Raw genomic sequence first — 244862 nt, 5'->3', positions numbered from 1 at the left:
ATAAAGAAAAAAGATTGGGAACCTCATCATGACTTCCAAATTATACTACTCCAATATTATTATATTAAAGGATAACTTCTAAGAAATCAATAAGGTTTTGTTTCATTGTGGCCTTTTTTATTAAGTGTTATTTTATTTTATTTTTAGACAAGAAAGTAAAGTGTTATTTTTTGGATTGTCCATCTTTTTGTTTTGTTGTTGATGGTTTAAGAAAAAGTATAATACTTTTAAAAAATGTATAAACTATTCATAAAATTTTATATAAATTTTTATTTTTTACTATATTTAATTAAGTCTATATATTTTTATTTTAAATCAAATAAAGCTTTATAATTAAAAGTTGATTAATTGTCGTTAATTTAAATGTCATTTGTCATATTATGTTATATGGTGTTGACGTAACACACTAACATATCATAATAGATGATAATATGATATATTGAAGTGACATGATAATATAATTATGTAACACTTTTCATTTTTTATATCAATACCATGTCAGCACCACATGATATAAAATAAAAAATAATATTTTGACTAACAACAGTTAATTAATCATTAATAACAATAATTTATTTAATTCAAAATAAAAATATAAATATTTAATTTAACATAATAAAATAATAAAAACTTATTTAAATTTTTTAAAAATAATTCAGCACTTTTTAAAGTATTATCCCTTAAGAAAATTGTTGAACATTCACCTTAAAATCAATTAATAATAAGTAAAGAATCACCTTAAATATATAATTATATCAAACTCAAAACTTAACCGTGAACACCACTTAACAAAATATTTGTAAAAATTTAATTCAAAGCATGCATGATGTTGAATGATCATTTAACCTAGCCAACAATATCTTCTCAAAAATTTAAGTCTTTAGCATGTGATCAGCAGAACATGAAAGTAGACACTTCTTAGAGAATAATTAAACTCAAACGAAACAAATAGACCCCATTTGATAACTACTGCTTACTTTCTTTTGTTTTTTTTGAGAGGAGGAATGTTATAAAAGTTTTTGTAGCTTTTATTTTGAAATTTAATCCTATGCAATTTGGCCGGGTCCAATAGTATGTATGTCCTGCATGAAATTATAATATTTATGAACAGTGATGGAGTAACGTAGTGGCGGAGGTAGCGGTTGTTACTTTTTAATTTTTCATTATTATATATAGATTTAATATATATATATTATGATTATTTTTATAATTATTTTTTAATTACTTTTTATATAAAATTCTAAACATCTTTCCTTGTTTATAAAAAAATTTATTACATTGTATAAAATATATGTACAAAAGTTTTCAGATTACGTGTAACCCTTAACTACTTTAAATTAAGAAAAAGAATTTGCATTCATTTTTGTGTTTGTTTGAAGAAGTTATGATTGACCAGCATTTTCTTGTATTATAAGCTGCATGTCATCATATATCTAAACTAGTGGAAATTGAACAGTTCAAATCGCAGACACGATAGTGTTCAAAGTCCAAAAAAAAGATATATAAATTAATTTCTTCATATTAATCCTCCTTCTAGAGGTATTCATTGGGGCCTTTTTGTTTTGTCCTACTCTCCATTGTCTTTGTCTCATTATCTCAATTGCATCATGGAGCTTCTAATTTCCTTTTTGCTTTGCTATCTTTACCTATTTTGTGAGGAACATTTAAGTTTTGTTTTTCTTGCCTACTCATTTATAAATATATATAATGGTTTGATGACTTATAACAAGGAAAAGGAAGAGACCATGTTGTCTTTTCTATCACATTTTTGCATTTGGGGATTTACATAATCTAATTATAAATTATGGGTTAGATTTGATTATTAAGTAGTTAGGTCTACAATGTGACATAAGTATTTAACCCAATGTCAATGGTTCAAAAATAATGAATCTTTATTTTGAAAAAGCCCTTAGAGTAAGATTTTCCCATCTAGAATGGTCTAAATCCATTGTTTCAAATCTTAATTCTTTAATTAACCTCACTTTATATATATAATATAAGATTTTTAAATTAACTACATTAATATGACAAAAATCTAAACCATTAGGCAAAAGATAGTTTAATTAATTAAATTGGTTCACTTTTTTCTTAACACCCAAAAACCTTACTTTTTTATGTTCCATATATATATATATATATATATATATATATATATATATATATATATATATATATATATTGCCTTTAACATTTTTTTTTTTTACTTTTTCTGTATTAAAAACTATAATTCATCAATGTTATATAAAAAAAAGTTAAAAACTAATATAAAAAAATACTTAAATCGAAATACTTTTCTTAATCTCTGTACAAAAGTCAAATAAGGGGATCCAATTTAATACAAAGAGAACATAAATCTATTAAAACAATTCATGATAATAAACTATTATGAATAAGTTAGAAGTACATAATTATATCATGAATAATTTTATATTTATATTAAATTAACATTTTTATATATAATGTATGGAATTTTATAAATTCTTATTATGTAAAATATTTCAAACAAAAAAAAAAGCAAAAGGATAAAACAAATTCTTATGAGTAATCCAATAGTTGGGACAAACCCTAAAAAACAACAAAAAAGTGGGTGCTTCCAAAGACTCCCAATCAAAGTTGGAATTTAATTACAAGCCAGTTGGCGTTCGGGCACCCAAATCCTATTGACCGTACGTTTTTTTGTATGGACCCCACTAGCTGCCATGGATTGACTATATTAGGATAAGTTTGGTCAAAAGTCTTAGTATTCGCAATGACCATAGACCCAGTAGCCATCCACATCCACATCCACATGCATTCTCTCCTTATTTTTCTTCATCAATAGAATTTTATTCTTCACTCATCCTTTCATCCCAACATTTTGTCTATATTTGAGATTAATAACAAAAGAATTATTTTCATGAGTTTTACAATATATATGTTTGTTTATCATTAGGTTAGCATTATTATATTGTTTATATAAATTTGTTATCCTTTGCTTATTATTTTTATGTATTTACTATTGAAAACTTTATAGAATCGAATTGAAAAGCATTATAAAAGTTATAAATTTAATAGTTCCAAAAAAACCATTAACGTTATTTAAAAAAAGTTCATTATGAATAATATAATAAAATTTTAGTTTTATAAAAACAGATGATAAATTTTAATAATAGATAAAAACAAAATAGCTTATTAAAGTTTAATTATTATTATGCTTTTCATTAGTTATATTCAAGTAGAATAGCTATAATATTACTTTAAATACATCATCCTTTATTCGGGATTGTTTTCATATTATAATTTTAATAATTAAAATTATAAATATTTATAAATATATAACTATATAAGTTATATAAAAAGTAATAATTTGTTATTCTATACATCGATGTTAGGTATTTTAAAATTTTAATAGTAAAGTTAGATGGTTGTCGTATTTGGTGTGTTTGGACATAAATACTTAATTTTTATTTATTTTCAAATAATAATTACATACAAATATAAATATTTTTAAATATTAAAGTTTAAAACATAAATCATCAAAATTTTATAATATTAATTTATAAATTATTCAATATTATTGCTTTTTTCTTTTGTTTTTTGCTTAAAATCGATGAAATCTTGTAGATATGTTTTGCTTCAAAAGTCCACCTCAAGATCGTCAAGCAACGAGTGGTTTTTCCAAGAAGCAATATATTAGTTTAAACGAGATTTGTTTTCTCCTTTGTGGCTTCTTTCGTAAGACAACGATTGTTTCTATGAACAATGGTTTGCTTGTTCCCTTATCATTTAAAACGATTAAGACAAAGGACGACCCTTCCCTTATGAAATACGGTAGAATTTGGGCGACAAAGTTGAAGACAGGATTTGTTCAACTTCCTTTAGCTACAATCCGGACAAAGTTTAGCTATTCATATATGCTTTGTTTTAATTTCTTTTTTAAATTAATAAATCAGATTGACTAGAAGACCGTTTGAATTTTCGGTTCGCTACCGGTTCAATCAAATTAAATAAATTTTTTCATTTTTTAAAAAAATTTCATTCTTTTATTGCACTTAGATAAATTTCATTTTAAGATTTGTACTAAAATTTTTATGGTGACAGAGAAATGTCAACGTAGATCATGTGACCTGTCATTAAACTTTAATTGGTTGATTTTTTTTACACATGTAAATACTAACATGAATTTTTGATGTGATAAAATTGGTTGAATGTAATGAAAAAATTTTTCAATCAATAAATTCCTTCATGTCAAGAAACTCATATCATTTGTCATATATGCGAGTGATATGCCAATTAGCCAATGAACCTAATAACCATTAAAGTAAAGTACATGTCCAGTGACATTTTCTCATTAATTTGTAAGATTTATTTGAATAAAAATAATTAAAAAAACTTATATTTAGATAATAATAATAATAATAATAATTATTATTATTATTATTATTATGTCATGGGACATTTTTTTTTCTCAAGCGCACTGATAGAATTACATGTTGAGAATTGCTATCAAGGGTAGAGGGTAATGCAACTATGGAGGGTGGGGGGGTTGAAAAATTTTAAAAAATTTTTATTTTATATATATATTAATGATCCTTTCAAAATTTTTGAAATTTTTTATTTATTATATATTTTTTAAGAGTTCCTTTCAAAATTTAAGGAATTATTTATTTACTATATATTTTTAATATTTCTCTTAAAATAATATTTTATTTTAATATTAATATAAAATAAAATGATCTCATAAACCTTACTTAACTTTACCTTAGTTTAAGTTTCTTTACAATTCTTTCTCCCTCTTTCTTTTTCTCTTTTATCCCTTTATTTTTATTTTAGTTTTTTCTCTATAACTCACCGTTAAAACACATTTCATTTCTCCAAAGAAATTATGAGCTTTTAAGCTTAGAAAAAAAATGATGAAAACCTCTCACCATCATTGTGTGAAATTATAAAGAGGTAAATTTTTTTTTATCTTTTTTTTTATTTATATTATTTAACTATTTAGATATTTAATCATTGTGTTAAATCTTGTATATCATATTTAACTATTTATATTTTATACATTATAATTTTATGTTTAGTATTTTAAATTTAATTAAAAATAAAATAAAAATATTGGATGTTAGCTACATATTGATTAGGATCTGGTCTTAGGTTTTTTTATGTTAGTGGTCTCCTGTGTTGCCTTTCTTTTTGTTGTTGGGCGTTTTTGTTATCTTTGAGTAGCCATCAAGTTTTTCATGTAATTATATAAGTTTTTGAGTGATTTAGGAGTTTTTGGTCAATCAGAGGTTCAATAAAAACACTTTTCAAAAAAAAATTCAGGTTTGATTAAAGTACAAGTAAGTTCTAAATAATTCTCATACACTTGAGTTATCAAATCTCAATATTTCAAATCATGAAAGAGAGTAATATGAATTAAAGTGTCTTAGGCTCAATCTTGAAGAAATGTATGCTTTTCAAGTAAAATCCGATACTTATAAAATTATTGTAAGTCTTTCTTTTCCTATTTCTTTTGATTTACATGTTATATAAAACTATTATCTATTATGAATTTTTTAATTATTTTTTAAATTCAACGTTTTAGTTTTAAAATTTTTTTATCTTTATACCTTTTCTATCTTTGGTCTCTTCAACAAAAATTGACTAACTTCGCCCTAATTGCTATGTTGCAATATGTAAGTTTAACTTATACATGTAATTTCATTTTTTTAAAAGAAAATTAATTTAGCCTATTTTTTATGTATCAACTAATCAAAGGTAAAGGGAGGGGGCCATTAGGAGGCTCGCCTCCTCAAATATTAAAATTTTCATTTTCACCTCTTCAAACTTAAAATCTTGACTTCGTCGCTGCATCTAATCATTTATATGCAAACATATATAATATCATTCTCAGAGAGAGAGAGGAAGGGGGCTAGTAGGGGCTCTCACTCTTCCAAAAAATTTAAATTTTTATAATTTATTTTTATTTTTTTAAAATTTTAAATTTTTATTTTTATTTTTTACAAATTTTATAATTTTATCTCCACAATTATTAAATTTTTTGTTTTCACCTCGAATATAAAAGTCTGATTCCGTGAGTGATCATACCTTGACGAACATTAGATAAACCTAATGTGCTGACAGTACCTATTGTGGAAAATCTCCCACTGCCCTTTCAAGGCCTCCATTTACCTGAAAATCTTTTCAAAAATTGTGGGACGACTAAGTTCACGGAGCCAGCCCTAGATGTTACCTTGTCTCAACTTTCAATGCTTTAAAAGAGTATAATGCACGGTAAATCCTTAACCTTTTAATACAGGTTCATTTCAGTCTACATCATTTTAACTGAGCGCTTTAACTTTGTTCAAATGTTTAAGGATACATTTATCCTTTGGTTAAAAGATTAAAAATAGTTGGAGTCATGATACTATTGTTATGAACATACAAAAGTAATCAAATTTTGCAATCATTCAACAAGTTAGAGCTCTGTTCATGCACAGAGGAATGAACTGGTTTGGTTTTATTTTTATTTTTCTTTTGTCCTTTTGGTTCCACCCAGTTGATGGTTCCCTTATTTGTGACGGCCATTACCTCTCTCTCTCTCTTTTAAATCTCAAATGGGGTAGCCCCCATTTTAATTTTCAACTCATGTTGGTGCATTCAAACTTCAAAGACATTATACAATAAATTTTTTTTCTTTCCTGGTGGGTCAGTTTGACTGCATTGATAGATATGGGGAAAAGAGGAGGGAAAGTTGGGGGGACCATCTCCCACAATTATTCTATATTATTAGTTTCAATCCCATGTAGTCTTTCCTTCACAAGGATAAGGCCTGTTTTGGCCCTCCCTTACTGTTTTTATCTTATTGTTCTCTTCTCATCGCTCCAACTAAGCTTTGCACTTTTGCTCTTTCTCCATCTCCCTCTCTCTCTCTCTCTCTCCCTCTCTTTATCACTGTGAACTGCAGACTTATTCCAGGACTCTCTCTTACTCTTCCATCTGCTGCTATTGCCTGTTAGGACTGGAAGTCCTTAAGCTTTCCATTCATCTTTTCATCATTTTATTATTACTTAATTTTTCTTGTTCCTCTTTCTTTATAATTGTATATTCACTATATGTGCTTTCCATACTAGTGAATATTGATAGCTCAGTTTCACTTTTCGAAGTCTCCTGTCATTTCTGCACTTTTGGCTCTAGAATCTGATTTCAGAAAAGCCACCTTTCACAGTATCTTTGTTAGTAGGAGGTTTTTTTTTTTTGAAAAAAAATTCCAAGTGCCTTCTGGTATTTGTCTTCTAATACCCTCCATCTTGCATTGTGCAAGGAAATAAATTCTCTCACCATTACTGTAAATTCTTTATTCCACAACTTCGTCAGCATCCACTTCTGAAAATTCTCAATTGAACAAATACCATTAGTTCATTTTTCATTTTTTCTTTGAACATTCTTGTTGAAGCTTTTTGGTTTTTGTTCTTCCATGAAAGAAGCTCAAATGACCATTCCAGACTTGTTTACATGCCCAATCAGCCTGGACTTGTTCACAGATCCTGTCACTCTATGTACAGGCCAAACTTATGATAGATCAAGCATAGAAAAGTGGTTAGCTGCAGGTAATCTCACATGTCCTGTTACAATGCAAAAGCTCCATGATCTATCTCTTGTTCCAAATCACAATCTTCGTCATTTGATTGAACAATGGCGTCAAATGGGACACCAATTTGACCCTGATTGCTTGACAACAATCGATCCTTTAGTCTCCCTGAAGCACAATCTCGAATCTCCCGAAGCTACCTTACAAGACAAACTTCAAACACTCGAGAACATCCGAGTTCTAACGGAAGAAACACCATCTAGCAATTCCTTTTTGCTCCGAATAGGTTTCTTGCCTTTACTTTTGCAAATACTTTTCGAAAAAGTAGACCCTGAATTCTCCCAAGAGTATGTGAGGTTTGTGGAACTAGGACTTTCTTGTGTTCTTAGATTGCTGCCTTCTGGAGAATTGGAGCGTTTGAATATGCTCAAAGAAGAGTCCATGTTGGAATCTTTTGTGGTTTTGTTTGAGCATGGCACTGCCATGATCAAGCAAAGCTTGTGTCATCTTGTAGGGGAAATATCATCATCTTCAGAAACCAGGGAGCTTTGTGCAATGATTGGTAAACACCAAAGGTTCTTGCATAGGATTGTTTCTCTTATTCAGCAGAATTCTGAGACATCTGATGCTGGAATCAAAGCGATTTCAGCATTGTGTTGCTTGGAATCGAACAGAGAAAATTTGGTTCGACAAGGCCTAATCAATGGTCTGATAACATATATTCTGAACTCAGAAAGAAAGGAAAGAAGCTTGGCAGCAACAGCCATGGCAAGACTGGAACAACTTCTGCGAATAGAGAGAGCCAAAGAGGCACTGATAAACAATCCGCACGGCGTTAAAGCACTGGTTAACATGGTCTTCAGGGTATCGGATCATGAAGGGAGTGAAAGTGCTGTTAACTCATTAATGATGGTGTGTCATGAATCATTGCAAGCGAGGGAAAAAGCAATAGCAGCTGGAGTATTGACGCAGTTGCTGTTGCTTCTGCAGAGCCAGTGTAGTGGTAGGACCAAAACGAAGGCAATGACATTGCTGAAGCTGCTACGATCCAAGTGGGCAGAGGAGAAATAGCATGTGTTGTTAGGACAAGTAATATCTGTGTGTGGGGTCTTAACTCTTATATGCTGTGTGGTGTATTGGGTTCCCTCTTCCCCCTATCAAGTTAGGCTTTTGTACAGAAATGTCAATTTATGTAAGCTCCTCCATCATTGAAAACCCATCCATTTAATTAACCTTCATCCACCTTGTGTAGTGCATTAGCAACTCATGCTGCCAATTAAACTGTGAAAGGATCTAGGGACTCAATTCCTGGAACAAGAGATACATGTTTCAGTTGGCAAATACCAAAATACTCCTAGGATTATTATCTTTTATCTCAGTAGTTGATCTTTTTCAAAAGATTACGGTAGAGTTAGGCCATATTGATGCCTTCTGAAGTGGCATTTTCAGCTTACCCAACCTGATGTAATGTCTAAAGATATATGAAAGTGGAAAGCAGTCAAAGTATGCCCGAAGCAGGTAATATCTCAGCAAATGGATGCAAACTCAATTCCCACAATTATTTTCCTTCTCCATTATCTATGCATAATTAATATGATCTCTGGGTATTTTTAAGGAAAGAACTCACTGTACTCCCTTTCATAATCAACCTCCAATTTTTTTTTCATAACTTTTATAAAATATTGAATGAGAAAATTAGGTGGTATCGTTTAATAATCAAATTTGATTATTTTATTAAGAATCCAATTATTTGATAATAGGTCGGCTGCATTTGATTTTCATTTCGACATAACATATTAAAAAACTCTTAAATTATTTAAAAATATTTAAATAATTTTTTATTTTTCTATTATGTTCAATTAAATTTTTATATTTTTATCTTAAATTAAATAAATTTTTATAATTAACAATTAATCAACTATTTTTAATTAAAATAACATTTATCATTTTATACACATATGAACTTGTCGTAGAATGAGACTATCATATAGCCTTTTCTTCATATCATATCATATTAATATTTGAGAGCACTATTCATTATGACAATATAATATTCTACATATGAGCTACGTGAAATGAAAAAGTTTATCTAGTTTATAATAAAAATAAAAACTTAATTAAAATTTTCTGAATAATTCAAAAACCCAATTTTTTCCATCGTTATATTTCTTCTTAATTATAATCTTACACCTACAATTGAGTGGTAGAAGAACTACACCCCTCTCTAAGGTATATACTTAAGATTTACTCATCACATGTGTTTTTTTTAAAGAGATTCATTCATTTAGAAAATATAAACCCATTTGTTTATTTTCAATAGAATAACTCAGGTTGATTAGTCTAGTTTTCATTATGAAATCTGATTAATCAGACCGGTATTATCCCAAATGCAACCCAAAAACACCATCATATATAAAAAACTTGGCAGCTTAAACATCTGCTACTATTCTAAAGATATTTCTTAATAGGGGAGATGGAAAAACATTTGTTTTTACTCAAATTATTATGGCAAAACTTGATGCTAAAAATTGTTGTCCAATTGTTAGCCTTTATCTTGGTTCAAGATTCAAAGTTTGAATCTCCTTTTCCCCATTTTTGAACTTTCTTATAGGTTGAAATAAAAAAATTTCTACCATCCTATCCTACCAAGCGAGGCCTTGGTCCAAACGACAAGTCACTGTTTACCTTAGACCCACCAAGAATCTTGATAGGAGGAAGTTTCCACTTGACTATCATGGCCACCATTTTTTTTGAACAAATCCACAGAGGCAACAGTAACTCCCATCCAATTGATGCAAGTTGATGGGACTCTTAAGCTTGGTAGATTTATTCTTTTTCTCTATAAGCTTTCATTGAAACAGATATACCAGGCTGATTTGTCTGCACATTGTTTTTTATTTGAGTACAGTTTGGAAGCACATCTCTGGCACTCCAAAGGTAACCAAGTTAGAAAAGAAGGGTGTGTACCTCTGGAAAGAAAAGGACCCACGAAAGGACCTTAAGAGTCAAAAATCAATGGGCGCGGGGGAGGGGGGGTGTTTAACTTTAACAAATAAAGGTTGCAAATGTAATCAAACACTGCACCATTGACAATGAACATGGTCCACCTTTTCGGCTATTAAATGAATCAAGCAAGAGATTGAAGCACTTCCCCTTTTGCCCAAAACAAGATGAAAGATTAACAAATTTGCACCCCACACCCTGCCTGTGCTAAATGACCGAATAAACCTACTTTTTGGACAAGGGTCAAAAGTTGGGTGCCTGCAATTTCAAGCATTGATAACAGCACCACTGCTTATTATGCTGAAGAACCAAAGATACCCTACTTATTGAGCACCACCTAGAAGATGTCTCCCACAAGAAAAGTTAAGGAGAGAAATTTGTTTAAGAAGAAAAGTACATGGGGGTGGGGCAATGCAACTTCGTGATAATCATATTTAAATAGCAGCAATTAACCTGATTCCCTGATTCTGTCTACCCAAAAAGCCATAAAGATTCTTGATGTTGGAAGGATTCAAGGATTTCTAATCAAACTTTTATAACACCATTGTGATGGAACAGAGTTCACACAAAGCCATGCAATGGACTGGCATCAACAGTCTGATCACCGAAACCTTCACTAGTAAATTTGGTTCTTACCTTATATTCTTCGAGTGGAAAACAAGAAAGGCTGTTCAGGAGCATATCAATTATGGATAATTCAAAGGAAAAAAGAATAAAAAAAAAAAGGGTGCAATGAAATTATATTTAGCTTGATCAGGATGAGAAAGAATGCAATTCTTATAATTTCATTGCTCATGAGTCATGACAAAGCCTTGCAGTTAAAAAAAGGAAAGCTGGTAGAACCAGAGACGATTAGAAGCTACAAGGAAGAAAAAAATCAAAGAATCTCAACATCTCCAGTCTTCACCTTTTAACATGGTGATAAAATTACATGTTTCTTCCCTCGCCCTCAACAGATGAAAACATTAGCCAAAAAAACCAGTGGGAAGAGCATGTATCAGCTGAATGTGTGTATTCTCATGTATGATTTTCACCAAAACCATAAAGTAATGAAATATTACAATAATGATTTATCTTAGTATAAAACTTCAAACTAGAAAAAGGTTATTCTTGATAACAATTTATCAAATATATTTTGAGATTGATAACTAGGCATGTACTGATATATAACAAGAACCCCTACGAAAGTGTGATGAAGTGTTGCAAAGAACTAACCAAACTTGGAGGCCAATGCTTTGTTTCTACAACGTATGAGATATCTGTAAAGTGAGGATCAAGCAGAGTTGCAATCGCAAACTGATTTTCTGCTAGCAGTGGTGCATGTTTGTCCACGTATAAGGCTGCTGCAAGAGCTGCATGTACTTCTGTAGAAAAAACAAACATATTAAATGAGAAAAGTTCCTAATTGTCAATAGCCTGTGAACTCAAACTCTTTGAAAGTACCTGGATATCCCTTTAAAGATATTGAAACATCCTCCATCTCTGCAATGGCTTCCTCTCTGTCCCCAACCTCATATAAGGCCAATGCCCTACCAACTCTTGCATAGTCTGAGAATGCAAAATCTTTATAATTTTCAACAACCTGAAAGCAGATTCAGAAGTGAAGGGAGTGGTGAAAATTTATTCACATAGTCTGCATCACAACTTCACAAGCACAAGCATGTTGTCTAACTGCATACACATCATCAGTGCAAAAAATAATAAGTATTCAGATATGTATGTAGCATGATTGGTTTCTTCATATCCTCTGCAGCAGATTTCTGTATAGTGGAATCAAAAGGATTAAATACTATGCGCAATGAAATGAAGTATGCAAGGAAAGAGAGGCCTTATGACAACAGAATTAAAATATCTACTTTCTTTGTTATGACATTTAGATGAAAGTAATCACATCAGGATTACCTTTAATGGGAAGCACCATGCTCAGGCATCTTTTTGATTGGTGAAATGAATTAGTTTCCATTATAGAATATAAATATCCCAGTCAATAAATTGCCTCCATAAACATTTATCAGGCTAAGAGGTGGGAATACTAGGAAAATCTCTTAGTTTGTTGTTTCAATATCAATTATTCTTTTTCTTTTCCCTTTTGTTTAGAAAGGTTGAAAGAAAAACAAGAGGGGGAAATGATGCTTGAAGCACCCATAACAGGAGGCAAATGATTAAAATGAGTAAATTCTATTGGAATCACAGTAAATCCTGCAAAGCAAACTGTTTAAAACACTCTCTCCTCTGTTGAACATTTACGTTCTCCATATCACTTTCTCTTAACCATATGCAAATTCTTAGTTCCATGCAAATATTGTGGGATGGTCATGGCATACAGCTTCTGGAACTAAATTGAAGCATAGAAGATGCTGAGGAGTATTTTGGCAAATGCAGAAGCTTAATACCAATATTCATGTTTTATCACTAAAGTTGAATGATCTGAATTGTAAATACATAAACATGATGAAATAGATGAGAGCATATCGTACATAAATTTAATCTCAAACACACAAAATAAATCAAGGGTCATGATTGTAATTGGCAAGGACATCATTTCCAATTCTTTGAATTGAGACAAAAACAACTTCCGAGAAAACCATTAGAAAGAAAGAAGAATAATGGTTGCAACTGTACAAAAACCATGTAGAGTCAAAATCTGTCACTATGATATTGCAATTTAACAAGCCTTAATCAAAAGAATAGTTGGGTGGCCAATTATACCAAATGCAGCTTAAGCTAGTAAACTGTCCAATTATGTTTAAGTTCTAACAACATGACTACATAATGACTTTCATTTCTACATTACGCAAATTAGGAAGAATTTTGTGATTATAGAAAATTGAAGCATGTAAACTATCACAATCCAGATATTATATAAAGTATGAGTGCAAGCCCAACAAAACGAAGCCAAATATTTTTTATACAGCAATTCATTTTAAAGGGTACCGTGGTAAAGATTTGAAGAGCTTTGGGGAAGTCACCCTGAGCCTGCAACTCCTTCCCTCTCTCCAACAACTCTACACCTTCAGATACTCTCCGGGTAATGACGGCGCTGGCGTCTCTCTCAGCCTGGCTCACCGGGTTAAAACTCGCAGCTAAAGCACTCATGTAGCTGGGCTCAAGCTTACTACTGCAACCTCTAGTGCCAGGAGTACTGCTTGGAAGGATGAAAAGAGTGGAAACAGTGGAAAGAGGGAGTGAGAAGAGAAGGAAGCGCCTGGTGGTGGTTTCAGGGTTTAACAAAGGGTTTTTGAGGGTTTCAGTGTTGGGATTTGCTGAAGAGAGGAGATGGAAAATTGGTGCTTTGAATGCACCCATTGCCTCCTCTGTTCTGTTTCATTACCATACCAAAGTTCTGGCAGTTGGGTTTTTGTTGTTTTTTTTTTTTTTTTTTAAACATCCGTTTAGAGCCACAAACAAAATTTAGGCCAATATTGCTTGATATGATGACATCCAGCTCAAATTGTACGCAAATTCCGAAGTGTTCTATAATCATATATATATTTATTATAAGGTTAAAGGTTATCGAAAAAAATCCTAACATTTTTCAATTTATCAAATTCAAATAAGAGATCAAATCTTTATATAAGATAATATTTTCAGTAATGCAAGTTCCCATATTCAAAATACAATAGAAAACCAAATCTTTCTAAAATTATTATATGTTTTTAAAGAGATTCAAAAAGTATCTGATAAATAAATCAAAGATATAAAATCTAAAAGGAATAATTTTTATCCACACGATAAATAAATCCCCGATGACAACAACTGCGACGAGTTTGAATTCTGGTAGAAATTGATCCAACACGATTTCTAGAAGATTTAAGTTGGGTGCAAATAACCACTCTGGAACTTCCTGTGTCACGTGAGACAAGCCAGCTTTGACTGGGAATATAAAACCCGACCCACCTGTCATTTCGCCACCACTCAATATTCGACCCACCCGTCAATTCGGTCAAAACTCCGTCAACTCGCCTCGACTGAATATTCTTCCAATTGGAAACATACGCCCTTTCGAGAAAATCCATGTAAATGGTTTCTATCACCATTCAAATAAACATTGTCAATATCAAATTGACTCAAAAACTAATCTTTAATTACTGCTAATGCTAAGAAAACCTGAAAACAAACATTTAACTGCTGCCAGTGTTAAAAAATCTAGAATAGTAGCTTGTTTAGTCACTGAGCTAAAAGTCTCATGATGATCAGAGCCCTGCTATTGACTATAACCTAATGTCTAGCTCACTTGCAATCAATGTTGTGCACCAATGGTGTGCGCATCATGAAGAAGAGGTAGAATGGACATGTCTTATTACTTTCTAAAGCTTCAATTCCAGATTTCATGGTTGCTTGACAATAGTGATTATTTCTTCTGGCATAATGCTAGAGACGACCTTTATGGGAGAACAAGAGGATTATTGTAACTTAATACATATCAGGCATTGGCATTCAGGTGTATTTGTCAGCTTTGAATGCCAATTCCGGGCTGTGGATGTCATCCTGGCTGTGATCGAGCCCGATCTCTAAGTAACTTGATCGAGAATATTCAAATCCAGCTCTCCTACAGTCATTCAACTTGTATTTATTATGTATATAACTATTGTACTTCTTTTGCATGAATGTGGTCTCTTTTATAGTGGTAAAACATCTTCTTTTATAATTAATGTATATAACTACAATGCTGGCAATGAATTAGCGAAATTGCTTAACTGTGGCAAATTTTTTCGTGACAAGAAGTAACAATATATGATACTTAATAGTCCATGTAATGCTGTACAGAAACAGTAGAAGTTAATCCCAGGCCAAACAAATTATTAGAACTAAACAAGTAGATGCTTTGTACAAATTTTGCATAGAATGAAATTGATTTTGTTCAGACCAAATAATTAATTTTGCATAGAACCCAAACGCTTAAAGAAATGCATGGACTTCCTCAATTATTGATTATGCGTTTACAAATATTTCATAATCAATACAACAATTGATCTCCTAAAAGGCAATATTTTACCTTAACAATTGATCTCCTAGAAAGTCTAATTTTTTACCCTAGAGCAATCTTGTAGAATACGGTATAAAAATATGAGATTCTAAATGAATCAAGCAATTCAACCTATATGGATCTTATTAATCTTTATCTTTTAAAAAAAAAAAAGATAAAACAAAAGTTAGAAAGGATATATATAAGTTTAATCTTATATGACTTAAAAATAAATAAATTATCTTAACACTACATAATAGGTATCATGACCAACCTAAATTTTAAAATTTATAAAATTCAGAAATTAACCATTTCAATTTTATTCATTTCTTGAGATAATTAGTTAAATTTTGCCCGTCACGATAGAGATGGACTATTTTCCAATTTTCTTGTAAAATGATAAAAAAACATTACCCTAGATATGCGTTACACTCAACCCTAGGTTTCTTTCCATCGTGAGAAATAATAGAGATAGGATTTGCCCACATAAGTAGTCATAGTTATCCACGTCTCTTTCACTTTAAATGTAATATACATCCCATTAAACTCATATTTACATATATATATTTGCGCCTATCACTTACCTTATCAAATACTACTTCAACTGTTAACTTTTGATTTAGAGTAGGAATGGCTAACTGATCTTCCTTCGTTTTCCAATCCGCATGCAATGTCTCTGCCATGCAAAAGCGAGCCTCCAGAAGACGTTGAAAAATTCTTTAAATCGTTCCCGCCCGGGTATCGCTTCAAGCCTCGTGATGAAGAACTCGTCGTTCATTACTTGAAGAACAAGCTGTTCAACAAGCCATTACCACCCAACAGGATCAAGGAGGTTCAATTGTACAAGTACAATCCTGAGACCCTCGTTGGTACATACCCACTCTTTCTTCGTTTCTCATCTTTTCATAATTTATAATCATTGAATAGAGTGAACTAGTTGGATGGAAATTTATTGTTCAAATGCTGTATTATCTCTCTCCTATATTCTTCTTATTCCTAATGCTTTTCAGTATTTCCAGGTTAATTCTTAGGGCAGCGATTGCTTAAAAGGGGTTGTTTACGTGTCTAGATCTTTAACATGCTAAGCCCTCTTCTTCTTCAGTTGTGATTGAACTTTGTTTTCAGGTTCCTGCGAGTGAGAATTATTTATCGTTATTCCAATGAAGAGAGTAACTAGCCTTTGGTCTGGTCATTCTTTGGTACTTGATAATTATATACTGATAATTATTTAACTATTTAAGTTCATGTTGAACGTGTACATCTGATTTAACTTCACCATCGATGCTGGTTTATTTAACTTAATTATACTTTTAATTATGATTATAATTTATATTAATATGTTTTTTTCGCAAATATCGATTATATAGATTTGATTATATTTATCTGTGAGGTTGAAATTAGTTTTATTTTTTAAAGTTTATATATATCGAGATAAGATTAGATTTATCAAAGGAATGTTTGGTAACTTATAGAGCAAAATAAGTCATATGGGGAAGGAGAATGGTACTTTTTCACACCGAGAGACAAAAAATATAGGAATGGGTCTCGACCAAGGCGAGCAGCTGGCGATGGATATTGGAAAGCCACGGGAGCAGACAGAGTGCTTAAGTTCCGAGGGGTTGAAGTTGGATATAGGAAGGCCTTGGTTTTCTACAGAGGGAAACCACCCAAGGGACAAAAGACTGATTGGATGATGCATGAATTCCGACTCAAAGATCCTCCAAAAATATCCAATCTCAACAAAGATGATATGCGAGTAATTAGTTATTCCTCTTATTTACTACTATCATTTAAATACTTTTAATTTTACCTTATTTGATAGGTAAATGTGACCTAATTAAAGACATAAATTAAATCTAAAAAAGAAAACTTTAATCAATTCAAAATATAATTAAGATCAGATGGATATGCAAAATATATAAGCACATATCAGTTTTTTTCCTTCCTTTGTGGTACAAATATTCTATTTTATTGAATTTCTTGCAGCTGGATGATTGGGTGTTATGCAAAATTTATAAAAAGATGGATAAATCTATGAAAAGTTGTAGTTCTCGGCAGGCTGCCAGTACCCAAAACCAAGAGTCGGACAGTGAGGTTCAACCTGAATCAGGGAACAAGGCTGTTGAGTTGGAGAGAGAGGCTTCAGGGTATGTTTTGGGTGAAACAGCAGATGGTTTTGCACAAGGATTCATGGCTTTCAGTGAATGGGGACATGATCACGAGTTGGAAGAGCATGGTGGTCCTTTCAAAGGACTTGCTACCTCTCTGGGAAGTTTCTATGATGATTCCATGTTGGAGCAAAATTCTATAATGTTTCCGAACAGCATTTCTGATTATTATGATGAGAATTTGATGCAGCAGATGACAGTACTGGAACCATTACCATCATCCATACCTCCGTTCCGTTCATTCCGTTCGATGGACAAACTTCCAAGTGTCTCGCACAATTTCGATTTTTCCTCTCAATTTTTTGATCTATAAGCGTTAGGAATCAGGATCTAGAATTTAGGAACTATAGGCCTTAATTTCCTTTAGTTTCTTTCTTGCATGACATTATTTCAGACTTAAGTTTTAAGGTACTAGGTCAGTTCATGGTGTGTTAAGATGATTGAAATATTATTCTATTTACCATAGAATTAGTTAGTTTTTTTTTTTTTTTATAAGTTTACTTAGGTACCATTAGAAATAATTTCTAAATTCAGTGAAGGATTCTAAATTTTATCCCTAAAATGTAAAATATACACTTCGCAGGTAAGAAAGTGTGTAGAATCCATTCTCACCAACTTAGAAAAGACTCTTTAATAACCCCTTTTACAAAAATTTGATCTCAACCTTCGACTTAAATATGATATAAAATATCTGACCACGTACTAGAAACGAATAACAGGAAAGTTTAAAAAAAATTAATAAAGGCCGATGGGATACTTTGTTAAGCAGGCAAAGACAAGTGCAACATTTGATCATTTAAGTTGGAATGGTTAAGGGGCAAGGTACATATACGGCTAAGAATTTTGACAAAAGCTATATCCAGCGTTCATCTTCTTAGAATAATTTTGTTTATATGGATTCTTTGATTAATGATTAAAATCGAGTGTGAAAAAGAATTTAACAATTTAAGATTAAATGCAAGAAATAAGATTTTTAAATATAAAGATTTTATTGTCCTTTCATTAAAATTTAACACCGTTAATCTTAGAAAACATTTGTAAAGCACAAGGTTTCATTTGAAAAAAAAAAATCCTTAAGGTATATTGTCGGCAAAATGTCAGAACACAAGAATTCCATATAGAATTTACCGTATAATAAAATAGGATTATTTAACATACTGAAGGAGGTCGATTGACGATCATCGAAGAGCTGTTCTACTGAAGTACAAACTGCAGGGCTGCCTGTGATCAACCAAAATAACATAATCCATCACTGTAAATTGCATCACATATTGAATTCAAAAGTTCAAAGTTAACAATGACCAGATAAGGCAGACTTCTACCCAAGATGACCGGGAAAGTAAACAGGATTCTCAAACAATGCTATATTACATGGACGGTATGTTTCATATCAAAGAGATTACATGGACCGTAAATAATTGTGAGTCAGAACTGGGAGAACCACCTCACTCAGGTTAGAGATTCGGGAGTGTAAATTAAAGAATCATAATATCAGCAACAACTGCTTGTGGATGCATCTGGCTGAGGCGGCTTCTGTTTAAATATGTTCTTTTTGACACCTTTGGAGCCCTCAGCTAAAAGGCTAGGAGTATCTAGAATCTGCAAAAGAATGTCATCTCATTGTCAATGTAGGGCTCATGCCATCATTCCATTCCTTGAAGAATGTAAAAGAGCAATCAACAGTCCAACAACCCTAAAATTTCAGCTTAAACTATCTTGATACAATTGCACTCTACAGCCCACATGCATGCTGCGATTTGTTTCTGGGCACCAAGACATAAATGTCAGAACAAAATAGTGGTTAATTTCAATACCTTCAAAACAAGCTCTTCAAAGCATTGTTGTACATTAATACGCGTTTTAGCACTGCATTCAATGAAAAGGCAACCATATTCTCTAGCAAAGTTTATTCCCTCCTTCTTTGTCACAACCCTCTCACTTTCCTGAAAAGCATTTAATGATACAGATATAAAAAATAATCTCAGACAACAGATGGAAAATAATTGTGATATTGGGTGCAGAACAAAGGGTGGGAAAGAGAGAGAATAAATTAGAAAGAAAGGCAAAACAGAGAGTAAATAGAGGGGACAGAAAGAGAGAAACCAATCCCAATGGCTCAAATCTTAGGAGTTCATAATATCAAAAGATACATAAAACTGGAATATCACAAGCACTTATAAAGTGCACCATAAATGTTAATACAAATATGAAATACCAAATATAACCATGAATGCAGTGATAGTTCCCTAAATACTAAACATTACAATTGAAAACATAAAAATATACAAACTTAATGAAAGAAATCTCTAAATAAGCATGTTATTGTCCTGCATCAATAGGACTACAGTAACAATATCATTGGTTGGTGTCCTCAGATGAGCTATAAGGTGTCACCAACTCAACATTGATCTGTTATGTAACCATGTGGTTTGTATACACTCCAAACATGGAAGTATGCCAGAGCAAGAGGGAGGAGAAAAAAAGGGGGCATCTTCATCACACTGACTCCAACTCTTCATTTTTTAACATGCCCACACTGGACACATCAAAAACTTCAAATTGGATATGGACATAAAGCTATGTTGCTCCAAAAATAAGAAAAAACTTACAATTATATCATATAACTATCTGATTGAACATAGTGCTTTTATGAAGTTCAGTTTTTACAATAACACTATGTTTAGTAGGAAAATGGAGGGAAGGGAAGAAGTTGAGGAAAGGAAAAAAAATTAGGAGAGGAAGAAAAGTTGTTTTTCCTTTCTTGAATATGGCATGAAAGATGGAAAATAGAGGGAAAGAAAGACACTAGGGGTAAAATTGTAAATAAAATGATTAACTTAATTAGAAAGAGTCTATTCCTTCCAATTTGGAAGAATTAGATTTGGAGGGAAAGAAAAGGTGCAAATCCATCCATTCTCCTTCCCTACTCCTATTGCCTTGTACCGAACAAAGGAAGGAAAGGAAAGAAACACTATTTTCCTTCCGCTCCCTTTCTTTCCTTCCTCTTTCCTTCTTACCAACCATAGGGTAAATGTGAGTCTATTGATGAAGGATAACAGCACAGACAAATTCACATTCCTCACCAAGACTCAAAATGTTAAAAAAATTACTTAATTTGCCGTTCCATTGGTGTTATAGACAAGAACAACAACTATGTATCAGAAGAGACAAAGATCAGTGTGGTGAGGGGAAAGAATGGCTAAGGAGAGAGCGAGAACCTAAAACAAATTACTAAAGTGAAAACTCGTTTGGAACCCAGACTAACATCATAATGCAGTGAGGAAACATTAGTATTCATAGATCTCTGCAAAGTTACCTTGTCAACTTTGTTTCTGACAAGCATCTTGATGCATTCTTGATTTGTTGAGTAGAGTTCGATTTCCTTGGTCCAGACTTCAGAAAGATTTGTAAATGTGTCCCTCCGTGTTACATCATAAACTGTTGCATAGGAGGAAACGATATTGTGATTCTCCGAACAAGTTAAGAGCAGAAAATGATTACTATGTCATTAAAATGATCACTGAGCTAACCACAAAACAACATATACTACTGCACACTTACTGAGCTTAGACTTGAAATCTGATCTTAATCATGTGAAGATGTTAATCATCTAAATTCTACGCTGATTAGGAGGAAAAAACTTAAGAATGCAGGAACTTGTATAGATACAAAGAAGATGAAAACAATCAATCACTTAAACCAGGCCACGGCAATATGTAAACATGATAGCTAGCACAAAAACCCAAACAAAAGAAAAAGGACATTTTAAGTTGACATAAACACGACTTTACCTACTTAACAGTTTCATGGTTTCAAGTCAGTTCCTTCTCACTGTCTCCACTATATGCAGAGGAACACCAACAAAATATGTGCTTTTGTTTTTTTTAGGGGGGGAGAGAGAGAGTAAGAGAGAAGGCTAAAAATGAAAGAAAAATACATTAGAGGCAAAACAGTGCTTGTTTCACTTCCACATTTTTTTAACAAAAAGATATTCTGTACTGAGGAATCAAAGCAGGAATTTTCCCAAGAGACTAAAGAATAAAGGACACAGTATTTGTGAGAGGGGCATTGTTACACATGTAAAAAAAAAGAAAAATGATTACCCAAAATGACCCCTTGTGCCCCTCTGTAGTAAGAACTTGTCAATGTTCTGAATCTTTCCTGCCCAGCTGCATAATCAACACATTTAGCAAAGATAAGTTTCCCCTACATGGAGCAAGTCATAAGCAATAAAATTGAAAAATATAATCATGCAAAACTGATTTACATCACAAAGCGGATAACGAGATTCATAAGGATTCTTATAGCAATAAGCTCAAGCACTAAAGGCCAAATTGGGCAATCTAATTCTAACAAGCAGGTCTAGCCAAACTAGATGATCCAAAGACTGATATAACAATTACCATATAACTTGCTTCTAACACAAATATTTCCACTTAGCAGATGCTTGCATCTCAATTCAAAGATTCTGTAGGGAAAAAAAATGAGGAACAAACCACAATTGTTCCAAGGTAGAAAAATATGTTTCCATTAAAAGTGCAATTGGTTCAAAAATCCTCCAGGCCTTACAATGACATTTTTAATGCAAACACAGAGCTCAGCTCCATACATGCAATTGTCTGTCCCAGCCCACAGGTGCTTAAGATTCCATCATGAACAAGCCCGATATACGGGGTATACAGTGCCTTTTTGCTTCTTGGCCTTCTTTCTTAAAAAATTACAAAAGCATATCAATTTAGGGTGTGAAAGAAAAATGAATGCCACCAATGGAAAAAGCCTACGTGATGGAATTTCAAAGAATAAAATTTAACATATTTCGTGTCTTCATAACATAAATCTTGATGTAACATACCAACTTCCCTAACTAAACTCAAACTCTCAGAGGCAACTAATCTCAGGTTAATATTTGATTTGATAAGTTGATTGTCAGAAAGCTAATAATGAAACCCTTGTGATTCTCTACTAGCACCTCCACTTGACATAATCCTTCCCTATTATTCTAAAACACCTTTGCACTCACCAAATACAGGTTAGCTGAGGGCTTGTGTTTTGAACAGTTAAAAAAAGGAAACCATTCCAGAGAAGCTCAACAAAAAATTGATAAGTTAATGAACTAACAGCGAAAGAAAGCAAGAAAAGTAGTACAACCAACAAGGTTGATGATGTCAATCTGACATGTTAATTTTCTACCAGGACTATATAAGAACAAGTGAAGTCTAAAAAAATAGATGAGAATATCAAGTTATATAGCACAAAAGTAGAGAATCCAGTAATCATCAAAAATCCACTAGGATCATATAGGGATATTTAAAATAAAATAACAAGAAAAGAAAAGAAATAACATATTAGCAAACTTTAGGTTTACCTGTATCCCAGATTGCAAGTTTCAGCTTCTTACCCCCAGCATTCACATATTTTACCTTAAAATCAACACCTACATAATGAAACAAGTAGAGTTGTAAATCAGGACACAAGATGGGTAAGCAGATTAATGATTTGTGTTCAGTTTGATGAACATTAGATTTAACATGTTGTCGGTTACAGTAATTGCATGGTTTATGATCATAGAACAAGTTTTAAGACTCACCAGCACATACTTGGTTTCAGATAAAAGAAGATTCCACTTACTGTTCACTCATCACATTTTCTTTTCTTTTTTATAATACAAACAATCTCAAGAACAAAAATGAAAATGAAAATCTCCACTACATTGCTGATAAAACTATAAAACAAATAATGAGCTTCAGAATTTTGCGCAGAACATCCAACATTTGAGACCCAACAGGAACTAAAATTCAGTATCGGAAGCTCTAGTCTTAACCATTTTGATAATATTGCATGATCAAAATAAGAAACATTTGGTTCTTTCTTTTACTTCTTGCTTTTTGCTTCTACCGAAAGCAAAAGCCAAAGAGTAAATTGCAAATCTGGAAACCAAAGGAAGCCATATATACATGAAGAATTTGAAAATCAAAATGCAATGTTGTTTAGGTGAACAAAATGCATGAACTTACTTTTGTATGGTAAACTTATGTTAAAAATGGATATTACATTGTATTAATTCACTTATTTTTAACCAATTATCATTATGCACTCTACACGAAAAAAAAAAAATTGCAAGTAACACAAGCAACCATCAATTCTCACATACTTGCAGTAAAATCAAACATTTTGCTCTGCAAAAAAATATATATTTTATATTTTCCTCAAAAATAGTGTTTGTTAACCAACTTCTTGCTCTAAAAAGAAAAAATAAATAACAAAAGCAACAACCAAACAAGCCTACATATTTCGAGTTCCAGAGATCAAGACAATGCCATTACAAATCACAAGACATTAAAAAAAAGAACAGTTTGAATGAAATACAGTTGAAAAAGAATACTAACCAATAGTGGGAGAGAGTTCCTCAAAGGAATCAGAGGTGAAACTTAAAAGAAGACTACTTTTTCCAACTCCTGAATCTCCTATCATCAGCAACTTGAACAAGTAATCGAACTCCGTTTGATTCGACGACGTTGATGACTCCATTTTCAAATTAGTTTACTTATTACACTCTCTTCAAATTAAATTCTTTCAAATAACACCGATCTTTTCGATTGACTCTCCCAAATTCAGCTTTTGCTTTGTTTCACCTCATCCAACGAATCCAAACCTGAAAAATAACATGGCACCAAAATCATAAACAATTGATTTGGAAATTTCAAAGAGATGAAAGATTGAATCTAACAAGATTCTTAATTTAGATCAGCCAAAAATTATTAATTAAAAAAAGGATTTGCATAGGTTAAGATCATAATTTGCCATATGAGTATCTAAAATTCATTTTATAGATGTGAGAATAATATTTAAAGATGATGAGAAAGAGAGAGAAAGATTACAATTACCTTTTAAAACATTTGAGACAAAATGGTTGAGAAATAGAGCGAGAGCCAGGAGAGAATTTGAAGGATCAAAAGAAAACAAAAGGAACAATAAAAAAAAAAAAAACTGTTTAAAAGCAAAAGGGCAAAACCATAATTACAAGAAAAAATTGGCGAGCGTGCGCGCGTGCGGGCGCTTTCCTTCACCTGAGAATAAAAATAAAAAGTTGCACCGCCGGGTCGGGTCAGGCGCGAAATTGAATTGTTCCGATTTTGACATTTTGAGTTGTTTATGTGCTCGTTCGTTAATTTCTTTAAGTATAGTATTTAAAAAAATTCAATTAAATTTTAATTCTTTTATTGTATTTCATCAAAATTTTATATTTTTATTTGAATTAAATAATTTTTTATAATTAATAATTAATTAATTTATATTAATTAAAATATCACTTAATATTTTATATTGTGTGATTTAATGTAATATGTTAATATGTCTTAATATATTGTTTTTCAAAAGAAAATATTTTCATAGATTATAACATAACATGTTTATATAACATGATAACATAATTATACAATACTTTCATCCATCCACGTCAAGATTATATAATATAAAAAATAACAAATAACATTTTAATTATTAGAACCTAATTGATTTAGAATAAAAATATAAAGATTAAATTAAACAGGATAAAAAAGTAAAAATTTATTTAAATTTTTTCAAAGATTATATCATTTCTTTAACTATAACATAATAATTGTGTTAACTTTGCAAGCAAACCAATTACACCATCGTACAACAAAAATATGACAAGATATGCCTTGCATAAGAGAAAAGAGAGCTAAACTTGTAAGTAAATTGGTACAATGCAAGCAAAATGGAGGCATATGATATTTTGCATTAAGGCATATAAATTATCAGTTTATAATTTTGATATCGTTGATTTCTTGTGTACAAAAAGAAGGGCATTGTTTATAAGAGCTAAAGTCTACCCACAAAGACATCCATTTAACTATTTCCACCACCATCAGGTCGGACTAGATTCGGACTTGGCAAAAAATTCGGATAGCCAAGCATTTCCCTGACCTCCTATACATTCAACACTCTTTGGAGTTCTCCAGTTATGTCATCCACACCTACTTCATCTTTAGCTTCTTTTGCCATCTTCATCTTGTGGAGCTCTTCGTTCAGCTCAGCAATCTGCTTCTCTATCTTTGCTCCCTTATCAGGCAACCTTGAAACAGTAACCTGTCGACGAATTTGGAACATTAAAACAAGAGCTAGGCCTTCAGAGATTGATATAAAAGCAGAGGTTATGCAAAATCAAAATACTTTCGACCCGAGGTATCTTCAGATATTGATGTAAAACTAAAGGGTAATGAAAAACAAATATGATTTCATTGCTTGCCTACTTCTAAGACTTGAACTGTGATTATTGACACAAGTTTTGCAGGCTTGAACTGTGATTCATGTTGACTAGCTTGAACTTTTCCCTAAATCACACAATTAGATTAACCTAAACACCAATGTCCGAATTAGCTGTAAATGGCACTGCTTTGAACTGAAGATCTATTATTGCTCACACAAAAACAACAAAACCTAAGAAAATATTACATGAATTGATAGATAAATCAAATTGGGGTAGGATCCAAATATAATTTTACAAACAAACCCAACCGGAAAATCAGAGAAAAACTTCCGAGAAAGAGAACCCAGCCATCGTAAAAACTTTAATTTGGTTTGCATTATTTAACCCTGAAATGTGGCATCAACTGAACTGCCTAACTGCTTGCTGCTGGCAAATACCAGTAATAATTCAAGAAAGCAATGCCCACAAGATTGTTATGCACAACATTATAACTCAATGAAGAAATTTGATTCAAAATCATACCTTATTAGAAAATATTTGAGACAACCGATTAATTCTCTCTTTAATTTCATTCTCAGTTAATTTAGCTGCACTCTCGGGGGAAGAGATTTTCAGTCTGATATCCTTTGGCTTGAAAGCATATTCAGCCCTGTCAAACATGTGAGCAATTACTACAACATTCCAGACAGGTGCAGATTATATCCCGAATATAAATGATGATCATTAGAAGTACCCATCAATATTACGCTCAACTGAAGAGCTTGAAGATGAATGTCCCACAGTTGTAGTTCCTTTTCTCCTGATTTCACAATTAAGATAAAGTTCAGTTCATGTTTGAAATGGTTATAATTTTAATGGACAACAGCATCATTCTATAACCCATGAAGCTAGGTACATCAATTGAATCAGAAGGCAGTAGAGAGCCAAAAAGAGGCAGAGTTTTTACCATATGTCTTCATCTTCTTGTACAACTTGTACAGGTGCTGTTTTAGAGAAAAGTAAACTGTGATGACTAACTCCTGCTATTCCCAGAGTTTCTAGAAATTTTATGTGGGTTTCCAATGACTCATCCCTATAAGAACAATAACAAAAATTAAAATATAGAGAAAGAAGAATGCATAATAGATGAATGTAATATCAACAGACTGTAAAGTCAAAAATTGCAATGTGCATCTACAAACAAGCAAGTGCTATGTTGCTCTACACCATTGCATAAAATTGCTAATATTTTATATATATAAAAAAGCAAAGAAATAACTCAAATAAAAATTACAAGATTGAGTTGGTCCCAACAGGAGAATGAACACTTCATCACAGGACTCTATATTCAAGAAAAGTAGAAAACTATAGAATGTTCATGTAGAAGGTAGTTCTTGATTAACACTACAACAGAAAGAGTCAAATTTCATCATACTTTTGGCTTCATTACCCTTATAATTTGTGTTACTTCACTGCCACCAAACTAAGATATGAATAGCACAGTTTTGCCATTGTAAAATAAAAAAAAATAAAAAAAGACTTTCAGCAAATAAAGAATGTAATATTTAACATCAAATCACACTGTTAGATAGAATTAGTTCAGTACATTTTATGTTGGCGATCATGCTCTTCATGTAATTGCTTTTGGGTGAGTGAAATGTCAAACCCCTGTTTAGGAAGACTGAAAAGTTCCCGAAGATCCTGAAAGCAATATTCAAACAGAAGTACAAGTATATAACACATCGATAAAGTACTACATGCTTTAAATTCCACCAGACAACAAGTTGTTATTAAAGCATACCTGCTGGCTAAAGTAACGAATCTGTTCTTTGTGCTCGGTTGCAGTCTTAAACAATCCCCCCTTATATATCTAAATCACAAATTTTTGCCAAAAAAGTAAATTTGTGCAAATAGTCAGACTTTTAGCTAACACACCACCAAGATAAAACTAAGAGAGAACTGCAGCTACATGGCCAGAAGCATGCCAAATCCTACATGTAAACTAGAATCCAAAGTGTCAATATATTGTCTGAAAATAGTTATTGTTTTGTCAGATAAATTGAACATTGAATTCTTGATGCATAGTTACAATAATAACAGCAATATGGCCCACTAACCGATAACCACCTGGGAGTCCCAGCAACTTAACATAAAGGTAATGTGAAATATAATCTACATGGCAGTAAATAACAAGGAAAATGCAAGGTTCTCTTCAACCTGTTTTCTGTATATCTTTTCTTCAACAGTTCCACAGGTCATCAACCTGTACACAAGAACATCCTTCTTTTGCCCAATTCGATATGCACGATCAACACTTTGGTTATCCGTGCTGCAAAAGTATGAAATATTTTATTAACCCTGAAACATGACAGTGACCTTCCCACAGAAGCAGAAATTGTTTAGGTGAAGAAGATACAGTTTTCAGATGCACAGCAGCATGGTTTGTTCATAACAATAAAACTAGAACAAATAACATACAACTGGAGAAATATGGGAAAAGAAAAAACAGTTTATTAAAATCAGATAAAGAACTTTGCATCATTTCGTCAATTGTTCTTAACATGCCCACTCTTCTCACCTCCACCAACCCTATGTATTCCCTAGGACACATTTTACAGGCATTTCTTCTTTTATTACAGAATACAAAAAAAATTAAATTATTTAGCAAAAATATATTGTCTCCCCTCCACACATTGAGGGTGTTGAATGTAGTATTTCTTACAGCACCTTTAAATACAGATCAAACTTTCAGCGGGCAAAGTTTAGACAAAGTATTGATTTTGTAGCTCTTTCATCCCCCTTCATGACAAATTCTGAGAAAATAATGTTACTTTACATGAACACATGCCACATGCATGGAAAGAATCAAAATGAACCAAATAATTGGTGCAACTCCATTCTGTTACTTGAATATCAAGCTTATTTCTTTAACAAACTTTAACCATAGGCCTAAAAGAAGCCCCAAGTAAGTAGATTGTTAAATTTTCTCCACATACCCAACTTGGGCAATCCAACTTCGAAATAAACAAAGGTTGGGTTGGGAAGGTTCTACAAAGAAAATGAGCCCCTTCCCTCCTTTTTGTTTCAACATGGCAGTTGTTTCCTCAGTGCCGTGCTGAAATAAAATCACACTACAACATTTTAGTACTCCTTTTGTTTTCATCTTAGCTTCTTCCTTTATCAACACAGTCTAGCAGATGGCATATACTTCACATATTATGGAATTACAAAAATAGATAATCAGAAGAATTAAACAGGACAGAATCAAACCTAACTGGCACAAGACTCGAGGTTGCAAAGATGCCATAAGAATGTAAAGATATATATTCAATTGGAAATAGAGAAAAATATCCCCCACATTATCTTGGTGATTAGACATACCTCACAACTCTACCAAATTCTTCATTTCTAAAATTAAATAGCGTATAATCAAATAATACCAGAAACAAATAAATTGAAGAGCTTAAGAAAAAACCTTGGGTTCCATGCAGGATCAACCACAATGACACGATCAGCTTTTGTAAGTGTGAGGCCTAGACCACCAACTTGAGATGTCAGAAGAAATATAGGAGCCCCAGTGCCTTCTTGAAAATCCTGAAATTGAAAGAGAAGTGAATATCATGTGACACAAACGTATGGGCATTAAGAGAGAATTTATCATCAGCCTAATTTCTGCAAAGCACTTACATTAACAATCTTCACTCTATCACTTGCTTTTGTGGTACCATCAATACGTAAAAATTTATAGCCGTTCAATGCTAGAGATTCCTGTGAATGGTCAAAGCTAATCACATATTGCCCCCAGACATAAAAGTCTAACGTATGATAAATTCCAAATCAAGAAGAAAAAACATTTTAAAGAGATCTTCAGCTTACATCTCAGGTCTACTATTTTAAGCATTTAAAACCAAGTCAAAGCCAACTGTAATGATGTATAATAAATTTCCCCAATTCAAGTTCCATTAACAATTATGTTGTGAAACTGATTGATTCCACTTGACATATTTAAAATATATTATTATAATATAGAATGCTATTATTATTGCCAACAAGTTAAGAACATTATTTCAACATAACAGAAAGTATGTCAAGGAGACAAAGAAGTAAATCTTTAACATATAAAGGGAAGAAGAGAAGACAAAAGAGGGGGAAAAAAGAGACATTTATGTTTTCTTAACTAAGCATGACAAGAAATTTGAAAACCTTTAACTTTATAGTTTCACATGCCGAAAAGGTCATTCTTATTGAAGATAAAAATATCCATGTCAGTGAATTTCTATACGCTGAATAACAATGTACAACAAAATCCTGCATAATATAATAAAGAAATTTCTTTCACACCTCAACTCTTCAATCATGCATATAGGAGCACCAATTAAGGAGATGATTTTAAAATGGGACAGAGATTCCACTCTAGAGAATTTCTCAGAAAATAGACAAAATTCTAAATTGCAACCACAGATGGAGTAGTTATCTAACAGAACCCATCACCTTATTTTGTCTGTGAAATTTGATGGACATAATGTTTTAATTCTCTTCAATACCTTCAAGAGTTACTTTATTACCAAATTCTCTTCTTGAGATTCCACTCAAGAGTTACTTTATTATGTTTTGAGTAAAATGACAGTTTCAAAGTGATCTATAGATCAAAAGATGTACAAAACATGCCAGACAGTTATTGGCTATATCATATCTGTAGCTCCCCTAAATATTTCATAGAAGGACCAATGATAACAATAATGTAATGGTTCCAGATAATTACTTAGCCTAAATGCAAAAGAGTCCCAACCATATCTTTCATAACCTTCAGACGCAATGCTTAACACTGGTTTTGACTAAGGTTTTCAGCTAAGTACAAATATCTCGGAAATCAAGAAAACACGCTCCACATTTTCTAACTTATTACCTCCCACTGTTAAGAAACTTCATTTTCTTCTCTTCAGATAAAATGAGTATGAAATAGAAATCACTCTGCTCTAAAAGGTTGTGTTTTATCATGGAAAAAAAATTTATATGGTACAATTGCCTCACAATGACAACTAAATTGGCAAATGTATTGGAGCAACTTCAGCAGTCCAAGCAATAATTCTGCCAATGCTATCTCATAGAATACTTCAACAAGACATAAAAACATCAAGTAATAAACCCAACAGAAAATGAAAGAAAAAGAAGGGGAAAGGAGCTACACTTTGTGAAAGATGGAGGGTAGAGGATAAAACAAAAGAATAGGGGAGGGGGCTGGAATGGCATGTGTTGACCTCTATTCTCAACAATAAATTTGCATGCAACCACAACAGTAAATTTGTTTTCCTTTAGCTGCAGTTAATGTAAATTTTTAGCGGTCAAATTCTAGAAATAGCCTAAAGGTTCTTCCCTCAAAATAAAAACCTAGTCCACAAAATTCCTACCAATTTTCTCATACTAGGAACAAAACTATGAGAAGCTTTGACAGGTTGACAACATGATGCCCCAAAAGGAACATGTGCTAGAAAGTCAAGGTCTTGAAAAAAACCTGAATAAGATTGAGCATTTTACGGGTTTGAGAAAATATAAGAACATGGTGGCCCCTTGGAATTAAAGTATCCTGCAAAATAGCATAAAATGCATTAGACTTGTAAACAAGATTATTACCCCATGGCATCAATCTATATACAAGTAGTTTAAACCAAAAAATATCTATATGTAACTGGAGCCTAACCAAAAGTGAGAGTAAAAAAGATATTTTGCATGAGAGATTGTCATGATTATCTTGAAAGTCATCTGTTTCAGCAACATCAGCAACATGCATTGCCAACTTTTCTGCCATGCCAGCATCTTCCGAATTCAGCATTGAATCCATCCCTTCCAGTACATCCTCAGCAGCTCTCTTTGTCAAGAGAAGTGGGTGATCACATATTTTTTTCAGAATCTGCTTCAAACAATTGGCAATTTTTCTTATTACCTCATACAAAGACTAAAAGGGAATAACATTACAACTGCACAAGCAACCACACAAACTGTTTCAGCTAGGCGACATAAAAATAATAACTAATGGAACAATAATGCATCATAAATAATTAGAATATGATTAGAATAGTCTGGAAAGTGCAGATAGACCAAAAAGACAAGTAACTTTAGAAGTGAAACTTTCTCTTGTCAGAATCTGAGAAATAATAAATTCTTACTGAACATGTACATAGCCTAAAAAAATATTCCATTTCAACATAAATATTCTAGGCAAGCAACTGCAATGGAAGGTGAATCCTCCAGTTCAAAGCATTGTAGAAGAACCATTTCTCTTCAAAAGGAGATACTAAATTTCCTTGCACCTCTCAAACAGATTGAGAAGAGAAAAACAATTCTTTTGAGTTCTCATAAACAAACATTAAATATGTTCTCATAACTGAAATTTCAGCACAGCAAGGAATAACTATTGTAAAGGTGGTATTATCCTTGGACATTTAATCAGACTTGAAGCATACAACTCTAAAGGTGAATGACAACCAAAATCCCCGAAAACTATTCCTTGTAAAAAAAACCTCCAAAATCTTAAAAGCATAGTTTCTACATTTGATAGACACATTTACCCAGAAAACAGATGCATGCACATGCACACCAGTATGTAATGAAACAACCTAGAACACAAAAAATTAAAAAGAAGCTGGAAGAACAACAGGAGAAGGGAAAAATTAAACAGAACACGGTACCGTCAATGCAGCTAGAGGTGAGCCATCAAAAGCCGAGAGAACTATCTCACTCCTCAAAAAGGCTTCATACAGTCGTCGCTAAAGAGAAGACAGGAATAACAATGAGATGATCAGAAAAACTAGCAAATCCACAACCAGGAGTAACATTCAGAAAAAATTTATAAAAAACAAGTTTAATGAATTTGCACCTGGCAACCAGTCAACTTTAACCACACAATGATCTCATTTTTCTTAGAAAGCTTGGCAGTTGTGGCATCATCTTCACAGAATACCTCTTTCTTTAACCGGCGTAAAAAGTAAGGTTGAATACGTTCTCTTAGCTCCTATGTAGAGAGGAAAAACAGGGCAAAAAAATCTTGCATTTCAAGAACTTCTCAATGGCCATCACTGGAGAAAAAACAAGAACAAGCAACGGGGCATGCATAATGGATCCAAAATAAAGGACACTTTAAGAATGAAAGTTAAGATGGAAGTGAAACACAGGTAATTAAACATTAAAAAACAAAGTAAATTATGCTCCATGAATTGCAATTATATCACTAATTAATTTGACCTGAACCATGATCCATTACCTTGCAACATCAGCAAAAACTTCAGCATTTATATTCTATCAGATTTTACCAGGATCTTACACAGTAAACTTGACCATATACATTGTTTCACAAAGTAAGTCCTGTGAGAATGAAGGCAGCAAAGATTGACATGAACCAAAGCAAATTAAGCAAGTAACAATTTAGGTAGCAATTGGTTTTGCAACACTGCATTTTCACAGAAAAGCAATTTGACTTTAAATCAACTTCTTACAAAGCAAATCCTGTGAGACTGGAGGCAGCAAAGATTGATGCGTACTCAAGCAAATTGAGCAAGTGAGTAATACATGGATGGTCAGGAATCTAAAGATTGATAAAACAATTTCTGCAACATTGCATCTTCACAGAAAAGTGAGTTAAATTTAACATCAGAATAACAACAGAAAGATGACCAAGATTTTGAGCCATTAAGCACATTCTAATCAGGCAATGAAAATTAAAACAATACCTTTGCAACCGTTGAGCCAACACGCTTCTCCCTCTCTGAGGCATTTTTGTCATTTCCACGTAAAATAGCATGTTCATATCTTTCCTTAAACCTGAGAGAATAACAAACTTAAGTTAGAAGAAGAAGAAACATAATAAACTCAAGTAAAGCATGAAGAAAATAATTACCATTTATTATCACCAAGTAGCTCAGGGCAACAGAAGTTGAACAAGGCCCATAGTTCCTAATACAAAGCAATAAAGAGCAAAAACAAAGTGGAATATCATAAGATTGTTCTGAATAGAAAAAAAAATGAAGATTAATGCCAAAAATAGTACCTTAAGATTGTTCTGAATTGGTGTGCCACTAATGACTATCCGATGACCACTTGGTATAGCAAGCAAACTTTTTGCCCTTTGTGTGCTAGGATTTTTTATGAGATGCCCCTGGAGTGGTAATGCAGTATGCAAGTCATCTAAAGGAACATCATGCACTTAAAAAAAGACAACTGAACATTCAGAAGGAAATAAGATATTAAGCAAATGCAAACTGTAAAAGAGACAAGTTGTGTGAGTTGGCATGTACACATTTTCTACCAATCAAGATAATGAGTATGCAAGAGACAAAAAAATAAAACATCTTAAATACGTTCATTGGATTTATCCTATTTTGCAAATTCAACAGCTTTTGAATATGAACCCCACAACAAAAGAATCTCTGCCCGTCACAAAAGTCAGAAATTCCATAAATTTTATTAGGTAACCAAAGCCTAAAAATTCTGAATTACAAATGGCATTGCAATATCTACCTCATCGAGAATCATGTAGTCCCATATGATACCATCCTCATCATCGTCATCATTGCAGTAACTTTCTCCTTTTAAAGATTTACAGTTGTTCCTTACAATATCATATGTTGTTAAAAGAACACCTTGGTCCTATAAGAAACAAGAAAAACCAATGAAACACTAATATGGTGCACAATAACAAGCTAAAAAAAGGAATTGCAGTCATTTTGGTATGAAAGCATACATGCAAAGTAAACAGTAACACCATAAATGAAGAAACAATCTCAAACATCCAAAAACTTCCAATCAAATAAACTTTCAAATTGACCAAAGTTGATCCAGATCAAAAAACTTGCAAAAATCTAGCTTCATTAGAATTCAAATTGATCTTGAAGCTACACTTATGCTCTCTAGTTTACATGCAGAATATGATGTACATCTATATACGGTATCATGTTTGGGTTCTAAATAAGCAGCTCTGACCTGAAGTATATATTGGAGCTCATATTGCCGAGTTTTAGCAGAAGTTGCAAAGTACCTACACAAAAGCACAAATAAATGATTATTCAAACTAATTGGATATGAATTTTAACATCCAAGAATAGAATGAAATTTTAAAGTCAAAAAGCCTCACTCTCTAGTCTTCTGAGAAAGGCCCACAACAGATAGTTCTTTGATCCAATGAGAGAGCAACGTCTTGGGGGCAACTATTAAAGCTCTTTTAATCAACTTTGAATGAAATAAACCTGCTAGAAAGCCACAAATCTACCAAAATAACAAATTAAGAATAATACTTAAATGACAATATCTAAAAACAAATTATACATTTTCTTACCTGCATTGTTTTACCCAGGCCCATATCATCCCCTAAGATTCCACCCTTACCCTGGCAATGCAAAGACCAAAGCCATTTCAAGCCCTCGCGCTGGTGCGGGTACAACATTTTCGCAATCTTAGTCGGCAGCTTATAGGTTGATTTTGGGCCGCTCAAAATAAACGGCTGGTCACCCTCTGATAAGGTGTCATCTTCCAGCTCATCAACTTCCTCAGATTGATCATCATGATCCTCTTCTTCTTCATATTTAGATGCAAAAGATCTACCCAAAGACTGCAACCGCTCATACACATTTTTGTGCTCACTCTTCTTTAGCCTTCGAAAATTTTTTTTAGGTTCACGTACCCTAGTAACAAGAGTGCCATCCCCAAAGTCACCCTGCAATTCACTCTTTTCTTCTTCCTCCTCAACATTTGACTCAAAAGACTGTCTTGCAGACACCAATTTCTCATCAACCCTGTTTGATTCCTTCTTCATCAACCCTACATTATGAGTATCCTTGGTCTTATGTACCTTCTCAAAAAAATCAACCTCATCTTCACACAAATCAACCACACCCTGAACACCACCTCCAACATTCTTAGTCACAATCACACCTGATGAGGAATCAGATGGATCAGGCGAACCAGAAAATGAAGACTCAGCACTAGCATATTCTGGAATTTTTTTTGGGGGCGCTGCCTTTTTCTCTATAGACAAAAGCTCAAGCTTGGAGCTCAAGTCATTTAAGATATCCCTAATTTGACTTCCACCCTCACTCACGTGCCTTGTTGGTAAAGGTGAATCAAAATCACAAATTTCAGAAAAATTAGGTTCATTAAGAATTGATGTTTTCCCAGCATCCCCATCATCTCGAGATGAGATTTTACACAATCGACGCCTACCCTCAACTTTTACCTTTGCAGGCTTTGGCTCTTCTTCTGAAATCAATTCATTCAAAAAACCAAACATCTATCTTTCAGAAAAAAAAAAAGTACAAGGAAATCTTAACCAGCAAGAGAAAAAGGGCAGGAAAAAAAAGACACGTAAAACATATCAGGATATTATTATCTTTAAGAAACGAAAATAAATGCCCATCAAACAAAAAGCAGATAAAAAGCATGTAAACAGAAAAATATTTCATGTCCTAGAAAAGAAAATGAAAACCGCACCTAATAATGTAGCTCAATTTAATTGCATATATCCATACTCAATGTGCCAAGCTCCAACCCCCTTTCCCAAATTTCTACTTGATCAAAATCAAAACCATTTTACAAATGAGGAGAAAAAAAGCATGTAAACAAAAAGTATATAATTTTTAGTAAAGAAACTCAAAACCCGACAAATAAAAAGAGAGGGGAAAAAAAAACATGTAGACATTTAAAAGGAAAACAGAACAAGTTTAGATACCAATAGGAGAATCAAAATCAGTGATTCCAGAGAAGTGAGGAATAGAATCATCTTTATGGGTTTGTTTGCAAAGACGACGTCGTACTTGGAATGTCTCCTCCTCAGACTCTTCTTCTTCTTCTGCAGAAGCAACAACAATCAAATCAATAATCAAGGCATAGCCCGAGAGAGAGAGAGAGAACCCATTTAGGAACCAAACCCAAATTGTTACTTTATAAACAAAAAAAAAAAAAAAGAGGGAGTAGAGTACTCGAGGATGAGGGTTTAGGGATGGGTTTGGGAGGAGCAGAGAAATCTTGCAGGAAACGATAGTGGCTGTCGTTTAAGCTTAGAGGCTTTCGAACACTGCTCTTCTCTTTGTCCGCCATTTCTTTCAGTTTCTTTGAAAGATGAAAATGTCTCACGAATTGTTTAGTTGGGTGTGGATTTTATACAAAAGAAAAATCAAAGACAGTGAAGTATGTGGGGCAAAATTGAATATAGTAAGTAATTAAAGAGGGCTCTTCCAATAGGTTAAGTGCACTGCCTTTTCCCGCTTTTGTGTTAAATATTTGAATTTTGATTCATCGCCATCGGAGAATGTCGAGTGATAATTCCAGTACAAGTACTCCCCTTAAGACTTAGGCCTTAAGTTGCCGTTTTATTTTCTTCCTCATTGACTACTGCCAGTAATATTTAAAGCACCGTGTAAGTATTTTAATTGAATGTAATCACTGTATCATGTTTGATGTGTTACTTTTACAATGTAATGATATTGTAATATAATGACATTCCAAGACCAAAAGGGAATATGATTCCCTCTTGGGTTGGGGGGAAAGTGACTTCCCATGGACGAGAGAAAGTTAAGAAAATTGGTTAGGTAAATATATCTTTTTAAGTTAAATATTTAGAAATTTTATATATTTTAATATTAACATATTATGTTATTTTTATTATTTATTATTTGAAGAATAACGTTAAAAAGTTAGAATTTTACATTAAAAAACTATAAATTTATTCAATTTTATATTTTTATACATATGGATAATTTTATAAATTTACAGTAAAATACTTTCAAATCAAATTTTACAATGTAAATCTCTCAACAATCACATTCTTTGTAATCATCATTTTCTCATGTTATATCAAATACTACAAAGCTATGTTCTTAGTAATTACATTCCCAACAATCATATATTCAGTAGTCATATTTTCAACAATCACACTCCTAACAACATACCAAACGCAACCTAAAAGGGAAATCTTGACTCAAACAACCAAATTACAAAAATGTTTTTAATTTAATATTTGATGTTATGATTTATTTTATATTTTAAATAATTTTGATAATTAAATTGGTATCTCTTAAGTCGTGATATTAAACTCATGAATTAACTTTATTTAATAATATAGATTTTAAATTTTAATTTATGTCAATGAGATCTTCTCTCAATGACAACAAGAAAGTTCTAAAACTTTTAAAGCTCAAATTCAAGCGTTAGTATGTGTAAATGTAATCTAATGTTAAGTTAATTTTATTTGGTTTGTTTTTAAATTTCTTCTATAGATATACTACTTGATATATAGTGAAATTATTTGATCATGAATGTAATATCTTCATGTTATATATAAATTCATAAGAAAATTCAATCTATTATTTTTTTTTTTTTAAGATGTAATTTTTTCATTTTATTTATTTTAAAAAATTAATGACAAAAAATAATAATTATCTTTAATGCAATCAACAATTGCCATGTGTTCTTAATAAATAGGGTAAAATATTTAGAATTTTTTAAATTTTAGTTATAAGTTTACACGGGTCCATTAGTTTTCAAAATTGACAATTTGTCCCAAAAAAAATTTTTCTCTGGACATATAGATCCAACCGTTAGTATTTCCGTTAGTTTCATGACATGACAATATTAAAAAGATAAATTTACCATTTATTAATTTTAAAAATTACTATTATATAAATTATATTTTTTAATTTTAATATTTTTTTTGCAAACAAAAATTCAAGCCCTAAGGATCACTGCACATGTCGTGGGGTGGTCGGCTGACGAATGAGATTGCACCAACTGGCCACATTGTTTAAAAGAAAACAAAAAGAAAAAAGAAAGGGTATTTTAGTTCTTTTATATTTTCTGTTAACGGTATTTGCACTTTTGAGTTTTATTATCTATTTTGAAAATTAATAGATCCGCATGGAATTTTGATTAAAACTTAAAGGTTTAGGTATTTTACCTTAATAAATATATATTGGAATCCCTTCATCCTATTAAGGTAATTATTAACTATTTATCATTATTTTTTTAAACTTGATAAAATTGAAAATCTTGCCCCATAGTTTGAGAGTAATATTAAGTGGAATTTTAAAAAAGAATTGATATAATATTCGAAAAATTTTTAAAGTTATTTAATAAAATTCAAATAAATCTTTTTTTATTTAATTAAATTCTTTTACTTTTATTTTGAATAAAAAAAACTCTCAAGATTAGTGGTTGACAATTACCAATAATCAAAATGTCATTTATCATTTTATATTCATATGATACTATATGAAAAACGAAAAATGCTATAATCATGTCATTATTTATTATAACTAGGGGAGGAGCCTCCTTAAAGAATGAGGAGCCATGGCCCCTCAAAATATTTTAAAATTTTTTGAATAATATATAAAATTTTAAATTTTTTTATAAATTCTCTTAATGGCCCTCCTCAAAATAATTTTTTATTCAGTAATTAATACAAATAAAGAATAGCAAAATGATTCCATATATCTTACTCTATTTTATTTTATTTTATTTATATTATTATTATTATTATTATTTATATTCTATTTACTTATATGTTCTAAATCTCTATAAAAAAATTTTCACAAATTTCTATGAACTATCAACCATATTCTTTTTCTTTCTTTTTTATTATGTTATATGCGGGTTCTATCTTTTACTTATAATATTTTTTTCTATTATGTGAATTTTATTTTTTATGATATTAATTTTAAAAAATTAATAAATTGTTATGTAATTCTCAAATATAAGTTGCAATATTGCACTATTACTTAGAATTTTATAAATGTATCATTTTTTATTCAAAATAACCAGTACGTTTTTGCATGTTTGTTTACAAACTTTAAGTAACAAGAATATACATACAAATTGAAAGAAAAAAATGTTTGTATTTCTTTTAATAAAATTTTATTTATTATATATATTTTTAATTACCCTCAAAATTATTTTTTTGTTTAATGGTTATTTTTATTTTTCAAACTATTTAATGAAATTAGAGTCATCACAGTCAGTATATTGCTAGTTAAGCCTTGTAAATAAATTTTAACTTAATATGTAGCCTATCAAATTAAAAAAATAATAATAAAAGAGAGCCTATTAACCCAAACCCACTAAGTTTTAGTACAAATTTAAGCCTAACATATTATGTTTTAACAGTCTAACCCAATAGTTTATCATGACATATTATATTTCAATAGTTCAACCCAATAACCCAATACGTTAATTAGTAATTTAAGAGGAAAAAAAAAAGAAAAACTTTCTTGAGCCATTTCATGTAAAATACACAACATAAATAGGCAATTTATTTGAGTTCGAAAAATTGTTCGCTTCCACTATTGTGCGCAAAGAGTGAGAGAGGCTCATTTCATAGTTTCGTTCAATCATATATATATATATATATATATATGAAGCGATTATTGTTGTTAATATGCAATATTCTATGTATCCATTATCTTGTGAATTTTATTTAATCTTTTAGATGAATGAGAATTGAATTATTTATAGAATTCTCTTTGATTGTTTAGTATCTTATTCTGTTTAGCCCCCTTTAAAAATGCTCTAGCTTCGGCTTCGATTATAACATATCAGTATCTAATGTCAAAGTTACATGGTATAGAATGATAAGTGACATTTTGACTAATAATAGTTACTCAGTCATTAATTATAAAAGTTTATTTAATTTAAAATAAAAATACAGTAACTTGATTGATCTTAATTAAAAATTAAAATTTATTTAAAATTTTTTTGAATAATTTACTTAAAAGATTTTTTAGGTACTATGTAAAAAAATTTAATAAATTTCAAATCTTTCAAATGAGAATTTAATTGTAGAAAAAACTCATTGGAAATTAAGAAAAATGTTGAAGTGGCAATATTTTTATTTTTTAACGCTGTATCCGAATAAAAAAAAGGATATAATCATCTGTGACATTTTAATTTATTTAGAAATCATATCATCGTGCCTATTCATAAATAACAAAAATTAATAGTGCTCTGCAACTAACTTGATTGTTTTGCATGTCAGCATGGTTGAACATCTGTACACATTGATTTGAAGTGAGAAATTCTCATTTAAATAGTACTACACAAGAATTTGGTTTAACTGATATACAATATTGGAAGAAAGCTAAGACTGCTTCAAGAATTGGTTAGGCAATACCCATAAAAAAAGGGTCGACCAGATAAAAGTAGACTCTTAATTATTAGTGAGCATTAAATCAACATTAAAAAGAAAAATAAAGATTACTATTACATTTAAGAAAGGTTGCAAATCACAATGTTAAATCAGGGCCTGTTAGGTGAAAAATGACTTGATGTTTATGTACAAGTGATTAGGAGTTTGAACAATTTTTGTCAAGGTACATGTAATTCATTCAATGCTGCCCTTACATGAGCTAAGCTAAAGTTATAGTCAAATTTTGAGGCCATAAGATACCTATAACATATTTAAAAGGAGGTTCAAATGGAGTTTCTAGAATTGACCACGTGTAGGGCAAAGAGAGTGAAAGAGAAAAGATGTTGAAGCAAAGAGAGGGAGTGCAAAGATGTAATGCCCAGTTAATATTAATGGTAGTAATTTATTAATGTGGCTGCAGTTGTACTTTCCTTCTTCCAAGAATTCAACTCAAACCATTAAATTCCAACAGAGAAGCTTTTTCTTAAGAAAAAGAAGGAAAACGCAAAATTTAGTTAATAGAGAACAAGTTTAAATACAATTACACATGGAACTGCTCCAGTTGGACATCCTTGGCCTTGAGAGGAACATACTCCCCAAGATAAACCTCGAGATGATCTGCTAAAGAAGACTTGTCTATATTCTCATGGTGATAGGATTTGCAGACAAAATAGATCACTGTTTGAGCAACAAGCCCGAAGAGAATAACCTTGAACAGCAGCAAGAAGCAAAGGATTCCAATCACAATTTTGATTTCAGTGCTTACCGGAGCAAACACCACACCAACCTCGAACAGCAACTGAATCCCAACAAAACAAAGGACAAGCAGGAGAAATATGGCCGCTGCAACTCCCATCTTACCCTTTATCAGGGCCTTGCTCTTGATCATGGCTTTGATCCCATAAACATCTTCCAAGACTGAAACAACGCTGGCCAGATGCCAAACCAGGGTGATGTAAACGAATCCTGACAAGTATAAGATGAAGAGAACAACAAAAATCGCGACTCCAACGTTGCTAAGTCCTAGGAAAGCAACCGACGAGAGTAACAAGACTGCAGCAAGGACGTTGTAGACCATAACAATGACGAAACTCCAGAGAAAAGTCACAACAAGTCGTTTCCAAACCTTGGGCACAACACTCATGACCTTCTTGAAGGAGATCTCCTTGGCTGTGTAGATGCATGCTATTGTGTAAACAACAGCTGAAGTTGAGAGAAGCGAGAGGATGAGAAGGAAAGTGAAATATGCAGCTTTGAAGAGCCAAAACGCAGTCCATTCGGATGACAGTATATCAGACAGCTTGGTATACCTGGAAGACCCAACTCTGGTATAATTCAAGGCGTCCTGGTCTCTCAAGATGTTTGTAAAGAGGAGCTGAGAGATTTGGATGTGTGCTAGGAAGATGAAAGAGAGAGGGAAAATAAGGGCTAGAGTTACTTGGCTGAAGATTTTTCTCCATGAAAATATGATTTTGATGGATTCTTTCAGTATGCCAAAGAAACCCAGAAACTGAAGCTCTTCCTGCTCTCTATCCATGACCAAGAAGATTAGCCAATTCGATCTGTTTTGCCTTCGATTCATCAAGGAATAGTTGCGTGATGGAGAGGAGAAGCTTGTGGAGTAATTATATGATAGCGTTAGATACCAAATAATAGTGGACCTACAAATTGTCAAATTGTCAAAATTGCCCTTCCTCTTTGTCTCAAATTACCAACATCTTCGGTGATTTCCCTCGGATAATAAATGAATTTCTTGATGCATTCCTAATTTAGAGTCCCTTTGTAGATAAACAGGAAGTCAGGAACCAACAAAGAATTTAATAGCTAAAACGAAATGCATGTGGAAATTATTGGCATACTTCACATCCTTACCGCTATTCCATGAAAATGAAATGGTACCAAAAATTTCCTTAACCTTGGAAATTGTATGGGTATATTGGTAATTGTATTGCAAAGTGGGGCTTCTATTGTAGTGGGAAGAAAAGAGCCTTTTCTTTTTTTTTTGTTCCATGGAGGGATGAAAAAAGCCGGCAAAGGAAAGTTCTTAGAGGGGCAAGCGAAACGTCCTTGCGATTCGAGCTTGGGGTCAACTTTGCCCCCACCCCCCAATTCCAAGAAACGAGCCGAGCGTGTTTTCTACTCCACCAGTCAAGGTCTTAACTCAACAAATCATACTCATCTTTTGGTCAAGGTCAACTAAAGCAATTCCTTGCGCCATGAATGGGAAATTATATATATATATTATAGAAAAAAATAATTAAATCTAATCAATTTGATGAATACATTATGCTAATAATTAAAGTAATTGACAGACTAATGAACGTGTGACGGGACACAAAAGTTTTGACATTTTTGTTTAAATTTTTAATACCTTATTAAAGTAATTACTTTTTGTGTTAAATTTTTATCAATTTTTAGATATTTTTTATTTTAATATAATAAAGATTATAATAATTACTATAATTTTTTAATAATAATAATAAAATAACATCAAACTTTAAAAATTTTAAAGATTTTGTTCTTTTATTTCATTCAATCAAATACTTATATTTTTAATTTTGACCACATAAGCTTTTATAATTAACAGTTGATTAATTACAATCAATCTAAATTTCACCTGTCATTTTTATACTCATGTGATTTTGATATGAAAAATAAAAATGTTACGTTATCATGTCATATAATATATCGTATCATCATTTATTATAACTCATCAACATACCATGTGATTGCACATTATATACATTAATAACAAGTTACATTCGTTAATAATTAATTATAAAGATTTATTTGATCTAAAATCAAACTATAATGATTTGATTGAATTTAAAAAAAGAATAAAAGCTTATTTGAAATTTTTTAAATAATTTAAGATTTTTTTAGATATTATACCTAATAAACTAATACATTTGATCCTTAAGAAAAGCTAATAAATTTGAAATTTGATTAAAATTAGAAAGTTAATATAATTTTCAAAAAATAAGTTTTCACACCTTTCAAACCGTATTTATATATGGTATAAATATATATAAGCTTATGATAAAGGAAGAAGCCTTCTAATTACATTTTGTTTAAAAAATATTTTATGTAACCATTAATGTCTTCTTCAAAAAATATAAATGAAGTTAAAAAATATTTAAAATTTTCATAATCTTAGTCTTACTTTTGTGTAAATTGAATTCTATACGTACATATAGATACATAGTTTTTTTTTCTTTTTTATGACTGTAGATATATAGATTTCTTTAGCTAAAATTAATATAGCACATCCAAGTACGTAATAAAAACAGTATATTCAAATCGGATTGGGCTGAAGCCTAAAAATCTAAGCTCGAATTTAAGGGCCTAGCGGGTAGTCTAGCCCCGTAGACGTAATACAACGGAGGAAGAAGCAAATCGGATGCACCGTCAAGAGTCAGAGACCCATTTTATCAGCAAAGCCTAATGATATCACACGTGATTGACTCAACTAGAACTCCTTGTACCTTGACTTTTACAGAAGGCTTTTTCCACGTCCCGTTTTAAAGAACAAAAGAACCGTCATTCTTTCCTCTTCTGCAATAGAAACCCATTTCTCTTATTATATTCAGAATATGTCCTCCAATCCAGTGGTAGGATCAGAAGAATTTTATGTTTGAGAAGGTAAAAATAAAAAATTTAATATTTATAAAGATGAAATTATAAATTTTTTAAAAAATAAAATTTTTAAAATTTTAAAAATATATTATTAAAATTTAAAATTTTAAGAGGGAAGGGGACAGCTACTAGCCGCCTCCCTCCGCCTCTGCTCCAGACATTTTCTATGAGCTCAAATCAAACTTCATAATTAACAAAAAGGGTGGGGGGCGGCGGCGGGGGAACGATCTACAACACATGCTTGTAAAGGTGAATGCTTTTTGGTCAACCTGGGTCTGCTTTTCTTGCTTTGTTCATTTTGCTTCTTTCGTGCGGACGAAGGTTGCCCTTTTGGTTTTGAATGTCCACATTCTTTATAATTTGATGCACATGTATGTATATATGTATGTCAAATTCTGCGAAAAGGGCTAGTGGAGCTCAAAGCAATGACTTTCATTTGCCACTCCCATTTTTTATTTTAATTAAAAGTAAATTTTCATTTTCTAATAAGCGCCATATCACATTAAAAAAAATGATGGGTAAGGATAAATTTCAATTTTAATAAGTCAAAATACTCACCAAGTTTTTATATTTATGTTTTTTTTTTTAATTTAATCTTTATATTCAAAATCGAAATAATTTAATCAATTGATTTTGAAAATTACTTCAATTTAACTCTTTTCTCTAACGATATCTAATTTTACTATTAAAAAATGACATTAGCATTGATATCAACGCTGACGTGGCACATTTTGATGACGTAAATACCATATGGCACCCAACATGATGATGTGGCAGTGCCATAGAGCACTAATATGATGATGTGGTAATGCTAACATGGCACTAACATGTTGGCATGTCAGTGTCACATGGCAGATAAAAAATTTTTCAAAAAAAAAAATTTGTACCACGTCATAAGAACTAAATTGAACAAAAATATATAATATATGGATTAAATTGAATAAAAATATATAATATATGGATTAAATTGAATAAAATTGAATTGTTAAGGAACTAAATTGAAAAAAATATTTAAAAAATAAAAATATTTAACTAGATAATAAATATACTGATTAATAAGTCAAATATTTAAGTGTAAAAGATTTATGATGTTAAAAAATATATATAAATATTTTCTTACTTGATTATTTGATTCTAAAATATGTACATTAATTTATCTTTCTTGAAAAAATTAAGTTTGAATTCTCATTTTATAAAAAGATTTGAAAAAAATTTATACTTAAAGTCAAATTTAGATAAATAACTTGCATTATATTAGAATAAAATAATATAAAAAATTAAATAATTTTTTTCTTTTATTTATAGTAGTACAAAAATTTAAAATTTAGTTGACTTAGTTTTTAACTTGAGCTAAACTCAAATTAGTAAACTAGATTGATTTAATTTTTTTTAAATAATGAAAAAAGGAGATATGGAGTTAGCGATAATTATAAAAATAATTCTTAGTTCTGACTTATTTAATTTAGGTATGACAAATCTCTTATTATAACCATAGAATCTAAGCTACTCCACCTTTTTAATTATTTAATTAATTATTTTTTTTATTTTGTTTAATATTTCAAGTTATTTTTTTTAGGTGGAAATTTCTTGGATTAAAGATTGCATTTATGGTTAATAGAGTTAAATATAATTATAAATATTTGTATAATTTTATTTTGTATTTGTAAATTTTTTGTAGATCTAAATTAATAATTTAAATTTAGTAGAATTTGATTGTGGTATTTGAACTTATATAAAATTATTTTATAAAAACTTTTGAGTAAATTTAAATAGAAGGTAAAATTTTTTTAAATAAAAGGTAAATTGGGCAAGAGTTGAATAATTTCAAAAGAATAAGTATTTATAAATTGTAAAAGTTGTAACTAAATCAACTTATTTTGCTAATTTAAGTTCAGCTCAAGTTAAAAATTAAGTCAAATAAATTTTAAATTTTTATACTATTATAAATAGAATAAAAAATAATTTATTTATTTCTTTTATATTATTTTATTCTAACACAATGTAAGTTATTCACCTAAATTTTACTTTAGATATGAATTTTTTTTGAAAATTTTTTATAGAAGGAGAATTTAAACTTAATTTCTACAAAAAAAGATAAATTAATTTACATATTCTAAAATTAAAAAATCAAGTAAGAAAAAAAAAAATATATATATATATATATTAACACCATAAATCTTTTACATTTAAATATTTAGCTTATTAATAAGTATATTTAAAGATTTATATTTTTTAAATATTTTTTCAATTTAGTCTCTCAATATTTCAATTTTATTCAATTTAATCACTATATTATATATTTTTGTTCAATTTAATCTGTATGACATGATACAAAAAATTTTTTTTGAAAAATTTTTGATTTGCTATGTGGCACTAATATGTCAACACGTCAATGCCACATCATAAAAAATGTGCCACGTTAGCATTGATGTCAGCACTGACATCATCTTTTTAATGGCAAATTAAATGTTATTAAAGGTAGGGACTAAATTGAAGTGATTTTCAAAATTAAAGAACTAAATTATTTCAATTTTGAATACAATAGCTAAATTGAACAAAATGCATAAATATATGAACTTAATAGGTATTTTGACTATTTTTAGTATGAAAGACTAAAAATAATAAGAACCTAAGAGCCTCAATCAAGAATGGAATTGGATAAGTGGAGGATTATTCATCACCAAGGATCTTCAATCTGTTTGGACAAAGATAGATGGTACTGGCAATTAAAGAATCATCGGTGCTCAATTGTTGTCTTTTGCAATCTTAGACACATTTTACTAATAGCTTCCAATTCAAGGAAAAGGACATTGACAGGTATATCAGCTTCACCAAAAGCCACACAAGGAGGAGGCCCTCCCTCGCTGCCCTCGTCCAATTTCATGATTGCAATCACCTTGCTTAGCAATACATTTTTTAACTTCACTGCAACCATCTCAGTAAATTAGCTTGGTTATAGGCTGCCTTTGATTTTGCAGTTATGCAAAATGTTTTTTTTTTTGGTACATAAGAATAGGAAAGTTTCGGTTTAAGACCTCGGAGTAAGAGAGCTTAACATATCGTTAATAAACAATGGACACAAATCTGTCAGGATGATTATTTAAGGATGTCTTTCCCAACGGATAATGCTGAACCAAATTAGCAAGGAAGTTTGCACACATGTTACGTTCTCTAAAACTATGATGAATATTTTGCAGTTATGCAAAACATTAATATGTTTGTGAAATTTCTAAACTTGATGTATGACATGATAATCTCTTGGTTGATTGTTCAATTTTGCGTCTTGTTGGTTTCCTCAATGCCTGTTTGGTTCAGTTTTTTTTTAGCTTATTTATTTCTTAAAAATAAAATTCACGTTAAATAAGATTTTGAGAAATTCTTAAAATAAAAAAATTATTTTTTTTAAAAAGCTTAAAGAAAAGCTCTAGATAGAGCTTTATCTTATCTTCTTTTAAAAACATGTCAGCTTTTAAAAAAAATCTCTTTCTCTCGATCTCTCTCTCCTCTCCGTTCCTTTGCAAATAATTTTTTTTTTCAATGCAAATCGCAATCTTTCTCTCATTTACCTCTTTCTACAAAGACTATTAAAAAAAAACAGAAGACCTTAATAGAATAGCAAAATTTGAGATTTTTGTTCTTATAAATGTTAAAAGAAAATTCAAATTCAAATTCAAAGTTGTATTTAGATACTATTTAAAGATTTTCTCTTTTCATTTCTATATGAATTTCTTTAATTTTAACATCTGAAATCGTATGTAATCTCGAAGTAGATTTGTTTTGTTTTGGTTTATTATGTGATTGAAGATGACATTGATACTTTTTATGATAATTTTAATCAAAATTAAAGTCTATATAATTTATTTTGTCAAACAGTTTATCAAATAGTTTTAATTTAATTTTAAAAGTTATTATTTTTCATAAAAGCTTCTTAATAGCTTTTAAATTAAAAAAAAATTAAACCAAACAAGTTCTTAATAGTAACAAGTAGAAAGTGCGATTGGACATGAAGGTCAATAATATTTTTAATATTAAAATTAACTAAACTTATCATTTTTTAAGAATGACCTTAGTTTATAAAGCTAGAGCAAGACTGATGTTGTGATTTAATGATTTGTTTATTTTTAATTAATTATTATGATTAGTAAAAAATTATTATGGTTTGGTTTCTAATATTTTGTGTCTTAACAATCCTTTTGAAAACAGAAAAATAAGAAAATAAAGCATAATTTTTTAAAAAGTTATTGAATTATTTGAGAAAATTTAAATAAATATTTATCCTTCTATTACAGATAATAAATCATCATATTTTTATTTTGTATTGAATAGATTTTTGTTTGATTAAATATGATTAAGAGTTAACTAATTATTTTTAATCAAAATATCACTTGTTATTTTATAATTATATAACGTTGTTTAAAATATATTTATGTGGATGGTGAAATAATATGTGATCATATATTGACTAATAATAGTAAATTTTTGTAAATAGTTTAAATTTATTTTAAATATTATGTCCAAAAATAACAACGAAATTGAGTTTTATATAATTACGGTAAAATATAATTCAGGTAGTATTTTAATTTGGTTGATTTGAAACTCGAAATTAAAAGCGGATAATAAGTAATTTGGAAAATCGAACAACAAACAAAAAAAACAGGAGAAATTAAAAATAATAATAAGAACCAAAAAGTCCAAAGAGAAAACTAGGAGAGGAAGAGGGGAGCAGAAGGAATAATTTGAAAGCATTCTTTTTTCTCATCCTTCCTCGTCCACCGAATGGCATTTTTAAGGCATGATCCATGGGGAAGAGCTGCTAATACACTCGCGGCGGCGATGAATCAAATCCATAATTGGGTCCCACGTGTACGATCATCATTAGCTTCTTAAAAATCCAACACAAACCCTTTCTGTGCACCGTAAACACACGGCAACAAATCCTCCTAAAAGGGCAAAACAAACAAGAAAAAGAAAAAAAACATACAATTTTCAAAGAATCCCCGTGAAGAGCGGCCTAGGCTCTTTCACACCGTCAGCGGCGGACACGCGGAAATTCTCATTGCGTTTGCCGTTGTCTCAAGTCCGAACCAACACACTCTCACCACGTAGCAAGAACAGACTTAAATTCTACGTGGCGGTTATCTATTGGTCCAATGTTTAAAAAATTTTCTTCATGTTATTGGCTGACTCTTGTACCGAACAAACCGGATCGAAGCAAATAATAATATTTTAAGTTTCCAAACCGGACCCACATTTTTTGTTTATTAATAATTAATAATTAAAATAAAAAATAAAATAATAACACGCAATGCGGCAATGGGCAAATGGCAAATGGAAGTAAGGTACGTTTCTAAAGTATACCGGCAGGCGCAGTATACCTCACCTTCTTCTTTCTCACGTATGCAGGAGACAGCCTACTGTTTTATTCCTCACTCATGGAGAAAACATCTTTTTGTTTTTCTTTTTAACTTTTACTTCATTTCTATTATTTTTTTAAACTTATTTTCATGCATGTAAAACCAATCAGACTTCAATTTCATTTATTTTTTTCTTTATTATAAAATGTTGTTTCTTTTTTTTTTTTCCTTAAATATTGGTGAAGCATGAAAGACAATCGAGATGATCAAGGACCATTTAAATTCTTTTATCGAAATCTGTAATTTGTTTCAGTTGCAGCAATCAAAGTTCAATCTTTATTTTGTTTTCTAAACGGTGCAAACGGATTCTTTTTCTTCTTCTTCTTCTCAATCAAAAAATGGAATCTGAGAAACCAAATTTTGGTGCAATAATGGTTTACTTCTCGAAGCCATCATGGGCTTTCCTCGTTCTTCTTTTTACAGCAATAGCAATTCTCTCTCTTCAAATCTCCACAAAAACTATCCTTCCTTTTCAACTATTTCCCGTGTCCGGAGCACCGAAACAGCCCGACATCGCATCCGGTTCCGACCACGGAAGTTGCGCCGGGTTTTTCGGGGAGTTGCCGCGGAGAAAACATGTTATGTCGATAAAGGACTTCGGGGGAGTTGGAGATGGGGAAACGTCAAATACGGATGCGTTTAGGAAGGCGTTGGTTTACATGCAGCGGTTTAGTGAGAAAGGTGGGGCTCAGCTCAATGTGCCCGAAGGGAGGTGGCAAACAGGAAGCTTTAATCTTACCAGTAATTTCACGTTGTTTCTCGAACAGGGTGCTGTTATTTTAGGCTCTCAGGTCAGAAATGCTCTGTTTGTATTAATTAATTTTGCGTTTCTCAATTTTTTTGGTTTAATTTGTTGGGTTTTATTGGATTGTCTGGAATTAAGTGGCTGACTGTTTGCTGTTGATTAGAGGCTGATTCAAACCTGACACATCCAAGTTGAAAGTTTAAGTTTTAACTGTTGGAAGCTTTGCAGTCTCTGTTTTTTTTTTTTTTGTTTTTTTGAAGTTGTTTAATTTCTTGGGTTAAATTGGAATCTCAAGAAATAAGTTGGCTGATTAATGGTTATTGAATGTGAGTTTCTTTGATGGTTCTCTGATTTCTGGGGTTCGTGCTGTAAATGGGAAAACAGAGTGGGCTACTCTGTTTCCCCTGTATAAATTGTTTCTTCTCCTCCTACAACTTTCAATATTTTGCTCTTAGTAATCGAAATATTCTTGTCCCTTTTTCAGCTTAAAATTAGGGAAGAAAAGAACCTTGTAATAAGTGAAAAAGAAGAAGAAGAGGAGCTTTACATAAAGTTGGGTGAAAAAAGAGGGCAGATTTTCTACTAGTGCTTGTTTGAAACGTAGGTAGGTTTGCTCATGTCCTGTTTGTCATGCGTATTGGTCTTTCTCATTGCCTTTTTTTCTTTAGGAGAAACAAAGTTGGTGCTGCTGATGTGCAACTTCAACTAAAGGGGCCCCACCAAACATATTTGGTTTCTCATTTCAATTTAGGTTTAGCTATTTTCTTGTGTTTGATTTCATTGGTTCTATTGAAGAAAAGAGAATGCCATGAATGTTTTGAGCAAATCAAGATATATGTAATTTTTGGGTTGTTTGAATCAAGATGATTGAATTAGAAACTTGTAAGTCCTACTAGCCTGTAAATGAGCAGTCTGTCATCTAGAAACAATTTTTTAATAAAATTAAGAAATACTAGTTGTTCTTTCTAATTTATTTTGGTCATCGCATTAATTTCTTAGCAACTTTTTGCTAGACATAAGTGCTATGTAGTGGTGATAGGTGGCTGATCATATTTCTATGCTCCTAGTCTTTAATTAGTAAATTTTGAAAAAGGAAATTTGTGAATGCTTGCATTTATTTATTTATTTATTTTCTAATTAGTTGCTTAAAACTGCTGTTTTTTAATTTTTGTGTTCATGAATAATAGGTCCCAGAGGAATGGCCTATTGTAGAGCCATTGCCTTCTTATGGTAGAGGGAGAGAGAGATTGGGAGGAAGACACATAAGCCTTATTCATGGAGATGGTCTTACCGATGTTGTCATCACAGGTGATTTTATTTTGATTCGTTCTGGGAACTTGTTTGGAGACATTGTTATGGTGCTTTGATGATTAAAAATGGAAAGAGAAAGAAGAGTTGCTTTAACATTAATGAGTTAAAAAATAAACCACACTTCTCTCTTTAGAAAAAAGAAAATGTTCTCATTGCTTGAGAAATCACATTGACCTTTTTGTAGTTCTCAAAAGTAAATGGACTCCCCTTGAGTGCTTGTAGTTATTAAATTTAGTACGGTGGATGACCGAGAATCATTCATCGTACTCCTTCATCATTAATATCAATAATGATGTTTCAATTTAATTTTTCTTCATTTCTAGGATACGGTAAAAAGCACAAATTCACCTTGATAGCATTTATATGGAGAGTGTAGTTGCTCTGCATTTATTTCCTAGCATATGTAATTTTGTGTTGTTGAATTAGTTAAAGCTACCAAAATATGGCATTATGGATGAATATATTGCAGTTTGATTCCTCTGAAAGAAATAATTTATATTTTTACTTGACCATTGGTAGAAACATTTTCTTCTTATTACAAACATTTAAATTGGGAGGATCTTAAGCAGTTCTACGAAAAAAAGAACTGTGATCTAAAAATTGTTTATGGCTGGTTCTATAGTTGCAGCCAGCCTAGGAATTTATTTCATTTTGCTTCCTCAAATTAGATTAAACTAATTAGGGCTTATAGGTGATAACAAAATGAATGCTTTTGTTATGTTTGTTAGGTGTTATATTGAAAAGCTCAAAAGTATCTGAATTAATATTTTGATCTACTATTTCTACTAGTAGGTGGATTTATTTAAAAGCAGTCAAACAGCTTGTGTCTTGAGTTTCACATAGCAGCTAGCTGCCATCAGCATTAAATTTATTTAGAAGTTTACCATTACTATGGCAACTATTACCATGAAACTTGTCTGTGAAGTATGTCTGCCATCTGAAGGATTTCTCAAAAATGTGTGATAAGTTGTTTTGGTTTTGTAGGACAGAATGGGACAATTGATGGTCAAGGTAGGATGTGGTGGGAATTATGGTGGAACAGAACGCTCAAGCATACAAGAGGCCACCTCTTAGAACTAATGAACTCTCATAACATTCTTATCTCCAACCTAACCTTCCTCAATTCTCCATTTTGGACCATTCATCCTGTTTACTGCAGGTTTGACCTCTCTTGCTTCTTGTAGCTCATTTTATGTATTTATTTTGTATACTTTTCCGAGCACTAGTGTTTAGTTTTATCAAGGTAAACAGAAGTGTCAGCCTCTTTTGCTCCAGTGTGAAGATGAGATGCATGTCATGGTACTTGATAGAAGCTAATTACCTCAAGATCGCTCAACTCTGAATTCTCTCTTATAATTTATACCCCAAAATTACTTATGGGACATACTGAAAAGAACTCGAGGTTGCGTTTTGTTTCCCATTGCTACTGTTGTTTATCGTAAATTTTATGGGTCATACGGGGCATCGGATAGCATAAAAATTATGATTGATTGGGTTGGTGACTCCTTTCTCACAGTTTTCTTTAAGATTAGCGTTATAATAGAAAGACTAACTGTTAGCTTTTCTACTTTTTCATTCAGCAATGTTGTTATTAAGGACATGACAATATTGGCTCCGCTTAATGCCCCAAATACAGATGGAATAGACCCAGGTATGTTAGTGCTATTCTCCATCTTCTTGTGTACTTTATTCCACATTGCATCTAACTTATAACAACCTAAACCTCATAGTGGAGACATCTTTTCTATCATTCTCATTATAATTTGTGCAGACTCAAGTACCAATGTATGTATTGAGGATTGCTATATCGAGAGTGGAGATGATCTTGTAGCAGTGAAGAGTGGATGGGACCAGTATGGCATCACCATGGCACGACCAAGCTCAAACATTATAGTGAGGAGAATTTCAGGCACCACGCCAACGTGTTCTGGTATTGGCATTGGTAGTGAGATGTCTGGAGGGATTTTTAATGTAACTATTGAAGATATGCATGTTTGGAATTCGGCAGCTGGGGTGCGTATAAAAACCGACAAGGGTAGGGGGGGATATATTGCAAATATCACGATAAATAATATAAAAATGGAACGAGTCAAAATACCCATTAGGTTCAGTAGAGGCTCCAATGATCACCCTGATGACGGATGGGATCGTAAAGCTATTCCTAAAATAGAGGGGATATTCATCAGTAATATTTTTAGTTTGAATTCAACAAAAGCTCCAGTACTGGCTGGTGTCCAGGGTGCATCATTTGAAGGGATATGCTTAAAGAATGTTACGCTACTTGGCCTTGCATCAACTGCAACATGGCACTGTGAGTTTGTTTCAGGTTGTACCAGTGCTGTGTTTCCATTGCCATGTCCCCAGTTGCAGAACAATGGCTCTTCACCATGTTGCTTGTAGGCTCAATTTTGTGGTGAGTTCCTGAGTGCATATGGAAATTTCAGGTTTAAATTTCTTTTCACATGGATGCTTTGAACAAATTGGACTTTAAGGTGAATCAATTCACAACATGATTAGTTGGCTTCGGTTGTTCACATGAATTTTCCTCTCTTTCAAAGTGAGGAGGTATGAAGTTGGGGTGTTAAAAGCTGCAGACTAGAGGGGCTGCTGATTGTGTTAGCAACCTGCAATTTTGTCGAAGATATAAGTTATTGAGGCAGTTGGACTTGCTTGGGTGGACGATTTGTCTGGTGATAACTGGATTTTGAAGATAGCTTTTCTTTTGATATTTCATCTTATACTTTGAAAATTTATTACTCAACAACACTTAGGTTGTACATGAAAAGGTTCACTGAACCCCTGGAAAGAAAACCTAACATCTTTAGAGTGCTCAATAGACAGAGAACATGTGCAAAGAACTCGTGTAATTCATTTCATTATTGTAAAGTTACATTACTATTGTGTTTTCACCCAATTCATTATTTGTCCTGCATCTTGAATGGGTTGATTCTGTAGGTACCGCGGCATATAGGTTTTTAATGTTGGAAATCAGTATATTTAAGCCATTATACATTTGTTCAAGGAAATTATAAAATGAAATAAACAGGACATGCCAGAGGTACCACGGCAAAATACATGAAAGCAAGCATCATCGTGCGCCAAAAGAGCAAAGCAAGATTTTTCTAGAAACAGTTTACCTAGTTTCTGCAGCATTATTCTGTTTTAACATCATATTCTGGGTATTTTCCGAGTCACTGGTCCCATTTTTTAGATCAGTTGAATGGTTTTTGAAAAACAAGTTAATTTCATTTTATCTTTTGTTTCTTTCCAGTTTATTCTCTAATTATTATCCCCTGAAATCGGGATACGAACAAAAACTTAGAAAGAAAAGAAAAAGTCAAGAAAACCAATGGATATTAAAGTCTCTTAAATGGGAAAATTAGATACATGTTGTGCTAGAGTAGATGGTTTTAGTGAAAGCAATACATATGGATTTCTTTACCATTTCCAGAAGACATTGGAACCACACTTGTATTTGTCCTTTCCTTCACATTCCAACTCCAAATCATCGGAGATGAATGGTACTTTCTGTATAAACAAAATCAACAAAAAAAAAAAAAAAAAACTCTTAACCAAATATCATCATGAAAGCATCAACTGAAACTTGAAAAAAAAAAGCATATGTGAGAATTGAACCTTTTGCTTTGCGAGATCTTGGCAGCCAGTGAAGTTCTCAGGGAACTTGCAGGTGCCAAATTGAACTGTGTATGCTCTGGCAAAGTTTGCTCCACTTGTGGCCAACCTCTTCTTGTCATTCAATTCCTGCAGCAATATTGACAATAACCATGGATCACCAACTTCATCAGGTTCAGCAATTTTACTCTAAAAAAATCAATAGTACTGTGTTGATTGACGTTTTTCAGTTTTCATAGCAAACAAACCTTGTTGGCTTTGCTCTTTTCAAGGTATTCATCGAAGACACTAGCATTTGCAGAAGAGGCAGCAGCTGTGGTGAAAAGGGTAGCGGCCAAATAGAGCATAGCAGCTCTTCTTCCTTCACTGGCACGTGATTCTTCGGGATCAGAAACTTTAGCCTGCTGGGCTCTGATCACAGGCAACTTGCGACCACCAGACACAACTGGGGAAGCAACTGAAGGCACTGAAGCAAGCTTGGCATTAAGCTCAAATGACCCGGTGCCTGAGATGGCATAGTTGCATGCCAAAACGCTCGAGTTCATGGCTGCCATTGCTGGAAAAGGAAATTAGTGTACTACACAAAACAAATGGAGCGTAATTGGCTTTTTCCACAAAGTCCTTTTGAGTAATAATAGATTTGTGAATGAGGATATTTGATAAGAAGTGATGTGGCAGGAGGAGATGATGAATTGGATAAAAGATTGTGGTTCAAGTGTGGATAAGGTGAGATTGCCTCACTCCTATTGGCAAACTTTGCTTCTCATGCTATTTTTGGTGCAACTAAAGTTGCGTGGCAAGCTTGAATTTTGGGCCCACTTTGGAATCTAAAATTTGTGCTTGGTATCTCTCTGCCTCACTGGGAGCCAGGTGGTCAGGCCAGATAACAAGATTTACAACTGCAATGCTTTTGCATCAAGCTTGGAAACTTGAATAGAAGAATCATCTCTGGGAATATTTTAATGTCTTTTCATTTATGTTTATTAAGACATTTTATTAATGGTTATTCCCCACAATGCCTTTCAATCTGATTCTGCAAGTTAACATTACAGCAATACACAACCTGAACCTAACTGCCATTTTCAGACTCATTCCTGTTTTATGAATAGAGGGCCATTTTCTGATAGCTGTAGCTTGACTCCATGGCGAAATCCGGAATGTAAAACACCCATATATGGTCCTGGATTCTTTGAATTATGGCGTTGATTGGTCTGTAACCAAAGCAAAGCAAAACATAGAAGAAGGCTTGCAACAGAGTGAAGCTGCGAATAAAAACCGCACAGAAACAGTCCTCATTCCAGCACACAAAGTGAAGTAAAAGCTTCTTTCAAGAGTCTTTGTCTGCTTCAGGACCTTCATTTAATTGTTTCGCATAAAGGCGATGGCGTCTCTTTCGCCCATAGATTACCCAGAAGATCAGAGAGAGCATAACTGCAGTTGAGACCATTACCAGCCCGATACAGATCCGGCTACTATATTGCCGAAAACCAGGGCAGTGTTCGATATATATGCCTGTAAAAGTTTCCCGCATAAATTTGCAGTCTTGAAGCTGAACGAGGAAAGGAGCATATGATTGTTAAATCATTTAATTGTTTAGTTAAAATATCAATTATTATTTTATATTCGTATGATATTAATGTAATATTGATGTGAAGGGTAAAATATATTATATGATTATATAATTATGTTAAATTAATATGTCACATCATCATTAATTATAATATGTCAATGTAACATATTATTTTTAATTATAATATGTTAACATGTCACGCTATATATAACGATAAATGACATTTTAATTAAATTAATCATTAATCATAAGTATTTATTTGATTCAAAATAAAAATATAAAAATTTATTTAATTTAAAATAAAAAATAAATAAACTTGATTGAACGCAATAAAAATTTAAAAACTTATTTAACGTTTTTTTTAATAATTTTAAATTTTTTTTTATATATTGTGTCATTAAATTTTAACTATTATATAATTAATATAAAAATGTAAAATTGAGAAAATTGAGCTTGATTCTATTATGGTTATATTTGAAAAAATTTTCATTAATTCGCTTATTAACTAAATAATTATCTAATTTGGTTAATCAATTAATGGTCCATTAAAATTATATTTATAACATCCATTTGATTAATTTTCGTAGCACATACAGTTATGATTATTTTTTAATCAAATTAATTGTTTGTACACCCCTAAAATGACACAATTTCTTAACAAAAATTTCCAAACTAATTTTTCTTTTTTACAAACAAAAACATGGAGTGAGGGGGTCATTCGTTTATATAAACAAAACACTATATAAGGAAAAACGGCACTGCGTGTCACAATTTTGTGGTACCAACTGAAACTTGAATCATAAAATTTTATACATTTACTTAAAATAATAAAAAAATTCAATAGGAAATATGAAGAAAGATATGTTTTTAAATTCAATTATATTAATGTTTATAATGTTGCAATTAAAAGGGATATTATTGCAACTCAAAGGTCAGTAATTGCAGTTGAAAGACTAAGTTGCAGGATCAAGAAAAGGAAAGGGAGATTGACAATTGACATGCTTCACATTGCTCCAGAAGTACAGGCACTTGTTAGGAAATAGAATAACATGTCACAACACTAAATGGTTTGCAAGAAAAAAACCTTTCGGGTAGATCCAGAAATACAAAAGAACATGAATATCTTCGAAAATTATGTGTAAAACAAGTTTTCTACATATAAAGTCCTTCTGGCACCCCTTCTTTCTTCTTGAACATCACCTTTTCCTTGGCCTTTTTAAAGTCTGCATGCGTCACCTGAAACACCGGATTTTACAAAATCAAACCCTTAATTCAAGCAATTACCGAAGAATGTCTCGATTTAGATAAAACCTACAGGAGCAATCTGCATCACATCAACCGTGTGCTAATGAGAGTGACTCAGAATACGGATTACAGGTGCTAATGACAAACCTAATTCTAAATAGGCAAGATTACAGTGCCAATTACAGTCTAGCATTATGCAAGCCCAAAATATAAGCAGGTTATCAAGAATATAAACCTAAAATAGAAGAAAATAGAGCATTCTCTACTTGCAGAGTGCAAAAACCAGGGAATTTATTGCTGTCTCATAAGAATCTTAATTAGCAGCAGGAAACTTCTTGATGCTACACTCTACAAATAATTCATTTACATTTATTGTTTAACTGTGAATGATATGCTGAAATGTCCTGTTCTCTACTGCAGGAGGTACATCATTCTGCAATGTAATTCTCAAGACGATAGAATGACATAAAATATCTGTACTTAATTCTCTCCTTCTTTCTTTCCCTTTTCTCACGATACAATGAAAAATTAGCATATTTCATTGCATCCTACGAAAAATTGAAAGAAAAAAGAAGAAGAGAATTTGATGTATATTTATCTATATTGTTAAAGCATTTCCAACTCTACATTATCGATCTGGAAGTTAGAAATAAAATACCTTCACCTTATAAGAAAAGAGAAGTACAGAATTTCTTTATTAAGAATTTATATGACTCACCTTCATGCGACGCTCCCTTAAAGCAAGTAAACCAGCTTCAGTACATATTGCCTTTATATCTGCCCCAGAGAACTCATCCTTAGTCATAACAAACTCTTCCAAGTTGACATCATCAGCCAATGTCATCCTTGATGTATGTATCTGCAGTCCACAGTTTTAAATGTGGCTAAGTATAATAATGAATCAAGCTTTATAGACTCAACCTACATAAAGAAAAATTAGAAGCAAGAGAAAAACATAGTCAATGTACAGCTTCAACACAATCATGCAATGCCACACATACCTGGAAAATGCGCCTCCTTGTTTTGATGTCAGGGAGAGGAAATTCAATCTTCCTGTCAATTCGACCAGGGCGAAGTAAAGCTGGATCAAGACTTTCAATTCTATTTGTTGCAAGAATCACCTTGACATCTCCTCTTGAATCAAAGCCATCTAATTGGTTCAGCAACTCCAGCATGGTCCTCTGAATTTCACGTTCACCACCAGAATGGGCATCATACCTGTGGGGTATTTTAATGAGAAATATTGCAAGTGTAATTCCATCAAGGCATAACTGTTTCACTAAATTACCTCTTAGTACCAACTGCATCTATTTCATCAATAAAGACAATTGAAGGGGAGAGATCATCAGCAACTCTGAAAAGTTCCCTCACTAACTTGGGACCATCTCCCAAGTACTTCTGAATTAATTCACTGCCAACAACACGTAAGAAAGTTGCTGATGTAGAATTTGCCACTGCCTGCACAAATGACATGACAAGCTCAGACTTTATTGATACAGCAAAACCAACCAGTGCAGCCAAGCATGCCATACTAGTGCAAACAAATAGCTATTACCACAATAAATAAAGGGATAAAAGAGTAGGAAGCATAGCAGTGAATTTATTTTCCATAGTAACTCAATCAAAAAATAAAAAAACACAAATTGTAGTCATGTAGAATTTGGGTCCTCTGGTATGTGTGATCATGTCTGTGCCTCAGAACCTAGCCACTGAAGGAAACTAACCTTGATGTTAAGATGATGAAGGTAAGTATAGCCCATCATGCAAATAGAATTAACAGGAAAAGGCCATAAATGTAGTCAAAGACTCAAAACCTAGCCACACATGGGTCTCCCGTTATAACCAATGGGAAGTTTAATAATAAACTGAACATGAAACAACAATGGACATAAAAAATGAGACACTCAAGGTATGAAGACCAGGAAAGATTTTCACATTCCAGGAAGTTAGGAAACTCCCGATATAGATTAATTATGAGGATGTTGTGTATGCTTGTCAAAGAAATTATATACAATCGATGTTTTTAGGAATTCAGTTGTCTTCATACAACTAAAAGTACGGCCCATCCACATTGATTTTTGGAAGTTTTTCATCTGATTAATTTTGAAAAACAGAGGGGTAAGGAAAGAAAAAAGACAAAGTCATCAATGATTACAGGTAGATACCCATATAAACAAAATAGTTGGGCAGGAAAAGATAAGAATGCACACCTTTGCAAGCAAGGTCTTGCCTGTCCCAGGCTCTCCATACAAAATAACTCCTTTCGGAGGTTTGATACCAATGTCCTCATATAATTCAGGATGAGTAAGAGGCAACTCAACTGCCTCCTTAATCTCCTGTATCTGAGCATCCAATCCTCCTATATCAGCATAAGATTCCAATGGAGCCTTTTCAACCTTCATCACCGATACCATTGGATCGACTTCATCTTGCAGAAGTCCAACTACAGAAAGAACCTGAGAGGTCACATACAATAAGAGAGCATAAACATTTCTTTCCAAGAACAGAGAACTGACCTGAGATAAACCATAATATCTTTGAGAAAATGCTTAACAATCTAATGAAAGAATAGATGCAGAAGTATCCAATGAAAGAACAGAAACCAATTTATCCATTCAATATAAAACGCATTCAAAACCAGGTTATTTCAGTTAGATATTGCATCCACAGTAGGGGTTGAACCATATCCCCAAGGACTGCAACATTACGCAACTAAGATTGCAAACAAACCAAGTTGATAAGCCGAACACCCCTACTTGAGCACGTTCCCTCAAATTCTATATCAAGCTCATGTGCGTTCATTTCTTGAGAATAAAGAGCTTGAGCGTATTGTTAACTGATTTATAAGTTGAAGCTCAATTAAACGTTCATTTTAAAGCTCATCTAGGACCTACAATTTAAGCTTGGATAAGAAAATTTTCCAGATTAAAAGCCAGTTATCTAGTACTACAATTTTCAGATGAATTCACTCATATATCATAATTGTCCAACCACTAATTTTAATCCTAGTAGAATTTGAATCTATATTGCATAGACAAAACTTCGGCAGACACATAGCTCAGTAAGGTTTCAGCTAAACATAAACTTGTTAAAATTATCTTATCATGAAAGGTAACATCTCGGAGAAGTTTCCCTAACATTGACTCTAAATTGCGTATTCAGAAGTTCACATCATAGTTCTATTTGAATTACCTTATTATGCATCAAAATAGCACAACCAGGCTCCAGCTGGTCTTTATCGACAAACGATAAAATGCCCACATAGTATTCAGGGCCAACGGACGACGAAACAATGGCGTGATTCTCATCGATGAGTTCCTCCAAATTACCCACACTCATCGGGGAGCCTCTCAAATCATCGACTTTAGATCGATCTTCCTCGGCTTTCTCTTCTTGGGGCTTTAGCCTTTCCTGGTTAGCAACGAACTCTTCTTCCATTAGTAAATAATCCTTGATCCGCTCCAGCTTTAACAGCCGTAGCTTGCACTTGCTGAGAGGGGTTACCGTCGGAAGCCGGGCAGCCGCTTCTGGACCCTTTTGTTTTCGTTGCTTCCGACCCACCCTGGCCGGGGGTGCAGCTGGCTCGAACTTCTTTTCCTTCTTGTCGGACCCATCGGATTTCCGGTCCCCGGGAAGACCCTGCCGGTTCAGACCACCCGGTGTTCCCTGACCCATGCCTTAGACTATTGCTTTAGAGAGAGATGGAAAATGTAGAAGGTTTTGTTCAGATTTTGGCTTTGGGATCAAGCCACCTGCTTTATACGGGGAGTTTTCTTTTCCTTCCGTTCGGCCTCCTAATTTTTTCTTTTTCTTTTTTTAAATAATAGAATAAACCCGAGATTTTGAAGCGTACAAAGGTAAATTCATGGTGAAACTATTTATTTTTAAAATTTGACAGGGAGAGATTTAATTAACAAAATTGTGTATCAATTAATAAATTAAATATTTAAATATAATTTATTATTAAAATTAAAATGTATCTTTTTCTATTTTCATTTTTAAAAAATTCGCCGATTAAAGTTCCCATTAGCTTTAATAAGACTAACATGGAACGACTAGGTGGCTTTGCAATGAAACTGGATAGATGCACTGCATGCCAAACAAAATTGTGGAGGTGTATACAGGGGATTGAGGTTGGTATGGGAGTCGGGATTATGCAAAATTGATCCACAAATTGATAGCCGGTTAGTGATTAATGCCATTTCTTCACAATTGACCAATCCATGTATCAACTCGGACCTTATAAACGCCGTCAAGATGTTTATACAAGACATGTATATAAGGAAAGGAATGTCTTAGCAGACTTTACGGCGAATAAGGGTTCTCTTTGGAAGAATCTTTTTTATTTTATAATGGTCCTCTTATAGGTGCTAGAGAGATTGTCATTATCTGACATGTTAGGGGTTTGTCTTTCTAGATTGATTTCAATATAAATAATTTCTTTCAAAAAAACAAGTTATCAAATGAAAATAATTTTTAATAAATATAAATGATAGATTCTAAAATGAGTATTTAGTCAAAGTATCATTAATTTTTGTTATAAATTTTTTTTATTAGACAAAAATTTGAAAATTAGGATATTAAATTGCAAAAGTCCTAAAGTGAAAAATTGTGTAAACAATTGAATCTTAATTGGTAAAATCAATGATAGAAACGGTTTATTATACTTTGAATTAGCAAAAGCAACGAAAAAAACCAACCATGATAATCATTACTGCAGAGAAAGAAAGAACCAATAATTGGCTGCATGGTCCGGAGAGGTCCCCTGAGAGCCGAGGCAGCCGGGGACTGATGATACGTGTGATGCGAAACAACATAAGCAGAGATATAAAAGCGATTTTTTTCCTGACTTGCGTATTAAAAAAAATAAAATCAAATAAATTTGATTTTAATGTTATCAAACAACAGTTCAAGGTATTCGAATATTTAATTTATTGATTGGTAAATAATTTTTAATTTAAAAAGTAAAATTTTAATTAAAAAAAAAAACTCAAAACACAATCATCCAAAATTTATCAAGTAAAAAGAAAAACGTTCAAAGAAACCATGACAGAATCATCCCACCACAATCAAAATTGAATCATTTCTGTACATTAGAATCACTCAAGTAAAAATTAATTCCATCATTCTCTCAAACATTTGATTTATCAGTTAATATATGATATTCCTGCTTAAAAAGTTAAATTCAAATTCCCTTCCCTCAATTATATAAAAAAAAAATTCCATCCTTTGCAACAGACCACAACCAGCACGGAGCCACCGTCCAGAATCTTGAGAACTTAGATGACTAAGTAAGTAATTTATTATTATTTTTTAACTGTTGCTTGCAAGTTTTTTATTTCATGTAAAAGTGAAAACTCGATGGAAGATCAAATACTTGTTCAGGCAGCATTTTGTATTCCAAATGTCATCCCTCACGTCAAGTTTTAGGTGTTATCTGTAAACTCAGATTCAACTGTGCTGCCACTTGACTATAATTTAAGTGGTAAGGATTGGAATGAATTTGGGCAGAAATTAATATTAATTTAGATTCTAATTCTCTCTTATATGAAGAATATACACTAAGAATATTCATTTGTCTGCATTATTGAAGATTGCAACGTATCAACAAATATTCTTAAATTTTAAAAAAATTAAACGCATCAAAGGCTGATGATCTATCTGCATGCTCTCAATTATTAATCTATGTGCAAAAGGAAAGGCCACATTGATGGCATGAGAGAAAGCCAAAAGGGAACAATACCTAACACAGGTATGTAGTTAAAAAATTATTCATGCCTCACTAGGTACACACATGAGCCACAGAAAACAAATAATTATAATCACTGCAAGAATATTTTTAAAGTTCCATCTAATTAATCTGCAAAAGAATAATATACTTATAAGACTTGTAGCCCTATTTTTCTTTTGCATACACTAGCTACTCAATTCCTAGCTAGATAAGATTATATATATATATATATGGAAATCAAGTATAAATATAGGAAGATCTGAAGATTGACCCAATATTCTACTTAGCGGAAAAGATTAGCCCAAGAGGTTCAGAAATTAAGAGATTCCCACACCAAGAAAGTCTATCAAGGGAATATCCTTGTGCTTGATTGATCCTTCCCCTTGAGAAACTATATGCAGATTCCATAGTGCAGATCGGTTATCACTGAACTTCACTAAACCTCTCCTGCACGTCTCACCTTCACTTCCAAAATTTGAGAATGTGAATGAATGATGAACATGAACAGCCTTGGGTCCAATGAAATTACTGCAGCCTTTCTTAGCTAATTCATCCTGATCACTTGCCCTGACATAATCTTTTCTTGCTCTACCGAAACCATCATAATAACCTGATGAATCGTTTGTGATTGTTGATCCACGTCCACTCAGCCAAGAAGGTGATGAATTTGAAGAAGACAGTAACGAGAAACCCTGTCTGTCACGAGTGACTTGAAACCTGCAAAACCCTAACTTAGAGTCAGACGTTGATTGGGGCCTCAAAAACCCGTCAAATTTGCCACCAACATTGTTTTTGTTGGAATGATCAGGATTTCCCTGGCCAGTTCGCTTGCTATAGATTAACAGTTTTTCTCTTTTTCTTCTTGCCATGATAACATGGTAATGATTCTTGACAGCATTATCAGTTCTTCCGGGGAAAAGCCTAGCTATGGAAGCCCACTTGTTTCCTTGAATCCCATGAGCAGTGAGGAGTATCTCTTCTTCCTCTTCTGTAAATGGCTTTTTGTTGATGTTAGGATCAAGTTGGTTGTACCATCTCAGTCTGCAGCTTTTGCCTACAAAACATACCAAGACAGTGAATACATAAAACTATTTCTTAAAACTAGAGCAAGTTTGAGAGATCAGAAAATTGAAGAGAGATCTAAACCGATATGTCACCTGATCTTCCCTGAAGATGTTGCGCAATGAAATTCCAATTCTTGGGACCATACTGTTCAACAAACTGCTCAAGTTTCTCATCTTCAGCTGGTCTCCAATGCCCTCTATGGCAACTTTTCTCGCTATCACTGCTATTGCCTCTAAAATTTCCCATCAATATTTATGACATCAATGACACAAGCAAGAAGATCACAAAAGGTTTAAGAAAACATAAAAAGAAGAAATAGTCTCCAAGTGAGAATTATAAAAGTAGGTTGGTTTTAAGAGTTACAGATGAGAAGTCGCTTTTTTTCTGTATGCAAGATAGGGTGTGCTATTTATATATACATAAACAACAACTGATGACTCTGAGCGAGGCCATTGACTCATTGCCTATTAATTTTTCAATTAATATTCTTCCATCCTCCCCATTTTTCCTCTCTCTCTCTCTCTCTCTCTCATGTATGTCCAATTTTAGGCATAAGGCAAGCTTATTACTTCTATCTGAGGTTCTCATCCTTCCCAAAACAGCTTTGCATTATTTATTTTTTAGCAAGTTTGGAAGTAGTTTGTTCGATGCAGTTTATTAGAGTGATGAAAATGGGAATTTAATTAATTTTATGAAAGAGGAAGTTGGTGAAATAATTGCTGTCAAAACTGGTTTTGGTGTAAGGTTGCTTTGTTTAAATGGTAAGTTTATAAGCATAATTCTTGTTGTGCAGCTATAGCCTAGCTATATGTATATACACAACTTGCACCTTAATTATAATGCTTATTTTTCACCCACAGTTGAATTGAAGTTCCACCTTAGTTACCAAGCACATGATGATCAATTTCATAGCAAGAAAAGCTAATAACTAATTAAACAGTTAATCCCTCTGTGATTTTTTTGCATATTTGATGAAGACAACTCAACAAAGTTAGTTCATTACAATGGGAATGGCAAAATTCCTAATCAAAGCAATGTGGGATTTCTTTATCTTTTCTTCAAAAAGAGAGAAGAGAAGAAAAAGGGAGAGGGGGGGGGGGGGGGGGGGGGTGTGAAATAGAGTAGATTTACATAACCTTTTCAACTAGGATTTATAATGCCTTTCCAATTCTATGCAATGCAGTCTATTCTTGCAAGTCTTCAAAGATAATCACACAGAATTGGATTGAGATTTGAGAGTTTTGGAGAATTATTGTATTTGTAGGTGTAAAAACATAACATGCATAGTGCTAGCATTTATTGTAGTGCACATTCTTTTCTGTTTTCCATCATATTCTGCCTTAAAATCCTCATTATGGGATGCAGTTTTCTAAGTGAGTGTCAATCTTTATGTAAAATAAACTTATAGCAGTTATGGCACAGAGTTTGCTGTGTACAATGGAAGTTTATATGGCATCATCAAGGGTAAAAGGAAATAGTAGAATTCTTATAAAGTACATATCCCTTGCCGTTTGATTGTTACTTCTATTACTTACTTTTTGTTTTTGTACATGAAAAATACATTTGAATATCAAGGGATTATAGATAAAATCTACAATTTTTATTTAAATAAAAAAAATACATTTTTCATTCTACTTTTACATAAGTTAATTATATATATCATAATTAATGTTATATTTTAATTATTTATCTCTAGTTAATCAATTATGTATATTGGTTTTAATATATATATGCTGTTAAAGATGGGAAATTTGATTTAAAATATATTAATTCCTTGTTAATCTTTTTAATCTTAAAGTGCTCTTGGCTACATGAGAAAGAAAGAGAAAGAGCAGCACAAATTAATTTTCTGAGAAAAACTTTCTGCAAGCATAATAATGAAGGAGGTAAGGTATATCCACAAATAACTTAAAACATTTGAGAAAGTGACCCAAATAAGAAAGTTGAAGAACTAGTGATTATTCAAACAAGTTATCTAATACTCTATCAAAGTTAGTTAAAACTTCAACATGGGGCATAAGCATATAGCTGAGTATGGCGATCCTGTACATATAGAATAAATAACAACTTTAGATAAGGGAAAGAGGTTTAACCAAGCCTAAAAGCAAGGAGGAAAATAGAGCCATTTGATCTTATGCCCATGTGTATGGATTTGGCTCTTCTCTATTACATTTTAATTACTTATGTATATAATCATCTTGACACTACACCATACGAAAAATTAGAGATAGCACTGATGAAGAGAAAATCCACAAATACATGTTTATCACTAAGCTTCTTCTTCTGCATGCTTTTCATATACTTTGGAAGATTTTTTTTCTTTATTTTATTGCAAAGTTTGCCCTAGTTTTGCATGGAAACCAAATTAGTACTCTAAATACGCCTATTACTAATTAAACATAATACAAGCTACTAATATATATATGCCTATTACTAATTAGTAGTTGGGACAATGGGTTTGAAAGCCGTGCTTGATGAAATCTAGAGTTTTAGTTATTTCTTCGTACAATACAAGTTTGTTTCCATCATTCACTATAGGGATGGAAACTGCAACAGACTTTTGCGAAAGTCAATTTCCTTATGCAATTGTACATATTTTCCTTTTTGCACAAGCCAGACGTTTTATGTTAGTAGAAATCTTTAACAAATAGAATAAAGATTTTGAACGACACGGTGGCTTAATATTAATAAAATTACTTTTTTTAAAAAAATATATATTTCTTTTAGATCTTCTAGAATGCATAGTTTAAAGAGGTAGAGGTATATAAATATTTGTATATAGTCCAAAAATTTGTTGTAGTCTTAATATATATTCCTCTTCTTTAAGGGGAATCATATGCAAATTAAAAAATAATTCCAAAAGAGCTGAAAATAAGGTAAAGAATTGACTGCCCTCTTTCTTAATGTACCAAAGATGCTTGCACGAAGTGAGTTCCCCTCTCTTCTAATTTGTCTTTTTCTAATGAAAACCATACGACACCTTAGCTATACATTTTACCAAAAAAGAAATCCATTCAAGCAACATATATATAGATATATATCTTATTCTTCATATATAATCATATATCTGTCAAAGCTTATAAACTCCACCCACGTTTCCCTAACAACACCACTATTTGTTACATCATCAAGCACTAGCTATAGAATATATAAACCAATATACAACCCTTTCCACTAATACATATCCAAACCCACTACCCCTCCCATGAAACCCTAGTTTTTGCATGTGGACCCCATATCAAGCTCGCATGCCAATTAAGCCCCTAATGACATGTTTGGTTCATGAAATAAATATGAATGGAATAGAATAGTTATTATGTGAAAATAGAATGAAGTGAGAATAAAATAGAATAAGTATTACGTAATTTGGTACGATGAATGGAATAGAGTAGGAATAATTATTATGACTTATTACAGTGTTTGGTTGGTAACAATAGCTTTAAAATAAGAAAGGAATAGAAAATAAAAAGATAAAAATACATTTTATTATATATAATTATTTATTTTTATTTTATGTTTTAAATATTAATAATTTATAATTAATTAAAATATTAATAATTAATAATTTAAATATCAATATTTTAATATAATTTAATTATTAATATTTTAATTATAATTTAATATTATTTTGATTAAAATATTAATAATTTTTATTTTTATTTATACTCATTAAAAATTAAATATATTAATAATTTAATAAATAAAACATTAATAGTTTAAAATATTAATATTTTAATATTTTAATCATATTAATATTAATAATGTTTCAATTATATATATATAATATTAATATTTTAAAATTTATAAATAATTTATTCTTTTTTATTCTATTTTTGCCCTTTTTCTTTTTTTCTTTTTCATGGACCGGTCTCCGGAAAGGCGACCGGTGTAAGAAAACGTCGATCTGGCGCACCATGTTGCCGGATCTGGCCACTACGGTGCTAGATCGGCGCTTCCCCACGGCTGGATCTGATCGTGGAGTGCCAGATCCAACCGTGGGATCTGGTCGGGAAGCACCAAATCCGGTGCTTTCCGCAGCCAAATCTGGCCTTTGAGTGCCAGATCTGGCTGGATCTCGGTTCAATGTTGTCGGAAAGGACTAGATCGACGCTTTTCGACCATATTCTGTCGCTGTCGCTGCCGTCGCCGCCATTGCTGCAGTCGTCGTCAGTGTTGAGTTCCAGTTAGAGAGAGAATGAGAGGGAAAAAAACGTAAGAAGAGAGAGAAAGAAAAGGAGAAATGGGAGAAAAAAGGTATTTATAGGTTTAGGGTTGTAATATTTTTAAGTTATAAGAGCTATTTTTGTCATTATATATTTGAAAGCTATTCTATGAGCCAGGAATAGATATTACCGGGGTAGGAAGGGAATAGATAAAGATGACTTTTAGCCTATTTGATAAAATTTTTATTCCTGCGAAATTGCTATTCTGTGTTCCAATTTTGTACCAAACAAAGAAATAGGAAATGATCGGGAATAGAGGGGGAATAGCATAGCTATTCCCCGTACCAAACGTGCAGTAACTTTCCCTTCTCTTCGTTATCTCTTTTAGATGCTCTGATTTAGTCTATTCCATCATAGTTTGCATACATTTTTTTTTGTTTGAAGGCCATAGTTTATATACATACCACATGAAAGAAGGCCATAGTTTATATACATACCACATGAAAGTTGCTAAGATGATCTGCCCCCTCAAGGTTTTAAAGATGGATATTAACCTATATTGCTGGAGACCCGAAAATAAATATCGAATACATACGGATATGTTCAATATATTTTAATTTATTTTAAAAAAATTAAAGAGTTCGAACGTTATATTTATATCTATCAAACATTTATTGTATACAAATACTTATTAAAGAGTTGGAATAATGACGTATAAATATATGTATATATATATCTCTTTGAAAATCTTCGACGTTGGTCTTACACTTGGGTTTTCAACTCTATTAAAGTCAGTATGTATATACAACAATATGCTCAACAAATTACTTTGCTGTTGACTTGAGCTATTTGAAAGTTGTTCCAAACAATAGCTTGGTGCTTACCGATACGAGGACCATTAAGTTTCTGCCTTTTTTTTCCATGCTTAAACTAACTCCTATTAATTCCCAGTTAAATAATAGTGTGCTTAATGAGATAAACTACAGCTGGTGCGTCCCTTTTTGGGCATGTCTCTTTCGTTTTGTTTTATCAAATTTGGTAACAAACATACTCTTTGTTTATTGTACCTGAAGATAGTAAGATATGTACACCTTAAATTTATTAATTAATATGCTGCTTCTACCTAGAGAATGACACCTGAGCTACCACTATCTATAATTGCATCATTTAACATGTCACCATCTAATTTAGATCATTTATAATTTCCCTTTCGTTTTCATTTTGCTGTTTTGAGTTTTGTTTTTTTAGAATGAAATTTACTCTTTATAAATATATATATATATTTATATGAATGGATTTTTATCCTATATAACATTGCTAGTTTATAAGATAATAATTACATAGTATACACACTGCACACACAATATTTAAACTTGAACATATTATCAATTTATCCAAGAGAAACTCAAATTCAAATTCAAATAAATTAAATATCAATAATTCTTAATTCGATTTATATACAAAGTAGATATTATCACACCAACCATATCAAATATCACATTTTTTATAAAAAATTAATTAAACAAACCAAACAGAAACAGATAAATCAACTAATAAGTCAGCAAATAGTTACACAAATTCAACATAAAGTTAGATCAAATTCATGTACAGTGAGACTTGAACTTGAGAACTCAAGGTTTCATCACTTTCTCTTTACCACTAAAAGAAAGGCTTCATTGCCAACTTGCCGTATATTATGAACAATGACGGTACAAGAAAGTCATGAATTGAGAAATAATAACATAAAACCTTTCTATACCTGTAAATATTAATGCCATGCAATTAGCTTAATATATATGAATGAATAAAAAGTATTGAGTAAAGTTTAATGTGCAATGTAGAAAAACATATTTTCTCAGAAATTCTTTTTTTTGTTAATTTAATATTGATGTTTGTTTGTAAACTATTTAATGAGCTGTTAACTAAACAAAACTTCAACAATTAATTATTGTTACGATGGCATAATTGCCTCAACTAAAAATTCTTATAAATGTTGTTGCTTCGCACAATTTCTAACATGCATAGTTCACTTATTTGCATCACATTTTGCTATACAATTAGTTAGTACAACTTTATAATATTTATGGTTACTATTATATTATAAAATTAATTTTCTATTTAAAAAGTTAAAATAATAATGATTTAACAATCGTATGCTCTATATTTTGACATGCCAGTTTCATAAAATTCCTCTTTGCGTGGCGGAGGCCACCCTATGTCAAGGATGCACCAAAGAGGTAATTAAGCATTTCAAGACACAAACAGAGCTTTATATTTTGACCCTACTCATTTCTATCATGAAGAACAATATTCACAAAGTATATATTATTACACCCAAAAGCAGGGAAAAAGCAAGCTTTCATGTTTGACTACATTCCTTATACATAAAAGCTTGATTAGGTTTCAGAAAAATTGACAATTTGATTACAAAGCATAATTGGTCTAGCAATCAGAATATATACAAGCGTGATTTCATACTAAGAAATCAAAAACTCAGACCATTGTTTTCTCACCCTTTTTTCTTACTTTCAAGATATTGTTTAGCAGGCACATAATTTTGTAGGACAGATGACTAGCTCCAACCTGTCAAACCTAACTGGTCTGCAACATTATACATTACCAGTTGATCCCAGATAGGACCAAAAAGGCGTTCTCCTCCAATGGCAAATGTCAATGCCCAAGAAGACAAAAGAGCTGAAAACACTGCAAACCCAACTGCTGATCCAAGAACATCTGCAAAAAGAACTATCTATTTAAAACATACAAACAACAAATCCCACAATTTACAAGAAAAAAATATGCCTGAAAGAAATATATGGGAAATTTAAAGGACAGATTTGCTTCAAACAGCACCATCATTGATATCTATATTTTTCCCAATAAAACACCCCCCCCCCCCCCCCCCAACCCCACCCCCCCAAACAAAGGAAAATGTGCACCCATGCCACCATATAAAAAAAAGGCCCTTCTACAATGTCAAAAGGGCAAACTGATGATGCAAAATCAACACCATCACTAAAAAGCATGCAGACTTGTGATAGCGAATTATAGGATAAACTCAGATGTAAGAGCTTGAAATTAAGCATTACCCTCTAAACTTTTGCCCAAAGAAGAAAAGACATAGCATAAGTTACAAAAGACGAATGGCCTAGTGTCGTCAAGAGTGCAAGGCACACTCTAGGCACTAGAATTCTAATATCGCCCAAGGCAAAAGGTGCAAAAAAAAAGCACTCGCCTAAGCCTCAGAGAGCAGACCTAGCTATCTGAAAAAGGTATGTTATTTTTTTATTTATCTCCCCTTCCCGCCATCCCCCCACTCCACCCCCTTTTTTTGATTACCTCTTCCGTATTTTGGCTTTATAAAGCAGAGAAATTGCCTCTGTATTCAGCTCTCCAAACAGGGGCTGCATACCTCTGTTTTCCTCTACAGAAACCGTGCAACTACGCTGGTTTTTGTCAACAGAGAATCTCCTGCTCTAGTTTTTTTGTTCAAAGGCATTTTTTCTAATTTTTTCTCCTAAAAGCAAAACATAATGTCTCTTTTTTATCGTAAAAAATGAAACAATATAAGCTTTCTACTATTTTTTCTTGCTTAAGTTATTACACTAACAAATCTTTTTTCTACTTAAATTGGTGCAGGAAGTTTCAAATGGCAATAATAAAAATTATCCTAGGTGGAAGTACAAGGTTCTTTGTTATATATATATGCCTTCCTTCACTCATGTGAAAGGTTTTTGTGTCTTGCACCTCAGGCAATAGAAGGGTCCTAGTGCCTAAAGAGCACCTTGCACTTTTGACAACATTGTATAGAACTACTTCCTCAGTTCTCCAAAACACACAAACAAAGAGAAAGGACAGAGACAACAATTGTTTGGCAACACCAAACAACATAACTATCCATCTTTGTAATGCTAAATAAGGTGCAGAATAAGTTAATTGGTAAGACTTTCAACTTTTCCTATTGATCATATTAATTAGGCAACAAAATTCTCACCAATATTGCAGATTGTGGTTATTGGACCCCCAAATTGAAGCTATTGGATTCCAATGAAACTGTTTAAAAGTTCTCGTTTACTTGCTTCTAACAGACTAAACAGCCACTGACTTGCAATTAAGTAGGCTAAGGCAAATTAAAATTAAAAATGAAAATAATTCTTTGCAATTTCTTCAAGTCTAAAGAAAATGGATAAGATAATGATAACTTCAGTTTCCTAATCAAACTGTGACCTTAAATAAAAATATAAAAGCTTTATTTGATCATTGCTTTCGCCATTTGCTGTTGGTTTTTCAAAAGTTACTTAAAGTAGTAAAAGCAAAAATGAATTTAATTAGCAATGAGCATATAGCTAAAGTATAACATACATTCAAACATAATTGTTCGATATAAAAGTAAACCATATATTTTTGTTCTTCACTACTAATTTTTTAATTTTTACTTATTCAAAATTAACTATACTTTTTTATCCGAATGAAATTTTATATTTTGCTTCTAAATGCAAAAAGGAATATAAAAAAGAAAAGCAACAGCCAATGCAACCTACAATTTCTAATAGATAATAGATTGTATAATGTTTAGCAACTTATAGTAATATGCAACTCAGGCATCATAAAAGAAATTTTTAAAAAAAAATTTTACAATTAAAAAGAAAAAGAAAAACTCAATCTTGATCAATTTGCTAAATGCACAAATAGAAACAAGAAAAAGGAAATGAATTCGAAAAATTCTCAATTAAACCATAGGCGTAAACAAATCAATAAAAAAAATTGAAAAAGTATGAAAAGAAGGAATAATTACAGGGGCGAATACGAGGGAAGGAGCGAGAGTGACGGAGAACGGGCCAGAAGTAGAAGCAATTGACGGCCCAAAGCCACGGCAGAAGCGCGTAGCCGAACTTGTAGAATCTCCGCGCGTAGGACAACGATTCTTCCTCCGATAGGCCCAACGGTCCGTCGATTGTGGGCCACACCGGCGTCGATGACAGTATCGAATTGCCGTTGTTTGTGAAATCGTTGTTAGGGTTAGGATTTGGCGTTGCGTTCGTTGATGCCTGTGAGGCTTCCATTTTCAATCTACTACTCCTAATACGACCTCGCTTTTGGAGCTGAACGCAGAGATTTACTTCGGCCTATGGGGGGACAACGCTTTCCTCTTTCTATCCTTCGGGGGGACTTGGAGAGGAAGAGAAAAAAAGAGGCCGTTGCTAAAACTGGTAATAATACATTAATTAATACATAAGGTTGAGAATATTTTATATTAAAATTTATTTTTTTTAGAAAATTGCTATTTCATGGTTTATATTTTAATATCAAAAATTAAAAAATAATTTATGCAAAAATAATTTAGAATATAAAAAAGTATTAAGTATTTAATAAAAAGAAACTTAAAAAATGAAAAAAAGAATGAATGGAATATATTTTATTTAAATTGAAGAGTTACGTAAAATTATAATAAGATTTTGTCCTTCAACAATAACCTATAATTGAATCCGGTTTGCAGATATCATTTCCAATTATTTTTTCATGTATTATTAATCTACTAAATTAAATATATCAATTTATGAGTTTAAATTTTAATATATATATATATATATATATCTCAAAATCAAACTAATTAAAAAATCTTATTAAATATTGATTGGATGTTAATCGAGCATACTTTAAAATTTAATTAAACTTCACTAGTAAAGTGTTAATTACAAAATTTTGAAAGCCAAGATACTAATTTTTAAGGAAAAATGCACCTTAATTTATCAAGCTTATAATTACATGATAAGATTAACATATATAGTTAAATATAGTTATTGTCATTGGAATTTAAGGTTTTAATTAATTTTTTTAATGCTGACCTGCTTCGTTTTCTTTGTTAAAAGTGGCAAATCTTTTAGTAAGTAGATGAAAAATGCTTTTTTACATTATACTTTTGTTTCTAGTACTATTTATAGCAAAATTTTATTAAATAATCTAAGGGTGAAATTTATGGGCTTTATTAACATAATTTGCCTAGATCCATACTTATGTGTTAAATAAAATGGGAAGAAGCTTAAAGCATATTTTTATTGTTACATGTTCATTATCGGATATAATATTTATAAAAATTTTTATTAATTTTTGATTAAAATAAAACTTGTTTTTTATTTTATTCCTTTTTGGAAAATTGGCTATTAATTAATTAATCTACATTTTACGATTAAATTTTTTTTCCAAATTAACATTATCTGATACATTTTGAAATAAAAAAAAAAGTTGGCAGAACATTTTTTTTTCCATTAAAGTTTAATTATTTTTTTTGTCCCCAAGTAGTACAATACAAAAACTGCAGCGGTTCAAAACTAGAATTTGGTCGTGATACATATAACTACAAATAGAGATACAACATAGGAAATATGAAAATGTTAATTGATGCAAGATGCGTCCATCTTCCAGGGTGGTAGGTACGCCAATTTGAGTGTTGATCAGGCTTGACTAACGCTCTTTGTACCACACTTTCCAGAATCGACGCAGAACAAGGAATAACAAGCACAGTAGAACGAATAAAAAGTAGCAGGTTTTGGGTAAGAAGAACAAGGATCGAGAAATGACACTAAAAAGGAACCAGCATCCTAGTATTAGAATGCTAATTTTCGATACCCGGGAAGCACTGCACATGGATATCTTTATAACAAAGAACAAAATGGAAAACAGATTGATAACTATGGGCACGAAAGAATAATCTGGAGATATGACAAATATTGACATTTGAAAGCATATAGCAAAAAATGCTAATAATACCTGTAGAGCAGCCCTGAAATCTCGGGGAAAAGGTTTAAGGAGGCCCAGGGTTAGGAAAAACGCCCCTATAAAGACTGCACAGATTGTAACATAGAAAACAAGAAATTCAATTGGACCCAAGACTGATTTTCCCACCAGATTTCTAGGAATGAGAGTGGAGGTTGGAGCTCCAACCTGCCAAACAGGAGAATCGGAACCTTCACCTCGCCAAACTCCACCAGGCGGGCTAAGAATGGCTTGGTAGGTGGCTGTTAATAGCAGTCCTAATATTACTAGTAAAGCGTTGCGGTCCTCGCTTGATATGCTATCCATATCCTGAAATAATTCCGCTGATCCCTTTGTTAAAATATTGACAATTGCTTGCCACAATTTACCTAAAGTTGAAACTCCAGGAAATGAGCAAACACGCAGTATATTAATGCTCTCTCCGTTGTTAACTTTAGCCAGTGTAATATCCAGAGCCGTTAAACCAGCCTGATTGGTCACATTTTTATCAGCCTTGCATTCTAATAGCAGTTTCAGCATCTGGTTAATAATTGTGACATAACATAAGCCTCTATAAATTGACAATCAAATACAATAAAAAAACCAAAGGATCCATTCTTTTAACAAACTAGTCAAAGTAATTCGAGCAAATAGATGAGGTTTGATCACCTGGGGATGATTATTGGCCGCAGCTCTGTGCAGGGCAGTGTTGCCATCCCTGTCTTTCCAGTTCACCACGTCCTCACAATAGTAAGTCTTCTCAAGCATCCGGCATAAGGTATGGAGAGCATCTACTCTATTGTTTTCCACTGCAGTGTGGAAAGCAGTCTGGTTTTGAATTGTCACATCAAAGATACACTTAGGACAATCCTCCAAAAATTTGGCCAAAAGATCAATGTTTCCTTCTTTGATTACATAATGCAAAGGAGTGTAGCCCTCCTTCCCTTTCACACGAACAAGATCTTTTTCCATTTCCAGGAGACGAAGCACCATCTCTTTATGCCCGTTATGCAAGGCCAGGTGAAGGGAGCTAAAACCACGTTGGTTCAACTTCTTAGCAAACGATGGCTTTAAGTTCATCATCTCCATCACAAAATCGGTGTGCCCTGCGGCTGCAGCTATGTGTAAGGGAGTGTCAACAAACTCCATCTCATCAATGCGCTTCAAAACATCTCCGTCTTCTTGAATTGATGCATGGCGTACCTCGATATTTCCTGCTTGAGCAGCTGCCCTCCACCCGGCAATCATAGCGAGACAAGAAAGGCTATAGGCAGAGAACTGAAAGCGTTTGGAGTAATAATATAGTAACTAGTATCTTAAAAGAGAGTAGGTAGCTGTGATTTCTAAAGGAAATGAGGAGGGATTATCTCTGTGGCATCAGGATTGCATTTCTTTGTAAGGTGCTTGTCTTCGTGATCAACGAGCCTACAAGTAAACTCGGGAGTTTTTTCAGTAAGTCAATTATAGTCAGCAAGGAAACATTAAGTGTCCGAAAAAGGTAGAATAAAGGTAAAGCTTTCATGGAACAAAGTAATATAAAACTTTGGTCTTCTTTCTTGTGGTTTCATGGAAATAACCCATACCATTTTTGGAGCACTAACCTCCCATCTCTATTCTCTTTCTCAAAATTTTTATTCGAAACTCCAAATTGCTGAAACTTTTTAAGGTCGTAAGGGCGGTAAAAATTCACCTAAATCCGATCCATTGTCCTCAAAAGTGGGAGTAACCTTATTAACTAGTTGTCTTGCCATGACCACTGGTTAATAAGGTTAAATTATAAAAATGCTGTTGTTTCAAGATGTATACTTTTTCCCTTTGACCATGCAGTGCCCTTTGTCAACCTTAACTAGTAACTTTAGATCATTTTAAATCATCCTTAAAAATATTTTGAAAAACAAAAAATAAAAAATAAAAAATCCGTTTCTTGGTTCCACCGGTTTATTAATAACTTGGTTATTTTTAAATAATAATAGATAAAAACAGCACTTTCAAAGAATTTTATTAAAATAAAGAAATATAAATATGCTTGTGATCATCCACATCAGAATAAATGAAGTTTTAGAAAAAAAACCCACCATATAGTGAAAGAAGGACCTCCTAGAGACAAGAGACATAGAGCTAAGGAAAAGCCAAAAAGAATCTTTTGTGTATAACCCTAGATAATCTCAAATGTTATCAATTTCGATGTATAAACCAAAAAATACAATGCAAACAAAAGTTTCTAAACTCTTGAAGATATAGAACAACATATAAATTATCATGTTCACATATCTATAATTTGAGTTTCCAACAATTATTCCAATAATTACATATCCCATTTAACCTATGGATGATTAATGCAACCTCATTGCTTCAATTACTGATTTGAGTATTGAGCGAGAGAACCTATGTGTCTGTATTGTGGTCAACCCTGCTACACCAGTGCCTACAGATGACACCCATGAACAAGCACACACTTAAGAATCAACCACACGAAAACTATCATAAATAATTCCCTTTCTTTATCGGGATCAGAACTAAGACAAATGGTGGGGACAACAAACATCTATTTGTCCGTATTTTGAGTACCCGTGTAATCATTGAAAATCGTTGAGTAACTAATTCTTGAAAATTAAGGAGCCTTCAGAACAATGAAACAATTCTAAGTATCAGCGATGGGAAATTGATAGAATATGATGAACCTTCAAAGCTGATGAATAAACAGCGATCACTCTCTGGGCATCTTGTCAAGGAATATTGGTCTCGTTCTTCCCATGATGATACCTATTCAGAAAACTGGTAATGGGGCTTTGTATCAGACTCTTCCTGGTGGACGGTTGTCAATTGAATTACAAGTTACTTAAGGTTTTATCCCAGCAATTAGACTAGGAAGTGCTACCGGAGCATATGCTTGTTTCAAGATTATGAGCAACTTATGGATAATAGCAGCCATTGGGAGGTGACACAGTAGGAATACTAATCTGCATGAGTTTTATGTATAAAATGACTCACAGATGTGGAGGAGAGGAAAATTTGGTGAGGGATTGAAGGAAATGTAGAAAAAAAAGAAAATAGAATTCCTTATCTTGTTTGGACTTTGGATGGATACGAAAAATATTCTATCTCATTTGGAAACACTTGTCATCATCATATCTATTTGTAAATAATTTTTTAAATTAACACGTCAAACACACAAAAAAATATAAAGCGTATACTTATATTGACAATAATAAAAAAAAAAACCTATCAGAAGAGCTCAAATAGAAAGCTCAACATAAAATTCATCCACCGTCCTAAAATGGTTTTATGCTCAAAATTTAACTCCTAATCTTACTCGTAAAATGTCAAGATTACCTTTCAAAATTTTGCAAATTTCTTTTATGTCCTTTACGGACACTTGTCACCACCACCTCCACTTATAGTTGACGTTTATTTTAAGGATAGACTACTTTGCTGCTCATGCGATACTCTTGGGATGATAATTTTTTTTTTCCAATTGAGTTGAGAATACATTGTGACATAGTTATGCAATAGTAATTATATTATTATATTTAATTATTGATGTATATTAATATGTATAAAATATTATTTTACAAAATATATAACTGTTATTATTGTAGCCATCATTGTGATATTTGTGATGGTACTTTTATACAAAAAAAAAAATCTTAAATAAAATCTCCAAACTTACAGTAGAATATGTAGTAATTTAATTTCTCTTAAAATTATATCTTTAGCTAGTTGATTTGCATCCCTTTTCATTAGTTACATTTAACATTGAAAAATAGAATATGAAGTAAATCAATCTCTCTAAAAACCCTATTGAAAAATAATTTTTAAAAATAATTTTTATTAAATAATTAATATAATTAAAAAATAATAAAATAATCTTACAAGTCTCATTCAATTTTATTCAATTTCTTAATTTTTTTTAATTTTTCAAATTTCTCCACCCATCTTTCTCTCTTTTATTTTCTATCTTTGTATTGTGAAATTATAAAAAGGTAAAGTTTTTATTTAAATTTTTTTATTTATATTATTATTATTTTTATTTATTTCAATTCTATTCTATTTGCTCATATATTTTAAGTTTCTATAGATTTTCTTTTCTAAATTTCTATGAATCATCAATCATATTCTTTTTTTTTTTGTTATGTAGGTTCTATATTCTACTTGTTATGTTTTTTTTTTTGTTATGTGGATTTTATTTTTAATGATTTTAATTTTTAAAAATTTAAAAAATTATTGTATATGTAATTCTCAAATATAAGTTCTAGCATTGCATTATTGGTTATTGTTTAAAATTTCACTAATATATTATTTTTTTATTAATCCTAATTATATAAGAAAAAATTATCTTATGTATATATCTTTAATGTGCTTTACGTTTTACATTTAGTTGAAGGGAAATTATCTTGAGTACAAGAAGAAATTATTAATTATGTATATCGTATTTAACTATTTATATTTTATGTATTCTAGTTTAATATTTAGTATTATAAGCTTAAATATAATAAAATAAGAATATTGGATATTGACTATCGTAATGTGCCGGTTCGGGAACTCGATCGCTAGATGTGGTTAACTTGGAGAGTTGCCACCAATCTTTTTTTGTTAGGTATGATTGGTCACCTATTAAATTGGTTTTATTCGACAAAATCCTAAATTGATTTTAAATTCGTCGAAAGAACTATAAATTGGTTTACGTATTTTATTTAGAGTTGGATTCAGGAGTACGATTACGCATAGGAAAGGATTAGCACCCCTGTGATGCCCATTCCGCGAACGGTATCACTTAATCATATATTATCCTAACCCATTAATTTTATTCTTATGTTTCCTTAATTGTTATTTATTTATTTCATCTTTTATTAAAATATTTTATTTTATTTTTTACGGGTTTAACATACACATGATGCAATTGTGGAATGCGTGGTATAAAATCAAGATAATGTCAAACGAAAATCCTTTATTAAATGTACTTTTCGAATCCGTCCATTGTATTGGTGGGATTCGAAAATATTCTCTCACCTGGGGAAATACCTTAGCGAAAGTCGCCTTCGCAAGTTTACTTGGTAGATCCCATCATTGGGATAGTTGTTTGTGAGTAAAAAACAATGTTTTCATGAATGCAAATCCTAATACGGGGTAAAAGCCTTTTATTAAAAATATTTCTTCGGACCTTCCCATCGTATTAGTGGAGTTCGGAGGTATCTTTTCACCTAGAAAGTTTATCGATTAAACTCGCCTTCGCAAGTTTTCTCGGAAAGTCCCATCATCGGGATTACGCCTGTATACAAAATATATTTATATGCCATGACATGTAACAATGCGACAATGATACGCGACGTACTCGTAAATTCAATGTTCGTTTCTTATTCACTACTTTTCTTTGAGCTTATTTATCATGAACAAATATTCTACATTTATTTATTATTTTTGTATAACTATTTCTATTTCGTCATATACTTTATTTATTTATATTTTAGATTGCGTATTTTTTTATTATACGTAGTTATTATTATTTATGCATATGTATTTTATCCATATTTTATTATTATGATTAACAAATTTATTGTTATCATTGATTTCTTATTCCTTACATATATATACTTTCATTAATTGGGGATTAAATATATAATTTTTATTTATTTAAAATTAGAAACATTAGAATTCCAAATTAAAACCCTCCCATTATACTAGTGGAGTCTTAATCGAAATCCTTAACCTAAAAAAATTCACTCGAAATTGCGACTTCTCGCGTTTGAAATGGATATCCCATCATCGGTATTGATTCCAAACCAAATATTATATTTTCATACTTAACAATTTCATGCTAGATATCATTTTTAATTTGATTTTCATTTATTTATTTATTGACTTTTTAAACCAAATCTAATTATAAATATTGATCATAAATATATATTTTTTTATTTTTGCTAATTTACCTAACCTATTTTCCTAAAATGGTCTAAAATTAAACCAAAATTACATTTTAATTAGGCAAAATGGGTTAAACTCAAAATCAATTAAAATAGATCCACAAGCAAAAAGGCAAAGGTTATACCTCTCTAGGCTAAGATTGGCCCAGCTCAAAGGCCCACGGAAGGCCCAAATCTGCTTACACCAGGTCCACTCCCTTAAGTCCACAATGCAGAGCTCAAAACGCACCGTTTTGGGTGCTTGTTTGGCGGATTGTGATATCCCAAAATGGCATTGTTTTGAAGACCCTAAACATAAGTATTTAACTTTCTTTTTTCCTTCTCCTCTCATTTTCTGCTCTTTTTTTCTCTCTATAGCCGCAACTCCCTCTACCTTCTCTCTAAAATTTTCCCTCTCTCTCTCTCTTTTGTGGCCGACAACAGCTTTTCTTCTTTTCTTCCTACCGCTGGTGTTTCTCCTTCCCCTCTCTCTTTCTTTTTCTTTTCCTTCTTTCTCTCTTTTCTTTTCTTTCCTTTTCTCTTTTCCTCTTTCTCCTTTGCTAGCATTTTCTCACCGTCAGTGTTACTTTCTCTGACTCTTTCCTTTGTCGGCATTGTTCCTTTCTTAAACCGACCGCTCCAAACTCCCTAGCTCTCACAGACCGACGGTACTTTAACCCCCTTCTCTATCTTGAAACCTTCTCTCCTTTCGATCTGTAGATCTAGCCCAGATCTCCCTCTTTTATGCCGCTGACCACCCAAAATCGGACCTTTCCTCTCTCTCCCTTTCCACGTCGGTCACCCACATTTCAAAACCCACCAAAAAAACTCACAAATCTCCCTTACCCAAGCACCTCCAAACCCGAAATCCTAAGCCATCGTTGCTCCTCCCATTTTCCTTCTTTTTTTTTTTATATTTTTTTGCATTCTCTTTTTGATTGTTGTTGATTGTGGTTAGGGTAGACTACTGGTAGTTTTTAGGATTTTAAATAGCTGATTTGTGAATTTTTTTGTGGTTTGAAAATCTGATTTTTTTAATCTGGTTTTTTATTTCTGAAAGGTTGGTTTCTTTTTTGTTGGAAACATTTTCTCTCTGGTTTTTTTTTTTTTTTGAAAAAATTGCTTTTCTCCCCATTTTCAAATCGGTTCAAAGCCCCTTTTTTAAGAACTAGATTGTCCAAAAAATTGGACAATCCAAGGGCGAAATCATGCTCTTCTGAGCATGATTTCACATGTCTCTGGCACAAAGGGGAGTTGGTAGCTGGAGGTGACCATTCCTCCCCAAATCCGGCTACCTTTCAGGGGCATTAATGCCCTGTAATGATGGATTGGAGAAGGGACTGAGCACACTCAAACCTTTCCTGTTCTTTTTTTTTTAAATTTATTTCTTGTTTTTTTATTTTTTAGTTTTTTTATTATATTTCATTATTATTTATTTTTTTATTTTTTGAAATAGGTGTCTACATTGACTACATTAATTTTTTAGTCGTTTATATTGAGACAGACAAGACTCTAAAATAAAATGGATGGTAAGTTTCTTACAGATAATTTAATTGTTTATATTAAGAAAGATATTGTCATTGTCGAACAAAACTTTTTTAGAGTATTATTATAATTTTTTTCTTTTCGTTTCTTTTGATTTACATATTATATAAAATTATTGTCTATTATAAATCTTTTGATTAGTAATGGTTAAGTTCAATATATTAGTTTTAAAAATTTTTAAGTTTTATTCTTCTTAGCCTTTGACCTCTCAAAAAAATTGGCTAGCTTCTCCCCTGCAGTTAACACTTGAAAAATAAAATATGTAGTAACTCAATCTCTTTTAAAGCCTTATCTCTTAGCTAGTGGATATGCATCCCTTTACATTAGTTACATTTAACATTGAAAAATAATATGGGAGTAATAAATAATGGAATAAAAAAATTATTTTTTTATTAATACTCACATATAACAGTGAGAGAAAAAAAATCTAATCCAAACCCAGCCCCAACTCACGCCTAAAAACCCAACCACAAATCCCATTATACTTCAAGCCCATGCCCTAATAGCCACGTGTCAAACCAAAAACCTAGTCAAGTGTCAAGTTAAAAACCTTTGGGACTTCTTTTAAATATAACAAACCCTTTTTGATTATTCATAATTTAAAATGCTCAATCTGCTGTAAAAATCTTACATGAGATTATTTATTAACTTAAATAGGACGACTACATGCATGTAAGTGTTTTTTTTTCATAGTCAAGTTGATTTAGTGATCTAAAATGCATATAAGTGCTTTATTTTTTTTTTCATAGTCAAGTTCATTTAGTGATCTGAAGTTATATAATCAGTTATGTACTTGTTTTACTGATGATGAAGCAAAAAAGTGTAACAGTACAACTTATAGTACTTCTTTTTAGTACTCAGTTTTCTTTTAACTTTTTTCTCTTATTTATACTCATAAATTTTAGATGGTAAGATAGACTTGAAATACGATATTCCAATAATGTCAAATTTTATGTGTGTTTAAGAGAAAAAATATTTTTTAGTTATTGAATGAACTAAAAATCTTTGAAATCACTCATTTTGAAAATTTTATAAGATTTGTGTACCTTTATATGGCTATCATCAAAACAATTATTGACATGTAAGTAAACAACTCATATTTTGAATTTAGTTTATTTTCATTTATTTGGTTGTCGAATTTTTTTTTATATTATTAATAAATTTAGAAAATGAGAATGATCGAATAATTAGACTTGTCAAATAGTTAAACTAGTGTAAATGTCATTTCATCTAGAAGTGAACCTTTCACAAAGTAATTGACTCTTGAATTTGGGCTTTATAGTTGATTTCTTCCTTCAGGCAATATCATTGCCAAGTGTCAAGCAAGGAAGCCCAAAGGGGTTTATAGTTATAGATTGGTATTTGGTCCATGAGGAAGAGATTTAACTAAACACGGCGTGAAGAGAGTTTTAAATTACAATAATGTTTAAGTTAAAAATAAGAAAATTTTTTTAATGTTTTTTCTATGTAAATAACTTTTGAGTCATGCTATTTACTTTATCACTTTTGTTCTAAATATTTTTATCTTGGATGAATTTAAATTGTAATCAAACTAATAAGTTATTATTATATCATAAAATAAAAAGTGTTAAGACAAATAATATTTTTCATTTTTTTAGTACGACAAATTCTAAATTAATTAATGTACCATATATGGCTTTTTATGAAAAAAAAAGTGAATCATAACTTTTGTTTGAAATAATAATTAGTTTAAGTAAGGTGATATGTATAAATAATTAATGCCATTTATTTGGCTAGAAATAGTAACTTATTTAAGATTTTTGCTTGATAATGGGGTAATTTTGTAATTTCATAACTTTAGGGGCTTCTTGTATCATTGCCAAGTGTCAAGCAAGGAAGCCCTTTATATGATTTTCTCCTAAAGTTTTCCTTATTTTTTTTTCATGTCAACCGAGCATGATATAATAAATTTCAAAAAAATTAAAATATAATATCTAAAATTTTTTTAAATTATTTAAAAATTTTAAATAAATATTTAATTTTTTTGTTGAGTTCAATCAAGTCTCTTACTTTTATTTTGTATTTCTTTATTTTTATTTTATATCAAATAGATTTTTATAATTAATAATTTGATTAATTGTAGTTTGTGAAAATTATATTTGTAATTTTTATATTACGTGATGTTGATGTGATATGTTGACATACTAAATAAATTTTTAATTAATACATCAAAGTGAGAAAAAGATTGATTTTAGTTTATTTTATATTAAAATTTTAATTTTTTTTAGAAAATTGCTATTTCGTGGTTATATTTTAATATCAAAAAGTAAAAAAAATAATTTATGCAAAAATAAGTTAGAATATAAAATGAGTATTAACTATTTAATAAAAAGAAACTTAAAAAAAAAAGAATGAATGGAACATATATATTTTTTTAAATTGAAGATTTATGTAAAATTATAATAAGATCTTATTGTTCAACAATAACCTATAATTGAATCCGGTTTGTATATATCATTTCCAATTAATTCTTTTTATGTGTTATTAATCTATTAAATTAAATATATCAATTTGTGAGTATGAATTTTTATATATATCCCCAAATCAAGCTAATTAAAAAATCTTATTAAGTATTGATTGGATGTTAATCAAGCATACTTTAAAATTTAATTAAATTCACTATTTAAGTGTTAATTAGTTGAGATGGTAATTTTTTAGGACAACGCACCTTAATTTATCAAGCTTATACATTACATGATAAGATTAACATATATAATATTGGTCTAAAATTATTGTCATAGCAATTTAAGGTTTTACTTAATTTTTTTTATGCCGACCTTGTTCGTTTTCTTTGTTAAAAGGGGTAAATCCTTTAAAAATGTGAGCAATGATTTTTTGTCATGACCCGGAACTCCTATCGGGCCCGTGACAATTGTCGCGACGTCTCGATAAGCACTCATTACCCCGAATGCCGATCAAAATCTCGTAAGGCTTAACATCAACTTCCGCATCTCCCCGGTGAGCGACAGTTATTAAATCTCGTATTTCAAGAAATTATAAGTTGTTTCCAACTCAAAACAATAAAATATTATTTTCTAGCTCACAAGGGCATTTTCGTCATTTTTTTTTGAAATTTCGAAATCTGTAAAAATGTAATTTGTAAGTGGAAACACATATTTCATTATTTAAATTAAATTTTGAAGTCTAAAACATTCGTTTAAAGTAAAATTATAGCTATTTGAATATAATAAAAATATTAAATAAAATATTCTATTTTCTTAAAACACAATATTTTCAAAGTCTTCTTAAAATAACTTTTGTAGCATAAGAGTAAAATAAATTTATTCATATAATAATAAAAATAATTAAAGTATGAATTTCGTTTACAGTGACACGTGGGCCCCCAACTAACCAAGAAGGTGTAGAGCTACGAACCCTTACTTCCTATGATGCAACTCCAAGATTAATTTTCGTCTTAATCAACTATCAACAAACTGTCCTGAGCCTGAAAAATAGATAGGAAGAGGGGTGAGATTAAATAATCTTAGTGAGTAAACAATTACCATCAAAAACATCTAAAACCGAGTAGATGGAGACAATATAAAAACGTTATATCACAATAATGTTCATAACAAAAATTTTGTTTCAATCTATACCAAACAATTTCTTTTCATCAAAATTTCTCGGCTTATGAATTTCTTAAACTTGGCCCCTGCCAATATCATTCTCGCGGGTACCTTCGTCAAGGTATCCCACTGAGACCGCCAAGGTTGTTCAATGACCCATACCCATAAACATGTTTTCACATCTAACACACAATCGTTCCTTGGCGTTGGTTGAGTCTCACTCTCACGTGGTGGCCCGAACGTGAGGTGCACTCAAATCATACCTCAGGAGATACTTCACCCAACATCTCCTCTCGGAGGCAAATATATAATTGAGTTACCGTGCCCCTATCATAGGCAGTCCATGGAAACCCCCACCACTGCAGTGACTGTTTAATATATTACCAGACCCATAAAAATTTCAGTAGCATAATATGACGAATAAAATGTAATCCAGTCTGCCGAGACTAATCCAAAACTATTCATATATTTCATGCCAACCCCAAAAATTTAGCCATCATGCTACCATAGTGTCATAAGCCACAATTTCAATAACATATAAAATCATAAATTTCAACACAGTCTCCATATACTCAATTTTCCCAAAACAATATTTGATTTCAAAATCAGTATAAATCTCATTTTTATTAAAAAAAATTTTAATTGAAAAACATAATATTTTATAATTTAAACTCACCATTCAATAAAAGCATTAAAAAAATATAATTACTCTAGATATTTAAGACGATAAGTTGTCCACTCACAGTTCCAGGAGTCGATGTACTCCTAATCCCAGTCTTCAAGCACAATTTCTGTACTTTTACCAGTGTAATTTGCTCACCACCTATCCACAATGTACAATACATAATTCACCACATCAATGCTTGACCATTATAAAATCAATTCAGGCTCGGTATATATGCATGAAATGACATGCAACTTATCCGACTACCGCTTAAATGCCGTGCTGACCTAATTCGGCCTATTACCCGATTAAATTACTAACGCATCCAATTTAATCTCAAATTAATTTTTTTCAATTTCTATACCTCAATTGCACCCAAATTGACTTAATGTTCCTCAGTGTGGTGCAAATTATCAGTCTCAGTAGCAAATTACGAAAATACTCCTAGTGGGTAAAAATTCGTATTTTTGCTCCGAAAATTCTCATTATTTTTCTAGGCTCATAATTTATCATTATTCATCATAATTCCTCAAATAAACATCAAGATCAGCAACCAATATTTCCCTAGAAAATTCAGCCAATAATGGTAATGGAGGAAAATAAATTCTTTTCTTGTTGTTTTGTTCCTAAATATGCTAAACTAACTTAAAACACTAACATAACTTAGAATCAAATTAATCTAATAAATTTCTCTCTCCTAACCCATTTTTTCAGAATTGAATTCATCCTCAAATCACATGATTCAACCATGAAAAATGATGGGAAATGCATGGAAATGATAAATCTTAAGCTAAGCTTGAAAAATCATACCTTTAAACACTTGATTCCTTGAAAAATCATACTTTTTCTTTGAATTTTCTCACTCTAGGGTTTGTTCTTATTTCTCTCTCTCTCCTGCTGGTTTTGGCTGACAATCCCAATGAAGAATTCTAAAATTTTCAAGCCTTTTAATAGGCTTAATAAAATATTATTATTTTATTTATCTTTTGAATGTTTTATTATTTTATTTTTTTCTAGCCATCTTTTTGACTTTCTTTTTCTACCACTCAATTCTCTTCAGTTATCCATGTCTTCCATGAAATTTCTAGACTTTTTCAAAGTTTTGGTGGAGTAAATTTTTAAAAATTACACTTTTGCCCTCGTAAAGTGAAAAATTATATTTTTACCCCAAAAACTGAAAAATTGCCAATAGACATATTTTTCATCCATTATACTCATACCATTCTCCAATTTGTCAAATGTGATCTAAATTCTCTCAAAATCTCAAATTTTATCCGCGGGTGGAAAAATTACAATTTTGCCCTTAGATAGTGAAAATTTCGGTTTGACTCCGAATTGATCCTCGAACTCCTAATTACCATTTTGAGTCATCCCTAAACTGTGAAACTCTTAATTTTACCTTAAAATTTTTATTTGAACTAGTTCGAGGCTTAATCGACTTAATGATACCATTAAGGGCAATATCGTCTTTTAACGATTTCTCGAACTTCCTAAATATACAAACATTCTATCGAGCATGTGAATGACATTATAATTATTTTACAAAACAGGGTTTGACATTTTTTATATTATACTTTTGTCTCTGGTACTATTTACAGCAAAATTTTATTAAATAACCCAAGGGTGAAATTCGTGGGCTTTATTAACATAATCTGGCTGTTTGCGAATTTGCCTGATTCATGCTTGCGTGTCAAATAACATGGGAAGAAGCTTAAAGCATATTTTTACCGTACATGTTCACTGTCGGATATAATATTGATCATATTTTTATTTTGAAATTTAATTTATTATTTTTCAATTAAAATGTAATTACTTTTTTATTTTATTCCTTTATGAAAAATTGACTATTGAAATATATTAATGATTATCATTAATTAATTAACATTTTACTATTATTTTTTTCCAAATTAACATTATCTGTTATATTTTGAGATGGCAAAACAATATTTTCTATTAATTTTTTTAATTTTTTTGTCCCAAAATAGGAGTACAATATAAAACTGCGCCGGTTCAAAATTTTGAAAAAAAAAAAGGGAAAGAAAGAAAGAAAAAAAGAAGAAGAGGTGAGTGTATGAGAAATTGACATTGGTTGTGATACATAAAACTGCAAATAGAGCTACAACATAGAAAATGTGAAATGTTAATTGACGCAAGATGCGTCCATCTTCAAGGGTGGTACGTACGCTAATTTGACTGTTGATCAGGCTTGACTAACGTTGTTAATTTGTACCAGAGTCTGCAGAACCGATGCAGTAGAAGGAAAAGGAATAACAAGCATACTAGACAAGGATTGAGAAATTAAAAGACATCTAAAAGATACACGCCTCCTAGTACTACAACGCTAATTACCGATACCAGGGGAGCATTACATATGGACACCATTATAACAAAAACCAAAAACGAAAACACGTCGATAACTATGGGTACAAAAAAATAACATGGAGATATGGCGTATATTGACATTTGAAAGCGTATCGCAAAAAATGCCAATATTACCTGAAGAACAGTCCTCAAACCTAGGGGAAATTGTCTAAGGAGTCCCAAGATTAGGAAAAACGCTACTATAAAGACGGCACGGTTTGTAAGATAGAAAACAAGAAAATGAAATGGATGCATGACTGATCTTCCCACCAGATTTCTATTTATTCTAGGATGGGTTGGAATGGGAGTGGCGGTTGGAGCTCCAACCTGTGAAACAGCGCTAGGCGGGCTAAACAGAGTATGGGAACCTAAACCTTCACCTTGCCAAACGCCACCAGGCGGGCTAAGAATTGCTTGGTAGGTGGCTGTTAGTAGCAGTCCTAATGTTACTAATGAAGCGTTGCGGTCTTCGCTTGATATGTTAATCCATATCTTTAAAATTTTCCGCTGATGTCTTTGTTAAAAACTTGAAACTTGGTTGCCACGGCGTAATTACCTATGGTTGAAACTCCAGGAAATGAGCATACGCGCAGTATATTAATGCTCTCTCCGTTGTTAACTTGGCCCCGTGCAACATCCAGAGCTGTTAACCCAGCCTGATTGGTCACATTTTTATCAGCCTTGCATGCTAATAGTAATTTGAGCATCTGTTTAATAATTGAGACATAAATACAATAAAAAAACAAGGATCCATTCTTTTAGCAAACTAGTAAAAGTAATTCGAGCAGATAGATCCCAAAATAGGAGTACAATATAAAACTGCACTGGTTGATTTCACAGGGGTGTTTTTTGTACAGGGTCCCTTCTCACCTCTTCCTTGGCAAATCTTTTTCTGTTTCTGTCATGAGAAGGATTCTTCCGCAGGTTCTTTTTTGTTTTACTGCGGCTTTTGCTTGATTGTACAGGGACTCTCCCTATCGATCTTGATTTTAATACTACACTCAACCTTTCAAAAACAATAAAACTGCACTGGTTCAAAACTTGGAAAACAACAAAAGAAAAAGAAGAAGAAGAGGTGATTGCATGACAAATTGACTTTGGTTGTGATACATTTAACTACAAATAGAGATACGACATAGAAAATATGAAATCTTAATTAATGAAAGATACGACGGAGCGAAAAATGACACCCAAAAGGAACCAGCATCCTAGTACTATAACGATAATTTTGGATACACGGGAAGCACTCGACATGGACATCATTATAAGAAAAACCAAAAATATAAATGTGTCGATTACTAAGGGCACGAAAAAATAAAATGGAGTTATGGTAATTATTGACATTTTAAAGCATATAGCAAAAAATGCCAATAATACCTGAAGAGCAGTCTTGAAACCTCGGGGAAAAGGTTTAAGGAGGCCCAATGTTAAGAAAAACGCTACTATGAAGACTGCACAGATTGTAAGATAGAAAACAAGAAATTCACCTGGATCCATGATTGATGTTCCTACCATATTTCTACATTTTTTAGAATGGGTTGGAGTGGGAGTGGAGGTTGGAGCTCCACTAGGCGGGCTTAAACGAGTTTCGGAAACTTCACCCTGCCAAACGCCACCAGGCGGGCTAAGAATTGCTTGGTAGGTGGCTGTTAGTAGCAGTCCTAATATTACTAATAAAGCGTTGCGGTCCTCGCTTGATATGCTATCTATATCCTGAAAAATCTCCGTCGATGCCTTTGTTAAAAACTTGACGATCAGTTGCCACAACTCATATAAAGTTGAAACTCCAGGAAATGAACAAACTCCAAGTATATTAATGCTCTCTCGGTTGTTAACCTGGCCCCGTGCAACATCCAGAGCCGTTAAACCAGCTTGATTGGTCACATTGTTATCAGCCTTGCATGCTAATAGCAGTTTGAGCATCTAGGTTTAATCAAGACAAAAACTTCTATCAGTTAATGACCGCAAAATACAACCAAAAAAGGATCCATTTCTTTTTACCAAAAGTAAAATTAATTAGAGCGGGTCAATGAGATTTGATGACCTGGGGGTAATTCTTGGCTGCAGCTCTGTGCAAGGCAGTGTTGCCATCCTTATCTTTCCGGTCCACCACGTCTTGACAACAATCGGTCTTCTTCAGCATCTTGGATAAGACACGAAGAGCAGCTAATCTATTGTTTTCAACAGCAATGTGAAAAGCAGTCTGGTTGTGAATCGTCACGTCGAAGATGCATTCAGGACAATCCTCCAAAAATTTGGCCAAAAGATCAAGGTTTCCTTCTCTAGTTACATAATGCAAAGGAGTGTAGCCCTCCTTCCCTTTGACACGAACAAGATCTTTATTAATTTCCAGGAGACGAAGCACGGTCTCTTTATGCCCGTTTTGCAAGGCCAGGTGAAGGGAGCTAAAGCCACGTTGGTTCAACTTCTTAGCAAATGATGGCTTTAAGTTCATCATCTCCATCACAAAATCGGTGTGCCCTGCGGCTGCAGCTATGTGTAAGGGAGTGTCAACAAACTCCACCTCATCAATGCGCTTCAAAACATCTCCATCTTCTTGAATTGATGCATAGAGTGCCTCGATATTTCCTGCTAGAGCGGTTTCCCTCCATCCGGTAATCATAGCGAGACGAGAAACGCTATAGGTAGAGAATTGGAGGCGTTTGAGCTAATAATTATAGTAACTAGTTTGTTGAAAGAGAAAGCAGTTGTGGTTTGTGAAGGAAATGGGAAGGGATTATCTCTACTACATCAGGATTGCGTTTCTTTGTAAGGTGCTTGTCTTCATGATCGGTGACTTTTTAGTCAATCGATTAAAGTCAACAACGAAACACGAAAATGCGAAATAAAAAGGTAAAGCTTTCATACTTACAAGAAAACTTGGGCGCTTTTTGAGTCACTCAATTTCAATTATAGTGAAAAGGAAACATTACAAGTCGGAAAAGGTGGAAAAAAAAAGATACAGCTTTCATGGAACGAAGTAGTTTAAAACTTTGGTCTTCTTTCTCGTGGTTTCATGGAAATAACCCAAACTATTATTGGACAACTAAGCTCAAAAAATTTCAGTGGGCACCCTTGTCTTGTCTCTCTCCTTCTCAAACGTTTTCTCAAATGTAAATGTCTAATTAAGGGTGGCGAAAATTCAACTCAATCCTATTTATTGTCTTCAGAAGTGGGATCAACCTTATTGACTAGTAGTCTTGCCATTACCACTAGTTAATAAGGTTAAATTATCTAAATGCGCGTTGTTTCCAAATGTATACTTTTTTTCGTTTCAACCATGCAGTGCCATTTGTCTGCGATGACTAGTAGCTTTAGAGGATATAAAATCATCCTTAAAATTTTTTAAAAAACAAAAAATATTAATTTAAAAAATCTGTATTTAATTACGTAAATAATAACAAAAGTTTTCACTTCTAAAAAAAATAATTTTCATGTTACCAGTTACCAGCAACACTGCAACAACTTGACGCCCTCTTATTATGGTGATCAAACAAAAAATTAAATAAAGCAAAAAAGTTACTACTGTCATTGTTGCAAAATCGTTCTTCCTTTCTAATAGCTTGCACACAGCTAATCTTTTTAGAAGTAAGTATTTCAATTGTGAGACTCTCTTCTGTTGCTTTTTAATCTATCTATATCATTATTCACATATATGAATTGTAAAAACTATACTTACAAATGATATTTAAAATTGTATTGAAAAGTTCTCAACATAAAATAATGAAGCAACAAAAGCCGCCTCTCAGAGCCCCAGCTCCTCTCAATGGTTAAACGTTCACAAACCTGAGATCTCTGCATGAAATTAAGATATTGTTTGATAACCTGCTTTTGTTTTTGTTCTTGTTTTTTTACTTTTTGTTATTTTTTCTGTTTTTCATTATTTTTACTTTTTAACCAAAAATAAAAAAACAAAAAACAAAACCATCAATAACCAAAATAAAATCAACAAAGAGCTGGGGCTAAATAAATTTATCATTGTTACGGTAGTATGCAAAATTTTGGGTGCAGAAACTTAATCCTGCCCCAAAAGGTTATGAAGAATGTTGTGCAATTTTGCTCCGCATCCTATTCAAAAGTCAGCTAGAGCCTAGAGGAGACTGCTGCCAGTTCATGTGAAAATAAGAAGCCCCAAAGGGTTTCTTCATTTACCCACGTGTCAATTCAAACAATGTTTATCTTTTCAATCTCTAAACCCATTAGTAAGTCTAAATTTAGAAAAGAAGCAGTCAACCCACGTTTTATTAATCTGTAAGCTCATCAGTAAGTCCAAATTAACTCGAAATTAATCAAAACATTCAAATATTTGATTTTTCTTTTAAAAAAATAGGGTTCCAAATATATAAAAAAAAACTCTAAACTAATAAATCTATCTAAACTAGAATTTGAAAAGCACCTATTAATGAAATGGTGTGTTTCACACGCATATGATATGCTGCCTTTGTGCTGTGTTTAAGTGAAACAGTGCGTTTAGAGCACCATTTGTTATGCTATGACTCCCAAAATTATCACTCCCAAGCCATGGCTAACATCACCTCTGTTAACCAAATCGTAACCTCTGTTGACATTGGCGTTATGTTTTTTATTTCATATAAAATATTATACACCAATTCAAATATTTAGAACAAATTATGCAATATATATATATATATATATATAGCAAGTTGTTATGAGAGATATGTAAATATTGTGTGTGGTAATATTTTTTTTACTAGTCCAAAAGAAGGTGGAGAATGTCATGAGACGAAGAGGAAGAAATTTTAAAAAGAAATTTATAATTGGGAAAATTATGAATATAACTACAATGTTTACTATTAAAAGAATATTCATGAAAATCATATTTTTGGTTACTGGATGACATGAGAGAAACCAAAAATTATGGTAGATCTTATTCTACGAAAGTAGAATATTCTAAATCTATGTTCAAAGGTTATTGGAACCGTTTATTGCTATTACTTGTTTGGTATAAATGCAAGGATCCATATTTAGGGATGAGAATAGATCAAGAAGGATTTAAAAAAAAAAAAAAAAAAACTTACTTGCCTTTTGCAGACTATGATGTCATTGGGAGTAATGTTATTGCTAGTGAAATACGCTTACAATACTAGGTTTTGAATATGGTAAGTTTACCATAAGTTATATCATACAGGAAATGTTTCCTTTACAATAAGTAAAGCAATTTTTTTTTTAAATGATTTTATCGGGAATGCAGCGCCTAATAAGGATACCTATGCTATGACTTATAAATTGAAAGGTAAGCCAGGATTTGTGGATTCTAGGAAGAATTATTTTGAAAACCATTTTCAGAATCCAGATCATTTGACCACCAAGCCTTTCTATGATCAAGAAGGTGTCATTACTCACTTGCTTTCAGAGCATGTAAGAATCTTAGAGTCAGCATTTGCTTTGGCTTCTGAAAATACTGAAATATACAAGGAAGTTCAAAATAAAACTAATCAAGGAAATGCTAAATTGCTTTAGCAACTTAAGAATTGTCCTAAGATTTCCAAAAGAAAATAGACTTGATAGTATATTTCCTGAATATTGTCTGGAATCAAACAATGAAAGATATGAGTGTAGTCACTACAAAAAATTTGGCTATTTTCAACGGAAATTTTTGTTGGAAATAGGCTTTTTTCCGTTAGAAATGTTTATTTCCAACGGATTTCCAACAGAAAAGTCCATTGAAAATTCCGTCGGTATAAGCTTTGTGAGTAATACTTTCCGTTGCAAATCCGTTAGAAATCCGTTGAAAATTTTCAACGAAAAATTCCGTTGAAAATTTTCAATAGAAATTCCGTTGGAAATTTGAATTTTTGCTCCTTTTTTTTAGAAATCCGTTGGAAAAGGCAATTCCAACGGAAATTTCCCAACGAAAAATTTCGTTGGAAAGCATATTTCCAACGAAAAATTCGGTTGGCATTTCCAACGGAAATTTCCATTGGAAAAATATTACCAACGGAATTTTCCGTTGGTAATAGTTTGACCTATTATTTTTATAATAAATTTTCAAAAAAAATTACCATTTTTGTTTTTGATACTAAATTTAATTCCGCATTCAATTATAAAATATATAAAAGAAAAACACATTACAAATTTGAGATTCAAGTCCTAACATCTAATTAGAAATTATCCTTAACACACAATATATAATATAGTTTGATACATATGAATATTAAACATAACATCCTTAAAAAGTATCCAAGTGTTTGCTCTAAAAATTATACATCATGTGAGGGAATTTTTTTTCTTACTTGTCAAGTCTTGAAGGTCCCGCATCGCCAAGGGTTAAATGTGCATTACTCATGAACATGGTTTCCATACGTGCCATAAATTCACTCATGCCTTCCGCCATCACATTTCTCATTTCTTCACGTATTTTTTCACATATTTCCTCAAGTATCTTATTCAAGTTTTGTGCAAGATTTTTCACTTTTTCTTCCAATGCATTTGTGGGACTGTTAAAGTTTGAGTTGATAGGGTCACACGCAGACTTAGATGTTGGTACATTGGATTGTGTTCCAGTTAGTAAAGTTGTCGCAGGGACACGAGTGCCAAACCCATACATGTGAGTGCGTGTAGTCTCCTTCCCTCCAATTGCTTCAGTCCAAGCATAAAAACCAATTCCGGCTAAGAAGATGACTCATCGCCATACTTCTACGATAGTACAGAATTATACATTTCCTATATAAAAACCATCATTAATGATTAATATTGAAGTAGAACATCAACTTAGAAGAAATAGTCAAAATTAATGAATTTTTACTTACACTCGTAGACTTGGACTTGTTATCAATAAAATCACCATGACCCCCTGAGCGCTTCTGAGTACGGTTGAAAACTTTCAAGAAGGTAACATTTCGTTTCAGCTCAATTGCCTGAATTTATTAACAATTATATTTAGTCAATCATAATCGATATATATATATATATATATATATATATATATATATATATATATATATATATATATATATCTTGATATATATAACATGTATAGCAAAACCGAAATCCAACTTTGGGTGAACAATTTAAATGAAATTCATGGGAAAACATACATATTAATTCTGAGTAACATTAATTCATACCATCATTTTTGCATGAACCACAAATGGAATTGAACCGCTAGTGTGCTTTGGAATGCTTCCTTCTTTTGGCGTTAAACGATTTTGCCTTGCTTTTCGCGATTTGTTTTGCCACTCTTCTGTACCCCATACTGTATCGATCAGGGTGTCCCATATTTCATTTGTGATCCATTCCCTCGACATGCCTCTGCATTCTATAATGTTGTTAGTTTTGGCTTCAGTCATTGCTTTATGCCTTTCTTCTGAAAGCATGTCTCTTAATCGATCGAAACAAATTTTTTTCCATATGCGTCGAACTAAAATATCTTTATTTACAGACCAAACACACTTTTCCTACAACATAATGTAATACAATAATTTAACAAAGTTATACAAATTAATGGAAAAGTGTACGCTTAATAAATATATAACAAACATAATACCTGAAATTTTCTAAACATTAACTCTTTAATATCGTTAAGGACTTTCTTCCATGTCGACCATGGACCATGAAAGTGATTTTTGATGATCCTTGTTATTGTAGATGTGACCCTTCTCTCGAAAAAAGTGCTTGTAAAATATTTCAAATAATTGTATATATTAAAATTAAAAAAATTATAAATTGAGTTGAAAAATATAAGAAGTTTAACAAGATAGCATACCTATCCCCAATAAGAGTTATACGCAGTCTGTCCGATGGATCTACAAGAGTCTGTAGTCCTATACTAGGTCCCCTACCTCTTGATCTTGACGATTTCTCATTTGCATTTCCACCTAAATCCATAGATGGGGATCTTGTAATATCATGTGTAGATGTCTCATTTTCTACTTGCTCTGCAAATGCATCGTACAAAGACTGTGTCTCAAATGGCGAATCAATATTCTCCTACTGCACCTGTTGTGGAATGGATATATCATCACATGCTTGGGAACTTGTAAGCACAGCCATACTCCCCGTTGCATATGAAGACCTAAGTCTCGGTTTTTATTGCTTCCCTTTAACCATCGTTCCTGCAATATTGTATTGTTAAAATTTCATTAGCAATTATTATTAATATGATTATTATTATAACAGAATAAAAAACATCAATTCACAACAATGACACATATAATTCTTAATTATTAGAAGCAATGTAGCAATTATATATTAACTAATTTCAACATTTAAATCTTGATTTTAACTCAAACGTTCTAATTTTACATCATGTCAAAATACTTTAATATTATAAAATTTAAGTTCAACAATACCGTAAAAAGAAAATATTAAACCAATATCGTACGTGCCTACAGTCATCATTCACTTCTTTAATAATCAAACTCATGTTCTGCATTATTATCATTATCATCATTATAAGTTTCACAATCATCGTGCTCCACATGACCTTCATCTTCATCATCATCTTCATTATCTTCTCCTTCCATGTCGTCTTCTTCATCTTCATCTTTATCGATATCATCTTCTTCATCCTCAATCGATAGATTAACCTCTTCATAATCACCACTCACTAACTTTGTTAACTCAACTTCCTCTGATTGAGTACTAGTAATTGAATTGGACATATCTTCTTGGTATACTCCTTCATTCAAATCACTTTCATTTTCTCTATCACCACTAATAGGAATTTGAAATCCACTCCTAACTTTTGTTTTAAATACTGCCCACCAATCACGTCGATCTCTTCTTTTTGATGGATAACTACTATAATAAACTTGGTGAGCTTGGGCAGCTAAAACAAATGGTTCATTACTGGCCAGTATTGAGTTGTAATTGACATCAACAAGACCATGCAATCGATCTACCTTTATTCCTTTTTCAGTATCAAACCAATGATACTTGAATAGAACAACTCTATTCCTTATACCAAAATACTCCAACTCGATTATATCCACTAAGATGCCATAAAAGTCACGCTCATGATCATTGTAAAAACTCCCTTTATGCCAACCCCACTATTCATTATCTTACGATTTTGGTCGTAATTTAAGGTGTGAAACTTGAAACCATTTACAAAATATCCACTGTAACACCTTATCATACGTCCGGGACCATAAGAGATTTCAATTATATGTTGGTCTATTTCCTCATTATGTTTTGCAACCTACAAACATGAGATACAAGAAAATAAAATAATAAATTACATAATAAAAAAGAAAATGATTAATTAAAAGTTCACTTCTATGTTAAGGAAACTTACATAATTTTTAAACCATTTAACGAATCTCGCATCACATACTTTCTCCAATTCCTCTTCCGAAATTTCCACAACATCTCTCTTCACAATTTCATCAAATATCCTATCATAATATCCACGACTACGTGATTAACTTCAATCTTATTATAAGGTATTAACAAGTTAAAAAAGTAATGGTACTTACTTTATATATGGCAACATCTCTTCACAATTCATTAAAACATATAACTCAGCAGTATAAAACTCATCCTTATCTAAAAATTGAGATTTATCACATGAACCAAAAGCTTGCCCCAGGTGAGTGAAAATTGAAAGACGACCCATAGAATCCACCTCTCCCCCATCATCATTATGTGGCACTCAATTTACTCTTGTTCACACAGCAGGTTCAAAATACCATGAGCAGAATGAGAAAATTTCCTCAATAACATAAGCCTCACATATAGATCCTTCAACAGAGGCATGATTTTTTACTTTCTTCTTCAACTATTGTAAAAACCTAACAACCACAATATTCATCAATCTTATGATGTACTTTTAACTCTTCAAAATAAATATATGAAAACAAATAACAATTATTTTACCTTTCAAATGGATATATCCATCGATACTAGACGGGTCCACCAACCTTGGCCTTGTAAGGTAAATGAATCGACAAATGCTCCATCGAGTTAAAGAAACCCGGAGGAAATATCTTCTCTAGCTTGCATATAGTTTCCCATATTTTTCCTTGCAACGTTTCCATATGATCAATACGTATTTCAATTGTGCACAAATCCCTAAATTATGAGATATCTCAGTAATTGCATCCCAAATTGTTTGAGGCAACATATCACGGAATACAATTGGGAGCAATCGTTGCATAAAAACATGACAATTATGACTTTTCATCCCATAAAATTTTTCATCAATCTCATTAACACACCGAGAAATGTTCGACGCAAAACCATCTGGTAATCTCAATTGTTTAACCCAAGCACAGACATTTCTTATTTCCTCCTTATTTAATGTGTACGCAGCCTTGGGCTTATACAGTTTTTCATTATTTTCCACCAATTCCAATTCTGGCCACTTGCAATACACCTTCAAATCTTGTCATGCCTTTATGTTGTCCTTTGTCCTTCCTTTAACATCCATCACCGTGTTGAGTATATTCTCAAAAAAATTACGTTCAATATGCATAACATCTAAATTGTGACGAATAAGAAGCATATGCCAATAAGGTAGAGACCAAAATATACCATTCTTCACCCAATTATGACAAACACCATATCCTGAACTCTTTCGCTCACCACATTTTGTTCCAAATGGGAGATGATGAAGTGAATTCAAACGCGTCAATATTTCTTTTCCTGATAATCGAGGAAATGGTAAGTCATGTTCAACTCTTTTTTTTAATAAATTTGTCCCTCTGCCTCCTAAAAGGATGATTAGCTGGCAAAAATTACCGATGACAATCAAAGAAACAAAGTTTTCTACCATGTTCCAATATGAAAGATTTATAATGTTCCATGTAATATGGACATGATAATCGTCCATGTGTACTCCACCCTGACAACATATCATAAGCAGGAAAATCATTAATTGTCCATAATAATGCTGCCCTCATATGAAAATTTTGTTTCCTATATGCATCATAGGTCACAACACTTTCTCTCCACAATAAAGTCAACTCCTCAATCAAAGGCCTCAAGAAAACATCTATATTTTGACTTGGACTTTTCTTACCTGGAATAACCATGTTAAGAAACATATATTGTTGTTTCATACACATCTATAGGGGTAAATTATACGCACAAAGCATTACTGGCCAAACAGAATAAGGATTGGCAGTCGATCCAAAAGGGTTGAAACCGTTAGCACATAACTCGAGTCTTACATTTTGAGGTTCCATTGCAAAGAATTCATGTGTGCGGTTGAAGTGTTGTCAAGCCTCCCCATCAACAGGGTGTCTAAGGAGTCCATCATCACTGTGGTGTTGCGCATGTCACGTCATATGTTTAGCAGTTTTACATGACATATAAAGTCTTTGAAGCCTCGATATAAGTGGCAAGTAACGCAAAATCTTGTAAGGAATTTTCTTATGCATTCTCACACTTGAATTCCTCTGTTTATACCGAGGATGTCCACATACCTGACAATGCTCAAATGTAGCAAATCACTCATAAAATAACATGCAATTGTTCTTGCAAGCATCAATTTTGATATATCCCAAACCAAGCTTTGCTACCTTCTTCTTCAGCCTATAAAAATCAATAGGTAAATTCTTATTAGATGGCAACATATTCTTTATTATCTCCAACAGTCGATCAAAACATCATTCACTCAAATTGTACTCTGCCTTAACATTTAAAAGTTACGACACAGTTGAAAGCGTTGTGTGCTTAGTGCAACCTACCCACAAAGGTTCCTCTGCATTGCTTAACAAAGAGTAAAAGGAAGACGCATTTGGATTGGAATCTTCTTCCACAAAGCTCGACTCATTTTCAAAACCATGGTTGAAAGCAACTTCGAGACGCATAGCATCCCTAACCATTCTAGTATATGGATTTTCTATTTCATCTTCATATGTAGGTTCTCGAAAAGCAGCATATCCCTCAAATCTAAAGGATGGTTCAACTCTAGATCTACTTCTTGATGATTGTCCAACATGATCTTCTCTATGTAAACTCCAAATTGTGTAAGCCCCAGTAAAACCACGGTTTAGGATGTGTTCTTTGACTCTATCTTTATCTAAGAACTTGTTGTTACTAAATCGTGTGCAAGGGCATCTAATTTTATTCTTTCACATAAATGTAGTCTTTGAACATGCGAAATTAATAAATTCAGTAACTCCATTTACAAATTCAGCTGTAATGAATCCATTTTGTAATCGACGGTATATCCAAGAGCGATCTCTTGATATTTTATAATCCTAAGTATCATAGAATATCATTATCAAGACTAATTTGTATTGATGGAAACAAAACAATTTGTTAAACCCTACATTCCAATATGTATTATATTTATATATATGTATATTTTCAAAATTACATTGTAAGATGCAAAGTAGCCCTCATAGTATAAATTATTGCATACATGAATTATCCGTTAAACCTAGGAAAATGGTTTATATTTATTAGGATAGCATCAGATTGAACAGCATGAGTATTGTGGACGGGTCAAAATATATGTACTATTATCCGTTGGAAAGGCTAGTATCATTATTTATAAAATTGAAGTTTAACAAGGGTGGCCAGTTCTCAAATACCAACATTTAATTGCTTATGTGTTTAGCTTACTCACCTCAAAAATTAGACCAAAACCCAATCTCGTTTTGAAGCAGACCGAACACAGGTTTGATGCTTCAAGAGCCGACCTTAGCCTTTGACTGAAGTTAAAGCAATGAAACGTTTAGGCTTGTAACCGTAAATCAAATAATTAAAACACAATAACATCATTAAAAATACCTAGGACACATCAATTGATAAACAAATCTTGATAAACATCAAATAAACAAGATATACAAAATTAACCCTCAGGGCTAGGAATGTCAACGGCTCATGTACCCTCTTAACTACCCGAATAATTTTAAAATTAATACCCTAACCCTAACCCTATTACATTTTTACTACCTTATAATTACCCTAACCCTTTTAAAAATCTGATTATATTAAAAAATTATTAAAATCTTCTTCATACAATTTCTCAGTGTATAGCCGAATCCGTATACATATACAATAATATTTCTCTACCTATTTCATAAAATTAACTACACATTAAATTTTCTTCCACCAAAAAATTAAAAATTAAGTTTAAATAATAAAAAACAAATATCTTAAACTTAAAATTAAATAACTAAAAACAAATATATGGGGAATCAGACAACAGCATTATCACCAAATTCATAAGTCTGAAAGCACTAATTGCAATATGGGGTAATGAAAAACTCTCTCGTAAACTAATGACAACATCGACATTGGCATGTTCCATTAATTCTTAGGGTATCATTTTACAGAAACATACAATACAATAGCAACAGATCAACTCGAAAAAACTGTTTGAAACAGTCAATAAGCTAGTATTATTTTGCAGTAACAGACAGCCCTAATTGAAGCATCAAATCTTGTTTGCACAACAATTATTAAGAATGAACCTAGTTTAACAAAATCCTATACCAAAATCTCAATTAGGGAATAACAATGGCGTGAGGCTTGGGGCGACACAGAGGCAGCCAACAGGGAGTGGCTATGGCTGGGCGACTGGGGAGAAAATTCAACTGAACCGATGAAGGAGCCGAGCGTGATGTGGTAGGTCGGCAACTAGGGAAGAACAAGGGCGTGGAGCTTGGGGAGACACCCACGCAGTCGGCAGACCTTGGCTGTGGCTAGGCTGTTGGAGAGAAAAGGCAAATTAATCGATGAAAGACCCGAGCTTGGCGTGGTAGGCCGGCAGCTAGCTGTAAACACCATTTTTTTATGTTAAAAAAATTAATAATAATAATACTTAACTAATAAAAAATCAATAAAAAAAATACTGGCAGGGCGCGGACACCCTGCCAGTACCAGTATCACCACTACAATGCCAAACACGAAAAATTCACGTCTGGCAGAGTAGTGGAACGAAGCCTCGTAGAGACCACAACCAAAAATATTGTACAAGTGTAGCACAGGGGATTCGGGGGCCAAAAACTCAATCAAAAAAATTCCTAAGAATCCCTAGCAACCCAAAAACATAGAAAGCCAAAATCAATTCCCTAGTCTAGCAGCCAAAAACGTCAATCCACAAACCAAAAAATACCAAACAATGCCAAACAAAAGAATAAAAAAAAATATACATAGAGAAATAGAGCTTTGGGTGAAGGGCTGCCAACTGCCAATGGGAGTTTAGGGAGTTTGGGGTTTGTGCCACCGATTTTAGAGAGAGTGTTGGGGCTTCGGGCTTGCCATCGGTGAAAGGAAGAAGTGAGAGAAAGAAGATCTGGGTTGCTATGTCGTCGGTTCTAGAAAGAGTTGGGCCTTCGGGCTTGTGTCGCAGGCTAGATAAGGAAAAAGCGAGAGAGACAAGATCTGGGTTGCTGTGTCGTCGGTTCTAGAGAGAGCTGGGGCTTCGGGCTTCTATCGTCGGCTGGAAAAGGAAGAAGCTAGAGCCGACCAGATTTGGGTTCCTGTGCAGTCGGTTCTAGAGAGAGCTGGGGCTTCGGCCTTGTGTCGTCGACTGGAAAAGGAAGGAGTTGAGAGAGAGAGTTGCGGGTCGAGGAAGAACAACAGATGAAGGAGTCAGCTGAAGGAGGGAAGGAGTGGCACCCGATTAGAAGAAAAGAAAAAAAAAAAGGAAAAAGAGGGGTCGGGGGGTGGGATGGGTTTTTATTTTTTATTCCTTTTTTAATTTTTTTTAACATCAATTACTATTACATAAACATTTAACATTTGGATTAATGTGCTAAAAACACATTTTGCTATATAAATTTTATAAGTATTAAAATTATCATTTTCATAATATTAATATAAAATAAAAAATAAATATATATACAAAATAGTAATTATGTTTTTTTAAATAAATCGAATTTATATAAAACATAGTTATCAAAAGACCTTATAATTTAATTAATAATCATAAATTTATTGATTATATGAATTAATTTTTCCTTATTAACATGAAATTTAAAAAATTGCTAAGTAAAAAAACTATTCTAATCTCACAACTTTTTTTAAAATTATTAAGTTTATATATTATAAATTTATATAAACAAAAGTATATATATTATTTAGTAATTACTTTATAATACAATAGTAATTATATTTTTTATAAATAAACATAATATATAATATAAAATGTTTGTGTTAAAAGACATTACAAGTTTTATATTATAAAGTATATGTATTATAAGTATTATAGTGTATATACGAAAGCGGTAATTATATTCTTTTTAAATTAACCCAATGTATATAAAGTATAGATATTAAAAGATATTACAATTTAATTAATAATTATAATTTTATTAATTATATGAATTTGCTCTTGTTACATGAAATTTAAAAAAAAATAGTTCAGTTTCAAAACTATTCTAATCTCACAACTTTTTTTTAGATAATTAACTTCATATATTGTAAACTTATATAAACAAAGGTATATATATTATTTAGTAACTCATTTATATAATAATAATTACAAGTTATAGTAACATAATATATAATAGAAAGTGTGTGTGTTAAAAGACTTTACAAGTTATAGTAACTATAAAGTGTGTGTATATATATATATGTATGATTTGAATCCTATTACATTAATAATTATAATCATCTAAATGAAATTTACTATAATCTTACATAAATTATATATTAATATATATATGTAGACTCTTATTTAATATATCTCATATATATATATATATTCAGTTATAAAGATATTTCAATTAAAAAATATAACTTGTACTTTAATTTTAATACAATTATTAATTGATTTTTTTCTTAAATCATACTTGTTTATCTATATATATATATATTTTCTATAGCTCTCGGTCAGAATTGCATGAATACATAGATATAATAAAATGATATTTTTTAAGCACAAATATTAATAAGTTTATTATAAAACTACTCCTCTTAATTTACATATATTAGCTAATTACAATTAAAACATAAATAAAGTAATATATACTTTTTAATATGATTTTTATATCTTATCATGGTTTTTTTATAAAATATAAAATCTTACATAGTAATTTTTTTCAATTTTGGAATAATATAACATTACCCTAATTTGGTAGTATTAATCAATATTGTATGATTCATTAAAGTTAAAAAAATTATACAAAATTACTCAAAGGAAAACATATTTAAATAGAGCCCAAAATTTTAGTTCAATAACTATGTATTTGCTTGAAGAGATATCTAATTCTTTTAAAAGAAATTAATAAAATTTTTAAAAAATTTAAATTTTATAATTTTTTAACATTATTATTATTTCCAACGAAAAATTCCGTTGAAAAGTTACAAATATCATTAACACTTTTATGCACTAAAAAGTTACCTTCCAACGGAAAATTCCGTTGGAAAGTTACATTTTTCAATATATCATTCACTCTTTATATGTTCTAACGGATTTTCAACGGAATTTTTCGTTAGAAATTTCCAACGGAAAATTCCGTTGGAAACTGTAAAAAGATTGAACAATTTTTTTTAAAGTTTAATGTTCCAACGGAATTTTTCGTTGGCAAAGATAAAGATAACATAGGAAAAGTTTAGGGTTCTAACGGAAATTTTCGTTGAAAATAATATACAGTAACACGTGTGTCCTCAAGATTAAATTTTCAACGGATTTTCAACGGAAATTTTCGTTGGAAATTCCGTTGCAAACTGTAAAAATTACATACTTTTTTTTTTAGTTTACAGTTCCAACGGAATTTTCCGTTGGAAATATTGTACAAGTCAAATTTCCAACGAAAAATTCCGTTGGAAAATTTCCAACATAAGTCCGTTGAAAATCCATCGGAACAAGCAATTAAAAATTTTAATTATACTCCGTTGAAAATCCGTTGCAAATCCGTTGGAAATACAAAGATTTTTTGTAGTGAGTGGATGTAATCTTAAGAATTAAAATATTTCAAAATGAAAATGACATAATGTTGTCACAATCGCACTACATTGAAAAGCTACTTAAAATATTTTTTGATTGTAGTAATTTTATACCAACATCTACACCCATGGATTCTCAAATTAAATTAGCACTTAATGCTAGTAGAGTTATTGATCAATTACAATACACAAGAGTAATTGGTTGTTTAATATATTGCAACGACATGTACAATGCCGATATAGCATTTGCTGTTGGATTACAAATTTAGAAGATCATGATTCAACAAGCATATGGATTTTCAAGCTTGGTGGGGGTGCCATTTCTTGGGGATCTAAGAAGAAAACGTGTACGACGGATTCTTCCATGGCAATTGAATTTATTGCATTAGCTACTGCCACCAAGGAAGCCGAATGCCTAGGAAATTTACTCTATGGTGTGCTCTATTGGCCTAAATCAATTTTTCTAATTTCTATCTGTTGTGATAGTAAAACAACTTTAGCAAAAGCATATAGCCAAGTGTATAATGGAAAGTCTAGACATATTGGATTAAGACATAGCTATGTCTGATAATTAATTTCTAATGGCGTGATTACTATAATTTTTGTAAGGTCTAATGAAAACTTGACGAATCCTTTTACAAAAATCTTGCTAGAGATCTTGTAAATAAAACTTCAAAAGGGATGGGGCTCTAGCTCATAAATTAAAAGTCACTCATGCTGGAAACTTGACTCAACACTTGGTATAACGTGAAGTCTTGACTTCAATGAGACAAAGTACATCATATAATATTCCATCCCAAGTAAAGTGCTAAGTACCTGTAATGGTAAGGAAATGATGAATTATATACTAGCTATTAATAAACCCATAACATAAAATTGTTAGAATGGCTTTAGTTACAGAGTATTTTTTATGGGATCTACTTATGTAAGCGTGAAGTGTGGTTGCTCTTAGGAGTTCAAGAGCTTGGCTCTAACAGCAGTCATGAAAAGAGGATACAAGCATGGCCATAAAAGCGTCGCCGAATACTATGCATTAATTGGTGTTGAAATCGTTGTGTGAGATATGTTCGATTAACCAATGAAATAGCTAGTTTAAAGCTTAGTTTACCATGTAATTTTGCTTAACTTTAACATGTTTTCACTAAGTAAAGGTTCAATTAGAAGACACATTCATTTATACAATTGATTTTCAAGATTATCGAAAATTTGGATTAATTTGAAAATGGTGGGGGATTGTTGGAACATTTTCAAATAAAATGTCGATTAGAAAAATCGTATTTGAAAATTATATTTATTGAAAAGAAGAAAATAAAAGAGGAATCACGTCTACTGAGAAAAACCAAGAGTTATATCTATTTGAAATAGACAAATGCGATTGTTTGAAAGAGACACAAATTGTGTCGGTTGGGAATAGGCATATAAGCCTATAAAAAAGACTATCTTTTAGACAACAAAACGTATATCAAAAAACAATAACAATTTCCTTCATTTCTCAAATATTCTTCAAGTTTTTTTCTATATTATTTTGCTGCAAAAAAATATCATAGAAGTGTGATAATCTTGTCATACTTCGGTGAGTGTTTAGTGGATTGATCTCATCAATACAAAACACCGTCAATCACTAAGCTTCATTGCATCTTCAACGTTTATACGCCGATAACTCTTTTGCACACTTCAAATAGGGACGAATAAAATCTCAAAAATAGTGATGTTGATACACGCTTTTAAGCCAATTTCTACATTTTCTAATTTAAAGTTCTAACAATATCAAATCTTGAAAAATATTTTATGAAATTCATGGACTTTATTAACATAATCTAGCTTTTGGCATATTTGCCTGGATTCATGTCTACGTGCTAAACAACATGCAAAGAACCTTAAAGCATTTTTTTTTTTTTGTCATTACATGTTCATAATTGTAGGATATAATATTTATCAAATTTATCATTTTAAAATTCAATCAATTAAAATCTGATATTTTATTTGTTTTTATACATTTAAAATATTGATTATTGAAACTAATTAATCATTATCATTAATTAATCAACATTTTACCACTATTTTTTCCAAATTAACAATATCTGCTACATTATGAAATAAAAAATAGTTGGCAAAACATTTTTTCCCTTAAATTTTTTTGTCCCAAAATAGGAGTACAACATAAAACTGCACTGGTTCAAAACCTGGAAAAAAAAAAAAAAGAAGAAAAGGTGATTGTATGACAAATTGACTTTGGTTGTGATACATTTAACTACAAATAGAGATACAACAGAGAAAATATGAAATCTTAATAAATGAAAGATGCGAAGGATTGAAAAATGACACCCCAAAGTAACCAGCATCCTAGTACTGTAACGCTAATTTTGGATACACGGGAAGTAGTACTCATGGACATCATTATAACAAAAACCAAAAATAAAAATATGTCGATAACTAAGGGCACGTAAAAATAAAATGGAGTAATGGTATATATTGACGTTTGAAAGCATATAGCAAAAAATGCCAATAATACCTGAAGAGCAGTCTTGAAACCTCGGGGAAAAGGTTTAAGGAGGCCCAATGTTAAGAAAAACGCTACTATGAAGACTGCACAGATTGTAAGATAGAAAACAAGAAATTCACCTGGATCCATGATTGATGTTCCTACCATATTTCTACTTTTTTTAGAATGGGTTGGAGTGGGAGTGGAGGTTGGTGCTCCACTAGGCGGGCTTAAACGAGTTTCGGAAACTTGACCCTGCCAAACGCCACCAGGCGGGCTAAGAATTGCTTGGTAGGTGGCTGTTAGTAGCAGTCCTAATATTACTAATGAAGCGTTGCGGTCCTCGCTTGATATGCTATCCATATCCCGAAAAATCTCTATTGATGCCTTCGCTAAAAACTTGACGATCAGTTGCCACAACTTATACAAAGTTGAAACTCCAGCAAATGAACAAACCCCAAGTATATTAATGCTCTCTCGGTTGTTAACCTGGCCCCGTGCAACATCCAGAGCCGTTAAACCAGCCTGATTGGTCACATTTTTATCAGCCTTGCATGCTAATAGCAGTTTCAGCATCTAGGTTTAATCAAGACATAATCCTCTATCAATTAATGACCGCAAAATACAATCACAAAAGGGATCCATTTCTTTTACCAAAAGCAAAATTAATTAGAGCGGGTCAATGAGATTTGATGACCTGGGGGTAATTCTTGGCTGCAGCTCTGTGCAAGGCAGTGTGGCCATCCTTATCTTTCCGGTTCACCACGTCTTGACAACAATCGGTCTTCTTCAGCATCTTGGATAAGACACGAAGAGCAGCTAATCTATTGTTTTCAACAGCAATGTGAAAAGCAGTCTGGTTGTGAATTGTCACGTCAAAGATACATTCCGGACAATCCTCCAAAAATTTGGCCAAAAGATCAAGGTTTCCTTCTCCAGTTACATAATGCAAAGGAGTGTAGCCCTCCTTCCCTTTGACACGAACAAGATCTTTATTAATTTCCAGGAGACGAAGCACCGTCTCTTTATGCCCGTTTTGCAAGGCCAGGTGAAGGGAGCTAAAACCACGTTGGTTCAACTTCTTAGCAAATGATGGCTTTAAGTTCATCATCTCCATCACAAAATCGGTGTGCCCTGCGGCTGCAGCTATGTGTAAGGGAGTGTCAACAAACTCCACCTCATCAATGCGCTTCAAAACATCTCCATCTTCTTGAATTGATGCGTAGAGTGCCTCGATATTTCCTGCTAGAGCGGCTCCCCTCCATCCGGTAATCATAGCGAGACGAGAAACGCTATAGGCAGAGAACTGGAAGCGTTTGAACTAATAATTATAATAACTAGTTTGTTGAAAGAGAAAGTAGTTGTGGTTTGTGAAGGAAATGAGGAGGGATTATCTCTACCACATCAAGATTGCGTTTCTTTGTAAGGTGCTTGTCTTCATGATCGGTGACTTTTTCGTCAGTCGATTAAAGTCAACAAGGAAACAATAAAAGTGGGGAAAAAGCAAAATAAAAAGGTAGAGCTTTCATACTTACAAGAAAAGGTGTTTTTTGAGTCAGTCAATTATAGTGAAAAGGAAACATTACAAGTCGGAAAAGGTGGAACAAAAAGATACAGCTTTCATGGAACGAAGTAGTTTAAAACTTTGGTCTTCATTCTCGTGGTTTCATGGAAATAACCAAAACTATTATTGGACAACTAAGCTCACCTTGTCTATCTCCTTCTCAAACGTTTTCTCAAATGTCAATGTCTAATTAAGGATGGCGAAAATTCAACTCAATCCTATTTATTGTTTTCAGAAGTGGGATCAACCTTATTGACTAGTAGTCTTGCCATTACCACTAGTTAATAAGGTTAAATGATCAAAATGCCAGTTGTTTCCAAATGTATACTTTTTTTCCTTTCAACCATGCAGTGCCATTTGTCTGCGATGACTAGTAGCTTTAGAGGATATAAAATCATCCTTAAAATTTTTAAAAAAACAAAAATATTAATTTTAAAAATCTACATTTAATTACGTAAACAATAACAAAAGTTTTCACTTCTAAAAAAAATAATTTCCATGTCACCACTTACCAGCAACACTGCAACAACTTGATGCCCTCTTATTATGGTGATCAAAGAAACAATTAAATAAAGAAAAAAGGTACTACTATCATAGTTACAAAATCGTTCTTCCTTCCTAATAGCTTATACACAGCTAATCTTTTTATAAGTATGTATTTCAATTGTGAAACTCTCTTCTGTTACTTTTTTATCCATCTATATCATTATTCACATATATGAATTGTAAAAGCTATTCTTATGAATGACGTTTAAAATTGCATTGAAAAGCTCTCAACATAAAAATAATGAAGCAACCGAAGCCGCCTCTGAGAGCTCCAGCTCCTCTCAATAGTTAAACATTCACAAACCTCATGAGATCTCTCCATGAAAGATATTGTTTGATAACCTGTTCTTGTTTTTGTTTTTGTTGTTTACTTCTTGTTATTTTTTTTTTCATTATATTATTTTTAATCAAAAATAAAAAAACAAGAAACAAAACCATCAATAACCAAAATAAAATCAACAAAAAGCTGGGGGCTAATTAAATCTATCACGTTTACTGTAGTATGCAAAATTTTGGGTGCAGAAACTTTATCCTGTCCCAAAAGGTCATAAAGAATATTGTTCAATTGTGCTCTGTATTCCTTTCAAAATTCAGCTAGAGCCTAGAGGAGCCTGCTGCCAATTCATGTGAAAATCTATGACTTAGTGCATGTTTGATCTAACTTTTTTTTCAACTTATTTACTTTTTAAAAGTAAAAATCAGCTCAAACATAATCAATTGAGAAGTTATTAAAAAAAAGTACTTTTATTTAAGAACAAAATTTTAAAAAAAATAGCTTAAAAAAAACTCCAAGGAGGAACTTCCTTTTTTTTCTCTTCTTTTAAAAATACAAGAAAATTTTTATTTTTTTTTCAAAAATATCTTTATTTATTAAAAATAATTACAATATTATCTTCTTTAAAAAAATATATTTTATGATAATTTTAATAAAAATTATAACTTATAAAAAAAATTTATGAAATAACTTTAATTTAATTTTAAAAATTATTATTTTTTATAAAAATTTCATAATAATTTTTAAATTAAAAAAAATCAAATTAAACATACTCTTAATATAAAAAAAAAAACCCAAAGTAACTTTCACAATTTGCCACGTTAGGGCTTCCATAGTTGACAAGTAAACTTTTAAGTGGCCTTCTCAAGAAAAGTTTTAGGCTTTGGTCAACTTGGGCAGGCCGCATGCCCATATCCTTCTACTGTGGCGTTAGGTTTGTTTTTTGGCCTCATTCCTTTCTTTCTAACTTGCTCTTCTCTCTTTTCAGACTCCCGTGAGAGGTTTTGGTTAATGGAGATTTGTACAACTGGACGACGTGGGTGGCCTGAATTTGTTTTCCTGTTTTGGTTCTTCGGATCGGTCTTCGGGATGTCCATCATCCCTTTTCAATCACCCATTCAATACCGTAGTGTTTTTTAATCCTTATGAAACGTGAACGGAGCACAGTGAAGCAATGATTATGATGTTCAGTTGTACTGCCAACAACCAAACCTCCCAATCAGCTTTGCCTTGGCCTTTTGAAGTGGGCAATGACCAATGGCCACGTTAACAGGCTTTCAGTCACTTGCTCGGTTGAAAATTACAATTGTTTATGATTTATTTAAGAAAATGAAAAATATAGGCGCACACACTTTCCCACTCCATCCCTCCTCGATCTTCATTCTTCAAACAAAATAGCTTCTTTTTTTTTTTGCCTTGAATGGAACTTACATTTCCCAACCAAAAATAAATCTTCTCAACTAAAAGCCTCCTCGATCCTCATCATCCCTTTGCCTTGAATTTTTATTTGATTTTACTTTTACTTTTTTAAACTTATTAATCACTGGCTGGTTTAACAATTTTGGAATTTAATGTGTGTATAATTTTGGAAGTTAATTTTGAAACTGATTCCCCAGAAATAAAAACCTTTGAAATGTCATATAATTTTGTTTCATTTCTTTTTTGTTTTGTTATTTTAGTATGTTCAATTAATTGGACATTTTTTGACATATGAAATGGAGTTGAGTTGGACTCCACCTTGATGATGCAATCTGAAGAAAAAATTGGTGAAGGAGAAGATGTAAAAAGCGAAAGTGTCCTTTAAATTATATAATCATCTTTTCTTTTTGACTCTTTAGTAAGGAAGAAATAAAATGGACAAAAAAATGTAACACACTAGGAGGCAGTATTTTTTGTTAGAATTTCTACTTGATTTTACCCTTTTTTCGCTTATTTATCACCACTTGTCTTAACTATTTTGGAACTATGACTTCAAAAATAAAAACTTTTGAACTATCATGTAATTTCATTTCATTTCTTTTATGTCTTGCTTTTTACTTTTTGTTCTCTCAGTTTGTTCAATTAATTGAAATTGTTTTGACATATGAAATGCAATTGAGCCGGAGTCCACCTTGATGATGCAACTTGAAGAGAAAATCGGTGAAGGAGAAGATGTAGGAAACAAAGGTATTCCTTAAATTATAAAATCATCTCTTCTTTTTGGCTATTAGTAAAGCATTACTTTTTTGGTTAGGATTTTATTTGATTTTACCTTTTTTTACTTATTTATCACTGCCCGTCTTAACTATTTTGAAAATTAATGTGTGTATTAATTTTCATTGATCTTTTTACATTGATATTGCTTTATGCTTTAACAAAAGATATTATCAGTCAAGACTCCGGTGGTTTCACGCACAGTTATCAAGCTAATCTTTCTCTTTATAGGACTCAAAAAAGGATATGTTTTACATGATTATTTTTGTTGCTTTCAGTTTTTCAAATGTAAGTAGTTTGTTCTACTCTTTTGAAACTGGTTCTTGACACCTTTTTGCTGCACCTTCTGCAAAAAGCATTTATCAATCAAGGAAGGATTTTCACCATAGGCTTAACCACCAAAGTAATGAAATCAGGAATAACCAGCCACAAGATGTTTGATTGTGATGAGCTGCGAAACCAAGAATGCTACACTCCAAGTTCTGCTGCTGCTTCAAGATCAATGACACTTCCAACAAGAATAGAATCAGAAGAGCAAACTTTACCATCACCAGTCAGCAACCGAGTAGCTAGAAAACTATTCCTCAAGTTAACACCACAGAACACTATAACGTTAACTTTTGTATGCACAAAAGTAACTGCAAAAACATAACATCAGAGCATAATGTAAATTTTATTCATGGCCACACTCCTTTTGTTAAGTAGATACAAATGAATGTATAAATTTATAAAAATTGCTTTATATTTTTTGTTTAAGCAAGCATAACGAACTGAAGAGTGAATAATGATCTTAATTTTCATTATGATCATTCACTTTCACTTGAATAGGGCAAATGAATGCATGCTCTCTCCTTTTGTACGAAAAATTGTATATTTTTTTTGCCATGAACATTTTTTATGACAGTTTTTTTTTTTAACCCGAGCACGGAGCACGGGGCAAAATCTAGTATGGTATAAAAGGAAAAGCGTCGGATGCAGCAATGGTGAGAGAATGTTAACTCAATTCACATTGAATAATTCACATTGAATAATCCAAATTAGGGTACGATACTAGCTTTAGAATATATATAGCTTTTACAGGTGGGAATAAATGAAGGAAACCAAATTAATTCTAAACTAATCAAAATATTTGAATATTTAACTTATTAACTGATATATAATTTTTTGTTAAAAAAAAATTTGGAATTCCCTTCTCCAAATACATAAAAATACTCTAATCTAATAAACCTCTCTAAACTAAAATTTGAAAAGCACCAATTACAGAAACGGTGTGTTTCTCACACATATGATATGCTACCATTGTGCTGTGTTTAAGTGAAACGGTGCGTTTAGAGCATCATTTGTTATGCTATGGCTTCTGTTCCTTTGAGTCACGATTTCTTCCCTTGTTGCTTCCAACTTCAGTTCCCTTCTCTTGGTATTTTGCCATATATGACTTCCTCTGGACTTATTTGTTCTTCATGTCTGATATCTGTCATCCTAAAATGGAAGGTGGGCTTGAGGGTTGAGATATCAAATCCTGGAAAATATTTTGAGAAATTCATGGGTTTTATTAACATAACCTGGCTTTGACAAATTTGGCCGAATTCATGTTTACGTGTTAAATAACATGCAAAGAACATCAAAGCATTTTTTTTATCATTACACGTTCATAATTGTAGGATATAATATTTATCAAATTTTTCATTTTAAAATTCAATCAATTAAAATGTAACTAATTTTTTTGTTTTTATTCATTTAAAAAATTGATTATTGAAACTAATTAATTATTATCATTAATTAATCAACATTTTACTATTGTTTTTTCGAAATTAACAGTATCTGTTACATTATGAAATAAAAAAAAATAGTTGGGAAAACATTTTTTTCCATTAAATTTTTTTTCCCAAAACAGGAGTACAATATAAAACTGAACTGGTTCACAACTTCAAAAAAAAAAAAAAAAGAGAGGTGATTGTCTGACAAATTGACTTTGGTTGTGATACATTTAACCACAAATAGAGATACAACAGAGAACATATGAAATCTTAAGAACCGAAAGATGCGAAGGATTGATAAATGACACCAATAAGTAACCAGCATCCTAGTACCATAACGCTAATTTTGGATACACGGGAAGCAGTACACATGGACATCATTATAACAAAAACCAAAAATATAAATATGTTGATAACTAAGGGCACGTAAAAATAAAACGGAGTTATGGGATATATTGACGCTTGAAAGCATATAGCAAAAAATGCCAATAATACCTGAAGAGCAGTCTTGAAACCTCGGGGAAAAGGTTTAAGGAGGCCCAATGTTAAGAAAAACGCTACGATAAACACTGCACAGATTGTAAGATAGAAAACAAGAAATTCAACTGGATCCATGATTGATGTTCCTACGATATTTCTACTTTTTCTAGGATGGAATGGAGTGGGAGTGGAGGTTGGAGCTCCAACCTGCCAAACAACGCTAGGCGAGCTTAAACGAGTTTCCGTACCTGCACCCTGCCAAACGCCACCGGGCGGGCTAAGAATTGCTTGGTAGGTTGCTGTTAGTAGCAATCCCAATATTACTAATAAAGCGTTGCGGTCGTCGCTTGAAATGCCATCCATATCCTGAAAAATCTCTGTTGATGCCTCTGTTAAAATTTTGACGATCAGTTGCCACAACTTATATAAAGTTGAAACTCCAGCAAATGAACAAACTCCAAGTATATTAATGCTCTCTCGGTTGTTAACCTGGCCCCGTGCAACATCCAGAGCCGTTAAACCAGCTTGATTGGTCACATTTTTATCAGCCTTGCATGCTAATAGCAGTTTGAGCATCTAGGTTTAATCAAGACAAAAACTTCTGTCGGTTAATGACCGCAAAATACAACCAAAAAAGGATCCATTTCTTTTTACCAAAAGTAAAATTAATTAGAGCAGGCCAATGAGATTTGATGACCTGGGGGCAATTCTTGGCTGCAGCTCTGTGTAAGGCAGTGTTGCCATCCTTATCTTTCCGGTTCACCACGCCTTGACAACAATCAGTCTTCTTCAGCATCTTGGATAAGACATGAAGAGCAGCTAATCTATCGTTTTCAACAGCAATGTGAAAAGCAGTCTGGCTGTGAATTGTCACGTCAAAGATACATTCAGGACAATCCTCCAAAAATTTAGCCAAAAGATCAAGGTTTCCTTCTCTAGTTACATAATGCAAAGGAGTGTAGCCATTCTTCCCTTTGACACGAACAAGATCTTTATTGATTTCCAGGAGTTGAAGCACCGTCTCTTTATGCCCGTTTTGCAAGGCCAGGTGAAGGGCGCTAAAACCATGTTGGTTCAACTTCTTAGCAAATGATGGCTTTAAGTTCATCATCTCCATCACAAAATCGGTGTGCCCTGCAGCTGCAGCTATGTGTAAGGGAGTGTCAACAAACTCCACCTCATCAACGCGCTTCAAAACATCTCCATCTTCTTGAATTGATGCGTAGAGTGCCTCGATATTTCCTGCTAGAGCGGCTCCCCTCCATCCGGTAATCATAGCGAGACGAGAAACGCGATAGGCAGAGAACTGGAAGCGTTTGAACTAATAATTATAATAACTAGCTTGTTGAAAGAGAAAGTAGTTGTGGTTGTGAAGGAAATGAGGAGGGATTATCTCTACCAGATCAGGATTGCGATTCTTTGTAAGGCGCTTGTCTTCATGATCGCTGACCTTTTTGTCAGTCGATTAAAGTCAACAAGGAAACCCTAAAAAGCGAAATAAAAAGGTAAAGCTTTCATACTTACAAGAAAACTTGGGTGTTTTTTGAGTCAATCAATTGTAGTGAAAAGAAAACATTACAAGTTAGAAAAGGTGGAACAAAAAGATACAGCTTTCATGGAACGAAGTAGTTTAAAACTTTGGTCTTCTTTCTCGTAATTTCATGGAAATAACCCATACTATTATTGGAACCACTAAGCTCAAAAAATTTCGGTGGTTACCCTTCTCTATCTCCTTCTCAAACTTTTTCTTCAAATGTCAATGTCTAATTAAGGGTGGCATACATTCACCTCAATGCTATTGCCCTCGGAAGTGCATGGGATCAACCTTGTTGACTAGTTGTCTTGCTATCATCACTAGTTAATGAAGTTAAATTATCAAAATGTTAGCGATGACTACTAACTTTATAGAATATAAAATCACCCTTAAAATTTTTTGAGAAACAAAAAGATTAATTTAAAAAATCTGCATTTAATTATGTAAATAATAACAACAGTTTTTTGTTTTTAAAAAAAGTTTCCCTGTTATCACTTACGGGCAAGATATGGTGAGATCCTATGTAATTTCAATATTATGCGGTGGGTGTTTTCTTTGGCCCACTTGACATTCAAGATTCCAATTTTGCAGAGCTTATGGTCATTCTTCATGCGATGTATCTCTTTTCTGATTTTTTTTTTTTTTTAGAATTTTTTAACATGAATGGTCAACATTGATACTAGACTAACTATACCTTAGAATAGGGCTTGTACTTTCACTAGGTATGGAAATCTTTTGCCCACATTCTACGAGAAAGCAACTTTTTCATAAATTCACATAGCAACTCGGCAAGGTGTGTCCTTTGTCCACATTTTAGCTCGTTTACAGATTCACGTAGCGACATTTGCTATGTGTAAAGGAGTGTCAACAAATTCCGCCTCAGTAATGCGCTTCAAAACATCTCCGTCTTTTTGAATTGATGGATAGAGATGGGGGATTATCTCCATCGCATCAGGATTGCGTTGTAGATAAGGTGCTTGTCTTCGTAATCGACGACTTACAAGTAAACTTGGGTGCTTTTTCTGTCAATCAATTATAGTGAACAAGTCGACATTATAAGTCGGAAAAAGGTGGAACAAAGGGTAAAACTTACATGCAATTTACAGTTAAATGCTCGAATTGAGACTAAAGATCAAACGTTTTAATTGTAATAATTAAGAGTTAAATATTTTTAATTTTTTACAATTAAAAGTTAAGTTGACATATAGATGAAATATGTATCACACATTATAAAAATCACGTGAGCTAATAACATGACATCTCAAAAATATTTTTAAAATATTTGATGTACAATATGTTGGGAAATATTATTATTACTTTTTTTGAAAAAAATATTATTAACGTCATATTGAAAAATATTGTATTATACGTCATATTTTAAAATTTAGCTATTACACGTCATGTTGAAAAGTGTAACTGTTACACGTCAGGTTAAAAATTTAATTATTACATATTATGTTAAAAAATGTAATTGTTACACATCATGCTGAAAATTTAATTGTTACACATTATATTAAAAAATTTAATTATTGCACGCTATAATGAAAAAGTTATTACACGTTACATCATAATTTGAACCATTTTAACTTAACAAAAATGACTTTCTAATAAAATTACCTTTTCATATCTTACATGACAAGATGCTTCATCTCCTTTTAATTTCGAATTGAACAAACATCAGGGGTATTACATGTCATTTTCTAGTAAGAGCAAAGCATGCATATTTTAAACATATTAGACATCTCTCACCTTAACTTTTAATTGAAAAAATTGAAAATATTTAACCTTTAATTATTACAATTAAAATATTTAACCTTAAATTGACAAAAACCTAAATATTTTGACTTTAAATTGAACACTTAGTCGTAACTAAGTAGTTTAAAACTTTGGACCACTAAGGTCAAAAATTTTCGGATGTTAAGTCCTGATCTTGCTTCAAAATGTCTAGATTACTTATAGAAATTTAGCAAATTTCCTGTCCGTCCTTTATGGACCCTTGTCGCCACCAGGCCCACACTATGTTGATTTATTATTATAAATTCTACTTGTACATGTACCCTCCTTAAAAAAAATAATATCCAGCGACTATTTTTTTGCATTTAAATTGAAGTTTGAAAAAGTGCATACATAAATTACATTAAGAATTTGCAAAATACAAGGGTGAAAACAATAAGGTCCCCAATACAACAAAAAGAAAAGGAAAAGAATTAAGTGACATCACCCTTACTTTGTTACCAAAAAAAAAACCCAGATGCCAAACTCATTGTAACTCCAATCGTCCCCCAGACCAAGATTTGGCATCAAACTACACTTGATTGGAACCAATTGACCACCCCATGTTTTGTCTTCAGTGAGAACTGGTTCATAGATTCCCAGTGCTAATAACGCTCAAACGTTGTCAATTATGGTGAACTTTGGTGTTTTTTTGGTCAGTCAATTGTAGTGAACAAGGAAACTTTGGAACAACGTGGTATAAAGCTTTGGTCTTCTTTCTCCTGGTTTCATGAAAACAACCCAAACTTTGGACCACCAAGGTCAAAAATTTGCGGTTGTTAACTCCTAATCCTTCTCAAAATGTCAAGATTGCCTGTAGAAATTGAGCAAATTTCCCTTCTGTCCTTTGTGGACACTTGTCGCCACCACATCCACTTATAGTGAACGTTTCTTTCAAGGATAGACGAAGTGATGCCCGTGTGCTACGTTTGGGACGGTCAATGTTTTTTTTATTTAATTTTTTATTCAATTGTTGGAAATTTGACAAAATAAATATATAATGATGCTGAGCAAAATGCCCATAGGTCATTTACAAAAGAAAAAGAAAAAAGTTTAAAAAAGACACTTGAAAACTGATAAAGCGAAATTAAATTAAACAAATCAAAGAAATGAAAGCAACAAATATATAGGATAACAATCATATTCTAAAATTAAAACTCACCTTAATTTACTCCATTTCTAAATCCTACAAACAAAAGGAATTTGAATAATTACAATTAGTTTAATATAAAATCATATAATAAAATGAAAATTTTACTGATTAAATTGGTCAATCCAAAAAGAAAAACTCTTAAAAAATTTTTGAAAATAATAAGAAATTGACAAATATAGCACCCAAAACAAAAGTATAAATGACACCACCAAAGTAAACCTGACTCATGCAAACAACTGAGGGATCCACGTTGCGAAACATTGAGGCTCCACGTGACGCAAACTATGGTCCCTTTGGAATTTCCTCAGATGAGAAAAATAATTTATTACAGATATTCTGTAATTTTATCTTTCTAAAGTTTTCTTTACTTTTTCCCCAACAACCAAACATGAGATAATAAATTTCGAAAATATTAATTTTTCAAATTTTGCCGTATGTAAATTTCATCCGATTTTATTTCGAATGTCTCTTAACTATGTTGATTGTTGATTGTTGATTGGTTTGTTATTGATTTATTCCGTGGCTATAATAATATTTTAATTATTATAAATTCTACTTGTACATGTTACCTCATTTAAAAATTAAAATCTCGCGTCACTTTCTTTGCATCTAAATAGTAGTGTGACAAAGGGCATACATAAATTACATTAAGAATTTGCAAAATACAAGGGGGAAAACCAATAAGGTCCCCAATACAACAAAAAGAAAAGGAAAAGAATTAAGTGGTGGCACCCTTTCCTTTGTTACAAACCAAAAAAAAAAAAAAAAAACAGATGCCAAACTCGCGTAACTCCAATCATCGCCTAGACCAAGATTTGGCACCAAACTACACTTGATTGGAACCAACTGGCCACCCCGTTTTCTGTCTTCGGTGAGAACTGATTGATCGATTCCTAGTGATAACAATGCTCAAAAGTTGTCAGATGCAAAGTTACACAAAATGCAAAACTGTACTCAGGATTAAGATCTCTCTCGCATTTTGGCTCTTGCAAAAAACACTCCTGCCAAAAGACCTGCAATATCCATTTCATGTTATAAACAATAAAAGGAACTTGGAAACGAGGTCAGATACTGTGTACTTTGCTTTGTGTTTGATGGCATACCAAAGAAGATGCTGGCAGAGTTCTCCAAACTCGTAGGGACTTTGAAAAGAACAATACCGGCAACAGAGAGAGGAATTTTATTCAATGATCCTACGAGGCTGCAGATAACAAATCAGTTACAAGACCCATCCAGTACAAATCCATTTAAGCAGTAATTATCACTCATCTAAAGTAAAATCAGTGGTCCAACATACTAATTCCACAAACCAATCCAATTTGACATTGACTCGCAACTGAATATATTTAAGGACTCAATGCGACAAAGACTTTAACTCTGTGAGAGCTCGTCAGATTGCAGACTACAGCAAACATGAATAGCATTTACAAAGACAGGTCAGTTTGCAAACATTGCCTCTACCCTCGGCATAACTTAACTTGTATATGAATTGCACTTTTGCCAACCAAGAAATTATGCAATGTAACACTGTCACTCTCAAAAACTAGAAATGTTGGTTTTTCAGTCCGATCACGCAAAGCTAAATTTAACTATGTACAGTGGCATTTAAGCCCCTTTTCATCTTACCTGTAGGTGGTAGCCCCTGTTTGATGAAGAAACCACATTGAAGTGAAACTGATTGCCAGACCCAAAAATCCACTTAATGTCATTACCAACCAGAAGTCAGGCATCCTTAGAAGTGGTCTGTCAAGTAAATACAAGATTGTGAGATTCCATAAGAACTCTTAAATAACAAATATATCAGAAATCATGGTTAAGTCGAAGTAAAAATGGTTGTCGCAGGTTAATTGCAAGATGGCGTGAGAGCTACCATGATTTTCGTTTCAGTTCAACCTATGAAATCAATAACAATAAGCCTGAAATTTAGTGGCATATATTGGTGGAGCTTGAAAATTAAAAATTGACTTATTTACATCTTAGCATGGAAAGATTGGTCTTTCAAAACAATCTTGCATGGCAAAAGTGACTAAGAAGGTTTCACATATGAACATTGAATTGGTATAGAAGCAACCTCAAGTGCATGCAAATAAATGCTAGGAATAGTTAGGTGTATTTGCTTCTTTTGAGGACACCATAATGGGGGGACAACTGTTCAAGAACTCTGATTTATGAGTGGGAAAGAGGATCCACAAAATGATATTTTGATTTAGTAGGATGTGATGCTGGTAAGCATAACAAAAAGCTATCAATGCAAAAAGTTCATAATAATAAATATGGATCGAAAAATTCAGACTGATGCAATTTTTGGTTTTATAAAGAATAAAGGTAGAATAAATAGGGCAGAGAATAAGAAAAGAAAATAACATAAGGATAACACCACGAAGGTCGGAAAAGCTTATACAAAAGCTTTCAAATAGCCAAGCAAAATTTGAAGTGCTGTAATGGGCTGTGATATAATGTAACTGTAAACTTTTAGAATAGCAGAAGTTGAAAATTATGCTGAAAAATTAAAATAAAAAAAAAGGACTTCAACCAATGAATGTAAATTGTAGAAGGAAAAGAGAAGGTACAATACTATTCAAAACACAGATCACAAGTTGAACAGGTGATGTAATGATAGTGCTTATATCGTGTACATCTAGCAGAGAGAGTCAATGAAAATTTAGGGTTTACAATTAAGACAACCCGTTAGCAGCATACAGTTGTCCCTTGTTCAATTGAATTGATACTCTGGAGTGCCTTCAACTAGTCAACTCTAGAAATTTCAAGCAATATCTCAAGCAAGAAACAAAGAGACATTCCCTAGTTAAATGTCTAATCCATAGAACATGTTAAGACCCTTATAATTTGCTACATTTGTAAAATGAACACTGACATAAAAATGTATCATGTTACACAGAGTATGATGGGGAGACTCATTCAATTGTCATAATAACTAATGGAATCCAACTAATATCAAGTGAGTTACAACATCAGACCATGAAAAGAGCATCTATGTTTATAATAGATAAATAAATTGTTATAATATATTTATTTATAATGAAAAGATACATTGTTATAATAACTAATGTATCCTGTTACACAGAGCAACCATATTATTTACTGTGAAAAATTACCATAAAGCAAATAAATGGAGAAAATATGCTTTGAAGTTCTAACATGAATAATGATAGGGGAATAAAAACACTCACGTTGTACAGAGATAATCAACCTCCCTGAAAACAAAAATAAGAAGAATCCCCAAAGGCAATGAAAGTGTGTTATTAAGCAACACCATTGAAAATTCATTCAAGTTCCCAGATTTGGTGACCTGCTTTGCAGTATCCATGACTCTACGTAGGGTCAGCTGCACCAATAAAAATAAATAGATGAACAATCAGTCATTTATGATTTTAGATTTAAAAGAAAAATGAATGAACTAGAGAAGACTAAACAATTTGCCAGCCATAATTGCAAAATTAGGAGAAAAACAAAGCATGAACCAGGACTAGCTATATTAAGTATCTACAAATGGAATTTGCAACTATATCGTAAATCTACTTTTGAGTGTTCAAGACTGAGACTTGAATTCATGGCACCACTTATTACAACCTTTAGGATGCACGACCAATTGAAACTTTGGCAAAAAAACCCAGTGAATCAAAATAATCTGAGACCTTAAATCCCAACAAATATGCTACATGGATGTCTTAAACATCTCTACTATAACATCAGCATTGCTCTATATGCAATTTGAGCCTACAGAAGCTTCCCCAAGAAATATTCATTAACTTACACAAACACAAGCTTCTGATCATATTTACACTCTTGTGGTTTTAGATGCTTACCTTATTGAAGATTTCTAATGCACATGGTTTTGCACCCAATAGGCATGACAATAAAGTACCGATATGTTAACATGATATTTGATTTAGTACCAAGTGATTTCTTCTATTTAACATCATGGTACATTATTTCGAAATAGATAGCAAAGAAATTTCAAGAAAATTTTCACTTATTCTATTTCCATGTTTTTATCTGAGAATTTCGTGTATTTTTATCTATTCTAAACATAGAATGTTCAGAATCAATTATATTTTATTAAAACTTTTGCCAATTTCGTGTTTTGATTGCATTGTGCAATCCATTTTTTTTATTGTATCTACACATTCTATTTTTTTTTTGGGCTGCTAACTCAATGGAAGAGTACTCAGCTTTTGGTGTGGCTAGCACCTTTTACACATTTGTATGAAGAAAGGGATTTGTTCATACCATTGGTAGAGTTTGTAAGACCACGACTGATCCTGAAAGGAGTGGATAGAAAAAGAGCATGTTCTATATAATAAATTTAAAAGCACTATAATTTGAGGGAAAAGGGCTAATTCATTATTAACATACTCCATTTCTGCATACAGATAATTTATCTTATTGCTGCAATTAGATACTCAAATTTACCTTTCATTTGTACAAGGAGTAGGCTTCTACAATACTATTATCAGACTCCAAATGAAGCTTATTACATCAGCAATAGATTAATGAAACGATGTTTTCAAGAAGAGATTGTATTGATTAAATCATAAAACATCTTCTGCCATCCAAAAATTTCACACAACTAGGTGCTTTTTTGCCAGATTAAGTCACGTAGGCTTAATTAAAAGCATCCCTTGTATTGTTCTTCAGAAAAAGAAATTTTGTGCAGTCCAAAATTCAAGTTGCTTAATTAATATTTTTAAAACTATAAAAATTTAAATTTGTAATACCACTGTATTGGTAAGTCAATTTGCCATTGGAATGAGATATCGACTAGCAAATGGAAGCACAAGCAAAGACTTCTCTTTTCCAATATCAGATGAGAAAATAGCTCAAACTGATAAGACAAGCCCACAAAACTGTGACTATGACCTTTGTTAAACAAAAAAAATCTTAAAAGTTAAAAATTGAAAGTCATAACATCATTATATACTCACAGAATACGATGCAGTTAAGAAGCAGTTTATAATCTGCCATGCATATCCAATGGCATGAAATGATAGATCAGTTATCCCTCCAGAAACTGCTGAAATAATCTGCACAATACAGAGGTAAAATCTTGTTAAGCTGATTTCTCTTCAAAATGAGCATGTTATGAGATATCTCGCTGTTAGATAAGACCATCTTCAAAAGAAACCCAATTTCTTATAGAGACAACCTGAAATGTGATTTAGAAGTAATAATAGGCCAAGTACATAGGCGAAATCATGTTAAACTGATTATTTTCCCGATTGACTATCTTATAAAATATCTCTATCTGTTGGATAAGACCATCTTCAGAAAGAACCTGATTTCTTATAGACACTCTAGTCTGGTGGAAAAATCCTTTTGAACTTTCCACAAATAAATGGACAAACCCCCAAAGCAACTTGATATTGTATTTCCTAGAAGGTAACAGTGTAAATGATACAATTTATTTAAAATTATTTCTTTCTTAAAAATATGTGTTTGATTGAAAAGGAATATAGGGGGAAAATAAAAATTATTAAAGAAAAAGGAGATACTATGAGAGGCAGCATCAAGCTAATATAAGAAGAGCAATATGTTGATTAAAAATTATTCTCAATTTCATATTCACATTTCTCGAATAAACTGAGTCAATTAACATACCATTAAGAACAAAGCAGTCCACACCCTGCTATCATGATGCTTCTTAAATAGATACATTTCACCAACTGCAGTAATTACATTAGTGACATTCTTCAGGACCGTGACCATGGCTACATTAATATATTTCAAACTGCAGAAAGCAAAAATTGCAGTTAAGCTACAATAAAAGATGAATTTCCTTTGAGCATTGACCAATTATTCATGACAGCATTCTTTACGCAAAAATAGCCTTTCAACACGATGCAATTAACAGTGGCTAAGCACTAACAACTGAATGTTCCAACTACTCCCACCTCAGATAATCTCTGGCAAAATAACAAGCAGAATCAAAATGCTATAGACCATATGATTTCTTGAGTTTTCCAAGAAATTCTAAAACTAAACATCTAAATCAAACATGTAAAATTTGTGATTGAAATCAAGATGGATTTCATTAATGGACACATCCTAGGCAAAGCACAGATAACAAGCAATCAAAACAGTAATAATTAAATATAAGTTAAAAACTTCACACTTTAAGGCATTATTGCTTTAGGAATATGACATTTTAATGATTCACTATTATTGTAAATAATTCCAACCTAATATTTCTATTTACACCAGAGAACTCTAACATTTTTTTCCCTTTTTGAATGAACAGAACAACTTTACATCACTCTAAGCATGAGTGTCAAGCACAAATGTGTCTAGAAAACAAATTCTCTAATTCAGCTCTTACCCAAATATGCAGAATCAGCCATAACAATCAAATGGCATCCCCCTTATAGCCCAGACTAAATGAACCATAAGTGAATAGCACCAAATTTTTGTGTCATATGTCCTACAGGAATGCACCACATTTTCTTTTAACTGAATCTGATGTGCAATTTAAATATCTGTGTCCACATCATTTTTGACAATAGGCTAAAGCAAAATTTATTAATCACTAGAAAGAATAATTTCTAATAGAAGTGGCAAACACATAAAAGAAGGAAGAGCCATAAGTACGTTATAACCTTCACGTAAAGATCCAGAAACGAGTGTGGAAATTCTAGGCCAGTCCCATTAAATATATTAGACATTTTCAAGTTTCATGGTCTAACAAGATTTGGAAAGAAATAGCAAACGATGAACTTAAGAAACATGGTTCAGTTTCCAGATGTAACCATATGAAAAGGTTTTCTAATGCAGAGCCATCAGCAAAAATCAGAGAGTGAGGGAAGGAATCTATGACATGCAATATTGGAATTCATCCTGTAGTAAATCTCTCTTTCTTTCTTATTTTTCCTGTCTTTCCCAACCCACAGCCTTCACCTTCAAAGTATATGCAAACTCCAACTGAGACACAATTTACGCTTTTGAAATGACCAATTTAGACTCTATTGAGTATTGTTGAGTTCTATGTTGTTTTTAGTTAGAGTCAATTAACGACAAGAAATCGACGTGGGAGACAAAAGTCTTTTCATTTTTCTTTTAGGTTAATTAACTAGAGGTAAAACTTCTTGCCAACAGGAACCTTGATTCACAAGTGGCAATATCTAAGCTTGCATTTGTAAGTACCAAAAAAAAGCTACAATTCAACTATAAAGATAGACAATTATCCTGGTAATCCTGTCTTTAAAAATAAAAACATAATAAAAATAAAACCTGAAAACCGAAAAACCCTTGAAAACAAAAGTATGAAACAGCCTTGATGATGTTAAGCAAAAGAGGACTAATTTCTTCAAATGGTAGCAGGTTACTGATTCACTAGTACTAAAATTACAAAATCGAAATTTTAAATATTCTTTCAGCTGATGCATATATAGAAATAGAATCAAAGAAGGATTCACCAAGATGACCATATACAAGAAATACACGTCATACCTAAACATGCTTGTAACAAGCATCCCGACAAATATGACATTCACAGGTAACCAGACTTTAATCAATCTCCACGTTAGTGGTTCTGTCGATATTAGGCCCAAAGAACTCAGTATAGAGACAATAACAACGGATATAAAGTTCTGCAGGCAGAAAGAGTCAAGAGCTTGTAAAGAGATCGAAACTGTTTTTGAACCAATATATTGACTCGCACATAAAAAATTTGCTGCTATGATATAAAATTAAAAATCCTAGCATAACTACGAATATTAGTTAAAGTAAAATACCTGGTACAGCATCAAAGATATCCCCGCGTTGAAATCATAGCTAGAGAGCACAAATTTGTTTACCAGTATCATACTGCAGGAGGAAATACAATATGCAAGGCCAGATAATAAGGCCTGATTTTGTATTTTAACTATCTTGTTACTACGTATTGTTTTATCTCTGTCCTTTTCCAACTTACCACTCTCCAGGTCCATTTCATCTTTTTCATGGACCTTTACTGCAGATAATGACCTATATTAACAAAAAATATTAATCAATAGCCACTATTAAAAATCTCACATCTCATTGCATTTGCTAAGTTAAATAGAAAATTATTATAAAAAAAAGCAAGATATGCAAAGCTACAAACAAGTTGAACCCACTGGAGAGAAAAGGAATGGGGGAGGGGGACCATGGGAACCCTTGGGGAAGGAAAAGACCTTCAACATTTTTAGAATTACAATAACTATACTGCCACTTTAATTCCAAGTCACATCAGAGTACCCAAAGATACAACAAGAATTGATAGGAAAAAAAAAAAGAGACGACGAAATGAAGCATATATAACTGGTAACACGAAACTAACCAACTAATGGGACTTTTTCCTAATTGGCACTCTATACTCCTGAATTATCCATCAAATCCTTTGTTCAGAAAAAGAGAAAACCATATATTCTTTTACGTTTGAATAGAATTCAACTACCTTCATAAGGAATTTCTTGGTTCAGCACCCATAAATGATGAACTAGCCCATGTTCGACTAGTCAAACAGACAAGCAACTGTATTTAAAAATGATTCTGTCCTGCACTTTTATTTACAGTTGTGTAATGGAATGCATTCAACCTGGTTCCTCAACATGCACCCTCCCTCCACCCCCCCGCCCCCCAACCATCTTTCACTTTAAAGCAAAATGAAAAGGAAAAAGAAAAGAAGGAAAAAAAAATCAACACTGTACACGGCTGTTTGAACAAAAAGAAAGATACAATCAAGCCTCTCTTACAAGTATTAGCATAACTGACCAAAGTAATTATAGCTACTGCTGATAGCAAATGCTTTTCCTATACAACTAAAGTACTAAACCACATCTGGAAGCATATTCAATTTCCAGCCAAACAGGCCAATCTTTTCAAAGACACCTCCCTCCAATCCTCTCCTCTCCACCACCAAAAACACCCCCATACAAAATAAATGGAGAAAAGAGAAATCATGTATCTATAATGTTAAGAACCTTGTGTTTTCATCACACACTCACCAAAAAAAATTTAAGAAAAAAAAAGCATACTCATTCTTTAGTTCCTAAACTAAACCACATCTAGAAGCAGTGCAGTTTGAATGATATTGATCTGTGGCATCACCCTCCCTCCTGTCTCAGCTCCCCTGCCCCCTCCCCCCAAAAAGTACTCACCATCAAACACAAGAACCACATAACAGTCACTTTTTTCCCTTCAAAATTAAACACCATTTTAAAGCAGATACTAGCATGCAACTTATTTGGTAACTAGAATGAAAGTTATCTTTCCACGCCACCTTCCTTCCACCCTCTATCCTCTCTTCTTCATGCCCGAATACTCCCCATACAAAATGAATGGGGGGAAAGTTCAAGTAACAAAGCCATAAAGTCAAAAAAAAATCCCTGTGTTTTTTTCATGCATTAGAAGCATTTTTGAGAAGCATTATACAGTGTGGAATCACATTTACAGCTGAGAAGGGAAAAGAATTTCTAACAAAAACACATATTACCCCACATTCAACAACTTAAATTTGAAGAACTGTAAAGGAGGACTGAATAATATGAGAAGTGTTATCAGAAATGCAGAAGCAAAATAAATCACTTAAGTACACCAAATGTAACCTAATCCTTAAATAACTAAACCATACCTGCTAACTACATCTCTTCTCACTGGACTAGAGACTTGATGTCCCTGATCTAGCACCCCATTTGACTCATGAAATTTAAGGGAAACCATACTGACATTTTCGGCGTGATTTCTTTCAAAAGGAGCATCAGGAGAATCTAGAGATGCACCTATTGACAAAGTTCTTCCAAACAAAAGACATATCCAAGCATCAGTTTTAAGCTACAAATTCAAAACTGTAAATTTACAGAATCAAGTATAGACGATAACAGTAACAGAAACAATGGTTAAGTAGTCAAATTTTAATGTTTCAAATTACACAAAATGTAGCACCAAGAGTTTGTTCTTGCCAGAAATAAAGTCAACAACTAAAAGGCATGATGATGAATCAGGGAAACTAAAGACCTAGGAACCAAAAGAAGAGGATATAGACAACTATATTTGTTGAACTAGACAAGCTTTACTAAACCTTCAGTTATTATTTCCTTGTTGCTTTCGGAAATGAAAATTATCTTATAAATCATATTAATTTCATTTTTGACAACAATAATTCCAAAATCATTTAGTAATACCTGCACTACTTTCTTTTCAACATTTTGACTCTTTTTAGATGATGCTACAAATTGCTTTCTTCAAAAGCTTTCAAGGAAAACTATTTCTGCTTCAAATTGATACTCTGAATTGAGTTTTCGCACGGGGCACATTAAAGAAATTTGCATAACATAGATGCATGCAACAATGGTGATCCAATTGCTAAGCATGCAATGGAGCTAGAGGTTCATCAAAAAGCCTATGCCTTTACCAATAAAAAGGTCCTTGATTCCAAAAATATAATCATAGAAAAATGGTCATTACTTTCTAAATCATATGTCTATCAGCCAACAAGACCTAAATGACATCTGCATACCCAGTTTAGCTCAATCATGTTCTTCTATATACGATTTTGAAATATATGATTAGCCCACATTAACAAAAAGATACACATAATCAAATTAGCAAGAAAATTTAAAAAAAAAATTGGTACAGCTAACTTAATTATACCTACAAACAGACCTAAGTAAGCAGATTAAAAGATGTACTTTTTATTTATGTTTAGAATGAAATAATTACCATACAAAGTTTCCGAATATTTGATCTTCTCTGATTCAGTTCAGAGTTGATATAACTCATCAAAAACAAAAGCCTTTTATATGATATAAAAAACTAGATCAGCTGGTGCGATTTGTTATCAAGCCTAAATTGTAACTTACCACGGTAAGCATTACATATTAATACTAGCATTAAATGTAACATACACTTTCAAATTTAAATGTTGATCAGCACCTTATTTCTAAAAAAGGAAAAAATACAGATAATTAACAGATAAATTTATTATCAATATCCAAATTTTATAATTTAACACTTGGATAAAACCCAGAGCTAGATAATTACCCACTTGATGTTCATAAGCAAAGAATCAAACTTTATAGTAACAGCAAAAACAAAAAAAAAATCAGAAAAAAAAGGGAAAACCCGGAAAGAGAAAATACCTTGAACCCATCAAAGCTCAGAACTTGATAGCTTTGTATGCAAAAAGAGCATTCAAATTATATATATATATTTAAACGTAAACTTCGAATAATCAAAAAAGAACCCACCAAAGTTCAATGAGTGAGAATCCAAAAAAAAAACAGAGAAGAAGATTTGGAAACTGAGAGGACAAAAAAGTAGAGACCCTCTTGAGATTTGAGCGAGAAAATCAAAGAAAAAGAAGAATATGAGAGCAAGTGGAAAGGCCTAAGAGCTCAAAGAGTTTGATAACGTATACAAACAGATGGCTCTTCCTTCCAACTCCCAAACTTCTTTTTTTGTTTCAGATTTGAAAAAAGATGGGAAAAGATTCTCTTTTTTAATACCTTTTTTCCTTTTTGGTTTTGAATTTTCGTTGTTTTCGCGTTGGGTCGTTGAATGCTTGAACTTGTTTTCTTGTCTTTGGCCTCATTACGTGTTCAGTTGCCTTTATTTGCTTAATTGGACCCTGCCCACTGCTCCCACACTGCTCATTACCTAAAACAACCAATTCAAGATTGCTCCTTCCAACCACCTTTTGTCTTTGCTAGCGCCAATATATCCTTATACACCCTTAATAAAATAATTTTAAATATAATATTTTAAAAAATCATTATTTAAAAAATTTAAATAATTTTTTTAATTTTTTATTTTTATTTAAATCAAATAAATATTTATATTGCACCTGAACATTTACTTCATTGATTGATGCATTATTTTCTACTTAAAAAATAAGATTCGAATTTTTCTTTTTTAAATTATATATAAATTCTACTCATCAAAATTTTGTACAAAATATCTTATATCATATGTCACTAAATTATTTAGTATAGTTAATAAGTTAGAAATCTGATATCATATAATTTCATATTTTATATCTATATCATATTATTATTTTACAAATAAATATATTGGTCAAATGCATTTTTAATCTGCGGCGATCGAACTTTTGACCAAGCCAAAGGGCTTGGGATTGTGGGTACTAGAGTGGCCTAAAGTCCAACTGATTGGAAATATTCATTCAATTCTACTATGTGAATTGTCCTTACCCTTTTCCTCCATCCCATCCCATTTACCGGTGTTGAATTATTGGCATCCTCATTCATCAATTATGGTTTTTTAAAAAAATTCCTCTTCCTACACAAAATAGCTGAATGAATGCCGGATCAGTAAAATTAAGGGGCAGTAAATCCAATTTTACATGCACAAGTTGAATTCTATTTTACTGATAGACTCAATGGTAAAAAGTAGGCCATTTTCTACCTTTTTTTTCAAAATTTACCACTATTCAATTCTGACTGCTTCATGATTGAAACAAGAATTTTGTTTTTTTTTTTTAATGTGTAAATAAAAGGTAGTGCCAAATTAGTGAGGAGTCGTCCAATGTTGACCTGCTAGGCTATTAGGCTATTAGGACAGCGGAGCCAGTCAACCCGGATGGGATCATCCTTCCTTCTTCAACCACCTTGCCTGCCAGATTAATGGCTAACACTAATCTGTATCAACTTGCTTCTGCTTATTCTTCTTCCTTTTTTTTTTTTTTTGGGTTATATATATATATATATTGATTTATTTGAGTCTTGCTCTAACACTGTCTTACTCTTACAAACACATACATTGACATCTTGTAAAATTATTTTAAATTCAAAGATATTTGTATTTTATGTCTTAATTGGACATAATTCGACCCAATTATAAAATTATAAAATTATATACCTTTTAATTTTACCATGATATAGTTATAGTTTTACCCTAATTAAGTTTTTGGGCTATATGCTCTTCTTCTTCTTTATATTTTTAATTTCACCTTCTTCCATCATTCTATTCAGATTTCAACTAGCTAGCATATCAAGGCTGATGCTGCTAGGATCTTTCCTAAACTGGAAAAATGCTAGCAACAACCAGTGACAGGGTTATCTGGAGCTAAATAAATGTTTACTTTATGTTAATCAGTGATTGCATATTTTTGGCTTGGTCAGGCTAGGCTGACACATCTTATACCAATTTGCCAGTATGGTTCAACATTGACATTCTATTCATTGGCTGACTTACTAAAATAATGGCTAATGACAATGAAAAATATTTTGTTTATTGGCAATTTAAAAGCAACACATCTTTTATTATATATAATAATAAATTCATTTTATTTATCTTAACAAAATAGAAGGACTTATTACAAAAACAATATATCCGAGAATAAGCAGAAAGAAGGCAACAGAACTTTCTCTGCTTATTATGAAAACAAACAAGATAATTTTTGCAAGAATCCTTTTGCTTAGCTGTAACCCTGAGTTCACAGCACCCAAAGCTTTGCAAATTTCAAACCAAAATTTACCACCTGTATTTAAACCCAGTTTTTCTAGAAGTACCAAAAAACATTTTCATGTCCTCACTTTCTCCTCCTCCCATTTTGATGGAGAGGAAAAGGAGATTGGCCTGCCTTCAATACCTTGCAAACCAATGATAAATTAAGGGCGTAAAAAATGGCAATAAGGGATTCCTTGGTACTTCAGTAGATGCATGTAATCTAGACCTCTGGGTATAAATTTAAACCCTATTCTTAAACATCCATTCAGATGTGAAAGAGCATGGAAAAATCCCCATTTTCTGCCATATGACATGCATGTTCTTTGAATTTCTTTTAATCAATAAGCACATGTTCTTAACCTTTTCTCCATGAAAGTGGAGTATACGCTGCCTTTCTGGAATCTGAACCACTTAAGGTTATGCAAGAAACCATTGGCACTGCCAAAAAGTGAAAGACAAAAATGGAGGATTATTGGAGCAGAATCCACTTTCCTATAGTGGCATGGAAAGTGAAATCAGATTGGCAGTCCTAATTCCTAAGCCCTGTTGGGACTCACCAAACCCAATATGGTAGCCTTCAGCTAAAATATCAGAAAAACTCAGGTTTTTAGATGACTAAAGTTAGATATATAAGCATTTAGGAAGTTTGGTGGGTGGAAAATGACCACATTTAGAGTCATTCTCTTTTACGTAGAATACTAGAATAGTTGGTGATGGGCTGCATGTGTCAAATAAAACAAAAAAGTTTTGTCAAAAAAAGTGCACAATGTGCAGCATTTTTGTTCATACACCTTTTCAGATACTATCTTAAGTTAAACAATACCAAATAATCCTTTTTTCATACAAAAGTTCACCTCTCGTCTGCTCGAGTTAATTTAATTAGCAAGGAGAAGAGTCTATTTTCTTATTAATAAGAATTTAAATTATTAATTAGAACATTTTGAGAATATAATCCTAGTAGATCCACATGAGTTAATTTAGTTAGTAAGGAAAAGAGTCCATTTTCTTGTTAATCGAAATTCAATCCTTAATTGAAACATTTTTAGAATAAAATCTTAAATGCATTAAATCGATACAAAAGAATGCATTTTCAAAAAATTTAAAAAAAAATAGATTTAAACAAAACATTTGAAAATATTCTCTAACCGTGTTATCAAAAACAAACTTATTCTTTTATTTTTGAGATTTTTACCTGAAATATTTAAACTTAAAATTAAGTTGTAACTTGGAGATGTCTCCTTCCACCCTTTGATTAAAGTCAAGCACAGACTGCCAGGATGTCTCTTAGATGCAGGCTTCTTGTTCCCTGGTGTTTGAAGTCATGGGTCAGGTTCTAATGATAATCCTTTATTTCTGGAAAGGAAGAATGATTGGGGAAATGCAGAACAATATGGAATTCCTCAGTTGAGAAAACAAAACACACACACAATATTTCAAAGAAAAGAAATTTTCTATGTTTGATACCAATACAAATACATGAAATTTTTGTAATGCCCTTTTGGTGGTAGACGAGTCTACATCAGTAAATTTCCTTGTCATCATCTAATTCCGACCATCCAACACCCAACTAACTTCAAGTTATCATATGGCAAGCAATCATAAGGTAACATGGCTCTAAGGCCTTGCACACACACACACACACACAAAGTTAAAATCTAGTGTAAATCAATCTTTCCCAATATGAAATTGAATGCATTCAAGCACCTACAAATCAAATCCAGAGACTAGCTACAGTATGATACATTGCCCATAACATATTTCTTCTAGGCATTTTTCACACTAATCGGCTCGAGCAATACCACTTATATCTTAGACTTTTGTTATCTAAGAAGAAGCCTTTCATTTTGTAACAACACTTTTTGTGCTGCTTGGAAAGTCAAAAGGTTAAGATAGCTAAGCATATTCAAGGTCCAACTCCATATTGCTTCATAAACATAGCAGATAGAGGAAGCAAGTAAAAAGAATTTGATTTACCAAAAGAATGTAAGTTGTAACATAGTAAACTTTTCGCCAACATTGTAAACTTATTATAGAAAAGTTATCAAATTAAAGAGAAAAAAAAAAGCCAAAAATAAATCTAACATATTCAAGAATTTATATGGTTAATATAAGAAGATTGCTTGGCTTTGATGAATTTACTTATGCTTGCTGCATCACCATGCATAACCACTCTCCCATCTTCCATGTATACGGCACCATCTGCATACTCAAGCTCTTCCAAACGATGGGTGACCCACAGTGCTGTGACTTCTCCAGATATATGCAAAAGATTCTGGACGGCTTTTATCACCCCAATCTAACCAAGTAATAATGAATAATTTTGTTCAGGAAAATATCAAATAGACAGGAATAGAGAACTGTTCCAAAAGTCATGCTTATTGACATGACTAGTTCTATAGAAACATCTAAATGAAGAATATCCATAATCATCAAATATTAGACATAGGTCTTGAAGCTAAACTGCAATCGTGTGGACTGGAAGAAGTCTACGGATGTCTGGTCATTTCCATTTTTTACACCCTTGTAGAATCATCAAGGTAGGCCACTAAGTAAAAAATAATAATAAAGAAAAGAAATATGCTGTGTACATTATACAGTCCTTAATGGTGGGTCCATATGTAATGCAATAATGCTATTTCCCCATTTAGAAAAAATGAAAAAATAAATTATTTGACTTTAAAAGAAATCTGAACTAAAAAAGAAAGAGTTAAAGAGAAAATAAATTCACAATGCTAACAATCATAACTGTTAAGAGGCTCCTCTTATGATATGTTTTTCTTGTGCATTTCAACATGTTTCACACGTCCAAAAACTTGTACTAGCAAAAACGGATACATACTCTATCTTGTGTCTACTATTACTCACCTGATCACTTTCGTCCAAAAAAGTTGTAAGCTCATCCAGCAGCAAAACTTTACATGCTTCAGCTAAAGCACCAGCAATAGCGACCCTTTGTTTCTGACCACCACTAAGAGTTTGAACTGGCCTCTGAAAAAAGTGCAAGATGATCAACCTTGAGTAACATACAATATTCAACATATATCTAAAGCTGTTGAATACAAAATCTTACCTGTACGTATTCAGACATGCCAACAGCATCCAAAGCTTTTGACACCCTCATTCTGACTTCAGCATTTGTTAAGTTTAACCTACCAAGGCCAAATGCCACATCAGCTTCAACTGTAGGCATCACGACCTGCATGACGAAAGATGCAACTGGTGTAAACTCAGGTTAGTTCCTCTTAGAACTCTACTACTCATAAATAAGTTGCTCATACTGGGTCTTATAGCTCACCATTGAATACATAAAATTTTTGTCCAACACATTGACATGTCGGAAAAGCCAAATGGCCCAAAATGAGACATGGAACAAAATGCAGTTATTAAGATTGCCCATGTATACTCATTAGAAAGGCAGCAGCAGGGTAGCATAACTTCAAACAAAGGCATTAGCAGTTAAAAGCTATTTCTGCTGTAAAGGAACAATAAATCATAGTCACAGTTATACATTTTATTCTGAAGATAAAACCCAGGATATAACTATTGGCGTGCTTTATAGCAGAGCAGTCATAGCTCTGGTAGTAACAGTGGTGATGGTGATGTGATGGCAGCAAAGAAAATCAATGCACGGCTCAGGCATGGCTCCTTCAGTGATGGACAAAAGGATGAAAAGGTCATAATTCTTGTGAAAACAGTGGAAGCCTTTTACACCTTTCATATCTTATCATATTATATACAAGAAACCGGACACCCTTCCTTTCAGTTAAGAAAACACATTGTGACTCACTGAAACAGTTACAGTGAGAAACATTGGAAAAGAAAGAAGGTAAATAAAGAGGAAACCGGTGATAAAGTATTTCCAAAACCAAATTTATTACCAAGCTAAGGATTGAAAATTTTTAAACTTTAAGAAAGTAAAACTGTATGTGTATCTAATATTTTGTTCCCTACTTCTCAAGTTCTCAATTTATTCGGACATTCAACAACCTTTAGAGCTCATGTCAGATCAACATGTATACAAACTAGAATTGTGAAAATTTATGTTTTCCAATGATCATCATTTCTTAGGCTTTTGCACACTTCTACTGAAGAAATATTGAATTGCTCAAAAGAAGTGTAGCAGATAATGCAAAGGTACCATGTATTGAGAGTTACCCTCTATTCTACGTCTAGAGAGGAGTCAAGAGGGGCAGAGTCAAATCAAGTTGCTAGACTGGCAGATATGGGATAAGAGAACCCACTTGACTGGCCCTATAGAATGAACTAAGGCTAGATTCACAACCTATAAGGTGGCATGACTTTTGTTTATGTATCAAGATATTCTTCCTCATTTTCTAGGAACATTTCTTGAAACATTTATATTAGCAGCTTCCTGGCTTCCACAACTGGTCATTAATCTCTTTCCTACCTTCCTATATCTCAGACTAGTCGTGTTAATACCTGCCTTCTTTTCTCGCCCTCCTGCAGCTTTCAATAAAATACTAATTTCATGCTCTTCCTACATGGGTAAGAAATGTTAAATTGAACAGACAATGGAGAAGGCATAGCATTAAAAGACCATGCAGAAATTTCAGCCAACATAACAAGACCACAACAATATGAGCAAAGACTAATAGGGAAGCCTGGAGTGGAAAAGATGGCCTGTATACTTGCCTAGTAAGTCTGGAACACCAAAAAAGAAACTAAAAAAAAATGCCATGACTATTGAAGCTATCAGTGTAATAAATCAGACAGGAGCCAGTACAAAAACTTCAGTAGCTGGTATAGAAAAGGATGCCATGCCTCTTTTATCCGCTTAAAACCAATGAAGTACAATAGACGGAAGAACTATAAAATACTGGTCTCAAATTCTTCATACAAAATAGATTCTGGAAGAAAATTATAGACCACGTATCTTCCTAGTCCTTAAACTTTCTCAAAACATGAAGATCCCTTCTATAACAGTTGCAAATAAATGCAGCCTCATAGTCACAGAAGCTTCTTAGAAGTGAATTAGGTTAATAATTTAATCCTTAAAAGTCTAAAACCACTTCAAGCTTAAACAAGAATCCCTATGTAGTTTACATTCCATTTTCCTAAAAAAACAACTAAGCATATTCATCTTGTTTTAATCACCAAATATGAATGACAATAGCCACGTTTAACCATCTAACAGCACTAATATGGTTCTTTGCAATGCCATGGTCAAATCTAGGTTATAAAAACTATAACATCCCAGCCATAAGAGCCCCAAAAACTCAACTCATTACAAGTTTAGAATTAAGAAAAATAATCCAAGAACAAAACACAAAACATAAAGCAATCTAAAAGAGTTTTTCCCAATGAAAAGAACCAACCTGATGATCTGGATTTTGGAATACATAACTCTTTGGCCTCCTAACAAACAAAGTTCCACTTGAGGGGGTCAAAAGACCTGCCAAGATCTGCATGATTCACCATATTAGCAGCTCATAATAATTCAGTCTATATTTTCAAAACTAAAAGAAAAGCAATAGTTTTGCGAACACATAATAGCAGCACACGTAGTCTTAGATGAACAATGCTGCTTGCCCCGCCACAGTGCTACTTTTGTCCCAATTATATGCACTCCCTAATCATATGGTTTTCAGAAAAATTCAACTGCGTCTCTAAATTCATAATTAAGTTATTACAGTTGAATTAATAAATTATTATCGCATCAGGTGGGGTACAAAAGCATTTTTCTTTTTCAGATTAATTATATCCACATTGATTTTCTAACACCCAAAAAAAACAACCCAATGGGAGACTGAATGTACCTTTAAAAGGGTAGATTTACCACAACCATTGGGACCAAGAAGCATCCACAACTGTCCAGAAGGAATCCGAATCGAACAATCCTTGAGAATTGGCACCATTTTGCCCTGCCTCGTATTAACCGAGAAGTTAATATTACGACCCTCGATAGCAACATTTTCAGTAGCATTATCCCTGCAACCGAACAACAGAAACTAAAACACCCACAAGAAGAAAAGACCAAAAAAAGAGAGAAAACCATAATCTGTTTGAAGAAATGCTTAGCTTAAAGAATTCCAACGTAATGGAAGTTGGGGTGGGGGGGGTTGAACCTGGTGGAAGAAGTTGAGTGAAGAGGGGGTAGATGAGGATGAGGGAGAGAGGTACGAAGAAGAGTAGACAAATTCATACTGTTTCTTGCTCTACTTATGGTTCATGAACCTCTTTTATTGTAATTTCAAAAGTTAGTTTATCAAGAAACCGTTGGGGTTTGGGCTTTAAACAGAAGGTAGCTACGATTGTCTCTCGGGGAGGCTTGCTTGTAGTAGATGTGTTCATGGCGAGGCTGGGCGCACTCTGGCCAGGACTAACACAGCTTGACTTTTAAGCCCATGTTTCGTGCGACCTGTCCTTAGACATTTTTTTATTTATTGTTAATGTAATTAAAAATATTTTTATAATAATATTTCAAATTAAATTAACACTTTTTTCTTTTAACAAACTGATTGTATTAACACAACAGGTAAACTTAAACCCACGTAGCCGTTTGCCTTCGTCAACGTCGCTTGCACGTTTACTGGGAACCAACAGATTTTTGTCTTGAAAATCTGGCCGTTAGAAATGAAACGAAGAAACAAGGGGGCACCATCATCTCTTATCTATCTATCTATAAGACACTGAGAAGAGGCCGCACCTTCACTTTGAAGTAGTCTCTTTTCCATGGCATTCTCTGCTGCTGCTGTCTCGCACGCCTCTTTCTCATGCCTCTCTTCATTTCCACAAACCTTAAGAAGAAGAAACCATCTTCGGTTTTCATCAATTAGACTCATAAAAGCTGCTGCTGAACCTGAAAAAGAAAAGGCTACTACTACTACACAGACCAAAAACGCTGAAGGGTCTAGCAATGCTCAACCTCAAACCCCCGCAGCTCAGCCACGTCCCAAAAAGCCTGTCTATTCCAGTGAGTTTCTCTGAAACTTCCTTGAACTATGGTCAATGAAGTTGCTTGATTTGAAATGATAGGAGTGGTTTTTCCTTATGTGATAGTGTGGTTCTTTGGGCAGTGAAGAAAGGTCAGATTGTGAGGGTGGACAAAGAGAAGTATCTCAACAGTGTTAATGTAAGTGGAAATGAGCTGATTTTTGCTATGGGGTTCACTTCTTTTTGTTGTATCTTCTTCCATGGTGATTAAATTTTCCAAAGCTAAGTTTTTATTACTCCTATTTAACACTGGGGATGGGGGACAGATTGGTGAAAGTGCAAGAAATCGAAAGTAGACAGTCAATAAGAAATAATTCCAGCTGGTTTGTTATCAATCATCGTACTAGTTGAATTTCCTCTAGCATTTCAACTGTCCCAGTTGCGTGAGTTTCTCTTCCTCTAGGCCCATGGCTTCTTCGATCCATACAAATTTTTGTTGATGCTATCATGTTGATGCAAAAAATCTGTCTAAACAGCTTCATCACTGTCATCTAATTCGCAGGTTACATACAGCTGATTGTGAGGACTGTCCCAATAGATTTAATTTTTCATCAACAGTTGTGTCGGTGTTTAGAAACTATGACAAGAATTTACATGAACTTCCGTGCCTTCATGTCTTAATGTCGAAACCAGCAAGGACAGGGTGCATTAAGCATGAAAAATGATGACAAAACTATGAGCATAACTAACATTTTAGGCAACATATATGCTTCTCCTATATAACAAAGAAAGTAAGGAGGGAGTAGGAGTAATATGTTCCTTTTTTCTTTTTTATTTCTGATAAAGAGTTTATATAGAAGCTAAGCTTTATAAGCATCCTTGTTTAGTTGCTCTTTGGATTTGTATCTAATTTTGCTTAGCATCAGGATAACATTACAGCAACAATGACATGTTTGGTTTTTGGTTTAGTATCTGTCCGTAGGGCATCCCCCTTACTACAAAGGCCTGGACTACATATATGAAGACCGCGGTGAGGTGCTACTTTAGAAAACTTTCTCCTCTATTTCCAGTAGGACATCTCAGAGGCCATTAAATCTTTTACAACCTGCTTGATGCATTTTAGGTCCTGGATCTACGTAATTTTGAGACTGGAGAATATGCACTTGTAAGAAATTTTCCTTCATACCTTTGCCTTTTTATTTTGGTCCACTTTCAATATTTATTAAAGACTGGGATGATTACTAAAAGAACCAAGGGCTAGCTAGCTCTCTACCAGAAAGTATGTAAATTAAGGTTTCTCCTGCCCAAAAAGGCTTCCTTCTGAGCTCTGAAGCATATGGCAATGTGGTCTAATGAGCTTGTAACTTCTGCATCATTTTTGCAGGTTGCATGGGTTGGCATCCCAACAGCACCTGCTTGGCTTCCTACAGACATGCTTATCAAGGTACTGTTAACCGCTTGAGCTCCTTCACACTCAATGAACCAAAGTCAACCAGGTTCTTAGTTTGGCAAAATAGCTTAACCTTATTCAAAGTCTAAAAAAGAAGCTTTCTATAACTTCTGTATCATTCACTACAAAAATACCTGTTCAGTAATAGAGGTTCAAGAATTATAGCCAATTCTTGTTCCAATAAGCTTGATGCCTGCCTGCACTCAAAAAAAATTTGTCAGTATATTAGCTTGGCTAATTCAGTGGATGAACAATCAACTCAGCAGTCAGAGGTTGTTATTTTTGGCTGTCACACATAACTAAACTGCTGAATAAAATGGTTGTTGTACATTTTTTTTTTTTAATTGGAAGCATTTATAGTAACCACGGTTGCTTGATTCATGTTCTTCCTTGCAGTCTGAGAAGCTCGACTACGAGAGACTGTGAACCAGTTTTCAAAAGTGGAATCCCAAACTTTCAATGATGCATATTCCATTGATTCTCCCTTTCCATGGTATAACATGGTTCTAACTCACCACGAGTTTTAGATCATATCTTATGAAAGCAAGAAAGGCAGTGTATAAATGCAATAGACTTGTGTCATTCATTCATTACTTCGGTTAATGTCCACCTGAAAGGAACTACTGTAAAATAAAAGTTACAATATCATAGATCATCCAAACTCATTGGTTAGCGCCTCTCTCACAATCCTAACATAACAATGACAGTAGTGCCATATCAAGAAACAAGCCATGTTCAACAAAACTGTCAAATCCTCCAAAATACTTGACTTGCAACCTGCAATTAATCCCCAACATCTTTCTTCAAATACAAATTATTGACAATGTAATTCCCATTATCCGTTACAAAAGGCTTCCCTTTACAATCAAGAATTCTTATCTATACTTGGCCAACACAAGTATTCATTATGATCTTGTTCTTGTTACTAATTTCTTGTTTAGAATGGAAAAGTGAAAACTCTTTGAAATATTGTTAAAAGGATTGTTTATTCTTATTCAATTTGAAAACTTTGTTAATTTTTTTTTAAAAGATGATATATTTTTTTCGTATAGATGGATAATAATTTCATGCGTGCATCAATTATGGGTGCAACTGCATGCTTCAGTACTAGCTTTTGCAGTTATTGTTGTTGAAAGCTTTTAGTTATAACAGGAAGTTTTGCTGAATCGCTTGCTGATATTGATTTGGAGGAAAATAATGGGGGCTAATTCAATGCCTGTAGACTGAAGTTGAGGAAGAGGTGAAAGCAAAAGCATTTTCATCTATGGGAACTTCACAACCAAGATCTCACCGTAAAATGGAAAAATGTTGATAAAACTGTAGATGATGAGAAACTTGGTGAGATCGCTCATGCAATAAAAACAACAAATAAAATTAGAGTGAGGATCAAGTTGTCACTTTAGATGATTATGAGCCAGTGGTGAAGATGGAGGGATTGGATGAGGAAACCCTTGCAGCTGCCCTTGATTATCTAACTAGAGGATCATTGGAAGCCAGCGAAAGTACCCTTGGTTAAATTGTGAGAATCTTTTGGCTTCAGAAGTTCTTTTCGCAGTTGAAATGGAAACTTGTTTTGTTGAATTATCTTTTGTGCATTAAGCAAGCGAAAGTATCCATGGTTGAATGACTTTCGCCAGGGAAACTCATTTGCAGCACATTCGGATCCATTGGTCATCCCTAATCAATTGAAAGAAAAATAAATAAATTTCTTATGAAGGTGAAGAGTGGAAATCAACAACTAATTTAGGATCATTTAAGGAAATCTGTGATCAGATTATAAATTGATACTGATTACATGACATATGTATAAAGAAGAGCATTACATTTTTTTGGGATATAGATTAACAACATTACGTTATTCCGAAGCTCTACTCCTTTAATAGGAATACATAAAAGAATGACAACGACAGTAATTTCTCCTACCCCTTGTTTGTAGTATAAGATTTAAGTGTATCATCACTAATAAAACTCACACCCTTTATTCCGAGGGGCAAGAATTTCTGTATGACAACAATGGTGCTAGGCACCATTGCAGACTGCTTGCAGTTGCTGCCTAATGGTTCGATCATAGAAGCATAGACCCCATGGGAGCTTGCCCTGCTTCGCCTAAAACACATTCAGATCCCACTTGTGATACAAGACTAACTGGTGGTCTGTTTTTGGGAACATTCTGCATGTAACAAATATTTTCACCAGGCAAGCATGAATTAAAAGCCAGTAGAATGTCATCTTCACAGGACTACCAAGAATTAAACTCTCCTGGACCGTTTGCTGGAATTCATAAGCTCCACCAAAGAGGGAAGAGGCTTAGGCACAGGCACATTCATTGACCTGTACAACTTTCGAAAGCTGTCACTATAGCTCTTTGAAGATCCAATGGAGTAAGAACACTTGTTATGAATTTCCTTTCTCGTTAACTTCTCGCATAGCATTGCAGTTTCATCCACCTGCTCGTTTTCAAATATATACTCATAATAAGTTTCCCTTCTCATCTCCTCACTCAGCATAACAGTATCATTGGTGTCTAGCTTGTTCTCTGATCTTTTCTCACAAGGTTCACTTCTCACCAACTTCTTACATTGCAATGCAGCATCTTCAGCCACCAGTTTGTTTTGTAATCTATTCCCAGAATCATCATTGGTGTCCTCCTGGATCACAGATACCTGCTCCATTTTACTGACAACACATGGAGGGTTGTCTCTTTTATATATGATTTTTGCCTCATGTGCAATACTAGAATCATGGAGACCAACTCTTGCTTGACCAAACAGTGTCACAGGTGGCCTTTTGCTTGGAGGAGACAAAGTCAAGAGCATTTTCTTGCAAGAAGATACATTAATAGGCCGCAATTCCAGTTCTGCATAAGATTGGGTGGGCCCTTCAACCATGGGAGAACAAGCTACAATTTTAATGGGTGAATTTACTTGTGGACAAGCGTCCACATCAATGTCCAGAAGCTTCCAAAGAGGATCATCAGAACTTATTTTGGTATCACGGCAATGCTTCCTAACATAATCCAACTCCATAGCCCAGCAGCTGGGGGTTGTTGATACAACTCTTTTAGGAGCAAGAAGAATCAGAGCCCACTCTAGTTCTTCCCTAGATGAGTGCGTTGAGTAACAGACATGCCAAACACCAAACTGATCCTTTATTGCTTCATTAAATCTTATCTTCCATCTACTATCAATTTCTGAACGCTCTTCCTCACATGCGTACCACATTGCTGAAGGTCGTATAATGAGGGGTTCAGGCTGAAAATTAGCTTGGGCCTCTGCAATCTTGGCTGTTGCTCTTTCAGATAATTTAGGGAAACCACCAAACACCTGGAAACGGGAAGATGGATCTTCTGAAAGGATTTCAGGAACTATGATTCTCAGAGATTGAAAACAATCTGGATTAGTTGCCTTATCAACATGTATCTTGGACCCAAAGGTTCTGTAAATGCTGGTCAGAATCTCTTCCTGCCCCAGAAGATCACAGGTCAGATACACCATGGGTGCATTTGGGTGCTTCCATATACAATTGATAACCTGATTCATCGATATAAAATATTACATCAACTTAAAACATCGCGGCACACATATGTTGGTCTGTACAAACAGAAGATAAGCGCAATATGAATGAGTATAGCCTTGTGAAATTACAACTTACTAAGAGTAATCAAAAAATGACAAAAGAATAAAAAAATCAATAGAGTAATATTTTCAAAGAAATGTTTGGATGAAGCCTAATTGTGTTATTATAAACATATTGCCACTGTCTGTGTTGATGATATCATGCTTATTAAGGAATTAGGTTAAAAGCTATCAGTTTTTTACTACTTTGTTACTCGTAACATATAAATACAAAGAGGACCACCTGCTTATGTGTACTTTTCCTGCTTCAGTGCCTTACTAGATAAAAGCAATGTTTAACACCCAAAGTAAATTATTCCCTTTAAGTTAAAAAATATCAGAGTTCACAACAAAAACAGGAAGAGGAATTGCAACCCCACACACTGTGGAAATGTCAGTGACTAAAGAAAATAGTGTCAGCTTATGATAGACCAACCTCATTGATGTTCCTTAAGTTTGTATATGCAATCATGAGAAACGAAAGCAAAACATTCTAAATTCCCATTATGCCTACATTGACAAGATAATGTAAATGAATTACCAAAAAACTAAGACTACCTGACGGATTGCTGACTGCTTGCTGGGTAGACTTTGAGAGAATCTACCAAAAGTACAGTCTAGAAAAACATAATCAAGACGACATAGTGGCTCTTTTCCCTTCCTGCCGATATACTTCTCAGGTAAATTTTGTAGGCACTCAGGGGTGAGTCTACAGTCTCCAGTATGCAAGATGTTACCAAAATTGCCTTCAAACAAGAACATAACTGCACCTGAAGTTCATACAATCCGTCAATAGATTTTTCCCAATTGATCATAGACCATGCATGCAGCTGAAAACATAAAGAAATATATCAAACCAAGTCAACCCCTCCCCTCCAACTATTTCCTCCAAGAAGGAGGAAGGACCAGTTTCAAATGTCTAAATTTATTAAAATCAAACACAATCAACAAGCAAATCTCAAAAGAGCAAAGTGAACACTATCAAGTAGACAGATCAGATGTTTCAATTAATTCTTACACAAAAGTTATCAGTAAATAATGAAGAGATTCTCCTTTTAGTTCAATGAGAGTTGCATGATACCAGAATTCCAATACTCTTTATCCTCAAAACACCAATCAGAATACATTATGATAAGTCCTGATTTGTAGACATTACAAACATCATATTAAACAAGAAGAAAGTTTATATTGAGAAGCATATACGTATTTACTCTTCATAGGATGCAAACCATTATAAATTCCACTTGGTTGCTTTTTTCTATTTCCATTTTAACTTTTCTTTTTTTACAAACTTTACTATAAAGCGAAAGAAAATGGTTAAAAGTAAAACCAGAATTGATTATAAGAGACAAATGGCTAAAAGATATAGCACCAATTTAACATAACCTTTACATACAAAAGTCAAATCATGCATAGTTTGTTATCAAAGAAAATAAATTTTAATGTTGCCTCAAAAAAGACGTTTTGCTTTTGAAAGTGGATAACAAGTGGCATCAATTTGAATAAGCAAAGTTACAATTGCATAATTGTTCCCACTATTAAGACCTACAACAGAAAACCAAAATTTTAACTTATACAGCCTTCATGAAACAAACGATCAGCAATATCAAATTTAAAGTACCCCAATAGTGAGAAGTGATCAACAAAGAATCCCTAAAAAACAACTCGAATTCAAAATTCAACCAACCACAGAAATCATTGAAGAAACCAACCAGTAACCAAATAAACAATGAACAAAAATCCCCCCCTCCGCAACACAGAAAATCTGACAACCAAAATTATAATATATAACAAGAAATCAATGAAACAAATATAAAAAGAAAAGCATCGATTACCAGGGCAATGATTAGCATCAAAGGCTGTAACCTGGAACTCCCCATCTGGGTCATCAATAACAACAGATTCCCCCGCTTCAATTCCCACAAACAAAGTATCATCAAGCTGCCAAACCAAAGATTAAAAAAAAAAAATCAGACACCCAAAGGGAAAAAAACAAATTTGTGAAGTCCTACAAAACCATGAAAAAAAAAACCTAAAACCTGAGGGCAGTGTTGAAGAACAAGGGATTTGGTGAGATGGGTAGAGTAAATTGGGTAAGAAAAATGAGTGGAAATGCCAGAAGTATGATCTTTGTGAGCATGGGTCAAGAAATGGTGCCTCTTTCTCTTTGAAGATGGACTGAATGTGTCCACTGAGAAAGGCAGCCCTTTGGGCATCTCTATTGGCATCTTTCTTCTTTCTTCTTCCTCTGAACAATTCGCATTCTTTGGTCTGAGAATTTGGGGCTCTTTTATTTCGATTTTCCCTCAAAGCTTTGCAAAGGAAGGGAGGGAAATTTTTAATCTGGAATCGGTGGAACACTGGAATTTGAGAGACCGAGAGTAGGAATCAGCTGCATCTGGTTGCTGTTAGATGCTTACAACCGACTTTCTTTGAATACTAAAATACAAAATGAATTTAAAATTTTCAGAAATTATTTTTATTTTCGAAAACAAAAAGTAAATAACAAAAGTACTAACTAAATAGAAGTTAAAATTTTTAAATTCAAAAAAATATTTCATATTTTAAATTCAAAAAAGTAAAATATTAAATTTATGAGATGAAAAATATCATGTCTAAATAGTTAATTCATAGTCTACTAAATTAATTTTGACAAAAGTTTTTCAACTAATAATTTAAAATAAGATTTATAAACTTTGAGCTCTACATAATTTAAAATAAAATTTATATTTCACAGATCATCAATATATAAATTCTATATATTATTAGTGAAATAAACATTGTCATTTTATTAATAAATAAATTTAAAAATTAAAATTTTTTAAAATATGTATTTATTAAGATATTTTTATTTAGTTAAAAAATAATTTAAAAATATTTATTTTGAAATATTATTAAATTTTTAAACTTTGAGATTTTGTTAAGGAAACTTTATAATAACGTGGTGCATATTCCATTTAGGGTTGCTAAAGGCGGTCAAACTAGACCTGTTCACGGCCTGCAAAACCAGGTGTCGAGGCAGCTTGCTAGGTCCTCGGGTCCAACTCGAATCGGGTCGACTTTTAAATATGATTTTATGTCCAAATTCAATTCTAAACAATAATTTTTATTTAATTTTAATTTTAATTTGAATATATATTTAAAACATTAATATAAATTTTTTTTTTCAGATTTTAATAACAAATTTAAGTTAAATAAGTTTAAACGGATTTAAATGGAAGAATTGAATTAATATTTAAATTTTAAAAATGTCAATGGATCTTGTTTAATCCATAAATACTTTTAAATAAAATCATAATTTTTCTTTTTTTACAAATTATACATTTTGATCAAAACTTAATAATGACCGAATTGATCAAAAAAAATTTGACTCATATTTAGAAAATTTTTTATTTGATATTTTGAAATTTGACTAAATTGAAACTACATAAATGACAACAATAAGATTAAAGCTAAGGTCACAAGGGAAAAAAAATTATAACCAACACAATAAGTATTAAATATTACTACTCTACTATTTTTTAAAATTTAAAGATATAAAATCTAATTTAACAGGTGATTCAATTAAAATAAAAAATTACTTGACTTGTTTTTTCCTATTTGAGTAAATGGTACGTATACATATTTACGAGTCAAGTTCAAATTCTCATTTTCAAAAATAAAAAACATGAAATCGATTCTAACCAAATTCAACCCTACCAAAGAGGCCTTACTCTTTGTAATGTTTTGAAATCATTTAAAAATCATTTGTAATGTGTTTTCTCCTCTAACAAAGTGATTGGCATTCTTTCTATTACTTTTTTTTTCTTTCTTTTCGCCATTAATTTCAAAGAGTTATAATGTTTTATTTTGGTTTTAAATCTAAGTTTTTTGTATTTTTTATAGTTTGTAAATCTTTTAATGTTATATTTAAAATATAATTTTGTTAAATACTTAATTAAGTCAAAGACAAATTTGTCCAAATTATATTGTTCAAAGCAATCCCATCCTAAAGATGTTGAATTGGAATCTCAACCATGGAGCAAAAATAAACACAGTAATTGAATGGGAGAGTTCTAATATGACTATGTTTAATACTTTCGATTTTGGATGGTACATAATATCTTGTTTAAAAGCAGGATTCAAATTCTTTTCTTAAATCTCAAAATAAAAAAGCTTTTGACTTTTACAAGGATGGTTCCCTTCACAACTCAAAGTGTGGTGGCCTACCCTAGGGGCAGGGGCTGCACCCTTCACACACCCGTTGTCAAAGTTTACTTTAATAGATAAAAGGTTCCAGCGCAATCTGCCACAGGTATTTAATTCCGCATCTTGTCCCAAATGCCACCGAAAGCGAAGGCCATAGCACGAGTTAAGCAACTTGCCAATACCACAAGCATGCTAGTTATGGAGCCGCCTTTCTCATCGGCTGCTTTGCAAATTTTGTCACGTTGGGGTTATCCTGGAACCTGACCACGTTCATAACCCTGATTCAATGGCTTTGGCCAAACGCAATCCCCACTAACAAACGAGGAGTGCCATGTACGGCCCGCAGTGTGATATTTGCAGACATGACCGATTTGATAGGCAATCTGATAGTTTTCAATGAAAACATATTTAAGAGCATGAAACACGACCTTCTGAATCTGTAGGTAAAAATGCGATGGTATTACAGGACCTGTTCAATCTGTTCAGTTGATGACAAGTGATGGTATTACGCACGTGATGAACACTATACAACAGCGTCAATGTTACAAACGCAGTGACCACCTTTCCAATATACAACAATCAACAAGAGATTGTTACAAAGATCAAGTGCCCTAGCATCTGCATCTTTCCCGACCAACAAAAGTCCCCTTGTCCCGAATATTCCCACTTCAAGCAGCCTTCAATTAAAAAATACAAATCACTTTGTTCTAGTCGGCTAGGAAAATTGAGATTGCCCTTCATTTCATTGGCATTTTGGATATAGGGGAAAAAGATATTTATCCTGTTGCTATTTACAAGATCTCAAATAGGTCTCGTTCTTGGCGAGGTGCCTGGCGTTTGGACTTTTAGTTGTGAAGATTCAAGCCAAGGATCATGAGTGTATCTTGGACTTGTTCTCAATGCACTCCCAGAGAAGTCACCAAAGTTGTAACCACTCTGTCCTACAAACTGATAAGCTGGATGAGGAGGAGAATAAAAACAACTCTTGTGTGCTGGAGCATATCTTAATGGGCTTGAAGAAGGAGACACAGGCAAAGATGTGATTGTTCTTGCATTATCTCTGCACATGAATACATGATAGGCAAGTTAATTTACAACTTCATGCATATATATTGAGTGCAGAAATGTAAGACAATATTGTTAGTACCTTGGACTCCTCAAAGCTCTTGATGTTGCAGACACTCCCCTTGTCCCATAATCTCCATCAAATGAGAGGATATTATTCCTATTTGACTGCAGCTCTAGTATGGGCTGCTCAGAAAGTTCACATGACAAAAGAGATTAGCTTAAATACAGCTTTGGTTACTGATAAGCAAACTTCATAAAAACCATGGTAGATGTCATGATATCCAAACATACTGTTACAGTTTAGCATTTATAGTTACCAACCTATGTGTATCATTCTAGCATGAAGTAACATTATATACACACCAATCTGGAATTCTGGATCAAATGATTGTTCATGTACCCAAAACAGACACATGAAACCAGCAGATTTCTATTCAACAAGAGTAATAATTGGATCCATAACTTTCATTCAGTTATAGATTCCAATATGTACGGTTATCTTGTAGGCACTCTCAGTTCACCTGAATCTAGACTAGTATGATATACAGTAGAGTTATGTTTGTGCAGTATCCCTTTTTCCAGACAACATTACATATAATCAAAGGCTATGACATTTATGTATTAAAACCAAATAGCTGAAGTTATTCCAATAAGCGTTTCCTAATTCAATCAGTTCAGGATGGGCTAGTTAGGTATTCATTATATATATATAATAGTCTGTGCAAACAGAGTAATTAAAACCATCAGAAAAGAGAAAGGGAAACAAGCATCATAAGAATATATACCGGAGTGCGGCTTCCATCAAAAGTGTAAGGAAATGCATCCTTGGTTATGCTGATGTTAGCAACTCTTGTGGTTGCTTGGTCCCGAATGAAAGGGTGATCTAGAAGTTGCAAGGCTGTAGGACGTGCTGATGGTTCTCGTTGCAAGCAAAGCCTTATGAAATTTTTTGCTTCATTAGAAAGGTGATCAGGAATATCAGGAACATCTTTGCTGTTTCCGATTTTAAATATTGCAGCCACCTGTTGAATCCAGAAAAATAGTAAGGTTTAATCCTAAACAGTTTAGAGCTAGCCAGAAGCAAGACATTAATCTATAAGATGTTTGGAATTCATATGCCGCACCCCTTCATACTGACTCCATGGTGGTTTTGAAGTTGCCATTTCAAGTATAGTACAACCCAAGCTCCAGATATCCACAGCAAGGTTGTAGCCATTTGTATTCATGACAACCTGAGATCAGAAAAATACACACATAAGCGAGCCATACCTTGAAGAACTGAAGATGCTGAACGGAAAAAACAATTAGCACCCAAAATAGCAGTTAAAATGTTTCTAGTGTGGAGAAAAAGGGAGTGATTCTGTGTTCATGTAGTTGAGAGAGAGAGAGGAAAAGTAATACCTCAGGTGCCATCCAATAAGGACTTCCCTTGAACGAAAGCATTGTACTACAAGCTGTTATCTGGATCAGAAAGAAAGAAAATCAGTGGCCTGTCTTGATCATTAACAGGGGAAAAAAAGGACCAAAAGTAGGGAGAAAAGATTATACATCCCCACAAACTGTTAGAACAAAAGCATTCTTTCTAACCTCTGTTTTCATGACAATCAAATTCGGCATCATATCAATATCATTTTCTAGACACTTATTTTTCTTAGCCACAACTATTTTTGAAATATATTGAAGCTTCAGTATACGAATGAGGCCCATCATCCCCAAGATGAGATAAGATAACATACGTGTTTTGCCATGCCAAAGTCTGCCAACTTGATTTCACCAATAGGATCTACTAATATGTTTGCCCCTTTTATGTCCCTGCAACGCAAAACCCACAGCTTTAAAACATAAGACTCAAATGAAGCTGAATTTCCACACAAAAGATGACCAAGTGTCCATAACAAGAACTACAAACAATTACCTGTGCACTGTATTTCTTCCATGTAAGTAAGCAAGCCCAGAAAGAAGTTGTCTTGTATAGTTTTGAATAACAGGTTCCTTAAAGGCACCATATTCTTGAAGTAATTTGTGGATTGAACCACCAGAGACATATTCCAAGTAAACCGAGAGTGTCTCTTCACCCTGGAAAAATGGCAATTGGATTTATATAAAGCCTGGGCCAACTAACTGGTGTCAGGAGGAGGATTCCAATGATCAGAATCATGTGCATGTCATATCCTCAAGAGTAGAATATAAAACCATACCAGTTCACTTCCATAGTATCGAACAATGTTTGGATGTGAAAGCTGACTCAGCAAATTTATCTCCTGTTGATATCAAGAATGGTTACAAAACCAGGCAATCAAATGTAACAACTGGTAAGGGTTTCAATATCAACTTGTTAAAGGATACCAGAAAGTAGATCCAACAGAGATAATGTATAATGATGTACTCAGAGAGATTTAGTCAAAATTATTACCTGGTTCAGTTGCTTGAGGCATTCTTTTGATGTCTGATCATCAGAAACGACCTTAACTTCTTTTATTGCACACATCTGCCCACTTTCACTGTCAAACATGGATACACAATACTTAGAGAAGCATAATGGAGAAAACCGGTAACCAAGTCTCTGCTAATTATTTAGAAAATCTGAGGGCATCATGATGCTTGTTAAACATTTTTCTCATGTCACATATTAGCAGATTAGTTACCATGAATGCATGACAACAGCTATTATCTGTTACTGATAGATTAAACTCTTTCAGCATTAATGACTCTTACAGTTTGTGATAATTAACCTACACAGAGAGCAAGTCCTACCTATTAAATCCAAGGTAAACATGTCCAAAGGTTCCCCTCCCTAAGAGTCTCCCTTTTCGCCATTTCGACAGAGTACAAGGCGTATTTTCACTCACTCCATAAGTTCTTGTGCTAGGCAAGACAGAAGAAGGACTAGTAGGAGAACCTGGTGGAAGAGGCAACTTATGACACTGGGACTTCCCATCTTCCTTTCTCCCTGTAGGAGACTCGAGACTCACTCCAGACAATCGATGATGAAGAGGTGATGTTGGGCTGGTTGCCCCTCTCGACCCTGGACCGGGGCTTCTCGACCCCATGTTCATTCTAATTTCACCTTGGCTTCTGGGATCAATATATGGCCTGAAATTTCAATTGATGTCAGCTCTCTGAAAACCATTATAGAAATGCTTAATTGTGTGTGTGAAGAACTGAATAACATATGACAAATTAGAACTTCAGGCTTATTACGAACATATGCTCTGTTATTTATAGATGCAAGCATCCAACACTGTCAATCAAGAATTATTTTCAATTCGCAAAAGCATTAGTGATTAATTTAAAGAAATTAATCTTAATCGTAAGAAAGTTGGCCTTTGGGGAAAAAATGTTTTAATAGTCCTAAAATTCAGCGAGAAAATTTATGAAAATTAAAAAAGTTTGAGCCGCATAAGTTGAGAAAATCCAAATCTCGTATTCTCCTGAAAAGAGGAAAACCCCCCAAACCCAAACTAAACAAAACTCTGACAACACAAAAATTAAGAGAGAGCATTTTAGTTCCAAAAGCTGAAAAAAATTAACAGATGGCAGACCCATATGGATATTCTGAAAAACCACCAAAAAAAAAAAAGCAATCAGACTCTGACACCCAAAAAAAGAGAGAAAAGAAAAAGTATTTTTTTTAATAATTAATCAATAACTGCTCCCATTAAATTAGAAAAAAAAACTTTCAATCTTCAGAATCCAAAAATTTTAAAAGTAACTTCAATGAAGATTTAAAAAAACCTGCAGGCCTGGAATTGAACCGGATCATTTGCAGTCTGATTATCTTCATAAGAGCCACTAGAACTAACACTAGAAACTGAAGCCGACCCAGATCCCAACCCGACTCCATGATCACTTTGCATCGACGAAACAGATGGTCTAGGCAAAGGAATCCCCCTTTTCTCCCCTGAATCCGAATCGAAACCCGAAAACCCAGATGACCCACGACCAACAGCGACAAAATCCTTGCTGCCTCGTGGCGAATTACGGGCGCTTAAAAGAAGCCCTCCTCCGTCATCGAAGCTCTTTGGGCGGTTGCTGTTGTTGTCCTTGTCGGCGGCGGCTGCTGCTGCTGCTGCTTCTTTCTTTTTACCACCACCGCGGCTGCCGGCCACGGCCACCGCCACCATAGCAGCAGCATCGGTTTTATTAGGTGAAGACTTGATTAATCCGACGGTAGTGCCACATGGGCTTTGATTTTGAGGACTCTCTTCTTTATTCTTACTTGACTTTTTACCCCACCAAGCAGGCATTTTCTTTAAATATAATTTTTTTCCTCTACCAGATTGAAGATGAAGAAGAAGAAGAAGAGAGACTCTTGTACGAAATGCAGAGAAGAAAAGTTTTGATTTGGGAAAGACGTTGAGATTTTATATGGCGAAGAGGAAACCGATAGGAAATGCAGAGAAGAGAAAGAAAAAGAAAATTGTTTTATTATATTTGTTTATGAGTGGGCCATGGCTACAGTAAGGAACAGCTAAGGAAGGGGCGGAGTGGGGGTGGGGGATTTGGGGGACGGCCGGAGGTGGTTGGATAAAAGGGAGAGGGTAGGGTGGGGATGACGTGGCTTCTTTTTATGTTTTAACCTTTTTTAGAAAACAAAAAACAAAAATAAAGTTAATAAATGCTCATACGCGTGGTAACTTGCTATTCTCTGTCTCTTTCTTCTCTGATCCAAGCCAAGTAACCATCACTCGTTTTTAAGTTCTAACGTATATGCTTAGCTCAGCTACTAATGATGAGGGACTGAAAATAGTGAGGCATCCATTCATATTTTTACCCCCAAAAAAAAACAAACAAACAAACTTATTACATGATAAAAAGAGATTTAAATAAATTACTAAACATGAACTGACTTATTATACTAATAAATAATACTTTTTGTTTAATCTTTAATTAATCGAAACCGAAGCTAGACCTTAAAAAGAACGAAGAGATAAAAGTGGATCCGACACCTATGGACAAGTCTAGAATAATAGTGGTACCTTAATCAATAATCTGATTCACTGTTGAAAAAGGCAGATAGAGATGAAAGATAAATCAGATTGACAACGTGCATGTAGCAGCAGCTTGGTTGTCAAAAAAAAGGAGGGAATCTACATGGGTTATTGTGCTTTTCCCCTTTTTGCCACTAATAATTAGACAAAATGGAGTACAATCTTCAAACGGACTACACACGTAACTATATAAACCATAAAAGTTTGGATATAATAAAGAGGGAAAAAAAAAATAAAAGGAGAGGCTTACAACGGAGATGGTGAAATGAATTTAAATTCAACAAATTGGAATCGAAATAATGTGAATTTAAATTGTAATAATTCTCATTAACATTAATTACTTAGAATTTAAATATAATTAAAAATTTAAAATGATCAAAATTCGACTCGAACATAATCTAATAGGAACACACCTAATTGCTACCTCTCCAGCCTCACGAAGCGTGTGGTTTGGTGCCTTGATTTGGATTTGGTATTCAGGATAATATTTTTTTTTCATTTTTTATTTGTTTATTATGTTGGTTGCCCTTTCTTTTGGTTTTATGTTCTTAGAGTAATGATCGTGTGGAGTTAACGGCAGTTCCTTAGTCTACACCTTCGCCGCCTCCCTTTGCCACGTCATCTATACGCCTGCGCTAAAGTCACATCTCACAATTTTGTTTCCTGATTGTTGTCATTTTAGGCATCATTTTCTTTTCACTTGACATGATAGGTAAAAGTTCGCTGTATTTCCTTTTCAAATAGTACATAAATAATTCAATATTATTATTTTCAGTAAAGTTTTTAAATTCTATTACGATATTAAAGGATTGTCACATAAGTGTCAAATGAAGTATAGAAAGAAGGAAAAACATTTTCTTTTTTATTTTAATCAATGAAGGATGAGGTTTAATCTAAATTAAATTTAATAAATATTGGTTTAAGATGGATTGCAACAAATGGGGTTGTTTGTTTCTTTTGAAATATTTAAGGAGGATTCTCTTCTGTGCTTAATAACTTCAATTTCGTGGGCAACATAATTATTCTTCAAGTTAAAAAAAAATTAATACTAATAATTGCATAATGCATGCCTGGTCTCTGCGTTTTATATACAAGAAGACAAAATTTTGATCATTATCCAAAAGTATCATATAATCTTCAAAGAATATTTTTATTTTTTTATTTTTGATATTATCGAGGCGTCTTTTCTTTTTCATTTGGTAGAATCAGAGTTCCAGGAGGCACACGGGATTGAACATTGAGTCTTATCTTTAAAGGGAAATAATAATCGTCGAATCATTATTTAATTTTTTTAATAGGAAAATTTAAATAGTAGTTACAATCATTAAAATAAAGCCAACATATTGAAAATTACTCTTTTATTTAAACATAATATTAAAAAAAATTTAAATTATTCAAACAAATTTAAATAAATTTTTATTTATTTATTATATTTAATTATATTCTTATACTTATATTTTAAATTAATTAAGCTTTTAAGATTATTTATTGATTAATTATTATTAATTAAAATATCAATTATTATTTTTTATCACATTGTGCTAATAAGAGATGTTGACATATTATAGTATCTGATGATGTAATATAATGACATGATCATGTGACATTTCATTTTTATATTATTGTCATGTTAGTGTTACATTATATAAAAATAACAAGTGATACTTTAATTAATTATAATTAATCAATAATTAATTATAATATCTTATTTTATTTCAAAATAAAAATATAAAAAATTTAATTAAAAATAAAGATTTCTGTAAGTTTTTAAAATATATTACTTTTAGTATATAATATAAAATATGTCACTATAAAGCTGGTACTTGAAATCATATCCCTTCACTTACAAGCTCAATAAATAAACAAACCGACCTTATCTTCATACGAGCGTTACGGGATATGCTCGGGGGACCAAAAATCAAGCCGGCTTTACCAAGGTCCAAAAGCGGTTATTTATTGGCTTGGCTTCTCCTTGATTTTATATAAAGACAAATACAAATTCACATGTTGCACATTAAGCATGAATTAGTGATTTTATTTTTAAGTACATGTGAAATTAAAAAGAAAATAATTTAACCAATTTAAACATGGGATTTAGATTCTAATCTTTAGACAAACAAAGAAGAGGATCGATACATCTTTATTTAGGGCATATTTATTTAATGATTTAGGAATTGAAATTTTATCTAATTCTTCTATCAATTAAGCCTTTGTAAGAAATGATCTTGAGAAGTCTCATGTATCAAATTATCCCATGAATTCTCAATTTTCCTCCTTTTTTTTTTTTTTATCTGTTTGCAACATTGGGTAGCGTAGCAATCATATAGGACAAATGGGCAAATTAATACAAGTATACAGCTTAGCAACTTGCATCTGCTGGGCTCTTACAAAAAGTCCATGGCAGTGATGGTCGGGCATTCTTTATTACCACTAACTTGCTAACAAGAAACAAAAGAAGATAATAAGAAACTAAAAATGGCAGATCAGAGACCAACAAAAACCCCAACTCAAAAAGCCATTGTGCTCGATGGGAATTATGAGCAGCCTGCTTCTTCTAATTATGATGCATCTCTAATTAAAACAATAGAAAGCAAGTTGTTACATATTTATTGATTCTCCCTTCCCTACTGATCTCCCAAGTGGACCTTTTGAGTTTGTCTCAGGTTTCATTGTGCTCGTTTTCTCTCTTGTTTTGTTCCTCTTAATTTATTTCTAATTAATAAGATGAATGTGTAAACTACAAGGTTTTATTTCTGTACTGCCGGCAGCCAGATATTTTGTTTGCCCTCTAATGTTTGTAAATTGCCTGTAATTAACATTGTAATTCATCTATCTTTCTATTTAAGCAAATTTAACCTTTTAACTGTAATTACAAGCACTTGAGGATGATGGATATGTTACACTGCAGTTTATAGAGAGAGGATTTTGTGTTCCCTAAGAGGGGATAAATAATGAGAATGTATTTTTTCTTTTAAGAATACCTATAAAATTAAATATTACTATTATTATGATAATCAAACAATTTTGACATAAATGAAATAAAAAAGGAGAGAGAGAAAAATAAAATTAAATAGACTGACCAAAACATAATGTGAGAATATTCAATACAAAATTAAAAAAGTTTTACATAAAGGTGGGATTTGATTATATTGAGACAGTACCTATTTTTCTTTAATTGGCATCCTTGTTTAAATTAAATAGTAGATTTAAACATGAAATGAATAATTTGATAAATGTTATATCTTCAAATAAGTATTTAATCATTATAAAAGGTATATAAAATTTAGACGAAATTCTTGAAATTTACGAGGAAATATGATTATAAAAATGTAGTTTGGAAACTTATAAATTAATAGATGAGGTTGAATTTATATCAACAGCACTACCTAAAATGTTGACAAAGATTAATATATAGTTTTATCATGTAAAGTGGTACTTAATTTAAAGACTTGTTTGAATAAGACTTCATGCCCAAAAAAATGATTGTTATAAAAGTCTTGAATCTTTGGCTTTGTACAAAAAAGTTTTGCTACTAATATTCATCGATTATATTTTTCACCGTACAAATTGCACAAGTTGGCCATTGTCCATTTCACAATGTGAAGTTGATACCCGTACGGATGGGGTTTGACAACTTCTTCCACTACAATCAATTTCAATCCAAGTCAACAAAGCAAATAGCTCATCTTTTTATTATTATTATTATTTTTTTTTGGGTGTGTAAAGAAAATTTAAAAAAGGTTATGATAATAGGTGAGTGACTTAGTCTAATATTTTGTTTGGATAGATGGAAATAAAAGAATTTATAATCCTTATTTCCTAAAAGTGTAATTTTTCAATAGTTTCAAATTAAAAGAATTTAGATGGAAAGTAACAAAAAGGTGAACCATAGTACCATTCTGACCAAGTAACTGAAGAAGTGAAAATCTTGATATTTCATTTTATTATCAATTCGAAAGATTTTAATAATATGAGAATACTGAGTTTTGAACATGATTTTTATGAATTTTAGCTTGAATAAGTTGTTCTTAAAAAGGTTGAACTTAGATTCAAAAATTATTTCTTGATTGGTCAAGTTCTTGTTTTAGATTGTGAATAGTGGTTCACAATTGATAATAATGAGTAAGCCTATAAGTTTTATACCTGGTCATATTAGAAGATATTAAATGACTAAATCTCCTTTGTTGTCTCAAAATTAGCATATTGAAAATGAATGTTGTGAATAGATGTGTTATAAAACTAATAAATGATATGATGATTTTTGTTATCTCTATCTTCAAGGTGTTTTGCAAACTTGGCAACAGCCTCATTTACCCCACGTGAAGGTTGAACAATGTCCCTTATGACAATGTGTCAACGTCTACGCCTAACTAGAAAACTTCTCATACTTTGGATCCACATTGTAATTAGCCTAAAAAATTCAAATCTCTATGTCTTACAATCAAAATTAGAAGAAATAGGTATCAAAGTCTAAACCAAAAAATCAAACTTAACAAAAACAGGACTTCACGAAGGTGTAGGTATATCTAGGTGACGTGATAAATTAACATGATAAGATGATTTGATAAAATAAATATGTGATAGATAAATGATGTGACAGAACATGTAATTGATTAACAAATGACATAATAAAACATGTTGTAAGAATTTAATACATTAATGATGTGACAAATAAATTACCATGATAAATAACATTAATCCACAATTTAAGTAATATGTCTTTCTACAAAGATATTAACGATATATATATATATATATAAGATTCTTAACTTAACGATCTAAAAAATAAAATTGTAATATGACTAATTTAAACTGATTTAATTTATAATTTATATAATTATTATAATTATGTTAATATTATTTTATTTTAATTCAGATACCACGATTAGATATTTCGCTAGGTTATTAGGACTGAGGTGTAATGTGATTCTCTCGTATTGTTTCCAAAGCGGAAGGATGGGTTGGACCGATCAGGCCCTTGCTCCAAGGCTTCGATAAATGTTCCATGTCATCAGGCAGCAGCTTGTAGCTCACGATGGCTACTTGGCTAGGCTAGGAAGGGTACATAAAGGAGGTCGGCTGGGATCGGACGACACGTCTCCACTTGTTACACCAATTTCCTCATCATACACCGCCTTTACTGATTACTAAATATTTTAATATATTGGGTACGTTTTAATTATTTATACTATATTTATTAAAATCAAAAAAAGAAAAAAATCTCCCAATTCATTTTTCACTAAGAATTAACTATGAAATTTATACATAATTTTAAGAAATAATGCTTCATTACAGTGATTATAAAATAAAAAAATAAAAATCAATATTTTAATTAATTTAAATTAGATAAATAATTAAAATGCGACCCCAATTGCAAAATAAAATTTTACATTTTATCATCTAAAAAAATTTGTGTATAATATGATATAAGATTTTATTTGTATTTTTTTAAAATAAAAAGATGAATTAAATAGTGTTTAAAATAGTCATTTTCAACCAAATAAATCGGAACGTTAAATTGAATGCCAAAGAAGCATATTGAGTAGAATGGACCACATGAGGAAGAATAGGTTTTATTGATAATTATCCTAAAAGTAATTAAGGGCGGCGAACAGCTAATTATGTTAGTACTAATTCTCATATGCAACGACGTCATTAAAGTTTGCGACATTTCACCCTAAACCCTTTATCACATAAATTATAGTTATATATTAAAACAAGCTTTATTTGGTTATCTTACTCAACTAATGGCTGTGCCTCCTCCCACACCCTAATTCTAATTGAGCACTTAATAGTTAATATATTTATATATATATTCTTATAGTATATCATGGCAGCCATTGCTTTTAACGCTGAGCATGTGTTTTGACTTTGCGATGCCTTAAATCCCATCGTTTCACACCCATTAGTGCTTTGGCCTTTGACTTTGTGTTGCCCTTCCTTCTTCTTTTTTTTTTTTTTTTATCTCTTTTATATATATAAATAGCAAAAATGAATTCATACAAATAAGTCCATGAATTATAAAAAAAAATTTAATGTAACCCCTTTACTCTTATTACGTTCAATAAAATTTCAGTATTTTTATTTCACATTAAATAAACTCTTTTATTACTAATTATTAACTAAATGCTATTAGTCAAAATTACATTTATCAATTTAATGTCACATGTTGATATTCATATGAAATAAAATTTTTTTAAATATAATAAAAATATAAAGATTCAATCGCATAAATTGATGTAATTCCAAGACTTTATATTATTTAAACCTATAGTTTTGTCAAGTAGTAAAATGGTTAGAGCAAAATTTGACTTGGTTAAGGGATTATTATTTTATGTAAGCATCATACAAAATCTTATACAATGATTGCTCGATCGCCTTAATTATTTTTGTTGACTTAGTAGTATTGATAATTTATATAAGGTTTCGAAAGAAACATGTAAATACTTTAAAGATTTATTTTTCAACAGGGTAGTCTACAATTTACCAGGTAAATTATAGATCTGTTTCGACAGACTGAGGTCCAAGAATGTAAGCAAAAATGGGGGCGTCCACTGACGATGACTTTATTCTCTGACCACCCTCTTGACCCGGTCTTGTTTACTTGAGACAATGCTATGCATTGGAAATTGTCAAACTGCATAACAAATTACACCTGAAATTTATTTCTTTTATTAAGGTGGAGTCGAACCCAGAATTTATATATCAAATAACAAAATTTAACAGAGTCAATCGGAAATTTTTTATGTTGTAAATGGTTCCTTTTATGTCTATGGCAACTATTATGTTCACTACTGACAGTGAAGATTTTCTTTCACTAATTTTATATTTTAATAAGAATATGACTCGTAAAAATCTTTTTCTTTCTTCTCTATATCAAAATATAAAATTTTATATATCAGTTTACTAGCATATTTGAAACAAAATTTATTCAATTATCCGTCATTTGTCAAAAATAATAACAAAAATTGAAAAAAAATGACTTTTCAATAAAAATAAATAAATGACAAAGATATTCATTATTTCTACAGAAGATAGATACCATACCTAACTATTGTTACTTTTGGCTCTTAATTTTTTTAGTTTGAAGCAAAGGGTAGAAAATAGGTTTAGATATAAAAGCAAATAATGTTGTGAAATAATTAGGAATCCTAACAATTTACTCATTATATTTTTTATTATTCACTTTTACTTTTCAGTATGTTTGAAAGCAAAAAGCAAATAAGAAGAACTCAAATAATTAAATGAAACAACTGAATGGAGTCTTAAACCACAAAGCAGAAAATCATATCATTGTGGCCATCATTTACTCTTCATTTAACCTTAAGCAAAGCATGCATTTGTCAAGTTTTAGGCCCATAGATCATCTGATTTTTAAACATATAATTAAGGCACATCCTTAATTATTACGAAGAAAGCTTCCCCCACCCCCCCCCCCCCCCCTCCCCCTCCCCTAGAGACACACAATTCTAGAACAATAATGATAAATTAGTCCTAGATTATTATTATTATTATTATTATTATTATATTTGGAATGATTAGGACAAGAGATTGTAATTGGTTTTTGCCTAATCTTAATATGTTAGCTAGCAGGCAGCCTTTTTTATCCCCATTTTGATTGCTATAAATTAAAAAAAAAAGGTTAGATGAACTCCTTTTTAAATAACTTGGTGATTCATGAGGATCTGTTAGGACCCACATTCATACAATTGAGGATGGGCAAATGATTGACTGTAACGAGCTGTTTATGGGATCACATTATCTTCTTAGGTTGGCTTCTAAAGGTGTTTGTGGGCCTAATCCTTTTGCAACCTACGAAAAAATGATACACGACATGCCCATCACCATTCCCATACATGATGATGATGTTGATCATCCCTTCATCACTCTCTTTCCATCATCATCATCATCATTCTCAGTCTAATAATTGCAATCTCTATATCCTTTATAATTCAATGCATAGATTGATCCTTAAGTTTTGTTATTTGTTAGAGCATACCAAAACAGCAGCAAAAACACCATGTGAACAACTTACTTCAATAGCTAAAACCACAGAATCTAAGTATTTGTTTATATAGTACTAGAGTTTTATTTGTTTATATAGTTGAAGCTACTTGTATAAAGAGACCATGTATGAAATATACTATACTTATTATTATTATTATTATTATTATTATTATTTGAATGTCCTATTTACTTTTATATGGATTATTTGTTTTTATATATTGAGTTTTATATAAGAAATTCAATTATGATGAGCAGGCAGGCTTACCTTTAAAGAATCACAAGCTTGGTTGGAGTTTGAACACAAGTACATTTTTTGTTTGGGCTGGGCCTAGACTGAGGCCATCCTTGTTTTAATATGTCTCAACTCTCAAGTAATTCTATTATTATTACAAATCTTCAGGTACAACTGAACCAAAAGCAAGGTATCGTCAGGAATTCAATAATCACACAGACTGAAGCGGAAATTTACTTTTACATTATTGGATACCAATAGAAGGAGGGCCATTGATATTAGACGAAAGGTAAGAGTTTATCTTCAGCCATTTTTTCCATCTTGTTTCTGAGTTTGAGCTCCAGATTCCCCATTTTCATTCCTTTTCGCCTCAAGGAAGTGAATAAAACTCTCAAGTACAGCTTCAGGCTCGTCGCGTTTCATGAGCTGCTCTGCTACTTCTGCTGGAGTGACTGTCATGCTTTGCAAAAGATTTTCGATGGTAACAAAGGAAGAACGGTGTTTGATTCCAAGATATGTGGCTGCAAGCTTTCTAAACGCAGCAGGAGTGCAATAGCCCATGTGAATATGGACATCCATTCGTCCAGGGCGCAACAGAGCTGGATCCAACTTCTCTTTATGATTTGTGGTGACGATGATGATCCTCTCATCCCCACAGCTCGACCATAAGCCATCAAGGAAGTTGAGTAATCCTGACAGCGTTACCTACAAAATCATGACAAGTAAACTTGCAATGATCAGAACAAAACAGAAACACCAATATAGAGTTATAGTAGTAAACTGGAACATAATTAGCCACAGGCTTTGCACAGATTGATCCTGCAGGGCCAGGGTGGCACTGGCCCAAATCCTACAGGTTCGTTACTTTATTTAAATCACCAATATATCTATATGTGAATATATCCAAAATGTAGAAATTTATTAGACAAAATAAAGCTTCTGTTAAAATCTCATAAGTCTGAAGCATAACATTTTTCCTACAGTTTAAATTTGAGAAGTCACAAGTTGCAATGGCCAGAAAATGAAATATTGGAAAGGGGAATAACAATTGAAAAAGCAATGGGTGGGAATCATGCATATAATTACCCCAGGATCACTAGAAGAAATGCGATTCGGTTGCTCATCCTCCTTATCTTGTTGATCATCTTGAACCTTGGCACGATCACGAGACACTTTTGTGCCACAGTCGATGTCCTCAATAAGGAGAATAGACCGGTTTGTGGTAGATGTGAGGATATGCCTCAAGTCAGCGTCACTTCGAGCACTTTGGACTTGAAGGTCGTATATATTGTATCTCAAGTAGTTTGCAATTGCAGCGACCAATGAAGATTTCCCTGTCCCTGGTGGACCGTAAAGAAGGTACCCTCGTTTCCAAGCCCTGCCAACTCCCTCAAAGAAATCCTTTCTTGCAACGAATGAGTCAAGATCTTCCTTTACCAACTGCTTCAGTTCTGGCTCCATAGCTAGAGTCTCAAAGGTTGCAGGGTGCTTGAAAACTGTGGATTCCCACATGGAAGATTCTTGATCGTAGGTATAGATGTTGAGGGTCTCACGCTCCCTCAAGATGGATTCTGCTTTTCTCGCAATTTGAGGGAAGTAGCTTTGCATTACTCTATCTCTATCACCTTTCTTGCAAGCCAAACGGAAATATCTTTTCTCGCGGGGGAAGTATTTTTTGGTGTCAGTAGAACGAAGGGTCCATTCCAAGTGCATGCCCTGGAATTCATCGATGATCTTGCAATCGACGGGAATGCTTTGTTTGGGTGGTGCTCTGGGGTTCAGGGGTTCGTTGGACCCAATCAAGAGACTATCCGTTGAGGGGCCGATCCTGGTAGGCAGATAGGCTTCGACAGCACGAAATGTTTCGTTATTAACAGCTTGCCAACGTTCCTCAATAATGAAGGTGAAATCAGAGGAAAGGCAACGTGAGGCTAAGTCGAAGACTTTAGAGGAAATGTAGTTTCGCATTGGTTTGGGGATCACTTCGTTACATATTGTACGAATTAGCATGGCCATGGCGGAGACGGATGCATAGATGGACAAGAAGGTGGAGATGGAAGGCAGCTCTTTCAACAGTGAAAACATTATCTCTTGCTATTTAGGCTTCCCAGTATAGACCGAAAGCAAGAAGAACGAATTTATAAGCAGACGCTGGGTGAAACGAATTTGAACGGAAAAGAGTAAGAAATTGGCGCAATGATGCAGTACTTATCGTCTTTGACACGTACAAAGAAAACAAGTTAGTAAAACTTTAAGGAAACAACTATAGAAATCTGAAATCCTGAAAATTATAATTATTATAGTAAATCAAAGCTAACTTGTAAAAGCAACTTGACCTTTATTTACAAGTATAGCTCCTAAAGATGGACTCCGTTTATATTTTTAAGTAGACTTTAACCTTTTGCCTTGGTTATGATTCACTCTGTTCACCTTTCAAGTCAACCGAAGTCTTCACAACTGGTACTAGCTTAAGCCCAAAGGTTAAGCTCGTTGATATGCAGAGCTTTCACGCAGGCCTCTTTATTCACGCTATAAGGAAAATGTTTTGTCATTTGTTCAACAACACTATGAAATGAAGCTCGAATCATCTTAGAGACTTCCCTTCAACTTCAAAGCAAAGCATTCATTTCCTCTATATCTGGACCTTTTTAACCATGCATAATACAGCTACAGAATTTCTATGGATTGAATTATATATTATACTCCCTAAAATAGGGGCAAAAACAACATAAAAATAATTTCAGAACCATGAAAACTTATCTTGCAACCCATGGAAACTGTTCCTCACATAAATACAAACTCTCAGAGAAACAACAAAAACTTTCACCTTCCCAGTTATGTTTTGGGTCTGTTCGGCTGGCTGTAGTGCCCAAATTTTCCTGAGACGCCTGCATCAGATAATGTATCCCAAACCTGCATGATAATCAACACTATTAATAACCATCCATTTAATAGTACCAAATTTCAATAATAGTAAAACATAATATTGCAACATTTCCACTCACTCCCAGTTTTCCCTTTGAGCCTCCAATAGCCAGCAAAAAAGGACTATCTTCTGAGAAGGAAATTGAAAAGACAGCTCCCTAATAACATCACAACAGCATGTGAGAATGAATACATTTTGTAGTAGTCAAAAAATAACACAAGGCTTCTCAAATGCTTCCCCATAATCACACTTACTGCTTTAGGATTTCTGGATGCAACACATGAAGGTTGATTGTTTGATAAATCCCAAAGTTTTACCTGCAGTAAATGAACGATCAATCAATGAAACCACCTAAACTATTCATATCTTTCCACATTACATGACAGTACTAAAAGACAACTTTAATTTACCATTTTATCCATGGATCCAGTTGCAAGCAGCTGTAAAAAAAAGAGAAAAGAAAAGAAAGTGTCATGCATAGGAAACAAATAACCTGACCAAGGAATTAGGAAGAGACAAATTTGTACATTTGGTGCTTTAGGATTATATGAAAGGGTGCAAGCAGCCTTGTCATGTGCATGGAGAGTAAAACTTGGTTTCAACTCAGAAGATGGATTGGATTTGGCAGCTCGAATATCATAACCTCTGACTGTACCATCTTCAAGACTCACCTGATTAAAACTAAAAATATCTTAATATGCATCCAATTAGCAAAGATAGGCTTTCTCTCTGTTTTTAAATGAAAGAAATCAAATAAATGCAGCAGCATCTCTAAGGCATTAGCCCTAGGTAAAAGGTTGAAGCACACACCACAAATGAGTACTCAGTGTGTGGATCCCATGCCAAGCATTCAACCTCAGAAGTGACTGACCACTTTAAACCAGAATGAGATGGTACTCTCCCATCCTTCTGCAATGTATAACATGGTAACAATATAAGTCTCAATATCTTGAAAGCAATTAAAGGAGAAAAAAAAAAAAACACAAATTACTTCAGCAGAACAGCAGAAAGCATGCACAAATTTTAAGCAAAGTAAATAATTTAATTACCATGACAACCGAACGATCAAAAGACCCACTAAGAAGAACTTGTGGCGAGTGGTGATTCCAAGCAACTGCTTGAACCTGTAACGTTTACAAAGAAGAAATTTTGAATTTATAGCAACAATTAATAACAAAATTCAACATTGATTAAAGTAATGAGATTGCTATAGAAGGCAAAACTACAGTGGTGGTTTTCATATATAATTGTCATCCAATATAACAAACTAAAGGATCAAAGCATAAATTGTGTACTCAAAACATAAAAATAAACAGGTTTTACAAATTAACCACTTGCACAGTTCCAACCATCTTTTGCCTTAATATCCATTCATGCTTTACAATGAAAATGAAAAATTGGCAAGTGCCACACATGAGGACTACATCATCTCAATGCTTCTTATGCTCACTAGATTTTTATCAGTCTATATACACACAGACAGACATAGCAAAATACTCAGCGATAGGAAAAGACAGAGGAATGAATAAAAAATAGAAGACAACTTGTATGGCGCTAGCAAAACTAAATTCTTACCTTGTCCTCATGATGCTCCATGGTTATGCTGCATTTTCCAGCAGCCATATCCCAAATCTTAACTTGTTTGTCCGCACTTGCACTGGCAAGGATATTGCTGTTTTTTTTTTTTCAAAACAAAGTATAAGAAGAGCTAAATTCCTCATAAATTTCCAATAAAGCAAGAACAGGCAAAACCTGGAAGATTAAATAACCTGTACTCCTTGTTCCAAGCAAGACCAAGAACGGGACCAGTATGACTGCCCTCCTTGTATTGTGATTTCTAACACAAAGCAAGGCATGAAAATGAATAAATAATTAATTAACTGGAATGATTATTAAAAGTTACTGGTATGAATATTTTTAACAGATTTATGAGAGAGAAGTGATGAAAACTAGTGCCTAATGTCCTAAAAGACCAATAATCACGAAACATATATATATATATGAAATATGGCATAAATATCATTTAAGTTCAAGTCAAATTTTCTTCCAAATCAAACGAAATAGACCTGCGAAAAATACTAAGCAGCATACAAAGAACAAAAGGACCCACACCAATTTTTATGAAAAAGGTAATCAGGTCTTAAGCTTTCTAAGGTCTCAGTGCTGAGCTATTTTTCTAATTTTACAGGACCTCCCCATGGTAATGGCATGGCAGTAGAGTTTAACGAGTAAGTTCATAATAGACTAATAACTTGATGTTATTCCTCTATGCATAGGACATTGAATTCAGAGACCACAAGAGTTAAAAAAACCGTACTAGCTAGCTCATGATTACAGGGCCCTGTATTCTTAATTGTACTGGCAACAAAAGATTTAAGCTTACTATCTAAAAACATTCTTTCATATGCACACCGTCATGGCACAACCACCTTTTTTTTCCTTTTTCTTTTCCCTATTAAAAGAAGACAAAATAATACTACCCTTGACATGTGCATTGCCAAGAGAAACTCTACTACCACATATGTATTGTTCCTACAGGAACATGTACTTGAATGACAAATTGGAGCCATATTTACTATCTACAGATAATACATCCAACAAAGGGATACTCTTCTATGCAACACTCCATTCTATTCCATGATAGCATTCACCTAGATACCTAAAATGATATTTATTTGGTGAAAGTGTCAAAAAGGGACAGACTGCCAAAATAAGGTCATATTTATGAGAAGAACACGTGATAAAATGTATAACTCAAAATGACAGTTTAATTCACACAACAAATTTCAACTAAAATACAGTAGACACTTAGAGATGAACCACAGAGTTGTGCTTTATCACGTTGCAAGTGTTACCATTGCCAACATGCATATAGGTATCCAGGAGTAGAAAAAGCAACATTCATGAAAAGAAAACAAGAAAATAGTGCTTCCACTATAAACTTACGAACTATTTTTACAAAAGAAACAGCTGAACAAATTTGAAAGTTTTAAGGGCATTAAGTCTGGAAGAAATTCAGTAGTGAACCTTTTTTCCTTTTTTTGTCTTTTTCTCCACTGCACCACCTAATACCACACATGGTTGCACTTCATCGATCTGAGAAAAGTAAAATACAATATGGGATTTTGACTAAACTTGTCATTCATTAACTTCATACCCATGGCCTAAGAAAGACTAACATCTCCAATTACATACAATGTCAAGGTCCCATATTTCGATCGACGGCTCCATTGAACCAACAGCCACAAAATTCCCTGCAATAAAAAGGAAGAGCAAGTGGACAAATGTGAACTAGCATCTGCTGAAAGTGAAAACATATAGCTGCATGATTTTTCCACTATCTAAGATACCAAAAACAAACAACAACATCCAACCATGCCCACTTAATCTAAAGCCTTAGGAAATTAGGATGTATAAATTCACCAGAACAAGACTGAAAATGAATTACTTCTTCGAAACACACTTGCACACAAAGACACACATAGACAAAGACACCCACAAAAACTTTCAACGAAAATACGAACACAAGTGTCGAACCTTTTTCTCCCCCTTTAAGTGGGAAGTCAAGCCATGCAGTGCAAAGGGGAAATGCTGAAATGATGATATCATGGTGAACATACATGTTTGAATCACCATCGTCTGAATCCTCATATATCCAAACCTGCTTGCATAGAAATGGTGCACAATGAATGTCCATGGTGTTCATGTCTGAGTTTTTGAGAGAGAGAGAGAGAGAAGGTAACATGCCTCAAGATGGCTGACATCATCTTCATTGCGTGCACAAACCACGACAGCATCCATGGGTCTAATGGTCATGTCCTCAATCTCTTCTGAATCATCATCCTAAAAATTTTCCTAGTGTCAGAAGCTAAACAAGTTATGAAAACCAGGCCATATAATATGGAAGTTCTCATTCTTACATCCTGATCCTTTAAATATGGATCTATGTCATTGCTTGGATAATAAAGGTCACCAAGGCCCTTGCTAAATAGCTCAATACCTGACATCAACAATGAGTAGATGCTTCATTAGATATATATCAAACATCAAACAAATAGCGACGCACAGCCAGTCATAATTAATATCAAAATCTACAAATTTGAAATGTTTCAAGATCAACCACAAGTCATCTATTCCTGAAAACAACAAAATAAATGGAAGAAGCAAATAAAACCAGTAAATCATTCAAGCAGAGATACCATCATCCTCTTCGTCATAATTTTCCATGTCAAGCTCTTTCAACCCATCTGTAAGATCTTCTAATTGTGCCCCTGACTTGTTATTGGAAGTTTTTCCAAGGGCGTCTGCCACAGCAAGTGCTTGGGCAACTTCACCGGTTTGCTTCTCAGCATCAGCATCCATATCTTGATCTTCATCCTCACTACCATTATCTTCACTGTATGAAACAAGACCATTAAAAAGGCTGCATGAATCCAATTCCTTTATGCCAGTGAACTCACTTTTGGTATCTGAAAATGGTTAGTTTCTTTCTCATATATCCCAAAAGCACCTTAATGTCATACTACTTGACTAAATATATACCCATAAAAGGACTCCATTCAACTGAAGCTCCATTTCGTTGTTAATTTCGCTACTTGCTTTTTGCTTCCAAAAGTAGAAAGTAAAAAGTGTATTTGTATAGAAATTCAAATAACATTTTGAAACAATTAAAACTTATAAGAGAACAGCAATTTTGTGAAATAAGAAAAAACATGAATTTACATTTATATACTAGAACAATTATGCTTGAATATGTTTTACATTTTTAATCATATGTTTTTATCTTTAGCACCTGTTGAACAACCAAAAACTAAGAGCAAAAAGGCAAGCAACAAAGTTAACAACCAAATAGAGCCTAAAAATACTTGGATGCAAATAAAACCAAATGTTAATTTCTTAATTCTTATTGCATCAATTATTAAACAAAGAAATTATGCTTATCTCGAAAAAGTCCTTTTTTTCTTTTATTGGAAAAACTCACAAAATACCCAACAAACAGTGATTACTTTTCCCATTTCCAGTATCTTCTGTTTTTTTTTTTTTAATTTGAAACAACAAGGAGATAGCCAAATTAAATAATTATCTTATCATGTAAATAATAAACATAAACATAAACCAAAAAAAAAAAGATAAATATGAAAAGAGTACCTTCTCTCCAAAGCACCGGTCTTAATCAGTTCTTCAATTTCTTCTTTTGAAGGTAACTCAGCCACTTCTGGTTCAGGCTTTGACGCCCCTTTTGGCACCCATGCAATTGCTGATATCATTCTTGAAGGTTGCCTTCTTATCTAAATTTTGTTTAACAGAAAGATAAAAAGAAAAGCATTAGAACGTAAAAAGCTGAGTTGAAAAAAATAGGTAACAGAAGATATGATACATACAAGGTGAAACTGATTACTGAAAGAAGAAAAAAAATTCACGAAAACAGAATGCGGAGAGCCGAAAGGTTTTGTTATATAGCCTAAAACCCTAAATGGTGGTCCGAACCGCTACGTTTTTCATTTTTATCAAAATAGCCGGTACTTAAGTGAGGTTAGATACTTTTTAATAATTACAGGTAATGTAATTATAGAAAATATAATATTATAATATTTAGTATATAAATAAAATAACAATTAAAATATAAAAAAATAATATTATAGTGTTTAGCTTATAAATATTTTGTTATAACTGTAATGTTAATTTTTAAAATTAGTTTTATTTATTAAAATATAAATTAAATATATTTATATTTTTTATTATTAATTTTTATATAATATCATCTTTTACATATATTTTTATTGTCATATATTTTATTTTTGTGTCTTGTTATAATCTTATATATATATATATATTTTTTAATATAATTTTTTATATTATATATTTTATTTTAATTTCTTTTACTTATATTATATAGATTTTAATTTCTCACATTTTATTTTATTTTCTAACTCTTAGATTATATTTTTTATTTTAATTATAACATTATAAAATATTTTTAACAAAGTAATAAAGTTAAAAAGTAAAAATGTCTTTTATAATATTGCAAAGTGTAAAGTAATATGATTGCATTAATTTTGGACTGTAATTACATTAGATCCATTGACTGTAGTATGATTGCATAGCAATCTTACATTACAATGGTCTGTTGCAAAAAAAACATTGTAATATAATTTAATTGGATACATTACAAAAAATGTACTCCCACTTCTCTCATACCAACACTACCTTATATATTTTGTTTAATTTAATTGTTGTACTCAAAATCAAAGTAACATAATCTATTGATTTTAAAAATTGTGTCAATTTAGTTCCTTCTTCTAACAACATCAAATTTTACCATTAAAAAAGATAACATCAACATTGATACGTCATTAACGTGACATATTTTGGTGACGTAACACCGACATGATGGCATAACAATACTACGTGACAATAATGTGACAAAAAATTATACCACGTTATAAGGAATAAATTAAATAAAAATTGATAATACAATGATTAAATTGAATAAAATTGAAATATTTAAAAATTAAATTGAAAAAATATTTAAAATATAAATATTTAAATAGTTGATACATATACTTATTAATATACTAAATATTTAAGTGTATAAGATTTATAATATTAAGAAATATATAAAAATATTTTCTTACTTGATAATTTGATTTCATTATAAGAATATTAATTTATTTATTTTGTAAAAATTAAGTTTGAATTTTATTTTCATAAAAAAAATTCTAATATTTTATCTTAGATATATACTTATAGAAAGATAACATTATTATTTACACAAATCCTAAAAATGCTTAGAATTAAGGTTTTCATAATTATAAAATATAGTAACTACTCTTCTCTTTGGCCATCCTTTAGTCTTCTTCTCCGCTAATCTTCTCTTTAGCCACCACTTAGTCTTCTTAATAGTTTTATGTTTTTCTAGTTTGAAGTTTAATTCTTCCATTAATTGTTACGAAATTAGAGCAATGATGACATATTTACATATCTATATTATGATTTGGATTTTTTTTTAATTCTTTTACTTTAAGGATCAAACAGCTCGCATTTGTGTATATTTGAACCTCATTCTTTTTCTTTTTTTTTAGTTTTTTCTTTTTAAAAAATAAAAACAAAAGAGATATGGAGTTAATGATGATTATAAAAATAATTTCTTGGTCTAACTTACTTAATTTGGACATGATAGATCTTTTATTACACCCATAAAATTTGACTCCATCCTTTAATTTTTTATTTATTTTTTATACTTTATTTTGCTTAATATTTCAGGTTAAATATTCAAATAAGCCCCTGAACTATGTCAAAAAAAATCAATTCAACCTTTATTCTTTTATTTTGTTCAAATAAGCCCCTCAACTTTTATTTCGAGTCAAATAAATCATTTTTCCTAACCATTAACTAACTTCCATTAGTCAATGATACATGTGGCACTTTTATACCATATCATCTGTCACGTAATAGATGACATGGCATTAAATATTATTTATTAGGATTTGTGTGCTTACTTTTTTGCCTATTTATTCAATCATAATCAACAATATTTAATGCCACATCATATGTCACATTGCAGATGACATGGTATAAAAGTGTCACATGTACTATTAACTAATGGAAGTTAGTTAACGATTAGGGAGATGAGCTTATTTGACATGAAACAAAAGTTTAGGGGCTTATTTGAATGTAATAAAAAGATAATGACTGAATTGATTTTTTTTATATAGTTTAGGGGCTTATTTGGGTATTTAGCTTTTTTTTTATGTTGAAATTTTTTAGATTAAAGACTGCATATATAACTGATAAAGTTAAATATAATTGTAAATATTGTATCATTTTATTTTGTATTTATAAATTTTTTATAGATTCAAATTAATAACATAAATTTAAATTTAGTAAAATTTGATTGTGGTTTTTAACTTAAATAAAATCGTTTTATAAGACATTTTGAGTAAATTTAAATAAAAGGTAAATTATGTAAGAGTTTAATAATTCTAAAAGAATGACTATTTGTAAATTATAAAAGTTGTAAATAAATCAATCTATTTTGTCAATGTGCGTACAGTTGAAGTTAAAAACTAAGTCAAATTTAAGATAGAAATTTTAAATTTTTATATTAATATAAATAGAAAGAAAAAAATTTACTTAGTTTTTTATATTATTTTATTTTAACAAAATACAAGTTATTCATTCAAATCTGACTTTAAGTATGATTTTTTTTTTCAAAATTTTTTTATATAAGGAGAATTCAAACTTAATTTTTGTAAAAAAGATAAATTAATACACATATTTTAGAATCAAATAATCAAATGATAAAATATTATATATATTCTTTAACAAAAAAAAATCTTTTACACTTAGACATTTGACTTATTAACAAGTACATGTATTATCTACTTAAAGATTTACATTTTTCAAATATATTTTTTAATTTAATCCCTTAACACTTTAATTTTATTTAATATGGTATTTGTATTATAAATTTTTGTTCAATTTAGTATTTATTACATGACACAGATTTTTTTAATTTTTTATTTATTTATCCCGTGACATCGACACTTCAGCATGCCAGCCAGTGCCATATCATTATATCAGTGGCACGTAGCATTACCACGTCATCACGTCGATATCATGTGGTATTGCACGCCATCATATTGGTGTCATGTTAGCACGTTATCTCTTTAAACGGTAAAATTGAATATTATTACGAGAGAAACTAAATTGAAATAATTTTCAATATCAAAAGATTAAATTGTTTTAATTTTGGATATAGAGACTAAATTGAACAAAACGTATAAGTATAAAGACTTTGTGAGTATTTCACCCTTTTTTTTTCTATTAATATTTAAAAAATCTATCATTTTTTTTGGTGCTACGTGCAAGAAGGTATGAGGAAGTTTACAATGAAACGGTGAGTTCGCTTGTGTGAAATTTTTTCACACGCTACAGCCACTTGATTTGCTTTCAGGTCAGTATTCCCGTAGTGGAGTTAAAACATTCTATCATTTTCTTTTAATAGAGAAATAGCAATTATATGCTTTAAATAGTTTATGACATTTAACTTAAAACAATTTTAACAAATAAAGAACTAAAAAACTATAACTCTCTATTGAATAGTTCATCAATTATTACCATAGAATTCATATAATGTTATCAAATAATATAGTATCATATCATATGTATATATCATAAATAAATAAAATATTTATTAAAATATAATATATATGAAATTAATAACTGATGTAGTAATTTATTTATATAATAAATAAATAATAAAATTAGTTTTTAAAGACATATATATATATATATATATATATGTTTAAGAATAAAATTAATAAAATTATAATAAAACTACAAATTTTAAACTTTTTGAAAAAGAAGGGTGAGGCTTAGCAGGGATTATCATGTGAGGCTCAAGTAGTGGTGTAGCTACATACACGATGAATGCAACTAGAAGGAGAAAAATATGATTGTAAAGAGAGACATGAGTAATATTTGTAAGCAAAGGCATGAAGCTTAAAAAGCTTCTTTTAGAACATGAGCATACTTCCCTCTGGCGTAGCTGATTTCTGAAGAATTTTATAGCATAATAATTATATGGGAAAACTTTTGTTTTGTCTTTAGTGTTGAAAACATTTATAATTGGTTAGGAAAATTTTTCAAAAATAGAATACAGAGGGATAATATGTTTAGAAGTATTGGTTTCCATTTATGCTCTCACAACTCAATTGAAAAATGAATTTTATTTTTGCAGGAAATAGAAAAAGATTTCCCCGGAAATGCCAAAACACAGTTTGCCAACTCCTTTTTCTTTTCTTTTCCAATTGGAAATTTTGGAATCAGTTGTGCAACTTTCTCTGACCCCACAGGATCTACCTTGATGAGATGGGTCCAGCTAATTCTGACAGGCCCTACTAGATCGTGCCACGTCAGAGGAAGACCCCCATCCAGAGCACGACAATCAGACGGTTATACGTCAGAGTTGTTGAAAATAAAATGACCTTTTCACCAACGAATAACCCAAACAAACAAAAGAAACGATTAACGAACCACGAGACACAGAGAAACGAAGAAGAAAACGGAGCTCCAATCATCGGTCAATTTTAGCCCATGAAGAATCGCTCCAACAAAACACACAAATGCAAAAAAAAAAAACCTTCGCCACCAAAATCGCTGCACTGACCTCTACTTGTTCGTCACGTGTCCCTAATAGTACGGGACTCGGATTCACCTTCTCGTTCCAGCGCCAGCTCCTCTCATAGTCTCATCCTTTTCTCTCCCCTTACATCCAACTAACAAAACTCTCTCTCTCCACAATCCTCTTCTTTCTTTCCTTTTTTCCCATAAATTTGTTTATCAGGTAAAGCAGCTTTTAAGGCAGCTCTCTCTCTCTCTCTCTTTTTTCCCGTTGTTTTGTATTCTTTTTGGATTAAACGTAAGATTCAACTTTCTTTTATTGATTAAGTTGTGAATTTTATCTTTTTGATTGCTCTGTTTGGTTGGCGAGGAAAAGGAATGGAGATGAACGTACGTAGAGAGTTTTCCGTTTATTTTCCTTCTTTTTATTAGCTTCCAAATGGAGTTTTTAAGCTACATTTTTATTCTTAATGAGTAATTTGAGTCAAAACTCATCGTACTTCTATTTTTTTATATATAAAATGATATTGTTTGCCTTTGCGCATGAACACTGTACGTGTTTTTCTCTTATTTTCCTCCACTTTCTGACCTACCAAACGGCCTTCAAACTGATCGTTTTACTGGATTTAACTTTCTTTCAAAAGTTTTATAATGCAATGTGCTTCATATATCTTTCTTTTTTGTTTCTTATAGGGCTTCGAGTAGTAGAGAGCTGAGAAAAGCTTCTTTCTAAATAACGTGTTTAACTCAGTAATGACCAATAGCGAAACGGGCCCGCAAGGGCTGACGAAGCGGCCGTCGAGAAGCGCAGCCACCACAACGTTCTCAACGGAGGTGTTCGACAACGAGGTCGTACCTTCCTCACTTAGTTCCATCGCTCCCATTCTCCGCATTGCCAAAGAGATCGAACCTGAACGTCCCCGTGTCTCCTATCTCTGTACGTCCATTAAGTTTCTCTTCCTTTTTTTTTTGTGTTTTTAGTTTTTTAATTAAAGTTATTTTTATCTGATTTTGATTTTATTGGAAAAAAAACAGGTCGTTTCTATGCTTTTGAGAAAGCACATAGGTTGGATCCGAGCTCCAGCGGACGTGGAGTGAGGCAGTTCAAGACTGGTTTGCTGCAAAGATTAGAGAGGGTAAATTTGATAAACTACACAATTTTTAATCACATTTTTCTTGATTCTATTTTGTTTAGGACAAAAAAAGGAAAGAATCTTTAAAACAAATGAATTACCAAAAAAGAAAGAAAAAAATCAGAGAACGATTATATGATGTGCTCAATCACTTATGAGCTCTGGTATATCTGCTGATGAATTTGTCAAATCTTTGGTTTGGTTTGGTTTGTTTACTATTTTTGGCTACATACGCCTTTTGGGCAGCTACTATGTCCCTGGCGTTGGTGAAATCTTTTGCTAATGTAAATATAGCGGGAATGTTTGTGGTTTTTTCTCCCAACACGGTGTTTGATAAAAAAAAAACGAGAGAGGCATACAAGGATAAATGATTGAAACAGGGAAATGTTTCCGTTTTTGTCTGGTATATAAAAAAGGAAAAATAAAATAGAAAACAACTGTTGAGAGTAACCTTGTAAATAACTTTTTTTTTTTGGAAAGGCAACATTGTAAATAACTTATTAATCAATTTTGACTAAAGGAAGGTTTTTTTTAAACATTTTCTTTAATTACTCAAAGATTAATTTTTTTAAAAAAGAGATAAGAAGATTGAATTATAGAGTGTAATTAAATAAAATATTATTCCTTTTTCCTTCATTCTTTCTATTTTACTCTTATCAAATATTTGAAAATATATTTTGCCCGTTACCGTTTCCTTCTCCGTCTATGTCCTTTCTTTTTTTTTTTTTCTATGGTCTATTCCTATCTAACACATAGTTTAAAATGGAAATACTGAACTAGGAACTTCCTAAAGACAATGAAAAATTTTATAATTTTGTTTGGATAACTAAAAATAAAAGAAAAGGTGCATGTGGAGTATATAAAATATTTTTGAGGAGTTAAGAGAAATAAAATGGAGGGCTGATGTTTTCTTCTCGATTTTCAATTTTACTAGTAAAAACATAATCCAAGTAATATTCACGAGTGGCACTTGGATCTTTTTTCAAGGGAATTGCAATTCCCCAAGGTATTTTTTTTTTTTGGAATTGTGAGAAGGGATTCGAAATGCTCAAGGCTTTTGTTTACGATCTTTGTATGACATGTTACGTGGCGTGTCAATTAGATGTTTAGAAAATAGAAATAACTACTACGAGAGAATTACGAGCAAACAAGAGCATTTAAATTCCTCTCTAATTATTCCAGTTAGCGGTAGCGAAATCCTACTTGTTCCAGTCCCTTAGTGATGGGGCTTTATTCTCTACTGTAAAATGCTGGATCCAATTAAAAAAAAAAATTAGTTGAATAATAGAACGGAAGGTGAGCTCTTCTGGTTTAATTTTCTAGAACTATCTTATCCTTCCAGTTATCTGTACCAAATCATCGTCACTGATTGATTCTGTTTGCATGCATCTGTTTTTGTTCTTGTTTATGTAGATGGCTCTTTTGCTTTTTATAAACGCCATATACAATTTGGGTTTTGGATAATCCAAAGTTCATAGCATATTCAATTGCTTTTGTTTCTTAAGCTGAGAGTTCTGTTGCCGTTTTGCCCATGTTTTTCTTTTCCTCCTTTCTTTGGGGATGACATGATAACAACCGTTAAGCTGGGCTGTTCTGCTTTCCTTGTTTTTTACCCCGACTATTTCAAAATCTTTGCTACGATCACTTTCAATCTCGCAGCTATTGGCATAAGTTGGCGGCATAAATGTTTTTAGCTTTTGGTGAATTAATGCGAAATATGTTGGACTCAGGACAATGCATCCAGTCTTGCCTCTCGGGTTAAAAAGACTGATGCACGGGAAATTGAGAGCTATTATCAGCAATACTATGAACACTATGTTAGAGCACTGGACCAGGGTGACCAGGCAGACAGGTATTATCATAATAGTTCTGTTATAAGTATGAACAAAAATGGGTTCCCACGACACTTGCTTCTTGTATGTCAACTAATTTTTTTTCCAATTTGTTGACAGAGCTCAACTTGGCAAAGCTTACCAAACAGCTGGAGTGCTTTTTGAAGTGCTCTGTGCCGTTAATAAAACTGAGAAAGTTGAAGAAGTTGCTCCAGAGGTTAGTCTTATATGTAGTAATTCCTTAAAGATTCTAGTGAAACCGCTGATTATTTTTTATTGTAATATTGTCAATTGGATGGCATAAAAATGTATTTATAATGATATTTCCGTGGCAGATTATTGCAGCAGCTAAAGATGTCCAAGAAAAGAAGGAAATCTATACTCCCTACAACATTCTTCCTTTGGATGCTGCTGGGGCTTCACAGTCTATCATGCAGCTTGAGGAGGTAATACATAATATCATTGATCATTCCACTGGTCAGTGGCGGAGCTAAAAAGTTTTGTCAGTGGGGTCATGTTTAGCACAATGTAAAAAGAGATGCACACATTAAATCATTAAGAAATTGACACAAAATTTCAAACATTTAAAACATATAAAAATCAAATATATTATCTCATTTCGTTGGGAAGAATTTGAGAATAATTGAATAACACTGTTCTACAGTTCTTTTATAAATTTCCTTTTTTTTTTGGTCATATAAAATGAAATATGATTTTATGTTAACTGGCCAGAGACAACAATTAGGTTGCTCTCATTTTTTTTTAAAACCCCTTTGATGAAGATAGGATTTATTCTAATAACTTGTACAACCATTTTATTCTAATAACTTGTACAACCATTTTATTTTAATAACTTGTACAACCATTAAAAAAACTTACTGCTTAAGTTAACTACTGCATTAAAAGGATCTTTTCTATGAGGAGAAATTTTTTCATTGTAAAATAAAGGTTATGTAGACTTTGCAAATGGATTGTCACCAACAATATAAATTGAAAACTTTAAAATACATATATAAGTATTGGAATTGGACCCATATATTTGACTTATTCTTTAGTAAAATACAGTTGAAATTTACTTGTTGACCATTTTCTCTTAGGTTTTTATTCAAATTTAGTGGGACATATGCGTAAAAAACTACATGTTTTTTTATTAGAGTTTTTGTTTGCTAATCGATTCAAAGTTCAGTGAAATAACCCCCTCTGAACTAGCTGTAGCTTCGCCTTGCCACTGATCATGTATTGATATGCTGTACTGTCATTCCACAATCTTATTTGTTGGTGTCTTGTTTTGGATACTACTTGAGCTTTACTTCAATACAGGTTAAGGCTGCCGTGGCTGCATTATGGAACACTCGTGGCTTGAACTGGCCTGCAGCATTTGAGCCACATAGGCAAAAACATGGAGACTTGGACCTTCTGGATTGGTTAAGAGCCATGTTTGGATTCCAGGCATGTTTTGAAACACTTTCCCTCCACATAGACATGCACCAGAAAGATGCTTATGGTTGAATAACTAAATGGTCTTCTGAAAATAATGCGTATATTTGGTTTACATTGTTCACTGCAGAGAGACAATGTCAGGAACATGAGGGAGCACTTGATTTTGCTGCTTGCCAATAATCATATAAGACTCCGCCCTAAGCCTGAACCTCTTAATAAGGTATGCATCAGCATTTAATCTCTTTCTCAGTTGCATGACAGTGGTTACAGAAATTTCAATAGCAAGTGTTTATATAGTTGCACTTAGATGCTCTTCTAAGCTTAAGAGCATGGAAGTGAGTATCCGTCTGGCCTATGTGATAGTAAGGATTTCGCTTTTTTTGAATGCAACTTTTCTGATTAAACTCTTTTCTTTTATGTAGCTTGATGAACGAGCAGTTGATGCTGTTATGAGCAAGCTATTTAAGAATTACAAAACATGGTGTAAATTCTTAGGACGCAAACATAGTTTACGGTAAATAACAACTTATACATCTAATTATCAGTGGATATTTCTGCACATACCTGTTCTGCTGTTTAACTTGAGTTTCCTTTACTGGCTAGAATTTTTGGTCTAACATGTGCAAAATAATTTGTGTATAGACTGCCGCAAGGCTCTCAAGAAATACAACAGAGAAAAATACTATATATGGGATTATATCTCCTCATCTGGGGTGAAGCAGCTAATGTGCGATTCATGCCAGAATGTCTATGCTACATTTTTCATAATGTGAGTATCCTTCAAATATCTAAGTGGTATCATTCTTCTGCTGTTGTTCAACAGACATTCTTCTCCTTTGTTCATAAAATATATGTTCTCAACAAGAAATATATGGTTTCAAATATTTTGAATTACATCCCACAATATTCTCAGATGGCATATGAACTCCATGGCCTGTTGGCGGGAAATGTTAGCATAGTGACGGGGGAAAACATCAAGCCCTCGTATGGCGGAGACGATGAGGCATTCTTGCGGAAGGTTATATCACCCCTTTACTGTGTTATTGAAAAGGTATGCTTGAGCACAAATATACCAATTGTTCTTAGATTTTAAACTTTCTGTTCTAGATACAATGATTGAGTTCGACATATTCCAGGAAGCAGCAAAGAACCAAAATGGAACTGCTTCTCATTCACTCTGGTGTAATTATGATGATCTGAATGAGTATTTCTGGTTTGTATGGTTTCAATATCAAAATTTTATTGACCGCCGGTCTCATTGGCTTCTGGATCTCTTTGTTTGAGTTAAAATTTGGTACTACTGTATCTCATTCAGGTCTTCTGATTGCTTCTCTCTTGGATGGCCTATGCGTGATGATGGCGACTTTTTCAAATCAACCGCTGACATGGTATTCCTTAGCAGTTGTCAGCACTTTTCTTGAATAAGCTATTGATTCTGTGATTAATACAACTGCTATGCTAGGGAAAGAAGAATTCTCAAAGAAAATCTCGAAGCACAGGCAAATCAAATTTTGTTGAGATTAGATCATTTTGGCACCTCTTTCGAAGTTTTGATCGACTATGGACCTTTTATATACTAGCTTTACAGGTATTAAAATGTGACCTTTGCTCATAGTTTTGCATGCCTGTACATTCAATATTTCAATCTTTTGCGTGCAGGTATTGGTCATTCTTGCATGGAATGGAGCTTCATTAAAGGACATCTTCCGAAAGGATATACTGTATTATGTATCCAGTGTCTTCATTACAGCAGCCATTTTGCGTTTCCTTCAGAGTATGATGTTTTACTCAAATTGAAGTCTTATAAAAGTTCGTTTTTCCCCTAGAATTATACTTTCATGTGCCTTTGGTGTCTTAAAATCCTATAGAAGCTATCTGGTGATACAGGCAACATCCATTAGATATTCTGAGAAAGTTGTTAAGACTAAAAGTTAACGTTTAACTTCTATTAAGATACTGTGGTTTGTGGAAGCTTTTCTGATAGTTTCTTTCCTTGACTAATTTCAACATAATTCAAAATCATATTTCCTTCATCACTAGTATTCTATAAACAGGAAAAAGAAATAAAGAAATTGACTACTAAATCTCTTAAATTTCTTGTAATCATCAAAATCTGATTGATTGATAGTTGTTAATTTTGGAATTACTGATGCAACATCACAAGGTAGCAACTTGTTGCTTTATGCAAAGTTATATTTTTAGACTTGTTTATTCTATTCTTTTTTTCTGTTTTGCAGCTAATAGTTTGATGAAGATTTTATAATTTGACGTCTTTTTTCTTTTTTAATTTCTAGAAGCTTTCATGTTTGCCTGGTGGATTTTTGCATATCCTCTTTGTTGAACAGCAGTATGATTGTTTAAGACATGTGTCTCTTTGTGTGTGTGTGTGTGTGTGTGTGTGTGGTGGGGGAGGGGGGTTCACAATGTTCAGATATCATGTTTAACTTCCCAACCATTATTTTCTGACCTGCTCTTCTTCGGCATGTCCTTTTTAACTTTTCTCATGTGTGGCTATTAAAAAAAAAAAAATTCCCACGTGTGTAATTAGATGAAAGTTTATATTGTCTTCTCATTTTCTCTCTTGGTTTTTTCTTTGTTTCAGGTGTTTTGGACCTTTTTCTCAATTTCCCTGGATATCATAGGTGGAAGTTCACTGATGTACTGCGAAACTTTCTCAAGATAATTGTTAGTCTTGCATGGGCCATCATTCTTCCACTATTCTATATGCGTGCACTCTCTTTTGCCCCTGATAAACTTAAAGATGTGCTATCATTTCTTCGTCAAGTCAAGGGCATTTCTCCTCTATATCTCTTGGCTGTAGCACTATACTTGCTTCCAAATTTACTGGCAGCTGCTCTGTTCATTTTCCCAATGCTCCGGCGTTGGATTGAAAACTCAGACTGGCACATTATTAGGTTACTGTTATGGTGGTCACAGGTACTGAATAGGTTCCTTTTTCTTGTAGTTTACTTTTACATTCTTTTATTATCTCTACCATAGTCTTTCTCGTTCCATATCATTTTCTATACAGTTGTCTTTTGTTGATGTGGTTGGATTTTTTTTTTTTTTTTTGTTTCGGCTATGTAAGTATCTGGTGTTCTGAAATCCCTACCCATCTAATCAGTAAAAGGTGTTAAGGATTTATAATAGTTCAGCCCCTGGCAGTTAGAAATGTTAGGCACCGTGGTCATATGGCTTTTGACCATGCTTATCTCAGGGATATAGTTGTGCTGGACTTCTGACCAGTGAATGCTCTGGGCAGCCATCAGCCTGGTTCATTTTTGTTTTCAGAACAGTGAAAATTATTGTTTTGAGACTACAAGGAAGCATACTCATTTGACCAAAAGTTGTAGTCAGCTATGACATTTTCATCCCTTAACCCTTCACCTTGATTTTGTATTCAGTCTCTGAAAGTAAATGATAATGTCAATAATGTTTCTCATAACCGTTAATGAATTGTTTCCAGTTTAGCAGAGTTTTATAGCAAACTCATTGCCTGTCAGATATCAGATTGGATGTCACATATCCAAGGAGAAGCATGATTTGAGAATTTAAACAGATTTCCTCATTGCGAGTTAGCATAGGTTGCGCTATGCTAAATAATCATGAATGAATTAGCAGAAAGACCTATACGTTGAGAAATGCATTTGAATTGAACTTCTACCTTAAGTTCAGTGTATGTCATAGAATCTAGAATGACGAATCTTTGAGAAAGCTGGTATTAATCAATATTTCTAGTCTCACAGAACCTCATGTTATTCATGTAGAATTTCTTAATTGTCTTAACAACTTTTGGTCATTCATCTCCCTGTTATAAGTTTAAACTTATTCTCTCTCTCGCTATTTCCTGAGATACGAAGATATCAAAATATTGATATCATGAAGCTATTATCAACTGTTTGTTTCATCTCTCGAATGAATGTCCTTGTGTGCAGCCAAGAATTTATGTTGGGAGGGGAATGCATGAAAGTCAGTTTGCGCTTATAAAGTGAGTTTTAAAAATAAATACACCTTCTGTCAAAGAGCAACACTTTCCTTTTATATATTTCATTTTTCAGTTGGTTGAAAGCTTCTTCATGTTTGACTATTCCTCTTTCAGGTATACTCTTTTTTGGATATTACTTTTGTGTGCCAAGTTTGCTTTCAGCTATTTTGTCCAGGTGAACTTAGTTGTAGCTTTTATTTTGCCAATCAAATTAGACAGTGCAGTGATTTGCATCTGTTTTAACCCCTTCTGCACTTTTCCTCCAGATAAAACCATTGGTGAAGCCAACAAAAGATATAATGAGCATTCGTCATGTTAAATATGCATGGCATGAATTTTTCCCTAATGGTACCTGTTTCTTTTTCTTCCCCTTTGTGATTTAATGTTTTCTGATTTGTTTTTTATATTTTGTTAAAGGTTATCTTGTAATTACAGCTGAACACAACTATGGAGCTGTTCTTACACTCTGGGCACCAGTAATATTGGTGTGTACATCAATACTACTTAGTTCCTCATTGATTCTTTTGATCAATTCATTATAAACATATTTGGTGAATGGGTCATGTAACTTTGTGAAATTTATTGCAGATTTATTTTATGGACACTCAAATATGGTATGCTATTTTCTCAACCATATGTGGTGGTGTTAGTGGGGCTTTCGATCGCCTTGGAGAGGTAATCGTTTGGAATTCATTTTATTCGTTATTGAAGAACTCTTTTTTCCTCGTCTTCTTTCTTGATCTACACTCATGCACTATCCATAACTTGTTGGGCATCAGTTGTCTTATTTGTTTATTTTGCCTTTACATTTGTTCAATATTTTCAATTAGTCTGATACTGACCACAGCTAGATTACTTAGGTATTCTGCAGTAGTGCTTGGGATAAATTATCTGTTTTTTTCTTATGGGAAATTACATTTTAGCTTTCTTTCAATAGATTGTGTTGAACCAGTGTTATGAGAAACTCAAATCTCGATTTGAATTCTCTCATATAGGTTATTTGGATTCGCTTTCCATATAAATATTTTTTCAAGTTGTAATAGAATTTGGGAAGCATGGAGATAACTCAAAATAATTACCAGTTTATATTTGCTTATGAACTGGCTTGTTAATGTTCTTTAACTTGGTAACACATGCACAAAAAGTCATGGGTTTGCGCTTCTCACACTCATCTTTTCTTCAGATAAGAACTTTGGGAATGCTAAGGTCACGCTTTCAGTCCTTGCCTGGTGCATTTAACACATGTTTGGTGCCTTCTGATAAATCGCAGAAGAGGGGATTCTCTTTATCAAAGCGATTTGCTGAGGTAAAACTCATGTCTCTTAAATCATTACTTTGTTATCTGATGATATGAGTGATTAGAATCAAATATATGCCTTAATGATTGTAATCGTATATCTCCACAGGTAACAGCAAGCAGAAGAAGTGAAGCTGCGAAATTTGCTCAGTTATGGAATGAAGTGATTTGTAGCTTTCGTGAAGAAGATCTAATTAGTGACAGGAAAGTTTTCCTTCCGAAGAGATGTTTCCCTCATGTTCAGTATATTATCTTTTACTCTACAAGCAGTTAAAACTAAACTGGGTATTTCTTTAAATCAGGGAGATGGATCTGTTACTAGTTCCTTATACATCAGATCCTAGCCTGAAAATAATTCAGTGGCCACCCTTTTTGCTGGCAAGCAAGGTCTGTAAGGTCCCTTCAGGATTCCTGTTTGGTTTAGTTGCTTCATATTTTGTTGACTCTACTTTCTCTGCAGATCCCAATTGCATTGGATATGGCAGTTCAGTTCCGCTCGAGGGACTCTGACCTTTGGAAGCGTATATGTGCTGATGAATACATGAAATGTGCTGTGATTGAATGCTATGAGTCTTTCAAAATTGTCGTAAATACTCTGGTTGTTGGTGAAAATGAGAAAAGGTTGTTATTCTTTATTGATTTTAGTTTAAGGTTTTCTTTATGATAGATATCAGGGCATTTTCAATCCATTAAATTCATAGTAGTGCTCTCCTTGAAGCCTGGGATTTTAAGTAATAGCTGATTGTTCTTCACAGTAGTAACACTCCTGCTCCCATGTTTTTTTTTCTCTCCTTTGTGGATATCAGGAGGAATCCTCTTAAACCAGTGTAAAACTAATTTAGTTTTACACCCTTTCATATTGTTTTATATGATTTATATTTTGTTAATCCACCTGTTAAATTTCATGCTCTGTTTGCGTAAGTCATGCCGAATTTTGAGTTAATTGAGATTGTCTAACTATTTGTTTGATAACAATAATATTTTAACTGTTAAATATGTTGTGAAAAAAGACAGTTTTCTTGATCCATGTGATAGTTATTGAAATAACTTGAAACTTTATGTGCATGATGGGTACGAGTAGGTTGTTAAATCTAACTATTGTTTTGTTAAAATATTAATTGTACATAACGTTATAGAAGGGTGTAAAACTTAATTTGTTTTACATTGTTGTAACTCAATCCTTCCTCTCTCTCTCTCTCTATATATATATATATCTAAGAAGTTTAATTTGAAAATTGAGGTTAGCATGAGTCTATTAAGGAACCCCTCTGCGATTACTAGATTAGCTGTTATCCTTTACAGCAGAGTTAACTTTGTTGTACCTATGTACTATGTCATCATTTTTACTTGTTTTATCTCCAATGCAATTATGTGCTTTAGTTGCTGAATTGCCTGTGTCAAGGTTTCTTTATGATTCTTGAATCATACTAGGTTGAAGGGTCAAGTTATGTTAGACAAAAATATCATATGATTTTTTGCTGTTTATTTCCGAAACAGCAATATTTTCGGGGCAGCATGGTGAATTTTTTTAATTGGGCTTTAGTGCTAGTATTTCTGACTGCAGTTATAATCTTACAGGACCATTGGGATTATCATCAAAGAAATTGAGAGTAACATTTCGAAGAATACTCTTCTTGCAAATTTCAGAATGGCTTCTTTACCTGTCCTTTGCAAGAAATTCGTGGAGCTTGTTGGGATCTTGGTCAGTTGATATGAAAAGCAATAAAAATTTATATCTTCATTTTGCTCTTATACATTTGTAGTAAGTACTTTTTATCATACTGCAGAAAGATGGTGATCCATCCAAACAGGATGCTGTGGTTTTGTTGCTTCAGGATATGTTAGAAGTAGTTACACGTGATATGATGGTGAATGAGATACGGTTAGTGAACTCTTTTTACTCTTCTATATGGAAGAAACTGTTTTGTATCTTGGGGCACGAGGTTGCATTTTCTACTAAAGCGTAAGTGCCTTCTTGTGTAATATTTTACAGTGAATTAGTAGAACTTGGACATAGTAACAAGGAATCTGGAAGGCAACTTTTTGCTGGTACTGATGAAAAACCTGCTATAGTGTTCCCTCCTGTGCTTACAGCACATTGGGAAGAACAGGTACATATGATTATAAAATAAAATAATTGAATTAGTTGAAACACAAATTATAGTTCAAAAAACTTAAATTAGCTTGGAACCCTTTACATTTTGTAACAACTTAATCCCATGTTTTGAAATTTTGGTTGTTTTAGATAAGACGTCTTCATATGCTTCTGACAGTCAAAGAATCTGCCACTGATATACCAACAAACCTTGAGGCACGTAGAAGGATTGCATTCTTCGCAAATTCATTGTTTATGGATATGCCACGTGCTCCTCAAGTTCGTAACATGCTCTCATTCAGGTATTTTGTGTTTCCCTAACATAGTCATTGAATATATGTTCTGGTTGCATGCTCCTTTGCAGAAATTGATTTTGGGATACACCATCCTTCTCTGTCATTCTAGGTGTAGGTACTTTTGTATGATTTTATTCCTTTTGAAAGTCTATTTACTTTCTTGACATACTAGTTCTGTAGCACATAAATATGCCAATACAATCCTGATGTTTTGCCTGTTGAAATAGATGTCTGATTTTGTGTCTCAGCATTTGTATGCTGAAGACTTTAGCTTTTTTCATAATTGAAGTCACCTTCCTGCCATTGTCAGTGTCCTGACTCCATACTATAGTGAAGAGACTGTCTATTCTACAACTGAACTTGAACTGGAAAATGAGGATGGTGTATCAATCATATTCTACTTGCAGAGGATCTATCCAGGTTTGTGATATTGTAAACTTCCATACTAAAATCTATTGAGGTTTCCATTTTGTTTTAAAAAGCTTCAACCAATTGTTGTTACTGACTCTGTTTAGATGAGTGGAACAACTTTTTGGAGCGACTCAACTGTAAGGAGACTGAGATTTGGGAAAATGACGAAAATATTTTGCAGCTTCGCCACTGGGTCTCCTTAAGAGGACAAACTCTGTGCAGGACAGGTACTTTATGCATTATTTTCTTCCTTTAATTCATCTATTTGTTTAACTCTGTGCAGGACAGGTGCTTTATTCGTTATTTTCTCCCTTTAGTTCATCTATTTGTATATCTCTCTCCGTAATAATTGTTGGCACTGCAGTTAGAGGGATGATGTATTACAGACGAGCTTTGAAGGTTCAGGCTTTTCTTGACATGGCTACTGAAGAAGGTACGTGTATAAAATTTCTCTGCAATGTTTAAACAATTTTCTTTAGACTTTAAATTTCAGAGGTTCTTCTTTACTGGCAGTCCACCTTCTATGCAAGTTGATTACAAAATGAGATTAGGGAAGTGCAGGATATGGAAATTTGTAGTCCAGCAATCAATATCAAAGTCTCACTAATAGGATCCAGATCTGGGATTCCATACTTCCTGATTTGAGCTTCATCATTACAGAAAAACTAGTTATTTAGTCATAAGCAACTTGAAACTATGGTGTAGCTTGCTTTGTTCCATTGTAATGGATCTTTAAAAAAAAAATAGAATGGTGATGAATGGGCAAAGGCAACTTGTGATAGATGAATTCTGAGTGAAAAAAAAAAAGGAAAGGGGAAGGAAAAAATGGATAATTTAGGACACGGGATAAGTTTGTTGACTAATGGGATAGATAGATGCTAGACTTGTATCTTTGTTTGGAATACCTTTTGTGTGTTCTTCTCCAGCTTCACGAACCATACATTTTATTTCATTTTAAATTTTAAATTAAAATTAATAGAAATTGTTTATAAATATACTTAAATCATGTTTTCATGGATTAAGTATTTTCTTTTTTATCTTATGCTTCTTATGCTATAGTATGTAGATATAAAGACAGGATTGAAAATCTGCAAAATATTAAATTGAAAGACATTTTCTCCTTTATTTTAGCCATGTATAACTAAGCATATAAAGTTATATTAAAAAAGGTAAAGAGAAAAAAAAAGGGAAACAAGAAGTTAAATGCGTTCAAATTCTATAAATACTACTAAATCAGTTGAGAGTGATATGAGTGGCTTGTACTTAAGGAACCACTTGGTGTTTTCCTTTTTAACTTTCAAGAAAGTATAAAGGACAATAATTTATTTAGCATGTTATTAATTTATTGCTAAGGCAAACTGCATTTGACTGGTTGATTCGAGGAAGAATAACATTTGTGAATGTTTTAGTGTCTATATACCTGAAGCCCATGCATAATTGCTTCTCTTTTTTTTCTATTTATATTCTTTCCTGAAATGTGGTTGTCGGTCTCTGCACAAAATATTTCTATATGCTTAATCTAGTGTAGTTGTGGCTTTGAGGAAATTATAGCAGCTTTTTCTTCTTGCCTGTGCAGAGATTTTAGAAGGCTACAAAGCCATCTTAACTCCATCTGATGAAGATAAGAAAAGTCAGAGATCCCTATATGCTCAGTTGGAGGCAGTGGCTGACCTGAAATTTACTTATGTTGCTACCTGTCAAAACTATGGAAATCAGAAACGGAGTGGAGATCGTCGTGCAACTGACATCCTGAATTTGATGGTTAAGTAGGTTCCTTGGCTGGTAACATCTTTAGGTCTTTTTGTTTTGACATCTTGAACTGTTCCCTTGCTAACTCCTGGTTCTTATTATACAGTAATCCCTCTCTTCGTGTGGCATATATTGACGAAGTTGAAGAAAGGCAAGGTGGAAGAGCTCTGAAAGTTTACTATTCTGTTCTGGTTAAAGGTGTTGATAATCTTGACCAGGTAACAATCCTTATAAACTGCAAACCAGTAACTTGTTTTGTGATTAAGTGCAATAATTGCTGACTATTTTTGATCTTCTCTGAAGGAAATCTATCGAATAAAATTGCCTGGAAATGCAAAGCTGGGAGAAGGAAAGCCTGAAAATCAGAATCACGCGATAGTTTTTACTCGTGGAGAAGCTCTTCAGACCATTGATATGAATCAGGTAGGCAATGAAAGCTTTTAATTATTGAAATATTAAAGATTTTTGCAGTAGATCTGATGATATATTACTGCAACTTTTTCTAGGACAATTACTTGGAAGAAGCGTTCAAAATGCGTAATCTTTTGGAAGAATTTAATGAGGATCATGGAGTACGATCGCCTACAATTTTAGGAGTTCGTGAGCATATCTTTACTGGAAGGTTGAATGAACTTTATTATATTTGCTTGTTTGTTTGTTTGCTTCCTCTTGTCAATAGCTGTTAAGTTTTTACTTATGTCAAAATCTGGTGGTTTTATTTTATGCTTTGTAATCTATTATGCAGTGTATCTTCTTTGGCTTGGTTCATGTCAAATCAAGAAACGAGCTTTGTCACCATCGGTCAAAGAGTTCTTGCAAGACCATTGAAGTATGTTTTGATCTCTTAAAGTTTACTTCTCCCATCAGATAACTGTATCAGGCAATTATTTCATAAGAAAAAGCACTATCAATTTGTTAAATTATATTGCTGAGAGAATACTTTATGACAACTGAATTGCAGTGCGTTTTCCATTTGTGAGAGGTAATACCCTAATGCTATGTTGAAAATTGCTTTAGGGTGCTTAATGCTAGCTTATCCTTATATCAGAAATTCGGTGTATTATGTTTCATTACACTGCTGATATTTCTAATTCCCCCCAGCCAGCCCTTTATTTCGACCTTCTTTTCTTTCTGTGTTGCTACTTTCTTTGTTAGTCGGCAAACATCAGGACAACCAATAATCGGCTATATTAAGTTTTTCTCTCATGTTTGAATGCAAGTGTTTTCCATGTTGGTTCCAGGGTATGATGATCATATATCTCAAAATGTTTTTGGTGGGTTTTAGGGTTCGTTTCCATTATGGTCATCCAGATGTGTTTGATAGAATCTTCCACATAACCCGTGGAGGCATCAGCAAGGGTTCTCGTGGCATCAATTTGAGTGAGGACATCTTTGCTGGTAATGATTTTAAACCACCTACTCTTAAGTGAATTCATATTATTTTTTTTCTTGATACTTATTGTACCTTCACAGGTTTCAACTCAACCCTAAGACGAGGGAACATTACTCATCATGAGTATATTCAAGTTGGGAAAGGTCGGGATGTTGGGCTCAACCAAATATCACTTTTTGAAGCAAAAGTGGCTTGTGGTAATGGGGAACAGACACTTAGCAGGGACATCTACAGATTAGGCCATCGCTTTGACTTTTTCCGCATGTTGTCATGCTATTTTACAACAGTGGGATTTTATGTCAGCTCAATGGTAATTCGTTTTCCTTGCAAGATTGAAGCTATAATTGAAAAACTACCATGCACAAAGTAAAGAAAAATCGAACCTGGGGCTTTCCCTGATATGTTACTCTGACTCTTCATTTTCCTTGAAGTACCATGTCCGGCAAATACCCAACGGACTTATGTACGGAGATCCAATATAAGGAAAAACTTAGAAAAAATTGAACATACCCATGTCAGACACATATTCATATTCAACACTCACTTTTGAGTTCAAAGAACATAGTTCCCTGATGATTCACCTGCCCACCTTAGGGGTGGGACTCTTGCTGGGTGGATTTCTACCCCAGCTCCTGCAAAAAGCCAGAAGTTTGTCCCCTTAAACCCACTGCTCCAAAAGGAAAAAAAAAAAAAAAAAACCCAAAAGGAAAATCACTATTATTAGTGCCCTGTTTTCTGAGTGACTAAATCTGAATGTAGTCCTTGGAATTAAGTCATTCTTAAGAAATCTAGCTAAAACAGGAGGAAAAAAAAAAAACTCTATTATGTTTGTATGTGAATGGATTCAACGGGAAAAGGTTAAAAAAACTCTTATCTCTTGGGTTACTACTCATTAAATAAATATGCACACACTGGTTCACATTTGTCTTTGTATTAGATGCAAGGTTTTCTATTCATCAAGAGCTCCCATTTGTCTTTCCTTTCAAGTATTTGTCTTTCCTTTTTTAATGCCAAAATGCCTGTAGAAAGTTAATTTCTTTCACATTTTCAAGGTTATACTGGGAAGGAGGTCTTGAACATAGAAGCAGAGTAGATTTTCAAGTAATTCGAATAAAAACTTTATAAGTGCCATTCCATCATGAAAACATTAAACCTATGGAGTGGTCCAGCAATGAGAGATGCAGATTAATTCGAAATTTTATTAATTAGTAGTTTTGTTTCTTTTGGCTCTCTTACCTTACTTCTTTTAAGCTAATGTGAACCCCTTCCTGTTATTATGCAGTTGGTTGTCTTTACAGTCTATCTTTTCTTGTATGGAAGACTTTATTTGTCATTAAGTGGTTTGGAGCAGTCAATAGTTAAGTTTGCTTCAGCTAAGGGAGATGATCCCCTAAAGGCAGCCATGGCTTCACAGTCTATTGTTCAATTAGGCCTTTTGACAGCCTTGCCCATGGTCATGGAGATTGGATTAGAGAGAGGATTTAGAACTGCATTAGGTGACATAATAATTATGCAGCTTCAGTTGGCATCTGTGTTCTTCACTTTCTCCCTTGGAACAAGGGTCCATTATTTTGGGCGCACTATCCTGCATGGTGGGGCAAAATACAGAGCAACAGGGCGTGGTTTTGTGGTTCGGCATGAGAAATTTGCAGAGAACTATCGACTGTACTCAAGGAGCCACTTTGTGAAGGGGCTGGAGATTATGGTATTGCTTATATGTTACAGGATATATGGTTCTGTGGCAAGAGATTCTACAGCTTATGCACTCCTCTCATTTTCAATGTGGTTTTTAGTCGTCTCCTGGCTGTTTGCTCCTTTCCTTTTGAACCCATCGGGATTTGAATGGCAAAAGATAGTAGAAGATTGGGAAGATTGGGCAAAGTGGATTAGCAGCAGAGGTGGTATTGGAGTTCCCTCAAGTAAGAGCTGGGAATCTTGGTGGGATGAAGAACAGCAGCACCTGCAGCACACTGGGTTTATGGGACGTTTGGTGGAGATTGTTCTTGCTCTGCGCTTCTTCCTTTGCCAGTATGGAATTGTGTATCATCTAAACATGACCAAGAATAGCAGACAAGGAATACGGCAGAGCATCATGGTGAGTATTAGTATATGAGCCTCTAACATCTTCTGCTTTTAACACTGTTTAACTTGTCATCTCTAGCATTAAAGGAAGACGGGAATCTAAATTTTAAGGTTAAAAACCATTTTTTTACTGTGGCCTTTACTATGTTTTAGTTGATTAATTTATCATTAAATCTTTCAGAAAAAAGGATTAAAGAAAAAGATCTAAGATTTTACATCTTAGTGCTTCCTTAAGGATGCATACCGGCATATGCTAAAGGACGAATGCCATGGCAGCACATAACAGTCTGTTCTTATGTCATTCAGCAAATAAAACATTTATACGAGTCGAATTCTGTACCCTTGCTACATATTGAAAGATCTTGAGCTTGGGGTTGTTAATTTGCAATACCAAGAGTATTTATTTTTCTATTATGCTTTCAGGTTTACGGTCTGTCCTGGCTGGTCATTGTTGCGGTGATGGTTGTTTTAAAGGTGAGGCTCAAACTCCATGTAATCATTCAAAATGAGAATATTCTGATTTCTGTTACTAGCTCCAAACACTGATGCACTTTTAATCTGCAGATTGTGTCCATGGGTAGAAAGAAGTTCAGTGCAGATTTCCAGCTGATGTTCCGACTTCTTAAGCTACTCCTGTTTGTCGGGTCTCTAGTAATTATTGCTATGCTGTTTTATTTCCTTGATCTCACAGTTGGAGATATCTTTCAGAGCCTACTAGCCTTTATGCCAACAGGGTGGGCTCTACTGCAGGTACTTGGCTCATTTTGAGAAGCACTTCTGTCTTTGTAGAAATTCCACCTTTTTATTTTTAACACCGTCTACATTGCATAAGCGATTCTGACTACTCTAATTTTGTGTGTGAGCCAACTGCCAAAAGCTTGACTTTTGAAAGTGTCTGCTTATGTATTCTACGTAATTATCTTTATCATGAAGTTTGAGCCATTTTTCCATCCTTTGGGCCATTCTATTTTCGACCAATTTTCTAAATTTTGGAACCTAAATATGAAATTATGGACATGCCTGATTTGGAAAGGATATTGACATGTGCATTTCTCTCGTCAACCAAATTCAGTACTAGAAGAAACTAAAATTTCTCTTTACATTTATTCTGATAAGTATCCATCCCATGTACAATAACCCCGTATCTCATAGTCTCAGTGGTAATTAAGTATATTTCACTCATAACTGAGTGCTTTCTTTTTACAAAAATGATCAGATATCACAAGCATGCCGGCCAGTGGTGAAGGGCATCGGAATGTGGGGTTCTGTCAAGGCTCTAGCAAGAGGGTATGAATACATGATGGGGGTATTCATCTTTGCCCCAGTTGCCATCTTGGCCTGGTTCCCCTTCGTCTCAGAATTCCAGACTAGGCTGCTGTTCAACCAAGCTTTCAGCCGAGGGCTTCAAATCCAACGTATTCTGGCCGGTGGCAAGAAGCAAGCGTGACACAACAAATACAGAATGACGATTTATCGAAAAAAAGAAGAGGATGCAGGAGCTGGGTACAGAGGGAAAGCAGTGGTTTGTAATTGTAGTGGAAACACAAAGTGATGAGCCAAAATAACGCATACGAGGGCCCCGTTGTTATTCAGATACATGCTCCGAGTTTTCCTTTACTCTTCATTATGTATAATATAAGCAAAGCAATGAACTAAATCTCTGCTAGAAGGCTGAGAGTCCTCTTCCTGGAACAGCAGAACGGCAAATTTGAGCCTTTACACTACATTCCAAACAAGGGCAAGTAATTGTTTCCAACATCATTCAAACAAACTGTTCAGAATTTATCCATTACATATACCTGCATTACTACTGTTTTTTTTTCCTTCTTCTTGGCTGCATATATTCAATATATGTATACAAAATTTCATCAAAAAGAGAACAATGTTGGGAAGCTATACTTTACGAAAGCCTCAAGCCAGAGTTCCCTTCTGGCACCTGTTATACAGAAAGAAGATACGGTATAACATGAGAACCATATACATTACTCAGACATCGAAAGGGAACCCTACAAGCACACTCCAAGGGCGGGGGGAATCCAAGAAGATTTAAACAATTAACTATTCAACTGCCAAGGCCGAGTTAAACGTAATCATATCCTTCTCTATAATCAGTACCAGGTTGAAGAAATCCTCCTAACTATGCATGACCACTCCAAACTCAAAAGTCAAACTAGGATGCATCGCACAAGCACTCTGTATCACCACCCACAAACCTCGGCAAATTCATAAAGAGTAATCAACAAAGCTAGTTTTAAGGGGATTTCCAATCAAATTGAAGATTATTAAAGCCATTTACTGCTCCAAGCCCATTAAGTAATCTGTTAGCTAATTCTTGTTGCTGATGATGGCTCACAGCATCTTGAGGCATCAATGGCATGCTCGCCCTTCCACTGAAATTCATGGAGTTATTTCCCATGGTGGATCTCATGGCGGTTGGGTTTGGAGAAAGACGCATACCACCACTCAAGTTGCCGAATCCTCCACCCCCAATGCCTGAACCGTTATTGATGAACCCATTCCCCATCAAGCAGCTACCACTAACCTGGGGAGGCCCATTATTGTTCTTCAAGTTATTCCTTACAGAACCACCACTGACCGTGTTACTTGCTTCACTGAACTGTGATGGAATCATTATTTCTGGAATGATTTTTTCAACAGAGCTCTGGGATTCATTTGGGTCAACCTCACTTGACTGAGATGACTGCTGCGGTGGAATTTGTGCAGATGAATTTGCTGAATTGACATGGTTTGCAGTAATTGTAGGAGCCAATGCATTAGAACTTTGCGGAGGGAGATTAGATGAGGACGGCGTCGGAGATGAGAAGGGTGAAGAGGGATTTGGTTGAGCAGGTGGCAAAGTAGTAGAGGACCCAGCAGATGGGATCTGAACTTGGGTTCCAGCATAGGGACTGTTTGGATTGTTCATCTGGTTCTCAATCCTAGAATTCATGGAATTCTGATGGAGAACCCCAACAATGGTGGTAGCAGATGTAGAAGTGGATGTTGCACCCTGGGAGTTGTTTACACGGGCAACACCATTGCTTGTAGAAGGCTGCAGAACACTTGATTGTATTGAATGAGGATCATTATTTGCATTGTCTCCAGTAATTTGCTGCTGCTCCTCAGGTTGCTGAGCTGAATTATGCTGTGCAGATGATGGAGCACTCCTTCGTGGGAACTTGGCCAGACTTTCTGAACATGAATCAAAAATATTACTAACCAACACCTTAAGGGAAAGTGAAAACTACAACCATTTCCTTTCAAAAAAAAAACTACAAACATTTAAAAGAGAAAAGAGACAGATCAATGACATTGCTACTTGTGGCATTTTAAGGTTTCCATAATAATTTTGATTTATTAACATTTTATGAGAGATGTTTATTGACATACTTGGGCCAAGATCATTAATTTGTCCAAATCATACATCTCAAGAATCTTCTTCAACATTCAAACTAAAACAAAACCAATGAAGCTAGTGCAACACTAGTATTACTCAGGGCCTCAAGCTCAGTCCGTATTAAACAGGACAAAGTAATCCTCCTAAATGGCATATGATGCCCATCCAAACGACCCTCAAAAGCCAGTTGAATCTCATGGTTAAAACTGCATCCAGTTTTATTTCCACACAAATAGCTAATATTGATCCAGTTACAAACTCTAGTCAAGTTAGCTGGCCTCTGGTGACATATTATCCCAGATTATCTTGGGCACATAAAGGTTCCCAAACTGATGGTTTTATTACTCAATTTAAGCTTTGCTGGATAAATTCAGCACAATTACATAGAACAACCAAAAATGGCTACACTTGGAAGTGTAGGGTGGTAAACAGGACTTTTCTTAAACTGATCCTGAAGCATGACCTGACGAGTAAGCTGATTGTGAAATACTTCAGAGGATAAGAGTTTTCAATGAGCCACCCACAGTTCATCATTTTGAACTTGCAATCTGGTGGGGACAATTTGGTGCCTCCATCAACTAAGGTTTCTCTGGATTCTTGCAAGGGTATGACAATCTGAGTCAATTTGTTCCAGGTTTCTAGCTGCAACAAGGGCCTAGTACTCTACCTAATTATTAGGGGCTCAGACAGGCCAGGCAGCATATGCATAACACAATTGATCAACAAGAATGCTTCTTAATAAATCAGTGAACACGAATAACGACTGTAAATTGGAAGAGCAGAATTTAATGAGAATACCCATGGGTCCCATTCCTGTCTCTCGGCTATAATCGATCAAATCTTTCATGCTATTAACGACCTCTGATATCTGCAATTGGTTAACCAGAACAAATAGGAAACCACCGGTTAGATCACATATAAACTTATAATTCCTCTTAAGCTAAGCTGGTAATATCATTTGTCTAGCCAATAGCTTTGAATTTGTGCTTCATGTAAGATGATATGAGAGTAGACAAAACACCATTGGGAGAAGGCACATTTGTAGATGAAGAAGAAAAGTTGGATAATAAGAAAAGGGTTTAAAAAATAATATATTAATATTAATCATATAAAGGAGTTTTGCCCACTAATCATTTTCATTGATCAAAAGACCTAAAATCTAATTAAGCTTAAACCCCACTATTATGATAAGGCTCATCTGTTTACCAAATAATTTTTCAATCAATACAGAATTTATCTCCCTATACCTGACAGGCACCACCAAAATACAAAAAATAAAAATAAAATGATTTTGAGGACCTAATTAGTCCTATTATGAATTTAGTCCCTATAATTTCATGAAATCTTGAGATCATTTCCTTAACATTAATTTGTAAAAAGCACATCTCCGTTTACTCATACTGCTGCTTACGTGCCACAAAGGGCACCAACTAGCAGTGCTAACATGTGCAATTCTAATAATAAAAATTACGACATGGTTTTTTTATGTTACAATTTTAGATCAGTCCCTCTGGTTTTATTGTAGAAACTTTCATCTCATCCTATAGAATTTCGTACAAACAAGAAAAATTGCTAACCCCATAAATCTCAAACCACTAAATTTCTAAATATGGTAAAATCTAGTTAGATGACTCTAATACTGGACAATAACAGAAATTAAGGCTTGATTTAGTAGCAAGTCACATTCAATCATTCAATTATTAGATATTGTTTAATTGTTGAATTTGCATGATAAAAAGAATATATAAATAAAAAGGGCAATGACAGAAGAAAAAAGGAAGAGGGAAGATCCCATTATTTGTAGACATAAAAGAAGTTATTAAAAAATATGAAGAAAAAAGAAAGAAAAATAACAAGGAACAACATGTTTTGGTGCATTTGTAATTTTTCTCATGTTAAAGCCATATCTGCCATGTGACTGGTTTTACCAATTAAAAAAAGTTATGATTTGAGATTAACAAAATTGGCAATTTTACTTGATTATAAAACTCTTGCAGATTAAACTAAAATCATTAGAGCAGAAAGACAAGCCATAAAGAAATGCTGTACTTCAGAACAACAGAAAATAAAGTTGACACCTATGATACCTGAAGGCACCGGACATATCTCTTTGTATATCCTAAATCATTAACTAAAGGAACATCCAAGGATTTTGCTAATTGACGAGCAGATGCAACAAACCTGCAAAAATGACTTGTATCATTGACAAAAGTGACAAGTGAAAAATGTGATAAGTGACTACTATACATATGTACAAATGGTGAGTGGAATATGTGAATCAGGAAAAGTTGGAATAGCGTTTTTTGCAAGAACAACACTTCTACATCACATTCAGTTAGATATTCAAGTCAACCTTGTACCTGCCATTAAGTAACATATGGGGGCATGATTTAAAACATGTTCTAACTATCATCTACACAACACAACTGAGTCTTAATTCCAAAAAGTTCAGGATTAGATACATGAATTCATTTCTTCGCCCAGTTGATCTGACGTTATATCCTTTAAAAGATCCAAAGACATCAATCAAGTCCCTTCTCATCAGTTCCCTACCTGCCTCCACTTCAGACCTAATTGAATCAAATCTATCTTGCCTATGAGAGTAAGGGAGCAACCCTACATCTACGTTGCATGAGTAAACCATTTAACTTATCCTTCTCTTAACTCATCCTCATTTCATGCAAGCTATATGTTCTTAAGAATATTTTCATTTCTTAGTCTAGCTTTTCTTAAATGACATTTCAACATCTCCATTTCATTTACACACATCTCATGGACGTTTTGTCTTCTAACCACTCGACCAATATCAGCACTGTAGACAATAGTATGGCCTTATGCTTTTATGACTTTCCTTTCAAATTTAGCAGGCATCTGCGTAGCACTTCTCCTTTTCATCCAATGTGTTTTAAATCCATGGATGACACCCTCTTCAAGTTATGAATAAATAACTCACATGTTACACAGACCACACGGAGAGCATAATTCATTAACTATGAGAATGATTTACTAAGAATAGAAAACTCACATATTACAGTTATTCTGTAAGTCCACTGCAGATAAGTTGGATGATGCATTCTGTGCCGATGCTTGATACTTCTGTGCAGCAGCTCCAAGTTGACTTACCTGGAACAACTTTAATCAATAACCATAGTCCATGAAAATGAAGCTCTTCCCCAACTTGTACCGGGATAAAGGCTTCATTGAATCTATGAAAGGGTGTTTTTCAGTTCATCAAACACCATTTTACCACCCTTAACACCTCCACCAGAGAAGATAAGTCAGAGCAAGCACAAAAGAGCAGGAGGAAAAAATCACGCCCCCCACCCCAAATAAAAAACAGAGATTTTTCCTTTCCAAAGCTCAGGGTGGGGAAATGGGAGGACCAGGGGGGAGGGGGATCTTTAACTTTTTCCTTCACCTTCTACTACTCCCTGTTTACACCATTTCTAAAAAAAAAAAAAAACCTTTAGGCTTATCTATGTTCTTTTAGAGAGAAGATGAAAGGAACTAGCTCAACAATGAAAGATTTTTTTAGTGAACCAGCCTTACACTAACGCTTAACAAAGTCAAGTTAATTTACACTCATCGTGGCTCCATGAGAGGATGTTGCAAGACTGCTACTTAAGCACATAAATCTACATCAGACATATAAATCATCAGTGTATATACCTGAGGTATGATCAACCTTCGAGGAATAAGCTCCTCGTGACGTCGTGCACAAAACTCCCAAGAGCAAATCTAGATAGCATGAACACAGTAAGATAAGATAAACAGAATGTCAATCCATTAGAAGTTCCAAAAGTTATAACCTCTGTTAACACATAGAATTTAGCATCTTCAAACCTTTAGATCTGGAGAGAACACAATACGAAGTTGACCATCCCGTACTACACGAAGATGCTCAAAGACACTCTCTTGTATTGCTTTTGCATAGTCAAGGACAATTTGACCATTCGCATTATGATATTCACGCGGCATATCAACATAAAGAAGCTCCTCCAAAGTGCCACTGTCATATTTGATTTTAAATAGCCTGGGTAGAACCTCAACAGTTGTCTCTGAGAGGACGAAGAAAGTGTTTCAAAAGCAAAGTTTTGACATTTACATCAAATTCCATTGCAACAATGAGGGTATGCTTTTCACATGTGTAATTTGTGCAATGTGGGACAAGAAATAATAGAACTTTTTCCCACACAGATACAAGGTCATATTCTTAACTCTCTCACAGAAGATGAACAAAATTCTACTTAGATTTTCAGCTGTTCAGCTTTTAAGGCATATCTTTGTTTCCTTTTCCATGAACCAGTCATTTGTTTTGAAAGCCGAACCACTCATTAAATAGTGATACACTTGTGCACCATGGAGGAATATAACTTATACATTCAACTATATTTTTCATCATCATATTGGAACTAACTACATGGAGTCCAAAGAAAATAGATTTATTCCCTTAAAACCACCAATCATCTTACTTTCAACAGTTTCACCATTCTACTCCTTCCGTTTCCATTCCTAAAACTTCAATACAATGGGATAGAAAAGTTAAGAAGCAAAATAGCATCACCTATGCCTGATTCATACATATACTATTGCTTTATGGCATTTCAAGTGAAGACCAAGTAAAAGGAATTTATCAATCCACCTGAGAGTAAACAGATAGGGCAACAGCCTAATGTCTATGATACTTAAGACTCAGACGATAACAGTAGAGATTGAAGACCCAACTTGTCAGTGTAGCTGTAAATGAACCCTATGTACCTAAACTACGATGCATGTCCAAAGAGACAATTACCAAGAAAGGTAGCATGCACCACTTCTTTTGGTTAAGTGTCTAAATATTTCTTTCTATCTATCATGCAAAGAAAGCCCGGATATTGGTTAAAGCAGGCATCAAATGTATCCTGTATATGTTCAAAGGATCGCATTCAGATACAATGTCTTAATGCTAAAGCAAGAGATTAGAGCTTTGTCACTAATTGTATGCCAAATGACAGTAAATTAAAAAGATTGAATCCATAGTAGTCCCTATGAATCCATAGTAGTCCCTATACTTTCCCAATACTCATAGATGCAGAACTCGATAAAACATTAGCCAAGAAGCAGGATCATTTACATAGAATACAGAACACTTTTATTGAAAGATATATCAGCTCCGAACTTAATATGACAAGATATAGTCAGCTCCAAAAGTAAGTCTTTAAATAACCATAAAATGTGGTGAAAGAAATAACATACCAAAACCACGACCAGGCTTGCGGTTGCATATTTCACAGTGCCATAAGTCCTGCAAATGCTGCAATTAAATTTCTAATATTTCCTCACAATGACCAAACAGCAAAATCTTCAGCTTTGTGAAGCATTCCAAAAATTGGAAAGTATCATATTAATTGGTCAAGACTCCAATGACATAAATAGATAGGCAAACAAGATCCTAGCATGCTCCTAGACCTGGCAATTCGTATTCACGTGTCTTAATCATATTAGTAGTTATATGGGTAAATCAGACATGACACGATTAATTAGACACATCATAGGCCTAAACACGTACACAGATATATTTATTGAACATGTTACATGACACAATATGACATGACTAACACGTTTATTAAACACGCTGAGTTAAATTTTATATGACACAACACGATTGACAACTTTTTAAACACAATTAACATCAAGTAACATGTTAAAATTTGATTTTAATGAAATAACCTGTTTAAATTAAAATACTTTTTATTATTAAAACATATAACTCCGTTATTAAAATTTAAAACTAATAATCATAAAGCATCTATAACAACATAATAATTATCAAGGTTCCTAAATTAATTATTTAAAATCATTTTAACAAGATTTAAACAGTCCTTTAAATAATTATATTAAATGGGTTCATAAGTAGGTTATATGGGTCAACATGGTAACCCGATTAATTAAATGGATTAAATAGGTTTACTCGTTTAAGACACTTAATGGTCATATCTTAAAATGTTACCATGATTAACACACAAAACACGATAACCCAAAACTCAAACCCTCTAAATTCATGTCGTTCTTATGTCGTGTTAACGGATTATTTCCAAAATTGCCAAGTCTACTTGCTCCCCTGTCAACCCACAACATACTACTAAATTCTCATTCTATTGCTAAAACCAGAGTTTTCCTTTATAACGATAGAAATCTGTTTTCTCCAAGCATATAAATCTTACTTAACATCAATGGAGAAAATTATTATCATATCCCCAAACCAACTACCACTTCTATAGTTACTTTTGATGACTGCCCACTTGAGATTATATTTTTCCTTTTAAATCATATATCTTTTGTCTCACACCTATGTATCTCACAAGGGGAACTAGATTCTTCATACTTATCCTTGAATGAGGCCAGGGCTACAACAGAAACTACAGCACCTTATCTGACAGTATTTTTCCTTTTCTTTTTTTGAGTCTGACTGTTTTCCAAACTAGCATAACTGGATGGCAAAGGTAATTATCTCTCATACCTCATTATTGACATTTCACACTTTCATCAACTATTAACAAAGGTGATCCTCCGAGACATAATTTAGCAAATTTAAAATCTGGGAAAGGAGTGCACCAAGGATACTCCATGCCAACCACTCTTCCTCTCTCTTTCTAAAACACCAGCTTTTCCTCTCTCTATTGACAGTAAAGTGTAAGTCAATTAATGTCTTTAAACAACATACCTGAGGAAAAACACCATTAGTTTGGCGACTATTTCCATACAACGAAACACACCACCTTTTCTTTGCATTAGGAGCAAAAAATTCAGCAACAAATTTCCGCCAGAATTCAATATTGTTATCCTGGATCAAGAATAAGTGTTATTACCAAGTAAAAGGGCAATCACCAGAAGAACAAATCATTCCACAAAAGAATTTATCTTACATTAGGTCTGTGCTGTTGCTGATATATGTACTGGGTCAAACGCCGAGCGCAAGTTCCTGGTTCATAAACTGGTCTAACAGCAGATCTAATAGGCAAGTTCTGCGGCTGAAATTGAGTCTGTAGTTGAGGCCTTTGCTGAGGAAGTGATTTCAACAGTTGTTGCTGTTGTTGCATCTGCAAAAAACGCTGTTGTTGCAAAAGATTCATCTGCGCAATAGCAGCTTGAGAAGACTGCCTGGACAACTGGAGAAACTGCTGCTGCTGCTGTTGCTGCTGCTGCTGCTGCTGCAAAAACATTGCTTGCTCAGACTGTTGACGCTCCAATTTCACAGGTCCTATGCCTCTTCCAATTTGGTTCTGTTGAGACTCTAGCTTCACTGGTCCATGGTTTCGGAATGACTGCAACTGTTGCTGGGGACCAACCTGATCATTCATAGTCTGAGGCTCCAACTTGACTGCACCAGGGCCCCCCAACCCTCCTCGGATTGATTGAAATTGCTGCTGTTGATGCTGTGGTTGGCTGTGAGAAAGAGGGAACTGTTGCATTGGCTGCTGATTATGCTGAAACTTTTGTGGCTCAAATTGCTGAACTTGAGATTGCTGTTGATCTAACAGTGCAGGGTTTCCAGAAGAGTTTGAAATTTGTTGATTCTGAAGTTGGCCTGATGACCCAGAGTTTGCAACATTTGATGGTGTGAAAGGAGGTATATTAAAACCAATCTCATTTGCTGCAGCAGTAAGAGGATCAGAGTCAGCTGCAGCATCAAAACCTCCCCGTTGGAAACCACTCACACCAGATAGGCCAGAGTTCAAACCCCCATTGCCAAAAGTCTGATTGAGAAGTGATGAAATGTTTGCAGTGCTTCCTAGCAAATTCATGTTATACTGTGCTCTTGGTGAGACAAGTGAAGAAAATGTTGCTTGCTGAGGCATTGAGCCACCTTGAGACCCCAAAATAGCAGAATTCGATCGCATAAGTGCTGGAGAAACAGACTGGGCACCACCAATAGGAGTTGGTGGCCCAGACGGCACCATTTTCCTTGAAATAAGACCACAACAGCTCAACAAACTCACCAAAGTGAACTAATACGGCTTGAAGTCACCATACCCAGATATCCTGCTGAGCCTCCCCAGGCACCTTGACAGAGAAAGGTCTAAATTCCATTAAACCAAGAAGCAAAATCCAGGCAATATTCAGAACTAACACCTCCAGCTTGTCAGCGTTTTGGAACAGAAGTGACAACTGTTTCCTTCTGCCCACTAGAACCTGAATTATAGACAATAAAAGGGTTAATCCCAAGCAAGAAAAAGGGTCATGACCATTATAAGAATTTCAGCACTTGTTCACAAATAAGAATCTTTGGCCACAAGCTGAGACCATTTAGTGAAAATTCTATTTGATATTTAGAACAATTAAGCCCTAAAATACACTATCATAAAACACAAAGCCAAAACCCACCATCAAATAATTGTCTCTACTTGGCACATGTACTTGCAAATGTGGTTCAAGCAGAATATAATAGTATCAAAAGAAAATGATAGTGACATTATGCAAAGTGAAAAACAAGATGAAAAAAAAAGATCAAAGTGAAATAATTCCATCTCCCAAATTCAAAATACAAAAAAAAAAAATGAAGCTTTCATCTATATTTGGTTGCAAGTAAAATGTAGGAAAAAGAAAGAAAATCCAAGAATTTAACACTAAAATTACAACCGGAGTCAATAAAAATTGAACCCTTCCTCCCATTCTAAACCCAGAAACCAACACCCACAATAAAAAAAAGAGACTAGATATCAATGAAAACCCACATATTAAACACAGAAAAGAATATCATAATTCACCAATGACATGAAATCCCAAAGACAAAGAAAAAAGAAAAGAAAAGATACATGAAAAGTATGGGAAAAAAGTGAAATACTTTTTGTTCTTCATTCTCCCAAACAAAGAGAACCCATTAAAAAAAAAAAAGAAAAGAAAGGAGAGAAAGAGGGAGAGAACTTACAGTGTCAAGTGGCAGTGTTGAAAATTCTTCAGAGAAGAAATTGTTGATCTTTTCCGCAATAAACCCAAAAAGATAGCCGACACAACTCCAAACAAAGCCGAATATAATAATATTAATTATTTAAAGTAATTATTTTTATTTTGTCTTGAAGCTCTTCTCCAATAGGATTTCTTTGGAATTTGAATGTGATAACAAAACAATATCAACAGATTATCATTATTGTTATTAGTATTAATATCTATATACGTCCGTACAATTTTATTTACATATATATCCTTCTTTTTTTTTTTTGGCCTTTTTGGGTATTTACTGCAGTCTCTGCACTTTCTTTCTTCAGTCTGTTTTCTTTAGAAATAGAAAGAGAAGAGAGGCGCAAAGAGCGAAGAAAGACAGTGTACCCAGAGTTTATGTGTGTGTGTTCTTGCGGACGTCAAAATTCCTTTGGATTTAATTCATTTTTTTTTTTTGGTTTTTTTCTTTTTTTCTTTTTTTTTCCTACGTTATTTCTATCTACAAAGTCAAATCTTCTTCTTTTCTTTTCTTTTTTTTTTTTTATGTGGAGTCCATGTGTGTTTCTAACGCGAATGACATGTTAGATGATGATGATGATGGTTCTCATCTCATATATTTCTCATTTATTTTATAAATTATTTGCATCCAAGATAAAAAATTTTAATTTTAGAGATTGACATGTATTTATTTAAAATATATTTTAAAAATAATTATTGATTAATTGAACACATGTTAAAAAAAAAAACACGATCCATATATTATTTTATTTTTTCATACATAAAATCTGGTTAAGATATAAGTCTTTTATCAAAATAGTATGTTAAAGATTAACATGACAATATCTTATCATATTGGAACTTAAAATCATTTATAGTCCAAACTCAATTTCTTATTAGTACTAATATAAATATTTTAGTCTATAATAAAAGTAATGTTTTTATATTTTGGCTTGAAAAATATTCATAATTATCACATTTAATGCAATAATCATCTTTTTTTAAGTAAAGTTAGATTTACCTCTTTTCCTTTATCACATTATATTTTAATAATTACATATATTTCAATTTTCTTTTTCTTACTAAAAATATTACATGTCTTCGACGTATTATTGATATTAAGTTAGGTTCTTACTTAATTTTTTTTATTTTCATCTCCGTAAAAAATTTTGTTTAGAGCATAATAAGTTCATTTATAAAACAAATAATTAAAAAATAAATAAAAGATGTGCGACTAAAAGAACTAAAATATATAGCTTGAATAAGAATCTGTTAATTACTAGGAAAAAAACAGAGAGAATATGCTAATTACAAAACTTAATGCAAAAAAATCGTTACAAAAAATTAATAGTAATTAACTTAAATCCCCAAGAGTGAGTCCTCAAGATAAACCAAAAATAATCATAAAAAATAGGAAATATTCTTTGATACTAATTTCCATGGAAAAATGGCAGATTCAATGGTGATAAGAAGTTAGGGTCAACCCTAGATGGGGGCCCATTATTAATTATTGTGAAGCACTTTCATAATGGAGCAGAATAATTTAGAAAAACTGTCTAAATTATGTGATGCTTGGATCAAAAGATTTATTCTTGGAAATTATATATTTTCTTGCCCAAATTGAAGGATTTTGAAGGGAAATGCACAAAATAAGGCTGCCAATTCCAAATCAATTAAGAAAAAGCCACTTTTGTCAAAATAAAATAGAAAAGAGCCACTTAAAATTGAAATTAAACTCCTAACATAAAGGGGATTATACTTTTAAATTATTGGAAATAAGTTAAATATTTGGTTTGGAAACAAAAATTGACATCCCCATCAAATGGGCCTTGAGGAGATTATTGCCTTTTGATAATGATTTGAAGGGCTTTTAAATTGAACTTCTTGTCTCTTTCTAAATAAGCATCTCCAATTCTCTCTATCTCTCTCTCTCTCTCTCTCTATATATATATATATAATTATACTAAAGTATCAGAATTTTTTTTTTTTTAAAAAGGAAGCTTTTGCACACTAAAGAAAATTCTTTTCTTTATCTTTCTGAAATTTATAATTTATTAATAGAATAATAGTTTTAGTTTGTATTTTATTTTTTTAGGTTATAAAAGAGTAATCACATCATGTACTAAAAATATTTTCCAGGCATGGGGCATGGATAATGACACCAAAAATGGCATGGGCGGTTAGACATGCATGAGAAGGATGGATGCATAGCATCCGATGATGAGGTGGTCCCCGTAGCATCACAATCACATCACAAACTTACACGCCAGTGTATGGACCTGCCACGTGGCGATCGAACAGTAGGCTATGCACCGCTTAAGAAAACATAACGGCCGTTGATTACTGAGCCCAGCCTGACGCTTGGGACATTTAGCCCTTTTTCAGTAACCCAAATTTAGATTCTCAATCAATATACAATTTGGCTTTGGGGTCCATTCCTGTACAGCTAAGACCTATGATGGAAGTGGTGTCTAATGCTTCTGGAACGTTAGATTAGGCCAAGTGCAAAAGTTAGCGGTCTTGAGGGAATCAAAAGGTAAAAGAAGATCAAAATGCTGGGCTGGCGTACCATCTAACTCCCCTTCTTCTGAACATAACGACCGGAGAAAATATCTAGTTGGCGTGACACATCTCAACTATAATGGTATGGGCACACCAGTTTATACTTATAAAACCTTATGAAAGTACTTTTCTTTTTTTAAGCACATACATAATAGTATTCTTTCTAAGATTTTTCCTCAAATTTCACTTACACTTAAGAGAATGGGCTTCACCAACATTTTGGGTTAAGTTATTAATAAATAATTCTTTTAAAATGAATGAAATTAGTTTAAATTAATAATCTAATTTCTGACACCTCAAAGTAATTAATTGAAAAAACGTTTGTATACCAGGTGATAATAGTTTGTCCTTTTGAAAAGAAAAAGCATTGTCCATTTTCACTTTCTTTCTTCAATCACGGAGATTTAGGATGAATGAAAAGTGGCATTTATATACAAGTTCCCTATCAGACCCTTAAAGCCAAGCCATATCAACTATCCTGCCCGTGCTGGCAAACACTGAGCTATTTTAGTTGGTAAGATCAGGCCAATACCAACTAAAATGAAAACAAAAGAACATATATCATTCTAACCTTACACCTTGGATCTTTGATCAACTATAAATTCTACTCGACATAACCTCAAGATTGCTATTCTTTGAAACCAGAAGGATATTCTGTATTCTTTAGCCTAGTTTTGGCCTGCATGTTGCTCTATTTCCTACTTTCTGACTTGACAATGGCATTCTTCTGAGCGTATAAACACACAAGGATCGATTCAAAAGAAAATAGGATGCCATTTTCCTCTTACAGGTTAAAGTGTTACAACAATTCTACATAGAATCTACATTATTCACTTACAGATGTTTGTGAATCTCTCACACTACACTACTGCAATATCACACACATGGGGGAAACAAAAAATTAAAAGAATATTACTCAATTACCTTGATTCGATGGCATATGTTTCAGAGCCCCTAAGAAAAGATCTGCGCCACCAAATCTGGAAGGCCTTGCTGAGATTAGGACATTCAGTGCCATGCTTGGAGAAACATCGAAACCACTCCATAAACAGCACATACTGCTGCTTCAGAGGAAGTGTAAGGAGGGTCTGACCCATAGCTTCCTCCAATGCCTTCATGTCAAGCCCCTTTCTGCATCTTTGCAGCCAACCAAAGTCCAACAGCATTGGGCCAAACCATGATTGTAGAAGCCCTGACCTGGCCTCTGAGCGGCAGTGCAGCTTCCTTGTACCCATTGCAATGAATATAATTGCTGAAACCCGGCTTAGCTCATACCTAACCATGGGAGACGCTCTCTCATGCATTATAAGCAACTCCCCTTGATGGGCCCAGAGATCCACAAATTCCTCTGCTATCTGTCGATCAAGCAAGATCTCCAGCAGCCAATTGATATTATCCACCTGCCTGGAGATGCGTTCAATTAGAGGCTTTCCCATCTCCTTTTTGGCCCTTCTTTCATAGGGTACAGCATCGGAGGCCTCTTCAAACAGGTTGACTAGCACACTCACACAAGATTGGCAAACAGCATAGAAGTCCTCCTTGTTGACATCAGGTTGCTCCTTCTCATAAACTGAGCTTTTGCAGAGGAGACCCTTGACCAGTGACTTGAGCTCATTTCTTGCATTGGCATCCGAGCAGGTGGTGATGGATGAAACAAGATGTCTGGCTAAATTTTGATGGGTATCTGTTGATTCCTGAGAATATAGTCTTGCGAAGATATCTCTACTTGTTGCATCATCAAACATGAACCTTGTAAACAGGCTCCTTAATTTTTCTTCTTCTTCCTCGGTCCAAGGAACAGCTTCTAGGTACTTCAAACAAGACAAAACACCTCTGCTAAACATAATGCCAGCTGATACCTGATTGCAATTACAAATGATGCTTTAGTATTTTAATCAAAGAAAAATACCTAAAAAAGAAGGCTTGAAGTTCTCATCGCAGTGATCAAGCAAAGTACTTAAAATTAGTTTATAGCACAGTAAGAATAATGATTTTTTAAAGATGGTTTCATATCTTTTACTATCTATTTTGCCTCTTCCAACTTTTAGAGGCAACTTTTTATACCCCACAATTTTGTCTTTGGGAAAAAAAAACCACTAAAGCCAACATTTTTCAAGTTAGCATATGCAAATAATTACCATATATATTATAATCAGAATGAAATCAAAGGCAATGACTTCTAAAATGAAAATGCAGCAAGGGCATGATGGCAGAGAGTTGTCTGCTCAGGGCATTTAAATTACCTACATGAATATGCATGGATGTGCAGTCTAATAAGGGAAAAGAACCCAAAAGTCAATGATCAACATCTTCTCTTTTTTTAGACAATTCGAGTAGCCAACCTAACCATTCAGTATATCTCACGAACTGTAAGCCATCTAGATCAATATCCAATCTCATAGCTATTCTTCCTAGGACCATTCACATACCACATGGACAATGAACCCAATCTATTAGCATGGCCAACCTTGATACCAAGCTGATTGACCTAGAATAGCTCTCTCAGCAAAACCAGTCTAAAGCACTGTAATTTGCATAAGACCTGAGAACAGCACAGTGAGGAGAGTTCCATAAATATACAAGAGGGAGGGATGAATAAGGGGAAGGCCCTGCCAACCATGCTGGAGCAGCAAACTTATCCAATCACATGCTTTGGCATAACCTAATAATCTCTTCACCATAGAACTTTTCTAAAAGAATATAAGCCATTCTTTGCAAATTATCTGTCATAGGTCTATATAATATGCCAGGTTGCGTTGTTAACACCAAGTGGGTTACAGCCCCTTTTTCCCCTAGCCTGTTTTCAACTGATTTATTTAAACTTAGGAATTACAGCTGTCTACAGCCCAATAATTTACCACCCAAACTAAGATCCAAAGGGTTCAGTCCATATTTCTTGAGGATTACTGTTGATAAGCCTGATAGATTTATCAACCATTTGAAAACCAAGTTAAATGCAGGCCCAGTTTATAGCTAACTGATGATGGTACTCAAAGATTAAATTGAAAACCACTAGATCCTAAAAGGATAAACCTATTTACATAAAATTTATTGAGCTGGTAGCTCTCTCACCATGCATCACGGCACCAGAATGCATTGAATCCACAAATAGTCAACAAAACTTTTTGACTTTATCATGAAAGAGTAGTCATCATGCAAATCTCATTTTATATATGAATCCTAAATACTAAAGAGATCTAAATTTGTTCTTTAAAAAAATACAATATGTAAGCATAAATAATATTATTAGGCAAAATAGCTAAACAGAAAAATAGCTTCTGGAGCTAAGAACAAAGATTGGTGAAATTCAAGAGCAGCAAGTCAGTAACCAATTCAACAGGTTTCGGTGCTTGCTTTGTAGGGGGGAAAAAATGAAATTTTTAGAATGATCTGAGCAATTGTGCTTGGTAATTATGGTTTCATGGTTCAGGAAAGAAGGAAATGTAAACAAAATTAGAGAAAATTATATCAAGAAAGAATTGACCAGATATTAAAAGGAACAGGAATAGGAGATAACAAGCACAACTTAAAATAAAAATCTTAATTCGCTTAAAAGGAAATTACAACACAGAGGTAGGAGGAAAAACTTTGTTTTCCTGTGGCCACCAAAGGTCATTTAAAAATTTTGCCCATGTCATTGAAAAAACCCTCCATGAGGAGAAGTACTCTATATTTTCTACAGTACTAAATTTTAGTGAAGAGAATTACTTCCTTGTTAGAAAATTTACACTTTTCATAATGGAAATTACGTGCAACACTTTTACAGTTCACTAGTATTCTTGAGTTTTATGTCAAAATCAGGTTTCAAGAATTACTTTCTTGATGGCTCTTGTGAAATATATGTTTCATACAGTTAACTTGCCAATTGATATTCTTCAACTTAGAAGTTTTCTTGAAATCAGTTAAGCAGAATTCAGTAAGATTTTGTTCACTACAATCCTACTCAAGAGCTTGTGCTATATCTTCTGCACTGACTGATATTTAACTCAGTTAATAGATAAGAGTATAGCATATTTGGTAGCAGAGAACAATTTGTGTCAAACAAGGAAAAGAAAACACTTGACAACAATAAGAAAGTTCTTCTAAATTAGCTTCACAATCTCCGAAATTTTAAGAAAGCTCCTATAACAAGTAATCTTGATTCAAGAATTACATGCAGAGACAACAAAAGAAATCCTTGATTTGTCAAACTAGGGCAAGAAACATGGTAAAAATATGGTTCTAAATCTAACAGGACGTTTGACCAATAATAAAACGAAGAACTTCCTAATCATTGGCTTCCTATATGATTTTCTACATGATAAGAAAATCAGAGTTTCATATATTTCCATCCCGCAACTTGATCAATCTTTAAAGTTTAAATAATAAAAAAAATGATGTTAATAAGCACTCATGATTTTCCAAGGGAAGATAACTTGTGTGATAATTTTGGTCTTTTTTAGGAATACGATTTCCCCTAAGCTTCCTATTTTCTTAAAACAAAGTTATTTCTCTGAACATAGTTATCTTAAAACAATACCAACAGATACGAAACAATTCAATGGAAAAAGATAAACTGAAAAGGACCAAAATTTTAAGTTTTAGATAAAACTCTTGAAAAAAAAAAGAAAAGAAAAGAAAAAAGGCTAACCTCAAGTATATCAATAGCTCTATAAACCCCAATTTTGACAAGCTTCTTCGCTATGTTTTCTTCAAACATAAGCTCAATGGTTTCTCTAAAAACCCCTAAATTTTCAACCTCAGGAACCTCTATTCTACACATTTTCCTCCCCAAAGAACCCGCAATCAAACCCGCGAAAACCTCCGAATTCGAAGCCAAAACCCCAGAATTCAGCTCCAACACCAAAACCCCACCATTTTTCCCTTTCAAATTCAGCCTCACATCGTACAAACCTCCTCTATCTCCTTCGACCCGACCCGGATCCTTGCCCGAATGGGTATCCGGACTCTCTATTTTGGCCCGAAAACTCCGCGATCGCGATCTGGGTATGGAATCGACAGCGGCGGATGGGGTGGCTTGTGAAGAGTGGCGACCTTCTTCTAAGGAATCAGTATGGTCAATAGGGGAAACTCGGCCGGGTGAAAGGATCCGACGCGGGTCAATCCGACCCACGAGAGTTAACCCGGATTTGGAACTCAGGGGTGAGTTCGGGACAGAACTGGAGGTTGTGAGTTTGGAGAGTGAGTCAGTCTTTTGTGGACCCAGTTTAGTCTTGCAGTTGCTGTTATTGCTACGGTAATGCTGTGACAAATAAGGGTTGTCAGGACTCGACGGAGGTACATTGAACGTGCAACACCAGGATCGGCGGCGAGAGCCGTGTCTCCGACGAGGGGGATCGTCCATGGTAAAAAGACCGAGCGACGAACTGAGTCAAAGAAGAACGAGTTAGGAAGAACGAGTCAGGAACCGAGTTGAGAACGAAGAAAGCAGTAGAGAGCAAACATTTTCTTTCTTTCTTTCTTTCTTTCTCTATCCCCCCCTCTCTCTCTCTCTCTCTCTGCTTTATGATTGGGAAAAACTCAAAAACAGGTTTTGGTTCATATAAACTTTTGTTCCATTATTTATGCTGGGAATGAAAGATGGTTTATTGGGGAGGGTAGTTCGGTTATGTCAGTTTGTATAGTTAAAGGGGACGGTGAAGAAACTGAGGCAAACTTTTTTAGGGTAAGTGGAAATAGTTAAAACAAGAAAGAGATTGTGACTTGTGAAGGAAAGGAGCTATCATTGTTGGGAAGATGTTTTGGACATGCACAAGTGGGATCGTCTGAAACTCTGATGCCTTGTTGAGCTGGAAAACTGTCTTACGCCCAATGCAACAACTTTTTGTTTTTGGGCTTTTTCTTCCCTCTCAGGACTCAGCTTGTGTAATTGTGAGGGAAAGGTATAAGCATGGAATAATTAATTTATATTCATCAAATTTTGCCTTTGGGTTTCAATTTTATTAATTAATTAATTAATTAATTTTATATTTACATGTTCATAAAACTGTCACTCACTAGTTGTTTAGAGAATTGTTGGCACAAGCATGGAATATAGGGATTTCTTGCACCAAGTCTGAAAAGCACTGATTAAGATTTATATATTAGTAGAAAGTGGGGCTCTTTTGGTGATTAGTTTTATTTTAGTTTTGCATATAGCAAAGCTCTTTGTGTCTGTTAGGTTTGGAGAGCAATATAGTTTGGAGACTAAAGGCATTCAAACAAAAATTGTGCTGTGTAGGAGACAAAGAATAATTGACACAACCAACAAAAAACTCTTATTCATGACTTTAGGTCATGTCTTGGTTTTGTCTTTATATTTGACCAAAGACTTACTACAGTGAGCACTATATTTGAAGACCAAGTACATGGTACTTATTTATTTTTTTCATTTTGTACATTATAAAAGCAAACAACGCACTCTTCAAAATTATATCCTTCCCCCTACCATTAATAATGAATCACTTGTACTGAAAGATTTGATTTATGATGATTTTTGCACATTAATTTGATTAAGGAGTAGGTCCTATATCATTCATAAATTCTGTCTACACAAGGAAAGAATAAAGGAAATGAATTCCACTTTTCAGTTGTAAATTGAGGGGGGGAAAAAAAAGAAAAGAAAACAACATTGTTTTGTTCCAAAAATTCAAAAGAAAAAAAAAAGTTAATGTCCTAAACAATTTGATATGCTTGTTGGCCATATATAATGCCGTCTATGCAAAAACTCTTTCTTTTATCTTAAAAAAATACAAAGATTTTCAAGATTCGTATTATGAAAATACCTACGAATATGTGCTAAATATTGGTTAAGATTTGGGATTTAAATAAAATAAATGGGAGGCTAGAGATCAACATTTATAAGCCTTCATTTAAAGGTTAAGAATGTAATTTATTTGTTGCCTATTTGATTAAAAGGGACTTCTAATTAGGATTAATGTTATGGACTTCGTCAGTAGGGCTTGATAGAAATTTGTTAATCTTTCGTATCTTGTTTCTTTTCACTTTTGTCTCTTACCGAATACTAATAAAAATCATTTTCTTTTTCATTTATTTACCCACCCCTTTCCATTGCTTTCACCTCACCCTACAAACCAAAGCCGGTTAGCTATGACTAGGGAAGAGACAGAAAAATATGAAGCGAGACCGACAAAGTTCACATTCATGTAGTACAAACAAACAAACAAAGAATCTAACAAGTCCATAGCATGTTCTTTTTGTTTTTATTACTCTTATTTTAATTCATATTCTTTAAATTCTTCTGATTGAATCCTCAATGTATTAAAATGGTATAAATTGGATTTTTTTTAAATTTTTTTCCAATATGATATATCAGCACCTATTTTGTCTTTTGTTTTTTTTTTTTTTAATTTTTTCTCCTACTCCTTCCTAGCTGGTTGAGCCCAATTACTTCCTTGCTTGAAGCCTAGCCCGAGGTCGCTACATCTTGGCTCAACCGATTTAAGAATAGTGGCATGCAAGGTCGCTACATCTTCCGTGGCTAGCATGGCCTAGTTTATGGCCCTAACGGCCCAACCCCGGCCAATTTCTGGCCCTTGCCTATGAAAGCCGAGTTGGGTTTTGGCTCGTTCTCTTCTTGTGGCGCCAGATTGGGTCGTGGCGATTGGTTATGGTCAGAGTGAAAAAGATGAGTCCATCGAGCAACGTCGATAAAGTAAGGAACCAAAAGATTTGGTGAAACATCAATAATGTCACGGACTTGACATGTCCTCCAATTCCCCTCACCATTCTTTGTATGTCCCTCAAAGTCAAAAATAAATATCTCACAAATGTGACCAACGTGCATCAAATTCCATCCGCCTCCTCAAACACATCAACTGGACCCCATGATGACAAAATCCCCATCACGAACCGCCCACGTGTTCCTCTTTTGGGTCAATCCAACCATGTTAAAATTCACCTCCAACAACTCGTGGAAATCCCCCATTGGTTCAACTGCTGCCAAACAACGATACGCAATCAACCAAAGAAACAGAAGCGCCTCAAGATTTTCTTTTCCCCATTTGGGGAAAGATCTATGGTGATGTATGACCAGCAGGTTTCTTCATTCTGCAATACCCCATGTTATCAGCCGCCACATGTCATATCAAGCCAGTTGCCACGTTGTTGGAATACTGCAAGGTAAAACGTTGCCACGTGACATTACGTAGTGCACTTAACCAACATCCCAGCCCCCTATTTAAGGTTTAGCTCCATTTTACGTGGTCTCTCCCGACAAAACCTTTCGTGATCTGTCTCATCCTCAGACAACCTTCCCATAAACTACACAAAAGAAAGCTTCTTTCTTTTTTGGTTTTTGAGATTTGTGTCTCTTTCTCTTTCTCTCTCTCAATAATGGAAGCGAAATCAGCGTTAAGGATTGATAGAAAATCTTCCATAGGAAGTGAGCCAAGGACTCTTAACATTAATGAAATCCAATGTGCAAGAGTAGGTTTTATCTGATTGTTTTTGGTTTACTTGGTTTTCTTTTCTCTGAAAATTAATACTGGTCTGTTCGGATGTATATATTTCCTTTTTGTTTTTCTGGGTTTCCTTCATTGGATTGAGTTTGGTGTTGCAGGAGGCTGCCATGTATGTGGTGAGGACGAGGACCATAGAAGAAGCCATGAGTATTTTCACTGAGGTAAAGATATATTATTACCAGTTGATTTAGCATGAAGCTAAATTGGATTTTATAGCATGTTAAACATTAAGTCTGCATATACAGAGATGGATACTTACTAGTAAACTGATATTAAATGGTAAGGACTGCAGGGATTAGAGCCGGTAGTAAGCGTGGCAAGAGATAACATAGGAACGATGATGAACCCCAAAGACATGCAGGGATTAGAGCCGGTAGTAAGCGTGGCAAGAGATAACATAGGAACGATGATGAACCCCAAAGACATGCAGTATTTAGAGGAGCTGCTGCACCTACAAGAAATACGGGATGTCGTTTCTGCACCTTTCTAGTTCGTTGTTTCTACTTTGTTTTATTGTTTATGTATATATATATATATATATATATAATTAAAAAAATAATGTGTTTTATAAGATTTCAACATTTCACATTGTTAAAGTACAAAAAAGACGAGTGCTTTATATATAAAAATACATTATAAGCTTGTTAAAAAAAAAAAAACTCACGTGCATACAAGATTGGGCCAGATTTCGAAAAAAATACAAATTCTCTCTTGTAGGCGAGTATAAGTGAACTTTTTATACCTTAATTTACTTAATTTTTTTTTCTTCTCAGTAGCTGAAATAGTTTTAATGATTGAGTTTTTTAAAATTTATCTGACTTAGTCTTATTTAAAATATTTTTTAAATCTATTGCTTGATATTTCTTAAACGTTATCTGATTCAGATATTTGTTAAACCCTTCGTGTAAGCTTACTTAATTTTTTTTCTTCTCAACTTGTAGCAGTTGAAATAGTCTTCAAAGGTGTAGGCTTACTTAATTTTTTTTCTTCTCGTAATTGAAATAATCCTAATGATTGAGTTTTTTTAAAGTTTATCTGACTTAGTCTTATTTAAAATATTTCCTGAGTTTATTGCTTGATATTTCTTAAACACTATCTAACTAAGATATTTGTTAAATTGGCGTAAGATATTTTCACTGATTAACCCTTTTGACTCGTAAAATGTTTTATATCTGGAATTAATAGTATAAGTTATGAAAACGTTTTTCAAAAAATATTTTAGTGCAAAACAAACAGATCCAAAATTAATGTGACATTCCTTTTCATAAATAGTCCAATAACAACTCAAATCTCAAAGAAATTTATTTGCACTCAACTTGTCTTACATTTAGCTTAAGTTTTCATTTATAAATTTATAAACTCCAAACTCCCCAAAAGACAACTACCTTGCCCTGCTTTTATGATCGAAACCTCAAAAAATGAAATATTAATTCTAAAATCAATCCTTAATAAGGGAACATTTAAAATAAAATATTTAAATTATTAAAAGTAAATTTAAAATATTATAACATTAACATAATAATTAATTTCATCATTTTTTAAATTTAAAACTTTGTAAGTTCAGATTTATACACAGGAAGATAAGTAAAAGAAAAAACATAATTTTAAAATATCAAGAATGCAAGGTAAATAATAATAATAATAATAATAATAATAATAATAAAAGACAGAAAAAGTAGTTTAAATTCATAAATAAATATACCAAACTTCATTTTTTCTAAAACAAACATTTAGTTTTTAGTTACAGAGTTTTCATTGCATTGTTACAAGTTAATATTAGAACAATATTCAGTAATCACTACAATAAACATGGAAGTACATGGGACCAACAATATATTTAGAACGTAGCCATAAACGAGGAAATAATCCTTCCTGCCAATTTCTCCTTCCGTTCCTATCAAGCAAAGCCTTAATCTTCATACACTATAAAATAAAATAAAATGGTCCATAAAGATGTTGGAGAGGGAAGAGCCCAACTCCTTATCTTGGCAAGTCTCCACCTTGTGTTTTTTTCCTTTCTCATGTCTAACTGAAGACAGAAAACCTGAACTCATTAAACCTTTGGAAAGATGAGCCAAGTCAAAATCCCTGGTTCACAAGGACTGTTTACAGTATAAAATGGTCCATAACTTTGTCCATAACGCTTCAATAGCAGAGTCAAGGATCTTCTTCAATCATTTTAATCACTTAGTCGGCAACTTAATTTAAGAAGAGGGCACGGAAAAACAAGGCAAAGGGCACGAATAGCCTTTGCAGCAAAATTCTACTAGGCGAAACACTCGAACGTAAAACAGTTACCATGCAACATTGCAACTTCAAAACTCCAGGGGAGAAGAAACAATCCCACTCTTGTAAATTCTCGAAGTCCATACAACAAATGTTCCTTGGGCTTGCCATACAAAAAGAGGAGTTAAAAAGATAAATAAACAATTAAACACTACCAGGTCTTCAAATCCTCAATTAATATAAATTCTTCCTCAAGTTGCCACAGATACTTAAGCATGTATCGCCAAAAAGGAATGAATGGTTTGGCACAAAACTCATAAGAAGCAGCAGACAGATCAACCACGTGGTGGGTTCCTGGCCCTTGATGGTCGCCAGGGTTCCGTCTTGCTGCTATTACCACCCCATTTATCAGGCTCCTGAGGAGCCCTGCTACCACCCATACGATCGGAATCATGAGGGAGGGGCCTGCTAGCACCACTGCCTACACGTTCAGGATCCTGAGGTGGTGCCCTGCTGCCACTACCCCAGCGATCAGATTGTGAAGGTGGGGCCTGACTGCCACTACCCCAGTGATCAGATTCTGAAGGTGGGGCTTGTCCAGAGCCTACGGCTCTCTCTCGCTTGAACCTAGGCACATATTTCCCAGTGCTGGGTGCAGCAGCAGCTCCAGGTTCAGATGGGTGGGACCCAGCAGGAAGCTCAGAAGGCCTGGAGAGCCCCTCAGTTGATCTTCCTAAAAGAGCTTCCCTTCTCAGCCTTTCCTTTTCTTCCAATTCTCGTTCTCTCTGCCTCTGCTTTTCAGCAATCTCATCCAATTTTGCCTTGCGTTCAGCTTCTTCTTTCCTTCGTCTTTCTGCCTCTGCAAAGGTTCAAAATGGCAATAAATAAAGCAAAGTATTAAAAAAATTTCTCTATAAGGTAAAGGCAATACAAAAACATGATCAATACACACACAGGCACACACCTTCAAGTTTACGAGCTTCTTCCTCTTCGTGTAGCTTTCTCAGTCTCTCCTCTTCAGACCTCACATAGAATATTTTCTTTCTCTTAAACTCCCTTTCCTTCTTCCGTGCCTGAATTATTTGACTGATTCTCTCCTCCCTCTCTTCTCTCCGTCGGTCAAACTCGACCTGCCGACAACTCATCACTCTTTCCTGGAATATTATCTATGGTAAAACAACAAAACCAAATTAGTTTGTCAGATGGCATGCCATCTCTGCAAGAGAATGTTACAGGTAGCAGTAAATCTCTGGCAAGTACGGTTCCCAGCGCAAAGATGAACACTAAATTGCCACTAACCTTATTGTCCATCATACGTGCTAGCCTGTTCTTCTCTCTCAGATCCCCATCATGATGCTGTCTGCTCAGCTCAACTTCCAACTGCAAGACAGGATTGAGAATTACAGTCTCTATTATAAAATACAAAATCAAGAAAACAACAAACTAAGATCCATAAAGACATCAAAATCATTTCATACACAGCAGAATCCTGACAATGTAAAACAAGGGAAGAGCAGCAGTCTACATAGAGACAAACATGTAATGGTCACTGTCATGTTGAAATAAGGTGACATGAAAGGAAAGTTTTGAAACAAGTATATATATATATACACACACGTATTCACAAAAAGGATGCAATAACAAGAGGACAATTCAACAATTCACCTGTTGCTCACGTTCATGAAGCACTCTCTCTTCCACTAGTTGTTGTTGAAAAGCAGCTTCAATCAAGGGAGCTGCCTCCTCTCTCTTTGCCCTTTCCAAATAGTCCATTGTTTTAGCAAGTTTGTGCAGTTTCTTCTCCATCTCCTGTCTCTCCTTGAGCTGCTCAGTCAAGGCCCGCTCCATCAAGACTTGCTTTGTCAATTTCTCCTACACCCACATGCAATGTCAAAAATGACCCTTCTAAATGAAAGCAAAATCTAAATGAAACAAATGCGCACTCACCCCTTCTAAAATCGATTTCTTCTTCCCACCCTTTCTTATACGCTTCTCAGTTTCCTCCAGTAGTGCCTGTGCTTCTTCAAGCTCCCGCTCCTCTATTTCCTGACGAATCCTTTCCGCTCTCCGTTGCTCAAACTCAGCAGCAAGCCTCTTCTGTTCTGCTTCCTCAGTTATCTTCTGCATTTTCAACCTCCTTGACTCCTCCTCTCGTTCCTAGAGATCAAAATGAGGAGAAAACATTAAAACTATTAGAATTTTGATAAATGATAAATCCATACTTCCTACCATTTCCAACAGTTGGCGTTCTTGTTCTTCCTTTCTTTTCTCAATGATTGATTTTCGAGCAAGAAGCCTTTTGTGTTCCTTATCTACAACCTCGCCCAAGCCTGGCAAGATTTCAGCTAGCTTTGATGCTTTCTCCACAGGGGGGTGTATCATGGCTCTTGCTTTATTCAAAGATTCAGCAAAATTAGTCAAGTGAACCCTCAGCCCATCAGATTCAAGACCCTGAAAAAGTCAAAATGATGAACAGAATGATTGCATTCTCTGTTGTGCTCATATCCATGAAAAAATCTGCTTCAAGTACATAAAAATATCACAGAGACAAAATTATAATATGCCCAAGATATTATCTTACCATATTACCAAACACCACAATGCCCTTCATATGATCAAATTTCATAGCAATAAAATTATGTTTAACAGCATCAACAGAAATCTTTTCCACCATTGAAAAATCAAAAAAGGGAATGATCTGAGACAAGCTCTCCATTTTCATTGTCTGAAAAACCTGAGACACCTGGAGTAGCCAAGGGGAAATTTTTAAAAACAAAGAAAAACATAAATGACAAAAGAGTGTATAGCATATGACAAGAGCAATGAAAATAATAAAATAAGACAAAACAAACAAACAAACACGACTGCACCTGCTGAAGCAACCTCAAAGTAGCAAGTTTTTCAAGGGCAGGAATGTATTGGGAGAGTTGAACTTCTGGTACAGATGAAGCAGAAGACAGCTTTCCACCAAGTTTTGAGATTTTTGTCAACAAAGGTTGGATCTTCGATGCAGCATCCAGAGGCAGAAATTCATGCTCTAAAAGATGATAAAGATCTTTCACTTCCTGAGTTGCACAACTAAGTACACCTTTTGAGACCTAATAAAAATTAGATTGTGTTAACCTTCACACATCTAGAAAAGTACAATTTGAGATAGCATAAAGCCAACACTACTTTTACATTCTCATAGAATGGGAAATAAAAAATAGCATTGAAGCATGCTTATGGCACATATTTGAATGCTTCTAAAGTGTTAAACAATATAATAATCAAGACAGCCTGACTTCATGAACAGAACCAAAGGTTAAGTGTCTCGTGGCAATAAAGTGGAAAAAAAGAATCTTCATTTAAGGCTTTAATAACTTGAAAATAGAGCTAGATCTATATACCAGTCAACAATTTAAAAAACATCATAAAAACAAATAACCAACAAGCTTCAAATATTGCCATACTTTGCAGAAAGAACATTTTGAAAAAGAATTCACCCAAAAAAGCACAAAACAAACAACTCATGACTATTAACTTACCAGTTCCGAGAGAAGCAATGACCTTGAAACCTGGAAGAAGTACACAGGTCAGATGAAATGTAATATCAAGATAAAGAAACATTAAAGCTAACATAGAAATAAAAGTCATATTTAACGCAACACCTACCACTTCTCTGTTATCAACTTTAGGATCAAGATTAAATCCTATAAGATTCGCCATCCTTATTCTATGCTCTTTCTCATTTTCATGCTTCAGGTGTGATGCTCCACGTGTTTGATTGTAAGGAGCCACTGATAGAGCAGCCAAAACAACTGACGATGCTATCAATTGCAAATCCTTCTGGCTTAAGTTTTTATTGAAGTTTTTTTGAAGTGTAAAAAGCTTAAACCATGCAAAAGCATGATAGAGATGGCTAGCTGAAATCCAAAAGATTTCAGTCAGCTTGGCATAATAGACAACCATCAATGAAGATTTGGGGGTTTTCTTAACCATGCACATCAATCCATGAATGTCTTCAACAGATCGAAAAGCTTCCTGTAAGCAGTAACTAGAAGCACATAAGAAATCCATTAAAAGACAAAAACAGAATGCGATTCCACTATACATAAACAAAAATTGAAGATAAAGCAATCCAGAGACCTGCCAGAGTTTGAGTTCAGTAGCTATCTTAAGTTGCTCAAATCTTGTATCAAGATACAAATGCAAGCTCTCTGGCGCAGATAGGTCAGGCCTGTCCCTCTGATCTCTATACTTGTTAAGATTTGCTAAATGATTTCTTATAATCTCACACAACCTCCGGAACTCCGTTGTTCGTTTATACTGTTTGCAAAACTGGAATGCTCGGTGTGCTGTCATCTACAAGACATGTAAAGCTTATTAAATTTCTACCACTTCAATCCATAACAGTAAACAATAGTTAAGCTTAAACCACATCATGTCATTATTATCAGATAAACTAGACAAATTCTTCAAGGCCCTGAACCATAAGTTAGATTGCAGTTTTCCATAGGTAAATGATGAAACAAGATATACTTCTCGATGTATGCCCGCAGAGATTATGTCTACAGGCCAAGATCAGAATGCCCCATCAATTCTTTGTTTGTTTCACCCTCTATCAAGGAAGTATTGGCAATTCATCCAGAAACAGATAAAATCCTACATCATCCACTATAAAAAAAAAAATGATGCTTGATGCATTAGTTCAAATTATTGAATCAATCACACAGTTCAGCTCATCCAACAATGATATTCTAGGTAAATCCAAGCAAACCCCAGTGAACCCTTTACACAGTTACACATATAGAGATAAAAAAAATCAGCATGATGTCAGAACTCAGCGATATATACATAAGTAATTGTATCAAAAGTCCAATAATTGTTTGCAATACCGCATATAGAGCCTCCAACTTTGAGTTATTCCGCAAAATTTCAAGCACAGTTCTATACGTCTCCCACAAAAACTTGAACCAAGGTGTAACAAGTTCTCGATCCGACCTATCCTTTCCTTTCTCTCCACTAACATAACTTAACATCAAATCCTCAGGTCTGTTATCTGCCTCGAGGTCATCTACATCAAGAGCTTCTTCCAAGGCTTGTGCCTGAGTACGAGCCTGCTCAGCCTTCTCAGAGGAAAGATGCATGAAGTGTTTGATAACTTCCTCTAATGAACTAACGTTTACTTGCTGACATACAATTCGGTATTGAATCAAACCATCCTTTGCAAAGCGACCTTTTCGCATATCAACACAAAGTTCTACATATTTAAACATAATTCTTTCGAGTGTTTTTTGCCAAGCTCGATACCGTTTCGAGGTAATTAAATCATGAAGAGCTTGCAACGCATCTTGCTTCTGCCCAACATTTATCAACTCTGCATCAATAAAAAATAAACAAAATTAATTAATTTCACAATTTCCCAAGAAAGAAACTAAAATTGCAAACAATGTAAGAAAAAAAGTTAATAAATTAAGAATTCGGCCGATTACCGTCAGCTCGTTTTAATGCATTCTCAGCTCTGGCAAAATTTGCCATGTTTTTGGATCAAATTCCTGAAAAGAAACAAAAAGACATTCTCGTAATTTTAGTAAAAATATAAGTATGAAGCCTCCAGGATGATCTTAACAAAAATTACAATAAATTTGAAATAAAACTCTCACTTGCTTGAGTTTATAACCAAAATTAAAAGAAAAAAAAAAGGAATAGAATGTTAACTTTAAGGTGAAGATGCGGATATAAATGTGTTCATTAAGAACAAAAATACCAGAAAGATGATCAGGGTGGGGAGTGTTTGAGTTGCCGAGGAGAAAGGGGGAAGGGATTGAGAGCGGCGTGTACAAAGGGAAGAGCGAAACGAAAGCGAAGAGGGAGGAGGGTTTTTTTCGGGTTTTTGGGGAATCACGGAATCGACTTTTGGCCCTTTAATCCAACGGTCTGCATTTGCTTTCCGCAGATTGTTTAGACAACTTGAAATTTTAAGAGATTAAAAAAATTGGCTAATAAAATATCAGTCCTATTATTTAACTTATTTTAGACACAAACAATATTGTTTTATGTTGATTGTTTAAATAAAAATAATGTTATTACAAGTTATTTTAGAAAAAAAAACCGTGAACAACTATCTTTTTTTATTCAATTTTCGTAACTAATTTTATTTTTATTTTTTGCTAATTTTGAAAACCGATGACCTTGTTAAGTTTAATGGTTGTCTTTTTCTTTTTAAAAATTTTTCATTTAAAATTTAATTTCTAAGCTTATCAATTTTCTAAAATTAATTTAGTCCAATAGAAAAAAGGTTTTAGTAATTGATAAAACATATTATTAATAGTAAAAATAAAATCACATAATCATTTTTTTTTATAAAAAAAGTTTAGATTCGACTTTTGAGCAAATAAACGTGAAGTTAGCATTGCTAAATGCTGAAATGCAATATAATTAAAACTTAATTAGAAAATATAAAAAATATCAACTAAGACTTAGCTCCAATAGTAAGAAGAAAATGTAATTAAGATAAAAATGTTAAATTCGAGTGATAATGTCTTCTTCGTTAAAAAATTAATTAAAAACAATATATATATAGGTATAGGTATAGTTTTCACAAGATTTTTACACCATTTGCCTTGGCATTATTATAGAAAATATATTTAAACGTATTATATATTAAAATGATACATAAATATCTATGGAGAGTATATTAACGTAAAATATAATATTAAATTTATAATTTGAAAGTGAAAATTGTAAAATGTATAGGAAGGTTGGAGGATAAAAAAAATGTGATGAGGTGGGCAAAAAGAAAAAATTTCACACTCTACCATCTCTTTTAGAATATTTTCAAATTAACCCATGGCTGCTTACCGTGTTAACTTCTTCCGTTCACTGAAGCAATACAGAATGATGTTTCATTCAATAAAATTTACTCTTCCAATCTTCTCAAAGAAGATTAAATAAATTTGCCTCTATAATACAACACCAAATGAGAAAAAGGGTCTCTTAACATCAAAACAAGATTAATTGCACAAGTCAAGATATGCACACTTCTTTGTCCAAAATTGCAAGTTACCTATACTTGAGAGACCTATGGCAACAATCCACCTAAAGATCTGCGAAAAAGTTATTTGAACTTGCTAAAGCAGCTCCTTTATTTGCATTTTTCACCTTGGTCCCTGGCAAAATTAAAACAATGAAATAATAAAAACCAAATTACATACTTGGCAATTTTCCTTCATAACATGACTGAGCGAAACTCGTCAAAGAGCTGGAGATCTAACGAGAGGAAAGTTGGAACGACCATTGAATTCTACATGGCATTTTGAAATCATAAGTTAACAGTTCAGACCGAAGCCATAGCCCATAAAATCATTCATTGCAGAGAGAAGCCAACTTTAGGAATTCTGGGTACAAGAAAAGCAGTGCACTATGGCTGGCTGACGAAGGCCATGAACCCACCTTTAATTGACTGGAATAAAGAATTTCAACATTCTAAGATGATACTTTAAGGTCTATTTTCACATATCATTCATCTTTAGCAAAACCATTCCTATGGAAGTTTTCGAATAAAATGGCTTCATTACGAGGTTCACAGTGATACAACATTACGTCTCACTAGTTTAGTAATAGTGTTCAGAGATATGTGATTTAGGCAGAACTCTTAAATTAAGGCCAGAAAGAGAACTAGCATACCTTTCTTAGATTGAGATGGATCATCATCCACGTCCATCCCATCACTATCACTGTCTGACGTGCCAACTTGACCCTTAACTGTATTTTCAGAACTTTGCAATATATCATCCAGATCCCACAACTGCAATAAAAAAAATTAATTAGACCTTCATCAAAAGCAGCATTCATCAATGAAGCTGATTATCCCATATTCCAAGCATCTACCAAATGACTTTGTTACAACTGCTAATCATCAGGTTGTCCATTGTTACCAAATAACCTACACAAATAATTTTTTATTTTACCAGATAACAAGTCCTCATACACATGCAATCATTTGTACAGTTGTGATTACAACAAATAAATTTCTTATACATCATACAACACACAATTGAAATATCATAAAGAGAGAGAGAAGAGAGAGAGAATGCAATCAAAGAGGGAGAAAAATGCACCTTCAACATCTGATCATGTGATATACTACCAAGAAACCTTCTATCATGAGAAAAAGCTACAACAAGAAACAAAAATTCGTTAAACAAGGACTTTTTTAGCAATCACAAAACAAGAAGTCCAGCTTGGCAAAGCACATAAAGAAATAACTTTTTTTGAGAGTAATAACACGAAGTTCAAAGAACAAATCTGAGTTAGGAACTAAAGTGGTAGTCAGTTGTTCGTAAGAGCACCACAAATAACCAATGGACCATTCACATTAAATAGCATACACAATATGCCAATATTAAAAGTCCTACAAGCATAACCAACATAGGCTCTGTTTTCTTGTCACTTCTGTAACTGGCTTCCAAACGTTTGCCTTTTTCTTAGTTTTTTGTGATAAAGCAGATGCAAACAAAACAAATTCACATAAAATTAAAAGCAAGTAAAATAGTTTAAAAAAGCATTCATCTGAACATAAAGGTTGCACATAAAAGTAAAATGATGCTTTTCTTTGTCAAATTTTAAAATATGAAATTTGTTTTTGCATCAAAACATTACTTTTGCTTTTGAAAGCAAAAGTAGGTGACGAATGCGGCAAACTAAAAGGAGCCTTTGTGGAAATTAGCTACGCCAAAAAATTCCTATTAATTCTCCCTCAAAGTGGACATTGTTGACAATAAACTTTGATCTCAAAATAGGAAAGAAATACAATACCAAGGCCCTCAACTGGATAATCTGAATGCTCTGCAATTGGTTGTATGATTCTGTTGGGCAATATGCCTACTAGGCTGGAGAAAAATTCAAGGAATTGTAAATAAAAGTTAGAGTAGGCAGGCAATGGTAAGATGAAAATCAACATCCAAATAAATGTCTCCTTTTGTGCTCATCGTCTCACCTGATGAGTCCATTCTCAGATCCTGCAATGAGTCTATCTTCATCAAGCTAACACAAGAATTTAAAAATATTTAACAAAAAATGTTTGTTGATTGTTTGATAACCTAGTTTCTGAAACTATAACAATTAGGAAACCAGCTTACTTTCAGCAAAGCCTCAACAGAATTTGGAGACAGATCAACAAAGCGATCGCTAGACAACCAAATGAAACAGTCAGGGCACAACACCAGGTGAAACATCAATAATTGAGAGAGAAAAAGAGAGATAGTCCCAGTCGTGGAGGATTTACAACTTCCTAACTTCAGAAAAATGAACGATGATGATTTTCAAAGCACAATACCTGCAGTCCTTAAAAAACCCCCACGAATATAACAGCAAAGTTCCACTTTGCGATCCACAAATAACTTTCCGACCATTCTGACAAACATAACATAAGGCATATTAGGATACAGTAAGGCCAAGAAAGCAAAGCTAGGTTATGAAAACTATCTTCTAAGTCCCATTAAAACCATAGATGTCACAAAGATTTCATTTATTTTGCTCTTTAACAGCAAATACCATGAAGCATACTTCTGATGACTTAAAGAACAAATAATTTTTCTAAGAAAAGAAACAGCCTCTCTCCTGTCTTCAGATAAGGACTTGAACGACCAAAAGAATCACAGAAATGGATACATCACAACTGTAATCTACATTTTATTTTGTATCCACCTTACTGAATCGTAATCCTCTCAAAAAAAAAAAAAAAAGAGCAGGTGCGAAAAAGGATTATGTCATCTTTGCAACTTAATTTTCATAAAATCTATGCCAATGGTCAACATAAATTAGGATGCCATGCAAAGTACAATTTATCCTTCAATGTAAATCAGAGTAGGAAAATGTATGCAAAGCCAATACCTTAACATTCGCAACTATGGCACCATAATATGCTCTAGATTTATTCCCAATGAAAAGTATATGCCAAACCCCTCCAAAAGCCACTCTACTTTCACTAATAAACAATTCAGCCACCCTAGTTATATTTCTTTTATTTAAGCCATTGCCCTTTTATATACGAGTCAATTAAGCCACACAAACAAAAACATTAACTCTCAATTAAGTTTCATGGTGCAGATAAAATAAATCGATCGATAGATGACATGATTAAAAAAAGATGCATATAAATTAAAATTATATATGGTTTCATATAGTACATAACAATCTTAATGTAAACTTCATTAAAATGGCTTAACAGGTATATCTAACCTAAGCAACATAAAGAAAAAAAACTAATTAAATTTCTTTTAAAAAAAAAAAGCAAAAAGAAAAATGATAGAAAAAAAAGAAACAGAAAGGAGACATGAGAGAAAAGAGGGAAGGGGGAGAACAACCTATGAGATAAAAGGAGGAAGGGGGAGATAAGAGGGCCGGCGCTGGATCTGATGACCAATACCTAAAATGGGCAAAAATTGGCAAGATCTAACCCAAACCCCACTGCATCTCATTGGGAACATTCTTGAAGATTAACAAATAGCTTCTTACCTTCCAGGAATCCTCTGGATTCTATATAGTTTCGATGATCCAAAAATCTATATTTTTGCCATGCTTAATATGTTGTTTCTGGTGATGCGTAGTTTTGGTTTGCTTAGGTGGGTGGCTTGACATTCCACTTTCTCAAAGGCATCACACTTCCTCATCAGCAAGAGAGAAAAGTAGATCATTTCAAGACCTCAATATTGCAAGATCCTGCCAGATCTCATTGGTCCAGAACCAGCCACTCTCCACCTGCTCCTCCCTCTTCTCCCTTGCAGCCCTCCACCTCTTCCTCCCTTTCTCCATTTTCCAGCCTTTTTTTTATGAAACTATTTTTTTTTAATTCAATCCAATCCTTTAGTCTATATTAGATTAGAGTAGAGTTGACTTAGTTATTAGGCCATTTAATTCCATTTAACTATGATTAATTGAAAAAAATTAGGTTTATATATGATTAAACAATATTACTTAAAAAACAGACTATCAAAGAAAAACAAGAATAAAATTTTTTAAAAAATCTATTTCAAACATTGTAACTCTAATGTCTCTGAAAAATCATGTCCCATTTGACACATCACCCGCCAAATGGTTTTTTTCCCTGCCCATGTTTCTAGTTAAATGGCATTTTTTATCCACATCATCATATTTGACAGAGCTTAATAGATTCTGTTATCCAAGCAGCTTTATTGACCCAATTATGAAAGAGTGATGGCTTAATTTAAATAAATAGAAGTGAAATGATTAAAATCCAAATTTAGTAAAAGCATAGTGGCTTTTAGAGAGGTTTGCCCAAAAGTACATCAAAGGAAACCATAGAATCCAATTATTCAGCAATTAGATGTATATACCTTCATTATGGTAACAGAAGTAAGCTCATCTTCAGAAAACTCAGAGCGTGTTTGGACCTATAGTTAACAAAGAAATCAATCAATTTTAGATGGTGAAAATCTATAGCAAGCACAGTCTACTAAAAAGGTTCTACAATCAGATGCATCAATCATTTTAGAAAGAATACAAGGAAGAGCTTACTTTATATGTGCGAAGATTGCAAACGGATAGAGTCCCATCTCCACTTACGAATGAAAAATAAAAATTCATTAGAGCCTCACATAAAAATTCATTAGGAAGAACATTCAGGGAAAAAGAGAGATATAGAGAGAGAGACAGAGAGAAAGCAAGGGCTAGGAACAACCAAAACAAGGCAAATGAAAAAAATTTTATTGAGTGCATGCGAACATGCATGGGCACACAACCAGGTTTATTGCAAAAGGAGCTATGAATGTAATGAAAGAAGGAATCAGAATAGACAAAATATAATATAACCATCTTGTTTTCCCTTTCTTTGTGGACAAAAATCTTCCCAATATCAAAAGAAACTCATTTCTTTTAAGCATCTTTTTAAGCTACACGTAAATTTGAAAATTTGGCATTTTTTAGCATATTTACTCTTGCATGTAAACAAAGAAAAAAGAAGTTTCCTAGAATCAGCAACTGAGCTAAATCAGATATAAGTTTTGGAAGATATCACTGAAGTACCGAAATGGTCAATATTCAAAATAATTACAAAGCAAGATACCTTGTTGTTAGCAATTTCATGGAATCAGATACAAAATTCATATCTGAAATATAGTCTTCATGAGCATTAAAAGAACCAGAACAGGAACGTTGCCTGGTATCCCATACCTGAAAAAAAGAAGCAGATAAGCACAGATTAAACATACCATTTGAACCACATAAAATTCACAAAATCAAGTAAAAAGAAACCTTAATACAGCCTTCATCATCTCCAGAGGCGACAGTTGACTCTGTAAGGTTGATCAAACTATTGATGGCATTCCTACACAACCAAATAAACTCGTATTTCAACAACTAATTACAGGAATTAAGAAAAAAAAAACCCAGAAAAGCAGTGAGAACCCACTCATGAGCATTTTCAAGACGAGCAATTACTGATCCAGTTTCAACATCTGTGGCCAAAATAGAGCAATCTTTTGAACCTGTCGCCACGGCTGAACTCGAAGACACAATCAACTATCATTAGATAGAATCCGTGGAGAGAAATGTTGATGAAAAAGAAAATGCTTTACCTTGTCCACCATTAATAAACCGAACTGTTCTACACGACTCAGTATGTGCATGAACATCCAACGATCTTAACAACAAAAAAACCAAAGAAACTTTTTTAGAAAATTCACCGCCAGTCAATTTCATTCATATATTAAATTATTTACGGTAAGAGATGGAAATTATTTAAAAAGAAAAGATAAAACTTAAAATTTGGACCTTTGTAGCGAGGAATCATCGGTATTATATTTGTATCTGTAAAATACGAAGTCTTAATCAATAGATAATTTAATTTGAATTATTACATAAAGCGGTGGAAAAATTGAAAAGAAACAAAAGAAAAAGGGGGGGACTTACAGGTGAAGGTCGCCGGTGATGAGAGAAACAGCGACGAGTTCTTTTGAAGGATGAAAATCGAGACCAAAGGGGATTTCCCCTAAACTAGCCTCCATTAGTGACAGATATTTTTCTGCTTTCAAGCAGGAGCGTGGCTAAAAGTATCAAAACCCTTCTATGGCTGCGCCAGGGTTTAAGGGACACTGTTTTTGGTTTTGAGACCTGTAGTTTCAGCTGAATTCAAGTTATCGGACTCAACAGGCAACATAAAAGAGTCACGTGTTCTTCAAAAAAAAAAATGTCACGTGCTGTCCGTGTGACAAGTTACAAAATTGGTAAAACTGCATCGTATTGGTCATGAAAGAAACTAAAATTTACAAGTTTATTATAAAAAAATAGTTTGGTTCTGAAAAAACCAAAGAGTTTTGATTGATTACCGTTAACTCTTTTTAACACACCCTCTTCTCCCAAGATTTGTCATATTTTTTAATCAAATTTTTGGAAAAATATAAAAGGATATTCTTTGTAATTAGAAGTGAGCAAATAGTTGATTCAGACTATTATAATTGAGAATCAAATAGAGTGAAATTTTTTGAAAAACCAATCAAACTAATCAGAAATTAAAATTGTTCAATCGATTTGATTATGAATCAAAATAATTGAAATTCTGTCACTTTTATTTTTTACAAATTTAATATTGAAATTTATAAATTTCATTTATAATTAAACATACTTAAATCATAACATTCAACATTATAAAATATATATTTTATATAAATATAATATATATAATATTAAGTTTGGTATGATAATTTTCCTACTCAAAAATCAACTAAATAAACTGATAACACCAAACTTTTTGAACTAAACAATCAAATAAATCAAACCGTTTTACTCGAATTTCATCTAATTGAAATGGAGAGACTACGATTGTTGTTTGGTTTTGATAATTGTTTGGCTGTTGATTCTATTGATAGGAAGATGATTTAGCACTATTATGGAAAATTGAAATTTCGTTAGATGTGAAATCATTCTTGATAAATCTTGTTGATGCGGAGGTAAGTTCGAAAGGAGAAACGTGGAGACTGACAGGGTTTTATGGGAATCCGAATAATACAGATAGATTTATCAACTAAGAGTTGATTCGCACACTAAAAGTTCAGTCACAGTTACCATGGCTCTTTTTTGGGGACTTAAATGAAATACTGTTTACAAGTGAGAAAAAAGGAAGACCAAAGAGAAGTAATGCTAGAATGGAAGCATTTAGAAATATCTGTGATGATTGCGGGTGGAGAGATTTGGGTTATAAGGGACCCAATTTACATGATGGAATAATTAATCGGAAGAAGATCATGTTAGATGTCGTCTGGATCGAGCCTTTGCAACTGATGGGTGGTGCAATAAATTTCCTTGAGTTGTGGTCTTTAATAAAGTTGTAGGGGCATCAGATCATTTGGCTCTACGAATTGATTTATTTCACTAAAAACAGTTAATTGGAGAAGGTGGTTTCATTTTGAGGTGGTATGGTAAGACGATGATACTTGTGCTAGGAAGCTTTATGAGGAATGGAGGAGGCTAGCTCAAAAATCAAGGGAATTCTTAGATAAATTAAAGTTCGTCAAAATAATTTTTAATTTTGTAAAACCTAATCCTTTGAAAAATATGCAGGGTCAAATTAATAGAAAGAAGCAAGAATTATAGATGGCTCATGGTGTGGTATCATCAAATAATGGCGTTAACCAAGTTAAATACATTCAGAGATAACTTAATGATTTGATTAGGGAAGAAGAGACGATGTGGAAACAAATGGCAAGGATGGATGAGCTTAAGAGGGAGATAAGAATACAAAGTTTTTCCATGAGAGAGCTTTTGAAAGATTGAAGTAAAACACCATCTAGGCGGTAAAGAAGAATAATGGTGAGTGAGTGGAATCACATGTAGAAATTTCCATGGAGATTGATGAGTATTTTTCCCAACTATTTACAAGTTCCAATTCGTCAATGATTGGAGAAGTCCTGGTAGTGGTGAATCCGAGTGTTAATGATAAGATGAATGTAAATCTATTAACAGAAATACCTGTTGAAGAGGTGAGAGAGGCATGATTCCAAATGAGCCCACTGAAAGCTCTTGGTCCAAATGGGCTATTTGCATTATTTTATCAGAAACACTGGAAGATGTTTAGGGCAAGCATCCACAGAGTTGTGATAGACTTTCTGGAAGGGAGACTAGAAACCCAAGATATTAATCATACACACGTTGCTCTTATCTTGAAAGTTACTTGACCTGAACAGATAAGTCAGTATCGTCCAATAAGTTTGTGTAATGTTATTTATAAAATAGCATCAAAAGTTCTGACTAATACGTTAAAACCTATCCTACCTAGAATTATTTCAAAAAATCAAAGTGCCTTTGTCTCAGGCAGGTTAATCTCTTATAATGTGATAATAGCACATGAAATAATTCATTATCTTCATAAAAAAAAGGCACGGATTGGTGGGAAATTTTGCTTTAAAACTTGACATGAGTAAGGCATATGATAGAGTAGAATGGGATGTGTTGTATTTCGACTGTAACATATTCTGCTTTGATAAATGGTAATGCGGGGGATACAATCATACCAGCGAGAAGACTACTTTAGGGGGATTCACTGTCTCCATTCTTGTTTGTTATAGCATTTCGAGGATGGAAATAAAAAAGGGGTGGCCAAAATATCACCCATTTATTTTTATTTTTTTTAGATGATAATGTGCTATTTGGGAAAGCTAAGAGTCAGAAGGAGATATGCTCGAAAGAAATCTTTGAGAAATATGAGCTTGCATCGGGACAGAAGATCAATTTTGAGAAGTTAGCAATCTTATTTAGTCGAAACACTGATGCTGATGTAGAGATAGTTTGTCAAATTTTGGATATTAGTAAGGAGAATTGAGAAGGCAATTATCTGGGGATGCTATTAATCTACGGTGGGATGCCTTTAATCTTCAGTTATGTCAAGGAAAAGGTTTTGAAGAAAATTCCAACTGGAAGAATAAGTTATTGTTTATAACTGGGAGAGAAATCCTTTTGAAAGCAGTTGTTCAGACGATACCAACGTATGTAATGGGTTGTTTTTAAATTGTCAGATTCTTTTGGTAAAGAGATTGATTTTGCAGTTGCTAGATTCTAGTGGGGAGGTAATGGTAAAGATTCCAAAATTCATTAGAAAAACTGGAATTTCTTGTGTGCATCAAATCACTATGAAGGCACAGGATTTAGAAATACCAAATGTTATAATGTGGCAATGTTAGCAAAACAGGGTTGGAGGTTGCAAACAAAGGAGCCCACATTAGCTTATAAAGTGCTTAAAAATGTTATTTTCCTAAATTGAATTTCGTAGAAGCTTCAATTGGATCAAACTTGAGCTATTTGTGGCGGAGTCTTCGAGAGAGCCAAGCTTTTATAAAAAAAAAAAAAAAAAAAAGGCTCTTTTTGGCATGTCGGAAATGGGAAAGATATTTTGGTAAAGACAAATTGTTGGGTTCCTTATGAAGCCTCCAGACCAATTTTTTCTTGTCATGATATAGTGAATGTCAAGACAAAAGTAAGTGAATTTATTAAGCAGGATTTAATGGTATGGAACGAAGATAAAATTATAGCTTGCTTTCGACAATATGAGAGTAAATTAATTCTATCAATTCCCTTGAGTATCCGGAAGCCTAAGGACCAACTCATCTGGTTTGGTAGTAAATCTAGTGATTACACAATTAGGTCTAAATATAGACTGGCTTGTTGATCTAGAATGGTATTGGTGGTGGAAGGCCTTAGCTCATTTGGTAATGTCACTCAAATATGGAGAAAATTGTGGAGTCTAGCAGTTCCAAGGAAAATTATCATGTTTGCTTAAAGGGCTCCCAATGGTTGTCTTCCAACATGCTTTAGCACTAGTCCAGAGGAACGTAAGTATTGATTCCCTTTGCCCTTTTTGTGATAATATTGTTGAAGTTGATTTTCACTCTTTATGCAGTTGTCCATTTGGAAGGGCAATTTGGCTATCATCAAAATGACGCTTCAAATATTTATCAAAAAATTTCCCTTCAATTATTTATTGGTTTCAAGAGTTGGTTCTCTGTATTTTATGGGCTATATGGAAGACAAGGAACGGGTTAATTTTCAAGCAAATTAAGAGGGAATCGCATGAAGTTTTAGCAATGGGATTTGACATGATTTTGCACTCTAGGAAAGCAAATGTCCCAATTCGACAAAAGGAAAATGCCGAGGTTATAAACTGAGATCAATGGAGTAAGCCGAATGGGTATAAACTAAATTTAGATGCAACAGTCTTTGAATACAATAATGCAAAGGTCGTGGGAGCAGGATTCATTATTCGAGGATTGAACGTAAAGGCAATCTTAGCTAGTGCGAGATGATTTGAGATTGAAACTACTATACCTGATGCAAAGTTGCGAGCATTGAAGAGATTGTGCACAAGTGGTGTGTTGAGTTTATTTGAAAAGTTAGAGTGGTGGGTTGCGACATGTGGTGGAAATTTGTCGAATAGTTATGGAAAATTTGAGTTGTAATTCAATTAATCATTATAGACGAACGGTGAACTTGGCAGCCCATATGTTGGCTCAAGAGGCAAAATTGTTAGAGGAGGAATAATTAGTATGGAGAGTACTTGATAATTACGTAGATTTTAATAAAAAATTATAATAATAAATATGAAATAAAACTCTCACTTGCCTGAGTTTTTAACAAAAAAATTATTTTAAAAAGAGAGAGGAAACAATTGTTAATTTTAAGTTAAAGATAATAATTTAAAAATCGTACTACGTCAGTCAACAATTGAGTCCTAAACAATCCAATAGTGTCATTAGAATTGGGTAAATATCAGTTCAATCCAACACTAGTTGGAATTGAGTTAAATCAAATTTGACTGGCATTGAATTGGTTTAATTAATTATTTTATTATTCAATTTTTTTTAAAAAAAAAAATTGCAAATGGTGAGATTTGGAACTTTTATTTTTTTACTTATTCACAATTGACCTTATTATTAGGCCAAGTGAATGTTTTTGTTAAATATTTACCTTATTTAATATTGGTTAAAGTACCTAAATATTTCTATTAATAAAAAAAATAATAATATCAAGTTTAATAAAAAAAATAACTCTATAAAATATTAGAAATTTTTTTATATAGAAAAGGAATTTAAACTAAATTTTTTCAAATAAAATAAATTAAATGTATTTATTATAAAATTAAATAATCAAGTAAGAAAATATTTATATATATTTTAACACCATAAATCTTTTATTTAAATATTTAGCTTATTAATAAGTATATATATCATTTACTTAAAAACTTATATTTTTCAAATTTTTTTTAATTTAGTCTCTAAATACCTAAATTTTATTCAATTTAGTTTATATATTATATATTTTTGTTCAATTTAATTATATGACGTGGCCTTAATTTTTTTTTGAAAATGTTTGTCCTGATTTATGATGTCAGTACTGCCACATCAGCATTGACATCATCATGTCTACTAAGATAAAATGTTTGAGTAGATGATACATATACTTATTAATAAACCAAATATTAAAATGTAAAAGATTTATGGTGTTAAGAAATATATATAAATATTTTCTTATTTGATTATTTGATTCCATAATAGGTTAATAAAAAATAATTTTACAAAATTTTTTTTTAGAAAAGGGGAATTCAAATTTTATTTTTGGAATAAAGATAAATAATGTACCAATTATGGAATCTAATAATCAAATAAGAAAATATATATATATATATATATATATATATATATATTTCTTAATATCATAAATCTTTTACACTTAAACATTTAGTTCATTAATAAGTATATTTATCATCCACACAAAGATTTATATTTTTTAATTTAGTCTCTATATTATATATTTTTGTTCAATTTACTTCCTATGATATGACATTTTTTTTAAAATTTATTTTCTTGATCTGCCACATCAACATTTATCACATCAACACGTTAATGCCATGTCATATTGTCAATGCAACATGGCACTACCATGTCATCATGTTAGTGCCACGTGGCACTACCACGTCAACAAATTTACCACATCAGCGTTGACATTTTCACATTTAACAGTAAAATTGGATGGTACTAGATGAAGAAACTAAATTGTTTCCATTTTTTAAAATGAGGGACTAAATTAACTAGATTTTAAGTGCAGAGACTAAATTGACGAAAATGCATAAGTACAAAAAATATTTGGGTACTTTGATTTCTTTCAATTTAGTCTCTAAATACCTCAATTTTGCTCAATTTAATCCATGTACTGTACATTTTTATTCAAGTTAGTTCTTTTGACGTGAAACAAAATTTTTTTTGAATTTTTTTCTCAATCTACCATGTCATTATATTAGTGCAACGTGGCATTGCCATGTCAACAAATTTGCCACGTCAATGCTAACATCATCGACAAAATTGGACGATGTTAGGGAAATGGACTAAATTGTTTCAATTTCTAAAATCAATGAACTAAATTAACCAGACTTTGATATTGGGACTAAATTGATGAAAATGCATGAGTATAAGGAATATTTGAATACTTTGATAATTTCTTTCAATTTAATCCCTAAACACTTCAATGTTGTTTAATTTAGTTCATTTACTATACATTTTTGTTTAATTTAATCTTTATAACATGGTACACATTTTTTTGATTTTTTTTTCTCGATTGGCCACCCTAGCACTGCCATGCGACACCACCACATTATCATGCCAATGCCATGTCAGCATTGCCACATCATCATTCAGTGTCACGCGACAATATCATATCATCTTGTTAGTGCCACATGGCACTACTATGTCAGCAACTTGCTACAACAACGTTGATATCATCACCTTTAATTTTAAAATTCAACGACGTTAGGAGAGGAACTAAATTGTTCTAATTCCTAAAATCAAGGGATTAAATTGACTAGATTTTGAGTAGAGTGACTAAATTGATGAAAATGCATGACTGTAGGGACTATTTGTATACTGTAACTATTTAATATTTCAAGTTTCAAACTTAAAAAAAATGAGGTCATCACAAAATTTTTTTTTATCTAGATGTGATTGATCATTTAATTGAATATCTAATTTTCAATGAAATCTTATATTTGACATAAATTTATTAAAAATTATAAGTTTGGATTTATGAAGCATAATTAGAATTTATTTGGCTTAACTTTTTTTTAGCTTAAAAGTTATTTTAAAGTTCTTATAAAAATAATAGTTTTTAAAATTAAATTAAAACTGTTTGGTAATAAATTATATAAGTTCTAATTTTGATTAAAATTACTATAAAAGATCTTCTTTTTTCTTAACCTTTGTAAGAACAAAAAAACTTAAATTTTACGATTTTATTGTTGGATCTTTATTTTCTTTTTTTGTTTTTAGTAGTCTTTATAGAGAGAAGTAGACGAAGGGGGGAGAGGAAAGAGAGATTGATTGAGAGAGATGAGTATTTCTTGAAAATTTGACGTATTTTTAACAAAAAAGAACAAAAAACTTCTCTCTAGAGTTTTTCTTTAAGTTTTTTTTTTTAAAATTTTGTTCTTTAAATATGTTTTTTTAAGAGCTTTTTAAATTTCCTTTGGTTTGGTTTTAAAAATAAATAGTTTGATTTTCATATTAACTTGATATTAATCCAAATCAACTTGTAACTTGCTTGATTGACCAAGTGTAAACTTTACGTTTTCAAGTAGTTTGTAGTAGGGGTGTGCAAACGGTTATTTCGGTTAGTTATGTTTTGGATATTTAATAATCGAACTAACCGAACTCATATTTAAAAATAATCGAAACCGAATCGAACTATACAAATAATCGAACTAACCGAAACCGAACTAATTCGGTTTGTTCGGATTCGGATTTCAAAAGCTGAACTTGACAAATTTTTTTGTATATATTTATTTATATTGTATTTTTTTAATAAATCAATATTACAAAAATATTAAAAATGATAATAAAAAATTATAATAAATAAGATAAATACTCATAAAATTAACAAAAAAACTAAAGAAGATAAGAGATTAGGTTTATGATTTATTTTTCATGTAAAATCTCAATAATACTCTTACTTAAGTTCAATTAGTTCGGTTAGAAATTATTCTAACCGAAATCGAACTGAATTAATTTTAAAAATCAAACTTTTTAAAAAATCGAATTGAAAAAACTGAACTCATTTCGATTTAATTTTATTGTTCGATTAGGTTTACATTTGCTCACCCATAGTTTGTAGTGCGAGCAAGGTAAATCCCTCCACAGCTCCTCGCGTGGGAGAGTCCACAGCCCCATTGAACTAGGAAGGCTTGCATATGGTGTTCTAAATTTTACCATGAAATTACACTATTTAAACTTCTTAGTATATGAATTGAATTGAATCAAATCTTTAAGGTTTTGAATCAACTTCATTTAGTGATTCTTTTAATTTAATAATTTTTTATTTTTTGATTTAATTTTTGTATTTTATAAAATAAAAATATAATTCAACTTGTTGGTTTATTGTATAATTTAAAATAAAATCGAATTAATTATATTATATTATTATATATATAATTATTATTTTTACTGTCTATATTAAATCATATTAAATGTGCTAAAAAAATTTTATTTTTGTTTTGATCACACGTTATTTCATTTCTTTGGAGGGAAAGGGAAATGAAATTCCATAAAATGCGCCGCCATTCTTCCCGTTCAAGTTAGCAAAGCCCTGGTCTTACAAAAATATGCAGTAATTATTATTATATATGCAGTGTTTTTTGAATTTTAAAAAACTAAACAATAAATAAAATAAAATACTAAAAATAAAAGAAATCTCCTCTCCATCGTCTTTCTCTCTCCAACAGCAAAGAAGACCACCCACCGCCATCATCGCCACCACTTCCGCCATTACCACGGCGTCGTTTCCTAAACGATCCACCGTCACCTTCTTTCCTCTCTCTATCTCACACGAAATTCAGATTCTGTTTTGCACTTTATAAGGCGAAAAATCCAAAATTCTCTCTTTCTCTAATCGAAAACATCACCATTTTCAAACTTTCTTTAATTTTCCCCGATCATTTCCCCCCCTTTTTCCGACAGCCAATCAGCTGAAAAAGACACTATCAATTCTGCTCTTCTGTCTTTTCCACCTCAGAATTAGGGTTCCGCTTCGACCACTGTGTGATTCTGATTAAGGGCTTCAACAGTGAGAGCATTTCCGGTTTTGGATTGGCGGAGCGATTCCGAATTCTCTCAGGTGAGAGGGAATTAAGGTATTCAAATGGAAGGGTTTAGAAAATTCTAGGGTTTTGTGTTAAATTTCAAAACTATCTACAAAATGATTTAGTTTCGATATTTCCAAACTAGAGAGCGAAATTAGGGTTTATGATGACAGATTGGTAACGATGGTGAGGCTTCTAGGACTGACTCGAGGAGAATCGGACTTGTTACCTCGCGAAATCACCACCTCGAGGACTCCTCTAGCGAGTGAGTCAGGTGAAAACGGGTGGCTCATCAGATTCTTCGACTCGGCGTTTTTCTGTGAGTGGATCGCCGTTAGCTATCTTTACAAGCATGATCATGCCGGGGTACGAGATTACCTATGTAACAGAATGTACACACTTCCGTTATCCGGAATCGAAAGCTATCTCTTCCAGATTTGTTACATGATGGTTCATAAGCCGAGCCCTTCATTGGATAAGTTTGTTATTGATATGTGCTCAAAATCGCTAAAAATGGCAATGAAGGTGCATTGGTTTTTGTTGGCTGAGTTAGAGGATTCGGATGATAATGAAGGGATTAGTAGGATTCAAGAAAAGTGTCAAATTGCTGCTACTTTGATGGGTGAGTGGACGCCCCTTGTGCGGCCACCCAATGCAGGTTCAAGTCCAGGGAGTAAAAACCAAGTTTTGAATCGAATTCTATCATCGAAACAGCGGTTTTTGTCATTGACATCTTCTCCTCCTACGCAGAGATCATTGTCCTTCTCGCCTTCTTTAGGGAACCATTTGCAGGAGGATGGTGGTAATCAATTGTTGTCTCCAGAGGAGAATAAGATTTTTAAAAAGTTTATACCTGGTCCGAAAGTTAGAGATGCCTTGTTGTTTAGGAAGTCAGCTGAGAAAGATGAAGAGGAGAATGAAAAGGATGGGTTTTTCAAGAGGCTGTTGAGGGACAACAGAGGGGGAGAGGATGAGGAGTTGACATCGAGTTCAGATGGGTTTTTTAAGAGGCTTTTAAGGGATAGTAAAGGAGAGGAGGAAGAAATGACTTCGAGTTCTGAAGGATTTTTTAAGAAGTTGTTTCGGGATAGTAAGAGTGATTCTGATGATAAATTGGTTTCTAAGCCAGCAGAAGATGATGAGAAAGAAGGGTTCTTTAAGAAGTTATTTAAAGATAAATTTGAGGACAAGAAAGATGTGAATGATAGAATTGATGATGAACATATGGTGAACTCTGAAGAGAAAGCTTCAAAATCAGCTGAAGATGATGAAAAAGAGGGGTTTTTCCGGAAATTTTTTAAGGATAAATTTGAAGACAAGAAAGATGGAAATGATAAAATTGATGATGGGAATGTCCACGGTGACTTTGAGGAAAAAATTTCAAAATCTGCTGAAGATGATGAAAAGGAGGGTTTCTTTCGGAAATTTTTTAAGGATAGATTTGAGGACAAGAAAGATGGGAATGATAAAAATGATGATGGTGAGGAAGAAGAATCTTCAGATTTCCCACTGTTCCGAAGACTATTTCGAGTGCATCCGGAAGAGAATAAAACTAGTACAGCAAATGAACGCAGCAATAGTGGCGGTTTGTTTG

General features: G+C 33.0%; 29 protein-coding genes, 1 long non-coding RNA gene, 1 other non-coding gene and 1 pseudogene across 51 annotated transcripts in view; 9 read left to right on the top strand and 23 right to left on the bottom strand.

The window, feature by feature from the left end:
• Positions 1 to 6774: 6774 nt before the first annotated feature.
• On the top strand, positions 6775 to 9063 carry LOC18611880 (U-box domain-containing protein 26-like). The gene has a single exon (XM_018128192.2). The coding sequence runs from the start codon at positions 7436 to 7438 to the stop codon at positions 8618 to 8620; it is 1185 nt and encodes a 394-aa protein (XP_017983681.2). The 5' UTR covers positions 6775 to 7435; the 3' UTR covers positions 8621 to 9063.
• Positions 9064 to 11431: 2368 nt separating this feature from the next.
• Positions 11432 to 13915, bottom strand: LOC18611879 (uncharacterized). The gene is made up of 3 exons (XM_007048350.3): positions 13487 to 13915; positions 11996 to 12134; positions 11432 to 11916 (listed from the first exon to the last, which is right to left on the bottom strand). Exons 1-3 carry the CDS (start codon positions 13856 to 13858, stop codon positions 11732 to 11734), a joined length of 696 nt encoding a protein of 231 aa, XP_007048412.3. The 5' UTR covers positions 13859 to 13915; the 3' UTR covers positions 11432 to 11731.
• Positions 13916 to 16112: 2197 nt separating this feature from the next.
• On the top strand, positions 16113 to 17999 carry LOC18611877 (NAC transcription factor 29-like). The gene is made up of 4 exons (XM_088802902.1): positions 16113 to 16387; positions 16991 to 17274; positions 17505 to 17559; positions 17689 to 17999. The coding sequence occupies exons 1-4, from the start codon at positions 16189 to 16191 to the stop codon at positions 17997 to 17999; spliced, it is 849 nt and encodes a 282-aa protein (XP_088659028.1). The 5' UTR covers positions 16113 to 16188.
• Positions 18000 to 18816: 817 nt separating this feature from the next.
• LOC18611875 (ras-related protein RABC1-like) lies at positions 18817 to 24706 on the bottom strand. Of its 2 annotated transcripts, XM_007048346.3 has the most exons (8): positions 24571 to 24706; positions 24073 to 24338; positions 23052 to 23120; positions 21790 to 21855; positions 21003 to 21124; positions 19501 to 19629; positions 19131 to 19285; positions 18817 to 18907 (listed from the first exon to the last, which is right to left on the bottom strand). In XM_007048346.3, exons 2-7 carry the CDS (start codon positions 24212 to 24214, stop codon positions 19178 to 19180), a joined length of 636 nt encoding a protein of 211 aa, XP_007048408.3. In that variant the 5' UTR covers positions 24215 to 24338; positions 24571 to 24706; the 3' UTR covers positions 18817 to 18907; positions 19131 to 19177. The 2 variants fall into 2 exon arrangements, with proteins under 2 accessions (XP_007048408.3, XP_017971467.2); XM_018115978.2 differs by lacking the exon at positions 18817 to 18907 and having other exon boundaries at positions 18936 to 19285.
• Positions 24707 to 25425: 719 nt separating this feature from the next.
• Positions 25426 to 37232, bottom strand: CHR24 (chromatin remodeling 24). The gene is made up of 22 exons (XM_007048345.3): positions 36860 to 37232; positions 36610 to 36729; positions 35221 to 36140; positions 35020 to 35150; positions 34869 to 34923; positions 34407 to 34535; positions 33937 to 34044; positions 33787 to 33842; positions 33620 to 33710; positions 32770 to 32904; positions 32582 to 32659; positions 31594 to 31803; positions 31408 to 31479; positions 29583 to 29663; positions 29371 to 29489; positions 28113 to 28224; positions 27697 to 27765; positions 27502 to 27596; positions 26863 to 26988; positions 26650 to 26715; positions 26439 to 26565; positions 25426 to 25795 (listed from the first exon to the last, which is right to left on the bottom strand). Exons 1-22 carry the CDS (start codon positions 36975 to 36977, stop codon positions 25637 to 25639), a joined length of 3177 nt encoding a protein of 1058 aa, XP_007048407.3. The 5' UTR covers positions 36978 to 37232; the 3' UTR covers positions 25426 to 25636.
• Positions 37233 to 41438: 4206 nt separating this feature from the next.
• Positions 41439 to 42664, bottom strand: LOC18611873 (uncharacterized). The gene has a single exon (XM_018117091.2). It carries the CDS (start codon positions 42635 to 42637, stop codon positions 41597 to 41599), a length of 1041 nt encoding a protein of 346 aa, XP_017972580.2. The 5' UTR covers positions 42638 to 42664; the 3' UTR covers positions 41439 to 41596.
• A 3441-nt stretch (positions 42665 to 46105) lies between these two features.
• LOC148764492 (small nucleolar RNA snoR8a) lies at positions 46106 to 46198 on the top strand. The gene has a single exon (XR_016024343.1). It is a non-coding gene; the product is annotated as a small nucleolar RNA snoR8a (small nucleolar RNA).
• Positions 46199 to 49997: 3799 nt separating this feature from the next.
• On the top strand, positions 49998 to 56363 carry LOC18611872 (Pectin lyase-like superfamily protein). Its single transcript, XM_007048343.3, has 5 exons — positions 49998 to 50896; positions 52038 to 52158; positions 53146 to 53320; positions 53742 to 53812; positions 53933 to 56363. The coding sequence occupies exons 1-5, from the start codon at positions 50444 to 50446 to the stop codon at positions 54559 to 54561; spliced, it is 1449 nt and encodes a 482-aa protein (XP_007048405.3). The 5' UTR covers positions 49998 to 50443; the 3' UTR covers positions 54562 to 56363.
• On the bottom strand, positions 55499 to 56436 carry PSAN (photosystem I reaction center subunit PSI-N, chloroplast, putative / PSI-N, putative (PSAN)). The gene is made up of 3 exons (XM_007048341.3): positions 56043 to 56436; positions 55798 to 55923; positions 55499 to 55689 (listed from the first exon to the last, which is right to left on the bottom strand). The coding sequence occupies exons 1-3, from the start codon at positions 56346 to 56348 to the stop codon at positions 55600 to 55602; spliced, it is 522 nt and encodes a 173-aa protein (XP_007048403.3). The 5' UTR covers positions 56349 to 56436; the 3' UTR covers positions 55499 to 55599.
• Positions 56437 to 58350: 1914 nt separating this feature from the next.
• On the bottom strand, positions 58351 to 62387 carry LOC18611870 (26S proteasome regulatory subunit 4 homolog A-like). The gene is made up of 6 exons (XM_018114061.2): positions 61802 to 62387; positions 60820 to 61065; positions 59898 to 60067; positions 59611 to 59827; positions 59328 to 59468; positions 58351 to 58600 (listed from the first exon to the last, which is right to left on the bottom strand). Exons 1-6 carry the CDS (start codon positions 62282 to 62284, stop codon positions 58517 to 58519), a joined length of 1341 nt encoding a protein of 446 aa, XP_017969550.1. The 5' UTR covers positions 62285 to 62387; the 3' UTR covers positions 58351 to 58516.
• A 2219-nt stretch (positions 62388 to 64606) lies between these two features.
• MYB69 (myb domain protein 69) lies at positions 64607 to 65773 on the bottom strand. The gene is made up of 2 exons (XM_007048338.3): positions 65498 to 65773; positions 64607 to 65394 (listed from the first exon to the last, which is right to left on the bottom strand). The coding sequence occupies exons 1-2, from the start codon at positions 65649 to 65651 to the stop codon at positions 64658 to 64660; spliced, it is 891 nt and encodes a 296-aa protein (XP_007048400.3). The 5' UTR covers positions 65652 to 65773; the 3' UTR covers positions 64607 to 64657.
• A 6105-nt stretch (positions 65774 to 71878) lies between these two features.
• On the bottom strand, positions 71879 to 74773 carry LOC148764491 (gamma-secretase subunit). The gene is made up of 2 exons (XM_088806060.1): positions 74364 to 74773; positions 71879 to 72301 (listed from the first exon to the last, which is right to left on the bottom strand). The coding sequence occupies exons 1-2, from the start codon at positions 74629 to 74631 to the stop codon at positions 72141 to 72143; spliced, it is 429 nt and encodes a 142-aa protein (XP_088662186.1). The 5' UTR covers positions 74632 to 74773; the 3' UTR covers positions 71879 to 72140.
• A 1257-nt stretch (positions 74774 to 76030) lies between these two features.
• On the bottom strand, positions 76031 to 77701 carry LOC18611867 (ankyrin repeat-containing protein BDA1-like). The gene is made up of 2 exons (XM_088802898.1): positions 76991 to 77701; positions 76031 to 76861 (listed from the first exon to the last, which is right to left on the bottom strand). The coding sequence occupies exons 1-2, from the start codon at positions 77567 to 77569 to the stop codon at positions 76031 to 76033; spliced, it is 1410 nt and encodes a 469-aa protein (XP_088659024.1). The 5' UTR covers positions 77570 to 77701.
• Positions 77702 to 91108: 13407 nt separating this feature from the next.
• Positions 91109 to 93111, bottom strand: LOC18611866 (ankyrin repeat-containing protein BDA1-like). Of its 2 annotated transcripts, XM_088804358.1 has the most exons (3): positions 92423 to 93111; positions 91866 to 92301; positions 91109 to 91384 (listed from the first exon to the last, which is right to left on the bottom strand). In XM_088804358.1, the coding sequence occupies exons 1-3, from the start codon at positions 92999 to 93001 to the stop codon at positions 91380 to 91382; spliced, it is 1020 nt and encodes a 339-aa protein (XP_088660484.1). In that variant the 5' UTR covers positions 93002 to 93111; the 3' UTR covers positions 91109 to 91379. The 2 variants fall into 2 exon arrangements, with proteins under 2 accessions (XP_088660484.1, XP_088660481.1); XM_088804355.1 differs by having other exon boundaries at positions 91109 to 92301.
• Positions 93112 to 101078: 7967 nt separating this feature from the next.
• Positions 101079 to 102170, bottom strand: LOC148764490 (uncharacterized; annotated as a pseudogene).
• A 7127-nt stretch (positions 102171 to 109297) lies between these two features.
• Positions 109298 to 111122, bottom strand: LOC18611865 (ankyrin repeat-containing protein BDA1-like). The gene is made up of 2 exons (XM_018127319.2): positions 110370 to 111122; positions 109298 to 110248 (listed from the first exon to the last, which is right to left on the bottom strand). Exons 1-2 carry the CDS (start codon positions 110946 to 110948, stop codon positions 109478 to 109480), a joined length of 1350 nt encoding a protein of 449 aa, XP_017982808.1. The 5' UTR covers positions 110949 to 111122; the 3' UTR covers positions 109298 to 109477.
• Positions 111123 to 115366: 4244 nt separating this feature from the next.
• On the bottom strand, positions 115367 to 118214 carry LOC18611864 (ankyrin repeat-containing protein BDA1-like). 8 transcript variants are annotated; one of them, XM_088803723.1, is made up of 4 exons: positions 117184 to 118214; positions 116735 to 117062; positions 116502 to 116575; positions 115367 to 115768 (listed from the first exon to the last, which is right to left on the bottom strand). In XM_088803723.1, the coding sequence occupies exons 1-4, from the start codon at positions 117760 to 117762 to the stop codon at positions 115724 to 115726; spliced, it is 1026 nt and encodes a 341-aa protein (XP_088659849.1). In that variant the 5' UTR covers positions 117763 to 118214; the 3' UTR covers positions 115367 to 115723. The 8 variants fall into 8 exon arrangements, with proteins under 8 accessions (XP_088659849.1, XP_088659860.1, XP_017982833.2 ...); XM_088803734.1 differs by having other exon boundaries at positions 115367 to 115728; XM_088803718.1 differs by lacking the exon at positions 115367 to 115768 and having other exon boundaries at positions 116150 to 117062; positions 117184 to 117792; positions 117886 to 117971; positions 118066 to 118214.
• Positions 118215 to 121519: 3305 nt separating this feature from the next.
• GONST1 (golgi nucleotide sugar transporter 1) lies at positions 121520 to 132596 on the bottom strand. 4 transcript variants are annotated; one of them, XM_088806056.1, is made up of 11 exons: positions 132427 to 132591; positions 132061 to 132091; positions 130554 to 130715; positions 128695 to 128926; positions 128411 to 128550; positions 126566 to 126695; positions 125893 to 125991; positions 124138 to 124292; positions 122573 to 122689; positions 122050 to 122147; positions 121520 to 121959 (listed from the first exon to the last, which is right to left on the bottom strand). In XM_088806056.1, the coding sequence occupies exons 2-11, from the start codon at positions 132069 to 132071 to the stop codon at positions 121907 to 121909; spliced, it is 1197 nt and encodes a 398-aa protein (XP_088662182.1). In that variant the 5' UTR covers positions 132072 to 132091; positions 132427 to 132591; the 3' UTR covers positions 121520 to 121906. The 4 variants fall into 4 exon arrangements, with proteins under 4 accessions (XP_088662182.1, XP_017982820.2, XP_088662184.1 ...); XM_018127331.2 differs by lacking the exon at positions 132061 to 132091 and having other exon boundaries at positions 132427 to 132596; XM_088806058.1 differs by lacking the exons at positions 130554 to 130715; positions 132061 to 132091 and having other exon boundaries at positions 132427 to 132596.
• A 3732-nt stretch (positions 132597 to 136328) lies between these two features.
• ABCI10 (ABC transporter family protein) lies at positions 136329 to 140773 on the bottom strand. The gene is made up of 6 exons (XM_018127295.2): positions 140473 to 140773; positions 140164 to 140335; positions 139723 to 139809; positions 137457 to 137582; positions 137252 to 137374; positions 136329 to 136682 (listed from the first exon to the last, which is right to left on the bottom strand). Exons 1-6 carry the CDS (start codon positions 140547 to 140549, stop codon positions 136473 to 136475), a joined length of 795 nt encoding a protein of 264 aa, XP_017982784.2. The 5' UTR covers positions 140550 to 140773; the 3' UTR covers positions 136329 to 136472.
• A 249-nt stretch (positions 140774 to 141022) lies between these two features.
• Positions 141023 to 143402, top strand: NDHO (NAD(P)H:plastoquinone dehydrogenase complex subunit O). Its single transcript, XM_007048328.3, has 6 exons — positions 141023 to 141320; positions 141424 to 141479; positions 142250 to 142315; positions 142404 to 142445; positions 142665 to 142724; positions 143127 to 143402. The coding sequence occupies exons 1-6, from the start codon at positions 141080 to 141082 to the stop codon at positions 143154 to 143156; spliced, it is 495 nt and encodes a 164-aa protein (XP_007048390.3). The 5' UTR covers positions 141023 to 141079; the 3' UTR covers positions 143157 to 143402.
• Positions 143403 to 144472: 1070 nt separating this feature from the next.
• LOC18611859 (DNA repair metallo-beta-lactamase family protein) lies at positions 144473 to 148732 on the bottom strand. 5 transcript variants are annotated; one of them, XM_018114292.2, is made up of 4 exons: positions 148384 to 148732; positions 148180 to 148285; positions 146903 to 147114; positions 144473 to 146191 (listed from the first exon to the last, which is right to left on the bottom strand). In XM_018114292.2, exons 1-4 carry the CDS (start codon positions 148570 to 148572, stop codon positions 144980 to 144982), a joined length of 1719 nt encoding a protein of 572 aa, XP_017969781.2. In that variant the 5' UTR covers positions 148573 to 148732; the 3' UTR covers positions 144473 to 144979. The 5 variants fall into 5 exon arrangements, with proteins under 5 accessions (XP_017969781.2, XP_017969780.2, XP_017969782.2 ...); XM_018114291.2 differs by having other exon boundaries at positions 144473 to 146260; positions 148384 to 148731; XM_018114293.2 differs by having other exon boundaries at positions 144473 to 146260; positions 146903 to 147174; positions 148502 to 148731.
• A 2279-nt stretch (positions 148733 to 151011) lies between these two features.
• LOC18611858 (mitogen-activated protein kinase kinase kinase 3) lies at positions 151012 to 156019 on the bottom strand. Its single transcript, XM_007048325.3, is given in 12 exon segments — positions 151012 to 151384; positions 151387 to 151592; positions 151680 to 151783; positions 152386 to 152622; positions 152725 to 152832; positions 153002 to 153061; positions 153337 to 153412; positions 153516 to 153676; positions 153799 to 153861; positions 154014 to 154101; positions 154355 to 154693; positions 155336 to 156019. Coding segments are annotated over 12 exon segments (2019 nt in total). The 5' UTR covers positions 155848 to 156019; the 3' UTR covers positions 151012 to 151319.
• An 8845-nt stretch (positions 156020 to 164864) lies between these two features.
• LOC18611857 (AAA-ATPase At1g43910-like) lies at positions 164865 to 166980 on the bottom strand. The gene is made up of 2 exons (XM_007048324.3): positions 165917 to 166980; positions 164865 to 165535 (listed from the first exon to the last, which is right to left on the bottom strand). The coding sequence occupies exons 1-2, from the start codon at positions 166913 to 166915 to the stop codon at positions 165134 to 165136; spliced, it is 1401 nt and encodes a 466-aa protein (XP_007048386.3). The 5' UTR covers positions 166916 to 166980; the 3' UTR covers positions 164865 to 165133.
• Positions 165531 to 166876, top strand: LOC148764489 (uncharacterized). The gene is made up of 2 exons (XR_016028239.1): positions 165531 to 165686; positions 165814 to 166876. It is a non-coding gene; the product is annotated as an uncharacterized LOC148764489 (long non-coding RNA).
• A 314-nt stretch (positions 166981 to 167294) lies between the features above and the next one.
• On the bottom strand, positions 167295 to 173264 carry LOC18611856 (uncharacterized). Its single transcript, XM_007048323.3, has 17 exons — positions 173138 to 173264; positions 172905 to 173044; positions 171956 to 172152; positions 171677 to 171756; positions 171504 to 171599; positions 171294 to 171417; positions 170952 to 171010; positions 170784 to 170852; positions 169526 to 169593; positions 169332 to 169428; positions 168806 to 168880; positions 168567 to 168665; positions 168284 to 168427; positions 168167 to 168196; positions 168011 to 168073; positions 167836 to 167913; positions 167295 to 167743 (listed from the first exon to the last, which is right to left on the bottom strand). Exons 2-17 carry the CDS (start codon positions 173021 to 173023, stop codon positions 167666 to 167668), a joined length of 1476 nt encoding a protein of 491 aa, XP_007048385.2. The 5' UTR covers positions 173024 to 173044; positions 173138 to 173264; the 3' UTR covers positions 167295 to 167665.
• A 7032-nt stretch (positions 173265 to 180296) lies between these two features.
• CALS5 (callose synthase 5) lies at positions 180297 to 197041 on the top strand. The gene is made up of 41 exons (XM_088806437.1): positions 180297 to 180310; positions 180745 to 180866; positions 180967 to 181063; positions 181182 to 181292; positions 182167 to 182295; positions 182414 to 182506; positions 182709 to 182800; positions 182929 to 183055; positions 183200 to 183337; positions 183423 to 183499; positions 183602 to 183674; positions 183758 to 183874; positions 183946 to 184060; positions 184889 to 185223; positions 186222 to 186274; positions 186386 to 186446; positions 186538 to 186619; positions 186707 to 186756; positions 186860 to 186946; positions 187455 to 187577; positions 187678 to 187773; positions 187872 to 187955; positions 188029 to 188189; positions 189147 to 189270; positions 189356 to 189450; positions 189562 to 189679; positions 189814 to 189965; positions 190270 to 190379; positions 190475 to 190597; positions 190735 to 190803; positions 191947 to 192136; positions 192226 to 192337; positions 192423 to 192542; positions 192626 to 192741; positions 192865 to 192948; positions 193405 to 193517; positions 193593 to 193822; positions 194795 to 195607; positions 196018 to 196068; positions 196159 to 196344; positions 196811 to 197041. The coding sequence occupies exons 4-41, from the start codon at positions 181278 to 181280 to the stop codon at positions 197039 to 197041; spliced, it is 5145 nt and encodes a 1714-aa protein (XP_088662563.1). The 5' UTR covers positions 180297 to 180310; positions 180745 to 180866; positions 180967 to 181063; positions 181182 to 181277.
• Positions 197042 to 197277: 236 nt separating this feature from the next.
• On the bottom strand, positions 197278 to 208349 carry LOC18611854 (transcriptional corepressor SEUSS-like). 2 transcript variants are annotated; one of them, XM_018123496.2, is made up of 10 exons: positions 207900 to 208349; positions 205897 to 207163; positions 205695 to 205814; positions 204227 to 204284; positions 202835 to 203049; positions 202661 to 202729; positions 202017 to 202114; positions 201079 to 201172; positions 199790 to 199859; positions 197278 to 198786 (listed from the first exon to the last, which is right to left on the bottom strand). In XM_018123496.2, the coding sequence occupies exons 2-10, from the start codon at positions 206929 to 206931 to the stop codon at positions 197846 to 197848; spliced, it is 2700 nt and encodes an 899-aa protein (XP_017978985.2). In that variant the 5' UTR covers positions 206932 to 207163; positions 207900 to 208349; the 3' UTR covers positions 197278 to 197845. The 2 variants fall into 2 exon arrangements, with proteins under 2 accessions (XP_017978985.2, XP_007048382.3); XM_007048320.3 differs by having other exon boundaries at positions 204227 to 204275.
• Positions 208350 to 211223: 2874 nt separating this feature from the next.
• LOC18611853 (PRLI-interacting factor) lies at positions 211224 to 215952 on the bottom strand. Its single transcript, XM_018114125.2, has 2 exons — positions 215100 to 215952; positions 211224 to 212328 (listed from the first exon to the last, which is right to left on the bottom strand). Exons 1-2 carry the CDS (start codon positions 215811 to 215813, stop codon positions 211390 to 211392), a joined length of 1653 nt encoding a protein of 550 aa, XP_017969614.2. The 5' UTR covers positions 215814 to 215952; the 3' UTR covers positions 211224 to 211389.
• A 2733-nt stretch (positions 215953 to 218685) lies between these two features.
• LOC18611852 (uncharacterized) lies at positions 218686 to 219515 on the top strand. The gene is made up of 3 exons (XM_007048318.3): positions 218686 to 218896; positions 219030 to 219092; positions 219224 to 219515. Exons 1-3 carry the CDS (start codon positions 218804 to 218806, stop codon positions 219419 to 219421), a joined length of 354 nt encoding a protein of 117 aa, XP_007048380.3. The 5' UTR covers positions 218686 to 218803; the 3' UTR covers positions 219422 to 219515.
• A 1723-nt stretch (positions 219516 to 221238) lies between these two features.
• LOC18611851 (eukaryotic translation initiation factor 3 subunit A-like) lies at positions 221239 to 227060 on the bottom strand. Of its 3 annotated transcripts, none has more exons than XM_007048312.3 (14): positions 226907 to 227060; positions 226632 to 226694; positions 226035 to 226516; positions 225286 to 225501; positions 224812 to 225180; positions 224685 to 224714; positions 224028 to 224255; positions 223739 to 223900; positions 223387 to 223608; positions 223105 to 223314; positions 222823 to 223029; positions 222457 to 222537; positions 222122 to 222323; positions 221239 to 222016 (listed from the first exon to the last, which is right to left on the bottom strand). In XM_007048312.3, exons 2-14 carry the CDS (start codon positions 226675 to 226677, stop codon positions 221493 to 221495), a joined length of 2979 nt encoding a protein of 992 aa, XP_007048374.3. In that variant the 5' UTR covers positions 226678 to 226694; positions 226907 to 227060; the 3' UTR covers positions 221239 to 221492. The 3 variants fall into 3 exon arrangements, with proteins under 3 accessions (XP_007048374.3, XP_088665032.1, XP_088665036.1); XM_088808906.1 differs by having other exon boundaries at positions 226632 to 226696; positions 226859 to 227031; XM_088808910.1 differs by lacking the exon at positions 226907 to 227060 and adding an exon at positions 226803 to 226821.
• A 962-nt stretch (positions 227061 to 228022) lies between these two features.
• Positions 228023 to 234292, bottom strand: WDR55 (transducin family protein / WD-40 repeat family protein). The gene is made up of 15 exons (XM_018114344.2): positions 234070 to 234292; positions 233932 to 233967; positions 233736 to 233800; positions 233570 to 233657; positions 233413 to 233485; positions 233225 to 233331; positions 232678 to 232720; positions 232497 to 232553; positions 230477 to 230553; positions 230280 to 230328; positions 230138 to 230184; positions 229957 to 230030; positions 229260 to 229315; positions 228826 to 228946; positions 228023 to 228308 (listed from the first exon to the last, which is right to left on the bottom strand). The coding sequence occupies exons 1-15, from the start codon at positions 234162 to 234164 to the stop codon at positions 228238 to 228240; spliced, it is 1059 nt and encodes a 352-aa protein (XP_017969833.2). The 5' UTR covers positions 234165 to 234292; the 3' UTR covers positions 228023 to 228237.
• Positions 234293 to 242856: 8564 nt separating this feature from the next.
• Positions 242857 to 244862, top strand: part of LOC18611847 (phosphatidylinositol 4-kinase beta 1-like) — a 17436-nt gene continuing 15430 nt past the window's right edge. For both annotated transcript variants that reach the window (XM_018128493.2, XM_018128488.2), the window contains exon 1: positions 242857 to 244862. This exon is cut by the window's right edge and continues 101 nt beyond it. In XM_018128493.2, the coding sequence (XP_017983982.2) occupies positions 243452 to 244862 (1411 nt within the window). In that variant the 5' untranslated portion in view covers positions 242857 to 243451.

This window comes from Theobroma cacao, chromosome 1 (genome assembly GCF_053813885.1).
Source record: "Theobroma cacao isolate CCN51 chromosome 1, ASM5381388v1, whole genome shotgun sequence".
NCBI lineage: Eukaryota > Viridiplantae > Streptophyta > Magnoliopsida > Malvales > Malvaceae > Theobroma > Theobroma cacao.
The sequence above is the reverse complement of the archived record's forward strand: the minus strand, read 5'-3'. Positions and strand labels throughout refer to the sequence as shown.

What these genes read in the sequence shown, in the direction of transcription:
- LOC18611880 (XM_018128192.2), top strand. Translation starts at nt 7,436, where the DNA reads ATGAAAGAAGCTCAAATGACCATTCCAGACTTGTTTACATGCCCAATC.
- LOC18611879 (XM_007048350.3), bottom strand. Translation starts at nt 13,858, where the DNA reads ATGGGTGCATTCAAAGCACCAATTTTCCATCTCCTCTCTTCAGCAAAT. An exon ending in CTCTTCAAATCTTTACCACG is followed by an intron (nt 12,135 to 13,486) that starts GTACCCTTTAAA and finishes ATCTGCTTTCAG; the next exon opens with GTTGTTGAAAATTATAAAGA. An exon ending in ATCTTTAAAGGGATATCCAG is followed by an intron (nt 11,917 to 11,995) that starts GTACTTTCAAAG and finishes TTTTTTCTACAG; the next exon opens with AAGTACATGCAGCTCTTGCA.
- LOC18611877 (XM_088802902.1), top strand. Translation starts at nt 16,189, where the DNA reads ATGTCTCTGCCATGCAAAAGCGAGCCTCCAGAAGACGTTGAAAAATTC. An exon ending in CAATCCTGAGACCCTCGTTG is followed by an intron (nt 16,388 to 16,990) that starts GTACATACCCAC and finishes GGTAACTTATAG; the next exon opens with AGCAAAATAAGTCATATGGG. An exon ending in TCAACAAAGATGATATGCGA is followed by an intron (nt 17,275 to 17,504) that starts GTAATTAGTTAT and finishes AATTTCTTGCAG; the next exon opens with CTGGATGATTGGGTGTTATG.
- LOC18611875 (XM_007048346.3), bottom strand. Translation starts at nt 24,214, where the DNA reads ATGGAGTCATCAACGTCGTCGAATCAAACGGAGTTCGATTACTTGTTC. An exon ending in TCAGAAACAAAGTTGACAAG is followed by an intron (nt 19,630 to 21,002) that starts GTAACTTTGCAG and finishes AATGCTTTTCAG; the next exon opens with GAAAGTGAGAGGGTTGTGAC. An exon ending in TTGAAGAGCTTGTTTTGAAG is followed by an intron (nt 19,286 to 19,500) that starts GTATTGAAATTA and finishes ATTCTTTTGCAG; the next exon opens with ATTCTAGATACTCCTAGCCT.
- CHR24 (XM_007048345.3), bottom strand. Translation starts at nt 36,977, where the DNA reads ATGGCGGACAAAGAGAAGAGCAGTGTTCGAAAGCCTCTAAGCTTAAAC. An exon ending in CCCTAAACCCTCATCCTCGA is followed by an intron (nt 36,730 to 36,859) that starts GTACTCTACTCC and finishes TTGCTTCTGCAG; the next exon opens with AAGAAGAAGAAGAGTCTGAG. An exon ending in AAATGCTCAATCTTATTCAG is followed by an intron (nt 29,664 to 31,407) that starts GTTTTTTTCAAG and finishes GACCATTCACAG; the next exon opens with GAATCTCTAGCATTGAACGG.
- LOC18611873 (XM_018117091.2), bottom strand. Translation starts at nt 42,637, where the DNA reads ATGAATCGAAGGCAAAACAGATCGAATTGGCTAATCTTCTTGGTCATG.
- LOC18611872 (XM_007048343.3), top strand. Translation starts at nt 50,444, where the DNA reads ATGGAATCTGAGAAACCAAATTTTGGTGCAATAATGGTTTACTTCTCG. An exon ending in CTGTTATTTTAGGCTCTCAG is followed by an intron (nt 50,897 to 52,037) that starts GTCAGAAATGCT and finishes CATGAATAATAG; the next exon opens with GTCCCAGAGGAATGGCCTAT. An exon ending in TACAGATGGAATAGACCCAG is followed by an intron (nt 53,813 to 53,932) that starts GTATGTTAGTGC and finishes TAATTTGTGCAG; the next exon opens with ACTCAAGTACCAATGTATGT.
- PSAN (XM_007048341.3), bottom strand. Translation starts at nt 56,348, where the DNA reads ATGGCAGCCATGAACTCGAGCGTTTTGGCATGCAACTATGCCATCTCA. An exon ending in AAAAGAGCAAAGCCAACAAG is followed by an intron (nt 55,924 to 56,042) that starts GTTTGTTTGCTA and finishes ATATTGCTGCAG; the next exon opens with GAATTGAATGACAAGAAGAG. An exon ending in AAGATCTCGCAAAGCAAAAG is followed by an intron (nt 55,690 to 55,797) that starts GTTCAATTCTCA and finishes TTGTTTATACAG; the next exon opens with AAAGTACCATTCATCTCCGA.
- LOC18611870 (XM_018114061.2), bottom strand. Translation starts at nt 62,284, where the DNA reads ATGGGTCAGGGAACACCGGGTGGTCTGAACCGGCAGGGTCTTCCCGGG. An exon ending in GCAAGACCTTGCTTGCAAAG is followed by an intron (nt 60,068 to 60,819) that starts GTGTGCATTCTT and finishes TCATTTGTGCAG; the next exon opens with GCAGTGGCAAATTCTACATC. An exon ending in CAAGGAGGCGCATTTTCCAG is followed by an intron (nt 59,469 to 59,610) that starts GTATGTGTGGCA and finishes TGTGGACTGCAG; the next exon opens with ATACATACATCAAGGATGAC.
- MYB69 (XM_007048338.3), bottom strand. Translation starts at nt 65,651, where the DNA reads ATGGGAAATTTTAGAGGCAATAGCAGTGATAGCGAGAAAAGTTGCCAT. An exon ending in ACATCTTCAGGGAAGATCAG is followed by an intron (nt 65,395 to 65,497) that starts GTGACATATCGG and finishes TATGTTTTGTAG; the next exon opens with GCAAAAGCTGCAGACTGAGA.
- LOC148764491 (XM_088806060.1), bottom strand. Translation starts at nt 74,631, where the DNA reads ATGGAAGCCTCACAGGCATCAACGAACGCAACGCCAAATCCTAACCCT. An exon ending in CTTCCCTCGTATTCGCCCCT is followed by an intron (nt 72,302 to 74,363) that starts GTAATTATTCCT and finishes TTCTTTTTGCAG; the next exon opens with ATGTTCTTGGATCAGCAGTT.
- LOC18611867 (XM_088802898.1), bottom strand. Translation starts at nt 77,569, where the DNA reads ATGATTGCCGGGTGGAGGGCAGCTGCTCAAGCAGGAAATATCGAGGTA. An exon ending in CGGCCAATAATCATCCCCAG is followed by an intron (nt 76,862 to 76,990) that starts GTGATCAAACCT and finishes ATTATTAACCAG; the next exon opens with ATGCTGAAACTGCTATTAGA.
- LOC18611866 (XM_088804355.1), bottom strand. Translation starts at nt 93,001, where the DNA reads ATGATTACCGGATGGAGGGAAACCGCTCTAGCAGGAAATATCGAGGCA. An exon ending in CAGCCAAGAATTACCCCCAG is followed by an intron (nt 92,302 to 92,422) that starts GTCATCAAATCT and finishes GATTAAACCTAG; the next exon opens with ATGCTCAAACTGCTATTAGC.
- LOC18611865 (XM_018127319.2), bottom strand. Translation starts at nt 110,948, where the DNA reads ATGATTACCGGATGGAGGGGAGCCGCTCTAGCAGGAAATATCGAGGCA. An exon ending in CAGCCAAGAATTACCCCCAG is followed by an intron (nt 110,249 to 110,369) that starts GTCATCAAATCT and finishes GATTAAACCTAG; the next exon opens with ATGCTGAAACTGCTATTAGC.
- LOC18611864 (XM_088803718.1), bottom strand. Translation starts at nt 117,762, where the DNA reads ATGATTACCGGATGGAGGGGAGCCGCTCTAGCAGGAAATATCGAGGCA. An exon ending in CAGCCAAGAATTGCCCCCAG is followed by an intron (nt 117,063 to 117,183) that starts GTCATCAAATCT and finishes GATTAAACCTAG; the next exon opens with ATGCTCAAACTGCTATTAGC.
- GONST1 (XM_018127331.2), bottom strand. Translation starts at nt 132,512, where the DNA reads ATGAGGCCAAAGACAAGAAAACAAGTTCAAGCATTCAACGACCCAACG. An exon ending in TCTTAACTGCATCGTATTCT is followed by an intron (nt 124,293 to 125,892) that starts GTGAGTATATAA and finishes TTATTGGTGCAG; the next exon opens with CTGACCCTACGTAGAGTCAT. An exon ending in ACAGGGGCTACCACCTACAG is followed by an intron (nt 122,148 to 122,572) that starts GTAAGATGAAAA and finishes TGTTATCTGCAG; the next exon opens with CCTCGTAGGATCATTGAATA.
- ABCI10 (XM_018127295.2), bottom strand. Translation starts at nt 140,549, where the DNA reads ATGAATTTGTCTACTCTTCTTCGTACCTCTCTCCCTCATCCTCATCTA. An exon ending in GTAAATCTACCCTTTTAAAG is followed by an intron (nt 139,810 to 140,163) that starts GTACATTCAGTC and finishes TGAATCATGCAG; the next exon opens with ATCTTGGCAGGTCTTTTGAC. An exon ending in TTTTGGACGAAAGTGATCAG is followed by an intron (nt 136,683 to 137,251) that starts GTGAGTAATAGT and finishes TTACTTGGTTAG; the next exon opens with ATTGGGGTGATAAAAGCCGT.
- NDHO (XM_007048328.3), top strand. Translation starts at nt 141,080, where the DNA reads ATGGCATTCTCTGCTGCTGCTGTCTCGCACGCCTCTTTCTCATGCCTC. An exon ending in AGTATCTCAACAGTGTTAAT is followed by an intron (nt 141,480 to 142,249) that starts GTAAGTGGAAAT and finishes TTTTTGGTTTAG; the next exon opens with TATCTGTCCGTAGGGCATCC. An exon ending in TATATGAAGACCGCGGTGAG is followed by an intron (nt 142,316 to 142,403) that starts GTGCTACTTTAG and finishes GATGCATTTTAG; the next exon opens with GTCCTGGATCTACGTAATTT.
- LOC18611859 (XM_018114291.2), bottom strand. Translation starts at nt 148,572, where the DNA reads ATGCCAATAGAGATGCCCAAAGGGCTGCCTTTCTCAGTGGACACATTC. An exon ending in TGATGCTAATCATTGCCCTG is followed by an intron (nt 147,115 to 148,179) that starts GTAATCGATGCT and finishes TATGAACTTCAG; the next exon opens with GTGCAGTTATGTTCTTGTTT. An exon ending in AGCAGTCAGCAATCCGTCAG is followed by an intron (nt 146,261 to 146,902) that starts GTAGTCTTAGTT and finishes TCGATGAATCAG; the next exon opens with GTTATCAATTGTATATGGAA.
- LOC18611857 (XM_007048324.3), bottom strand. Translation starts at nt 166,915, where the DNA reads ATGTTTTCACTGTTGAAAGAGCTGCCTTCCATCTCCACCTTCTTGTCC. An exon ending in TTTCTTCTAGTGATCCTGGG is followed by an intron (nt 165,536 to 165,916) that starts GTAATTATATGC and finishes ATGATTTTGTAG; the next exon opens with GTAACGCTGTCAGGATTACT.
- LOC18611856 (XM_007048323.3), bottom strand. Translation starts at nt 173,023, where the DNA reads ATGATATCAGCAATTGCATGGGTGCCAAAAGGGGCGTCAAAGCCTGAA. An exon ending in TGGAGCATCATGAGGACAAG is followed by an intron (nt 168,881 to 169,331) that starts GTAAGAATTTAG and finishes TAAACGTTACAG; the next exon opens with GTTCAAGCAGTTGCTTGGAA. An exon ending in CTGGATCCATGGATAAAATG is followed by an intron (nt 168,074 to 168,166) that starts GTAAATTAAAGT and finishes CATTTACTGCAG; the next exon opens with GTAAAACTTTGGGATTTATC.
- CALS5 (XM_088806437.1), top strand. An exon ending in CATTTTGCGTTTCCTTCAGA is followed by an intron (nt 184,061 to 184,888) that starts GTATGATGTTTT and finishes TCTTTGTTTCAG; the next exon opens with GTGTTTTGGACCTTTTTCTC. An exon ending in TGACATGGCTACTGAAGAAG is followed by an intron (nt 190,804 to 191,946) that starts GTACGTGTATAA and finishes TTGCCTGTGCAG; the next exon opens with AGATTTTAGAAGGCTACAAA.
- LOC18611854 (XM_018123496.2), bottom strand. Translation starts at nt 206,931, where the DNA reads ATGGTGCCGTCTGGGCCACCAACTCCTATTGGTGGTGCCCAGTCTGTT. An exon ending in CAAGCCTGGTCGTGGTTTTG is followed by an intron (nt 203,050 to 204,226) that starts GTATGTTATTTC and finishes TCGTCCTCTCAG; the next exon opens with AGACAACTGTTGAGGTTCTA. An exon ending in GATATGTCCGGTGCCTTCAG is followed by an intron (nt 199,860 to 201,078) that starts GTATCATAGGTG and finishes AACCAATTGCAG; the next exon opens with ATATCAGAGGTCGTTAATAG.
- LOC18611853 (XM_018114125.2), bottom strand. Translation starts at nt 215,813, where the DNA reads ATGGACGATCCCCCTCGTCGGAGACACGGCTCTCGCCGCCGATCCTGG. An exon ending in GAGCTATTGATATACTTGAG is followed by an intron (nt 212,329 to 215,099) that starts GTTAGCCTTTTT and finishes AATTGCAATCAG; the next exon opens with GTATCAGCTGGCATTATGTT.
- LOC18611852 (XM_007048318.3), top strand. Translation starts at nt 218,804, where the DNA reads ATGGAAGCGAAATCAGCGTTAAGGATTGATAGAAAATCTTCCATAGGA. An exon ending in ATGAAATCCAATGTGCAAGA is followed by an intron (nt 218,897 to 219,029) that starts GTAGGTTTTATC and finishes TTGGTGTTGCAG; the next exon opens with GAGGCTGCCATGTATGTGGT. An exon ending in CCATGAGTATTTTCACTGAG is followed by an intron (nt 219,093 to 219,223) that starts GTAAAGATATAT and finishes TAAGGACTGCAG; the next exon opens with GGATTAGAGCCGGTAGTAAG.
- LOC18611851 (XM_007048312.3), bottom strand. Translation starts at nt 226,677, where the DNA reads ATGGCAAATTTTGCCAGAGCTGAGAATGCATTAAAACGAGCTGACG. An exon ending in TGCATTAAAACGAGCTGACG is followed by an intron (nt 226,517 to 226,631) that starts GTAATCGGCCGA and finishes TTATTGATGCAG; the next exon opens with AGTTGATAAATGTTGGGCAG. An exon ending in AACGCCAACTGTTGGAAATG is followed by an intron (nt 223,315 to 223,386) that starts GTAGGAAGTATG and finishes TTTGATCTCTAG; the next exon opens with GAACGAGAGGAGGAGTCAAG.
- WDR55 (XM_018114344.2), bottom strand. Translation starts at nt 234,164, where the DNA reads ATGGAGGCTAGTTTAGGGGAAATCCCCTTTGGTCTCGATTTTCATCCT. An exon ending in TTATCCAGTTGAGGGCCTTG is followed by an intron (nt 229,316 to 229,956) that starts GTATTGTATTTC and finishes TTCTTGTTGTAG; the next exon opens with CTTTTTCTCATGATAGAAGG. An exon ending in CACATGATCAGATGTTGAAG is followed by an intron (nt 228,947 to 229,259) that starts GTGCATTTTTCT and finishes TTTTTATTGCAG; the next exon opens with TTGTGGGATCTGGATGATAT.